This window comes from Acanthochromis polyacanthus, chromosome 2 (genome assembly GCF_021347895.1).
Source record: "Acanthochromis polyacanthus isolate Apoly-LR-REF ecotype Palm Island chromosome 2, KAUST_Apoly_ChrSc, whole genome shotgun sequence".
NCBI classification, from domain to species: Eukaryota; Metazoa; Chordata; class Actinopteri; family Pomacentridae; genus Acanthochromis; species Acanthochromis polyacanthus.
In genome coordinates this window covers 2,161,602-2,449,959 of record NC_067114.1, presented here as the reverse complement: position 1 = coordinate 2,449,959, position 288,358 = coordinate 2,161,602, and the positions used below count along the sequence as shown (strand labels likewise).

Genomic DNA, 288,358 nt, shown 5'->3' with positions numbered 1-288,358 from the left:
AGAACGAGGGAGAAAGAGGGGGATGGCTGGCAGGCTGCCACCAATTAGTTGGATGTGCTCAATTGCAGGAATTCTCTGGTGTCGTGACTCATGTTGACAGGTGTTCAGGGTGAATTATTTGTACTGTGGAGACAGAGTGTGCGCACTAAACACACACACAGACACACACAGCCTCCTCATCCCATGGCCCTGCTCTGATATACTGTATATCCAGCATGTTTATTGCCCTGGTCGGCAGGAGAAAATGAGATTGGACACTCTTTCCTCTTCCTCCTTCTCTCCTCTTCTTCCCTCTGCACACTGGCTGACTGGGTCATTTTTAAATGCCTTGTAAATTTGTCAGCCATATTAAGTGCCCATTAAAGGGCACCAAGCTGGAAGAGGAAGCAAGAAAGAGAGGCTCATATGGCAGTCCCTGACTGGCATTGCTCCCACATCCATCCAGCTTAATGGTGCCCGCCCACTGTGGTACTGGGGAGTCATAACTGTGATGTATTGTGGCACGGATGGACACAAGCTGGAGGAGGCAGATTAGCTACTGGAGGCCAGAATGTTTTGAGGTAACCTGGCTCAGACTGGCTGCTTGGCAGCTGTCATAATGTTGTGGCATTGTGATCCGTGGTCCTTTGTCAGAAGAATAACAGAGTTATCACTGAAGAAAGAAGAATAATCTTAAGCAACTAACAGTCTAAAAACTGTAACTGGCTGTCATTACAAAAAAAATAAGCAAACAAAAAAAAAAAAGAAAGAATAAAGTTTGCACCCACCGAAGGGCAAAAACATGTCAGCTCTGAGTCCAGCACTCTTTGCCAGCAGGGTGGACAGGCGATGCATACATTAACGCTCTCTGTCTCAGACAGATGGAGGGGATGTACAGTTGTAAACAAAAGTTTGCATACATTTGTAACGACTATATATACCATCAACCCTGAGTTTCCAAGGACTCCTAGAACTCAGAATTTTCTATGATGAAATGATTGAAACCGACTCATCTTTGTCACAGACATACAGGTGTTCTGGACAACATCTGCTGGGTCAAAAATATACATACAGCAATACTAATATTCAGTTTAATGTCTCTTGGCCATTTTTACCTCAGTTATGTGCTTTTCATTGGCGTCCACAAGCTTCAGGTTGCATCTTTGATCAGTTCTCATGGAATTGGTGCAGTCAAACTTAATTTGTTGGTTTTGGAAGACTTGTGACTTGATCACGGTCCACTTTTGACAAATTTTTGGGGTCATTGTCTTGTTGGAACACTGAATACCATCCAGGACCAAATTTTCTGACTGATGATTCTAGGTTTTCCTGAGGAATGTGGAGATAATCCTTTTTATTCATCATTCCTTTTAGTTCCAGAGAAGCATCAATCATCTTGTTATAATGCAACATTCTGCTGGGAAACCTCGAGTCCTGACATTCATGTGGCTGTTTGACATGTACCACCCACCTAAACCCTGCAACTAAAGCACCCCCCCTCATCCACTATGGCAACAGCAGTACTTGATGCCAGATTCCAGCCTCAGCAGGACAACGCGCCCCAACACACCACAGAAACCGCTCAGGAGTGGGCTGGGGAGCACCACAGAGCTAATAGTTCACCCGGGTTCCATACTCCACAGATCTAAATGTCATTGAGCATTGTGGGATGTTCTAGGACAAGTCTGACATAAGTAGGTCCCACCCTGCAACCCACAGGATTCACTTCCACCATCCTGGTGCCACAAGACACCCCCAGAGGAATCAGTGGAGTTTTGGTAGTATAAAGGGACCAACACAGTATTAGCCTGGTGGTCAAATGCCATGCCTGATCGGTGTGTTTATATATATCCTCCAATTTTAAGGTAATTAACAAAGACAAAAGCGGTCTTAATCAATTCACTCGATCACCATCCCTGAGCTCAGCACAGCATGTTTTGTCAATACAGGAGCCACTGATAAATCTTTAGCCTTATCTACAACCAAGAAGTCCATTTTCCGACGGACAGGATAAAAAGCCACTCTGTTCAATCGATGAGAAAGCCAGAAATAAACTCGTGCATCAAGCGGATACTCTGTGAAGAAGCCCTTTGACGCTCATGTTGCCCTATACTAAGTAAGACTTCCCAGTGTGCCAGTGCTGGTTTGCTGTCTGTCACAAAATAGAAACTTGATATTATATATTATATATTATCGTCTTGTGGGGTGTTAAGTTTGTCCTGGTGCCAAAATATCAAAAGACATGTTTCCTCAGTTTGTGTGTTTCACATAGATGAACTGAATAATTACTAGCTGTGTTTCCTAACAAAACCCGTAGGATGCGTTCTGGTGTGTCTTTGTTAAGGTGTACTAGCTTGTTGTCTGTTGTGTCGGTTTCAATTGAAAGATAAGTGTTTTCTTGCACTTTTCCTTTTCTCTTCACTATCCCCCCTTGTTGTTTTTTTTCTTTTTTTTCGTTTCTCTCTTCCTGCCTTTCCCCTGTCAGGTCTGGCAAATTTATGTATATTTAACTAATCAACAAGTATTCAAACTAAATAAATTACTGTACAGTATCAAGAGGAGTCTTATACTTATAAACTCCCCTTGGAAAAGCAAACTTGTATGGCACAATGCAGCAGCCAGATCCTCATTCTGCCTGCTCTGTTGCTGGACAGGACAAAAAAAAAAAGAAACTTGATATTATAGAAGTGCATCGACACTGCCCAGTAACGAAGGAGACACTTTTGTTTTTTGCCACATCAAAGTGAAATGTTCAATGTTTCCTCCTGCTTTCACCACAGAAAGTAAAAGCCACAGATTTCTGGAATATTACCCAGAGAAATGTAGAAGTTTCAGGATGTCACCTTTTGATTTCAGAGAGCTCTGACACTTACTTTTCAATATTTTCTGGCATTTTTGAGCGTGCTGAACCCCAAAATCTGCCAAAATGTTTGAAAGACAAGCTGTCATACACCAAAAATAAAAACAAACAAAAAAATTACACTATCCATCAGACTCAGAAACTTTATAAACAGAATAGTTGTATTTTCAGTTTTCTGCAGGTCCTTGCACTACTGTATACAAAAAAGTCTTTTAAAAAAGCTTAAACTTGTAGTATTTCATTTAGAACACTTTAATTGACAGGTCACATTTACAAATTTGCCAACAAAAAAAGAATTTCCTCCAGATTCTGTGAAAAAAAAACCAAAAAAATAAATAAATTCTAAGCTTCTAAGTACCACTGTGAAACCATTCATGACTCAGCTATGGCCAACAGTCTGATGAAAACAATTCTAGGATTTTTCAGCTAAACTAGATTGAACTGTGTTTATACTGAGCAGACAGGAGTTAAGTATAGATATAAATTTGGAATACGAGTTTTAAAAGTATCCATAATATGTAGACCCAATGTTTTTCTTCCAATATTGGTAAAAAAAAAACAAAACCTGTGGCCACCTGAATAAATGATTTGCAAGTTGAATCCATTATTTCAGGTTTTGTAAAGAAACACAGTTATCAAAGGACAAAGAACTTATTTTTCTTTTTCCTTTTTTCTGCTTTCTGACCATACAGTTGTGTTATGCAGTCAAAAATAGACTTAAGTTCTCTCGCTGTTTCCATAGAGATGCAGGACTTCACATTGTAGAGAAAAATGAGCCCACAGTGAGTAAAAATGTGAGCGAAAAAACAGGATTTGTCTAGCTTTTGTAGGGGTTCATTAAGAACCTGACAGCTATAGCAGATAGTATTACAGACAGCAGGTAAACCAGATTAAAAAAACTATTATTGTTAAATTCTAATGTAGTCTGTGGTGCCCTTTAGGCTGGTATCTTGTTGCATACAATGTCTTTGACCTTATGTTTCAGCTTGTTAAAACTCTACAAATTAGGATATTTGGTGTGAGCGACTCTTCCTCTAAATATTAATGATCTGTGTCTGACCTGACAGTGTGTCTCTGCTCATTCATACAAGTTATTAGCTGCTCTTTCTCTCCGCTTTCTATACACATCCTCCTTCCTTGTCCTCTCTCCTCCCTACAGCTGCTTTAATGAAGTTGTATGGAGCGGCATTCTCCCTACGCTGAGGCTGGATATGAAAGAGAGCCCTCAGAGCCATGGCGGCACCGGGCTCCTCTCCCTCCCACTAATGAGCTGAGCTTTCAATGCGCCCACTAATTAGTTCATCTATAACTCTAAGCACTCAATTACTCTCCACCAGCACCGGCACCACCACAGAGAGCCGAGAGAGGCGATAAGACTGACAAATGCCTTGGCAGTATGTTCAAGAGCTCACACACACACTCACACACAAAATGGCTTTGAGCTGCGAGGCCCAGGAGAAGTTTTTCTAAACTTCCCACGCTCAGACATGCTGTTCAGGCTGAGCGCATTGATCTCCATTTTCACCCTCTTTCTCCAGTGTTTCTCTCCGTCTCTCTCACTCCCACTTCCTCAGCGCGTGATTCATGGATTAACATGGATGTGCACCCTGACAGATGTCCACCAGCAAGTGCACGACTCTGTGAATTTTAATGCAATATGGAGGGAAATGCTGTGGTATTCGTGTTTCACCACAAAACCAGCAACAAAAATCACATTCTACATTTTGACATACGCTTATGGGTCACTCCATTTCATTTCAACCAGTGGTCCCAACCTGACCCTCTCAGATTTTGAATTCGAAGGTCAGACAGATATTTTTGATTTTTAGCTGTTCATATTTCATGCATTACATACCATAGCACTTACATTTTATACAGATCCAATCCTTAGATAGCCAAATTATACCACATAAAATCTCTAATGGATATGATGATTAGTTTGTGTGTAATGGGTGGCCAAATGTAGCAGTTTAGAAGTTCGTGATGGATAAAATCGCACATTTGTCATTCTGTGTAACATTCAATTATAAATATAAAGTAAATATTTTCACATTTCTGAGGACTATAGGTCACTGTGAAATGATTCTGAAAATTTCACATCTCTATCTTTTGTTGTTCAGAAGTTATAGAAGTCTGAAAATGGTCGAAAATTTCGAGTCTTAATTTTGGCTGCAATAATAGGGTACCCCCTACCTACTTCAAATGGCCATAACTTTGAAACTAATGACAATAAAGCATTCAAATTTTGGATTTTCCCCATCATATATAATGTACTAAATGTATGTAAAAACTTAGCAAAATCTGAGAGGGTCAGGTGGGAAGTTTTCTTAGAATTGGTTGATTTCATATAGAAGTTGGGTTTATTGTTGTTCATTCTGCATTTAATTTTCACTGCTTTTGATTCTCTGACGAGCTGCGATATTATTTTACCAGACGGACCAGGATCAGTCCAAAAACGGAATAAATAAGATGTAGATCTATGTTCAGTTATACGGTTGGTGAAAATAGCTGCTGTTTGTCACAGCTGATCAATTTGACCAATGCTCCAATTAGCAGGCTTCATCTATATGCAGCATCCAGTTTTGAGGAGAACATGTGCAGTTAAGACATGTCTAAATTTACAGGACGCTACTCAGGCATGTCCCATATTCACCGTTCTTCCACAGTTTTTCTTACTGACGACAAGTTCTACAGCCTCAGATCCAATTACAACAACAGCAACAAAACCATCATACACGTGGACATTTACATCATCAGATTTTAACAGTCTTGGATGGAACTCCTTATTTTTGTCCGTCCTGCTCCTTTACACCCAGGATTTAAGACTTGTTGCATATCGACCTCCTACTATTAAAGCTAACTGTAAAAAGAAAAACAGCAACGTAAGATGGAAAGCAGCCCACATGTGGATCTATAATTGCAAAAGCCATAAAAAAAGAGCCTAAAATGAATCAACTTGAATAGAAGCAATGTTAAAATTAAAAATTTATAAAGGAAAAATATGTATAACTGTCCAGATACAAATTTTAAAACTCCAAATGAGATAAAACCGCTTTAACGGATCAAAAATGTAACAAAATAAATGGCCAGGAAGGAGGCGAAAATCACTGAACTTGGACTGGGAGATGAAACAACAGTAATAATGTGTACTATTTGTTTATTTGTGTGTGTTTTTCATTGCTGTATTAATGTTAAATTATCTGTGTAGCTTGAGAAATAGTGGCTGAATTCAAATACAGGTTAAACCTTTTTTCTTCATTCAAACTAGGTTGTTAAAAAAATGTCCAGTTCTGTCACTCAGCCCTATCAGATAAACAGCCACCAGAGAGTTTGTAGTCCAGAGTACGCCCTTCTTTTAGCTCTGTTTTTGGTCTCCACCAGCTCCAGAGAAAAACTTCTGGCTAACAGTTGGTATACTTTAACCTTGTCAGTCTGTTGCATTTAGTGCTATGTAATAAAAGACAGACGGATAGATAGACAGATACTTTACTAATCCCAAGGGAAATTCAAGAAGAAATTCTAAAAGAATATCTAATAAATCTACTATGTGGCAAAAAAAAGAAACTTAACTTTACAGTAAATATTCAGACAGCTGAGCCAAAACAATGAGCCGGAAAACAACACAGACGGGCCAAAATGTCAGAAAGTGTGTCACCAAACAACCATTTTCTAGTTAGTCACAAACTCTAAAACATGTCTAGCGCTTTACTTTTACTCTCTGTAAAAAAATTCTTTTTTTAAAATCCTGTTTTCATAAAATCAAAAATGAACCAACAAGAGTTTGTTTCTGTCCAACAGGTAGACTTCAGTATTGACACTATGAGCATGAAGAATATCCTGATTTATTTAAATGCTTCCATGTTTTGGTTAAACACAGTTAAATCGTCTCTACAGGTCACCGTCTTTGACCCCTTTAGCCTTCTAAATAAATCCCTTATTAGCAATACTGAGCTTTGAATGAAGTGGCTTCTTAAGAGAAAGTGGAGAAAAAAACGTAAATTTATCTGATTACTACCTCATATAAGACTGAATCTAAAGTCAAAGACCATCAGTTGTCCAGTGGGAACTTTTGAACAAGCTTCCCTAAATCTATGCAAATACACAACAGGTGGACGAACCACCGCATTTGCACAACCTGCCGCCTTCCTTCTAATTCACACGCAGTCTAACAACACACGGATACACACCATGAACTCTGGACTGACATGCAAATCAATAACAGAATCAAGTATTTTACTAGACTGATAACTTTCCACTGTATTCAAATATCAATACAGCGCCTATAAAAAAATACTCACCCCCTCCTGGAAGGGGATGGATACGCTTTTATTGCTTTTCAGCATTGAATTATAGTCAATTTAATTCGACTTTTAGAACAAGAATGTAGAAAAAAAGATTTGTTAATGTCAAAATGAAACAGATTTCCACAAAGTAATGTCAAATATTATTGATATAAAATGTAAAATAAGACCGAGCATCATTTTAACGTAACTCCGTTAATTATTAAAATTAGAAGTCACACCTGAGTGCAGAGAACTCCATTTTCACTTCGACATGAAAGTCTTTTTTCTGTAGATTCTTGTAAAAAAAAAAAAAAGCCAAATTAAATCACTAATGATTAAATATTGAAAAACAATAAAAGGGAGAAATGCTTTTCATTGGCACCACATGTACTGTAACACTGACATACTAAACTTTATTGTCTCAACATGGATGCAGAAGTTCTCCAATCATCTGACTGCCACCTGGTTTGCACTGGTGCATGAATGACGACCAGTTGTAAAGATAAATCGAGGTGTATGAAGGAAATATGGCAATGAACATTCAAATTCAAACCCTGATGCCGATGCTCCCATGCAAATATCTACACATCTGCTTGTCACACCTGGAAAAACAACCACCTTCATCTACTTTCTCCCCTGACTGGACTCCAGCAAGCAGAAGCTAAAGAAAGAGATCAGCTGGTGGCTCTGCAGAGCGTCCATAAAGGAGGAGCAGCTCCATTACTTCATGTCTCTGCAGGTCACTGCTGTGGATGGTCGGCTGAGAAGTCCATTACTTGCAGGGACGGCTGGTATAAATGGGCTAACAGGGCTAAGCCCTCCCACGCCAACACAAAAAAGATGAGAAATTTATTTTTCAAATAACTTACAACAGATTGTTTTAAGTGTAGCTGAAAACAAAGGTAGCAACAGCACCAATCAGTCAAAAGAAAAACATAGAATATCTCTAAATGGGCTTTTTTTTTTTTTTTTTACAGCCCCAGCAGATACAGTCTGCTTTCATTCTTGTAAGTGATTGACAGGTGTCATGTCCCGCCCCCGTGATTTACTGATCATTTGGGCTAACTTCGGTCAGCCCACAGGCCTTTGACGCAGCGAGAAAAGGTTAAGCTATGGCGGGCGTTAGCATGAACGATTATTTGCTTTCATGTCCATTTTCCTCAATGTCTTTGGAGGAAAAGCTGGAAGTTAAAAGACTGGGATCTCATCGGCCGTCGATGTGAGCATCTTTTCAAATAAGGTAGGCCCATGTTGACCTGTTAAAGGACTGTGACACCTTGTTTTTGCTGAGGTCATCTGTTGTGCTGAAGACGTGTTTTGCACTACATGTCGCCAAACAGTTGTAATAAGACAGTTGCAGAGGGCTATCTGTGGGCAGCCGTTGCAGTTGGAACACATTTTATAGTTGTGTGTGAGTGAGTGAGTGAGTGAGTGAGTGAGTGAGTGAGTGAGATATGATGTAGAGCACTAAAAAAGTATAGTGTACCTGTAATTGATGTAACTGTGTGTATCATAGGTGATGTTACTTTTGCAGCTGTGTTAACCATTTAATCGGTATTACACATTACTTGTGTTTAATGGACACAGATATAAAGTGGTGCAGTTGCACTGGAACGTATGTGTTGGAATGGTTAACTTAAGGACACAGCTAAAGACTATAAGGGTAAATATATAATTGACATTTTTGTTGTTTCCATCCTTAAAATCAACATGGTCGCCTATAACTTAACACCACATAGCATTTTTACAGAAAGATTCTTCTAAATATTAGATATAAAACTTGCATTTTCTTCCTGATTGTGGCAGTGACAAAACAGTACCATGCACTTTATACTTACAAACAATTGTTTGCACTGTTGCTCTTGGGACCTGCAGCTGCTTTGAAATGGCTCCAAGTGACTTTCCTGACTTGTTCAAGTCAATGATTCGCTTTTTCAGATCTGTGCTGAGCTCCTTTGACTTTCCCGTTGTAGCGTTTGAGGGCATTTGTATCCACTGAGCCCTATTTAAATGGCCTCGGAGAAGTAACCAGCTGTAGTCACTCATAATCACTCACAAGAAGTTAAGAGGCCATGCTATGAAGCTCATTTTATTGACAACTTTCTAAGTCACCAAAATTGCTAATTCATGTTGCTGTATGTATATGTTTGACCCAGCAGATTTGGTCACTTTTTCTGTTAAGCTTCAGTCAATTCCAGCCATTTTCAGTACAAAAAATTGCTAATATTCTATTTGTAAATAAAAATATGACAAGAAATACGGGGAATATTGGACGCGCATCGCGAGGTGCATTTCCTCGAAAACGACCGATTCGTGGATTTTATACCGACTTCAGGACATGTTTTGGACAAAATAGTTTACTGGCTTGTGTTGTCTGGATGTCCAAGGTTGGATTATGGCCGTTTTTTGTGGAATATTTTCATCTGTGTGTAATAATGAACCTGGAAATGTGAGTCGCGCTGTGTACGTTGAAGCCGTGTATAGAGAACGGATGGATGGATATTCGTTGTTTGTCGGACAAATGTGTTTATATTACCCACTGTGGTAATCACATCTGAAAGTGGTTTATACCGGCGGATTCATGAGAATCTAAGCTTTCCATCGGCGTATAGTGTTTGTATAATCGCGTTTGCAGTTTCAGACATTTAGCAAATTGCTTATGCAGATCTCAAACTGTACCGTGGGCGGGACACTGAAGCGCAACGGGTTAACCCATAATAAAGTCATAAAAGAACCAAACTTCATGAATGTATTTTGTAACAAAGAAGTATCTGTTCCAATCACTCTATCAGAGAAAAATCAGAGTTGTAGAAATAACTGGAAACTCAAGAGAGCCATGACATTATGTTCTTTACAAGTGTATGTAAACTTTTGACCTCAACTGTATATTTATGTGATTTCTAATTGATTATCTTTGAAATTTGGACAAAATACACGGAAAGACATCATTTGAGAAGTTGTGATGCACACTTTTTACTATTATCATCCATTCTATAAACTCAACATTTAGTCATTTAATGAGGGAAAAAAAAATCATTGAATGACTTTTGAACCTAGCAGGAACACAGATCGGATCCAACAGCCGGTAGATCAAACATGCAGTAACTCAACGCTGGGGGATTTGTTGAATGAGAGCTTTTTTACTCTGTTGCTGTATATCTGTGTCACTTAACTGACAGACCAGATGCTGCAGACGCTGTCGGTGTGTCATGTACATCAATCTGTTAACAGACTGTTTCATGGCCAAATGCTGCCTCTGAAAGTCAAACGCACAGTTTAGCGCTTTCACATCCAAGCTGTTTGATGCAGTTCAAACCAGGCGTGAACTAACCGCGACGTCACCCGTTGGTTTCAATGCCGAGAAAATGAAGCCTGGATTTTGCTACTTCCTGGTCGCCATTTTGGATTTTTTGGAGCCAGTGACGTAAAAAGCGTCATCAAACAGGCTGTACCGGAGAGCAACTAGGGGCAGGACCAGTCTATGGGACTGTCAATCAACTATAGCCACGCCCCCTGGCTCCGCCAACTTTCACGATTTATTTAAAATTCAGTATTGATTTATTTTAAGATCGGCCACCTGATCTCTCATTTTGACCATGAAAACTAACGGGAAAAAAATCCTGAGCTGTAGAACATCAGTCTATCAAATTTTATTTTTTCCAAAAATGAATTGGGGGTCTATGGAGAAAAAGCTTTTTGGAGCCAACCCTAGCGGACGGCATGATATTGCAAGTTTTTGACACTTCCAGGTGGGCTTCAATTCTGGAGCCAGATGCTACGTCCATCTTTATATACAGTCTATGTTTCAAACATGTTCTTTAGACTGCTCTGGACCACGGATGTACTGAGCAGAACTGGATTTATTGTTCAAAGATAAAAGTCTCTGTGGGCTTCTTCACGCTTTTGACTTTCCTACAGCTTTAAGTTCCAGACTTTCCAAATGATACTGAACTGAAAGGATTCAGGGGCAGAGCTCGACCATTTTCAGGGGTGTTTGAGCTCCCCTTAATTTTCTTTAAGCACCCCTAGAATTATTGACCATTATTTATTTATGTTTATAATAAATGCTGAAATAATTATTAACAGTGTTATTTATTTTACCGTTTCAAACCAAATGTAAAATCTGGCAAAGTTCTCCCTAATTTGACCCGCCCCCCCTTTTGGATAATGGTTTGATCCATTAAGAGAGCGCAAGTTCCCCTCTACTCTGCCGCTGCGCTGAATGCTGCTCCCACCCCTGTGTGCCTGTGATGGATCGGGCAGAGAGATTGACAGGCTAGCCAACAGAGCCAGCAACTGCAGGTGACTGCAACATTTACTTGGTATTTATACCCTGAAGTGAACTCACAAGTTTGTCCATGAAATCTGCATTTATAAGCCTGAGTTGTCTGAACAAACAATCCAGCTAGCTAGCTTGCCTTCTAGCTAGCGAATTTTACTCGTTTAGCCTCGCAAATCACAAAATGAAGCAAGCAATGCTTATGGCATGCCAAACATGAAGGTGAAAAAAGGCTATTGTAATTTCACACTGGTGCCATATCATTGTTTTATCAATGTGTTGTTTGTAGGCCGACCGTCACAATGGATATGAGGGCATTTTTTTCCAAGAAAACTCCAGCAGAAGTAGAAAGATATTCAGAATATGCAGTCACCATACTTTTCCTTTAAGCTGGCACTTTGAAAAATGTTGTACATGCTGATTCCATGTTTATTTACAATTTTTAAGAATAAATATTAAGATAAATTCAACTTTTGTTTCCACAAAGGTGCAAGACTTCACACTGTCGTGAAAAAGGAGTCGTGTGTTTGGGGCAAAAGATGCGGTCAGACTGCTTAGAGTTCAGAGGATTCCGTTATGTATAAAGTATGTCACAGTGTGCTTAAACCACATATAAACTGTGACTCAAAGAAGCATAAATAACCTGGGAAAAGTTCAATCTGCTCGAATTAAAACTGAATTACAGATTATGGTGTCATTATTTAACAGCTACCTTGTGTATTGGAATTTGCAGACTTTTGATTTGCTTGTTGTTTCAAAAAGAGATTTAAACAAATCAATTCTCTGTTTAGCCATTTAAGTTGTGCAGCAATTCGCAGAACAAAACGGCACATTTCTACCCTTCTTTCTGAGGACGGAAGCTTCTGGCTGTCAGGACAATAGTCAAAATGCTTTAGTGAATTTGTTGCCGTTTTGTGTAATTTCATGTTTACTATCTGTTCTATCTTTAGAAGAAATTTTTCAGTCAACTGTCCTAAACTTTAAACAACCAGCCTGCTTTCATTCTATATTAGTTTTAGCCTATCTGATGCTAATTCATCTGCAGAGTTCCTCAAACCTGTAATGTGCAGCTCACTGCTCACTTTACCAAACCCAAGGCAAAATAACTTCACTGTTTTAACACGAACAGTAAAGCTTCAGTGTATTCTCATCCAGTGTGACCACGGCATGAAACTGTGATAGAGGCATCAGTGCATCCAGACTGGAAAAACAGACTACAGAGGAGTATTACAAAGAAAAGAAAAAAGGCTTTGATGTGTCCTGCTGTTGGAAGCTTCGGTACAAATGTGAAATAAGTTGGATGTGTGCTACATTAGGATATGAAAACTTGAGGTGTATCAGCCGTAACAAGGGAACAAATTGGTTCCTGTGGTTCTTTCACTACCCACAGCCTGTTTTCTTACAATCTAACTATAGACAGAAAGTGTGTGTGTGTTGTGTGCATGAGACCAGTGTTACAGTGAGAGACACACACACACACACACACACACACACACACACACACTACATGGTGTAATAGGCTACGGGGGTGGTGTTCATAGTCTTAAGCAGAATGGATGCAAAATCCACATTACACAACACATTCCCATTCCAGAATAGAGATCCATCAAGCCCTTGCACTAAGCATCTGTACATAAACCTCAATTATGCTAATGCTAATCCCTGGGACATTGACGTGAGTAGGCAAGGAGGCTAACAGCTAAAGACTTTGATGTGTGGTGCCATTTGGCAGGGCCTCCTGAAAGACTAGAATTGGACCCCAAACTCAACCAGGGCTTAAGGAGGAAAAACCAGCCCGGCCTTGTCTGTTCCTCTACTGATTACAAGGGCTTAGGGGGCTTCTTTTATTTGCCTCTTTGGTATGGACCCAATCATGGGTGTCAGTTCTCTCCACTGCTGCTTGGCAGTCTTTCTGCATTCATTTTTTGTTCTCCCTCACCCCTCTCCTGTGCCAGACTTCTGCTTTGTTTTGCTTTTTTATTTTCATCTCGTGCTCGTTGTCCATGTGTGCATTTACATGTGACACTCGGGTTTTTATAAAAAAAAAAGCACAACACCGTACTGTAGCATGTAGGACAAGTTATTGCAAAGGGATTAATAATTTTCTTCAATATAACATCAGCTATTGTGGTGTTAATCCCCATCCAATCCTTTTCATATTGCTGAGATCTGTAATAAGAAAAGTCATTTCCATCATCCTACCTGTGTTGGGTTTTAATCAAACAGAGAGGTGATCAACACAAAACAAGAACCTGTTTCCTACAAAAAAAACCAAACCCTTGGCTTTGTCTACTCGCTGCCTGTTTGCATAATGCGTGATTACAAGTTGCTTTTTGGAAATTGAGCATGTAGCTCTAATCTGTTCCCTTTAAACACGCACGCACGCACGCACGCACGCACGCGCGCACACACACACACACACACACACACACACACACGATCAGAAATTTCCTGGCAAACAGAAACATTGTTAGCAGTGATTTAGTTCCATTAACAGCAAGTGTTTTTTGAAGTACTTTGCCCTCTTTCTTACTCTTATGTTCTAATTTCTCTGAGCTTCCAGGAAAAACCCTGCCACAAGAGAAGGATTAAAGCTTATTTTCAGTGAATGAGTCAACACATGAAAATGGGGAAAAAAACCCCACTGCAGACAGTTTGTGTAACAAAAGAGATTATGAACATTTAAGAAGGATTTGGGGAAATAATTGGGACTTGTTCTAATTTTAGGGGCAAGGAGTGTAAAATGGTGGCGAAACCTTTTAGGCTCGGATCAGGAGAGACGGAACCACGAAGCCAAAAGGCGGGAAACACTCACTATTGTCTTTGATTTACCAACATATGTGGAGGGAAAACCAACTAGGAACGCTTGTACTAGACATGTCCTGTCAAAACCAGTCCCAAGTGTGCAGAAAAGGGTGCTAATGTAAACTACATCCTTTGCAGATGGTTTGATTGTCATAACTGACAACAGCCAACAGCTTGTTTAAAAGGACTACTGCAGGATTTTCTTCCAAATGCACAGAAGTAGCCATAGTTCAGCTGTTGAGCGCAACACTTAAATATGCAATACATACATTCTCAGGCAAGTTAAGCGGTTTTCTTCGAGTGTTTCCTTACACTAAGAACATAAGAGTGAACTTAATGCTGGTATATGTTTGAGCTTATTCACAGAAAGGGACCAAAAGAGATTCAAAAAGACAAAGTGTTTCCATGTGACCGCAGTGTGAAGAGTATGACACTATAAAAAGGGAAACAAAATGAGGATAACAGTGTCCATTTTCACCTAAAAAGACCATCACAGTGTTGTAATCAGCTCTACGTACGAAAATCGACAATTAAAAAAACAGCTTAAAAGGTGTATTTCTAGAGAGGAAACATCACTGGACTCTTTATTCCTTCCAAACAACAAATGTGCCAATCAGTCATTTACTGAAGCTCCTAAAATTTACTTTGTGTTGCGTCTGAATACATGTCAAGAACGAGATTTATCACTTTACCGTGGCGCAGTCGGTCAATCTCTGCTCACTCATTGGACTGGTGGTTTCAGGAAGAGATAAGAATTGTCGCACACATACCCTCAAATGTTGACACCAAAAGAAAAGGTGGGAGGATGTTCGAGACGCTGTTTTTATCTGAAGCATCCTGAGGTCTTAGAATGCCATTTATTGTCACTATACACAAGTACAATGAGATTTAGAGCATCTCCATCAGTGCAAGATACATGTAATAAAAATCACAAAAAAGGATAAGTTAAAACAGTTAAAAAGAATAAAAGTGCATGTTCAGTGTGATATTGCACATTAGAATAGTCCGTATTGCACAGTAGACGGTTTTGAGGTAGTCTTGGGGGGGGGGGGGGGGGGGGGGGGGTTTGGAATGTCAGTGCATGTTTGAATTCAGAGTGGTGATGGCTTTTGGAAAGAAACTGTTTTTGAGTCTGTTTGTTTTGGTTCTGATGCACCTGTAGCGCCTTCCTGAGGGCAACGGGACAAACAGGTCGGAACCAGGGTGGAAGTTGTCCTTGATGATGTTTCCTTGGTACAAACTGCAGACATGCTAACAGAAGGCAGACCCACCTACTCCTACCGAACACCTAAAATATCACACAAGAACTTTACATTTACACAATGGTCATGATTTTACTCAAATACACACAAATATGCCTACAGATTAGGGCTGAACAATTGACCAAAACACAGCAATTAGCAAATCAGAAAGGATGGAACTTAAGATATAATATGGAGAGCATATGACCAAAGGTTTTATTACCTCCACCAAGGAGGGTATGCGATCGGGTCCGTTTATTTATTTGTCTGTCTGTGTGCGTGTCTGTGGACAGGATTTCTCGGAAACTACTTGTCGGATCTTCATGAAATTTTCACCAGAGGTGGATCTTGGCCCAGGGAAGACTCCATTCAAATTTTGTGTTGATCCGGTTAAGGATCCGGATTTAGATTTTCCAACTTCGTATCATCTTCCCTTGGCGGAGGTCAGAAATCTCGGATTGCTCTTGTTTTTTATTGATTCTTTATCACTTTATTTAACTTGATCATAGAATATGTCAGACGTAGCTGCTGCTCCTGCGCAAGTATGAACTTGTTGTCAGAAAGGTTAGTTTATGATTATTGCTTTATTTATTTAACTTTACAGAGTTACAGTTTTGTATTAATTTGGCCAATATATAATTAAAGTCCATCTTGCATACATTTTTATTAAAAGCAAAAAAAAACAACAACAAAAAACTCATGTTTTTAAGTTCGTTATGATCACATCTTCACAAATTCCAGAATTATTTATGATGGAAACAATCACTTATTAATAAAAACTGCTTGGATATCACTAAAATGTCAACAAAATAACGTCTGAATTTAATCACAACCACCTTCTAACGAGCTAAATAATAAAATGAGCTGATTCAGAAATAGTTTGGATTGTGTTCTTTTATTAAGTTGAGATTGTCATGACAGATATTTCTTTTTTGGCAATATTTTAAATTTATATGGAAAATTACAAATTAAATCTCTTTCCATTAAGTTCCCCGTTCCAAAAACTCCTCTCCAGGAAGTGTATTAATTCCAGATCACATGACCTGCTCCACATGATGTCATTTCCTCCTGAAGAAAAGACTGGAAGACTCCAAGGCTTTCTGACTTATTTAGTATAAAGTAGAGTGTGATTCATGTCAAGTTACTCGTTAAAAAACTTTCAATTTCAATTTTACTCACTTGTATATATAATATTTAGAAGAATCTTTGCCTAAAAATACCACGTGATGTTTGGTTAGAATAAAAGAAATGTTGATTTTAGGCCTGAAAACAGCAAAAATGTCAACTAGGATACAAAAAGTCCCGCAGTTATAGATTGACCCAGCAGCTCCAGAACCAGTCCTTAGAGCTTCAGTGAACTGGCTCTGCTCCGTCGTCTATCTCCACATCTCTGCTGCTCTCACTGAAATCCAGTCTGTTCTTTGTAAAGAAAACTAAAGTCATTGTCTTCTCTCATGTGGATAAACTGGATTATTCAGCTCAGGGAAGTAACATGAGTCAAAGATTATCAGGATCTCTGCAGAAAATGTAAGTTTACATAAGGATATGTTTGAACATGAATGTGTGCCGACGGCTCAGAGGATGGAGGTGGATGCAATGAGAGAAGACATTTGTGACAGTGGAAGACCTCGGCACATCTCTGTTCACCGGCAGCAGCATCAGCGTGTGACTGACGGTCTAATTGGCTGATTGACGGTCTGTCTGTCTGTCTGATTCTCCGTCTAATTGGCTGGCTGGCTTATGCTCGGCTTCCCGATGCGTTGACAAACAATTATCCTCGATGACAGTGTCACATTTGTCTAATTAATTAGATGTGTTTGCTACAACAGCAGGTAGTTAGCGGTGACAAGACGCAGAGTTTGGGGCTGTGTGTGCGAGCACGATAAATACCTCTGTAATTGTTCTCTGCCGGAAAAAAAGAAGAAGAAGAAGAAGTGGTGAAACTTTCTCGCACAGCAAAGCGATTGTTCTTCAGCTCTTTAGCAGCTCTTTTGAAGACAGACATCAGAGGAACAGAACAACTGCTTTAAGCGTCTGAACAGTTTCATCCTCAGCGGCGGAAGGCAAGAAAAAAAAAGAAATTTCAGACGGAGGAACTCAGCCAGTCAGCTGTTGTTGGCTCAGTGAAGCAGTGAATCAATGCAGTCAGACAAGCAGACAAGGCAAGCAGCAGGTAGCTCTGATGTCAGCGGCGCTCTGCTGACACTTATCTGCCCGGACAACCACTTCCAAACTCTCGCTTTTCCTCACACTCTCATGATCGGTTCCTCACACACCTAGCGGCCCCTTCTTTCTGTAAATGTGTCTTCAAGCCACACAGATCTCAAACATCTGCCTCATCACTGAATCCCCTCATAAGCATCTCCTTACGCCCTGCTGTGTGTCACTTCAGCCGGTCGCAGGAAAACATGGAGAGACGTGCAGTGTTTGTGTGTGTTTGTGTGTGTGCACGTCAAGTGGGCCTTGTATAGCAGTCCCAGCAGCAACAAGCTTTCATTAGAGTGGGCAGAAAAGAACCCTTGTGGCTCGGTTCCATCAAATTGTAATCCCCAGCACATTATTACCATGGCAGGGTCACTTCTCCTCTACTGCTCCAGGGCAGGAGCAGGTGGAGCGCACACACACACACACACACACACACTCCTCTCATTTGCTACTATTTCCAGTGTTGTGCGAGTGTTTTCCTTGACAGTCCTTATATTACCTGGCCGGCCCCCATAATGAATCCATCTGAGGAGGCCGGGTCGAGGCGGACGTCATGCATAATTCATTATCTACCCCCCCGCCACCCATCCCACCCCAAACAGACTCACCCCCCACCACACCCCCGACTCTCCCTTATTCTTGTCATCCCTTGTAGCGAGGCTTCTGTACTGGAGCCCATTGCTACCCTGCAAATTACAGTGTGTGTGTGTGTGTGTGTGTGTGTGTGTGTGTGTGTGTGTGTGTGTGTGTGTGTGTGTGTGTGTGTGTGTGTGTGTGTGTGTGTGTGTGTGCGCGTGCGTGTGTGTGCATGTTTCTCCTCTCTGCGGTTTCTAGGGAAACCACCATTAGGGTATTGGTGAGGCTGTGTGTGTGGGTGGAGCAGAGACGTATTCATCCCCACTGATGGACATCCCTTCTAATGTGGGCATCAATACCACAACTCTCCCTTCCGCAGTGACTTTAAGATTCTCATTAGAGGCTCAGTGCTGAAGGTTAGATACAGATTCATAGCTCCCATTTCTGTGGGCCTTTATAAGAATACTACTTACATGGATCATTTGGATTCACTGTGGACGGTATGGTAGCCCATGGTATGGGCCATTGACCTGTAATTGTATCAATACAGGCCTGATAGAGCCTGAATTAATGCAATTACAGGTGTGTGTGCTCACAGATGTCCCAATGAGTAGATGAAGGCATCACAAATGGGATGCTTTAAATTAACAGTGATTATTCTATGCATTTCTTAACCTTCTGAACCCCAAAACTCACTGCAGGCTTCGAAAAGCATGTTATCTTTGAAAAAAAAATCGGCAAAATTACATAATTTACTGTGGCAAGAAACTATAAAGCCAGAAAGAATAATAGGATTTTCAATTTTCCAGTGGTCTGTCAGAGCACAGAACAAAATGTAAGCTTGAAAATGTTTTATTTTAATAAAATCTCTATATTCTACATGTCTTTCACCTAAAGATTTGCTCAAACCAGATTCTGGAAAAACAACAAACAACAAAAAATACTCCTTTTTGCAATCATTAAGCTATTATTGAAGCAACTGTGACCAACAGTCACCCAACAAAACATTCAGGGACATATTAGCTAAGGCTGAAGAACAGGCTGGGTTTCTACAGAGCAGAAAAGAGGAAAATACAAAAGCAAATTCTACATTTTTGGAATAAAATATCTGTTGAGGCAGCATTTCCCAGCATCGGTAACACTCGTGGGCACTTAAAATGATTGTTATTGTAAAATTCACCAAAAATAAAAATCAATAAAAGAAAAAAACTGGTGCAACAATGAAGCCGATACTGACGTAGCTGTGACCAACCATCACATCAAAAAATCAGGGATTTTTTGTGTGAACTGGGCTAAACTGCAGGCTGTGTTCATACAGATGGAAAGGACGGGAACAAACGTGTGAAAAATGTAAGTCTATATCTGGGGATGTCCGATAATATCGGCCTGATATTGGCATAAAAATGCAATATCGGTCAATATCGTTATCAGTTTTTTTTTTTTGGCTGTCATGAAAATCGATAAAATAATGCTTGGATTTCACTGGCCTATACTAGTTCTCTTATTTGTACAGACAATGTTTACATCTGAAAGCCTTATTGCATTTGAGAATCCATCCAAAGGGGAATCACAATAAAATGAGTCATGATGTGTTAATTCCACCACAGGACATATGTGATGTTACCTAAAATTAGTTAAATAGCCCACATATATCAGTATCGGTTGTAATCGGAATCAGAAATTGAGAGTTGGACAATATCGGCATATCGGTTATCGGCAAAAAAGCCAACATCAGACATCTCTATCTACAGGGTGACACAAAAAAAACAGAAACTTTTTAACAATCCAATAAAACCAAGAGTGATGGAAGAAAAATATTTTATTCATAGTAACTGAAACCTTAAAACATGCCATTTAAGAAACAATGATGGAATTTTCTTTTTTTTTTTAAAAATGACTTCCTGTAGATGTCGTCCTCCTGTACGAATGCATTCTTGAAATCTGCCGTTGAGATTCCTCATTGCCCGCAGCAACATCTCAGCAGGGATGCTGTGAATTTCATCCTGAATTCTCTGTTTTAACTCATCTAGAGTTCTTGGTCGAGTCGCGTACACTTTACTCTTGAGATAGCCCCAGGTAGATCTCAAGAATGCATTCGTACAGGAGGACGCCATCTACAGGAAGTAATTAGATTGGATTGTTAAAAAGTTCCTGTTTTTTGTGTCACCCTGTATAACTATGGTATGTACAGCAATCATTTCTGCAGGCACATGGAACAATGTTGTAGATGCTGATACCAAGTTTTTTTTCTCCATTTTTGCAAGATAAATAACCACTTGTTATGATTTATGGCATCTTAACTACGTCATACTACACAGAAGACATTTCTGAGTTCCTTTTCCTCCTGATGTTGGCTGTGCTGTTTCCCTAAAGGTGCAGGACTATAAAAAAAAAAATCCACAGTGAGTAAAAAAAATGTCCAGAAACTGCTTTTATTGCCATGGAATTGATGAGCTACAGAGATCGTCACTCTTGATTTAAACCCCCCAAACATCACATCTTCCCAACGTGTGCTCAAACACTCTCCATCACTCCAAAACCACCACTGCAGGATTATTTGGTTTTGGTTGCTGACTTGCATCGTAAAATCCCGCAATCATTTAACCACTTCTTCACATTTAACGTATGAATCCACACTGACTCTTGGCAGAATTGTTCATTAATACATCCCATTCAATCTGTAAACATTTAACAAGCACAGCAGTGATACGTGGCGCGTATCTGCACGTCTACCGGGGACAGCGGGGTGCATTTCATCATGTCATTAGCAGTCTAGCGAGCAGAAATGACTTTTTCTGCACCTAGGAGCATGACTGTTTCAGATCAATGCCCATGGCAGTTCTTAAATCAATGAGTGATGTTATAACCGGGGGACTCATCTGTGAAGCAGACCACTGGGAGACGGAGAGAGAGGGAGATCATCAAACACAAGGAGGGGGAAGATAGAGAGGACAAGATGGAGAGGTAAAGTAAAATACTGAAAGGGATAGAAATGGAGAAAATAATTGAGGGAAAAGAAGGACAGTGGGTCACTTATCTGAGTGAATGTTTATGTATGAACAAGGAAATGAGACAGAGGCTCATCCAAAAGCGCTGACCTCTCTAAGTGCATTACACTACAGCACAATTCAAATACAATCGTGCAGAAATAATTGGCTACTTGATGAGGCAGGTAAATTTCTGCAGCATGACCAACCTCCAGCTCTCTCTTTCTCCACCATGGATTCGTGCAAAGTGTGTGTGTGTGTGTGTGTGTGTGTGTGTGTGTGTGTGTGTGTGTGTGTGTGTGTGTGTGTGTGTGTGTGTCTCTGCATTTGGGGTGGGGGAGCAAAGTAATGGGCAGGAGGTGGAGCATGAAAAAGGTTAGGGAGAAAAATCACATCACCAGAGAGAGAAGTGATGAGAGTGTGCCTGGCTCCCAAGGCCAGATGTATTTACCTGGGTAATGATAGTCATCTGGACTGACAGGAGTGTGTATGTATGTACTGTATGCGTGTGTGTTGTGCAGGATGCTGTGCCGGCTCCGTTTCTGTTTGACTGCCTGGCTGAGGGGACGGCTTGCCGATTTATTTGCTGGCAGAAAACAATAGCCTCCCTTGTTCTCCTTTTCCTCTTTGTCTTTTTGTTTTGTTACCCATTTGCTTCTCCGGCTTCCTCTCTTTCCATCCATCAATCGTTTCTCCGCTTTGCTTTAAAAGTCTCTGTTATTAATTAATAAAAGCACACATTGCTCACATGAATGAGCTCCATAGGCGCTGGAGCATGATCCAATCGTCTGCACACGTTCACACATGTTCGCACACTCGGCTGCCTGTTGCCTTCCTCACACCTCCTCTTCTCGCCGTCTATCTCCTCCAGACTGTTCACTACTTCACCAAAGACTAGACCCATTTGTGCTTTGTTATGTTTAAATCGTTGGCACGTTAGCTTCGCTCCAGCACAACAGGACAGAAGGCGAGCTGATGTAAACGCTACATTTTGCCTCTTATTCCAGTTTCTTCTCTCCGTTTGCCCTCTTTTCTGTATTTCTTCCAAACATTTTTCAATCCAAATGTTGTGCATTTGCAGAGAAAAATGTGTGTGCATGGACCTGTGATTTGCCTTTTCAAGGAGGGCAAAGGTGTGACACTTGACTGCTCTTATCGAGGGTTGCCAGATGCGAGCCCTGAGGTTAAAGAGGGGTCCCGCATGCACACACAAACGCATACATAAAAACACATACATGGTCTTTCTCGAGCCTCCCTCCCCCTGTCTGAAAAGTGTAGGAAGGAAAAAGGAATGGGTGCTTAGATATGGATTGCTGGGATTGAATTAAAAACATTAGCTGGAGGCTATACGGGTGAATTCTGATGATGAGGCCACCGGGGGAAAATGGAGAAAATGGGCTTTTGCTGCCAGGGCCTTGAAAATCCCTTACTAATGGAATGAGAAAAGGCAGAGAAAGATAGCAGGAGCGAGGGAGGGGAAGAAGGGATATCACACAGATGAGTGTGGGTGAATGGTTGCAAAGACAATGCATTCTGTTTGTGAGTGTGAGTGTGTTCATGTGAGAGCAAAATGGGCTCAAACAAATGGAGCAGAGCCAGGAGGCCTCCAATGAAACATTATTACAAGTAGCTCCAGAAATATTATGCCGGAGGCGTAACTAGCAACGCATGGAGGGTAGGTGGGGAGCAGAGCGGATTATTTTCAAAGAGCACACAAGTCATACAGGCACATATACCGCTTAAACTCAGACAACAGTAGCACACCAGTTTGATGTGGGTCAGCGGTTCCAACACTGGACGTCTTGCTGCGTTTAGTTTGTTATGATTTGTGTTTTGCTGATATGTTTCTAAAGATGTGTTTATTGTGTGTATGTTTTAACTCCTGGTGCTCTGCAGCTCTTAACAAAGGCGAGTCCAGACACTTAAAGGTGGAGTAAGCAATTCCTGAAGAAGTTAGTTGAACTCAACTGCCAAAAAATAAATAAAAATACATCCCATCCTTCAGTGCACCTTCGGACACCCGGGTCAATCCATAATGAAGGGACTTTTGAAGTCCACTGGATATACACCCCCTGTCAAAAGTTTTAGGACAGGTTCTAATTTATTTGAATGACAAAGTGTCCTAAAACTTTTGACAGGGGGTGTATCTTGCATACATTTTTTAGTAAAAGTTAAAAAAACTAATGTTTTTATGTTCATTATGATCATGTCTTTACAAATTCCAGAATTATTATCCCCCGCCTCCACGAAGTGGAAAAGGGGGATATAGGTTTGGCCTCCGTCCGTCCGTGCGTCCGTCCGAGATGAAGGGGACAGCTTTTCTTGGAAACTATTACAGCTAGGATCGCAAAATTTAGTGTGTAGCTTCACACCATGGACACCTTGATCAAGTTCAAAAATGAGACCTGTGCGATAATATTTAACAGAGTTATGGCCCTTGATCACTATTTTGGATATAGACTCATAGACATCACATGGGATATTGATGACCATGTCGTCTTGTTTATTATGGAAACAACCACTTATTTAGGTTGAGGTGCAGCCACACTATTCTGCTAGAACTAACTGGTATTAAAACATCTGTAATGTCAAATGGTCTTACTGGCATGACACTTTATTTTAATGCCAAATTAACTGTTTCTCCTTTTTATATAGTGTTTATATAGTGTTTGAAAAGTTGTAAACAGGACTGAGCTCTCTCTTTTTTGTGACTGTGCTGTGGCTGGTCTGATGGCTGAATGTCACGCTGTTGAAGTTCAGTTTACTATAGGACAAACGGTACATTAACACAGTTGCATAATGTTCATGTTATAATACAATTTATTTAAAAACACTTCTTAGAACATTCAGAGGCCTCACACAGCATGTAAATAAAAGATCCTTTACAGTAGAAGTGAAAAATGCACAGAAGGCATTAAGTAGCAGAGGACAACTGCCTTCTCTTAATCACTGTCTTTATCCCCATTATAAACCATTTTGAACTGCAGGAGGAGAAATACAGGCCAGATGGTTAATTAGAAATAAAAAGCTCTGAGTGCATACTGAAGAAAATGTGTATTTTTTTTTCTCGTTTTGCTTTTTTGTACGACCATCACGGTTAAATTCCCTGGTGAATTCTCCAAGCGGTGGGCATTTCAGCCCCCTCATTTCTCTGTGAAATGAATAGAAGCATCTGACATCGACTGACATGGGCTTTAAATGTACAATCTGGCTGTTTTATGATGGAAACAAATTAATAAGTGAATGTTATCTGTGGGTAGCAGAGCGGGGTGCCTTGCCAGGTCTTTTTGTTCCTGTACCACTTCTTTTCATGTAAATGACAGAAGACACAAAAACAGACAGAGCTCTTGGCTTGAATTGGATTTTGACATGGATATTGGTGCACTTTGTGCGTGCATGCATATTAAATATAGTGTGTGAGCGTGGATATGCATGCACATGGCTTTGTCTGCACTGGTTCGTCTTAACCCTTAAATAGCCGGGACTGAGTATTCTCAGCTCAACATGTGACTTGTTTATGATTGCTAATCAACATAAAATATGCACACACCCTTATGTTTAAGTCGACCAATGGTAAGATATAAGCATTGGCCCCAAATTTGCTTATTTCAAACGATAAAGTCGTATGAGCCGTTAGAACGAAGCCGCAATTACGAAGCTTCGGCCGTGTACCGTAATAACACGGCCGAAATTCAATATGGCGAACGTCTACGACAATGCGACCTCATAAGACTTGATGGATATTTTTATGGATTAGGTGGTTTTTGGTATATGTTTTAGTATATGTACTTCTCCAGAAACATGGCCTTGTAAGGGTTAATGTGCTTGCAGCACACTGGTTAGGACCAGACCAGTTTAAGGTTTGATAAACAACACATGGCTGCAGAGTGGAATTGTGAATTTTCCAATCATGGACAGGTTGTGGATTCGGCAGGTAGAATGGGAATGCAAAGCAAAGCGAGGCTGAATGAAGCAAAGGTGGCCAGCAGAGTCTCGCTCTTCTTTCTCTCTCAATATTGGCATTGCGAAGTCACTGAGAGATGGCAATCAGCAGGAGATGTGTCTTGAAGATGAAAGCAGGGAAAGAGAAACAGAAGGAGAGCGGGAGAAAGGACAGCCTCTTAAAGCACCTCCATCAGTCTGTCGTTAGGAGGGTAATGAACCTAGCACCGCTGCTACCAGGCAACCAATGACTCACTCAGACACACACACCACACGCACCCACTGTACAAGATAAACACACCGGCAAAATAGAAATCTCTCAAGTACCTGAGATCTGTCCCTGCTACTCACCCATTATCAGACAGTCTACCCAATTACAGAATGTGTGTTCACACAAGTTAGAACGTACACGCTGCATCGTATGAACACAAATAATAGATCATTTCCACATTTACTCAGACTTATCGCTCTCTTGTACTTCTCCCCCGGGCTGCTTGGCTTTTCCCTTTTGCTGCTACTGTTACTAGATTTTATGTATACTGCATTACATATTCATCTATCACCAACAGAAATATGCCTTAAAGGGTAATTCCAGTCATTATCACCCTGGGCCCTATTTATTTAGATTATTCCATCCATATGCATCATCAGTTGCCTCACTAAAGAAGCGCTAGCTACAGCTACAGCTTAGGATGTTTGTAATTTAAGGACCATGTGGGGAAATGCTTCAGTGGAGCTGTAGTCCAACAGCACATATTGTTTATTCCTCTAAAATAAATCTGCGCACATCTACAGTACACAACAACTTAGCAATATCACTGAAACGCCTCACAATAATTGCAACACATCAACATTGAGCAACAGAGTGTTTGCTCTTGAATAAATTTAAAACTAACAGTGTAGATTTACTATTTAAAAATAAAGGCCTCACAGCAGGAGCAAAGTGCAACAAAAATCATTCCATGATTCATTACTGAGACTGAAATCTTTAATTGTTTCGATAATTAGTGGATCCACCTTTATTATTAATGACAGAATCAATCCTCTGTAGCATGGAGGGGATAACATTTCTAGAGTGACTATGTTTGATGTTTTTCAGCTGCTTGTTGCTTGACGGTTTGTGTTTCTGTTTAAAATAGCCCAAAGGTGGTCTACTGGATTCAAGTCAGGCGGCATACTTGGTCCGCTCATTGTTTTCACTTTGCTCTTCTTTAGAAACTCTTGTGTGAGTTTGGCAGGGTGTTCTCGACCGTTATCGCGCAGGAATATTCGTCTTTTGCCAAGTTCCTGCACACAGAGTTGTGTTTTGGCATTCATCTCTCCATCTTATCTGTCCCTCTCTATAAAAACCATCTCGTCTACACCTTTTGCACTCATGCAGCTCCATATCATCACATCTTCCTCCGTGCTTCACTGTCAGGACTAAGCATTCACTGTGGTGGTTTTGGAAAGGCTGGCGCCAAATATGTTGGACCCCATCTGAGGTGAACAAACTAATCTTAATGTCATCAGCATAAAGAATGTGCTTTAGCAAAGGTTTATCTGGCAGTTTTGTTCTGAGCAGCAAGAAGGGTATTTTTTCCTGGACACATTTCAAAGAGGTTTACATTCTGCACTGTCATGCACATCGTCTAAACCAGAGGAGTCAAACTCATCTTAGTTCAGGTTCCACATTCAGCCCAATTTGATCTCAAGTGGGCCAGACCAGTAAAATTTAGGGCTGGACCCGAATATCCCGAATATCCAAATATTCGTTCATTACAGCGGTATCCAGATATTAATGTTGGTATCCGAATACACCCCCCCCCATGTGATCACCCCTTCCTCCCCCAGACGAAAATATTCAGAGCTCGTCTCGTCCCTTCGCCTTCGGCCCACATCGGCTCATCCCGTCGTGTTCGGCTCATCTCGGCTCCTCCATTCATGTTTCTTACCACCACCTGAATGGCCGGGTTGCTGCCGACTCTGACGTCACGCTTCACTTCGTTGCATAAACAAGACAAGATGCAGAAGACCTCCACTGTTTGGGAATTCTTCAGGTTAACTGAAGACAAAACGAAGGCAAATTTTGGACCCGGGAGACCAGCCGAACGGATCCAAATATTCGGGCCGTCTCCGCCACAAGCCGCCCCGTCGGACGTTACGGGGCGGAACGAATATTCGGATATTCGTCTTTCTTAGGGCCCGAATATCCGGAGACCAGAAACCACTATTCGGGCCAGCCCCAGTAAAATCACAGCATAATAACCTATAAATAACCACAACCCCAAATTTTTCTCCTGTTTTAGTGCCAAAAAGTAGAGCCTAGAAATGTTCAACTTTAAGGAATTATCTTTTTACAAAAGATCATGAACAACCTGACAATTCTTAAGAAAAATAAATTCAATTTCAACTCCATTCAGCCTCATTTCCACATTACAGCTTCCAGATCACAGAGCGTCTACAAAGGAACAAAACATTTAGTCACAGATATCTGAGCTGAACGATATAGGATTTTACTTTATGATGAAAACGACAAAAGTCAGACAAAAAAGAGAAAAAAACAACAAAAACAAGACAGAATATTACAAAAATGAGACACAAAAGGAAAAAAGCAAGACAAGATGAGAAAAAAAAGAGACAAACGGCACAAAATAAAAAGAGACAAAAAGGCTAGAAAGCGACAAAAACAATGGCCAAACGCACAAATTAGACAAAAAATGACAAAAGTGAGGAAAAATAGAGTAAACCCCAAGCGAGACAACAAGGAAACACAAAACAACAAAAATATGAGACAAACAAAGACAAAAACAACAAGAACAGGACAAAATACTCATTTCTGCTGAATTCTGTATGTAAGAGCAGGATTTGTTTTGCTTTGTTTTCTCCTGAGGATTAGAAGTTACTGCAGTTTTCTCCTCAGCCTGGATGCTCATCTTGGCCGACTGAACTCGGAACGAGAGGAGCCGATGTGACCGAAGCTCACCCCAACTTCACGAGCTAATACTTAATCCTGCCTACAAATGCAATTTAATTTATTCCTCCTGCTCCAGCCTCTTTTTTTCAGTTTGGGTGCCAGGATTGTATTTGAGCCTCTCGTCACAAAAATTAGTCAATCACACCCACGCGCTCTGGCAGCGAGAGTTTATGCTTGTGATTGTGCCCAGTGTCAGGGAAAAGAACTTTATCATCGCAAAACTGAACAAAAGTCCCTCTGCCGCATACCGCTAGCTGTCTGGAAACTACTGAACCCACTGGAGCTTTGAAAGTAATGAGATCTGATCAGCTTGAAACCAGGAGAGTAGGTTTTTCAGCTGCACGAAAGCTCACAGGAATGACCTCAAAAAAAAAAAGCTGCTTCTGTTAGCGAGAGCCAAAAGAGAAATTATTTATTCAACTGCTGCATTAGCATCCAAAGCAGCGATACACAAAAGCTCAATATTAAGTTTGCAGTAATTTTATAAGGAATAGCTTCAAAACAGTCGCAATTCATACACGACAACTCCAGATCCGTCAGTGCAGACGTGTGCACGGCGTTTCTGCGTGAGCAAACCGGTGAGTTTGTGTGCGACTGTGTGTTTACGTGTCAGCAGTCGTCACCAACAAACCACCCCCCGAGGATGTGGGTTGGACTGTCAGCCTCAGTCAGACATCACACAAACACTCGCACACAGAGTTTTTGATGTGTGTCATCTTCTGTGGAGAGATCAGGCAGCCGTACACACGGCTCAGTACCTCCGTAATCTTCCACCAGAGAGAACCTGGACTGGTGGTTCTAAGAAAGCGAGTGTTGGAAGTCATCGGTCCTCAAAGCTCGCCCTCTTTAAGTTCACAAGCAGCCCAGACACTTGTCAGTTACAGCTGGGTTATGACTGGGTTATTGAGTGTATTGAGGGTGACATAATGTACTCTCCTTCTCTCACTTTAGCTATCCAACACCTAAACACACACAATGTAGGAAAAAGAAAACAACAGCTCATTCCTACAGCTGATATTTTGACAACTAACAGCAGGAAGAGTGCACCGACTGCCATAAATGATGTCTAAGTTTGATTTCTACATGCTAATAAGTCACATAATTCATGGACATCAAGGAGCCGGTACGACCACACAGCATCCAGACATACTGATGCTTTTAGAAGATATACTGCATTTATGACAAGACAAAATATTTAATGTGAGAAAGATCAACTGGACAACATGCACAAGGCATCCTCTGTTTACGACATCCTCAACTTATGTTTCATCGTTACGTCGGAACTAGTTGACAAGCGGAGCGGATGAATACATCGTCATGCCGCACTATAAGGCGGCTTTGTTTCCATTCTCCAGTTGTTCACCACCTTGGATTGTGCTGCATTCACTAACTTTTTACCTTCATTATGGTTCCCAGCATAAGTCACACTCTTCTGATGCTTGGAAGAAAAGAAAAGCCGTCTCCATGGAAGTGAGATTAGATTAAATGCTCGAGACGGGGCGAAACACCGACCAACATGGGTCAAGTTGTAAAAACAGGTCAACATATTGCAGCGACCCCATAAGCAAACCCCATAAATTAGCTCCAGAATAAGTAGAAAAACCCCATAACTTAGCTCCAGAATTAGCCGCCGTTCCCAGCTCTCTCTACTGCTGACTCTCAGCCAATCAGAGGTGAGCTAACTAAACATGGCACGTTCACTGACATTAGGGAAATCTGGAACTGAACAATAAACATTAAAACCTCAACATCAACAACAATATCGGTCCGTTACAATATTCTGTTATCTTCTAGTGAAATGATTCATACATGCATAAAAGTTGTTGGTATTCATGACTTTATGAAGAACTGATCGATATCGTGATGCACGGAACGGATTTGGTTACATTTTCGACGGAATTCTGACTTACGGCGAAAATCGACTTACATAGACCAGTAGGAACGGAACTCCTAGGCTTAAGATATGTTCATCAAAAAGGGAGCTGACAGGCTATGTGCTTATTTAATTGTATAACAGTATGAACTTTACGACTTGTCTGGGCCAATATATAATTAGAAAGACTTGAAGTCCATGGGATACATCTTGAATACATTTTTATTGAAAGTAAAAAAAACTAATGTCAAATCTTCACAAATTCCAGTATGATCTATTCAGGAAGGAATCATTTATTAATAAAAAAAAATGACTGGATATCACTAAAATGTCAACTAAATAACTGCCCACATTTAATAACAACCACCTTCTAATGAACTTAACAATAAAATGAGCTGATTCAGAAATAGTTTGCATTGTGTTCTTTTTATTAAGTTGAGATAATCAGGACAGATATCTATTTTGTGGCAATATATCACATTTTATATGGAAAATAACAAATTCAATCCCTTTCCACTAAGTTCCCCGTTCCAAAAACACCTCTGCAGGAAGTGTGTTAATTCCAGATCACATGACCTGCTCCACATGATGTCATTTCCTCCTGAAGAAAAGACTGGAAGACTCCAAGCCTTTCTGACTCATTTACCGTAATATAAAGTAGTCAACAGGTTTACTACAATAACTTTAGAAATAACTTTCAATTTCACTCAATTGTATATATAATATTTAGAAGAATCCTTCTGTAAAATGCCATGTGGTGTTTGGTTATAGGCGACCTACAAACAACAAAAATGACGACTATGATACAAAAAGCCCTGTAATTAAATCCTGACCTGCCTAATCTCAGTGAGCCAGTATTAGCGAACTGGATGAAGGTTTTTTTTACTGCCGGCTCACTCATACTCGTGGACAAACTGCTGGACTCCCCAGACTTGTCTTTGTGTCTCCACTGGTCATACTCAGAAGGCGGCTCGGTGGCCAGACTGTGGCGCTGATTATAGGTGACAGGGACACTGCTGGCCAGAGGGACCCGGGAACGTTGGCATGGCAGTGGTGAAAGGTCATTACCACAGCACTGTCAGCATCATCGCTGTGACACAGTGATGAAAGAGCCGCAGAGAACAACAGGGAGGCCGGAGCACATTCACACATCTTTTTTTAGAGAGCTGCTTCGGCCAAACACAAGTGGATAGAAGATTCTTACAGCGAAATAACGATTTTGCAAGACTATACCATCTAAAAAAAAAGATGCATATGCACAGCCAGGAACATCTGCTGATCAATATAACCTGTTATAAACACCAGCAGAGAAAATGGTAGTCTAATTGAAAGAATAAATAATAATAATAATAATTGGAATGCAGATTTCTATGTATGTGTCCATTCCATCAGTGGAATGTTCTGCACTGGCCAAGTCAATCATCTGGCTGTATTTCTACGGAGCTGCATTTCACTAGCTGAAGATAAAACCGAAGGGAAAGCACCCCAAGAACAAGCAGGAAGTGAAGACAGCGGCAGTAGAGCATCACCAGGGACCAAACCCAGGGTCTGGAGAGGTCTGCAGTTTCCAGATTTCAGGCTGTCATCGACTGCAAAGCATTCACAACCAAATATTAAAATTGACAATTTCATTTCTGATCCTTGATTACTTTTGGTCCCTTGAAAAAGGTGGAAGACACACATGAAATGTGTTGTAATTCCTGCACCATTCACCTGATTTGGATGTAAATACCCTCAAATTAAAGCTGAAAGCCTGCACTTAAAGCACATTGATTGTTTCATTTCAGATCCATCGTGGTCGTGCACGGAGCCCAAATGCTGAAAACTGTGTCCAGTTATTTATTGGCTGAGACTGTACACATAATCTACACAAAACCAGATGCTACAATGAAATTTCTGACAACTGAAACCAACACTAGACACCACAGGACACTTCACTATTTGTTGTAATGTTGCGTGCACAACCATCCATTGTTGGTTCCATTGATTTGAATTTAACAGCTAGACTGTTAAAATGTTTTGCATTGTTTTTGTGTGAAGGATTTTTGGGTCAGGCAAGAAATCATGGCTCAGTAATGCACTAAAGCCGTACTTCTACTGAGAATAAGTATTAGTGTATTAATAAAACAAGAGTGCATTAGCATCAGTGGTCCACAGGAACTTTATAGCAGAAGCGACCGCCTGAGCCTTTTTATGATTCAGACTAGCATTATTCTCATCAGCTAATGTTAGTGCACATAATGTTATAGTGAGTGGAATTCCTGAGTGGAATTCAAAGGAAAACACACTAATAATTTATTATTTCTGTCTGCCTCAATGATGCTACGACAAATAGATGACGATGCTTCACAAGCAGGCCGTGATTTTACACTTTGCTTTCCCTTTAGCTTGTGATGTTACAGTGAACTACGTTACCTAATATAATTCTAACAGAAGCACATCCATCACGGTCATTCCAGAATCATTCCAGCTCCTCCTCATCTGATCATTCTTTGCAGATCGAGCCATTCTTTAAATCCCAACATCTGGGGAAGATGCATTTATAGGACAAAGGCACAGCATGTATTTTTCAAGCTGTAGTAACATTTGACATCTGAGTGATCATCCTTCCCTACAGCTGGCCGTGGTTTCATCTTCTCCAGCAAACAAGACAAACATGAAAAACTTTGCCAACATCTTTCTGTGGTGAGACAAACTGAGAATACATATTTACCATTTCTTCCTGATTTAATTAACAGTAAGCTAACATTCATCCTCATTCTCGCTGCTCCATTAACGGTCAACACTGAACATGAACATGTGATGTGTAGCTCTCATCTTTGCACATGTAGACATGCAGAATACATTCATGAGATGGTGTGAAAAGATCAAAACAAATGCATATAGTGATAATTCTAGCTTCATTTTGCAAATACTTGTCTTTTGTCCCAGCATGCAGCAGGCTAATAATGTAGTTTCTCCTCTTAGACATTTAATAAACCGTCTTGCTAATTTTGATGCATATTTTTGTTGTCGGCATTTTTATATTTTACCTTCAGATCTCGTTTCTTTTTCCAGGCTTAATTCTCTGCGTATGGTTCTGTTACTAAACACTTGAATCTCTTTGACTGCCTCGCGCTCTTTGTCTCTCCATTCTGCACCCTCCTTCTTATAACTTCTCGAGTACAAGTGGGAGCAGAGGGCAGGAGGAGGGAGTGATTGGAATTCATTATGGTCAAATGATTGCAAACTCTGAAAGCCGAGAGGCTTTTCTAATCACAGCTGAATGGGCTGGAGAGTTAATGTGGGCAGACTGTGGAGTGGAGAGGAGAGGAGGAGCGAGAACTCCATCGTCAATGTAGCGCTTTCAAGGGCTCTCACACGGCTCTAATGGTGGAATTGTTCTGACACTGAATGGATACATGAGATGTTGTGTTTCATGACCATGACTCACTCTAAAAATGTAGTTAGGCTCAGAGCTGTGCAGAGTTTTATTCAGAATGTTTTCAAAGGAAAGAAAATAGAGGTTTTTCCTTTTGGCGTATTACTGTTTAGCTTTAAGACAGAAAAATAAATCCCAGGTCTAATAGGAATACAATGAATCTGCTGTTATTGATGTTATTCATTTTTAAAATATCATACACAAATATTACTAACATCTTCATATATTATCATGTCAGATTGAGTTTATCTCCATCATTAAGGTGGTGCCACATCACACAGCTTTATAAGCCTCCAAAGGCATCACTGATCTGTCGGCAGTAAACCAAGATCCAGGATGGCTGCTGCCCCAAAAACATTTTGGCACCACTGAAATGGCTGTGCCCACTTCCTAATATCTAGAAGTAGAGGACTACTGCTTTTCAAATCCTGTTTGGGTCTCTGCGCTCCTCCTCTACCCGTCTGGGCATGTTGGCACCCACTACAAAGGAGCTGAATAGTTGGCACACTGTGGGCATCGGAGGGCCGGGGATCAGAGGAGAGGAGATCACTCATCCTGCCATCAACTTGGCTCAGGCTTTTGGGACAGACTCACTACAGATTAGCCTGCAGTGCTAACCTGTACGACTGCAGACCATTGGCGAAGCACATCAATGGCTAAGAGACTCCCCGCAGACTTTAAAGACATATGTGCACATGGCAGATCAAATTAAAATGCTGACACTGAGGTGGTTTCATCTTTTGGCACTATCTTCCAAAGAGCCACCTGGCCAGTGCTGCGTGCCTGTGCTCATCACAGTCCTCATTGCAGATAACTGCTGGTGTTAGCCTGGAAATTCCTAGCTCTCGAATCCAAAGCCATATGTCTCTGTTAGCCTGTGCATAATATTGAATATATTATGCCACTTGCTGCTGTGCCTCTGTTTCTCAAACTCATCGAGATCCAATAATGTTTGGCCCCGACGAACAAGACCGCAAGCAGTTTGTCTCGGATAAACACAGAAAAAAAGCTCTCAAGTAAAGCAACACAAACAGAGGAGGGAGCAGCTATATTATTTTTATACCGTCGCTTATCAAAAACCAAATCAGCAGATCAGTCAAATGAATATTTCTAACCTTAAATTAAATAGGGAAGACTAAAAATGTCATTTTCAAGAACGAGCTGCCCAACATATGCAGCAACGAGTACAAAAAATCTCAAAAGTAGAGCTGCAATGATTAATCGACTAGTCTCTCAACAATTAAATGCCAACTCTTCTGATGACTGCATAATCGCTTTGAGTAGTTTTGAAATAAATTAGGTCAAAACTCTTTAATTCTAGCTTCTTATATGTGATTTTTTTTTTGTTTATTTCTGCATCTGTGACAGTAAATAGAATATATTTTTGGGTTGTGGATAAAACGAGGCATTTGAAGGGATGTGCTAGGGCTCTGAGAAACACTGACTTACATTTTTACCATTTCTGACATTTCATACACCAAACAACCAATTGATTAATCGAGGAACTAGTCAACAGATTAATCGAAAACGGAAATAATTGTTAGTTGGGACATTAATCAAAAGGCAAAACCAAATGGTTTCAAGTTGCAATGAATGTCAATGTCCTTAGAGAAGAGCTGCAAAAACAAAACTAAACTGTGCATTTAATCATTTTCTGTTTAACAGCAGACTTTCAGCACACATTAGCAATAGTTGTTTATAGTTTTTTTTTAAACAAATAAACATGTTTTTTCAAGCCAAAGCTACTGATTCAACCAAATTTCTACATAAATAACACCATTTGCACAGTCATATTTTTGTGACTCACCAAAAAAGTATCAGTTTGATATTACCACCATTCTATCCATAAAAAGAGAACTTCAACACTTTCAGACTCAATCCAGCACAAGAGGCAGGAAAGATGGATTCACGACGGACCTTTTCTGAAAGCGTTAATAGAGCCGACACAAGGTCGCGGAGTCCTGGAGGTTTTCCCAAAACGCCTGGTGGATGGACATCTACAGTGACACCACAGTGGCCTGAGATCACGTGTCTGAGTTCATTATGCTTCCGACACGCCGGCGGTGTCGCGGCTCAGCTTCTACTCGCCGACGTGTGTGCAAATATACACACATATCCTCATTTTACCTTAATGCAGAACAAGCCCGGACTATCCTCAGCGTTTGGGGATCACAGACAGGTTTAATGCTGAATTAACGCAACTATTTTTACAACAAGCACAAAAAAAGACAAATGACCCGAGGCCCTGGTCTGGCCAGGCAGGCGGGCTTCTGAGTGTAAATCTAAACGGTGTTAAACTGTGCTGCAAATATGAGGTCCCCCGCTGCTAATGAGACGGTTTAGCCAGAGGAGGCCACACATAGCTGGAAAGCCTCTGACTGATCGCGCTGCTAAGAGGCATTTATTGAAGCTGGCGGATCTTATTTTCACACTCTGAGCAAACCCGACTCCTGGTGCGAGTGTGCAGCGGGGTGGGGGGTGGGGGGGGTGTGATGTGTGTGTGCCAGCTGCATTTCACCGTTGACGGACACGAGCAGATTTACGGGAGGCCAGATGGGTCTCCGGGTGTGTGGACTGAAACTAGGCTTAACTGGCACTCCATCGCCTCGAGTCCTCGTCCAAGTAAAGGCTGTGTGTCGGCCTGTTCGGCGTTCCCAGTGATTCAGCAAAGGCAACAGAGGGCACGTCGGTGTTATTTATAGACCACAATTACACATCCATTAATTACCAGGACATGGTGTGGCTGGTGTCCAGAACATGCACCGCCCTGACTGATTTAATCAACATAGTGAAAATGAGATGATTAATAACCTCCAACGCCACCCAAGAAGCCCCGCGCCGCATCTTGCTTCGTCAGCACGGTTAAAAACAGCGCACATCTTTATAGGTGCACGTCACGGCTGTGGAAGTGGATGAAAGCGTCTGCGGTGGAGCCTGTCTGCTCCCTATATATAGAGGTGCAAATGCCTCGCGCCGGTCCACCTCCAAACATCTGACAATGCAAATCTAATCTAAGCTAACATGCCACAGTTATGTCGCGCCTCATTTTTGGTTTGCACCGGTGGCCTTTAACTGGGAGTGCAGCCGCTCAGCCTCCCTTTGCTCCGCTCCGGAGGGCGAGGAGAGGCGGATGGAGAGGGTTTAAGAGGAAGCGACAGGTGGAAGCTCGGGTGATGACGCCAATGGGGGGCCTGCTGGTTGCTTTCAGCGTGGTCGTGTCGTCGCCCCGCCTCAACTGCTTGACTGCCAACCCCCCAGTTCATCCCTCTACCTCCTTCCACCCCCCACCCCCCAGCACTCCTGTCTGCCCCTCTCAACCCCTACGGCTGCAGAGACCCCCGAGCAGCTGGGGTTGATGACACTTGTCAGCAGGGAGATGGTGTGTCCACCGTGTCTGACTCTGGCCTCGTGCACACACATTTACAAGCTTCATACATGTACACGTACACACACACACACGTACACACACACGTACGTACACACACACACACACACACACACGTACACACGTACACACACACACACACACACACGTACACACACACACACACACACACACACACACACACACACACACACACACACACACACACACACACACACACACACACACACACACACACACACACACACACACCCTGACAGTCCATGTCAGCTGATCATTTATAGGACGGTCCTGCTGGTAAGAGGAGCTGAGCTGATGCACACAGACAGACACTCAACTCAGTGGATGGTTTTATGGACGGGGCAAATGTTCTGAGTCACGCATTTTTACTCTCACTGTCATGTAGACGCATCGCACTGAGCCAGCTTCTAACAACTAAAAAGCGCCAAAAAAAATAGACAAACAACACAAGCGAGACATAAATGCAAAACGACAAAAAAGACACACAAAACGATGAATAAAGGGAAACACAAAATGACAAAAATTCGACAAATAACACAAGCGAGACAAAAAGGAAACGCAAAACGACAAAACACAAAAGAAAAGTCAGACAAAAAAACAAAAAAATATCACAAAAATGAGACACAAAATGACAAAATAACAATTTAGTATTTTAGTTTTTGATCAAAGCAATTTGCCATGGTCTAGAAATTATTTTAAATTTATAGTTTTACTAATTTACAACTCTCTCTCTCTCTCGTTTTTGTCAATGAATGAAATAAAAATGAACTAACTATATAGCACCACAACTACACCATTTGTCAGAGCCACACACGGTTAAAACAGAAACAATTGTTGCATTCTGAACTCTTGAAATATGTCATCTCTGACTTGCAGTTCAGTCAGGACACCTATGGTGATGTTTCATTAAACTCACTGCATTTTAAATGTCTCTCTTTTTTTTTTTAAATGTCAAAAATAGGTACTTCAGAGTAATCAGATTCTGTAGAAATAATTAATTTTGCGTCCTTCAACGCAACAAACAAGCCATTAGTGACTCAGCTGCTGCCAACAATCATGTGAGAAAAATTCAGGGACTTTTTGTGTGAACTCGGCTGAACTGCAGGCTGTGTCTATACAGAGAAGACAGGAGACAAGGAGGTTGGAGTAAAAAGTAGTTAGCATGTGAAAAAATGGTGTAGATGTTCATTCCATGTGTTGTATTTTTTTTTAGAAATTCACAAAAATTTGAAAAAGTAATTTTAATATTGGGCTGCACAGTGAAGTAGTGGTTAGCACTGTCGCCTTGCAGCAAGAAGATCCCCGGTTCAAATCCCGGCCTGGGCCTGGGATCTTTCTGCATGGAGTTTGCATGTTCTCCCTGTGCATGCGCGGGTTTTCTCCGGGTACTCCGGCTTCCTCCCACAGTCCAAAAACATGCTGAGGTTAATTGGTTACTCTAAATTGCCCGTAGGTGTGAATGTGAGTGTGATTGTGTGTCTGTATATGTAGCCCTGTGACAGACTGGTGACCTGTCCAGGGTGTCCCCTGCCTTCACCCGAGTCAGCTGGGATAGACTCCAGCACCCCCCATGACCCTAGTGAGGATAAAGCGGTGGATAGAGGATGGATGGATGGATGAATTTTACTATTACTTTCTTTTTTAATGATTTATGGCATCATGACGCTATAATTGTGGACATAAGACATTTCTGAGTTCTCTCTCCTAGTTGTGGTTCTGCCGTTTCCATAGAGCTGCAGTGAAAAATGAGCCCAAAAAGAGTAAACAACGTGACAGGAGGAAAAACAAAAACTAAAAACTGAATCTGCTTGAGGGCTTGTGACATACATACATTAATATTTATAACACTATTACATCCAACGTGGTTCAACAGACAGAACATTGTACCGACTGCAGGTCCATATATTATAGTTTACATTGTTCATTTTCCTTATTAAAAAGGCATGTAGTGTTATGCAACTAAAAATAATTTCAGCTTGCTTGCACACTCCTTACACACTGTACGAGTGTTAAATGTGAGCGTTTGGAAGATCAGAATTGGGCACGTTATGTGCAAACCGATGCACCCAGCAGACACATGCTCAACAGGTCTTTGTGTGACGACTGCGAGAAAAGCAGCGTATTTAGAAGATATTTTGGCAAGAGCAGATATGGTTTGGAACACAGAGAACATATGGGATGTAAAACGGTGGCTTCTGGCCCAGGATTGGACTGAGAAGTTTCAGAAATAGTGCTTTATTGCAAATGCAAGATAAATACAGCTGTCGCTCTCAATAAAGGACGAGACTACAATGTTTTTTTCTCAGCACAAACGATCCAAAAGATAAAGTAGTGTATAGTGTAGCATATAGCACCACACACTGAAATCCGTGTGTGGTGCTTCTTCAGCTCTGTCTCCATCCTTTCGTTTGGCATGTCTGCAGTATTTCAACATGCCATACGAGCCTGACAGCGTATATCCGTGTCCGCCCGGCTCTCTCAGAGAAGAGGACCAGGCACAGTGTCATATGGCAAGCCGAATTAAAGCAGTGTCAACACATTCACCCTGGCAGGGATGGATTTCAGCAACTCGCTGACCATTTTGTCACTGTCATGGAAAGGCATGCGTGCATTCTGTGGCCCCAGCGCTGGAATTGCTCATGACACACCCGCAAAGCTGCCTCACGCATTGCTCGTCACCGGACCCAACGCTGTATGCAGATTTGTTGTTTGGATAAGTAAGCTGTATAAACATTAATGCACATATAAACACATACTACAGCATTAGTCTTCTGTGACAGTATAGCCTCCACGCAGCAAAAAGTCTCCAGTAAACATGAATTTTTAATGCAGCAATGAGTCAAAGGCAGTTCAAATGTCATTTACCAGCAGTTTTATAACAGACAGATGGACTAGAGGTAAAAACAAACGCGCACAGTGTGGAGAAGTCGCTTTAGTTGAGTCAGTTATTGATAAAAGAATCTATAGGTAATAATTGAAGGCAGGAGGGAGACTTTTGGTCATCATTTGAATAACAAATTTGCTAATGTTTTTATCTAACAAGCCTGTTTCTTGACAGACTTGTTGGAAACCAGAACCAGTACCATTAAATTCAATAAATGTTCATTTATTTTCACTATGAATCTTAACTTTTAGTCAATTATTTGTTACATAAAATTGCATATTTCCTTTTTTTTCCCATACATTCAGTGTTAAGGTCAGTTTTAATCCTTCAGTCACCTTTTTAATCATTTAAGTATGGAATCATTTTCCATAAATTACCATTTTTTAGCCATCTCTGAACGGGGGGTGGTCTGCGACATCATCTTTCACCAATTTACAATCAGGTCCTTTCAAAACTCCCCAAAAGAACTACTCAGCAGACTCATGCTAATGACCACCATTAGCACACAAGGGCTCAGTGACATCTGTGCATTTCAACGACCCCCACAGATACTCACAACGACCATCGTTGAGTAGTCAGATGAGTTTTGGCATCGGTCGTTGGAATAATAGCCCTGGACACACCTCACAGAGGTTTAAAAGCTGAGGCAACACCAACCACCACCAGAACTGAAGAAGCCTCTTGGATGAGAGGTGAAACGTCTTCAAGGAACTTTCTTAAAGTCCAGTGGATTGATTTAAACTACTTTGGATAACCATGACCTGGATGAATGAGAACCTACACAGACCTCCTTGTGGCATATTTAGATAGCATGTGACATTTATCTTGATCCCTCTACAAGAGGACAAACAAGTGCAGGACATACTGAAATAGTGCATTTATCTCTCTGAGCCAATTTTTTAAAATTTTCCATCTATCAAGTCACACATACAGAGCTGTGAACAAACATCTGATGTTAGTTTTTCGAGCACAGACAGCAGACAGCTGAGGAATCATGATGAGATATTCACTGAACCTGTGTAAAAACCGCACTGGATTACAATCGCATACTCCACCTTTAAAAAGCACAAATAAACTTTATGAGGATTCTCGTGGTGCAAACTGCAGTGGTATGATTAAAGAAACAGAACACGACTTCTGAGGTCAGTCGTGGTTTGAAGTCTGACACATGACCAACTCTAACTGGGTTTGGAGTAGGAGTTTGGATATCTGAACAATGCCAAGTTGAGTCCTCAGCCAAAAGCTCCTTTCCTCAAGCCTCAGCTTCCTGACAAGCTTATTCCACTTGTCAGACAGACCTGAATTATATTTTGTATTACAGACGCCTTCAAAGGAAAACTTTACCATTTGGGCCAAAAATATCTCTGTCAAAGGAGATGATTGAAAATGTCAGGATGACGCCTCGTGACAGTGACAGTAGCTGTGGGGTTTTCATTTTGCACTGGTGGAGAAAGAAAAGCTCGTCTGTGTTTGTCTGTGGGTGGTATCTGCATGTGCTTGTGTTTTGATCACTGTTCATGTGTCACATTGCTTTGTTTTCGTGTTAGTCGTGCTCATGCTAGCTGTGCATTAGATTCATCTCTGCTGCTGCAATGTGCATGAGTGAGTTCTCCATAAAAATCTGTGCACGAGACCAATAAAGCATGAGAGCAGCCCAGAGATTCAGGTGTTAAGACACACCCTATTGTCAAGCCTGTCTTCATCGCCGCCCTCCTCATCCATCATCCCACCGCTGCTCCGAGGAACCAATGCTCAAAACTGCTTCATCTTAAAATGCATCTCTCACCGGGAGAGGCCTTAATTAGCGGGCAGGAAACCACGAAGCAAACAAGCCAGGTGGGAAGATTTAAGCACATTTGATGAACTCCGTTGTTCTGTTGTTCGTCTCACTTCACATGCAATCCAGACATCCTGCAACCTCCTCACACTTCCTCCCGTCTCTTCCCCGTGCATCCACAGCACTTTGCAGCTTGTTAGTGGGGCAGGACGGTTGGTGCAGTGCCCCAGAGGCGGTGGCGTGAAGGTGACATCTATCACTTAGAGCGCTGGCATGCTATAAATACCATCGACGGGCTCCCTGCAGTCCCGCCTTGTGACAGCTATAGCGTGGAATGGGAGGGAAACAGCTGACGTGAGAGGTGGAGGAGAGATGGGAGGATTTACTGCTGACGTGTTGCAGGGGGGAGACGGGGGGAGACCGAGGGAGGGCAGCCGATGCCTCCTGTGCAATGCTGTCACTACTAGAGGCATCTTAATTATATCGTACAAATCTAAAAAAGCAGTTTGTTCTCAAACACCCACAGTCTCAAACTCTAAGTCCCACATGCAGAACAGACACACATGGAGGCGATACCTTCACCTTCCTGCATAACTAAATATCAGTGAGACACGCTGTAACCCAGAGGTTACACTCGACAGGGAGGGAGGCGGGCTAAAAGGTTGTCTATCAAATCCCTCTGCAGCAATTGGGTAGGTATACAACCAATCAGCGCAACGAATAGGCTGACGGAGTTCCTAGAGCACCGGCGGATTGTGGCTAAGTCCCATTAGCTTCCCAACCAGCGGAGCCAACTGGTATATTAAGGATTTGCCATATCCCGTCGGCATAAGTCCAAATACGTCTTTCTTCTCAATGAAACACTTCAGTGCCGTCCTTTGTTTATCTTTCAAGTTGAATTTTAGCTTCAAATCTTTAAGGGCTGTGTCCAAAGATAACTGTTTATCGTGCGCCGGTTGTTTCTGTCAGAATCGTCGCGCCTCTGTCGTCACTTAGTTACACCCGCCTTCTGACTCGACACTTCATGGTGATTGGTCCGGCCAGTTTTAGGAGCATCCAACCTCGAGCCTTATAGACCCACCCTCACAGAGAATTAAATTCGCTGCCGTGGGTTGTCTAGCGCGGCTAGGCTACTGGACCAGTAAAATCACAGCATAATAACAGATAAATAACCACAACTCCAACAGTTTCTTTTGTTTTAGTGAAAACATGTTCACATTTTTGGAATTATGTTTTCACAAAATAATAAAAACAACCTGAAATTTCTTCAGAAAAATAAATTCAGTTTCATCCACATTCATCCTCAGTTTATCATTTCCACATCACAACTTCCAGATCACAGAGTGTCTACAAAGGAACACAACATTTAGTCACCTGGAACTAAACCACAGAGGATTTACTTTATGATTAAAATGAGAAAATCAGGAAAAAAAAGGCAAAAACAAGACAAAAAATATTACAAAAACGGGGCACAAAATGATAAAAGTGAGAAATAAGACAAAAAATGAGACAAAAGGCAGAAAATAAAGAGAAAAAATTAGACAAATAAGACGCTACACGATGACAAAAAAGTAGACAAATGACAGGAATGAGTAAAAATGACAAAAGTGAGAAACAAAATAGACAAATAACACAAGCAACACAAAAAAGATACAAAATGATACACAAAACAAATAAAGCAAAACAAAATGACAAAAATAAGACAAAAAAAAAACCACACAACTATGACAAAAAGGAAACAAAACGACAAAAACATGACAAATTACAAAAGTCAGACAAAAAACAACAAAATAAAGACAAAATATTACAAAAACAAGACACAAAATGACAAAAGAACAAAGAACAATCTATTATTTTACTTTATGATCCAAACAACTTGTCAGGATCTAGAAGTTATTTTAAATTTTTCTGAATTACAATGTGCAGTTAAAGTCTTCTCTGTAATTTTTACACTTTACAAAGTCATCTGCATGTTTGAAAGCCCTGCTCTAACCATTTATCTTTTGCAATCAAATCACAGCTAATCCAAATACAGTGAGGTTACTAAACCAAGGTGTGTGCATTTATAGATTAAGAAACGAAAGAGTAAACTATGAGTCAGTTTTCAATGTCAGCTTATACTTTGTTTGAGTCACACATCCTGTCATGCATGTATTCAAATGTGTGTTGTGTTTTCCTTGCTTTCCCACCCCTCCCTCTTCTCCCATCCCTCCCCCTTACCCTCCTCTGTCCTTCTCAACCCCCCCGGCCAGCAGGCAGATGGGTCCCCCCTATATAGAGCCGGGTTCTGCTCGAGGTTTCTTCCCTGTTAAAGGGTGTTTCCTTGCCGCTGTCGCCTTTGGGCTTGCTCTGGGGGTCAGGCATATGGGTTCTGTAAAGCGTCTTCAGACAATTTGATTGTAATTGATGCTATATAAATAAAATTGAATTGAATTAAGAAAGTCCAGGCGAGCACAGTCATTTTTAGTTTATTACAGACACACAAGATGACTGAGAACCTCAGTCTGTTGAAAGATTGGGTTTTAGTGCTTTAAATGGCATGAATTGTCAGATTCCATTTGCTACATTTGATTTATTTGAGAATGTGACAGCTGCTCAAAAGGTTTCTTTGTTAACAATGTCTGAGAAATGTGGCCAAAAATCTGTCTGCACAGCTGCAACTGTTTGGTTTCGAGGGTTTGACCAGTTTAATGGTCCCGTGAATAGGATTTAGGAGGACATAATAGAAAAAATTAATACTCAGTCATTCCTACATTGGTGTATAATCACCTGAAAGTTATACTTACTGTGTTCTTGTTACCTTAGAATGAACACAGAGAAAAGACACAATGGGCAAAGCAAACATGGTTCCAGTGAACGCCTCTTGCATTTCTCACATTATTAATCCCACACAGTAAGTTGTCCTACATGTTTGAAGAAGCTGAGGTCAACAAGAGGCAAAGGGGTATTTAGTTGGTTTAAATCTGCAATCTGAACCTAAATGCAACTAAATCCCACCAATTCCTCCCTTAACAAAAGATCACCGTCATCTTTTCAACTGGTGGAGCAGCAGCAAAGAAACAGGCGTTTCCTAAACCAACAAACCAAACGAAGCATTCGCACAAACCTGCCTCTGGAACAACATGTGCTTACCGGTGGATCATAGCTGCGATTAACCATCCACCCTGTTCTTTTTCTACCGTCTTCCGTCTAAATCCTGTAAGCAACAATAATCATCTGTCATCGGCTGAAAAGCCTCAAACCGCAACAGCTGGAGAGCAGCCACAGGTATTTTCCACGGTGTCAGAGAAAAGTGTGAGGCATGTAATTAGCTTATGATGTATTAGATTCTTTAATGATGACTTTGAAAGACATAACTTGTTTCTATCACGCTTGAGCGATTTTGCAAGACGGCAGTTGAAGGCTGTGACAGCAAAATAGACATATCAGAAGTATTAAGTAGCAAGAGGGCATTTTAACTTCCTCATATGCAGATTTCAGATAAGATAAAAGGTGTGAAGGTGAAAGTGAAAGGTCATTTCCACCTGAGAACATTAGTCAGCGTCGCAATGTCCCAAGACTGTTTTTAAGAACATATATATTTAAAAGGCGATTTTAGTGTCTTTAAAGAGTGGGTTTATCACCTAAACTGAGGACTTTACAATCAAAAGTGATTTCTCAAATACATTTTGGAGGAAACATTTTTTGTCAGATTACATTTGTTTTTTATGCAACACAACCAATCACACCGCCCTAATGATGTAGCAAAAGGTTTGGATTGTAACCCAAACCAAACATTTTCCTAAATTTAATCAAGCATCTAACAACTACCTAATGCTGCCAAAGTGTCAATGAAAGAGTAAGATTTTCCTAAAGGTAAACATATAGGTTTGTGCCTAGACCGGACCTGAAAACAAAATGAACAATGAGTGGATAGAAGAATGAACTTAAGTCAAAGAATAATGGTTCCACGTCGACCTGGTTCTCACAAAATGATGCTACGATGCAACTAAAAAGCATTCTCAAATGGATTTTGAAAGGAACTTAATGAACATAATCTGTGATCTGGAATATGTTGGGAAAGGCAGTCAGTTTAAAAGAGTCAACAGGAGGATGGAGCAGAAACCAGAGACCCAGTAAACACAGGGTTGATTGGCAGATGTTCAGTCTCAGGCTTCACTTTTTGCTGTTATTTTCATTCCTCTCCAGAAAGTGTGTTAATCCAGATCACATGACCTGCTCCACATGATGTCATTTCCTCCTGAAGAAAAGACTGGCCAGACTCCAAGGCTTTCTGACTTATTTAATGTAAAGTAGTCAACAGGTTTACTACAATATCTTTAGAAATAACTTTCAAATTCACTCAATTGTATATAGAATATTTAGAAGAATCTTTCTGTTTGGTTTTAGGCGGCCATGTTGGTTTTAGGCCTGAAAACAGCAAAAATGTCAACTATGATACAAAAAGTCCCACAGTTAGACCCGAGTCCCACTAATCTTTAACTTCACTGCAGTCTTAAAACGTTCTAGTTAACCAAGAAGAATTTTGACCAACAAATAGAGGCTTATTATGTTCATGCAGATGAGAGTTACCGTGGCAACAGCTTACAAAAAGACATGATTTAAAGTTCATCATCAAAAGCAGGTCAAATGTGATGATTTTTAGTTAACAGCACACCACATATAAAGGATATAATAACATATCTAACATCAATCTACAGCACATTTTAGTACTGAAGTGAAATAATTATCGGCTGAAATGTTAATTACATGAGGGCAAATAGTAAGGCCGGTGCTAATCGTTGTGTGGCTTCAAACATAATACATGCATCTCAAATAATGCATACCTAATTAAAATGCGACAATGAAGTGCCTGGCAGTGGACAATACCGGACCTAAATCTTCTGTGGTATTTATTTAAGCATCCGGAGTAAGAAAATGTTTTCTCCTCATAGTAAACTTTGTTTGTGTTGAAAAGCCACAACCACGACTTCAAAGAAGTGAAAAAGGAAAAGAGGAAATGCCAGCTTCTACCAAGCTTTCAGAGAAAAACCATGTTTATGTTCTCGTGTTCATAACCCAACTGTGCGCTGTGGTTGGGTTTTGAATAACGGTGGTTTGGCCGGCGATGCTGAGCGTATAAACCCCGATGCCTCCACCGTTTTGGCTGAACTTAACTTGAACAGATGCAGTAAAATTAAATCCAGTGGGAGGCCGGGTCTGACTGTGGTCACCGGGGTTGTTTATGGTATTGTCATGTAAATGCTGGAGAAGTAAACTCCCAGAAGCTTCAGTCCGACCGCATGAAAACACCAACACTGTGGTCAAAACCAACGAATGGAAACCAGGAAATGTTTTGCATTACGTTAAACTGATGCTGTATGTACACACGAGTGGCATCATCCTCACATCCATGCACAAGTTTTAGCAAATCTGCTTTAAACGTCAGAAATGAACAACACATCCAATTCAAATTTCACCAACCTACAGGCAGTGACTAACAGGGGACTTCATTGAATTTTGGTGCTCTTCCTCTGCCAACCCCTTCTGCTCACTTTGTTGCAGTGCTGTGCCAGCAGAGGGGGAAAGAACTGGCAGAAAAACGGGAAAAAAAACGAGTCCAAAAATGCAGTTTTGACAGACATAACTTTATGTAGATGATCTTTATCTTTTAAAGTGGAAGTGGGAGATTCTGGCAGAGATGACTTACAGATTGGCTCGAGTGAAAGCAGCAGTGTGTGTTTGTGGAAAAAAGGATGCGGACAAACCAACAGTTCCACAACTTAGAAGTGCAAAACCATGAAAAGAAAAGTAGTATTTTCTGAATTTTACATGGACATATATGATAAATCAGGCTAGCATTTTGCTGCTGCGGTGGAGAACGTCATCTCTTTTCAGTCTGAAGATGCCAATCTTATTTGCTCACAGTAAAAGGAAGAATAACAAATAAAAGCCCTGCTGCAAATCTCCATCTGCATTTTTTTTTTTTTTTTTTGCTTTTTCCGTGCAGCTGCTACCAAGATGTTATTTCTTTTGGAGAATCTCATCAGAAATATGAAAAAGTCCTCACATGCTCGGCCTGGCACAACGTGTTACCGTAAATGTCTCCCTGATAGATGAGCAGATGTGGTAAAATAAATTGTACCAACATGTATGTATAAAAACAACATGTATAAAAAAAGTGGGTTTTGCTCAGCTATGTGTGTGGCTCACAGTGTGTTTGCTTCTGTGTCACCATGTGCTTCAAAGAGAAGCAAACTAATGCATTCTGAACAGCAAGGAGACACGTGGTAGGTCCTCAGAGGCGGCCAGACAATGTAAACACTTAACGGAAGGCTTAAAAGGCCCCGAGTTCCTTCACATCTACAGTGATGGATCATGCATCATAGAGAATGTAGAAGTTTAAGTGCTATCAGCTAAAAGTTGTTTTCCATTTGAATGCACTTACAGAACCCAGCTAAACACCTAATGCATAAAGATTCAAAGGAAATTCTCCAGAAACTGTTAAATAAGGGGCTGTTTGTTTTGCTCGGTAACACGCCGCCTCACTGAATGTCACTGAGAGGAAACCGGCTTTTATGTTCTTCAAAATGGAAGGATTTATCTAAAGATTGTAAATCTAACAACACCGATGCTCTTTGCAATTTAATGAGAGCAAATTTATGACATTTGATGCAGATTTGATAGTGATAAAATGAAATGTTATTCAAAGGAGGACAACGCTGATATTTACTGGAAATCAAAACAGACGTACTGTCAGGCCAGTGCCCCCTTCCCTTCCTTCCCCCCCTCTGTGTCTAGGTGGTGCTCTGTGTGGTGGCGGCGCTCAGCTGTGGACACTTGGAATCAGCTGATTGGATCACTGATGACAGGTGTTCCTAACCAATCAGCGCTGCCTTCCTGTCCTACAAGAATAGACGCCACACGCTCTCCGACGCTGGATCGTGACGCTACCTCAGTAATCACTCTAGCTGTTATAGTCCATAGTTCTCGCCTCTGTATTCCCACAGTAACTCTGTTTTTCCTCTGCCTCAGTTCCTGTTCCTGCACCCGCTGCCTGCCGACTGGACTCTTCAAACCTTCACCTGTACTCCTCTGCCAAAAACCGACTGGAAGGATCTCCGGTTGCCAGCCCAGCACTTTCAACACCATTCACCGTCTCCTTCCTCCCCACGTCCCCATCAGAAGATTCACCAGTGGGAGCCCCGGTCCGAGCGTCTCCAACGTTATAGACTCTAAACCACCAGTTGGTATTGTTAAGAGTCACCGTTCGCCTTCTGTCACAGACGAGTATTGTTTCGAGCCCTTGGCTTCGCTTTAACTGTTCTGAGTATACCTCACGGCCCTTTGGCTCCGCTTTTTGTTTAAACCTAGAGAGAATAATTCCAAGCCCTTTTGGCTTCGCTTTTTGTTAAACCTCCCTGCTCAGTGAATTTGTGTAGTCCCCTTAGTGCATCTGGTAATTGTTGAGCTGCAGTGTTGCCCGTCTGTCCTCCCGCCGCTAGGATCAGTAGAGAGTAGCCTCGTCCCCTGACTATAGCCTGTTAGCCTTCCGCCTGCTAGTTCTACCTGTTGTGAATATACGTGTGTGACATTAAAACCTTTCTAAACTCAGTCGCTGGCGTACCTGTTCATTCCTTGCACCTGAGCTCTCGCCCGAACCCTGACACGTACAAATGCAAATGAAACCAAGAAAAAGCAGCACTGAACCTACACTGTAAATCATTTTACGTTCATTCAGGTTAGAAATATCGGCTCCCCTGCTGCTTTAATATGTGAATTAACTGCTTATGAGATGTGAAAGGGTTAAACTAGTTGAGTATTACTAATGTTACCAATGCTTACGAACAAACTAGTTTTCCTTCTACAAGTTTAAGGAGTTTCTTCTTCATTTAACACCAAGAACAACCTGTGACGCAGCTACTGCTTTCAAATCTATGACCACAGGGACTGAATTTATTGCTAACTTTGTCATGGTTAGAACTATTTGGGTTACTATGAAAAAACAACCCCAACTAAATCCAATAAGGACCCACAGTGAGCAGCCACCATCCTGTCTTCTCAAACCACAACAAGCAAGACACTCTGGGGAGTTTTAATACTTTGACAGTGTTTTGTTCATTTTAAACTTAATTTATTGAGTTGAATGAACTCTCAAAATGCCGATAGCTACACAAAGGTTCTGAAGTGGTCAAAAAAAGGGGACGATTTAAATAACTACAAACTCATATTTACATTGAACAAACCAGAAGGACAGGCTGGTCTGACTAAATTTCTTTCAGATTTTTTACAGTGTTTGTATTTGAATGTAGCATGAAACAATAAAGAGAGGTCAGCAGGTTCAGCTGTGATGTTTTCTGACAACATGCTTCAGAGAAGAAAGGATCATTTGGCTTTGCTCTCCTTCAGAGATGTCTGCAGGTGTCCCATGTATCTGAAGTGCTGCTACTGATGGAGTGCCGACTTGGAGTTTCAGTATTTTGTGCCTGATGTGGATGAAGGGAGGCTCTCTAAATTTTCCTGCCACGACAGTCGCATCAGACACTAAGAAAACCTCTTTCTACAGGACTAGAGGCGTTATATCAAACATGACAAATCACAGAGGCAGGGCAACAGGTTGGATACGCTGTCACTACTCCACATATAACAATTCAGACAGAAAATTAAGAAAAAGATGCAAAACCTTTGGGTGTTCTAGCCAGTTTGTGGAACATTTCTGCCTCTGAACACACAGACAAACTCTCAGAAAAAGAACCTTAAACAAAGGACTCTTAGTTTGACCACAAAGAGTCACATCATTAAAGAAATTAGCAGTGCAGTTTCCTCCCGTAAGTGCAAGAAATCAGCATTTAATGGTAAAAGAGAGCACAATAGTAAAACTTGTTGGTGCAGCCAAGACCAGCATTAACACAACAACAAACAAAAGCAGCTTTCATGAACTGAAAAATGTCAGAACAATGCAAAGATCCTACAAGACATTCGTCAGTTTGTGTCACCTCATCACAAGCATCCAGAAAATTCACTCAAAACTGTCTCACAACAGGTGCATTTACATTTGAACGTCAAAATATGTCATACTAATGCCAGATTTATAAGAACTTTTGATAAGTAGAGTTCTTTTTGAAAAAGACAATGAAAAACAAAATATCTTTCCCTGCTAAGATGTGGTGAAAGCTCTAGAGAAAGGCAGTAAGGCAGGACCTGGACCGGATATTTTGACTTTTGAGGATTTTTTGAGTTTGTTCGGTTCTGTAAATTATGAAACTGAGTAAAAACAGAATAACACTGTGTTAGAGACACTAATAATGAGCCTTAACCATTTCTATGTTGGTGCATTATTTTAAAAAAAAACTAAACATGTTATGTCCAAAGTTATTCATATCAATTGCATTCATATCAATATCAGTTGCTGCTAGCTTCTGAAAAATTCCAAATGGCCCTGGTAATTTCTACTTTGTTCTTGAGCATTCTGTTACTCTATAAACTGAGAGCAGTTGATGCAGGAGTCCTCTACTCGGTTACAAGTCAATTGCAAGTCAGAGCTAAAACCAGCAAGCTTTGTGAGCTTGTTATTAGGGTCAATCACTGAGAGAGACTTGTGGCTGCTCACAAGATGTGGAAAGACGATAAAGCCGTACCAAAGAGTTTTCAAGCGCCAGAGACCACGGTCCAAAGCAGAATCCGACCAAGAAGAGGTCAAGGACTATCCTGACGAATCTGAGCCATTCTGGTACCAACATTTGGATTGGATGGTGACCAAAGACAACTCCATTTCACCAAGACAGACACACAAAAGCTCACCTGGACAAAGAAAGGTTGGCTGAATGAGATGGAGCAGCTTGGACACAAAGAAAGGAGAAGCAATCAAACCCAAGAACACCATCCACACAGTCAAGCCTGGTGGTGAGAACGTGACGCTTTGGGGGGTATTTTATATCCTACTGGCCCAGCAAACCTGTCAAAGTAAAGTTCCTCAGGAGGAAAGAGGACCATGCTAAGATTGTGAAGGAAAACATCAGGCAGTCTGACTTGGCCGTGTGCAGGACTGGACCTTCCAACAAGACGATAATCCAAACCATACAGCCAAAATGGTCAAGAAAGAGTTTAAACAAAATATCAACAGTTTGGAGCGGCTCAGTCCGAGTCCAGATCTGAATCCCATCATGGATCTGTGGAGGAAACTGAAGATCAGAGTGATGCAAAGAAGCCTTCCAACCTCAAAGACCTGGAGATCATCATTAAAGAGGAGAAATCCCAGTAGAGACTTGCAGAAAGATTGTCAGCAATTATAAGAACAGTTTGATTATTGTGGTGGAAAATAAAGGCTCTGCCATTGATCTGACTCAGAATAATTGTTGACATGACATCTCTAGCAGAAGTTAAACAGTCTTTGTTGACTTGTTTATTCCGTGTTTTGCCAGAAGAAACCAAAAAAAAAGTCGCTGTAAATCAGAATTTGGCTTAACTGTAAATACGCTCACTCTTTATTCTCAGTTGTGATAGAAGACAGATCTTCATTATTGCTTTCAGTGGCTTAAAAAAAGAGGAGCCGAGCCAAATCAAGTCTCTTAAAGCTCTGTTCTGGGTCCCGTTCAATAATTCATCTGCAGTGTAGAGCTCAGGATGTCACCTCCACTGCTACAGGCCTCTTGGCCTGGCTCACAGTCTGGTTAGGAGGGCTGCCTACTGCCATTAGCATGGCTCTGATCAGATTAACAGTTGGGCCTGCTGCCAAGAGAGAGGCATGGAGTGGGGAGAGCTCTGCCTGGCATGGCCTGGGTGTAGCACGGCACATTTAGCAGGCTGGAGTGACCACCGCATTTAGCACACTGCCATCATTATGACACAAGAGGTGTGATGCTCCTGCCAGGAGAGGAAGCAGTGGAGGAGGATCACGACACGAGGACGGCTTATCTGCTCACAATGAGTTCTGGGACTTCTGTTAAGGGATTTTGATGACTTTGAAATAGCAAACGTCACATGAGAAGGAACATACACATAGTTTCAATACTAATTAGGGATCGACTGATGTGTTTTTGAGCAGACACCAGCATCGGTTATTGGCAATGAAGAAAGGCAGATAACTGATATTTGGGATCAATAGATTTTCAAGGAAATGTTTTAACAGAATGTGATGGCATACAATCCATCATTCATAACCAGGCTTCTTTATTGATAAGTGTAACTACAAATAAATATGTTTAATACGAATTAGGACGCTCTCCTCTGAGATTGATCATTTTATCCCTGCAGTTCCGTCTGTTTTCCTCTATTTTCTTAAATATGAAAAGGTGTGACCAAACCTCAATGAGAGAATCAAACAAAGCTGGTTTTTCTCTCCCCCTGAAGATCTCAAAAGCCATTTATTTCCTCACTCTCCTTTCTCCCTCTCTCATCGCACGTGTAAATATCACTGATTTTTATTTTTCCTCTTTTTACTTTTTATTAGAGTTGTTTATATCTTATTTCCCTCATCCTGTCGACAAAGCGGTCTTAGTTTGTGCATTTTTGTAAATAAGTTTCTTTTTTTCACAATCCAAAATGTAAATACTGCAAAAGAGAAAAAGGAAAAAAAAACTGCCTACTCTTTTATGTCCCACTAAGATAAAGATCTTAAAACATTGCTAATTATTGTTTTCCACATTCTCTTTCAGGGTAATTTGTGGCTGCCTTCTAACTTAGCCGCTCGCCGTTAGCATAGCCGTAGCCACTGTGAGGGAAGCTAATTTCTTGGTTTGTGGTGATAGCTCGTGTTTCTTGTTCAGTTTTTGCTGCTTGGGAGACAATTCTGAGACTAGCAGACTACATCAGACCTGCTGTAGTTCATTTATTTCAATAATAATCTGCGAATAAAAATACATATAATCAGAAAAATGCCAAATATCGGCCACAATAATCGGTCTGTCCCTACCAATGATGCTAGCAGGCGCAACTGCTTAAATTTAGAAAAAAAAGCAATGTCAACGGGGACAAAAACAGGCTAAATGGGGATAAAAAGAGTCAGAAGGATAAAAAGAAAAGAAGCCGAGGAGTGACTGACAGTGCTACAGAGAAGGAATAGAAAGGGAGTGTGTGGAGTGATGGCAGCCCTCCCACCACCGTACCTGTGGTGGAACAGATTGGACCCGCCGCAGAGCGTTCTGATTGCCGTGTCGACCAAGCGTCAGCTGACAGATGGCTGCCTCCGAGCGCAGGGCACCAGGCCGTCCACAGCTTGCACCGATTCAAAGTCCGTGCACACACAACACTCCTGACACCCACATGCACAGACTGGCGGCCTATGAAAACGGAGAGGGAGAATGGAGGACATGGTTGTTTTGATCTTGGAGATGTCGGGTATCTTGACTGTTGCTGGAAAAGAAGGCAGGCCGGCTCCAGAATAAACATGTCCAGCCTATGACATCTACTGCTCACCGTCAGACAGCCAGAGGAGGATAGAGTGCTGCTGTTTGCTGCTGCAGACTTTCTTAGTGGGGTGAAAATTAATCTTTAGACATCAGAAGTAGACTCAAACTAAATTCTGCATTAAATTTAGAAGAAAAATAATAATAATAATATAAAGGTTTACATTCCTTTTGTAGTCTAAAAATGTAAGACGAACATTATTCTGCTATGAAGAAGGCAACATTTCTACAGACCGCTATTTCACCAACAGAGGTAGCATGACCCTTCCAGCTGCTACCACTTTCAAATGACTTCAAAATAACCACTATCGATATTTACCGTCATGTAAACCATACTTGAAAATACCAAATTCAAACGATCCAACACGGATGACATTGACCCAGCAATAAACGGAACACAGTCGGCAGCGTTTTAATTTAAATTTCCTCCCAATAACCAGTGAATCACACCGCTATCCTTGCTATTATTGATCTTAACCCTTACAAGGCCATGTTTCTGGAGAAGTACATATACTAAAACATACACTAAAACCACTTAATCCATAAAAATATCGATCAAGTCTTGCAAGGTCGCATTGTCGTAGACGTTCACGCCGATAAAAGCTTTTAATTTCGGCTTTGTTATAACGGCTCATACGGCTTTATCGTTTGAAATAAGCAAATTTGGGGCCAATGTTTATATCTTACCATTGGTCGACTTAAACATACGGGTGTGTGCATATTTTATGTTAATTAACGAGCCGAGAATGTTCGGTTTTGGCCGTGTGTACGAGTAAGCATGAACCGAGTATACTCGGTCCCGGCTTTTTAAGGGTTAAAGAAGACATTTTTTTGGCAATTTCTGATTATTACTTCAATACAGGACTGTATAATATATCGCTGCCACATCGACACTGACGATAAGCCACAGTAGGAAATGTACTTTACAGTAAGGCAAAGGTGCTTGATGCTTAAAGACTAATCTCCAAGAGAACACTGACTTATAGAACATAATTTACTCTGATAGAACAGTTCTTAGATGCAAAGTAGTTTTCAAACTTTGTTGACAAGACAGAGCTTATCGACATGCAGGCTCCACATACAGACACATTTAGTCACAAAACGAAACATCACACATAAAACACAAAAGATGATGCTGAACCATGTACTTCAATGGAACAGGCAACAAAAACCTACTTTGGGTGTCTTTACCAGTGTTACACCACATGAGAAAAGTTTAAAAATGCTTTTTCCAGGTACGGGTAGTCCTCTGTTTACGATGTCCTTAATGTACAGCATTTTGTTCTTATGTCAGAACTGGTTACGTGGAACTAGTTGAGCGGAGCGGAGCAGATGAATACGTCGTCACCTGGCACTATAAGACGTCTTTGTTTACATTCACCAGTATGATTGTGTTACATTCTTTAACTTTTTGCCCTTTACTATGGCTCCTGAGCGTAAGCCAGACTCTTCCGATGGTAGTACCATGTTCCAATGGTGGCGTTTCTGGATAGGGAGAGGCAGCTCTGTCGTGTGGCTTCCGAAGTTCTTTGGCTTTCACCACTTGACGTAATCCTTCTTCGGAGCGAAGAACCTTCCACATCCAGATACAGAATCTCTTGGTCTCTCGTTGGCGTTTCTGTAGCTAGGTGCGTTTTCCGGGATGAGATAGCTGGCCTCACGTCCAACCCCCAACCTGGAGGACCAGGGTGGATTGCCTCAAATGGCTAACGGTTATTCACCTAACCGGGTGTTAGAATCAGAGTTTTCCTTCTCCTAGACGAGCAGCTATCCAAAGCTAACGAGCCCCGTCTACCCGTCGCCCCTGTAGTTTAGCCTGGACCTGAATGGTATCCAGTTTCCATGTATCGCCACTGGGAGGCACTACATAGGACTTGTTGTGGAGAGGTTATATACTGGCAGAGAGAGCCTTACGCACTCGGCTCTCCTTTTCACTAAGCTGAGCTAGCTAGCCAGCGGTGGAGCTGAAAGCGGACTACACAATAGACGCATCACACAACATTGATACACTTCCGATGGTAGCTCCTGTGCGTGCTGTGTTCATTACCAGCTTGTTTGATATGATTTACTATGTTATAAACTGACAAGACATGAACCAAGTAAATGTCAAATGTAACTGGACTATTTGTGTTGAGTTTTAAAACCAGCCTCAGGCCGCACCTCTGAATGATCTAACCTTCATTCTTCAACTTAGACGCACTGCTGGTAAAAACAGCCTCATACAAGCCAGTCAGCAAACTCATACAGCTGTGAAATAGACAATAATATAGCATATCACAGCAGCCATTTCCCTACACAATTCACTTTCTTTCTGCACCATTTACTCTCTCGCTCACATTCACGCCGGCATTGGATCTGTGAGGCAAATGGGCTGCGAGTGTCTGCTGCTCCTCCAACACCTCCTGTTGCCATATATATCTTGTTATGAAAGGCAGGTAATGAAAAGCGCTTCCTTGGTAATCCGTGACGGAAGGCAGTTTCATGCTAGTTTAGCTTCCATCACCCCCCTCGCTTCCTCCACCGACAAGTCCTTGTCTCTGGTACACTCGTCCTCTCTCATCTCCCCTCTTTGTCCGTCTGCAGAGGAACTCGTGGGTCATCAGTCTGCTGCAGCATTTAGGAATATTGCATCAATATTCTTTGTTTGCTTTCATCACGCTTTGTTTCTGGAGGAGCTGAAGTGAAGCAAACTTTGGACAGATGGACAAGTTTGCTGCCATGATATCTGCGGTCTCCATATGAAGACCCCTGATAACTGCGGTGACCATTCAGAGTTTTAAAACTGGATTTCATAACAAATCAAAAGCAAATTCACCATGTCAGAATTATGGCTCACTGTTTAAGAACTTTGAGCAAACTGTGGTAAAAATGTGATTTGTAAAGCTAACAACCTGATTTTTTTTCTTTGTTCATGCATGAATAGTGTTAAAGGCTGATGCAGGAGACGATGCACACTGCAAGGAAAAAAATCTGTCAGAAAAAATTTTTGTCAGAAAAAAAATATTGGTAGTAGTAGTAGAATATTATAAATTTAAAAAAAGCAAAAATAGAAAATATGTATTTGCAATATTTGCCATTTCTCATCATTAATCTACATTTTCTATTTTAAATAAGAAACATATCTAAAGTATCTTATTTTATTGATTTAAATATTGAAAAAAAAAGTTTAATTTTATGGTCAAAAATTGTGACATTTTTAGCATTTTTTTAATGCAGATTTTTGATGTGGATAATATTTATAATTTTGCCCATTTTTTCTTTTTTTTTTTTAAATAACAGTTAACACATGTTAATTTAACAAAGCAGGTAAAATCTGTGAAATAATAGCGTTTTTCAAGACTTAATACACACATTTTTTCTTTTAAATATCAGCAAAGAAAAATAACCTTTTTTACTCCATCAAGGAATGTGGCGGAGTTACCTGACCATCGGCATGCGGGAATCCTTCCGTCTGTTAGCAACATTACTCAAAAATGAAATAACTGATTTGGATGAAATTTTCAGGGAAGATCAGAAATGACACAAGGACCAAGTGATCAGATTCTGGCAGTGATGCAGTTTATAGTCTGGATCCATGGATTTGTGAAAGATTTCTGTATCATTTCCAGATAGCAGCACGGCGTCACTGTAACCATGACAACCAGTGAACACTACATCAGCTGATTGTGATCCTACTACAAATCCACCTCTGAGGACTTATCAGGACTTATCAGTCCTACATTATACAGGAAACAGCTGATTAAACTGTGGGGGTGTTTGAGTCCCATCAGTTCCCGCCTCCCGCTACATATTTAGGTCACGTGATCCGGTATCTGTACATAACGTACACATGCAGAACACATGCCTGTGCTCAGTGCGAGGTCATTTTGTTTGTGGGTACAACTATACTAAACAGACATTCTACGTTTCTGTGACTTCTGATCATCAATAACTAATGAAAAAAATGCTGCATTTCTGCCAGTGCCATATGGGGGAATGAGCAAGTTTGGACGAGGACTGTGCTCTTGTTTTGGAGATTTGAATAAGGTAAAATAAAATAGTAAAATTTTACCGTCAAGTACAGTGAAAGAACAAATTACCATTTAAAAAATAATTATGAACATGTAAATTCTGAAGTCTTTCTGAATTCTGTGATTTCAATGTTTAATTGAAAAAAATAGCAACGGGAAAAAAGAAACGGCTAAAAACTGTTTATTTTTTATAGTGCACAACAGATGCACACGAACCGCACAACGCTGACAAACGAGAATCCGCGACATCCAAACCTGATTCTTCTGATCTCGTATTATAATGCTGAGGTAAAAACTCTCCTGCTTCTATGTGGCTTCCTTCAGTCGGGATCTGATGCTCACAGCGAGCCATTGATCAGGTGGATTGCAGGAGACAGCAGCTCAGAGCTGCAGCCTCAGAGGAAGACCCTCTCTCACATCCTGGCAGCCCTTCCAACAGAATAGATAATTCTGGAGCAGCAGCTCACACCGCACCTCATGCCAACAAATTTACAATTCAAACACGGACCAAGAGAGTGTTGAAGAGCAAAGATCGAAACACTCGGATTTGTTTTAGTGAAAGAGGTCGGAAACACGAAAGCCCCACAGCGTTCCTCTTTTAAAGGATTTACGTGACTTTTCTAGATATTTTACCTTCTACCTTTATGCACATTTTCCTTTTTTTTTTTTTTTTTAAATCGAGTTATAGAATTCTGTGAAGATCAAAAGTGAGCACAGCACAATTAAAGTGCGGTTATGGATCAGATATTATTTAATACTGTCGTTTTAATTAAACTGCTGAGTGCAGACGGCAGTCATTAAAAGATGAATAAACCAGCTTTTCTTTTCTGCCACGCACTCACTTAATTGCAAATGCAGATGTTTTCACCTCGTTTCACAGCATCGCCGTTCGTCTTCCAGCCCCAGCTAGCATTATTAGAGTCAGATATTATTGGATGGTTGACATTTGAGTGGAACAGGTGAAATGTTTAATGAAAAACACGGTTTGTGGCTGAAAAATAAGCATTTCTCAGACAAATTTAACCTGAACATGGAGCAAAATTACATGTATGCCGCATTACAAACTTCACTGTATATTGCTGCACTTTCTTCTTCCACCAATTTACACACCGTTAGCCTAATAGCATAATAGCCCAAGTTATTTTTTGGCCTTCATGACTTAGGCAACTATGCTATTAGGCTAACGACACGCATCCACCTACTTCTGTGCAATAACTGATACCTCATCCTTTTGTACATAGTCTTCTACATTTTTCTTTTAAATCACCCGTCATCTGCAATTTTTGTACCGTGTTTTTTCCCCCCTTATTTATTCTTGCACTGCCTTTATACTGCTGTAACGGTGAACTTTCCCCACTGTGGGATCAATAAAGTTTACCATTATCCTTATAACACAGATTTGGTTCTATGCAGAGTAGAGTAGAACAGAAATACTTTGATTCCATTATTACAGTAGCAATCAGAAAGAGTAAAGTGACCACCACAGTAGAAAAACTGAAAATATAATAGAAAAAAATACTAAGATACAAAATGCACAATAAAGTGTAAAATATACTAGGATTAAAAAATGTACTGAAATGAAAAATGTACGACAAAACATTGACAGAATAGGTACTTTCCCATCACACGAAGCAACACAACTGGTTTGTTAGATTATTTAAATCAGCACCATAAAGCTACTTCTGACGAGTGCAAAGTCAAATCTGAATGCAATCAAAAGAAAAAAAAATAATTTTAATGACTGTCAGTGTTATACCAGGAGATTTAGTTAATTATTTTGAATTTTTATGCAGATACACTTTCCTAGAAAATCCCCAGAATTACTCTAGAGTGATTATTTCTCTACAAATAGAGTTATTAAAGTCACATTAGTGGATATTGGAGCATAATAACTTATATCAGATGCCCTCTTGTCCATGGTGTTTTCTCAATGGATTAATTTTGTTTCAGAAGCTGGAGTTCAGTTACTGCAAATGACAATAATAATGATAAATTTTATTTGTAATGCATTTTTCATTTAGGCTAAATCTCAAAGTGCAACATTGAAGATATAAAACAAAACAATCATGTAATAAAAACAGAGCAGAAAAAAAAACATTGAGCATGTTTAATTACAAGCTTTGTTAAAAAGAAATGTTTGACTGATGAGGCTGACAGAAAAAGGAAATATATCCTTTAAGCTGCTATAGATACTAAAAAAGCAAGATTTTTTTAGTGTAATTTTTACACTTCACAAAGTTGTCCTGTGGGCTGGATTGAATGAAGGAACAGCTGATTGCTGAAATAAATTATGTGAACGTCCCATCACACCGACATCTCTGATTCCGTCTTCTAGAGGTTTACACTGATGGACACTAGAGACGATGTCCACGCTAAATCTGATCATGCGTGTTTCATGTGTGTGCTTTCACATCTGACAAAGTTATCCTTATCCAACCACAACTTACATCACGTTTAAACTGAATGTTAACCATAAACCAAGTGCGAGCGTCGAGCAGACGGCCGGTTTTGACCCACATGCCACGTGTGGAACTTGGACCTGTATTAGTGACTGATGGAGTATAATAACTACATATTTGATTAAATCTGTTTCACAGGCTTGAACTGACTTAAACCTGCAGACTTTCATCACTGACCAGTCAAGTTAGCGGTAAATATTAGTTAGACCCTCCAGAAAAACGCGGCCAAAAATCCTTGATTATGCGAATAAATATGTGGGGTTTTTATGCCATTTTATGCGGGGAAATTGCGGAAAGTTGCAAAGTATGCAAATAGTTGTGAAATATGCAAAAATATGCCGCGGAGTGATGTGTCCTCTAATCAGACACTGGGACTGCTGTGGGGTTACTGGACTGACAGCCTGTGCTCTGGGAGGGGGAGAAGCTCACAGCAGCACCTGCTGCTTGTTGAGGACAGTAGCTGCAGAATGATCCGAGTTTTCCTGTCAGTCTCCAAAACGGCAGAAAAAGTCGCTAGATTTGTGGCTAGTCGCTTTTGAAAAAAAAAAAGTTGCTAGGACGCTTTGGAAAGTCGCTAGATTTAGCGAGAAAGTCGCTAAGTTGGCAACACTGGCACCGCGCTCCGCATCAGCTCGTGCTTCTAGTGTGTGTGAATGAACTGATGACGTCAGGCCGGGCGTCACATAAAAACTCACTCACAGCTCCATTTATATCAGTTATAGTTTTCTCATTTTATGCGGAAATTGTGAAATCAAGCGGGACCCGCATATTTCTCTTTTTTTCGTGGAAATGTGAGATTCTTGCGGGAATTATGCACTGTTTTGCGGGGATTATGCGGCCTTTTGGGAAATAATTGACCCCTGCATAATCAGAGGCATTTTGGTGATTAATGCGGGAATTCATGCGATCGCATAATCGCGTTTTTCTGGAGGGTCTAATTAGTTTATATGAGTCTTTATATCTGTCTGTATCCATGGCGTGTTTCTTAAACGTCTCTGTACTCAGACTACATCCTCCACTGTTTGCACCAACTTCCCCTGACTATGTTTATCTGTGGCTGTTCAGCCTCCAGGCAGCAGAGCTCAGGTTCCACTGCCCTCCCCACAACTGAAATCCTCATCAGGAGATAATTCTGGGAGCCGCCACAATGCCGGCTATGTGCTCCCGTCACCTTATCTTCCGGGCCCGAGCGCCCCGCCGCCCCTCTCCGAACCCCGGGGACGACAGCTTAGTACCCGCTCTGGCTGCAGCAGCAGAGAAGAGCGGGGCAGCGGAGATCACTCATTTTAATAGGCCTGTCACATCTGTTTTTAGAACCTGCAGAGGTCTCCTGCTGCAGGCCTCTGAATGAAGTGACCCCAAAATGATGTGACAAGCTGTGATGAGCTCAGGGAGGCGAGCTTCAGGGCAGAGCAGCAGAGGGAGGGATTAGACGCTGGGGGAAAAAGTGAAGGGATCAAAATCACAAAATCTAGTCCAGCAAAGTGCTCTGTGGTTTCAGTTTTTCTCTTTACTGCAGAAAGTCATGAATGACAGTTTTTCTGTGCGTTTCTGTAAACTTAGCGTAGATTCTGTAGTTCCAAATCTAGCAAACGTCTCATATCTTATGATTCAGCGTCTTAGGATTTGCTCTGCACTGAAGTCGCTTTAGTTCTTCTAAAATATGGAATGTATTTTGAAATTAAACTGTGCATTTTTGCATTTTATGAGTTGCATCCAACATGTTTGGATAAATGACAAACCTTTACCAATCCCAGTACTCTGATAACAGACATGCAGCTAGAAGTTTCCCACCAGTGCAGAAAAGCAGCATCTGAAGTATGCACTGATTAGAAAAATGACTTATAAACCTGAAGATACTACAGAGAAGAGTTTAAATCACTGAAAATCTCAACCTTTACCGAATGCTACCGAATCAAGTTCTGCTGTTTTGCCATAAATGACCAATATTGATGATAAAATATGTTAAATATATATTCATCAGCTTTATGTTTTTACAGTAAGTTTTTAAAACAAAAAAATATGTGCATGCAAAATATGTAGCCCAGTCTTTCTGCGGTAAAAGAACTTTCCTCCTCAGAGCATTTCTTCCATTAAATTCTGCTCAGTAATGGATTCCTGAGCTATCAGAGAAATTTGTAGACATCTCCTTTACAAAGGCTTCTCGTTCCAATCAGCGAGAGCAATCAGCTCAGTTCGCCTCGTAATTAATTCCTCCTGACTGGCCACTAACAGCCCAATAAGTCTGCAGGCAGCTCTAAGCAGCAAGAGAAGCAGAAAAAAGGAAGACTTAAAATGTTGACTAACCAACAATAATTTAGCATGTTTTTAATTTTTAACTTGCTTGATTTTAGGAAGATTTTTAGGGGAAAAAAATGTGATTTAACCTCTGAAAGTGATCCAAAGCTTGGATGGGAGCAGAAACGATGACGTCTTAGTGCTTTTCTTGTTTTCACATAAGACTTGCAGGAACTTTCCATTCATTCTTATATTTTGAAGTAGATGCACAGTCGAGTGTTTTGACAGAAATCCATGCATTATCGTGGTTGCATGGACAGAATGTGTAGGATTGTTTTCCCCTTCCTAGAGAATAACGCTGCACGACCTTTAGCTGCTTTCTCGCAGCATCTCCTCGTTTGAAATTTCTCCTGTAACTTCCTCATTCTTTGATTCCTTGACCTCTTGTTCTCCACAGATTCTCAGGTTGTCGTCTGAGAGCGCCCACATTAGTGCATGTCCTCAAAACATCAATACGAGTGCTCTTATCTGCTGCATGAAGGGTTCAGGGAAGTGCACGCCGACATGTCTGGAGAAGTAGCAGCTCTTAAGCATGCACAGAGCGGCACAAAGAAGTGGCTCAGTTCAATGCAGACACACATACAGGAAGAGTTACAACACCCACAAATGACTTTAATCAGATGGAAGAATCTGATGGCTCAGTGTAGCTTGCAATAAACTGTAGTATTTACTAGTAAAAGCACAGCATATTCAAGTTCTCAGCCTTGTTATCACTTGTTGAACACACCTTCACTGTGACCTTCTATTATACACTGAATCTGCACATATGTTTACATAAAGCTGTATTTTATGGACATCTGGTACAACTTCTAGACATTGTGTTTCATATATGCTCAGTAAAGTGCAAAATCACTTCTGATGTCCTCTTTTGTGTTTTTCCTTACACTTGTGTAAAGTGTTTAAATATGCAAATAAGTTTTTTTTTTAAAAATGCGCGTATGCTGCCCTTGCAGCGCTTATTCGAGTGCGCAGCTAGACAGCTAGCTAACATTTCCAAGTCTTCAAATAACCACACAGGCCTTGCTTTTCTGTGCTTTACTTGAGCTTGAATTTGATCAACAGTTTTCTCTTTTTAAAAAAAACTGAAACAGACAACAACAGAGAAAATAAATCAGCATATGAGCGCTGACATATTCATGAACACACACGTATTACACGTAGCTACTGAAGCCGATCGCTAACTCTGCGCTGTATGACACGGTTTAACTACATAACGAATTATAACAACAGAAACTTCCAACATGGCAGTCTTATGTGATGCTTATGTACACATTTTACCCATAGACAAATAATTTCCAAGGCAGAAGCGTGATAAAACATTAGCAACAAAGGTTAGCTGTGTCCGTTGCGGCGGTCGGCACTCTACCAGAGACGTAGCTAGCATGTAGCAACTTCAAAGATAGGTCAGAGCGGTGAGAGCGCTCACACCGCCATCATTTCTGACACCAAAACAAAGAGCGCTCACTCTGACGCTGTTTTTTAAAACCCAAGTGAAATCAATTTTCAACTTAATGACTTAACTTGAAAGACAGCACAGCGCTAATTTGGATTAATTTCCCCAACACTGCTTTGTTTTCTTTCCACAAGAAGATAAAATAAGCTTTCACATGCTTTAATTTTGAAAAACACTAAGTCCATAACAGATTTCATCAGTTCACATGATTCCAAAAAAAATCCTCCCAAAACGCAGATGTTTGTGAAGTGAATTCTCAAGTCTGGTTGTTTATAAATTAATTAGTTTAGCGTTGATGTGAAAATATGCCACATGCACATATATAAAAGTTACTTTCACCATGAAAAGACACAAAAAGGACACAAGCATAAATTGCACCTTTACGTGTTCTGATTTTGCAGGGATAATATGAAGTGGGAAAAAAGTTAATCTGCAGGAGAAGAATTATTTGGAATCAATACAGAATAACTGCATTAAAATTCATCATATTCTGAGTTGTACCTGAGGCCTGAATTTAGTGTTTCCTTCACAGAAATCAGGACATTTCCACTCTGAATTAATGTGGAAAAGGAACAAAATAAAATATGTGAAGCTCAAAATCTCCTGGGGAAGGACGTCAGATCCTGTTGCGCTCCCACCAACAAAACTAAAAATCTACATCCATGTTGGCAAGCATTTGTCGTTTTACACATTTCCATAAACGGGACTGCAGCTAGAAGTCTCAGAATCAACAAAAAGGCACATCTGACATTCTGCTGCTAAAAGATCATTTCTCTCATGTTTAAAAGGCAAATATTCCTTTATTTTAGAGGATGAGGGAAATTAGCTCACGTAACAAATGTACAACAATGCAGCTTCATCGCTGCATGAAAGAAACAATAAAACTATCTGAGAGCAGCAAAATGAAACGTCTGTGTCCTTGAACACAACACTGAACAGACTCACTCAACTGTGAGCAACTTCAGAAAGAGCAGCTGCTAAACGCCTGACACTGATGGCTTGTTAAGGAGGGTTTGTTTGCAGCCTTTTCTGTGATTAAAGTCAAGAAAAACAGAAGTTATCTGTCACATGCTTTTACACCGTCAGTGCAGAATAATCCTGTGTGTGTGTTTACCTGGTGGTGTGTGTGGTCGGCTTCTTTCAGGGTCAAATCATCAGTCAGCAGCCACTATTTTTGTCTCGTGCATCTACAAGTGGCAAAACAAGCCTTGTTTAATCATAGAAAGCAAAACATGAGGGAGTGGGAGTGACTGCTGATGATTATCTGTGTGTGTTCGGCACAAATCCAAGGACATTTATATCCAGGTCTGGCGTTTGACAACAATAAGACACATTCCAGCTGTCTTTGGAACGTTTTTGTTCAGTGTGTGGACAGTCAGAGGTAAGAGATGCTCAGGAAGGCTGGTGGTCTCATCCGAGTCCAAGTGTAAAAGTGTGAGATCTTTTGGGAAACCCAACTGGGAATCATTGGGGAATAAAACGCTCACAGCTCCAGCTGTTTTCTATGTTGCTTTAACAACTCCAGCCTCATGAGTAGCCCCAAAAAACACAGAAGTACATAAGAATTTTCCCTCTTTTTTTCTTGACCAATGTAGCTTTTATGCATTATTTTTTGGTGAAACCAGGCTCTACACACTTCACCTTAAACTTACCAACATCAGCAGCTCCAAAAACACACAATGAGGACAGTAAAATAAAATTACAAATTAAAACCACTGCAGCTGTGTGATACAAACACAAAGTACAACTGAGGCTGACTGGAAAGTTACAGCAAACTTTTACATTTCAGCCCAATGATTAAAATCAGTGTATTTTACATGAATGTCTGTATATTGGGGTCATTTCATGTGGTTTCAATAATGGATGTTGCTGCACCATCTAGAAATTGGCTACATTTTCTTGTGATGGAAGATAGACACAAAAAAAACTTTCCATGCAAAACATTAGAGCTCTAGTGCTATTAGTTCCAAACTTATGGGATCTTGGATTTTTTAGAATTTGGACCTAAACCCACCTCCTAAATCCTCACCTAGGATTTTGCACTATTTAACTGCTTATTTCTCAGCTTCTAGGCATAATTGATGGCTGAAATTTGGCAGACAAGTTCACAGCAACCATCTGACTTCACATGTAGCCTCACAGCCTCCTAGCTACTCTCTACAGATCACAGGAGCCTTCTAAAAATGCTAAAAATTAAGAAAAACACACTCGTGAGTAGGTTTTAGGGGTCTAAAATTACTAGAAATATTATAAATGTTGACCCAAGGACCGCTCTGTCCTATTCTAAACAAAATTGTATGATAACTTACAAAGTTGGAGACTTCTGGGGGTATCATATAGAAAGATATGAGCTGCTAAAGTATGGACCCCATAAAAAGTGAACAATTTTGGTGAGGCTGGAAGGCAATGTGGCATAGCTGGTAGAGATCTATGAATTTGTATAAAATATCTTCATCATGGTACTACAAGCCTACAAAATCCCGGTTTGACTTATTTCCTCCATGATCAACCATTCATTCTCTGTACTTCTGTTTTCTCTTTTCAAACATGCAACAGTGCACATTAATAGCAGAAAGCGAAACAAAAAATACTCAACTCGTTGAAGGAACACCAATCCGTCCAACACTCGCTGAGACATTTCACTGTAATCTGAAGATTACGGTGGAATGAAAGGAAACTCCAGATGATAACAGATGAAATGTCACAGCAATCTATCAAATAAATCTTAAGATATCCCAGCGGAACATCTGAGTTACAGAAGAACAAAGTAGCTAAAAACTCTACAGAAGAAAAAAAACAACAAATGCAGCAACTATTTTTGAAAAACCTGGATAATGACAACTAAAGGAGAGCATAACGGGCTTTTCCTTTGTTTTTTATTGGTAGTTCCACCTGTGTAACACCAAATCTGCTGTGCATCTATTGCTCTCATTCACACATTTAAATTGTGTAGGGATTTCTTATCCAAGGAAATAAAAACAGCTCTAAGTTTGTAAAGATTTGAACTAAACGGCTGCTTTGGTCGACTAGTTAGCAGATAAAATCCTGAGCTGGGAAACGTTCACTCCTGAATTCAGCACCCATCAGTCAGAGCAGATCTGTTGGGAACACATTTGTGATTTTAACAAATTGAACAGCGGCAGCAAAAAATATTCAGTGTGAATTTGCTGAACAGTTAATCAAATTATGATCTGTCATTGTGTTTTTCCCCTTGAAGTGTTGCATGGAAAATGTTTTAGCCAACTATAAATGTCAGAGTATCACAGAGATCTGCAGCCAGTTAAAACGCCGTAGATGAAGGAGGACGTTTACCAGATCTGCTGAAGTTACTGAATACAAAAAGATCTCACCAGGAATTCCTCTGTGGACAGAAGCTGAATGAGAACTTTTTCAAGAGAATCCAATTACTCGCACACTTCCCTTAATGTGCACTCAGTCTTCATTGTTCAAGTCTGAGATTAATTTAGCATCCAGTAATATTAGAAGACAGCTAAAACATTTCATTCAGCAGAGATTAACTGTTTTTTAGAACCTCCTGATAGAATAAAAATATATCTGTCATCTAACTTTACAAACAGCATAATAGCCTGTATTTTGATCCTGTTCTGAGTCTTTAAGGCATTTTTACAGTAACATAACTTTACTGTTCTGCAGAATTAGATTTCTGAGTTCTTTCTACTTCTAGCTATGGCTGTACTTTATATTGTAGAAATAGTAGTGACTAAATATGTGACAGGAGAAAATAAAACACCAGGATTGAGATGCATCATTTGAAGTAAAAGTCTATTAATTAAAACTGGAGTTCAACGTATATCCAACCTGTCATATTCAGTTTGCAGCAGCAGATTCTGACAGACAGAATTTTACCAAACTCATTTTCTAATGTTCCATCAATCTGCCTTAAGTTGGGTTTTCTGCACTGGAACAACTACGGAGAATTTGATAACCCCACCTAAAATACTTGCCAAGAAAAAAAGCATAAATAAATAAATGAATTTTATTTCTACAGCACCTTTCAAAAGTATGTTTAGAGCAGACTTGCTGCTGAGAATGTAGCTGTGATTCGTTTTCATTTTGCAGTGTATTTTTATTTTCCAAAAAATATGAAGAAGTAACTTTGATCTCGACCTGGAAAAGCAGCAGTGAAGCAAACTGAGTCACTAAATAGTCTGGGAAATAGACTCATAAGGAGGCAAATATAAACTCCATGACTTTCTGTTTAGCTGCATTAACTACAGAGACTTAAATCTACAAACTCAGCATTAATGTGATCAGTTACTGCAGGAAAAAAAAAAGTCTAAATCACTAGATAAACTATTTCTTTTGCACTTTTCAAAACTGAAGTTACAAGGTGCTTTAAAAAAAGAATCAGAAAAAAAAACAAAACATCAGAAAGCAACAATAAAAGATTGTTTAAAAGGATAACATGTTAGTGAAATGTTCAAAAAGACCAATAAAGGAGCATTAACAAAGAGATTACATGTTATGCAAATGTTTGTCTGTACAGGTGTTTTTTTCCCCCCAAAGCTTTGTGAGGAACTAGACCTCTAGAAACGTGCATTTTCTTTGATGCTCTGACGTAAAACCTTATTTTAATAATGCTGCAAAATCCCCCCAGTATAAAGCATACAGCCAGCATCATAAAGCGTTAGAAAGTCCCCGCAGTTGGTTCCTCCTGGGCAGAGAAAGGAGGATCAGGAGTTCAGGAAGAGGTGGGCTGTGACAGAAATGTGGGTTTTCCCTGCTTTGTGCTAACATGTGGTTACAGAGTTTGACACAACACGACTGAACATCGAGCCGCACAAACTACATAATTAGCCAGCAAGAACCGCCACATCTCACCGTGCTAACGGTGCCCGGCTTTACAGCTTCTATCGGTGTCTCGCTCATCCTCCTACACCTGCAGGAAAACGTTATCTGCATGAAACAAGCACTGCTGCACAGACTTGTCAAACCACCAATTATACCTCAAATGAGCACGGAAACTGCAGTTACAGAGCTCTAATATTTAGGCTTTTCTTCCCGGTGAGCACCAAATAAAACCACGAATGGACGTTCAGTCAAAGAGGAGACGCCTGGTAACCAGCGATTAACGTTTACAAGAGAAAAATGTTTGCATGTTTATAGACTGCATTTCTGAATGAGCCACACGGTATTGGTGTAATTTTTTGCTTAATTTCTAACCATGAAATTCTACTTTTCATTGCAGCATGTTTAAAGCAGACTTAGTGGTGAAGAATGTGATTCACTTTCATTTTGAAGCATTTTTTTATTTTTATTTTCCAAAAAATATGAAGAACTAACCTTGATCTTGACCTGGAGAAGCAGCAGTGGGCTGCGTCAAAACGAATCACCAGATAGTCTGGGAAATCTCATAAGGAGGCTTGAGGCAAATCTAAACTCAACTCCACAATTCACCAAATAAACACACACAAAGTGCTTCCTCCTCAGATTAATACCGCGCTGCAGTCTGATCCCTATGCTAACAGACGCTACTTATGACTTTGCAGTGACAAATCAATTCCTTCCACTCCTGTGTCAGCTCCCGCCTCCTACCAGACTCTGCTTTTATAATAAAGATTTCCTATAATCCACAGACATCCAGTTATCTTTCAATATTCCACTCAGTTCTCCAGACTCCCACACTGAAGCTGAACAGTGACGAGAAGACACTTTCACTCTGAGCTACACTGCAAAAACTCAAAATCTCACCAAGTCTGTTTGTCTTAGTTTTAGTTAAAATGTCTCATCCCACTTGATTTAAGATGAATTCACTTAACAGGTGACATTTCAGCAGATGGAGGGACTTGTTTTAGGACAACGCATCTTAAATATCTTGTCAAGTCAAACGATCTTCAAATTATCTTGCTTTGAGTTGAATTTTACAAGAAAAACTCAAAATAGGTTTAACCCTTGTGTCGTCCTGTGGGCCAAATTGAAATGTTATAAAGTAAAAAAAAAAAAAAAGTATTTTCACAGTGAAACTTCTGATCTCCACATTTTCGGGAAATTTATAAACATTTTTCGGTGGAAAAAAAGAAATGTTAAAAAGGTTTCTTAAGAACATTCACAATATTTTTGTGAATGCTCTTAAAGAAAATATTAGATGTTTTACTGATATTATGCAATCACTTTAAATATTGTTGGGATTTTTTTTATAAGATTTTTATTTATTTTTTGAAAACATTTACAGCAATTTTTGGGCCAAATTTGGGGATTTTTTAAAAAATTAAATTTTTAAGGGAAACTGAAGGAATTATTGGAATTTTCTTCTTGAAGATTTTTTTTTGCAAATTTTCAGAAGTTTGGGGAATTTTTCTGCAGATTTTTTGGGATTTTTTTCAGACAAGGAAACAATATTTTTGGTGCCTGTAAATGAAGACAACAGGACTGTTAATACATCTCAAATTAGGAGGTTACATGAAAGAAAAAAATCTGTTTTTGAGTGAAAATCAGCTACTTTTTTTTTAGCATTTCTGACTTATTTCAGGATACCTAAGCTTCGCAATCCTGGTTAAAAAAAATAGCTTAATGTAAGTTTTCCAGCTAGTTTTAAGATCTCGATATTCTAAATATCACATCGTATTTCAAGAAATCTTCCCCAGCCATTTTTCACTTGTTCTATTGGCAGATTTTTTCCACTTATTTCAAGGTAAAAGTTCCTTGAAATCAGTTTTTTTTTCTTGTTTTGAGAGCGGCACTTTTTCCAGTGTCGCTGTCTAATGATGAAGAGCCAAACCAACCAATGGTAATCTGGACTCCCACAGTGTCGATTTCTAAATTCCATTTTAATTCCCTGGAGTTGAAAAGTGAAATATTTATTTAGTTAAAATAGGAATTTCAGTTGCAAAACAAAGGCAAAAGCTCATAAAGTACCAGGATTTGTTGAATTTAATGAGACAAAAGTGCAGTGTTCTGTAATAAGCTGTGCTGCACTGTTAATTCAATCAAATGTGGTGTCAGATTGTGTGATTATAAAAAAAAAAAAATGGACATGCAGATGTGAATTCAGTAGTTATTTGAGACTGATCCTGGGTCATATGAATCCGTCTTTTCACTCTCCATGTCCCAAATAAAAAGAAAACCAATCAGTCTCTGCAGTGGAACATGTGCTTTGTGTGGTCACATGATCAACTGGAATCAGAAGACAACAACTGACACTGAATTAGTAGCTGGGTCAATATATAATTGTGGGACTTTTTCCTATCAAAGTCGACATTTTTGCTGTTTTCAGGCCTAAACTCAACATGGCCACCGATAACCAAACACCACATGGCATTTTAGAGACAGATTTTTTTGGACACAGATACAACGAAACAAAATGACCAAAAAAGGCTCAGAAAGACACGAAATGACAAAAACACAAAATGACTCAATGAGACACAATTATATAAAAGATACAAAATGACGAGACCCACAAAATAAACACAAAAGGTTGCAAAATGACTAAAGAGACACATAAGAGGACAAGAAAACACTAAAAAAAAAAATACTACAAACAGACTGAAAACGGCCACAAAAATACCTGAAATGCCCACAAAACAGTCTGGAAATGAGCAAAAAAGAAACAAAATGAGCACAAAGACACACAAAACAACCACAAAAATACACAACATGACCACAGAAAAACACAAAATGACTCACTGAGACAGATACCCATCACATAAAGACACAAAATGACAAGAGACACACAAAATAACTACAAAAAGTTGCAAAATGACCACAAAACACTCAAAATTACCACAAACGGACTAAAAAAAGGCCACAAAAAGGCACAAAACGACCACAAACCTGACTGAAAATGACCAAAAAAAGAAACAAAATGAGCACAAAGATACACAAAACAACCACAAACAGGCCTAACATGACCACAAAAACACATAAAATGACCATGGAAAAACACAAAATAACCCAGTGAGACAGATAATTATCATACAAAGACACAAAATGATGAGAGACACACAAAATAACTACAAAAATATGTGAAATGACCACAAAAACACCTAAAATTACCACAAACAGGCTGAAAGTGACCCACAAAACGGCCTGAAAATGACCAAAAAAGAAACAACATGAGCAGGTCATTCATTCATGATGTTACTAAGTAGTGTGTAATTCAGTCAGTATGGGTCGTCTCTGTCGCAGTGTGGTCGACTGTGTAGCTAACAAGGAGACTGCTCTGTGTACAGCTGACATGGAGCTGCTCTGTTGTGGCTTTTCAGGCGGTGGGTGTTGGAGGTGTGGGCTAAAGCAAAGCTGTTAGAACTGTCATCTCGGGGACAATAGAACTATAAACTCAAACCGATTCTCTCAGCAAGAGAACAAATCTTCGCCTGTCAGAGAAGCACAGGGAAGAAAAGTTCATCCAGCTGACAGCCCGAGTGTTCCTTAATGGCTCAGTCCTGGCTGAAGAGGGCAGAATGAAAATACGAGGGCTGCTCTTGACGTTCGAGTTTCCTGCTCAGATTGACTCGAGTGTCGACTTTTAAGACACCGAGCCTCCAATGTGCACCTGAGCCCACGCAGCGAAATAAAGAGCTGCAGGGTTTTAGATCTGGTGCATCATCTATGCTGTGAATGAAAAATGTTTTTTATTGATCGATAATCGAATGTCAGCTATCAATATTTCTATGTTTAATTCGTCTCCTCTTGTCACATGATTGTTGCTCACAGCTGAGTCACTGATGGCTTCATAGTGGCACAAAGGGACGCAGAAATGTTTGGTTTTTTACAGAATCTGGTCTTTTTATGGAAAATTTTCCAATAAGTCATAAAGAATGAAGTCACTGCGATTAAATATTACAATTTTAAGCTTAGATTTGGTTTTGTTTCCCTAACAGCACGTCACAGACGAGTAGTTCAAAGACAGTCAGAAAGTTGAAAATCTAAAGAATACTTCTGTTTTTACAGTTTCTGGCTCATATGAATGGAATAATTTCAGCAAGACAAATACAGAAAAATATGAGCAAAAAAATAAAATAAAAATATACATACAAACCCAAATACATGGGGAAAAAAGAAAAAATATAAATACATTTTTTCCTTGTCTGCATCTATTCTCATTGCTTAACGCCACAAAACGGGTGTAAACATTTTGAGAGTGATGCATATTTTAGTCTTGCACCCAAATATTTTAATATTTAGCGCATGTGTGTGACCATCACCAATATAAATACTAGTAATAATATATAAACCCAAATATAGAGGAAAATAGCAAAAAAGAAAGAAAAGAAAAAATATATAATAGAAAATATTTTTAAAATGATAAAGCTGATGCTGTATTTCTGCAACAGTGGGTTTCACAGGGTTAATAATATGTATCTAATGTATTAAATCTCATTGGAGAAAAATGACAAAATAAAATGTTCAGTTTCAGTCAAAAAATAAATCAAATATAGTCAAAAAGAAAAAACACGGTCACATTTAAAGACAGTTGGGTTTTGGCTGAAACTATACGCCACGCTCACTATTTAAACACACAAACAGTAAGAGTATTAACCCCGTCACTCCCTCATTAAGCTACAAAAACAGTGAAAATGTCAAATTTTGACAGCGTTGTCAAATTTCCAAACTGGCTCTCCACCACACCTTGTTTTCACCGTCACCTGAGTGGAGCTAGAGGTCGTGAAAAGGTCAGAATTTATTCAAATCTAGACAAAACTGTAAATTCATGGCCTTCTAAACGACCGGGTTGGAGCATAAGACAGGGGGACGTCAAAACATCTGAAAAGGGAACGCCAGACCCTTAATCAAGTGAAACCGCTGACATTTTTGTGACGTACCCTAATTTGCAGAGGAAACGTGCTCCCATGCCTTTTCACCTTAAATTTCACTCCGACTGTCCAAAGCAAACAGCAGGATAAGAGCAGAGTCCCACGGAGGGTAACAGCGTCCATGCAAACACCACTCCAGGAAAGAATAACAGCCCGATGCCAGAACATGCTAACAGCGTTACACGTGCACATTTAATCATCTTCTTCCTGTGAAAACCACTAATAACATCCAAGATTCTCACCCACCATGAAACCCGGCGGACTCTCCACAGAGCAGGAAGGAAACTCTACACCCCGATTTCTTTTCAGCCATTTATATACATAAAGTACACAGCAAGGCAATTTCCACTGGCACTCCATTTTATAGAAGTCGTGTGGTGGCAGAACCATAATCATTAGGTCAAGTCGAGCCTAAAAATAAACATCCACGGTCATTTTCTATACTTTGTGCATCACAAATTGAATTCCATAAATGCTACAAGCACTTTGTTAAACAAGCTGCAAGGAAAATATACGTGCAAAACAATTTACAAATATCAGAAAAACTGATGGAAAAACAAAGAATAAGCAAATGTAAGCTTAAAATATGTCATCGCTGTCATTGTAATCTAGATGACTTGCACAAAAATTCTGCAAAATAAATCATTTCCTTGAACCACATTCTGTAAAAAAACAAAAAAAACAAACAAATTCTGCATTTCTCGATGAAATGGAAAATATACGAGCGACTCCGGTGGAACCATGATGAAAATTCTTAATTTTTTTTTTTTTTTGCAGAACTTTGCTGAACTGCAGGAGGTGTTTATCCTCAGCAGACAAATACAGAAGTAAATTAGTAAAATGTCTATAGTATTGTGGCACTTGGAAAAATGCTGAATATGTTGAACAATAATATAATAAAGAAAATAATATTTTTCAATCACTCGTGGCATTATAATCTTGTTGAGTTCTCTGTACTTCTAGCTATGGCTGTATGGTTTCCACTCAGGTATATTTTACTAAAAATCAGTCCACATTGGCTAAAAATGTGCAAAAAACACTGAAACTGCTTGGGTTCCAGAGGGTTAATCTCCAACAGGCTAAATCAGTTTTAGTCTGTTTATAAACCTCTTAATATCAAGTCTGAGGAAAAACGTCAACTTCTGCACTATAATAAAAATTCCCCAAATTACAGTCAGCTGGTCATGGATCGGTTCCACGTCCTGGATGGATACCGGCACAACCAATAACCTCAGTAAAGGGTTTGGATATCAGCTGGACACGACCAGAATGCTGTTTCTCAGTCAGACATGAAGTAGTTATTTAACACCGGCCTCAGATCACGGTCACCACGGCGCTAACGGTTGCTATGCTAAAATGCCGTCCACATAAACAGTAAAATGATACCGAAATGAAGCTACCATGATTAGTAAAATGCATCGTTTGTGCTCACCATACGTGAAACCTCCTCCCACATACAGCCGTGCTGGGAGGGTCCCGATTCCCCGTGTGATCCGGCCCCTGAAGAGTCCTTATATTTATTTCTGTTGTCAGTGGAGAGCCGGAGAGCCGTGCTGCCCCATAAATCTGACCGTGCTTAGCAAGCACAAATTTCCCCCCTCATTAGAGCTCCACGCCCTGTGGAGGGCCCTGAAACACACACCGGCTTCCAAACATTGCCAATCAAGCAGGAGTAGGATTAGTCTGCGGTGGGCTTCGACACCTCACACATCTAGATGACGGCGTCAATCAGTCAGATTTACACATGCAGACGTTCAGCAGCATCCAAAGGTGAAGCTCATTCTAGAAACCACTTAGCAATGAACAACCTGCTCTGCATCCTTATGATGCTCCTCGTTTTGAAGGAAATTCGAGGCTCTGATGTCCTCTTTGATTGTCACACACCCCTTTTGGCTTTATCCTGCACCGATGTTGCCCTGTGGGTGGATACACCCCATCTTTGAAGCCCAAACTGGAGCCACAGCGAGGTATAAAATTGGCTCAATACGTCTCCCCCTCTCCACCTCCCACACTAAGCCTGAGCCCTTCACTCAAGCTTCAGTCTCTGCTCTCGGGGGAAACATGTATGTCAGAGACAGCAGGTGTGAAGTGAGATTAGAAAGCACAGGAAGAGGAGGAGGTGAGGAGGGGGGGGGGGACGATAATGGGAAGGGAAGTGAGGAAAAACAAGGATAACGTTGACGCCGTTATGTGCCGCCGTCTCACTTTGTATGCAAGCAAGTTGTGTTAAGTTAATTTTGTATGCTTGTGCATCAGCTGTGCACATACACTGCTAATAGCCTTTGTTTCTCCACAGAGGATGTCACTCGTCAGGCCCATATGATGGACAGCTTGGTGGCTGGCACCGCTAGATGAAGAAAGCTCCCAGGCCATCCACTCCTCAGAGCAGCAATTATCTCTTAGCCTCAGCCCCACACCATGGGCCTGCATGAGAATGAGCCCAGGGCCAGGCCTCAACGTCTGCCATTCTCTCTTTGGAGATACAAACCACATACACATGCACGTACAACTCTCAGAGTGATGGATGCACACACCAGCTCGCTCATACCAAAGGGAGGGAGGCGAGGCTGGACTATAGTGAGCCGGTGCAGTCCTCCAGTGTCAGTTCCTTGAAACTGACCTGCCGGAACCGTTAAACGTATGAGAACCGCGACGTGTCAGCGCGGCGTTAAAGCAGGAAGCTCAGGGCTAGAAATGAAGCTGCAGAAATTGACAGGTGAGACCCTGCGGCCGAGAGCGAGACCAGGGAGGCATTTCTGCAGCCGCCTCGGGCTGAAACGGTGCAAAAATACCTGCATGAGGAAGGTTCTGACATGTGAACTTAAAGCGCCCTAATGAGCACTGTGTGGCAGCTACTCCTGTTTAGTAAGAAGATGGAGCAGAACGCCAGAAAACAACCTACTTATGAACCATTTATCAAAAATAACTAACATTTAATGACACTACTCCAGCTTCAGTAATAAAATTCAACCCCCTGATTGGAATAAATAAATGCAAAAACAAACAAAAAAAAAAGTGAGATGAATATTGTTTGACTTGAACAGCAGGCACATATGGCCCGAAAACAAACAGAAAACTACTGTCAATATTAGCCTGTTTGTTTATTTGCTTGCCTAGCCCATCACTTACACTGGTGTTTTGTGTCTGTGCCCAGAACAAACAGTATTTCGAGAGAATGCCTCTCGACCAGCTGAAGACGCTTGTACTTCCCGCCCATTTCCCCCGAGATCAAGCTGCAAACATTTCACAGCTGCTCTTTCCATTTCTTCCAACTGGTAGGAACGGCAAAGTTCTCCAGCGCTGTGAATGTTCCGATAGTTTAAATGAAAGCAGGTGTATGAAAACAGGAAGGTAAAAACATAATGACAAGTATCCATCTGACTCAAATCTGGAATGAAACGCATTGATCCTAGTTTTGTTTTACTCACCGCAGAGAGCAAAGAGAAAGTTGTTTTTTCTGTTTATATTCATCCCATCTTTCACATTCCTCCTACCTAGTATGAGCTCTGGCAAATACTAAATAAATGACTAAGAAATCTGAAAAACTAAGTTATGCAAATAATAATATCCATGACACATCTGACTTTTTAGAAATTTGACTTTTTTTTTGCAAATAATGAAGCCATTACACGAGTTCAACTGATGCTGGATTTGTGACCAGAACTGATAGATATCGGAAAGTGTAAATAAAAGAAAGTACGTTTTATATCAGTCATTATATATATATATATATATATATATATATATATATATATATATATAGTAAGTCAGAACTCTGGCGAAAACGTAGACAAAGCCGTTCCATGCATCACGATATCGATCAGTTCTTCATAGAAGTCATGAATACCAACAACTTTCATGCATGTATGAATCATTTTACAGGAAGAAAACAGATCATCTCTTGTTTTTCACTGTGAAGCACTTTGGGCTGTTGGAAAGGGCTATAGAAATAAATGTTGATTAATTGATAGGATAATAGACTGATATTGTTGTTCATTTGAGGTTTTGATGTATATTGTTCAGTTCCAGATTTACCGAATGTCAGTGACCGTGTCATGTTTAGTTAGCTCACCTCTGATTGGCTGAGAGTCATGGTGGCTAATTCTGTAGCTAAGTTATGAGGTTTTTCTAGTTATTCTGGAGCTAAGTTATGAGGTTTTTCTAGTTATCCTGGAGCCAAGTTATGGGGTTTTCTAGTTATTCTGGAGCTAAGTTATGGAGTTTTTCTAGTTATTCTGGAGCTAAGTTATGGGATTTTCTAGTTATTCTGGAGCTAAGTTATGGAGTTTTTCTAGTTATTCTGGAGCTAAGTTATGGAGTTTTTCTAGTTATTCTGGAGCTAATTTATGGAGTTTTTCTAGTTATTCTGGAGCTAAGTTATGGGGTTTTTCTAGTTATTCTGGAGCTAAGTTATGGGTTTTTCTAGTTATTCTGGAGCTAAGTTATGGAGTTTTTCTAGTTATTCTGGAGCTAAGTTATGGGGTTTTCTAGTTATTCTGGAGCTAAGTTATGGAGTTTTTCTAGTTATTTTGGAGCTAAGTTATGGGGTTTTCTAGTTATTCTGGAGCTAAGTTATGGAGTTTTTCTAGTTATTCTGGAGCTAATTTATGGAGTTTTTCTAGTTATTCTGGAGCTAAGTTATGGGGTTTTTCTAGTTATTCTGGAGCTAAGTTATGGGTTTTTCTAGTTATTCTGGAGCTAAGTTATGGGTTTTTCTAGTTATTCTGGAGCTAAGTTATGGGTTTTTCTAGTTATTCTGGAGCTAAGTTATGGGTTTTTCTAGTTATTCTGGAGCTAAGTTATGGGTTTTTCTAGATATTCTGGAGCTAAGTTATGGGTTTTTCTAGTTATTCTGGAGCTAAGTTATGGGGTTTTTCTAGATATTCTGGAGCTAAGTTATGGGTTTTTCTAGTTATTCTGGAGCTAAGTTATGGGTTTTTCTAGATATTCTGGAGCTAAGTCATGAGGTTTTTCTACTTATTCTGGAGCTAAGTCATGGGGTTTTTCTACTTATTCTGGAGCTAAGTCATGGGGTTTTTCTACTTATTCTGGAGCTAAGTTATGGGGTTTTTCTACTTATTCTGGAGCTACGTTATGGGTTTTTCTACTTATTCTGGAGCTAAGTTATGGGGTTTTCTAGTTATTCTGGAGCTAAGTTATGGGTTTTTCTAGATATTCTGGAGCTAAGTTATGGGTTTTTCTAGTTATTCTGGAGCTAAGTTATGGGTTTTTCTAGATATTCTGGAGCTAAGTTATGGGTTTTTCTAGTTATTCTGGAGCTAAGTTATGGGGTTTTTCTACTTATTCTGGAGCTAAGTTATGGGGTTTTTCTACTTATTCTGGAGCTAAGTTATGGGTTTTTCTAGTTATTCTGGAGCTAAGTTATGGGTTTTTCTAGTTATTCTGGAGCTAAGTTATGGGTTTTTCTAGATATTCTGGAGCTAAGTTATGGGTTTTTCTAGTTATTCTGGAGCTAAGTTATGGGTTTTTCTAGATATTCTGGAGCTAAGTTATGGGTTTTTCTAGATATTCTGGAGCTAAGTTATGGGTTTTTCTAGATATTCTGGAGCTAAGTTATGGGGTTTTTCTACTTATTCTGGAGCTAAGTCATGGGGTTTTTCTACTTATTCTGGAGCTAAGTTATGGGGTTTTTCTACTTATTCTGGAGCTAAGTTATGGGGTTTTTCTACTTATTCTGGAGCTACGTTATGGGGTTTTTCTACTTATTCTGGAGCTAAGTTATGGGTTTTTCTAGTTATTCTGGAGCTAAGTTATGGGGTTTTTCTACTTATTCTGGAGCTAAGTCATGGGGTTTTTCTACTTATTCTGGAGCTAAGTTATGGGGTTTTTCTACTTATTCTGGAGCTAAGTTATGGGGTTTTTCTACTTATTCTGGAGCTAAGTTATGGGTTTTTCTACTTATTCTGGAGCTAAGTTATGGGTTTTTCTAGATATTCTGGAGCTAAGTTATGGGTTTTTCTAGTTATTCTGGAGCTAAGTTATGGGTTTTTCTAGATATTCTGGAGCCAAGTTATGGGTTTTTCTAGTTATTCTGGAGCTAAGTTATGGGGTTTTTCTACTTATTCTGGAGCTAAGTTATGGGGTTTTTCTACTTATTCTGGAGCTAAGTTATGGGGTTTTTCTACTTATTCTGGAGCTAAGTTATGGGGTTTTTCTACTTATTCTGGAGCTAAGTTATGGGGTTTTCTAGTTCTTCTGGAGCTAAGTTATGGGGTTTTTCTACTTATTCTGGAGCTAAGTTATGGGGTTTTTCTACTTATTCTGGAGCTAAGTTATGGGGTTTTTCTACTTATTCTGGAGCTAAGTTATGGGGTTTTTCTACTTATTCTGGAGCTACGTTATGGGGTTTTTCTACTTATTCTGGAGCTAAGTTATGGGTTTTTCTAGTTATTCTGGAGCTAAGTTATGGGGTTTTTCTACTTATTCTGGAGCTAAGTCATGGGGTTTTTCTACTTATTCTGGAGCTAAGTTATGGGGTTTTTCTACTTATTCTGGAGCTAAGTTATGGGGTTTTTCTACTTATTCTGGAGCTACGTTATGGGTTTTTCTAGTTATTCTGGAGCTAAGTTATGGGTTTTTCTAGTTATTCTGGAGCTAAGTTATGGGTTTTTCTAGATATTCTGGAGCTAAGTTATGGGTTTTTCTAGTTATTCTGGAGCTAAGTTATGGGTTTTTCTAGATATTCTGGAGCCAAGTTATGGGTTTTTCTAGTTATTCTGGAGCTAAGTTATGGGGTTTTTCTACTTATTCTGGAGCTAAGTTATGGGGTTTTTCTACTTATTCTGGAGCTAAGTTATGGGGTTTTTCTACTTATTCTGGAGCTAAGTTACGGGTTTTTCTAGTTCTTCTGGCGTTGGCTACGGCCCACAGTATCCTGTGTGAAGGTTCAGTAAACCCCCAGAGAAGCAGATAACGTCTCACTCATTCATCACAGAGTGTTGCTACAATGTGTTGACCTGTTTTTACAACTTGATCCATGTTGGTCGCCGTTTCTGTTCCCAGCTTTTTATTCTATCTAATTTCACTTCCATGGAGACGGCTTTCCTTTTCTTCCAAGCATCAGAAGAGTCTGACTTACGCTGGGAGCCATAATGAAGGTAAAAAGTTAGTGAATGTAGCACAATCCAAGATGGAGTACAACCAGAGAATATAAACAAAGATGTTTGATAGCGCCGTGTGACGACTTATTCATCCGCTCCACTCCTCAGCTAATTCCATGAAACCAGTTCTGACCTAACAAGGAAACGCTGCAGGTCGAAGACGTCGTAAACCGAGGACCTTCCGTGTGTTATTCCAGTGGACGCTGCTTCCAAACTGTCTCAAACATCTTTCCAGCACTTGACTTTCATATAATTTGTCAGCTGGCATATGCACTGATTGTAACAGATCCGTGTTAAACTGATATTAACAGTTTCATTGTTCTGCCTCATTTATTCAGTTCCAGTTTTAGTTCAGATATGAGGAACCAACAACTCATTTTAACTAAATATAGCATCAATATTGAGTTCTATACTGTAAATTACAGGGCTGTAAGTAAACTGACAGTGGAATGTTTATGGTTAGTTTTTTTTTTTTTTTTACACAATCAGACAGAATTCATAAAGCTACATCTTCTTCTGTTTTATAAATCTCCATAATTGTATAAGTGGTTGCACCATTTCTGCTCCCACAGATACCCATAAATGGATATAGAAGTTAGCATAAAAACCTAATTTAAACTGAGACTCATTAAAGCATCAGTGAGAAGGATGGCAAACAGGAAGTTAAGTGTTGTCTTCATGAACAACATCATGGTGTCTTCTCTACAACCCCCATACCTCATGTATCTGTCCACATGTGTCTATTATTAAATATCACAGAGATGTTCAGCGGTTAATTTACAGCCCTCATATTGAAACAGACTGAAGTATTTTACAGTGGAGGATAAAACTTAAACTGACAGAAATAAGGTCTGGAATGTAAATTAAAATGATGGGAAAGTTCACCACTCAAACAGTAAATTGGAATTTCATTTAAAACTAGTGTGGTGCTGCTTCATAACAGGTCTGATAGGGATAGACCGACTGCAGCTTTAAGATTAAAATCTTTTGTTGGGTTTGTTGGCAAACACACGGCTGGTTTGGGTTCTAACATTTAGCTTCAATGATTCAAGAAAAAAAAAATGTAGTCTGGGACTTCAGTTCAGATTTATGGAATTACCTACATTGATGTTCTACACATACACGAACATTTCACCTTAGTTTGTACAGTTTGTTTATTGATATATTAAATAAAAAAAATTACAGAAGTGAGCCTGACGACCAGCAAACAGACGCACAAAATGTTATCGTCACTATGGTGATGAAGTGGAGAGCTGCTGCTAGGGAGGCTAACTTCTGACAAAATCGGTCCTCAAAGTGGAAAAATCACAGAGAAGACATTAACTGCAGATTGTAAATTTGTAAAACTATAAATTTAAAATCATTTCTAGACCATGACAAGTTGTTTAGATCATAAAGTAAAATACTAGATTGCTCTTTTGTCATTTTGTGTCTCATTTTTGTAATATTTTGTCTTGTTTTGACTTTTTGGGCTGACTTTTGTTCGTTTCTTGTTTCTCGTTTTGCATTTCCTTTTTGTCTCGTTTGTGTGTTTGTCATTTCACATTTTGCCTTATTCATCGTTTTGTGCAGAGCAAGAAGCAAAATCACAAAAAAGTAGACAACACAAGCGAGACAAAAAAAACGACAGATACTATGCACATAACGAACAAAGTAAAACACAAAATGACAAAATAAGACAAACACAAACGAGACAAACAAAACAAAATGACAAAAATGAAAAACAAAGCCACAAAAACATGACAAATAACAGAAGTCAGACAAAAAAAAAATATACAAAAACAAGACAAATTATTATAAAAATGAGACAAAAGAACAAAGAACAATCTAGTATTTTACAGTTTTTAAATTTTTTTTTAAATTTACAGTTTTACTAATTTACAATCTGCAGTTAATGTCTTCTCTGGAATTTTTACACTTTGAGGGCCGGATTGGACCCTCTGGAGGACCGCTTTTGGCCCACGCGCCTCATGTTGGACACCCTTGTGCTACAGTCGCTGTGAATCACGCGATCCTGCCGTTTTCCCGACTTTGTAGGTTTTCGCCTTTCACTTACCGCAACAAATCGATTCAGCGGGTTTTAACGTGTGCCACCTTGTGCTAATAAACAGCAAAAAAAAAAACAGTTTGCTTTGTGGATGAAAGCGACTTTATTCCACTGACAGTGTTCTTAGAAGTCACCTGCATAAACAAGAGCAGGGCTTCGCAAACAAGAACCCACTGAAGCTTCGCACGTCCGATGCAGATTTTGTGCAGCGGGTTCGCTGACCGTCGGTTCAGAGGTAAAGTCAAGGACGCCGAGTCTACGTGGGGTTGTGTGAGAGCCGGTAATCTGCCACGACAAATGTAGGAATGGTAGTTCTAGATGTGTAAACAGTGTACCATGAAAGGACAATGTTCACCTCACACACACACACTTTAGAACAGGTGTAGAGCCAGCTGTGGGAAATTAAATATTGAATAAGAGGTGCAATCTTATACCATTCCATGTTTGTTCTGATGGTTTTAAGACCATGACAAGTTGTTTAGATAAAGTAAAATACTAGATTGTTCTTTTGTCATTTTGTGTCTTATTTTTATTATATTTTGACTGGTTTTCAGGGTTTTTTGCCCCTTTTTTGGTCTTTTTTGTTGTTCGTCTCATGTTTTCGTCATTTTGTTTCTCGCTTTTGTCATTTTGCGTTTCCTTTTTGTCTTGCTTGTGTGCATTTTGTCATTCTGTTTTGCTTTATTTGTCGTTTTGTGTTTGTCTCACTTGTATTGTTCGTGTATTTTTTGCAGTTTCCTTTGTCATTTATGTAATTTTGTCACATTTTTGTCCATTTTTTTTGTCGCCTGGTAACCGTCTAATTTGTCTTTGTTTTTATCATGTGTCAGTTTTTGTCATTCTGCATCTTGCTTTTATCATGTTTTGTCTCATTTGTGTCATTTTGTTCATTTTTTTGTCGCATTGTAACTTTTTAACATTTTGTCTCTTTAGTTTCATGTCATTTGCTGCATTTTTTCATTTTGTGTCTCATTTTTGTAATATTTTGTCTTGTTTTTGTCATTTTGATCATAAAGTAAAATACATCGGTGAGTACCAGATACCTGTGACTAAATGTTTTGCACCTTTTTGTAGATAAACTGTGATCTGCAGGTTAACATTTTTGCACCAAACCAAAGGAAAAATGTGGAGTTGTGGTTATTTATAGGTTTCTGTGCTGTGATTTTAGTGGCTTGGCCCACTTCAGATCAAACTGGGCTGAAATGAGTTTGACTCCCCTGGAAAAAAAAAAAAAAGAAGAAGAAAACGGCTAATAATAGAAAAATGACATGTCTTTCTTTGTCAAATAAGGAAGCGCCCGGGGCCGGACTCAACCCGAATTCCTGCCCCTTTCTTTTCTGCTCCCCTTTGTCGTCTGCAGCAACTTTATTGTTGCTGCTGTGTGCCGTGTGGACAGAGGCGACACAGAGAGGACGTTCAGCACACAGAAACACACATAGCAACTCCAGCTCCTCTGTGTGCTCTGCTAATATTTACACTGCCAGCCCGAACACTGCCACTATTGAGTTTGGCCATTCAAAATAATGTTTGACTAGTATTAGAACAACAGTGAAGGAACACTGTCTGGGCAATAAGGCCGGTGTCCCTCAGGTTACGGCCCGCACAGAAAAGGGGAAGACTGAGGGTGTGAGCTGATGACATCTTTTCACACTAGTTAAACAGTTAGTGAGTCACTGTTTTTTTTGTCTTGTTGGTTTTTCTTTGTTCTGGCCTTTTGTGCATGCAGAGGTGTGTGTGTGTGTGTGAGTGTGGAGTATCTGACATTTGCTTTGTTTTTCTCTGTTCGTCATGAGCAAAACAAAGCTGTGAAACAAAGAGGGAATGATTACCAACTATGAGGTTTGCATGTTATCTCAGCTATTATTCGCCGCATACAGACGTAGAGAATGGAGTAAAATCAGCCGATAGTGAGGACAACGGTTCAAAAAATATAAATCACGCCTGGCTCTCCGTCTGAGCGGCAAAGCGAGGGTTTGTGGAACGACCTGATTTGAGACTAACCTCTGTGCTTTTGTAGAAAATTTTATGTTGTGTCATGTCTCATTTTTGTTATGTTTCTCGCTTTGAACATTTTTTTTTGTCCCGTTTGTCCCATTTGCTCATTGTTTTGTAACTTTTGTCCATTTTTTTGTCGTTTCTCATTTTTTGTCATTATGCGTCTCGTTTTTGTAATTTTGCGCTTCGTTTTTGTAATATTTTGTCTTATTTTTGGTTTTTTTTTGCCTGATTTTGTTGTTTATCTCATGTTTTGTTTCTCGTTTGTCATTTTGTGTCTTGCTTTTGTTGGTTTTTTTTATCTTTTTCTTTCTCACTTTTGACGTTTGTCTCATGTTTTAGTCATTTTGTTTCTCATTTTTGAGATTGTGTTTTCTTTTTTATTCACTTGCATTTTTGTCTTATTTTTGGCATTTTGTTTTATGCATTATTTTGGGTATTGCATTTGTCATTTTGTCTCGCTTGTGTTATTTGTCAAGTTTTGTTTCTTGCTTTTGTCTTTATGTCTCGTTTGTGTCATTTGTATCTTTTGCTTCATTTACCATCGTCTGTTTTATTTCGTGTCATTTATCTCACTTTTTTGTCATTTTGCATCTTGTTTTTGTCATTTTGTGTCTCATCTTTGCATTATTTAGTTTGTTTTTGTCTAACGTGTTGTTTGTCTCATGTTTTTGTCGTTTTGGGATTTCCTTTCTGTCGTTTTGTTGTGTGTAAGTATCTGACATTTGCTTTGTTTTCCTCGGTCATTAGGAAATGATTGCTATGAGGTTTGCATATTATCTCAGCTAATATTCGCAGCATACAGATGTAGAGAATGGAGTAAAATCAGCCGATAGTGAGGATAACAGTTCAAAAATCATGGCCGGCTCTCAGTCTGAGCGGCAAAGCGAGAGTTTGTGGAACGACCTGATCTGAGAGGAATCGCTGTGCTTTTGTAAAACATTAGCCGGAGCTTGCGTTAGTTCAGGTTAAGTGTTTACAGTGTTTAAGTTCACCGTCCACAGGTCTGCAGCCACCAGGCAGGTTAGGAAAGCTGAAATCAGAAGTCCCATGCACAGAGGAAGGATTAAAAAAAAAAGCACTTGGATCAAAGGAATACGGGTTTTCTGTGTCTCTTAAACTGATGTGAGAGCAGAAGAAGTGGGGGTGGGGCAGGACAGGTATCAACAACCACACAGGGCATCTTTCATGGTTAGTACTGCCATCTAATGGTCAGAATTATACTGCAACCATATTGAGCAGAAAGTCAATAAGGATTTTAAATCCCCAGATTTACGTCATTAAACGAGATATTAAAACTGGCATCTAGGAGGAGAGAGCAAACTAACATCTATAGGAACCTGATGACACACTATTGAGTTTTAATCACGGAAAAAAAGAGATTAATATATAATTTTAAAATGATGCAGATTTTGTTAACAGGTCTGTTAAATATCTGCCAGTGAAAGAAGACAGCATGTGATGTTTTCAACTTGGATAAAAAAAAGACACCGACTTCTTTTTTTTTTTTTTTTTTTTTTAAGATGACTGAAGTTAAAATGGAATCAGAGTCGATTCTTTCACCAACTACTATATAATTAAATGAACAGACTAGTTTCAGTTAATTTTAGGACAGTTTTAAAAAGAAAAGTGCACATGCAAACACTAAACCAGTCAAGTATAGTTTGACATTTGCAGATAAAGTTGAAGTTTTGGGTTTGAAATTGAGAGCTGAATTAAAATAAAACTGAACGTTTATACTGAACAAAAAATATAAAGCAGTATGTAAGTATATTAAATTATATTCATTCTTACACACACACACACACACACCCCTTTGGAAACTAAAACGGAAATATCGAAAGCAGATCAAGAAGGAACGAGTCACACGTCTGCAACGGATAGAGGTAATTAGATTGTTGATGCTGTGGAGTATTATCCCATTTGTCCTGAGACGCTCGGTGAAGCTGGAGGACATTTTAGTGAACCAGAACAGACGCATCCAATCAGAACATCGTCTGTCATGTTGTGTAAAAGAACAAATGGTGGAGTTATGTGAAATCAAATGGATGCACCAACAGCCAACATATCACTATCCAGTTCTGGTCTTTAATTTGTCACCTGTGGCATTGTGTTTTCGGAATAAAGCTGCATTTTAAGGTGGACTTTTATATTCACTGGTCACACCTGGTGAGGGCGTTGATTAACTTCTTTGTCACCAGTTGAAGATTTCTGAACTTTTTTGTGCAGATTTGTCTAAATTTAATCATTTTCTAACAACAGAAGGTAGACGCTTAACCGTTACTCATTTGCATGCTGCATTTATATTTTTATTCTGTGTAGCTTTAATTTTTCCCCGTAGGAGTTGAACTAGTTGAGTTTTTCTTCGTCTTCTAGCTTTGGACTAAAGCTTTAACTTCACTGGCTGCTTTCTGAAAAGAGTCTTTTGAGGACAAGATTTAAAGTCATTCAGACTCGCTCTTGAAAATTTCAGTCTCAGCTTTTCAGTCAGATTTTCTTAATTTATCATGTGGGCCTCTTTCACTGTGTTAGCATTGGTTGAGTCAGATTTGCTTTGTGCCTGAAGGTCAGCTCTTACCTGCTTGGCAGGTAACTAACATTTGCTATTTGAGCAATATTTGATTTCCGACCATGGACTGCGTTTTTTTTTTTTTCCTGCAGCCTCATTCTGAGAACTAAGCTGCAGCATTACAGGCCTCAAACATCACAATAATAAACCAAACAGTTCTTGGGAAGTGAACTTGTGGCCTTGGTGACGTCTTTGGCGAGAATCCATCATCTTTTCCACACTGTGGCGACAAAATAACAGTATTAAAATGTAGTAGAAGAAGTGTTCTCTTTGTTGTGATCGATGTGAGAGATTAAGAATCCCGTTTATGGTCAAAACATGTGAGAACATGTTGACGTACGATAGGATTCAAACATGCAAGAATGCAAATATCAAAAGAATCAGAAGCAGTTAAGAGCCTAAGCTGAGGATCTGTAATCAAATATGTACTTGTTCTGACTAGTAAAGTCCTTTGCATCAATTTCAAGGTGTGTGCGAAGAATTCAGCCAATAAAAGCCGCTCTGAAACAACGTCAGCGTTCGATATCGCTCCTTCATCTCAGCTGAGGGAATTATCTGTGGAGTTTGGCTCCCAGCAGGACAGTTAACATTTAACGGCAGCCAAAGTCCTTTTATTAAGACAACGCCACAGCACAACCTTACTGTTTTCAACTCGCCACGGCCAATAAAACGCTAAACAAATATTAGCTTTGGCAGCACATGACGGCCTATCAGAACAGTGAAAGTCACCGGTCGTATTAAATGGTTTATAGATTCAGCTACTGAATAGAAAAAAAGTGGACAAAGACAAAAGGGCACACAAGGCGAGGGGAGGCGTGACGGAGGGTGGAGCCCGCTGCGACTGTTCAGACGTGTTAAGTGTTTCCGCAAATAAAGGTAATGCAGGACAAATATATGGGAGAATTTCATTGGCAAACCTTCTAACATCTGTAAAACAGTCTGGACAGAAGGTGCATTATCACAAAGTTACCAACAAGTGTGCTAATAGGACCTGCAGAACATTTATTATCTCTTGGCTTCTACTTTCTGAGCCCCGGCTGACGTTTCTGACAACATTATTATCGCCATGTGAACGGCTGAGATTTCAAAGATGCTTTTTGTTACGTCAAGATAGACGAGGCCGATGTTCAAACAAGTCGAAAATAAACTTCCGGATTAGTCAGACTTATTTTGAAGAGAAAAGTAAGCGGCAAAGCAAAACTGCTCATGAAGACTTCATAATTTTATTTTGTGGGGAATTCAAAGGTTTACTCGTATTTTTTACATTTTTAATTTATGAATTCTTGTTTGTTTTTTTTTTAATAGAAACACACAATGGTACTGAAAAATGACAAAAAAATAGTGTGAATTTGCACATCTAATGTAAAAAAATAAAAATAAAAATAAAAAAGTGGATAACCAAAGAAAAAGTTTTTAAAGGAAATTTCATTTTCGAAAAGTGTTATTACACACTTGCAAATGCATCCTTATTTCAGATTTTTCCAGTTTATTTATGAGACTAAACTGTTAAATTCAAGTTTATGTGCTTTCAGTATATTTTTTAAGTTACAGTAGTGACTATTACTAATGTACTATAACAGCGACTATTCACAAAGAGAAGTTTTGTCGCTGTAATTTTCCATGAATTTGCTTAAAATTACTGATGTGTTGTCTAATTAGAGAAGTTTTCACAACAGAAATGTTGAATGAAGGTGCTTTAATAAACGTACCATCTATCAGCATCTGTAATCTGTCAAAACCCTTTAAAAAATAATTTAAATCTTATATAGAATTGGTTTCTATACATGTACCTATCCTTCATGAAACAAAGGAAAGTGCATATGATCTAATGCAAAAAATAAGGTCCGAAAATGCATTTTAATTACTGAAAATGTTCAGTTCTTTTATGCATTTTGTGGTGCTCTGGCAGCTGAAATATTAGATATGTTTTTTCTTATACTTCACTCTCCCATCTCAATCTGAAAATACGACGGCGGTGGAAGTAAACTTCTACAAAGAAAACCCACCAATGTGTGCAGTCTGAAGTCTGACAAACCTCCTGTAGCAAAGGTGAAAATGTCTCCTTTCATTTCAGAGCTAACAGATGTACGATGATAAGAGCTTTGAAATAAAACAGCCGACATTACGCGACGCTAAAGCACCAAAATGGCTCCTCATCAAAGAGATCTTAAGAGCTTCACTGTTTGTGTTTCACACTTGAAAACATAGAAGAGTCCTAAGTGTCTGGCACACACTGGAAGCTCTTCCTGTAGCTTTCACTGGGGTAAAATACTTCATAATTCAATTGAAAATGTTTGAATGCATTAGAAAAAGCCACATCTGACATGAAAGCCATGTCGTAGCCAGCAGCTAATAATAGGGGTTACTGTGTGATCTCTGCTAAACACATTCAATGTGACAACGCTGGTTTCCTTAAAAAGAGCTTCACTTAAAAAAGTCTACAGAAGAAAAAAATAAGAGAAAAAAGGCTCAGTATGCTATTTTCTTGTAACCAGTGTGAGCTCGGTTGAAAAGAAAGGCAATTACGTCTGTTTGAAAAGCCACTTGGACAGCTCTAGTGGCATCCTGTGAGTAGCCCCGCTCACACATGACTCATCTCTACTCATTTTCACCCAGCGGCTGAAAATACACTACACTCTACTGCCCCCTCCAGCTCCTGGTGCAATTATACCCAGGCTCCTCCACACTCATCTTCTCCATGTGAGCCTGGCTGAGGGCCTGAGAACCATTTGATAGTCTTGTGCATTTCAATTGAAAAAAAACAAAAAACCCAAAATAACAGCGTGCTTACTGAGGTGTAAACATACGCAATGTTAAACTAAAATCACAGCCTTATAGATAGTGTATGACTCTACTGTTCCAATGAAGACCAACATCCATCCATCTTCTACACACCACTTAATCCTCATTAGGGCTGCAGGGAGCTGGAGTCTGTCCCAGCTGACTTTACGGTGAAGGTAGGACACACCTGGACAGGTAACAGTCTATCACAGGGATACATAGAGACAAACCACCACATTCACACCTACGGATGATTTAGAATCACCAGGTAACCTCAGCATGTTCTGGACTGCAGGAGGAAGCTGGAGAACCTGGAGAAAATGGAAATTACATTCAGAAAGATTCCAGGAAGGCCGTGACATGAACTAGGGGTCTTCTAGCTAACCACCACGCCACTGTGTAGTCCAGTAAAGACCAACAAATCTGACAAATTTAAGTACCACATCTGAGAACAACAATGTGGTGCAAACACAAACCCTATCAAGCACTAATAGCCAAAACTAATCATTTGCCATTTGCGGTTAAAATGTTCTAATGTACCTGAGGTGTCTAAGGAAGAACATTCAGCACAAATGACAAGAACTGAGTGTGTGTGTGAGTGTTTTAATGGGGCTGCTCACAGCACGCTGCTCATACACAGGGCTTTTACACAACTGTCACTCTCCACCTGCAATACTTACTAGATTTGGTTCCCTGTGACTTCCTCATTTGCCCCCAAGAAAGTTCAAGTTGAATGGTTGCTGTTCTGACAGTTCTTGATACTCATCACGAATGGTGCTTCACATGTTTCTATTACAGAACTTCCACTACATTATAAGCAGGGGTGAAAGTAAGCCGGTACGGTCCGGTACTGCCGGCAAAATATCCGGTGGTGGTACGCTGTTCTTCCACCGGTATCTATGGGTACATCACCCGGCTGCCTGCTATCGACCGTTCACTCAGCAGTACCTGAGTGCGCATGTGTGTCTACTTTCCGTAACACAGCCACCGCTATGGCCAATAGCAGCCAATAGCAAGTAGGTGTGCTTGATTTATTGCACTGGGACATTTCCCACAACTAGTCAATAGACGTCAACAAGCGCCGCTTGCACCGGGACGAGGCGAGCAACAAATTACACCTGAAATTCCACACATTCTTGTGACTGGCTGAAAAACTTTAAACTGGATTTACAGCAGTTATCATCGACAGATGCATATTTAATAAAAATGGAGAGAAGCACTACAAAACAGTCAAATGTTTGTCAAAGTAATAATGCGAGGAAAATAACCTCTTTGATTAAAGGAGAACACTGAAGAAAGGTTACCACAGAAAATAAGAAACTAACTACTACTTCTATAACTACTTTAGGCCTCTGTGGAAAATATTTTAGGTGATGTGTTTTGATGTTTAGTTCCATTCTGAGTGTTTGCTCGTGACCTCATGTCTGTTCTTAGAGCTTTGTATTCTGGATGTTTATCAGTGTTTCAATTAAAACAAAAAGTTCACCATATTTTCAAGCGTTATTAATTCCTACCTTTTCCACTGGCCTACAGTAAAATATTAATGTGCTTTTATTTGTTCGCGTTTTAACTTTGCTATTTTAAAATGCATGAAGTTAGAGCGTGACGACGGTTTTGGTAATAGTACCGGCAAGAATTTAAAACTACTTTCACCCCTGATTAGAAGTGTTGGAGAAGCACTGGGAGCAGTGAATCGAGGACTACATTTAAACAAGGTTTGGTTTTTGATTTTTAAAAGCAGTCCTGGAACTTTCTGATCACCCCTTCACAGACCCTCCTAAACAGGTTTCAGGTGAAGCTCCTAGTCAGCCACATGCACCACATGACAGAACGCAATCATCAGTTTTTTTGAAAATCAGAACAATAAGAATCAGCAATTTTTTTTAACTTATCATTCAACAATACATTCCAGATCCCAATATAATCACACATCGCTCGTGGAAAACATACAGTGGTCCCTCATCTATCCTGGGGGTTACGTTCCAGACTCCTCTGTGAGATGAAAATCTCCAAAACAACGACCATAGTTATATTATCTATATATATTTAAGGCTTTATAAACCCTCCCTACACACTGCAGAGCGACACTATGCAGCGATCAGACGTCTATGTGAAACGGAGGCCAGACGCTGAATGCTGCTAAGCATGCGAGACAGAGAGACTGATGCTTATTTTACAGTAAAAATAATTAAAATAACGTAGTGATCGCAGAGCCGGTAAGTGACTGAACTGTTGTGCTGCAATGCACCATGGGAGTTTTGGGTGTTGGGGGGTTTAAATGTCACTATTGTGGTTTATGTTAGTGTTTTATTGTGTTTTTAGTTTGGTTAAATGTGGTCAGGAGTGTGAAGTGCGTTTGATCACTTCCTGCTGCTTGCTGTGTGTCAAAATAAAAGCATCTGCCAGTTGCAGAGTGCATAAAAGGCAGATATCCTTTCTTCACAGCACACCACAATGATAAAAATACCTATACACACACATCACTAAATCCCACAATATAGTGAAAGATTTGCAATACCAAATGCGATACAGTGAGAAGGCAAAAAGTGAATCGCGATATGGTGAGGGACCCGTAACAAGAATCTTCTGCATCCTTAACTTAGATGTTTTGCCAAGTACACGTATACTGCAGTACAAGCCCACTGCATTCAGTCCATCCCAGTATCACAGAGTTCTTTCCTCCAACATCTGAGAGCTGGTAACAACAACTCAGCTTTCTGCTGCGTCACTCTGTGTAATAAACTTTAGTCATCGCTGTCAAAGAGCAGCAGATTATACAGATTTGCAACTACATTACGGAGAAAGTATTGCTTAATTATTTTATATTTCGATCAAAAATTTAAATATCTTTCAAAGGAAATGCCAGCTGCCCATGCAGATACATACAGTATGGGTTTCTTTGTGTTCTCCATTAAGTGCCCCTAACAGGTAATAAGGCCAATGGTGCAGAACACACTTAATTGTTGCCATTTCCAAGCGGCAAATTAAACATAAATTTCAGGCTATATAGCCAACATCTATTTGGTCTGCAGATCTATGATAGTGCCATCTTGGAGAAATGAGTTATGATCCGGCCCCACAGTGATCCAGCCTCAAATTTAGATAACAGGGGTATCAGCAACACGGAGGCAATTAATAGTGATGTTAAAACTACACCTGGACAGTAAAGGTAGCTGGTAACTTTAGTGCAGTCTCCTCAAACTGGTGTTCTCAGCCCTGCTGCTTGGAAAGAGAGGACATACCTACTAAACAAAAGGCATATTTATCAAAAACTAATAGGGGAAGTGGTCCTGAGCTGCTCGTATTTTCTGTCCTGGCACAAACCTGCTTCACTTCAACACCCGACTCGTTTGTTCTGAATGTTAGCTTGGCCAAGAGCCTCCCAGTATTCTGACCTTGTCCATATCACCCGATGTTTTATTAGCTAAACAACAAGCAAGGTGATTTTACTCTGTGACTAATAAGTGACTTATTTATGATTGTGGGCACATTTTATGAGCCTTTCGCACAAAAATAAACCACGGTAACCGCTTTGAAATGCAAAAATAGTTTTCAGTCGCTACAGCTTCTTAAAGATAAACAGATAAGAAAAGGCTGAACGAAAATGTTGGTGTCATTTAATTAAGGTAATCTGACAGGTGGGTCTCAATCATAGCCGGCCGATAACGCCTAAAAATATTTTTACTTCAGTAACAATTAATAAAACAATAATTTTTCATCTTTAAAGTAGACATTTTAATTATTTGGACAGCTCAATAAACACAAGCTCATGGAACTGAATCCTGAGTGACAGTTATTTATTTAAAGTGATAAATAACAACCAATAAATAATACAAACACTGCTAAACTCTGAATTCCCTAATGGCTTTGTTTTGTCCTGTGATGTGTATGGCTGCAACTAACGACGCATCGACTAATCGTCTGAGCAGGATACGTCATCAAAAGTGGAAGTGAGCGTGCTATGAAACAGAAATCAGCGTCCGGCCAGAGCGCGGAACTCGGACAGACATCGGCGCTGCATCATGCATACATTATGTATGCATGATGCTTTAGATACAGCTGTATAGTAAACGCTGGCATCCGCGCTTACGATAGATTGCGGATGTCCGTGCTCAGATGACTAGTCGACGCGTCATTAGTTGCAGCCCTTGTGTTGTGCTTACTGCAGTCAAATTGTGTCCACACAGCATGGACCCTTTACATTTCATATGTCGATTTTTCGCTCTGTGTTGTGTAACCTTTTGCTTCTTTATGTGTCACATATGTATAATTATTAGACTTTTTAATTAAGTCAAATATGTGGTCTAATTATACAGCCCCATTATTACTGCAAATAAAAAACATTAAGATATAACAACCATTCTATCATCTGCGGCATCCAAAAGCTGGTGGCCGGCTGCCACCCTGGCATCCACTTTTCAAAGCTACTTTAAGCCCTGGAACGTTAAACACAAAACCTTAATTTGTTTTTTTCAATGCAAGGAAAGCAAATGCACTGCTTCTTTCCACAGACCTCCTTTCCCTGGTTGTGTGTCAAAATTCTGCTGTAAAATGTCAGAAGACTGAAAACTGGCACAATTTCCCGACACAGAGCGATGGTTGCAAATGTTGAGTGACAAACTAGAAACTTGCAGTGATGCAGATGGCTAATTTGAATCAAAAATGTCAGTAAATGCAAAAATGAGGACAAAACTTATGATTTATTTTGTGTAGCGGTGTACGGACTCCACAACAGCACAACCTAAAAGTAAAAAAAATACTTGGAGTTTAAAGGAAGGACAACAGAGAGGGAGGGAGGGAGAGCGATAGCAAACTATGCATACTAGACTTTAATGAGTGTGGGTGGATTGAGATCAGTCTCAACACTGTCATCACAAAGACAACCACAGCCAGTGAAAAGTCAGCCTGGGATTCACAGCGCCTTAGCAAAACCACACCACTGACAGCTGCAGAAACTGCAGGCTGTGCCAGGAACACAAGGAAAACATCCAACCCACTTTGGCTGAGCGTGTTTATCCCTCAACAATTCCTTCCAATATTTTCTGTGGATGCAAAAACCCAGAGCTTTCATTGCTCTTGGCAGGGACCTTCATGTCCTGGTTGGTGTTGACGAGGAACCGGCTTAACGGCAATCACTTGCAAATGCATTTATCTTTTATAGCTCATGATTGCTAACTGTTTTCTACAAAGGCTCAAGCCAGGGATTGTGAGTTAAAGGGGGAATGTTATGCTCATTTCCAGCTCTGTATTTTAATGCTGGGACTCAACTAAAGTAGCTTTGCATGATTTACAGTTGAAAAGAAATCCATATTTATTTCAGACTGACGGTTATGCAGCTCCACGGTTGAGCAGGTAAAGCATGAAATAACAGCACTGGGCTCCTCATTAATAAATGTGTGCATTGTTCTGATTGGCCGACTTCTGGAAGCCTGCGAAGGGGCGGCTTGTGAGCATCTACAAAGTCACATGATTTCTTGTTCTTGCATGGAAATGGCAGCTCCAATCTGATCTACAATATGAATGTACAGCAACAAAATGACAGCAGGAGGTCCTATTTGGCAAATATAACATTTATCTGGGTCAGTATATAGTTGCGGGACTTTTTGTATCACAATTGACATTTTTGCTGTTTTCAGGCTGAAAACCAACATGGCCGCCTATAACCAAACACCACATGGCATTTTACAGAAAGATTCTTCTAAATATTTTACAAACAATTGAGTAAAATTAAAAGTTATTTCTACAGATATTGTAGTAAACCTGTTGACTACTTTATATGAAATAAGTCAGAAAGCCTTGGAGTCTGGCCAGTCTTTTCTTCAGGAGGAAATGACATCATGTGGAGCAGGTCATGTGATCTGGAATTAACACACTTTTCCATATAAAATTTGACATGCTGCCAAAAAAAAAGAAATATCCCTCATGATTATCTCAACTTAATAAAAAGAACACAATCAAAACTACTTCTGAATAAGTTAATTTTATTATGGTTTAGCCAATTAGAAGGTGGTTGTTGAAAAGAGAGGTTGTGGTCATTTTTTATTAATAAGTGATTGTTTCTATAATAAATAATCATGGAATTTGCAAAGACATGATCATAATGAACATAATTTTCTCTTTTTTTTCTTTTTTTTTTACTTTTAATAAAAATGTATTCAAGATGTATCCCATGGACTTCAAAAATCCCTCAATTATATATTGACCCATCTGCTTATACTGTGACATAACAATGGATTTAGCCTTTCGAAAACTAACACTATATACCGTGAGTAATAGGTCTACTTGAAGGAAATGTCAAGTAAAGGTAATATAGTGAGTAAGATACTATTCTGCTATTGCCAAACAACCATAAAGTGTCTCACTGCCTGTCATTTTTGTATACTCGAGCATATTAAGTCCACATTGTTCTTATTGGCCGATTTCTGGAAGCCTTAAACGGGGCAGCTTGTGAGCATCTTCATTTCTTTCTTACCTACAAAAGTAACGTAATTTCTTGTTCTTGATGGAGAATGGCCACTCGTCAAATCCTTCCATACATGTTGGAGGCAGAGTTCAATCCAGAATGTGACTAAACAGCACCGACAGCAACACAGAGTCTGTATTTGTTAAATATAACACTCATTATGTGCTCATTCTGTTACATAACAGCGGATTTAGTCCTTCGAAAAGAAATAGCACGTCATTTTTTTTTGTATACATGCACCTCTTTACATAAAGGAAATGTCAGAAAAAGCAGTGGTGACAGGTAGTAAAATATTATTCACCAGACACCCAAATAGTGTCGGACTAATTTTGAATATTGGAATACACTGAAAGCTGAAGTCTAATAGAAAAAGACCACTTTGTGTACATATATTCACCAAGAAGACACGCTATGCTTGGTGCAAATGATCATATACAGAAATCTGTCATAAACGGACATCAGTTTGTCCTGCAAGTCGAGAAGAATCGCTGAAAATCTAGGATCTAACCGTCTAAAGCCTCAAGTGTTTTCTTGTTATGTGAAACTTTATTCATGTTTAATTTGACCGTCTGGCATTAGATCATCATATACACGACTTAAAATACGGAAGAGCATTTTATTGTTGCTACAGGACAAATTAATTTGACTTCCACCGTACATGTCCGTGCTTTTACGTGACTGGTAGAGGAACGGTCCAGGTGACCCGCTGCATTCCAATGAGCCACTTTAACAGTTGGTGTGCTTTTGAGCCAAAGACTCATTACCCAAAGACAGACCAGACAAATGAAGCCTCCTAGTGAAACAAAGCCAGATTAGCACATTTCTCTCGGCTGAATAAATACAGAGAGCATCTTCTTGTGTGTAGAAAGGATAAGGCTTCCTGTAATCTATTTATAGTATTTGTTTGTATTGTGTTTGTGCGGCGGCAGATGGTGCAGCCCTGATCAGCAGCATTCCTGAATGGGATTTTGTACAGTCAGATTCAGAGTTATGGATACGGTATTACCAACACGCCACATGCGGATGGATTTTAGAGCCGCTTCTATTTCTTAATGTTACCAATATGGTGGTGTATAAACCACAGCACAGTCAATAATGTAGGGATTACGGCTACAGCGGGGTGACGCAGAATTCCAAGGAAAACATTATCTTGGTTTACTGTACCTTCCCTGCGTTTTGTTCTTAGTTTCGGCTCACAGTTTTCCTGCAAAAAAGGAAACAGTGAGAGAGAATAAAAACATTTTAAATGAAAACTAAAGAGTTGGATTGAATCAAGGTATTGTTCCATATTAGATTGTGGCTCTGGACAAAGATTAACCTACATTAACCCACAATCTAAAAGTCTGTGGGCTGCTGTTAGAGGCTTGGAACTGAAAGTTAAACTCAACATGCTGACAGTGTAATGTGATTTGATACTTTGATGCTTTCTAATGGATCAATACCCAATGGTCTATACTTATGGCATAACTTCATATATACTAAAATCATAATACATACAAATATCATGAATGAATATGTTATTTTAAGATCTGACAGATTTAGAAATGTATAACAGTGTCAAAACTGCCACTCCTATCATATGGCCTATAGGCATGGAAAAATGACCAACTCTCACAGCATAAAAGACGATGCACAGCTCCGGATCTTTGGTTTTTCTTGGGGTGTTATCACTGCTAAGAACTTCTCCTGGGTTTTTTTGTCAACAATAAATCCTACTACCCTTGAATGCTGACTTCTCTTGATTTTCTGGAGATCTTAAACATTTGAGCTCAGTCAAGTCTTAGACTCTGGCCCATGATTTGTGACTCAGATTACACTTCATCAATAAATCCACTATGATAATGCTAATGAGTGACGAGATCGCCAAACGAACTTAATGGCAATCCATCCAACAGATGTTTGTCCATTTCACTCAAAACAAAGACCTCATGACTGTTAAAGTCTTCAAGCTACACAATCAGTCACAACATTAAAACTCCTGCTGACAGGTGATGTGAATAACGCCGATTATCTCGTCCCAGTGGCACCTGTCAGTTGGTGGGAGAAATTAAGCAATGAAGTGTGAAGATGATGTGTTGCAAGCAGGAAAACTGGACAGGCGTAATGATCTAAGTGAGTCTGACAAGGGTCAAATAACGATGGCGAGATAGTTTAGACTGTGTGGTTTGATCCCACAAATGAGCTACTGCAGCACAAATAGCTGGAAACCTGCAATAAAAAAAAAAAAAAAAGGTGTCAGAACAAACAGAGCATCACAAGCCTGTTGTAACTGGGACTGATCAGATTGTCCATTCTGACAACCACACATCGAGATGCTGTTGAAGACCTCCTACGTTCTTTCATGACAACCGAATTCCCCAGAAGATAGCAGGGAAATGTGTCTGGCCACTGCAAAAACAAGTCAGATCCAAGCATGTTGTACTCCACAACTTCCAAGATCTGAAGGACCTGCTGCTAAAGCGGGGGTTCCACATTCAGCCCAGTTTGATCGCAAGTGGACCGGACAAGTAAAATTGGAGCATAATAACCTGTAAATAAATAACCACTATAAGTCTAAAGAATTCCACCAAAACAAAATGTCCTTTAAGGGGAAAAAGTTCACATTTAAAAAAAACAACAAAAAAAAAAAACATGAACAACCTGAAATTTCTTAAGTAAATTTCAGTAGCGTTACGCCTCAGTTTATCATCTACACATTTCAACTTCCAGTGTCTACAAAGGAACAACATTTAGTCACAGCTATCTGGAGCTGAAGGATTTAGTATTTTCCTTTATAATCAAAATGACAAAAATCAGAACAAAATTATTATTTTTTTTTTTTTTTAAATCACAAAAATGAGACAATGACAAAAGCGAGAAACAAAATGACAAAAAGGAGACAAAACATTACACAAAATAACAAAAACGATACACAAAACAATGAATAAAGCGAAACACCAACTGACAAAAATAAGATGAACACCACAAGCGAGAAAAACAAAACGACACAAAAAAGTTACAAAGCAAAAAAAAAAAAAAAAAAATGGACAGATGACAAAAACAAGGCAATAAATTACACGTTTGACACCACTGTGCTAATGTCTTGCCTGATACTCCAGGACACCTTCACAGGTCTTGTGGAGTCCATCCCTCGACAGGTTAACCCTTAAAAATCTGGGACCGAGTATACTCAGTTCACGCTTACTCGTACACACAGCCGAAACATTTTCGGCTCGCTAATTAACATAAAATATGCACACACCCGTATGTTTAAGTTGACCAATGGTAAAATATAAACATTGGCCCCAAATTTGCTTATTTCAAACGATAAAGCCGTATGAGCCGTTATAACGAAGCCGCAATTACGAAGCTTTTATCGGGTCCGTGTACAGTAATAACACGGCCGAAATTCACAATGGCAAACGTCTGACAATGCGACCTGGCAAAACTTGATCGATATTTTTATGAGGAAGGAGGAAATCGGCAGCATGTTCCGAGTTAAACCACCAGAAACACATCCACCCTGCTGCAATCTGTGCTTCTCCATTTTAATGCAAGACCTGCAGCAGGTGCATACAGGAATGAAATCCACCAAGAGATAAGCAAAATACTACACATCTAGGCCACCGAGAGCACTCTCCTCCATGTTAAGTGACAGAACGCTACTCCAGCTGCTAAATCTCTGCATCCCCGTGTTCGCCCATTTCCAAACATTAGCTCCCTGACAGTCGTAGCTCCGACATATCGAGAGGCGGTGCGAGCACTGCGCTCTGGGCAACAGATGATGTGCAGCTAATGCACTTTGCTAATGTATTATTTAGGAAGTGGCCTCAGTAATTGAGTTTTAATGTCAGTGGCCACTCTCAGACATGTGTTGGACCGAGCTCAGGGGGAAGTTTAGATCGTGATAGATTGCAGCCGGTCACTAGTGGCAGCTCCAAAGGTCACGGGCAAAGCCGAGGCAATGCTACAACCTCGGCTAATTTTAAAGGAAACTTGCCTTTGACCATTTTAATTGCGTTTTAAAATGCAGACATGAATGAACAAGCTCTCCACTTGATAAAACAAAGCATGGTTCCCATTTAAAGCTATATTTAACTCTGTAAACAACAGGAGGATTCAGAGATGATGCAAATGAAGGCTTCAAATATAATAATGATCCACAAATATTTAGATCCTGCTACAATTGCTCAAGGAAAAAATCTGAACAGCTCATTAAAAAAAAAAAAAAAAAAAAAAAAGCTGATATGTGAGTGAGAAACCAACGAAAACATCTCCAATACGTCCACAGAGCCAGAAGTGAATCTAAGTTGAGAAACAGTACGAGGTTTGTGAGTTGGAATGTGAATACGCTCGCCGAATAAACAAGGAGAAATTTGCATTTTAAACAGCAACACATTATGTGCTGCAGCTTTGTGGAAATCATTAGTTACACACTTCCTCGCAATTAGTTTGCAACTTCACCCCACACGTTGCATATGATAGGAAGGCACAGAGAAAGGCTCTAGTCTTTATGAGAATCACTCACCCAGAGCACGAGATAAAGCCGAGCAATAACTTATTTCAAAAAATCCCAACCGGCTAATTAACATTGTGAATTCAACCAGAAAGTCAGTATTCCTCTGACAAGTTTAATTGCATTGATGTGTGAGCCACAATTAAACGGCTCAAACAGAGAGCTGCTTTGGCTTCCATAAACGACAGTATTTCCTCACCTCAAAGACTGGAACGGGATTTTTTTCCTTTTTTTTTGCGGCATAATCAAGTTTAGCTTTACCTGAGCTCATTTGATGATTTAAGAGACTTAAATGAGTTTTCCTCCCAAGGTTAATTATGAAGCTCTGAATTAAATTTGCCACTGCGCTGATTGCTTATTTATAAAAAACGTCTTCAGCTCTGCTCAGAGGTAATGTGATTATTGGATCGGACTGAGTAGCAGCCAAATCGTGTTGCGTGCTTAAGCCTGCTGATGAGTTCGAGGGGTCACTGGAAATGAACATCCTCCGAGGTCGTAGCGGCCGGTAAATCCACAGCAGACAAAACTTCTGGACATCATAAACCTGTAGTTATAATCCTGACATAAGAAAAACCTTTCATGGAAATATATCAGTCAAAATAATGTTCACTAATATGAGGTCTACTGTCTAAACTGTGTGTAATCTTTCAGGATAATTTGTAAAATTGACATTTTAATGAGTTGCTAAGCTATAATTAGCTCATTTTGGCACTGCAGGCCTGTCAAACTTTGCATTTCTTCATGAATCAAAGATGAGTAGGGATCTATTGAAACCTTTACTCCATATTTTAAGAATCTGTTTTTTGTTTGTTTTTTTAAGTCATTCTGCAACTAAAGACCCAAGAAGTGTAAGGAATGGACCAGACTGCATGCCTTTCTACCTACAGTGGTATCTGCTAGCGTTGCATGACATTTGTTCGGCATTGACACAGTGATGTGTGCACGTGTTTTAGTTACATGGTAGTAAGTGTACTGTGAAGTAAAGCAAACTAACAAAATGAAAATCCATGCATTTCTCATTTTCCAAAATGAATCTGCAAGAGAATGCAGTTTGACATAACTTAGTGCAGTTTAGGGGTCCTTGGACTGACTTTTTCCTTCTTTATTTGTAAGAGTTTGGTAACATATAGGCTCATATAGAGACACAAGAGAAGATTTGGCTGCAATGTGTATATATATATATATATATATATATATATATATATTCCACAGCAGCTGTAGGGCAGCAAAAGGGACTTCAAAAGTCTCTTAATTATATATATATATATATATATATATATATATATATATATATATATATTGACCCAGTTCTCTCCTACTTTAAAAAAAAAATAAAAATTAAGATATGCTGCTAGTAAAAGACTAGCAGCATATCATGTACACAACCATCAGTTCAATATGTAAAGACCCAGTAACAGGTTTCTATTCTTTAAAATGCATCAGCTGTTGAAAACAAGAGTCAAAATTTTTAACCAAGGTAGATAAAAGTAGATTAGCAAGTTATCCAACCTGTTAATCTGCTTTTATCTACCTAAAAAAAAAAAAAAAAATCAGTTTAGAAAATGACTACAAACAGAGATTGGTAAATACTACTGTTAACAGGCAAAGTAACAGCGCTTCATGCATTAAACAAACTAAACAATGAAAAACAAGCAGAATTAGCATAAGAAGAACCAACAAGTCCAACGTTGAGATGATACAAAGCCCCAATGACTTCACTCTTCTTCTACAGTTAATTTCCTGCTCATCTTCACATCTTCTCTTTCAGCCAAACACTGCTTTACCTCCATCATGACAGGCTTTTATTTTAAATCTTGGGATTTTTACAGCTCCTCTAACATTATGAAGCACTGCTCAGAGAGGCCACCATGGCAGAGAGCACAAGTGATTATACTGTGGTGCGACTCATCAAGCAGAGCACTTGATATCTCAGACAAGTGAGTTTAATAGCTGCCAGTGCTTGACCTTCTTCACGGGGCCTCCATTTTAGTCATCCTCCAGCAATTTCAAATTGAAACAGCAACTAGTGAACAGCGTATGTGCAGAGAGAGCAGAAACAGAAAGCACATGTGAGAGGTTTCATCCCCTCCCTGAAGGTCTCTTTCCTCAGCATCCCCGGTACAGCTGACTGACTGGGGACTCTGCGTCCCAACGGGGTGACGCTACGACAGTGTCTAAGTATTTCACAGTGCAGCGTTTGTGGGTACAAGGAGGTACAGCAGACCACCCCCACTCACAGGATCTGTCTGAAGACTATCAGCCGTGGCGAGCCGCTGCATCGCCTGAAGATTACGCTTTGATGTTGGCAGTGACAGCGCATCAGAGCAGAGCAGCAGGTGAAAATAATCCATCTTCCACTCTGATTTATGGATGCAATTCCTCTGGTTCAACACCGTTTGCAGGGGCACACTTGGAGCAATCTGTGACGGATAATAGACTCTGGAGGAGGACCGGACAAATGAAAACATTGGTAGGTGGACACCACACGGGTTTTTTGACAGTTAAACAGTTGTGAAGAAATTAAATATAATGTTTGAGGCCTCATCAGATCAGTAAAATCCAAATAACAAGCGGTTTAACTTTACACATTATCTCATTATAGGCATGCTCAGGCTGTCCACATGTACATGGGACCTTTAGTGTACTGAAAATGGACCTTTTAGTAGCTGTGTTTCCATTACCCTTAGATATGCGCAAAATGTAAACAGCACAATAAAAAAAAAAACTGGTAATGGAAACACCTGAATTTCGAAAAAGGACTAAAATATCGCAAAAAAGTTTTTACACTCATGAGGTGGTTTTTCAGACGTTTCAATATTGAAAAATATCACAAAAGCGCAATGAAACACTTTTTCCGCAATTATACGTCACCGGATGTGACGCACCTGGTCACATGACCAGTTCTCTCTGAGTAAACATGGCGCGGTACGTGTGGACAGAAGAGGAGACCGAGACTTTTCTTACCATTATTCTTGAGAAAAACATCACTGCCATACTAGACAGCAAACAGCAGAGGAATGCAGAGTGTTAGAAGGAGATAGAAACAGGTTTTAGGCGTCCATCTTCCTGCAGTGAAATCTCGCGGGATGATATTTTACGAGAGTTACGATGCTTCTGCCCAGAACAACCTTCAATGGAAACGCGTTCAAAGCGCAAATATACTTTGTCGAAATTTTAGAAATATCACTTTTATTTTGCGAAAAACGGTAATGGAAACCCAACTAGTGTAGATGTGTAGATAGAGACCCATTAGCAAATCCTGACATCCATGATCACTTCCTCATCAGGTGTCAGTCACTGCAGGTGTGTTCCAGCACCCACATGGCCATACTATACCTGAAAAAGATCTAGCATGTCCCAATATGTAGGATGCCACAATAAACTACCAGAATGTCCAGCTACATCTGATCACATTTTACATTCTGCAGTATGCAAACCACCGTACTTTTCTGGCTGTTCTGTCACATAAAATGTTTCTCGTGTAAACATGAAACAAGCTGCAGCTACCGAGACTTCACAGACTGCAATGAAGAGTCCCTCCAGGAGTAACTATTAACCCAAATTCAACCAATCTCCATGAATTCTGCACGACCTTACAGTTTTGTCCAATCACTGCAACTTTTCTGCAATTTTGGCCCACCTCCCACGAGTTCCACCAATCATAGCAGTCCCCAGCGTAAACGTAATGCACGTACGCCACCGAATTCACAAGATCATTTCTGAAATGATTCTAACATGTTCATCTGGATGAAGATGGTTTTCAAATGAGAGTGCATTAGCGTGGACGTAGCCTGAACCTCCATCTGCCTCTCATCAGCAAACTCCCCCGGCGGCCGACCCCAAACGACCTGCGATTACGCTCATCCTCCTTATGGACACCCTGACATTCATAAGTGAATCTATTGACGATTACAATTATGGAGAGTGATTGAGCTCATCCCTCAAGTTCCAGCGCCCGCTCCTGAAACATGCGGCAGGTTCTGTAAATGGAACAATTAAGATAATTGACTGTACAAGCCCCATTAACAAAGCCTGCTCACAGCTCGGAGCTGCGATTAGATTAATTCTCATAATGGAGAAGCCCTCGTTCCCCCATTGTTCTCCATTTGCCCTCTTCATTCCAGGAGCCGGTCATATCCTGAGAGTGGAGCTCCATGTTAGACTGGGATCACGGTGTTTGACTGAACACAGAATGAAGGACAGAAGAGTCAATGTGGCCGGTATTTATCTGCACTGCAGCAACAACTGTGTGGCTCTCACTTAGGTTTGAATTCCCATAATTCCAATACTATATATTAATTTCTAACAAGAAGTAGAAAGGGTTTTTGTGGACGAGTTTCTGAAGGTGCACACACCAGGAATGTTCCAGGCTGATCCAATCCCTATTTTACATCTACTGTCACAGGTTTTGAAATTTTAACAACTTTCTTTAGCATTATCAGTCCAAAACTGAATAATTTATAAAACAATCTGAGCACAGAGGATTTTTGTTTTGTGCCGATATCGCCATTTGAAGCTACAGAGACAGGATATAACCCATGAAGGTGATTGTTAACAAATGCCACTAATAAAGCTATCCTAGTTATTTACAGACGACGTCACATCTCCCCTCTTCTGGCTCCTGGTCCGTCTTAGAATGGATTTTACTGATCAATTTTAAAGTGCTCCAGCTATATTTTAGACAAGTTAACCCCGTACATCCCTACAGCAGCCTTAGATCCTCAGGTGGATTCCTCCTGATCGTTCAAAGTTGAGGCTTAAATCTTTAAAAAAAAAAAAAAAAAAAAGGCTTAAATCTAAGGGTGATTGTTCCTTCTCTGTCAAGACCTCGGCTTTGGAACGACCTGCCTGAGGAGATAAGACTCGTCGAATCACCAGCTTCTTTTAAATCACTTCTAAAAACCCATTTTCATAGACTCGCCTTCAAGTAAAGTTCTTTCATCACTGACTTTTTATCCCTTTCAAATTTTTTTTACTGCTTATAGTCCCTCTTTCTAACCACCTGATCTTCATCCATTTCTATTTTTTATCTTCTCTAGCTATCCATTCTGTACATTGTCTTTTTTATGTTTCGTCAAAGCACTTTGTGAATGTTCTTCTTAAAGGTGCTCAACAAACAAAGTTAGTACTACTGTTATAGTTGATCCCAATGTGATTTAACACACATGCCGAGCAGAAGATATTACGCATCGAATAAGAATTTGTCATGGAGCCCCTTTAACAGCTAAACCCTCTTATTTGTCTCTGCTCATTTCCTCTGGTTGTTCCAGTATTAAACATTAAGAAACTAGGTGCTGCAGCTAACCTAGAATACTTTAAGTGTGTATAATCGAGGAGATCGCTATCGACTGGTAGGTTACTCTGGTTCAGTCATTTAATATGATCTTGATATAATAGTGGCATTTAAGGCGCATTATGTGATTAACACAGTGTGTGGCTGATTGATTAGCTCCGAGGGATGATACGACAGTTCCAAGGCAGGATGTCACCACGTTATTAAGAGCACATATTTTAATATGCCAACCTCCAGCTGTGACGATCTGAATCTCTTAAACGGTGTCAAAATGGTGACCTCTCAACTTGAATTGCATTTTGGGGAAGAAAAATAATCTAGTGAATAGGAAGGGTGTGGAGTTACTGTTGCCAAAGAAAGCTTGCACGACAATTCAGGTTATTTGCAGCAACTTTTCTTCCTTGGACATCTCGGTGAACTACAACCCTGGAGGATGGAATTCAGGAAGAACTACATGAACGTTGAAGAAAAACCCTGAACGTGCTCCTATAGTGCACTTCTTGTCCGGTAATCTGCGGCTCCTTGACTGTGAAAACTGCAGTTTACTCTTAGTTGCAGCTGCAGGACCACTCTTCATCACCTGTGATGATCCTCCACACAGCACTGGTGTAGTGGATCATCACTTATTACATATTTATTTCCCATGGTGACCAGATATAACATAAGACCAATTCCGTCTGAATTCACAGATGGGGGTTGCAGCACCATTTTCAATTTGGCTTTGGAAGATAGTGGTGGGATATCATGATAAAAATGGCTAGAAGCTGGGACTTTGCATGGCTACAGTAAGAGGATAGATGAGTTTCTGTGCAAATTTGCAGATCTCTACCACCTGTGCTACATTGACTTCAGGGTCCTTGAAAATTAGGCACTTTTCACGGGGGCAATGTTCAGCAGTCCATATCTCTCTAAATAATGTGCCTAGAGGGCTCCCCCTGTATAAGTTATAAGCCAGTCTGGTCTAGAGCAATACTAAATGGTGCTAAGACATTAATCTGTAAGATTTCTGGTATTTTTAACACCCTTAACCCTACTCGTGAGTGGTTTTCACAAATAATTTATACATTTTGGGCAAGCCCCCCTGCTCTGTAGAGACTGAGTGTGTGTGTTGTTTCTAGGACTTCCCCAACATGTACAGAGCTTGGAGAAAAAAATTCAAGTCTCTGTGATACCCAGAAGCAGAGATATAAGCATTTTAAAACCTAAAAATTCCAGGCGAGGATTTTTTTTTTGGGGGGGGGGGGGCATTTTGGTCTAAATGATTAAAATTTGAAAGTCCCATAACTAAAAAAATTGAGTGTATAAGCCTGTAATTTTGCACACAAAGCTTTTTTATCATGATCTTCCACCACCAGCACCCACAGTAAAATTGAAGATGGTGCTGCAACCACCTTCCTGAATATTTGGTGCTTTGCGATGGAATAAGCCATAAGCCCCTGCAAGTTTGAGGTGTGCCCCTACATTACTTTCTCAGTCTGCTGCATCCCGTCTCTGATCAGTCGATCAGCTTTTATAAGATGGTCGGCACATTTACAGAATAAAGTGCATTACATTATCGGCAACTTTACCAGTGACCTCTGTGGCGTCGGTGAATGGATTATCTCTTGTGTTTTCAACATTATCTGGAGTTTTACCACAAGTGAGACTGAGAGACTTATGAGTTTTAACAGTTCCTGCAAACAAATGGCAAATTTGGTCCATGCTTGATTGTCCACACAACGCAAGATAGAGAGCACACAACGCTACAATGGCATGGCTCAGGTGGTAGAGCAGGTTCTCTACTAATTACAAGATCGATCCTCAGCCCATCGATGTGCACGACCCTGAAGGTGCTCCTCTCCAGGCCGGCACCTTGCATGGCAGCTCTGACAATTTCTGAACCATTTACAAAAAGTTTGGTCATTCTGGCTGCAGACTGAAGCAGAATGTGATGTTTACTCACTGCTACAGTTTGCAGTCGATGGAGAAATTGCACAAACTGGTCACAAATGCATGTGAAACGCCGATGTCATGTGACCTCATGACAAATGCGGCTCGCACACACAGAACCTTTAGATTAACATACAATAGTAATCATAAAACAGATTTCCTAAGTGTCTGACTGACTACACCGATGATAACACCGATAGTCTGCTTATCTCAGTATTATAATACCTTGAATCAACACAGAAATTAGTCACAACTCTGTTAACTTCTGCAAAAGTTAATGAAAATGCTCGGTGTAAAATGCCAACATGTAGCACGCTTTTAATAACCTTTAACGCCTAAAAAAAATGACAAATCAGTAGCATTTAAACAAAGGATAAAACCAAAGTGTAACAACATAAAATGACAAGCTTAATTGCTCCAGTTTATCTGTAAGTGGTTGTATTGTAATAAAAGGGCGTGGAACATTTACAACGCTGGCCTTTAAAAGCGTTGAGTAAATAACGCAGGGATGGAACGACGAGGTCAGTCTGACTCACTCTGCCTTACATTAGCCTGTGTTTCTAATGATGCACTCACATTACAAAGAGCCACTGGAGGTGTGTGCTGATGAAAGCGCATTATCTTAGTAATGTGAACTGTGTGTTTTACTGGGAGGGGGAACCAATTCTGCAACGCTACATCCTTTCCACTCAGCGCGAGTTGAAGGGAAAGTGTTTTGTTACAACAACAACATGCACTCGGACTCTGTGAGCCTCTGTGGGTCTGAAACCACCCAGAATATCTGATGTTGGTCCACATCCCCCCATACCAGGGATGTCAAACTCATTCTAGTTCAGCGGCCACATTCAGCCCAGTTTAAGTAGACTGGACCAGTAAAATCATAACAGAGTAACCGATATATAAACAACTCCACATTTTCAAGATACATGGTATCTATATAGTATTTTCCTTTATGATCAAACGACAAAAGTCAGACAAAAGCAAGGCAAAAATAAAAGACAAAATGACAAAACTGAAAAACAAAATGACAAAAACGGCGACAAACGACATGAAACACCAAAAAAAAAAAAAAAGAGGAAAAAATTAGACAAAAAGTTACAAAGCGACAAAAAAACAAAAAAAGACAGACATAAAATTCTACAAATGAAACTAACAAAACAATATGATCAAAGCGAGAAACAAAACGACAAAAAAGACTAGTAAAAACACAAACGAGCCAAAAAACAAAAGGACAAAAAAATGACTAGAAAAACAGACAAAAGGAAACAAAATGACAAAAAAAACACAACAAAATGACAAAAAAAATGCAACAAATATGAAATAAGACAAAAAAATTCATAAAGTTAGAAAGCAACAAAAAATTTTTTTTTAAAAATGACAAGTGAAAAACAAAGTGACCAAAAATTAGACTAAACACAAACAAGACAAAAAAAAAGACAAAAACAAGAAACAGAACAGCAAAAACATGAGTCAAACAACAAAAGTTTGACAAAAAAAAAAAAGCCAAATGAGAAATTATTACAAAAATGAGAAAATATAAAATCCAGTATTTTACCGTCTCTCGAAATAAATTTAAATTAATAGTTTTACTAATTTACAATCTGCCGGCTTCGTGTTTGACGCCCCTGCTCCATACGATATCTTCCTACGTGGACCCAGTTTGGAGGTTCTGGCTGTAGCTCCTGCTATTAAATCTCTTTTTCTTCTTCATGTTATTCCACAGAACTCCAGGCTCATGTCTGTCCGATCCGTTCAGGAATGATCCACATTCCTCAGACGCTTACAAGCTGCTGCCCTCCGAGCCAAGAGGGACGAGTTTCGCCGCCAAAGGCAAGAACACGAGCAAAGTGGACGATTTATTGGACGCTGGTTCAGTGAAAATAAATTATTAAAAAAGCCCTATAAGACAATACCACAGTAGCAAATTTTGGAACATATTACTTGGCAGCGAGACGAGCCCCCCCCCCCCCCCCCCCCCTTTCTAATAAACCCAGCAGCTGCTTCAGGTTTGTCGTGTTTCAGGCCGTTTGCAGCGATGTCTGTAACAGAAGACAAACCAAATACCTTCTGGGTCAACACCATCCCGATCCGTCCCGCAGTCGGAAAACAAACACGGGAGGCTCACGCCAAGGCGGCCCCGGAGAATCCACTCAGGAATTCCAAATAGTCCCCAATTTATTTTCCATGAGGTCTTTGGAGCAATCAGAGGGGTCAGTTTAGCTTGGAAAGAGAAAAATATGAGGTAAATATTTTCAGGGAAGCCGTCATATTTGAAATGAAATGGTTTCCCTCTTCACCTCTGGCATCCAAACACACACACACACAGCGTACACACATTTTCACACACACACACACACACACACAGGTTGAACTGGAGACACACTCCAGTATTTTATTTAGGATGATCGCTGCAGCTCTCCTGACTGCTTATTTTCCCAGGAACATTTGAGATTCTGACATTTTCCCCCAGACGAAAAGACACGCGTGTGTGTTTGTGTGTTGTTGTGTGTCTGTTCGTGTGTGTGTGTTTGTGTGTCGGGCCAGAAGGACAATATAGGTAGAAAATATCAACAAGTCTTGGTTTACATCAGAACAGAAACAAACAGAGCAGGAGAAAGGAGCTGCTAAGGAGGTCCAGAGCTTTTTTTTTTTTTTCCCTCCTTCTCATGTGGCTTCAGGCAGCCTGCCAGCCAAATCTAATATGGATTTATATACAAAGAAAGTGCTTAGTTTAACATAATGAATATTTAATCATGCATGGACCCTGTAAAGCAATTTTGCAGAAATAATTGAAAGCAGACTTTGTCTCGAGGCTTCGGGGGAGAGAAAAAAAAAAAAAAAAGCAACAGCTAAACTGTTGACCCAAAGGAGCCCAAAAATCTCACACTGGATTAAATGTCTCCACTGCTGGCACACACTCTGATAAATGAGGGCAGGAATCTGGGCTGGAATCAGCGGGTGTTAAATCTGCTGATTCTGTCGGGGTGAGGCGAACACAGAGGCCTGGCCGTGCACAGAACACATGCACACATTGGGCAGCTCCATCCTGCATCTCTGTGGTGTGTTCAGACGGTTTTACACTTCGGCTGCTGACGTTTCCTTCATTCACTGAGCGACAAGTTGGTCACGGCAAACCCCGAGAGTAAAACCGCAGGTCGGCATGAAATCTAAATTGACCGTCTTGTTAAATTTCATTAAAAGTGACCAAACACATTCTGCCTTTTGCGCCGTTAGTTTTCTTAGTTAGTCTAAACTTTCCATTGTGCTGCTGAAAACATCCAGCGGTTCAGCCAGAGACTGATAAGAAAAGAGATTCAGACGCTTTTATTTCAAAAATTACTCCGAAAAACTTAAAAAAAGCAAACCTGAAATACAGCAGCCAATCCCTGCCTGCTACTGAAGACAACCACCAATGGAATAGAACAGTCTGTATGAAAAGAAAACACTTTAAAACTTAACCTAGAACTTCTTTTAAGAAAAACATGGAATAATGGTGAAAATTTGACAGTAAACTTTATATTTACTGTTCAAAAACTGCAAAAATTGTGCAGGTAAAGGAAAATATACACAGTCATTGGAAAAGCTCAAATTACTGGCAGTAAATTACTGAACTAGTTTTTTAGTCCCTTTTCTTTCAAATCAACTCGTAAAGTGATGTCAAACACCTGTAAAACAGATTTTTGCTGAAATAAATAATGCTAAAATTTTGTTAAACATTCATAATGGAATAACATTTGATATGGATGTTATTCATAGTTTTGACTTCATTATTTTTATAGTAAACATGTAAATTAAAACTTTCCTCTGATTTTACTAGATATTGTCTGCAATTTAATAAACCGATGAAAATGTGTAAAATACATTTTTCTAATAGTCATATTTTCTCTCAAATAACAGCAAATATCCGTAAAATACTCACATTTGCTGATTTAAATACATTAAAACAACAATTTATAGTCTATTGATTTCTGATGTAGAATGACAATTTTTTACGTTTACAAATAATTTTCTAGCTTTCAGTTCAATATAGATAACTTTCAAATGACTACCTAATATCAATACCTAAATTAATGATTTTTTTTGCCGATTTCAACTGAACAGTATCATTTTTGGGCACACAAATGATGAGATTTACACTTAACTTTTTTTTTTAATGATTACCCTCTAAACATTTTTTTCCCTGTGTTTTTACTAGTTCTGTATTTTAACTGAAGTGAGAAAAAAAAAAAAACTAAAACCACTAGCGAGAGTAACTTAAATTTTTATTGCGTTCTCAAAGCCCTTCACTGTTTCTTATTCAGACTGTGATGGAGCTGCCACTGGGAGCAAATTCAGGTTCAGCGTTTTGATCGAGGACACTTCAGTCTTTAGAGGAGCTCGTTGAACTCGGCAATTAGTGGACGACACGGAGAAACAGATGGCCATAAAAAAAGAAAAAAGATTTTCGTGGTCGAGCAAACCCAAGTGAGGACAGAGAGTCCATCATATGACTTGATGTGCGTAGCTCTGCAGCAGCCTGGCTCATGCAGTTCAGTCCTTTGTGATTATTAGCTCTCATAATAGCATTAACAAAGAGACGATAACGCCGCACAGCCTCAGGCCACAGAAAAATACAAGAAAAAGCCAAACTTGTATTAAATAAAAGCAGGGAGGAGGGGCACATAAGCGGATTTGAGGGAAAGTGTTCACTTATGCAAAATAAAACAGGTTATCAGGTCTATTTGGTGATTCCCCGGCACCCTTAATAAATCAGCTTAGGGTGCGGCCTAACGGCTTCATTCACCCCACAAATCTCTGCACTGCAATAACATGCGCCAGCGAGCACAGATTAATTTAATAACTCTTTAATATTCTCGACGAAAAAGAACAGGAGAGCGACGAGTCGGGAGCATATGGGGCGGCTATCTGTGGAAGAGGATATTGCTGCAGCAACAGATTGAATATTACGTAATGATGTCATTTATATTCCATCCGAAGTGCTCGCTTCCCAGACTGGGGACTCAAACAGAGCTGGGGATTTGTCTGCGATAGGGAGCAATATTGAGAGGAAAAGTTTGTGGGTGCAGTTGGCATGAATCAGGACAAAGGTGAGCAGATGGTGGAGAAATGTGTGTTACTACAGATGGAAAAACAAACAGAACATACACACAGTTTGGGGGGGGGGGGGGGGGGGCAGTGTATAACTGAGCGACTTTTGAAGTCCGTGGGATACATCTATTAAAAAGTTTTAAAAAAAGTTTTAACAAAAAGTAGAATACAGTTTAAGGAAAAAAGAAAAAAAAAAAAAAAGGTGAAAATCTGGAAGTAAGGGTGCCAGAAACAATATGGCAAAAATATAATACTGTAATGTTCAAAAACTGAATAAAATGGTGACAATAACTATTTTAAGTGGATTTAAATACAGTAAAATGGTCCAAGATTTTAAAAGAAGAAACTTCTATTTGTAGAAATACAGATTTTGGACATGGATTAGACACAGGTTTGTTTGTTTTTTCTAATATTTGTCTGATTTTACTAAATATTTTGTGCAATTTGAAAAAAATAGGGGATATCTGTAAAATAACAGTTAAAACATGAGTTAACTATTTTCAGTCTTTAATATACATATCTTATCCCAAGTAACAGACCTTTAAAATATAATTTTTTCTGATTTAATTAAAGTCTAATTTTACAGTAAAAGAACCAATTACCATGTATAAAAATACAGATTTATAACTTGAGAAATAGTTTTTAGGGTTAAAATATAAATACACATTTTTTTCTGTAATTTTACTGGTTATTCTGTGTAGATTACCAAAACAGGAACAATCTTTAAAAAAAAAAAAGTATATATATATTATATATATATATATATATATATATAAAATGAAACAGTTAAAACTGGGTCAATATATAATTGAGGGACTTTTGAAGTCCATGGGATATATCTTGCATACATTTTTATTAAAAGTAAACAAACTGTTTTCTGTGTTAATTCTTATGTCTTTACAAATTACATCATTATTATGGAAACAATCATTTAAAAAAAAAATGACTGGATATCACATTTAATAACTACCTTCTAATTAGCTAAACAATAATAAAACGAGCTGATTCCGAAATCGTTTTGTCAGTTTGTGTCTCATTTTTGTCATTCTGAGTCTTGATTGTCGTTTTGTGCCTCCTTTGTCATTTTGGAGCCTGTCAAACAAAAAAACGACCACATAGGTTGTCTGTACACGCCCGTATTACGACCGAGTGTTACGTTTTGACGTTAAGAGACCTCTAGCGGTTGAGTAAATATCGACACTCCGGTGTCTCAGCTGAAACGTCACCATGAACAAACTTTAACCCAACACTAACTATAACCCTAAACCCGTCTTGCAAAAGTGAGGGAAAAGCTGTTTCACGAATTAAATCCTGTAATGTCTTCCTGTCTCCCGTAGGGGCGCTAAAGTAAATACACTCATGGGTCGTATTCAGGTGCACGTTACATACGACCTGTGTGGTCGTATGAGTTTGAGGACTTGTAGCATTTTGCGTCCGTTTTTAATAAAAAAAAAATGGATATCATTGAAATATCAGCTAAATAACGTCTGAATTTAACACCAACCACCTTCTAATGATCTAAACAATAATAAAATGAGCTGATTCACAAATAGTTTGGATTGTGTTCTTTTATTAAACGGAGATAATCACAACAGACATTTCTTTTAGGCATTATATCAAATCACTTTCAACTATACCCGTCAGCTGTCACAAAAAGTCCCCAAGTTATACATTGACCCAACTGTTAAAATATTCCAGTGTGGTAGTTGTATTTACTGTTATGCACCACAGTGTTAAATGATTCTATAGAAATTGTGAAAATGTAACATGAAGTGAGAATTGATCAGGAGCTACAGATGATTATCTGATGCTGAGCTCTGACCTGATTTTCACCACTAGAGGCTTGTTAGTGAGTTTCTTGGAACTCTTTGGCTTCCTGTATACATGTGATGCTAATGTTCCATTATCAAACATTCAGACACCTGCATCCCCTCTGCTGTTTGTGCAGCTTCACAAATCCAAACCACCCCTAATAATGTGTGACCGCTTCGTTACGGTTTCCTCATCTTGAGCACATTTAGCCTAAATTACTCAGTTTATTAAAGTTATCGTGGGAATTTTGTTTTCATTTTATTTCCCCGACCGCAGCAGCAGAGAAACAGATGACCGCGAGCAGAACAATGTCGTCTGTTTCCCATTTCTGTGCTAAACATGATAAATATCCTGTAATCACCAAAACGAGCCATATCAAAACGACACGTCTGCATCGGAAACAAGTGTTGAACACATCAGATGGCAGAGCGGTGGAGAGGTGGAGGTGAAGCTGGGAGAGAATAAACAGAGCTTGCAGACGTTGTAATGAGAATTTGCTCCATTTGGCAGTAGCCTGAAGCAAAGGTCTCCCATCTGTTTCCTATTGGAGAGGGAGGCAGCAGTTCAGAGGAGGGAGGACGGAAGAAGAAACAAAGAATGAGCAGACCACAGTGACACCTGGTGGCAGCAGCTGGTAACGCAGGAGGGGTGTATGCACAGTTCTATTCATGTTAGAAGAAATTAGGTGATAAAGCATGTGATAAAGTATCCTGGAGGTGTTAATATGCGTTTAATTTCAGGTTTGTGTGTCTTTTGTGTTTAGAAAGTCAAAACTGGCCAGCAGGTTTGAAAATAATGCTGTCTTCTGTAAAAACAGAAATCTAAAAAAACAAACGATAAAATTACACCTTTCATCAGAGGAAGAAACTGTAAAAGCAGAAAAATTCTGCAGATTTCAAACTTACCAACGCCTCATGAAGCAATTATCTATGGTAAGCTGTTCAGTCAGAAAAAAAAAAAAAAAAAACTGTACCAAAGCTTAAAATCATTAATCAAGCTGACTTTATTCTACATGTCTAATTTTAAAAACAGAAAAAAAAAAAAAAAAAAAACCAGATTCAGTAAAAAATAAAATAAAATAAAGAACTCTCCAAACCTCGGCACAACCAGGAAGCCATTTGTGACTAACCAACAATCTTATGAAAAAATTTAGAGTCTTTTGGCTGAACTGCAGGAAGTGTTTACAAAGATGGAGGTGAATGGAAAGTCCAAGTACGAAATTTTTACAGTCATTTTAAATTTATTGTTTTACTAATTTACAATCTGCAGTTAATGTCTTGTCTGGAATTTTTGTACTTTGAGGACCGGATTGGACCCTCTGGAGGACCACTTTTGGACCACGGACCTCATGTTGGACACCCCTGGTCTACATATTACGACCAGCAGGTAAACTAATTTGCTCACGTCACTCATTCATGTCAATTCCTCGTCTACAAGCAGAAAATGGGCGACATAAACCAAGATTCCAGCATCTTAAAACTAAATAAAATGGAAAACAAACATCCAACCACCACAAAGGGAGATAAAACCCAAATATCTGTAATGTTTGATGAGAAAACAGAAGATAAATGGAGCCTCGGACCTGCCCCCGTTTCTAGCTAACGTCCAACTTTAACTGATGCCGGACTTATGTTTTAATTATCTCGGGACACAGAATAGACCCGGCTTTGTCCTCGTGTTGGCGTTCTCAAAGGAACCTGGGAGTTGTCCACAGACAGCGACAAAAGATTTGTTTGCATATCAAGTGACGGTGGTTTGTGCAGAAGATTAAACACCGAGGTCAATGTTGAACCTGTAAAAGCACTCGAAGGAGAATGGCATTACAGCTGTTATTAATGTGTGTGTTTAAACTGGGTACACACACTCATGCTTCAGTGTGTAATAAGGGGGTGTGAGAGGCTTTTAGTAAGATCAACAGGCAGAGCCACACACACACACACACACTTATTCTAGCATATTTCTGCTTCTGATTTATAAACATTTCATTTAGGCCAGAAGTGTCAAACTCTGGCCTAAATGAATTTTTAGTTCAGGTTACACATTCAGCTCAATTTGTCCCAAGTGGGCCAGATGATTAAAATCACAGCATAACAACAATTAAATAACAATTCCACATGTTTCACTTTCTTTTCATGCAAATAGGTGCATTCTGACAAAAAAACAAGGCAAAATATTACAAAAGTTGGACACAAAATGACAAAAATGAGACACAAAAACAAATTACACCAAAAAGTTAGAGGTAAAAAATGGACACAAACAAGACAAAACAACCAAAAAAACAAACAAACCCCAAAATGCCAAAAAAGACAAATCAAGTGAGACAAAAAGGAAACAAAACAGCAAAAACATGATACAAACAACAAAAGTCAGACGAAAAAAAATGACAATGATAAAAGAACTATCTAGTATTTTACTTTATGATCAAACAACTTGTCAGGGTCTAGAAATGATTTTAAGACAAAAAAAAGACAAAATATTACAAAAATGAGACATGACAAAAAAAAAAAGAAACAATTAGACAAGTTAGAAAGCGACAAAAAAATAAATGAAATGACAAAAATTAGACAAAAAAATGACAAGAAACAAAATGACAGAAACACTGTTTTTGAAACTATGATCAGTTCTCTGCAGGTTTGAGGTGGAAATGCTCATCTGTGGTGATTACTGCTTATTTCACTCAAGCAAATTAAAAAAAAAAAAAAAAAAAAACACCATAAGGACACATTAGCAAGATAAAAATAGACTAACCTTTGAATGGTTACTGAGACAATTAAAATTACTCAGAGAAAAAAACACTTCCAGCAAGTACTAGAGACAGTGATGACAAAATGACAGTGTGTTCACTTTTTCCTGCGCTTCCTGTTTTCTGTAGCATCAAAGTCATGCACTTAGGACAAATCCACTTGAATATCTCCCCTATCACTACCAGTTTACACAATCTAAGCAGCAATTCCTCCAAAATGTGCAAACCTAAACCACCCATTTGTCTCCAAACACCATTTATAGGAGAATTTCCTCTCTTCCTTTCACAATAAAAGCATCTCATTGGCTAAACTCCATCCACAATCCTAAACGTTTCATCAAGCCAAGCAGACTTTTCTTTCTGGTTCTTGAAGACCTTTAACCTCTCGCCCAGGACTCCTCCTGCTGCAGCTTTTAGGATCACCTGAAGCAACATTATTCACACACTCTACACATTTCTCTCACAACCGCAGCAAGCGTAATAAAACCGTGTTGACATTCACTCAACGTGGATTCAGGTTTACGTGGACTCTGAGGAGCAACCTGAGGACTAACCGGGGACGAGGCGGCTGTTTACGCTGAGCACACACACACACCCACGGCTGAACAAACACACTGTGCTGACTCAGGAAGAGACGCCGGAAGTGTGAGGACAGGAGGAGCTGATGGAGGAGAAAGAAGTCGTATATCTGCAGACGATGGCGGCAGAGGGTGGAATTAAGAAAGACTCAGAGGTTAAACCAACACATTTAGCCATGACACCTATTGTTTGTTCTCATCCTCTTTGTTGCTCACACACAAAGAAGCAGCTGATACCAACATCTAAATCAGGGGTGTCCAACATGAGGCCCGTGGGCCAAAAGCGGTCCCCCAGAGGGTCCAATCCGGCCCTCAAAGTGTAAAAATTCCAGAGAAGACATTAACTGCAGATTGTAAATTAGTAAAACTACAAATTTAAAATCATTTCTAGACCATGACAAGTTGTTTGGATCATGAAGTAAAATACTAGATTGTTCTTTTGTCATTTTGTGTCTCATTTTTATAATAATTTGTCTTGTTTTTTTGGTTTTTTTTGTCTGACTTCTGTCGTTTGTCTCATGTTTTCCAGAGAAGACATTAACTGCAAATTAGTTAAACTATAAATTTAAAATCATTTCTGTATCATACTAAGCTGTGATTTTACCGGTCTGGTTCACTTGAGATCAACTTGGGCTGAATGTGGAACCTGAACTAAGACGAGTTTGACTCCCCTGATCTAAACACACCAACCACAACTACAGACAGTCATATGAACACAGATGGTCAGAGAGGACAGCATGAAGCCAGAAATGATAGAAAACACCCTCATGTGATTGCCTCTTATTGAACCAAATCATCCAAAAGAACTGAACATCAGCATAGTGTTCATTTAAAACAAAACTAAAGCAGAATGCAGAACAATTGAAATCCAAGAGCTCTAAAGCAGCATTAAATACAAGCATCCACATTTCTTCAACTTTTCTAATGTAAATAATGTTACATCTTTTACCATTTACTCTTGTTAATGCATTAAACATTCCCTAAATTATAAATAAAAAATAGAAACAAAAGGCTTCATTTCCATGCAACTTGCTAAAATAAAGTCTAAAATATAAATTATGTCTACATCAAAAGTTTTTAGTGTTGTGTTCTTTAGCAGCATTCCACCATAAAATCACACCACTTCTGACTGTATTTAAATCAGCAAATATCATTATTATTAAACCAAGTTTGAAAATGATCATTTTAGCAGTTAAAGGCTTATTTTCTGTCTGTAAATCACTGAGAATCCAGAGGGGACATACAGTGTAAAGTGCAGAAACCTGCAGCAGGGGAATGAAGCCACACAGGTGTAAATTAGTCTTTAAACTCACCTGCTGTGATGCACGTCCAGACGGTGGGGGGGAAGCGGCTGATTCGCTCTGAGGTTGTTTCACGTCCATGAGTTTTAAATCCTTCTCCACTTGGCCTGAATCTCAAACCAACGCGAGAAACACGACTTTTACCCTCCCTCGTCACGAAATAACGCAAAAAACTACGAAGAAATCGAGCCGTCCGCTGTTTTAGCTCCACTTTAGGGCCGTTAAACTGCAACTGTGCACGAAATATCCTCAATTAAGGCAAAACTGGAGGCTCCCACCTTTAGTTTGACCCAAAAGTGTCTCCTGTTTCTCTGCTGTTTATTTTCTTTCCTTCGACTCAACTTATTCTCATTTAATAACCTCATTTAGACTTAACTTCCGTTTAGTTCGCAGCTGTTAGTCTTTATCTTAATTAGCCTGAGCAGGTGGACTGAACCACTGCGTCACATCAGAGGGGGGTCTGGGGTTCATCACCATGGTTACCGTAGTTATGGAGCCATCAAATATTGCGCCATGCAGTATTTTATTCAGATTAAAACGAACGTTTAACACGTTTTGCAGACTTTTAAAGCTGCTGTGTGTTTTTAAATAAAGTTTTGAGGACTGCATCACGTGATCACATGTATCCAGGCAGATTAAAAACACGTCACTGTTGTAAATTCACCAGAAATGACGAACGTGTGGTGTTTCCAGCTGCAATGACACAGAAGGTCATCAGAGTCGGGAGGTTTGTGGACTTTACACTGCACACTATTTAAATAGAGTTCATCAGCACATTCATATCTATTAATCTATTAATATTTGTGCATTTAAAACCTCTGTGTAATATCTGATTTTCTACCTGCACTAGAATATATTCAATAACATTATTTTTCTACTTACGGACAAATCTGTGTACCATAGATAAAACTCTGTGCAAGATTAATCCTTCTAACATAACATATCTGCAATGCTGTTGTTTCTAGAAGTTGCACTTATGTGTATTTCGATTTGCAAATAGCCCTACTATAGGATTAGTAAAGGCTTATCTTACCTTATCTGGTGTAGAACAGCAGTTTGAACTATATTTGTATCGGTCATTCCATGTCACCTAGAAAGAGATTTTTATTTGCTTGTTATCTGAAACCAAACACCAACCTCTGGGAAATATCTTGGCAGAATTTTGCTCATCTCAGATGTTTTCACGGCCGAGGAACTTTTGTAATTTCAGTTTGGAAAAAATAAAGAAAAAAACATGAACAAAAAAACAAACAAACAACATCCTCCCTGGTAAGTCATTTTAGGAGTTCAATATCTTCAAAAATAGAACTCATAGAACCCAGAAATTGGGTGAAGACACAAACAAAATAGTTTCCAGCGAATCTAAATGGTCAGATGACTCCAGCAGAGGTCAGTTTTTTGATTATTGGTCATTGGAAATGGGGGAAAAAGTACAAAATCATCAAAAAAAAAGTGTCATTGGACCACAAAATCAGTCTTTACAGGGGGTCTATATAGGGGCCAATATACTATTTTTCATCATTTTCTGACATTTTGGAGACCAAACAGCTGATTAGTCCTGAAAATAATCAACAGATTAACCATAAATTTGAATAATTGCTTGTTGCATCCTTGAATACTGACAGTAAAATGTGGTTGAAGTGGTTGAAGTTTGAAATACAGCTCCAGATAATATTAGTATTCCTAGATATATATTGACATTAAATGTGCATTAAAGTTCCACAGTGCTTCCATGGTGTCCTCATGATGACGTTTAACAACATATTCATTCATTTATGAATCATGTTCTCAGCATTTTAACATTGAAGCGTGTTTTAAAGGGACATTTTTCAAGATTTTTGTCGTAATGTTCAGACATATCTGCTGCATCACTCCTGAAATTTACCTCTTATGATGCATAGTAATGAGGAAAATGTGTCACGTTTGGTTTTCTGTCTTACAGTTGACCCCACAATGTTTGACAGAAAGTCTACACGCACTTAAATGCATACATGACCTAAATAATTCAATTCTGATTGTGTCTTTCAGCCCTCTCTGTATATTTAATGTACAGTCTTTACAGCCTTGTGTTTCCTCGTTCATCTCGTCTTTGTGCTGCTCACAGGCCAACAGAGTGCCCTGGATCAACATCATATTTGTGCCACACGGTAAAGAAAATGACTCTGAAGCTAAAAGCCTCAAACATCAAATGCGGTGTTTGTTAATCTCTCACTTTCACACAGAAAGGTGAGCCATGTAATACAATGTCCCAAAGCAAACAGAGAGTCCACGGCGGATAAGAGGAGCCGTGTTTAAGCAGCCATTAGCAAGTGTTTGAGTTAAAGAAGCCATTTAGCAAAGCACTGCTGTCAGCGGCTATTTGCTCTGACGCTGCTTAAAGGCTGCTGGTTACACAGCCAGCGCAGGAAATGTCAATATTTTCAGAGGCCAGCGTGGAAAAGGAGATTGGCTGATAGCTGTTTCCCACATTCTTCCCACTTCCAACTGGTTTCCAGACTGATTGGCCACGAGGCCGGATGGACGTCCTGTGGGCTCCAGAGAGCATCAAATCACCCTCTGATGCTGCTTTTAGGGCCAAACAAAGCTTCGGTGCTGTCGTAAACATCCCTGGAATTTCTACATTTAAAAGAGAGCGTCAGAAGGTCCATTAGCATGCTAAAGCCAAGAATAAACAGGTCTGTTTGTTTAACACACAGCCCATAGATTTAAACATGCAAACACGGTTATTATAGTCTGCACCTGGACACTTCAGGTATTAGAATACAGCATCTCATTTTTATTTAATTTGGTGTGTGTCTTTAGATTATTGGAAAATGAACAGGCTGTATAGATATCATGGTGTAGAGAATTCTTCTGTTAGCAGTTTCTGTCAATTTTTCTCCTCCTGTCAAGTTTGCTCTCGCTGGGGAATCATTTTTTACTGCAGTATAAAAACCTGAACTTCTGAGAGAACTCGAAAATGTTCTCCATGCAGTGTGACAGTTTTAATGCCATAAATAATTATAAAAACTTTCATTTCTTGTTCTAATTTATTTTAAATCAATTAATATGTGCAACATTTTTCCACGTGCCCAAAGAGACACAAATAAATCTACATGCCATAGATTTTTTACTATTTTACAGGAGTTTTTCTCACCTCTCTGCACATCCATATATCTTCCAACAACCATTTTTGAGCCATTGATGCTGCATTTATTTTATTGCTCACGTGTGTTTACTTTCCTCTAAATATCTCTGATTTGTCTCCATTCTCAACTTCTATTTACTCAACATAATTACTGTCTGCAATTTGCCAAAGAATTTCTGATCAGTTTTTATGATTAGATCAAGGAGAGAAGCTTTGGAAAGCTGAAAATCCAACAATTATGTGTGTGGCTCTGATAAATGGTAGATTTTTGGTGATCAAAAAACAAAAAAACTTATCTTTAAAAACTGTCGGGTTTTGGGAGTTCAGAAGGTCAGATTTATTACAAACATGTCATAATCATTTAAATGGTTTAAGTCATTTTTAATACAAAAAATGTCAAAATTCTTTTATTCAAGCTTCTTAAAAATAAACATTTTCTGATTTCTTTCCTTCTCTGTGACAGAAAATGGAAAATAGACAAAACAGTGACTCAGCTATTGTCCATTTGCTTTTTATTCACATCTACTTTTGCACTTTTGGTACACCTGTTAATAGTTTGCAGACTTGTGTATTAATGTTGGACGGTGTTTTCCATTTATGTTGTTGTTTTATATGCAGCCGTTTCTTTTTCACATATTAAAAACCCCTAGAAACCTTACATCATAACGTAGTTCTTTTCCAGTAAATATGATCCTGGTTTTATATATATTCTGTTACTCAATGCTGATAATATAACATCCTCAGAAATATGAAACCAAACCTATTAAAACCCATCGTAGCAGGTTAACATAGGAAAGAAAATCCACGAAAGCTACTCTGCAGTAACACACCAACTTGTCTGTGTAGGTTCTCATTCATCCAGGTCATGGTTATCCAAAGCAGTTTAAATCAATCCACTGGAGTTCAAGAAAGTTCCTTGAAGACGTTTCACCTCTCATCCAAGAGGCTTCTTCAGTTCTGGTGGTGGTTGGTGTTGCCTCAGCTTTTAAACCTCTGTGAGGTGTGTCCAGGGCTGTTATTCCATCGACCGATACCAAAACTGATCTGACTACTCAACGATGGTCACTGATACTCCGATACCGATACAACGACCATCGTTGAGTAGTCAGATGAGTTTTGGTATCGGTCGTTGGAATAACAGCCCTGGACACACCTCACAGAGGTTTAAAAGCTGAGGCAACACCAACCACCACCAGAACTGAAGAAGCCTCTTGGATGAGAGGTGAAACGTCTTCAAGGAACTTTCTTAAAGTCCAGTGGATTGATTTAAACTACTTTGGATAACACACCAACTGTTGTGTATTTAAACTGTGAGACTTGAGGCCTCCAGCTCACCTTCAAAACACGTTAAAGGAAGCAGACGGTGGACGACCTAAATTTCTGAGGCCTCCAAATGCAAAGAGAAACGCTCGTATTTGATCATCCACTTCCAGTAACCAAATTGCCCTCTGCAGTCGATTTGCCACGTGCACGTCGCCCATTATGGCACACTTTGCAGCTTCATTTGCTGTGGAGTGAAAATGCAGCTATTTCAATCTTATGGAGACAATAATGACAGCTCATCATCCAGGCAGAAAAGCAGTTCATCAAATCAGTGACCTCATCATCCTGGTTGTCCAGGCGTTCACTGTGAAACGACACTGCAGAGACAGCAAGGCATCATGGGAAGCACAAGCTGTCTGCAGTCGGTGGCAGTGATGGAGCTGGCAGCGTTTGGAGGACTCATTTTACTCTGTTGTTTACATTTAGATCTGGAAAGTTACTCACAAAAAGAAAAAAGATTCATTTTTTTAACTGATGATAAATATCACATCAGGCTTAGTCTTAAAAAGATTAAATCTGAACACAAGCTCCTCAATAGAGCTGCAATTACAAACGATGCGTGTTTTCTGAAGGTGTTTAGCTCCATCTGCTGTTCAGGCTGAAAACTGCAGGTTAATGTGATCAGACAGGAGGTTTCACTGTTCATGTGTGGAATAAAGACACCAAAGTGCATCTTATTTATCCGTTACTTCTCACAGAAACATCAGATTATCCATCCATCCATTCTCTATCCACCGCTTTATCCTCACTAGGGTCATGGGGGGTGCTGGAGTCTATCCCAGCTGACTCTGGTGAAGGCAGGGGACACCCTGGACAGTTATGCCCGATTTGCCTGAAAATTGCATAGCATTAAATATAGATATTTTTGAAGATATACACTCCCTGTCAAAAGTTTTAGGACACTGTCTCATTCAAATAAAGTAGAACCTGTCCTACAACTTCTGACAGGGGGTGTATTTCATCACATGGATGTGATCAGAGCAGGACTCTGATCAGACATGTAAAGTTTCAGGCAGATTGGAGCATGTTCAGGGCATTTACACAGCATTTGAAATTTCATGGTGAAAGATCAAAATTCCAGAGGCCGCCACGGACACGCCCTTTGACTTTGTAAAAAGATTTTAATAACTTTGGATCATTAAGGCCTCCTGTATGTACTGGCCCAATTTGAGGTGAATTGGAGTTTCCCCCTAGGAGGAGTTCGCTCTAGAAAAAAATGAAAAATGGGCAAAATCTGACATTCAACGCATAATAGCTCACTTCCTGTTGGGTTTGGAATGTGGCTGTCACTGACTTTTTTGTTCAGCCTGATGTGCTGCATATGTGTACCAAATTTGGTAGATACACCCCCTGTCAAAAGTTGTAGGACAGGTTCTACTTTATTTGAATGAGAAAGTGTCCTAAAACTTTTGACAGGGGGTGTATGTGAAATCTTAGACGGATATACACACGTGAACAAAATTGTTGGTACCCCTCAGTTAAAGAAGGAAAAACCCACAATTCTCACTGAAATCACTTGAAACTCACAAAAGTAACAATAAATAAAAATTTATTGAAAATTAAATAATCAAAAACAGCCATTACTTTTGAATTGTTGATTAACATAATTATTTAAAAAAAACAAACTAATGAAACAGGCCTGGACAAAAATGATGGTACCTCTATAAAAGATTGAAAACTATTTGACCAGAGTGACATGATTAACTCAGGTGTGTCATTTAATTGACATCACAGGTGTTTCCAAACTCATAATCAGTCAGTCTGCCTATTTAAAGGGAGACAAGTAGTCACCCTGCTGTTTGGTGAAAAGGTGTGTACCACACTGAACATGGACAACAGAAAGCGAAGGAGAGAATTGTCCCAGGACATCCGAAAAAAAATGATAGACAAACATCTTAAAGGTAAAGGCTATAAGACCATCTCTAAACAGCTTGAAGTTCCTGTGACAACAGTGGCTCATATTATTCAGAAGTTCAAGACCCACGGGACAGTAGCCAACCTCCCTGGACGTGGCCGCAAGAGGAAAATTGATGACAAATTGAAGAGACGGATCGTTGGAATTGTATCCAAAGAGCCCAGAGCAACCTCCAAAGAAATTAAAGGTGAACTCCAAGGCCAAGGTACATCAGTGTCAGATCGCACCATTCGTCGTTGTTTGAGCCAAAGTGGACTTCATGGGAGACGACCAAGGAGGACACCACTGCTGAAAAAAACTCATAAAAAAGCCAGACTGGAATTTGCAAAAATGCATGTTGACAAGCCACAAAGCTTCTGGGAGAATGTCCTTTGGACAGATGAGACCAAACTGGAGCTTTTTGGTAAGGCACATCAACTCTATGTTCATAGACTCAAAAACCAAGCATACGAAGAAAAGAACACTGTCCCTACGGTGAAACATGGAGGAGGCTCAGTAATGTTTTGGGGCTGCTTTGCTGCATCTGGCACAGGGTGTCTTGAAAGTGTGCAAGGTACGATGAAATCTGAAGACTATCAAGGCATTCTGGAGAGAAATGTGCTGCCTAGTGTCAGAAAGCTTGGTCTCAGTCGCAGGTCATGGGTCTTCCAACAGGACAACGATCCAAAACACACAGCCAAAAACACCCAAGAATGGCTGAGAGAAAAGCGTTGGACTATTCTAAAGTGGCCTTCTATGAGCCCAGATCTGAATCCCATTGAACATATGTGGAAGGAGCTGAAACATGCCATTTGGAGAAGACACCCATCAAACCTGAGACAACTGGAGCTGTTTGCTCATGAGGAGTGGGCCAAAATACCTGTTGACAGCTGCAGAACGCTCATTGACAAATACAGAAATTGTTTAATTGCAGTGATTGCCTCAAAAGGTTGTGCAACAAAATATTAAGTTATGGGTACCATCATTTTTGTCCAGCCCTATTTCATTAGTTTGTTTTTTTAAAATAATTATGTTAATCAACAATTCAAAAGTGATGGCTGATTTTGATTATTTAATTTTCAATAAATTTTTATTTATTGTTACTTTTGTGAGTTTCAAGTGATTTCAGTGAGAATTGTGGGTTTTTCCTTCTTTAACTGAGGGGTACCAACAATTTTGTCCACGTGTGTATACCATTCAAGATTTAGCTGTCTACCAATATTTAATTTTTTTGTAGTACAACTTGCTCAATCAGGTATGGAAGTTCAAGGAAAACAACATTTTCGATTTTTATGACATACTACTTTATAATAAAAAAAATAACTATAAAAAGCTTAGTTTTTGTCATTTTAAGACATGCAACTACAAAAGGTGCAGAAAGTATCACTAGTTGACAATTTTTCCATTCGTGTTCAAAGATGAGACTTTTCATGACGGCTTCTATATTGTTTATATATATATATATATATATATACATACACACATTTCAATTTGATTCATTATTAGAGGTTGTTTGATCTACTTGCCCAATATTGTAGATTCTGAGTCAATTGAATGATGAAACAAAGGGGAAATGGCAGGTTTTTATCCTCAGTAGTGTCAGATATTGTAGTTCAAATATGCACAAAAACATTAAAATTACAGCACTCGATTTCGACGGTCGCCATTTGTGACGTTTTTTGTCGCAAATGGCGACCGTCGAAATCGAGCGCTCGATCGAGCTCAACCGCCCATCATGTTTTCTTCATGGAGGCAGCCACTTTGTATGATGTCGTCAACCTCCCATGATTTCCATCGCTCGCGGCGACCGTCTAAATCGAGCGCTGAAATCATCTCGGAAAGTCCTTGATTCATGAGTGTAAAATTCCACAGATGCAGTCTGACATATTTATAGTTTAGAAAAGTTTCAAGCCAGTGAGAGATGTTGGAGCAGAAGGCCACTGATGACTGGAGACAGAAAAAGCCAACAGTGTTTTGCTCTCATGAGTAAGCTTTGCTCAGCAAATTCGTTTAAATGAGCCTCTGTGGAGCAAAAACAACAAACACCACCATTCAGGAGGAGTGAAGAAAGAATCTGCTCCATAAAGAGGCTCAGATTTAGCACTTTGTGTTGGACGGAGGACCACGCAGATGCTACAACAATCTGTCAGCCAAAACTCAGTTTGTCCCAAACAGCGGCGTCCTCAAAGCTAAACGTTGTTGGAGTTTTAGTCCTCAGATTGGAGAAGCTGAGGACAGAGCCGCCAGTGTGAGCTTCTTCTACCTGCTGCTGTAGTTTGCTTTGACATTTCTCACCTGCTGACAGGCCGAAGATGTTGTACAAACAAGCAGAAAGTGTCGACTTGTCAGCGAAGCAAACTGAGCCTGAAAGTGAGCTTTGGACCGAGTTGCTGTGGCTCCAATTAAATGTAGGAAGAAATGTGTGTTTCCAGCAGAGTTTGTTGAGTTTAGGCAAAGTCTTCATAAACAAGTTTCAAAGCTTGGGAGTCAATACATAATTATGGGACTTTTTATATCATAGTCGACATTTTTGCTGTTTTCAGGCCTAAAACCAACATGGCCGCCTATAACCAAACACCACATGGCATTTTAGAGAAAGATTCAACTAAATATTATATATAAAACTGAGTAAAATGTAAAGTTATTTCTAAAGATATTGTAGTAAACCTGTTGACTATTTTACATTAAATAAGTCAGAAAGCCTTGGAGTGTGTCCAGTCTTTTCTTCAGGAGGAAATGACATCATGTGGAGCAGGTCACGTGATCTGGAATTAACACTTCCTGGAGGAGTTTTTGAAACGGGGAACCTCGTGGGAAGCAATTTCTCCGACACAGATTCAACTTCTTTATGTTCATGCAAAGTCTCCGTGCAGCAGCATCACCAGCTGGATGATGTTTAGCCGGATCGGGTTCTTTATTCTTCCACGTTTTCTCAGTAAGTAAAACAACACTGATCAAACTAACCCTGAGATTTCACTGCCGTTTCCCATCATACCATAAATTCAGAATCTTCATTACTGGATAAATAATAAATCACAATACTCTCTGGGACCAAGTCAGAAAATAGCACTTGTAAAGAATTACTGCCTCATACTGTTCTGTATGAAGCTCTAGAAGTCTGAATCTGTATTTTTGAGGCTGTCCTTGTCACGCTGCATTTTCAAGCCTTAAATAACCGGCCATGACCCTGACTGTCAATTTGACTCATGTGTTTCGCGGCAAATAAAAATACCATCTGGACATATTCAGAGGCTTTTAAAGAGTTAACCAGTCACCATCACTAAAGAGAATCTTTAAGATGAACTGAAACAAACCTGTGGAGCCAAAAAGAGAAGTTTTCTTTATCTGTTCAGCTTCTTAAAGACTTTCAAAGTTTTTTCTGTCTTTGTGGATGAAGAACTCATGAGCAGATTTTGTGTTAGAATAAATTTACTGCCACCAAAAAGCATGCTGTGCTGCATGTTAGGAGTTGTTTCAATAAGTCAAAGTAAAAAGCTTCAGAATACGTATTTACAGGTAGACGGGTGATTCCAGCAAAAACCTACAGAACAGCTAAATATTTACAGTTTCAGTTCTACACATGGTGATTCTTAAACTGTAGTTTGTGCTCAGTGCAGCATCCGGTAAACGAATGGCGCTTAAAAACATGCAATGACAAAGACAAACGCTATTCGAAAGCACAAATGTTCTCATCTTTGGGTAGCAATACAAGGCAGTGAAAAGTAATAAAGCATTTATTTTATCAAAGAATAGTCGTGTGCTTATTTAGAGTGTCCAAGTCTTCATGAAGCAATAACTCCAGCATTTAATAAGAAAAAAAAAAAGCACTGACCCAGCATATTATAAGAGGAAAATTCTACATGTTTTGGCTATAATTCAATAATTCACCCTAGTGATTTGTAAAATGATTAAATTTAGAACAAAATGTCTCAAAAAGCTGCATAGTTTCTCTTGGTTGTTCTAACAGTCAGTCAACATGTTGCTTGTTTTTTTTTAACGATGAAAAAAAAAAGGTCCTTCATACGAGCAGCCACTTAAGGCTTTCTGCGTCTGCAAGAAAGAAAAGAAAAAGTCCAAAACGTTAATAAAAATGATGTTAAATTGACAGGGTGAGTTCAGCAGGGCCGGACCGATTTAGTGGCCGGTTGATTAAATCAGTCGATTCTAGACCTTTTCAAAGTAATCTTCATCAGTCAGAGTTTTGAGGAATAAACGCCGATATATTCCTAATGTCAATGAAAGATTTATTTATACAGCACTTTAAAAGGCCTCTGGCTAAACAAAGTGCTTTACAGTAAAATAAATCAACAATAAACACAAAACAATAAGACAGTAAAATAAAACAGACAAAAAGGTGACTCTGCTCAGCCAAAGGCCAGAGTGAACAAGTGGGTCTTAAAACGTGTTTTAAAAATGGAGGTTATTCTCAAACCTCACAGAGAAGCGATGCGTTCCACAGCGTGGGAGAAACACTTAATTTCTCATAAAACAGTTAATGCTGTTCAGTGTCAGAGTCAGACAGAACGACGTCCTTACACAAAGACGTCATGAAATTAACGGCGCCGATGCAAGTGGCGGCCTCTACAGTAGCTCCGTCTATGATAGAGTTTAACTGTTTTTAGCCTTTTTTTGACTTTTTCAGAGTATATACTAACCTTTAATGTTACTAACCTGTCTTTTTGTTATTTTATGTTGTGTGTAAGCTGCTGAACACTTGAATTTCCCTCAGGATTAATAAAATAAGGAAGTATCTATCTATCCATCCATCCTGCTTCAGTTTAAATCTCTTTGCCATGTGTTACGACATTGGTCCTGCTTTTCATTTATGTTGCTACAGTTGCGCTAACCTAGCTTAAGTTGCGCCCTCTCTGTTTATGTTAGCAATAACATCGCTGTAGTTATGCTAAGATTTAGCATAGCGTTAGCTAACAGCTTAAAAGTCAGTAACTGCAGAAACAATGAAAGAGAACAAAATATCTGAGAGTCCAGAACATCACTCCATCAGCTGCTGTTGAGGATCATTTAAGGAGGTTTATTCAGTAAAATGATGAACATTACTGTCTGTCTTGATGTCACTGAGTTTTACTGAGAGAAAATCCTAGAATGTGACCTAAACTGGAACAGCAACTCACTGTACTGTTATGGAGGAACATTAGTGTCGTACTACTGGTGACCGTTAGATTTAAAACGCTGTCATAGACGACATGTTTTACATTTGAGAAAGGCTCTCTGGTTTTTATTTTGGTTCATATGAGTCTTGACTTCATGGTAAAGAAAATAATGGAGTGACGAAAACATGATTTAAGGGTAGCCCTTTAAGCTGCAGTCAATTTCAGCCATTTTCAGTACAAAAAAAAAAAAAAATCACTAATATTCTATTTGTAAATAAAAATATGACTAGAAATACTGGGAATATTGGACGCGCATTGCGAGGTGCATTTCCTTGAAAACGACCTATTCGTGGATTATATACCAACTTCAAGACATGTTTTGGACAAAATAGTTTACTGGCTTGTTTTGTCTGGATGTCCAAGGTTAGATTATGGCCGTTTTTTGTGGAATATTTTCATCTGTGTGTAATAATAAACCCGGAAATGTGAGTCGCGCTGTGTGCGTTGAAGCCGTGTATAGAGAACGGATGGATGGATATTCGTTGTTTGTCGGACAAATGTGTTTTTCCCACCCGCTGTGGTAATCACATCTGAAAGTGGTTTATACCGGCGGATTCATGAGAATCTAAGCTTTCCATCGGCGTATAGTGTTTGTATAATCGCGTTTGCAGTTTCAGACATTTAGCAAATTGCTTATGCAGATCTCAAAGTGTACCGCTGGCGGGACACTGAAGCGCAACGGGTTAAAGAAATAATGTTTTACAGGAACTTCACCTGTACTGTAACCTACCTCCAATCTGCAGCAACAAGAAGTACCAGACCAGATGTATTTTCATCTATAGATTGACTCTTTTTTTAAGGATATATAATTTTCCAGAGGTTTAGTGCTTTGTTGCATGTTTTTGTCTTGAAAATTCCTCTCTGTTGTGAAGTTAGACAAATTCTAAAGGACAGAAGGATTGTAAAACAGTAAAATGTTTTGCCTGTAATTCATATATTTGTTGGTATAAGTATTAAAGGATAAAAAAGTTATTTTATTCATATATTTTTAATTAATTGGACAATTATTCAGTTATCGGTATTTGTTTCTGCCAAATATCAGCATCAAACAATCCGTATCAGTCAGGTTGTAGTGTTCAGTACATTCATGGATACAAACTTATTTATTTATTTTTTTACTTACTTTTGATAACTTGTGTTTGACACTGGAACCTAATGGAAGGAAAAGGTATTAATACTTGAATATGTGTAGAAGAATACAGATTCAAATGTTCAGACAGCACAAGCAGAGTTTAACGTGTTTTTTTCTTTAACTTACTCTGTTTTCAATGTCGTCCACTGGAGCTGCTCCTTCTGCCGACCCTGATCGCCTCTTGCGACTGAAACAAAAAGGATGTCCAAGTCTATTTTTATCCAGACAAATCTTTTAAAGACTGACGCATCTTGAACTTGAGCTTACAAATCTGACTTGCAGTAGGTACAATTTAAACATTTAAAAAGTAAGTTTGTGCAAAAAAATTCAACGTAAAATGCATCTTAAAACAGCATTTTCTACTTCAGTGACAGAGGTATTGCACAAATATTGACCAAACTGTCAAAAATGAACACTGTTTAAAGAGGTTATCCCTCACATTGTGATGTGTATTTATATATACCAGAGGTGATTGATAAGTTTTGAGCCTGACCAAGAAAAAAGTAAAATTTAAACGATGCTTTATTTCTCAACATAATCCCCTTGCAAGTCCACACATTTCTTCCAGCGTCTCTGTAGCGCCTTGATCCCGTTCTCAAAGAAGGTCTTATCCTGCTCCTGTAGGAAGTCGTTTACCGCGGCTATGACGTCATCGTTTGTGGCGTAGTGGGTCCCAGCAAGGTGCCGTTTCATGCTTGGGAAAAGATGAAAGTCAGACGGAGCCAAATCTGGGGAATAAGGTGGATGCTGCACGAGTTCAAAGCCACATTGGTGAATGGCAGCCATGGCGACAACTGACTTGTGAACCGGAGCATCGTCCTGGTGGAACAGGACACCACGTCTGAGCATTCCACGGTGCTTTTCTTTAATTTTCTCCCTCAGTTGGCGTACCAGGGAAGCATAATATTGCCCATTGATGGTCAATTGATGGATCACAGCATGGTCACCAATTTGATCCATTTTGCTTGAATGACCTACCTCAGACTCTTCTGACATGTTGCTCTCTCAGAGAACAAAAGGTTTTCATTAACAAAGCGTCTTTTCTTGGTCAGGCTCAGAACTTATCAATCACCCCTCGTATATAAATACATCTGTGTGTGTACGTGTACTCCAGATGACATATTTTAGTACTTTGGTGTTTCTTGTATCAACATTTTTAAAAGTATAAGGGAACAAGATAGATTTGTCATTCAGAAATAATTAAAATGTTACTTTACATTTCAAGATATAACAGAGTCTGTAATAGTGACTTCATGCCGCTAAGTGAGCATTTAGTCCAAGTCTTAACTGTTTTATTTCACTATGTTATAAATAATGTTATATTGCTCTACGCACATCCATAGAAAAACAGAACCGTGTGGTACGTGGGTAAATTCTGTACCTGGGTCCTGTTGGACACTCCTGTTTTAGTGTCTCGATGTCGGTGAACTGCACAGCTTGTCCTCCGCCTCTGCTCCTAAAAACATTTCCCTGAAGAAGCAAATAGAAGTGTTAAACAAACATCCAAAAGGAGAATAAAGGAAAAGATTTAATCACATAGCAGGCAGCAGCGTCCCATTAATACAGAAAGCAGGAGCTCCCTGTGAAATCAGACGGAATGCAATTAAGTCAAATTTATTCAAGACATAAAATCTCAGACTGAGCAGTGAAGTGATTTTACCTTGATCAGTTTGGTCTCGATCTCCCCGTCCGAGGCGAGCTCTTGATGCCTAAGCACATACTTGTGGCATTTAGACAGAGCCTTCTCGTTGGGGGTCGACACCGTGATTGCATTGGGAATGATTGGCTGCATGACAGTGTCTAGGTCCAAATTAGAGGCCGGTTTGTGGTCTACCCATTTCTCCCCACTCGCAGAATGTGAGCGTCTTTGCCGTAGATGAACCGGAGGAGCCGTCTGGTGATCCCAGTGCAGAAAACAAACCAGTGCGTTAATCACATGTGACACCAGGTGAAGCTCATCGGGGTTAGTAGTGAAGGCTGATTACTAGGAGTTAGGGGCCGTTTACACAAGGACCATCTTAACAGAAAACGCAAAAGTGGCGTCTTGTCATTTCACGTTTAGACGAGCGGTTTTGAAGGAAATCTGCGTATATACGGTGACTCTATAGTGTGTGGAATTCCATTGGATATGCATGCCAGGCAGCTGGGTGGCGCTGTGATAAAACTCCACCATGTCTACGCGCATGCGTACTATCTCCCTTTTCGGATCTCCGCCGCGGTAAATGTTCATGAATGGAATCTGTACAGATTCTGTACGTTTGTTGGGACGACTCCTGTAGTGTACATAGAGCTGCCAGAGTTGCTTGAAGGTAGGAAGGATGGAAATAATCACACATCTTTGTTTACCTCCTTGTACCGGCCGGCAAACCAAAGCACCGGCGCACGTATGTGACGTAATCACGTACGCGACGTGGTCAGATCTTGGCAAAGTTTTGCGTTTTGCTGTTTAGACGGAAATGTAACGGCGGAGCGTTTTCTACTTTTCCACTCTGGAGGCCGGTTTCAAATTTTTGCGTTTTTAAGTCCCCAACACGCCGTCCTCGTATAAACGACAGGGTGTTTTATTGAAATATTTTGCCGTTTACACCTGCAAGCGTCCTCGTGTAAACGGCCCCTTAGACGGGTGTGAAAATATGTGTATGACTGGAAGCTGGATACTCAATGTTTAGAAATGCATTTTGCATTTTCAGAAAATTCTCCCCATGTAGACTCAAACCCCATCCAAAACAAAATACTTCCTGCTCTTCCAGTGATACATATTTTCAGAAAGTTACTAAAAGCACCCACTGCATTGAAAGAAGAATGTGCAAGCAAAGCAGCACAAAATCAGCGTGAAAATGAGTCCAAGCATGCAAAACTACAGTGAAAAACTAACTGAGGTTTTCCTGTGACAAAATGTACTTGAATTTAAACCAGTTATGTGTACCTGAACAATCTAAATCCAAACAACTGATAAGTAGAGATCATCAAGATCACGTCGATGACTTTAATTTGGTTGTTTCATCTCAAATCTTGAGGGGCCTTCTGCTCAATTATCTCAGATTTGATTTAAATGACTTTTTATACACACGTGGACAAAATTGTTGGTACCCCTCAGTTAAAGAAGGAAAAACCCACAATTCTCACTGAAATCACTTGAAACTCACAAAAGTAACAACAAAATAAAAATTTATTGAAAATTAAATAATCAAAAACAGCCATTACTTTTGAATTGTTGATTAACATAATTATTTAAAAAAACAAACTAATGAAACAGGCCTGGACAAAAATGATGGTACCTCTATAAAAGATTGAAAACTATTTGACCAGAGTGACATGATTAACTCAGGTGTGTCATTTAATTGACATCACAGGTGTTTCCAAACTCATAATCAGTCAGTCTGCCTATTTAAAGGGAGACAAGTAGTCACCCTGCTGTTTGGTGAAAAGGTGTGTACCACACTGAACATGGACAACAGAAAGCGAAGGAGAGAATTGTCCCAGGACATCCGAAAAAAAATGATAGACAAACATCTTAAAGGTAAAGGCTATAAGACCATCTCTAAACAGCTTGAAGTTCCTGTGACAACAGTGGCTCATATTATTCAGAAGTTCAAGACCCACGGGACAGTAGCCAACCTCCCTGGACGTGGCCGCAAGAGGAAAATTGATGACAAATTGAAGAGACGGATCGTTGGAATTGTATCCAAAGAGCCCAGAGCAACCTCCAAAGAAATTAAAGGTGAACTCCAAGGCCAAGGTACATCAGTGTCAGATCGCACCATTCGTCGTTGTTTGAGCCAAAGTGGACTTCATGGGAGACGACCAAGGAGGACACCACTGCTGAAAAAAACTCATAAAAAAGCCAGACTGGAATTTGCAAAAATGCATGTTGACAAGCCACAAAGCTTCTGGGAGAATGTCCTTTGGACAGATGAGACCAAACTGGAGCTTTTTGGTAAGGCACATCAACTCTATGTTCATAGACTCAAAAACCAAGCATACGAAGAAAAGAACACTGTCCCTACGGTGAAACATGGAGGAGGCTCAGTAATGCTTTGGGGCTGCTTTGCTGCATCTGGCACAGGGTGTCTTGAAAGTGTGCAAGGTACGATGAAATCTGAAGACTATCAAGGCATTCTGGAGAGAAATGTGCTGCCCAGTGTCAGAAAGCTTGGTCTCAGTCGCAGGTCATGGGTCTTCCAACAGGACAACCATCCAAAACACACAGCCAAAAACACCCAAGAATGGCTGAGAGAAAAGCGTTGGACTATTCTAAAGTGGCCTTCTATGAGCCCAGATCTGAATCCCATTGAACATATGTGGAAGGAGCTGAAACATGCCATTTGGAGAAGACACCCATCAAACCTGAGACAACTGGAGCTGTTTGCTCATGAGGAGTGGGCCAAAATACCTGTTGACAGCTGCAGAACGCTCATTGACAAATACAGAAATCGTTTAATTGCAGTGATTGCCTCAAAAGGTTGTGCAACAAAATATTAAGTTGTGGGTACCATCATTTTTGTCCAGCCCTATTTCATTAGTTTGTTTTTTTAAATAATTATGTTAATCAACAATTCAAAAGTGATGGCTGATTTTGATGATTTAATTTTCAATAAATTTTTATTTATTGTTACTTTTGTGAGTTTCAAGTGATTTCAGTGAGAATTGTGGGTTTTTCCTTCTTTAACTGAGGGGTACCAACAATTTTGTCCACGTGTGTAATCAACTACAGATAATGAAAACAACACCTGTGAATTTTAAATCGTTCACCTTCAGCACATTTTATTGAAAAGACACGATGATGAGAGCTTTACGTCTCCAAAGACTGATGGCCACAGTCTGAACATCAGTCAGGGTTTTAATTGGCAGCATAATGTGGCTTTGCACTTATAAAGTTCTAAATAAATCTCAGTGGAGAAGGTCGCTATCATACATCCTGACTCTTCTTCTCTCCTAAACCTTCTGATTCATCTTTGGTTTTGCCAATATAAGTTTTGTTTTAGGTGCTGGACCATTTAATGAAGCTTCTGAGCTGTTTTTTTTTTTATTGTATTTGATGATTGGAAATGAAATGTCAGAAGTGCTAACATCAGCCTAATAGATCTGTTGGACTTCACTGCTGTTTTGTTTAATTTATTATTTGAAAGGATGGTGGAAAAAGAGAAATACTGGCAGTAATTCAGTATTTCATTCATTCTGGGCCCAGACTATTGTGCAGTATATACTAACACCATGATAAAATACAGATTAGCTGCAGATGTTCACCAAAAGTTTTGCAAGAGGTCAAATATCTGTGGAAAAGCTGCTTTAAATTTTGTGGGTTGACGCTCGATGCGGCACAGAAAAAACAGCTACTAAAATCTAAGCTGTTCCATAATAAAAAACAAAAATATGTAGAGCAATGTCTCAGTAAAAAGGAATGAAAATGTCAAAAGCAGATATCCATGCTGTGGGACGCAAGATTTTTTCTGCAAACCGAGTAAATCAGAAATGATCCTATTACTCCTTCACAGTGCAGCTGTATAGTAATAATCCAGTGGTGCTTTTGTTTTTTTCTGCCTATTTTGGCCTATTTTTATCAACACTTAAGTATTTATTAATTACTGTACATGCAAATTGCTGCTGCTGTTACTACTTACCAGTGGTTTATGGTCACGTAAATATTTGTGTGTGTTTGTTTCAATATTTAGTGAGTTTTTGTCACTTTAAGTGTGAGATAATACAGTACAAGGAAAAAGCAATTCTAGAGAGCAGTTGGCAAAAGAGACAACTACAAACATGAGATAACTACTCATAAGGCTTAAGATGCAAGGCAAGAGGATCTACAAGTGTGACAGATCGGTCTGCCTTAAAGCCAGGATAAAAGAAACGCAGAGGATTCTACTTGAAGCATTTCTAAACAAGCACACGTCTACTGACGAGTCTACGAGTGCAGGTCTACACTACAAGATTAAACTACAGGCTTGCAGAGAAAATCTATTCCTAAGCACATCTATGCCCTCACACACACTGACCCTGGTGCCTGCCTCTAGGTCTAGCCCATAGACAAGCGTGGCAGCGGGGGCCTCAGTGCCTGGAGCCCGGCGCTGGCCTCTCCTGCGACCCACGCTGCTGGTGCCGTGGTACTGAGCGGGAGTCCGGCTCCTGTACTGGGGGGTCCCGGGGAGTCTAGCCTGGCTGCTCGATTCTACAGGGAACCTCTGCTCCCAGTCAGAGATGCAGGAGGCTACTGAAGGGTAGGATGAAGATGAAGAGGAGGAGGAGGAGGAGGAGGAGGAGGAGGAGGGGGTGGAGGTGGGGTGAGGGTCCTGAACTGCCCTAACACTGGCTCGATTTTGGCGGGAGGGAGTTTGGCTGAAGTCCTGGAAAGTGATGATGGAACGGGGGCCAAGCATCGTGGATGTTAACAGGGCGACACACAGCAGAAAAAGAGGGTGATGTTGTGTTCAAGATTATCACAATAATGATAATTAGCAACATGCAAAAATTTCCACATTGATTGAAGCTGAAAGACAGTGATTTAGTGCGCACTGGTGAGCAGGACGATGAGCGACTTACGGGATGTGGTGACGGTGAAGCGGACCTCTTCTGGGCGGCGTTGCGATCTCTCTCCCTAGACGGCCTCTCTGGCTTCTCTGGACCGCTGCTGCTGCCTCCGCCACCGTTGCTGCTGCTGCTCTCAGTCACTATGGCTTTAAGCTGCTTCAGCTTCTCATCCTTCACCCACAACTTGTTCTGCATCTCCAGCTGCTTGGCGGTCACTCGTCTCTCCTGATGGGAAAAGACACGAAAGAACAGTCTCGTGATTTATTCCTACATGATGAAAACCTCAGATATAGGAGCCCACATTTCTAATTTCTAAATGAACAGTAGGGCTGCATGATTGTGGACAAACTGCTAATTATTTGGGTGAATAATTGCAGGTATTTGTCGATTTTCTATCTAAGTAAACATCAGATTTTATTTCCTTGTTGCTACACTGTTAATGTAGAAATATTTGCATCAAATACAGCTTCTACCATGGTCTCCTCACGCACTGAAGATCTGCTCATCAATAGACTCTACAGTTGACTTAAATGCCTCACATGCAGGCTTTGGTAGATGTTGATTCAGGAGTTGTGCACAGACAAGCCTCTAGTGTCCCAGCTTAGTTACTGCAAGAACAAAAACTACTTTGAAAAGACTGAGATCAGGTTTACCCAGACTAAAACCAAGAGATTCAACCAACACGGGCCGTTTTTTTCAGTATAATTCATATGAAACTCAATCATGAAAAGCCAAAAACAATATGGGAGTTAATTGTGCAGTAAGTTAATTTCACCTGATGAAGGTTTGAGGAGGGAATCCTGGTAAATATATTCACATTATTTAGCATTTTTGTTTTATTCAAAAGGTAAATTTTACTAAAATGCGTCACATCACAAAACGATGACACTGGTAAAAGCTATATCCTTAAAGAGTGACCTTAAATTAATTCAAATAAATATTTATGATGGCAGAGTTTCAGAATTAATTGGCAAAAGGCATAATTATCGCTACGTATTTCTGTGTAGCGGCCCTCCACTCATTAAATCAGGTTTAGGCTGATTAGGTGGATTGTGTTGGGCCTTTTGGGGCCTTTTTTTGTACTGACAGACAGTGGGGCTGCATAGTGGATCGGTGGTTGGCACTGTCCCCTTACAGGTAGAAGATCCCCGGTTTGCCTTCCTGAGATCTTTCTCCATGTTCTCCCTGTGCATGCGTGGGTTTTCTCCGGGTTCTCCAGCTTCCTCCCACAGTCCAAAAACATGCTGAGGTTAATTGATGATTCCAAATTGTCTACAGATGTGAATGTAAGTGTGACTGATTGTGTCCATGTGAAGCACGGTGACAGACTGGTAACCTGTCCAGGGTGTCCCCTGCCTTCACCCTAAGACAGCTGAGGATTAAGCGGTGTAGATAATGGATGGATGACAAGCATTGAGAGAGAGAGACATTAAAGTGGGGAGAAGAATGAAGGAAGGACCTGCAGCAAAGAACCATCAGCTGGACTTAGGGCTGGGCGATATGGCCAAAAAATAAAATCTCGATTTTTTTTTTTTTTTTAGTCATCTTGGATGATTATGATTTTAATGGATTTTTGTTGTTTCTTGCGGTCTGTTTGCTATGGCTAGTGCTAGCCATGCTGCACTCCCGTAGCTGCAGCACTCTTCCCATTCTTTAGGATGCCTCTGCTGGAGGTGCTGAAAGAGGTTAGTTGTGCTGCTACTCTTGGTTTTCACAGTACTTTTGCAAACCTTGCACATGACTGTAGTTTGCTCTGTGTCAGTCTTGTCAAAGCCGAACCACTTCCATATAATCGATGTAACATGAGGCCCTTTTCTGGCGACCAACTCTTCGTCTGCTGTTCTGTCCGCCATGACGGGGGTGTGAGTGTTTTGGTGGAAGGAGATGAGAGGCGGAAGCAAACGCCAGTGCGCAAGTCGTGAAAGGCAGAAGAAGAATCTGTATTGTTATATATTTAAGCTCGCCTCGATTTTACGATTTGGCAAATTTTCAAATAGTCAGGTTTTAAAAAGGCGAATTAATTCGATTTATCGCCCAGCCCTACCCTTAGTAGATCAGTTTTGATACTCTCACCAACATGTCAGGTGCATCTTCCAACAGTGTGTTTGATCCAAGTTTAAAGAGTGAAGGAAGTAAATTATCCTTCTCACAATGCTGTCTGCTTTTTCCATCTGTTTGAGGACTGACAGTATTTTCCTCTAAATATGAAGCCGACAGCGCAGCTTGGAAACAACACAGACGGTAGTATTTAATACGTGCCCAATCCCTGTATCCAAACCAAACACTGAGGCAGCTGTCTATGGTTCCACTTACACACTCCTTCTCCCACTTCAGCTTGGTGTCTGACACCATCCCCTGCATGCGCTGCTCCATGCGCTTCCTCTCCGACAGCTCCTTCTGCAGCCTCTGCTCTCGGGTCTCCAGCTCCTGCTGAAGGGAGCGTTTGTCGTGCTCGTACATGTCCGTTGTCTTCTGCAGGATATCGATCTGAAGAGGAGGACCGGTCGTGTGAGAAAAGTGTAAATATGCGCTTCTCTTTAAAAATATAAGTGAATGATCAAACCTTGTATTCCAGCGTTTTGGACTTTTTCTCTAACCGCTCTATCTCCGATCTCTGGCTGAGGATGAGTTTGTCTTTTTCGTTCAGTTTGCTTCGCTGTTCGTGGAGGAAGGTGTCCTTTGCATTGAGCTGGCTGTCGAACTGTTGAAGTGTTGACTTTAGCGAAGTGGCTGTAGGTAGAAAACATAATGATGGAAGTAATAAAATCAATTGCTCATGTAGGCAGCAAAAAAATACACACAATGACCAGTAAAACCTTCAATCCCAAAGCAATGACTGCAAACATTACTGATGCATCATTGTGGTACTGAATAAATGGATTTCTGCTTAATTTCAATACTGACACAGGTATCTGTATAAGCAAACAACTCTTTGTGGACGTAGAAAAATGGCCGGTACCGGTGTTATTGAACTGTTCTGCCATCATCTGACGAACGCGATGCCTCCTCTCCAGAACCTCAATCAGTCGGGGCAGCGTCTGATCATCAGCTGGATCGACCAGCTCACTGCTAGGCAGAGCTGGAAGGCTTTCTATGAGCCGATTCATCAGAGCAGGGTCATCTGATGTGGAAATAAGGCATGTAAAAAAGGTAAACATGGCAATAAAATGATTAAGATACTGTACATCAGGGGTGTCAAACTCATTTTAGTTCTGGTTCCATATTCAGCCCAATTTGATCTCAAGTGGACCGTTCAGTAAAAACACAGCATAATAATCTATAGATGACAAGAACTCCACATTTATCCACTGTTTAGTGTAAAAAAAGTTCACATTTAGGGAATTATCTTTTTGCAAAAAATGATAAACAACCTGAAATTTCTTAAGAAAATAAATTCAATTTCATCCACATTCATCCTCAGTTTATCATTTCCACATTAAAACTTCCAGAACAGTGTCTAAAAAGGAACACAACATTTAGTCACAGGCATCAATATATTATACTTTATGATCAAACAACAAAAGTCAGACAAAAAAAAAAACAACAAAAAAAGATAAAATAATTACAAAAATGAGACAAAATGGCAAAAACGAGAAACAAGATGACAAAAAATGTGACAAATGACACGAAACAAAACAAAAAAAAAGAAAAAAATGAAACAAAGAAGCTGCAAAAATGGACAAAGGACAAAAAATTACACAAATGGGACAAAAAAATGACAAAAGCAAGAAACAAAACGACAAAAATAGACTAACACCACAAGCAAGAAGAGAAAACAAAATGACAAAGACGACACAAAACAAAGAATAAAGTGAAACACAAAATGACAAAAATTAGAAAAAATGACAAAAACCCCTGCTGTACATAAAACAGCACAAACTCTGAAACTCCGATTTGCCATGTTTCAATGTAGTGGACTTTAGAGTGATTTACCGCCGTTACTGGGACCTCCTCGTTCTTCCAGACGACGGGACAGTTCATCTTTGAACGCCTGGTTTCTGTATCGGCGTCCTGCAGCGAGGCCACAGATGGGCCGGTCGACTGGCCGCGCTACCTCCACCTCCTGGGTCATCTCGGCAAAGCGCATCACCAGCTGCAGCACAGAAAAACGATGCGCAATTAAAATGGACCACAAACTCACAATGTAAACTTTTTAGGGCAATTCGTAATGCCAGTCTTATGTCTCGATTGAAAAGCGGTTTGGTTCAATGGGCTGTCCCGAATAGTGGTTTCTGGCCTCCGAATATTCGGGCCCTAATAAAGACGAATATCTGGAAATTCGTTCCGCCCCGTAACGTCCGGGGGGGCGCGCGGCGACGGAGACGGAGAAGAGGGGCCGAATAGTCGGATCCGTTCGTGTGGTTCGTGCGGCGGCAGAGACGGCCCGAATAGTCGGAACCGTTCGTCTGGTCTTCCGGGTCCACATTTTGCCCTCGTTTAGTCTTTAGTTAAACTGAAGAATTCCCAAACAGCAGAGGTCTTCAGCATCTTGTCTTGTGTTTATGCAACAAAGTGAAGCGTGACGTCAGAGTCGGCAGCAACCCGGCCATTCGGGTGGAGGTAAGAAACACGAATGGAGGAACCGAGATGAGCCGAAGAACACGACGAGATGAGTCGATGTGGGCCAAAGGCGAAGGGAAGACAGTAATACTGCATATTCTTTCCGCCCGGTGACGTCCGGGGGGGGGGGGCGAATATTTGGATACCAAAATTAATATCTGGATAGTGCCGTAGCGAACGAATATTCGGGATATTCGGGTCCAGCCCTATGTCTACAACTAAACTGTGAATCTTGTTGAGTTTCAGTGTGAACTGAAACTCAACAAGTGTGAACTGAAACTCAACAGTGTGAACTGAAACTCAAATACACAGATCCGGGGCGGATCTGTGTATTTTGTTGACAATCTGTGAGTGTGTGTTCAGCAACTTGTACACATTTGTTGCGATCTTCCAAAGAACAAGAGACATTAAAAAAGCAAACATCTTACCATAGTTTCTTCATAATCGTCGGCCTTTGGGTTGACACAAACAACCATCCGGACTTTTCCTTCACCGTCAAAGTAGTTTTTAAAAAGATGTGTAAGTTTAGAGTCCCTGTACGGCACCATCTGCAAAAAAATGAAAGCTCTGATCACTGCTACGAATTAAGCTCACACAACAAGAAAGTAAAACAGAAAAATGACAATGATGACAAGATGTTAAAATATCAACCTTATTAGTTCCACACATCTGGTTTTCACGGAGCACTTCTATACATGTGCGCAGATTCATCAGGGACTGGTTGATATTACCTGTAAATCAGACATCAGCAGAGATGTTTAGCGTCTCAACAGATGTCATTACTACTTACACTAAAATAACTGTTGGGGAATGAGGAAAAAAAAAAAGCATCTTTAGAGAAAAGCCCACAGAAACACGACGCCCTGACCTGCTTCCCGAAGGCGGCTTCCTTCAGCTCTGGTTCTGCTGGTCCTCTCACTGCCTGCCAGGTCCACCAGACACAGCTGGCTCACATTCACCTGGTTTTTGTCCTGTGTTTCAGTAACATCCTGTCAGTATCCGCACACATCAGTAGAAATATTGTGGGTGCTTTTTAAGTTAAAATTAGCTAAAATGATTTTTTTTAAAGAGTATCACTAGATTTAATTTAATAACCACTTATAAAAAAAAAACAACCAGAATTATAATGCTTAAATACAAAAAGCAGAATTTCTTCCATTTGTTGGAATTGCGTCTCGCCTGCAGGATGTGATCCCCGTCAGCATCCAGAGGAGCTTGTGCCAGCTTCACGGTGAACACGCTGTGGGAGCGACTGGATTCACGATTGAGCTGAGTGTTGGCGATCCTCCTTTTCTTTTGCCCTGCAGACAGGCCAAACCATTAATACCGTGTCGCAATAAAAAGGTCCGTGTGGAACATTTGGAACTGGTAAATGCTGCTAGAACTCCAGCATCTCAGACAAAAACAATAGATAAATAAAAATAGAGAAATAAATAAATAAATGTGGAAATAAATAAATAAGGAAATATAAAGAGAAATAAATAAAAAACAGAAAAGGTAAAAGCAAAGACAATTTTCCTTTTTATTTATTTATTTCTCTTTATATTTCCACATTTATTTATTTCTCTTTATATTTCCACATTTATTTATTTCTCTTTATATTTCCACATTTATATATTTCTCTTTATATTTCCACATTTATATATTTCTCTTTATATTTCCACATTTATATATTTCTTTCTCTTTATATTTCCACATTTATCTTTTTTTGTGTGTTTAATTTGGCACTCCTGTGACTCCATAGACAGCATGTGAGCCGGAAACAGAAAATAAAAGTTCTTATCACCACTCACCCTTCCAAAAAACTTCAAACGCCTCCTCTGTTGATTTCACCTCCACTTCTGTACAACCAGCGACATACATGTTGTGGTTCTGGTCTTCACGCAGAATCTTGGATTGAGGCGGTCTGAAACGAGTTAATGTAAACAGTCAACACACACCAACGATAGAACGCAGTGTTAAGGTGCTTTAGTAAAACAAGCAGCAAAAGCTACACGACAAAGAACTGATGTTAGTGTCAGAATTAAAATTAAATACAATCAAGGGAGAAGCACAAACACATTCAGGGGTACAGACACATGCACACGAGCTTCAGCCATTCAGGGACGTTACACGTCTCCACGGCAACAGCAACAAGTCAGGGCCAGTCCTTTAAGACAACAGCCATCGAAATGACACAAAGCTAGCACGCTACGCCGATGCTATTCACAGGGCTCTGGATTAATGGGATGGAAACGCACTGATGACCTATACGACAGATCAGCTACGGCCGAGTTATGACAGCACTAGTAACACTATTGTACCGGCCACATACACAAACTCATTGTTCCGTGCGGGCGTGCCTCCACCGAGCCACCTGACAAAAACAGGATTTGTAAAAGTACAAATTGTCAAACTAAATCTGCACATACAACACAGTCACAATGCCTGTAAAACACAACGACAACCCGAACATTTGTGGCATTCATTAGCTGGGCGTAACAGTGAATCTGCACATCCTGAGGTTGACAAAAACTTCAACTTGACACAGTGTTTCAAAAAGCTAATCCCTTCTTACTTTGGTCTGATCGGGTCATACGGAGTCTCTTCAAGCAGATCGTAGATGTAGTTGTTGTAGATCTCGATGTAGGACACAAACACGCTGTAACAACAGTCGTCGTCGACGCTCTCACATTTACAGGCTTCCTCTGAGCTGATCATATCTGCAAACTCTGGATCGGCCTTCTGCCTGGGAAACAAAACGCAAGCAGTTTAATAACTAGCATGTATTTCCATTCAGTTTCCTCCAATTTCATCACTACGCGTGAAGATGACACCTATAGAAAGTAAGAGGTGATTAAATGACTCCTAGCTACCTGGAGGAGGGAGTTTTGGGCACAGATTGCTGACTGTCCCGCTTCTGTCTCTCCAGCAGAGCGTCGACTTGACTCTGAATCTCCAACCCGTTCTTGTCATCTGGTTTAAACACCTTTAGAAGACAGAAACACATCTAAAATAAATATCCCATGCCCTCTTCAACAATCTATACTAATGAGTCAGTGGCAGGCGTACAAATCTTTTGGCCTGAAAGGGACCGACGCTGTTGAAGAGCATGTCCAGAGAGCGGGGCAGGAGTCCACCTTCACCAGGTGAGCCGGTCATCGTGAAGGTCTTACCGCTTCCAGTAACACCGTATGTAAACAGAAGACCTGTAAAGACGGGACATCAAATGACTCCATGTTACAGAGGATTAGGCCTGCTGCTGTGATATCTAAGAAAGAGAAAATACGATTATGTGAATCCCAAGAATTAGAGAACAAAAGTACATAGAAACTAGGGCTGGACCAGAATATCCGGATATTAATTTTGGTATCCGAATACCCCCCCCTCCCCCCTCCCGCCTTCGGATGTCACTGGGCGGAAATAATATGCAGCGTTACTTTCTTCCCTCTGCCTTCGGCCCACATCGGCTCATCTCGTCCTGTGATCACATAAACATATACACATATGTCGATGTGATCACCCCCTCCTCCCCCCAGACGAAAATATTCGGAGCTCGTCCCTTCCCTTCACCTTCGGCCCACTTCGGCTCATCCCGTCGTGTTCTTCGGCTCATTTCGGCTCCTCCATTCATGTTTGTAAACACCGAATGGCCGGGTTGCTGCCGACTCTGACGTCACGCTTCACTTCGTTGCATAAACACAAGACAAGATGCTGAAGACCTCTGCTGTTTGGGAATTCTTCAGTTTAACTAAAGAGGGCAAAATGTGGACCCGGGAGACCAGACGAACGGATCCCCCCGGTCGGACGTTACGGGGCGGAATGAATATCCGGATATTCGTCTTTAATAGGGCCCGAATATTCGGAGGCCAGAAACCACTATTCAGCCCTAATAGAAACAGATAAATGCAGCTAGAAATAATTTGTGTGGATTGTGAATTTCTAAATGTCTGATGATACCTTTTAACAATTGTTCTGTTGATGAACTAACTCTTTAAGGAAAGGATAAATGGTCGGTTTTCTATATTTCTTGCCTCTAGAAATGATTAACTTACCATTTTTACAATGAATGAGGTCCTCTACTAGGGGCTTGGCAATGTCCTCAAACAGCTCAATTTGAGAGGTATTAATGCCAAATACTTTCTTGAAGGAGTACTGCGTCTGTGACAAACAGAAAGAACAGGACAAGTAACCAGATCGGTTATTATTCGAACACATAAAACTTGTTTGCATCCAAGAAAGTCTGAAGTCTCTGCAGAATAAAACCAGTCTGATTGATTTTTGGTTCAATATTGCAGTGATTTTATTTATTTATTTTAATTTTATGGCTGAATAACAAAAAAAAAAAATCAAAGTACAGCAAATCAGTGACTTTGAAAAACAATCAGAACACACTAACCTCCTTGTATTCCCCGTTGCGGTTGGCTTTGAGGCCATCGGGAGCGTGCAGCTGAATGGTGGAGCTGCTGATCATCTCAACACAGCACTCCTCATCTTCTCCTCCTAGTGGACGGATACGGCAGTATACCTGCAGGACAAACATTTTAAAATCAGCGACTTCCAAACAGAAATGCTTTAATATCCGGATTAAAAGTCTATTAGTTGAACAGCAGGGAAAGCCTCACAGGACTGCAACTAACAATTGCTTTCATTGTTGAGTGATCTTCATATGATTTTCCTGATGAACCATTTGGCCTCTGAAACACTAGAAAGCAGTGAGAAATGTACGTCGCACAGTCTACAGTACTCCAAAATAGGAAAGATATTCAGTTTACTATGACTTAGGACAGGATTACCTGCAAATCACCACAAATGGTAGTCCGTAACTGAGCAAGGATTGACATTTTTGATTTAAAAATTGCACAAAGTAATCAATTATCATAAGAGCTGCTGAATATTTTGTTGACTAACAGCTGCAGCTCAAAAGAAATACATTAAATATGTATGAAAGTACAAAAATAAAACCTTTCATTTGTGCTTAGAAATGGAGGCATGCTTTGCTTCTACTGCACTGCGCTGTGATATTGTTCCAGTGTGATGATTCATGAGTAAAACATGTCCACTCACCCCTACAGGATCTTTATCTACGTTGGCTGCCTTCTTGGGTCCAGGCCTGCGAGGAGTCTTCCCTTTGCTGTAAGTGACAAAACAATGGATTATTATCAAATACTGCTTCCTGATTGCCTTCCTTTTACTGTTAGATATAATAACTGATATTCTAGATAATTCACCTATTTGACCAAAAACAACTAACTGAAATATTCTCAAAATAATTTACTACCAAAAACAGGGAAAATATGTCACAATATTGAATCATAAATGAAGCACTGCCCCAATCTTACACTCTGCAGATGCTAGGGAACATGCTCACAGTCGTGCTTTTAATATTTTTGTAGAACCAGCCCAATAAAGACGCATTTCACAATCACATTTGTATCTTACAGTCGTAGCCTGAAGTATGTGAAGATGACCTGGTTCGTGTTCTGAGGACAGAAACATACGTGTTTTTGGCTTTGTGTGTTGTCATGTGGAGAGAAGGAAAGGCTTTTCTCAAATTGAGGGAAAAAAAACAAAAAACTTTCTTTTCTCCAAAAATGTTTTTATTGAGAAAAGTAATGAGATCACATCAATGAGAAATACAATCCATTTTCCTTTTTAATATGCATACATACAAGCACGCAGGCATGAATGCATACATGCACAGATATATGCCAACACTTAAACACACCTACGAACACAAAAGCAAAATCAACTAAGAACTGGTTAGAATTTAAAGCAAGACAAGCATGAGGGATCCCAAATAGGGAAGGCTGCAAATTCACTCCAAGAACAGTGGACATAATATTAAAACACCTGGTCCAAAAATCATTTAGAGCCATGCAAAGAAAAAACAAATGGCTGAGGAGACAAAGAGAGCCATGCCATTTATCACATTCATCTTCCACTTCTGGATAGATTACAGAAAAGACCTTAAACTGAATAAGTCCTAGACGAACACAAGAGGTGGTAGACCGTATCCTGTCTATAGCATGATGCCAGAGGTTTTCACTGAATTGGATTCCCATTTCCTTTTCCCATGTATTCTTAATTTTGGCACTAGAATGACTACTTGAAGACAAAATGAAGTTGTATATGATGGAAATGAAACCTTTCTGATGAGGACTGTGTGAGAGCAAGTTTTCAAAAAAAAAATTATCATCTTAAAAAGTCTTCACCTGTCGGTACAGGGCCAAATCAAAAATGCACATGTATACAACCACAGAAGCATATGGTCAGGCTGAACTATCTGGAGAAAATATCTACTTTATTTCTGACTGATATTGCAACACTGTGATCGGGTGACACTCATTACACTATCAGAAGTGTTTCACTCCCATAAAAAAGACAGTATGAATCTACACTGTACTGTAGAATATTCCAATGGATATGTGTATTACTTTGTTGCACTAAAAACAGCATCATCAGCATTATCATTATGCACTACGGTGTTTATATATTAATTTCTAGCTTGTAAATATCTGTATATATTGTGTTTATTTTTGTTCTGTTCTATAGTTTTTTTTATTATTATTCTCTTTCCTGATTCCTAGGGTGACACCAACAGCCAAAACCAAATTCTTTTGTATGTTTTATAAATACTTGGCCATGAAAGCTGATTCTGAATTTAAAAAAAAAAAAACACCAGTAAACCCTGAACCAGACGTGCTACACAACATACTAGTACATTATAAAACGCAGCATTTGCGTCTAATTTCTTCTCATTTAAAAGGTGATTTCGATTTTAAATAAATTAATTGTTCTGCCCCCAATATGTGGTTGGGAAAACTGTCGGTTACTGTGTAATTAGCAACATCGCATTATGTAATGTGTAAATGAACTACTCTGAACAGGTAGGCTAACTAGCTAGCTCAGTTAGCTCAGGTGCAACTCGATCAACAAAACATGCAAATTTAACACTACATCTGCAACGTTCAGCTGCATTACTTCACGGTGTTCAAAAAAAGTTATCAACCAGCGTTATGGGTTGTTGAAAAGGGAATTCTGAGTTCAGATGTTGAGCAGCTGCCACACACAGTCCGATGTTAGCTAGCTACAAGCTAACGTCACTTAGCTGTACCTAACCGAACTCACCTTCCGCTACAATTCATAAAGAGAGCAACCGCTAAATAACCAAACGCATCTAAGAAATAAGTTGCGGAAATAATATGACACCCTTCGTAGTCTGAATGTGTCAAATGTGTATAGAGTTAAATGGAAGATAAGTTAATACTGACCCGGGTCGCTGCATTGTTTGTGTCGGTGAACTCCTCCGCTGTTCTCTGGAGCCGCTTCTCGATTTTAAAATTTCCCTCTGAGACGTTGACCTGACCCTCACACATCTTAGCCAATCAGAGCGCAGACAGAAGGCCTTGCAGCGGAAGTCCCGCCTCCACTACCTGTTAGCTGCTATGGCCAGCTGGTCCTGGATCAGCTGAATCCTCAACACTGACGACACAACTCGTTCCAGGGGATATTTATCATTTCAGAAAACTTTTTAACTTCTTTTCTGCAGAAAGATTCCAGATAGAACATCTGATGTAAATCTCTGAAACTCAAGCATTGATCTAAATTATATATTTGTTTCTCATTTGTAAGCTGTTGCTAGTAACCTTGTGATCAAGAAAATAATCTTTTTCCTATTGTTCTTGTTGTGTATTTTTTATCTATATAACATTAATACTTGTAGGAAAACACTCATGCTGCAACAAAGGATGGACAGTGGTAGGTTTGGTTCATAGTTTATTTTAAAAGCTCATAATAAATAACTTTGTACTTAAATACTTTCAGTTTTGCATTAACGGATGTTGTAACAGCATCTACTGGGACACAAACATAAATCATCTGAGAGAAATAAATTACTCTGAAAACATGAAATCATACATTATTAGTCAATAAAGCTTCCGTGTATTTACTTGTTAATTTGCAGGCAGCACAAACTCAAAAGCAAAAACATCCAACATTCATCATCAAAAGCGCTTCATTTGTTTTATTCATGTGAGCGGCGTCTCCTTTCATAAGCTGTGTGCAATCATTAGAAATATAAAAAGGTACAGTGTCTTAATTTAGTATAAACATTTTAAATTGACAGAGAAATTAAAATTCTACACAGTTTCTATTCCCTGAAGTCTTTTCATACACCACATGTGTGGAAATCAAAGAATGGAACATATTAAAAAAAACAAATCCTCAAAATCGTAGCTAAATGTAGCTAAGATGCTACATTTGTAGCTTTATGTAGTTTCCTTAGAAACATTTAGATTCATTACATATTGTGGTAACAAATGTTCTGTTAAATTTCTATTGTAAGTTTGTACAACTTACATCCAATACAGTCAAAATTCACTTAAACATGACAGCAGCTCCTCATAGCTCAGTAGTACTCTGAGCAGTGTTTTCATATTACCCATAATGCCTCTCTTCAGTCGTCTGGATGTCCTGTGATGAGCTGGTTCCCCTCAGCAGCAAGGCTGGGGTTTGGCTGAGGCCTTCTTTGGACCTTTCCCATGATCTTTTTCTTTGCAGACGGGAGCAGAGAGGAGAGGCAGACTGAAGAGGGCGATGATGGCCAAATTGAGCAGCACACAAAGCAGTGCCGGACCTCCCGAGTTGGCAAATGTGATGGGAAATGAGTTCTGGACGAGCCAGGGCCGCCGTGCCACCATGTCCTGCTCCATGGCCTGCATCTGGAAGTGGGTGCCCAGGATTCCGCAGATGTGGAAGAGCTGGTGGCTGTGACCTGCAGAGGGAGCAGTCGAGTCACGTTTGAAGAGAAGCAGATTCAAACAAATCCAGCAGAGGCGGTTATGCATTAGCATTATTCCACAATGTTTAACACAACTGAGAGAATACGTTCTGTGTTAATGTAAATCCAGACCGTCCACCAAGTTGAAGTTAATCTTACAGCAGGTGTACCTAAACGCACCGTATAAAAACATGCAAGTCATTTTGTGTCTGCATGTTCATATCATGCATTTTTATGTTTTAGTTTTCATTTATTTAATTATTATTATAGATTTTCATTGCTTGCATTGAGGGTCTCAACTTCTCCACCGCTGATTTTTTGACTTTGATTATTCGTTTGTGTAGATTCTCAGTCATCTAGGTCGTTTTAACCCTTAAAGCTCCAGTAAAAATCAACTGGACTTCTCTTTCAGGACGCTTCATCTCTCATTCAAGAGGCTTCTTCAGTTCTTAGGATGACTGAGAATCGACACAAAATGATTTTATTACTTCAGTAGTTTTAATCACTCATTTTTAAGTTAGGTAGTTTAGGTAGTCTTTGAGGGGCCATATAAATTAATTACTCTTAACTTAAAATTAACCATAACTATCATCACAACATAATAAATTTTGTTTCTATAACAAAAAAAGACTTTCAAAAACCTCTCAAGTGAAAATCAAGGTTTTGTGTTTTTTTTACCTTGTTAACACATCCATATGTTGTCTTTTATATGAGATGGTATTTAATGAGCAAAACAAACATGACAGAGCATTTCCGCCCTGAAACTGAACTGAGCACAGACTTCCAGGGTTTCATACGGAGCACACCTGTAGAACCAAACCTGTCGCCTTCCAGGGTGGAGTTTCCTGTATCTTTATTCTTCTTCAGAAAAGGTTTATGGTTTACTCTTGTCATTAATAATAATGGATTAGATTTATATAGCACTTTTCTATTCAGGCATACTCAAAGCACTTCACAACGGATCCATTATTCATTCACTCATACATTCTCACTCTGGTGGTGGTAAGCTACATTTGTAGCCACAGCTGCCCTAAGCGTGGCTGCCAATCCTACGGCCCCTCCGACCACCACCAACATTTACACACATTCATACACCAGTGTGAGTAGCCGCACTGGAGGCAAGGTGGGTGAAGTGTCTTGCCCAAGGACACAACAGAACATGACTAGGCGAGAATCAAACCGCCGACCCTTCAATCATTGGACGACCCGCTTTACCACCTGATCCACAGCCGCCTCATTGTGTTGGGTGGAGGGAGAGGCATTCTGTACGTTCACACTTTGCAGAGGAAGCAGCGTTGTAGAGTTACAGCTAAGATAAGTCTGTTTGGGAGTGCTTGACACATTTTGCGATCTAATACCAGTTGAGATGGTTCGAGATGGTTTGGGATGAGATGGACCGCAGAGTTAAGGTAAAAGGGACAACAAGTGCTCAGCATCTCTAGAAACTCCTTCAAGACTGTTGGAAAACCATGAAGCTCATCCAGAGAATGCCAAGAGTGTGCAAAGCAGGAATCAAAGCAAAGGGTGGCTACTTTGAAGAATCTAAAATATAAAACATGTTTTAACTTATTTCAGAGTTTCTTGTTTACTACATAATTCCATGTGTGTCCATTCATAGTTTTGATGCCTTCAGTGAGAATCTACAATGTAAGTAGTCATGAAAATAAAGAAAAAAACACATTAAATTTGAAGAAACTTTAACACAGTTTGGGCCAACTGGGGGCTCAAATTTTGAATTTATGTTCTTTTTACACTGTTCTGGCTCTTTTGTGCTTAGTTTGTTCATCTGTCTTTTACCACTGAGCAGGCAGTATATGGTGTGTTTTTACACAAAACAAAATCAAACGCCTGCTGTGACTGGAAACCCTGAGAAAGACCAGAATGAATCAGATCATTAAGGCCAAAACAAAACAAATGGCCCAAAGCAGAGCTGAGTGGAGCAGCAGAGTAAGTCTCTGTAGGTTTGCTGAGCAGAAAAATCAGCGTTCACAGAAAGCAGTCCTGAGATCAGTCTTACCGATGTAGTCGAAGCTGCCGGGTGCCAGACGCTCAGGTAGATGAGTGGCGAACAGAAAGGCGGTGAGGAAAGCCAAGGCGATGTGTTTGTAGTGGAGGATGTTGGTACCGTTATCAGTGCAGCCTTCTCCTACACAGAGGAAAACCTGTGAACGCAACACACAGAGAGCACAGTGAAAGCACCGCCAGGATTATTCACAAAGCAGGAAACAGTTTTCAGTACGTTCAGACCTCTAATGAGGGTTATTTGCCAGTGAAGCTGCTGGGTGGGTTTAGTGCAACGATCAATTACAATTAAACCAAAGGAGAAAGAGAGAGAGAACGATTGTCCACAGCTTGGTGACACACCTGGAAGATCATAAAAAAGGGTTTCAATTTGAAAAGCCCAAACTATATATCCAAAAGTAGAGCTCAAAAAATGTGTTTCTTGTATTCAGATATCTACAATAAAGATTTAAATTCCTACTGTTAGGTCCACAATATGATTCTGCAAAATATAAAAACTACAAACAATACGTTGTCTCCTTCCTTAATAGTTTCCTCTTTTTAGGATGCACTTTTTTGCACTAAAACAAAGGGAAATATTTGGAGTTGTGGTTATTTATCGGTTATTATGTTATGATTTTACTGGAGATAGAACTGAGTTGGATGTGGACCCTGAACTAACCAGTGTGACACTCCATCATCATGTTCAGAAAAGCGTTCTCGAAAGCTTAATCCTGCTACAACAGGCCATCAGGGAACACTGCTGCCATGAGGGTTGTGCATCGACTATAATGATGTTCAGGGAGGTGGTATCAACACATGAATGTCAGAATCCGGTAGAGCATTGTTCCTATCCAAAGATGCACCGCTTTGGACACAATAATATAGTCAAGTCATTGTTTGGTCCTTATCCAAGTCTCCCAAACTCGTAGATTACTCATTTTTCCCTTTTCCAACACATAAACCTCACCTGATGGTGAAAAAGAGATAATCACTGTTACTGTTTCACCTATCAGTGGTTTTAATGTTGTGGTTGATTGTTATAAATGTTCTGAAGTCTAATTTTCAGTAACTAGGCATCACTTTTCACCTCCCATGGAAACAAAACAAAGACCAGATTCACATCATATACGTCATATTACAACTTCTTTCACATTTGAAACTGCTGCTAAATTATGTTTTAAATTATTTCTACTTTAAATAACATTACATACAAGATAACACTAATAATATGTGGAAGTGTGGAACACCAGAGCCAGAAGATAAATGTCAGATTTTGTGGTCTACTTCCTCACTCAGTATTTTGTTTTAGGGTCATTCCATATCATTTCAACCAGTGGTCTCCACCTGACCCTCTCAGATTTTGCTAAGTTTTTACATACATTTAGTACATTATATATGATGGGAAAATCCAAAATTTGAATGCTTTATTGTCATTAGTTTCAAAGTTATGGCCATTTGAAGTTGGTAGGGGGTACCCTATTATTGCAGCCAAAATTAAGACTTGAAATTTTCCATTACACAAAAACTAAACAAAGGTCAACATTAAACATAGAAGGGTTTATAGAAGCAAGTTGTGCTTGGTGTCAAAATTTAGGGAGATTCCTGTAATTTCACATGATGTCTTTTATTCTTTGATACCACCTATCCCACATGCTGATGTTGACCTTTGAATCTGAAGGTCAGACAGATATTTTTGATTTTTAGCTGTTCATATTTCATGCATTACATACCATAGCACTTTCATTTTATACAGATCCAATCCTTAGATAGCCAAATTATGCCACATAAAATCTCTAATGGATATGATGATCAGTTTTTGTGTAATGGGTGGCCAAATGTAGCAGTTTAGAAGTTTGTGATGGATAAAATCGCAACTTTGTCATTCTCTGTAACATGCAATTATAAATATAAAGTAAGTATTTTCACATTTCTGAGGACTATAGGTCACTGTGAAATGATTCTGAAAATTTCAGATCTCTCTCTTTTGTTGTTCAGAAGTTATAGAAGTCTGAAAATGGTCGAAAATTTCAAGTCTTAATTTTGGCTGCAATTTTAGGGTACCCCCTACCTACTTCAAATGGCCATAACTTTGAAACTAATGACAATAAAGCATTCAAATTTTGGATTTTCCCATCATATATAATGTACTAAATGTATGTAAAAACTTAGCAAAATCTGAGAGGGTCAGGTGGGAAATTTTCTTAGAATTGGTTGATTTCATACGGAATGACCCTTTAACTGTAAAGGTGGACAAGACCCTGTAAGTAACATTTAACATTTCTGCCTCTGTGCATCCCATAACATGCATCCCGTGTGCAGGAACACACGTGTGAAGCATCCCTACCCTGTAGAACAGAGGAATGTTGTCGAACAGGTAGGGGTAGGCGAAGGCCGCCACACGCAGGAGTTTGCTGAAGTTTGGGCTCCAGTATTCAGGGAATCTAAAAGGAAAGAAAGAAAAGAAGAACATGTGATCTTTAAAGAATGACAAACAGTTGAGGAATTATTCCTCATGGTTACACTGTTACAGCTGCGGAGAAAGCTATGGAAGAAAGCAAATTATACCACCGAAATGTGACAATTATGTAGGAAGTGGTCATTTAAAATCATGATTTATGATTGTAGAGTAAATGACTGAGTAGAGTAGTAAAGAAATGTGTAGAAAAATCTGATTTTCACAAAATAATAGTTAACCTTGTGACAAACTGGTTTGATTAAAACATAAAAGCAACTCAAATTTCCCCAATTTCAGATAAAAAGATGAGTACAGTCGTGAAGAAATGCGTTAGAAAAATCAGAATTTGAACAAAATAAAAGCTGACAAGTTGTGACATTTGAAAAAACTGAAATAAAATGGCATATTTTCTACGCAGAACATAAGTGTTATGCTCACTTTTAAAAACATTTATTATTATCATATGTATGTGCTAAAAAACTATTACTCTGCATTCCTTCAGTTCTCCAGTGTCCTACAATGGAAGAAAATGTTTTAAAATTGTACTAATATGATAAAAATGTGCCATAAAGGGTCTAGATATGCATGAGTCGCACATATATCTCATTAATGATCACTTTTACATTGTTTTTATTGCATTTTGCTCTCATATACAATGTGTCTTTGTGAAAAAAAAACTCAGTCATAAAGTGTCCTGTGCAAACTGAGCGTACTGATGAGCAAAAATCCCCAATGTGCAGCAGCTGGCAGGTTGTTTGTACTGGAGGAGTAATTTAGAAGTCTGATGGCCTGCAGATAAAACCTTTAATTTCACACTCCTGTTCCCCGAAGTGGAGCGCTGTGAACTTTCCTCATGACTTTCCCTACATTGTTTGATACCTTAATTATATTTTATTCTGTTGCAACAGAAGCCAGAGAGTCAGGCTGGTCCCAGAACATGTTTTTCTGCTCTTTGTGTCCGACCTGCTGAGCTGAAACTACGACTGCTCCACTCAGGGCAACACCCTTCATATCAAACAGAGAGTTGCACAACGGTGTCTTTGAAATCCCAGTTAACAACGTCTGTGGGATCGAGTCTGTCTGAGGGAATGCCAGTAAAAAAAAAAAAGAAAGAAAAAAAAAAAGACGCATGCATGTTTATAAAGCAGGTAATGACACTTTTCTAATGCTACCGGCACATTTAGGAAGATTAAAGAGACAGAAGGAGCAGAATTTTAGCAAATTCTTTACCTCTTCATGACGTTGTGACTATACTGTAGGAATGGAAAGCCGAGCCTTAGCGGTGGGAGAGATGAGTTAAAGAACAATTATTAGCTTTGCCAGACTCAGAGCAGAAAGCAGGAAGTAAATGTGTTCATAGTTGTACATGGAATAGTGACAAAACAAACTCTTACATTTCCAGAGTTTTATTTGTCGGAATAATTCGGATTTTAATGCAAACCACACCCTGCATTGTGCTTTACATCCCAACCACAGTGTTTGGTCGGATCTGTGTGATTCATTTACTCAAAAACACCCAGAAGAAGTCACATTAGAGTGTTTTCTGGTGTGATGTAAAAACACATTTCTCAACAAGTGAGGATGAAACCACAACTGAACATAAATTATTGAGGTCCTCTGGTCCAGCTCTGCTCTCTGCCCCCAGAGTCACAACCGAAAATGGAGAAGCAGCTGTCAGATTTTATGCTCTACACATCTGAAAGTTTAAATGCATTTCATTCATTTAAATCACATGTGGGCCATATCCAGCCCCCGAGATGATTTTACATTGATTTATTATTATTGTTATTAATATGAAGCGCTGATAACAAACAAACTACAGATCCCATAATGCAGCGCAACAGCTGCCTTGCCAAATGCAGGCATGAACTAACCGTGACGTCACCCGTTGGTTTCAACGCTGAGAAAATGAAGCCCGGATTTTGCTACTTCCTGGTCGCCGTTTTGGATTTTTTGGAGCCAGTGACGTAAAAAGCGTCATCAAACAGACTGGACCGGAGAGAAACTAGGGGCAGGATTGGCTGAGGACTCTCTTATCCCACCCACCGCAAAGAAAACTGAATGTTTTGATTTGTTACTTTTACTTTTGTGGAAAAGCATCATTTTTATTTCATTTTTTCATGTTTTTTTTGCAGCATGTTCATAGTTATAACTTTTAAAATTTTGACAACAGACATTTTGATAGAGAACAAAGTATTTCAAGTTATATAAAGTTTAAGTTTATTTATTGTGGAATAATATTCCTGTCTGTTTTTATTCTTATTTATGTTCCAAAAACATTTACTTTTAGTGTGTTCAATAAATGTTTATCCTGTTCGGCCCACGACCTAAAGTGTGCTTTGAGTTGTGGCCCCCGGTGTAACTGAGTTTGACACCCCTGCAGAAAAGCAGGTAAAACTCCAACAGACAGAATGCCACTGACAGACCCGGCTTCCGTATCGCTGCCATCTGCTGTAAGCGCCGAGTCGCGGTGCTGCGTCACGCCGTCTGCTCCGAATGAGACGGAGCGCCCCTAGCAGACAATGTGGGAACTGCAGTTTGATCAAACAAAGGCAGTAGGAATGTAGGTCATAATTTTTTGAATAATATTTACCTCCGCCAGGAGGTTATGTAATCACCGGAGTTTGTTTGTCTGTCCGTCTGTGTGTGTGTGTGTGTGTGTGTGTCTGTCTGTCTGTTAACAGCATAACTCAAAAAGTCATGGACGGTTTTTCACCAAATTTCTACAGGATGTCCGGAAGAGCAAGAGTAAGAATCGATTAGATTTTGGAGGTGATCCGAATCACCGTCTGGATCCAGGAATTTTTTGAAGGTCGAAGGACAATTGAGAAATGGCGGCCATCTCTCAATTGTCCAGACAGACACACACACACACACACGCACACAGACGGACAGACAAACGGCATGGCGGAGGTATGCGCTCTCCGAGTGCTTTTCTAGTTGATATTGCAGATGTATTCCACGGGCCGGGTCGGACCCCCCGGCGGTCCGGTACCGGTCCACGGACCGTACGTGTGACCCCTCCGCACACAGTATACATTACAAGTAATACTCTCAACCTGTGTGCGGAGGGGTCACACGTACGGTCCTGTAAGCATTAGCAGTAGCTGTGGAGGTTAACATCTGAACCGTACCTGGAGTAACAGGCCAGGAAGGTGCAGATGACGGTGTTGAACACAGCGATGGGGACGTACCACCGGTGGAAGGAGCTGCTCACCCATTTATCAGGGAAAACGTAAGCCGAGTAGATGATCGCTGAACCTGCAGCAGGACAGAACAAGAGTGTAAAACGTTATCTGTGCACTCCAGTCTGAGAGATATATCATCTATGGTATCTTATTTTGTACCAACAAAGGAGACAAAATAGGATAAATACAGAATTTTAAAGATTTATTGTATGTAAATCTGTTAAAAATATAATTATTTTATGGACATTTACCCTTATTTTTACCAGTTTTACTTTTTTGTCACTCTTGCGTTCAGATTTTCAGTGTTTTTTAGAGATCATTTTTTACAGTGTAGCAGAGAATGCAGAGAATGCAGTGAATAGTTTTAAACAGTTTCAGTTGTTGAAATGACTCATGTGACCATGCTTCAATAAGCAGCATGCACCTGTCACTGTGACATTCTTCTGTCTCTGTACATCATCTATGATGAACTTAGTTCTCGCTCTGCAGCATAACTGAAGACATTCGTGCTTCTTCAGGTACTGGACATCTGTCTCAGTGTTACATAAACACACAGGTTTAAATGGGATTATTCTCTGCACGTTCTCAGGTGAATAATTTGCTGCAGGGTCAATATATAACTGTGGGACTTTTTGTATCATAGTTGACATTTTTGCTGTTTTCAGGCCTAAAATCAACATCACCGCCTAAAACCAAACACCACATGGCATTTTAGAGAAAGATTCTTCAACAGATTATATATACAATTGAGTAAAATTGAAATGTGAAGTTATTTCTAAAGATATTGTAGTAAACCTGTTAACTACTTCAGTTTAAATAAGTCAGAAAGCCTTGGAGTCTGGTCAGTCTTTTCTTAATTAACACACTTCCTGGAGAGGTGTTTTTGGAACGAGGAACTTAGTGGAAAGAGATTTCTCTGACAGATACAATTAGTTATTTTGTGCTATAAAATAACACAAATGACGACAAAAAAATACACAAAATAACTCAACGAGACACAAAATGATCACAAAAAGATACAAAATGACAGGAGACACACAAAATAACTACAGAAAGTTGCAAAATTACCACAGGCAGACTGAAGACAGCTGCAAAGAGATGCAAAATGACCAAAAAAGAAACAAAATGAACACAAAGACACACAAAACAACCACAAAAAGACACAAAATGACCACAAAAATGCAAAAAATGACACAAAATGACCACAGAAAAACACAAAATGACGAGAGACACACAAAATAACTACAGAAAATCGCAAAATAACCACAGAGACACACAAAAAGACCACAAAAACACCTATAAAGCTAAGCTGTCATTATGGATCATTTTGAAGTCATTCTGGACGGGTCGATATATAATTGCGGGACTTTTTGCAACATAGTTGACATTTTGGTGACATCCAGTCATTTTTTATTAATAAGTGATTGTTTCCATAATAAGTAATTATGGAATGGAATCAATCCCTTATTAATAAACATAAAAAGCATCAGTTTTTTGAAAACTTTTATTAAAAATGTATGCAAGATTTATCCTACGGACATCAGAAGTCCCTCAGTTACAGATTGACACTTCAAAATCACTGCAAATGTTTGTTTTACTACTGGATTTGCTACACTTCCTGCTTATTCTTGAGTAGCATCATGTGCACATTCAGAGCTCAGTATATTTATCAGGACCGCTCGGTGCCGTTCCTCTCTGGGTTCTGTCGATCCTCCAACACTCACCCAAACTGTAGAAACTGAGGGCGCCGTAGTCAAAGAAGAAGCAGATGTGTCGGGCCCGAGCCGACATGGTGCTGAAGGTGTGAGCACAGCTGGACGCCAGCGGGTAGATGCAGCAGGAGAGCAGGAAGACGACCAGCGGCCAGACGAAGGAGTTCTGCCAGGGAGTCTGCATCAGCACCACCGTCACCAGCTTCCAGAAGAAATACCTGCCGGCAGAAACACGGCGGGTTAATGACGATTAGCCGGACGCAGCAGCAATCACATGTTTCAATAAGATATCAGCAAAAACAAAATGAGGCTGAGACATCATAGAGAGGATTACACAATTAGAAGGAGTGTCTTTAGTCAGACTTATGTCATTTCTACAAACCTGATAATCATATTTATATCAGTGAAGCAACTATTTTTACCAGGAAGTCAAACATGCAGACGACTTTGTAAAGTGTACAAATTACAGAAAAGACATTAACTGCAGATTTATAAAACTATAAATTTAAAATTATTTCTCGACCTTGACAAGTTGTTTAGATCATAAAGTACTAGATTGTTCTTTGTTCTTTCATTGTTTTGTGTATCATTTTTGTCATTTTGTCTCGCATCTGTTGTCAGGCTACTTCTTTGTCGTTTTGTTTCTCACTTTTCAAGTGGCTCTTCATAAATATATATATATATATATACACTGCCCACAATAAAAGGCCACTCTGAAAGGTGCAGTTTTATCACACAGCACAATGCCATAGATGTGGCAAGATTTGAGGGAGCGTGCAATTGGCATGCTGACAGCAGGAATGTCAACCAGAGCTGTTGCACGTGTATTGAATGTTCATTTCTCTACCATAACTCTACCATCATTTTATTGTGGGCAGTCTAAGGAACACCTGTGCACTAATCATGGTGTCTAATCAGCATCTTGATATGGCACACCTGTGAGGTGGGATGGATTATCTCAGCAAAGGAGAAGTGCTCACTGTCACAGATTTAGACAGATTTGTGAACAATATTTGAGAGAAATAGTGAGATTGTGTATGTGGAAAAAGTTTTAGATCTTTGAGTTCATCTCATAAAAAATGGGAGCAAAAACAAAAGGGCTGCGTTTATGTTTTTGTTGAGTGTACATATATATATATATATATATATATACACATACATATATATATATACACATACATATATATATATATATATACATACATATATATATATATATATATATATATATATATACATACATACATATGCTGAATTTTTGCAACAGTGGGTTTTACAGGGTTAAATCTATTTACAAAACAGGTACGTGAGCAGTCAGGTACTCAGTCTGTAGTAGTATCACTAGTAGTACTACTATAGTATCTGCACATATTTGAACAACTGGTACACACATTAAATATAGGTGTGATCACAGTTAAACATGTCATTTTTACATTTCTGTTTGCTGAAGGATTAAACAAACACTTTACAACACATCAGTCACTAAGCTCCAGAGGTGTCGGCCTCCCTAACCTGGACAGAAAACACGCTAGCTGTTTCCACACGCTTCCAGTCATTATGCTAAGCTAAGCTAAGCTAACTGCCTCTCTGCTGCAGCTGTACAGACGTGAGCGTAGGATCCATCTTTAATCTGAGCACGACTGCAAATAAGAGTCTTTCCAGAAGTGTCAGTTTTTCAGCTAATCAAAGTGGAATATTTAAAGAGCTTTTTGCTGGGAGGCAAAAGTAAACACTGAATCATTAAAGGAGTCTGAGAGCAGATTAATAATCAGCAAAACCACACAGCAGCAGGACTGTGTGTGTTCAGTTAGCATCCCTGTCAAAAGCAGCAAAGATGTTAATAATAAAGGATAAAATACATTATTGCTCAATTAAATCGTGCGTTTGCCAGAAACTGTCATGTACAGAACACTTAACGCTTCTTCACAGATAACTTCATCTTATCAGGAGGCTGCAGTGTGAGTTGTGCGTTGCTGTTTCCACGTCTCAGTGCACCTCATTAACAAATCAACGTTATTTGTGCTTTAACCCGTCACTGAGCGCTTAACTAATTAGGGCAATTCATGTGAAAGCCTCAAGCACAGATCAGCTCATTAGCGTCCGGAGATCTGCACTGAGCGTCTCGACATGAACACCCCTGTGCCCCTTAGCATGTCCTGAACACACACACACACACACACACACACACACACACACACACACACACACACACACACACACACACACACACACACACACACACACACACACACACACACACAGTCAAAACAACTAGCATCAGGGAGGAAGTGGTGTGCAGCCGGTGGGAGCAGAAACCTCTGTTGGAACTTAATGGAGCTCCAGACAGAGACAAAGAAAGAAGGTCTAGTTTAATATGACTTTTATGTACAGCTGATTAAGTGTAAAACTTATTTTTACTCCACGGAGCTATGTGATGATAAGTGTACGTGAGTCTTGTCTGTGCGCAACATTACTCAAAAACAGACCAACAGATTTGGATGAAATTTTCAGAGAAGGTCAGAAATGACCCAAGGACCAAGTGATCAGATTCTGGCAGTGATGCTGCCTATAGTCTGGATCCACGGATTGGTTAAAGATTTCTGTATCATTGCCAGATAGCGGCACAGCATCACTGTAACCATGACAACAAGTGAACTCTACATCAGCTGATTGTGATTCTACTACAAATCCACCTCTGAGGACTTATCAGGACTTATCCATCAGAAATAATCCAAAGAACAACCGATTAAACTGTGGGGGTGTTTCTGAGTCCCGTCAATTCCCGCTGCCGGCTACATATTTAGGTCATGTGATCCGGTATCCATACATAACGTACACATGCAGAACACATGCCTGTGCTCAGCGCAAGGTCATTTTGTTCGTGGGTACATCTATATTAAATGGACACATTCTATGATGCTGTGACTTCTGATCATCAAAAACTCATAAAAAATAAATGCTGCATTTCTGACGATGACATATGGGGGAATGAGCAGCCTTGGAGGAGGACTGCGCTCTCTGAGTGCTTTTCTTTTTTTCTTTTTGTGCCACTAGCTTCAAAGTTTTTACGTAGACGAACAAGCCAGCAAGTGAATTTCCAATTAATCGCAGTTTTTAGATTTGATCAGCTCCATCACATTGCTTCTGCAGGGTTCTCACCAGGAATTTTTTTACAGCATAACAGCAGGTCCTCCCGTGCGCGCATGCGCAATAGCCTTCATTAAATCTCACGAGCGGCCGGCTCAGATGTCAGCCAATGAGCGTCACGCAGATGCTCCAAATGCTCATGATTTAGGTCACTATTCACCATACATGGCATCACGGAAACAACCAAGACATGCAAATTGTAACCCCAAGATTGGAAACAACTCTTAATTTTAGACGTTAGGGTCAATCGACAGGAAAGTACGGCTGAGGTGGGGAGACATAAATTAACCTAGATAGGCACCCAGTCGATAAAAACAAACGCACATGGCGTTATCTGTCAAAATAACAGTGTAGCGGAACTAATCACAGTGTAATCTTTTAAACTGACAGCGTAACGGCCCGTTACGATAGCGTAACGGGCCGTTACGCTGAAATGCGCTGGCGAGAACCCTGTTCTGTTGCTGCTACACCCAAACATTATAAAAACCGGATTCATTGCATATCGTTTACTTACAAACAAACCTCCATGAAGGTTGAGTTTTGCTGTTGACAGGGAGGCAGAGCGACGCTGCAGGAGGTCACAGAGGGTTGCCTGGATGTCGACTTCAAAACAAACCCGTCTGCATGCTCAGTCTTTGTCATAGCACTGGATTATATTCAAACTGACAGCTGAAGGTCCTGTGAGTGATTTGGCATATATATATGCAGAGATACACTACCAGTGAACAGGTTGGACACACATCACATTCAGTGGTTTTTATCTAATTATTTTATACATTTTAGATTAATACTGAAGACAGAGAAACTACAAAAGCATACACGTGGAATTATGCTGTAAAAAAAGTGTTAATCTTCAGTATTAATCTACAACGTAGAAAATAATACAAACAAATTAAAAGCACTGAATGAGAAGCTGTGTCCAGTTGTGTGTGTATATATATATATATATATATATATGCATGTATATTGCATTAAGACTCACTCTTACATCTTAAGTGCAATATCTAGTCTAGTCAGAGCTAAAAACACTAAACAAATCCTAAAAAAGCCATTAAAAATTTGAAATTGACTGATTCCATAAAAATAAGAAATTTTAAGTACTGGGTGATTTTGGTAGAATTTAGTTTATAGACAGATTTTTTTTTTTTACAAAGTCTTTCCTTGTTCCTCTGCTTTCCTGGTTTCTGCTGGGTGTGAGCAGTAAATACTATAAATAGTGTCAGAGCTCCCTTCTCATCCCCTGTCTTTCCCATCTGGCATCCCAAATACCTCTTTCCCCTTCTCTCCCCCTCTCCTGTTCCTCTGCCCTGTCTGTCTTGCTGTCTCCCATCCACTCCTCTGCCTTGTCTCTCCCTCTGCAGCTCGGTGCCTGAGTGGAGTCTTGCTTCTCAGCTGACTCCACTCAGGCAATCAACCACCTCCACGGCTCCCGGACAGCTGACGATCATCGACCTGATTACACACCTCTGCAATAAGAACCGGCTCATCCTTCCACTCCCTGCCAGATTGTTGAACCAAGACACCTCAGTCAGTTCACTCTCTAACCCTCTGTTAAGCTCTGTTTAAGTTTCCCTTTTCTTATTTTGCTTTCTCCTGCTCCTCACCTAGATCAGCTCTCCCCAACCCAGTCATCACCGGTTTTTCCCTCCTGGACCCTCCTGCTCATGCCTGGACTCCCTATTCCTGCCTGGACCCTCATTCCTGCCTGGACCCCTTCTGTCCCTGCCTGGATTCCCCCCGTTCCTGGCCAGAACCCCCCCACTACACCAGCCGCTCCTGCACTCTGGTTTTCCCCTCACCGAGCCATTATTCACCCCTCCAACAATAAAACTCCTCCTCAGTTCCACCAGCCTTGGCAGTGTGGCTTTCTGTTCGGGTCCGCCTTCTGAGAGCGTGACAAATAGTCTGTCAATGTGCCAGAAATCCTGAAATAAATCTTCTGTCTACACAAAATGCCCATATGTCCCTCAACACAATGATATGATTTTAGACCATTCTAAATACTTTGTTGTCCTACAAGTTGAACGAGTTGTGTGAGATTCCTTCTTGACGAAGAAATGGTTCGTCGCTTCCTGGCGTGAAAACATAAACTCTCTGCTTTGCTCACTGACAGTCTGCAGAATTGTGCATTTAGTGTGACGAAATCAAAACACAAGAGTACCTCACACGCCACTAAATTACATTTTTAATCACATTGCAGGGAATCTTTGAAATCGTGTCGATAAAGTGATTCGTTTCCTCTCTGACTTAAGTAGGACTGTATATTGATGTTAAAAACCTGAATTTTAATGCACATGGCATGTAGCAAAAACAACTTTGTGAATCTTAAGACTGTAAAAAATGCTTTTTGCCAGTTGTTACCAGGTGGGCAGAAAGTGAGTCCAGATGTTGAGCGTCTCGTTGGTCATCTGGAAGAGGCTGAGGATGCAGTCTGTGGCTGAGCTGCGAGGATGTCGGTACCCAGAGATGATACCGTCCTCATGGAAAACCTGCAGAACGGCAAACTATTGATTAGCCCTCAGTCACTCTGAAGACTGAAGAGAACTCTGTTTTTGTCTTCTGCTACTCTGGAGACAGAACAAATCTCTCAAACTATTCTGAACAAAAACATACACACAAGCAAGAAACTCCCAGTGGACTTAGTGTCGAATGTTTAGTGAAAAAACCTCCAAAATCTGGCAGTGATCATTGAAGAAAAGATGAATCGGAAAGGTTAGAAGGCAATAATTGTGAAATCCTGGATATTATCGTCTTCGTCTGCTTATAAAATGTCTTAAAATGAGGAGAAGAAATCCCTCTCTGAGCTTGTATTCTTAAAAACTGTGAGGAGGAGTCATAAATATGCAAGAACCAGTTATTTTAGGAGTATTTCTGAATATTACATTGGCAGATATTTATGTCGAAAGCAAGAAAAATGCATCCTTGTCAAATAAACTCAGTTTTTCAGTCAATTCTAAAACTGAGCAATCAGTAAGGTTCATTTAAATACATTGAAAAATGGTATAAATAAGTCAAAAAGAGTCACTATTTCCACATTTGTGACTCAAAGAGGTGCTATTTTTACATTTCCATCCCAAAGCTGCCTCTAACTGTCCATCTCAGTCTGACAGTGTGAAAGCTGAACGCTGAGTGAAGCTGCAGTGAAGGTGAACTTACTTTGGGCACCTGGTTGATGGTGAAGACTCGTGGTAACCTGATGAGGCTGAGCATGGCTACCGGAGGCGCTGCCGTCAGAGAGTGGAGCTGAACTGAGGCCGCCGGCTGGGTGTGCCTCCGCCTTTATAAAGCTCTGTGTTGCCATGCCGTCCTCAGAGTTCCTCCTCTTCATCTCCTCCCTCTTCCAGCCCAACAAGAATAACCAGTGCACCTGTGCTGCCACTCCTCCTCCTCCTCCTCCTCCTACAGGTACAACATTCAAACAAACACAAACGCTGCTCGACCACAAGAAGTCAAAGATTAAAGATTATCTTCTGCTGAGGAAAACAAGTTTTTCAAGATCTGAGCAAAATCACAGGCCGCTGATATCATGCTCATTTTCAATCACATCTTAACCCTGAAAAACATATAATATATGCATATCTGTAAAACCCAAATATAAGGAAAAAATTGCGAAATAATATGCATTTATAAACAAATAATAATAATAATAACTTTGTATATATATATATATATATATATATATACGTACACATATAAAATCTGTAAAACCAAAAAACTGGAAAAAATGCAAAAATAATACATATTTATATATAAATGATAAAAATAATAATTAGAGAAAAAAAATATAGTCTCTAAAACCCAACTCCATAAAAAAATGCAAAAATGATATATATAAATAATAAAATAATAATTTTAAAAAATATGTATAATCTTTAAAACCGAAATACAGAAAAAAATGCAAAATAACATATTTTTATATATATGAACAATAAAAATGGTAATTAAATATATATATGTATAATCTGTAAAACCAAAATACAGAAAAAATTGCAAAAATAATATATATTTATATATACAAAATATAAATAATTTATACATATATATATATATATATATATATATAATCCGTAAAAACCCAAATACAGAAAAAACACAAAAATAATATATATTTATATATAAATAACAATAACTAATAAAAAAAAACATTCTTTCTCTGGATATATACCTATAATCAGTACAACCAAAATATAGAAAAAAATAGCAAAAATAACATATATTTATTTAGGTTTAGATAATAAAAACTAATGATAAAAAAATGAAAGTGATGTATTTTTGCCACAGTGGGTCTCACAGGGTTAATAATCACATAAAGAGACAAAGCTTCTCTTTTTCTGTCTGAACACAAACAGCTGACCGTGCAGCCGGTAAAACAGGTTTCAATGTTTAACTCCACAGCCGTGATTGACATTAATGTTCTGCGGACGAGGTTAATATTTTTGGCCATTTTCCTGCCATTTTCCAGCCGCCACGCCCCGACACAGCCTGTTATCTTGTTTAAACTCTGAAGCAATGAGAGCAAACATGTGGAGCTGCCATCGCAGAATTAGGAAGGGGAAGAAAAGTGGATGCTTTCTGTGGGTTTGTTTGATCGCTCAAAGCAAAAAAAAGGACATTTTGCTGGTGTGGTGTGTTTTCATGCAGGTGAAAACCCACAATATTCATTAAACGGTAACGAAATGTCCTCCTCGTGTAAGTTTAAGCACAAAAGTTGGGTTAATGCTTGACCCAGAACCCAAATGATTCTAGTTTTAATGCCTAAACCGTCTAATTTTCCAAAACCAAGTGTGTTTAAAGCAAACATGTTAAGTCCCAATGTTCCTTTAAACTATGTGATTTCGTAATGCCAAAGATCTCAACAAAGACAAGCCTTGCTTTCATTAAATCCACCCCCAGTGTGTCGTAAGCTGCAATCTCAACAACCCCCCAGTGCTCTGCAGGTGAGCACCTTGAGATTTCATTGTGTTTTCTCTCAGAGGAGCAGAACCGGAGCAACAAACACGACTTCAGCAGCACAGAAAATCAGCCGGCGGGAGCCCAGCGCCTCACTGGGAGCCGGTTTGCTTTGGCTCGGGGTCAGTTAGAGCGGTTAATGTGCTATGAGTTAATATGTAAGTCATCGAGATTTGTAGCGCCAACAGAGTAAACAAAGTCAAGTGCTGAGAGTTCTGCCCCCGAGAGGAGACAAAACAAGGTTATTTTGCAGGAATACGTGCAAAAAGTCAGAGAAGGAAACGGTGTCTCTGCAGAGAAAAGAGGAAAAGACAAGCTGATATATACTGTGTTCATACTTCAGCTTTGTTTATACTCAAAGCACCTGGCAGTTTCCTGAATTCACATGCACTGAAGAGTATGATTTTGTTTCCTTCTCTAGTGTAAAGATTGAAGATTTGATCTTTTCTGATGGGCGTGCTTTTGGTGAGTCTTATAAAACAAACAAACAGAAACCACAACAACCAACAGTGTCGTAAATGAGAGACCAGGGGTGTCCAACATGAGGCCCGTGGTCCAAAAGTGGTCCTCCAGAGGGTCCAATCCGGCCCTCAAAGTGTAAAAATTACAGAGAAGACATTAACTGCAGATTGTAAATCAGTAAAACTATAAATTTAAAATCATTTCTAGACCATGACAAGTTGTTTGGATCAGAAAGTAAAATACTAGATTGTTCTTTGGTCATTTTGTGTCTCATTTTTGTAATATTTTGTCTTGTTTGTGTTATGTTTTGTCTTTTTTTGTCCGATTGTTGTCGTTTGTCTCACGTTTTTGTCGTTTTGTTTCTCGTTTTTGTCATTTTGTGTTTCCTTTTTGTCTCGATTGTGTGTTTTTCGTCCTTTTTTTGTCATTTCGTGCTTCACTTTATTTGTTGTTTTGTGTTCTATTTTGTCTCGCTTGTGTTCGTCTATATTTTTGTCCTTTTGTTTCTCGCTTTTGTCATTTTTTTTGGTCTCATTTGTGTCGTTTGTCCATTTTTTCTTGCTTTGCAATTTTTTTGTCTCTTTTTTGTCGTGTTTTGTGGCGTTTGTTGCATTTTTGTTTCTTGTTTTTGGTATTTTGTGTCTCGTTTTTGTAATTATTTTGTGTTTTTGGGGTTTTTTTTTTGCATTTTTTGTCATTTGATTACAGAGTAAAATGTTACGTAGATACCTGTGTATCTTGGAAATGGAATGTCGGTTATTTACAGCTTTTTATGTTATGATTTTATTGGGCTGAATGTGGAACCTGAACTGATGACATCCCTGTTCCAGATGAATCCAAGTAAGAAAAGTTTGTTGCAGTGTCTCTGAAAACATACCAGCACCACATCCAGCTGTCTGACTTCATTTAACCAGCTTTTCTTTTTGTCATCCTGTAAAAAACAGGCAGCTTGTTGTTTCTGATACCAGCAGTGATGTTCCAGCGTCCTTTTAAACCACCGGAGGTCAGTGAAAACAAGATTTACACCTGAATAAACGTGTCTGTTATAAAACTACTGCCGTGCAAAAGGAATAACAATGATATCAGAATGTATTTATCACTGCGACACCAGACTGATTCATATTTTTCCTTCCAGGGCTTGATGATGTTCTTCAGCAGGGGGAGAGCTACCAGGGAGTCAGAGATGACTTGGCCCATATTAATCATGAAATTTTAATGAAATTCTCTCTTTTATTTCGGTATTTATCATCACGGATTCTGCATAAAATTCAGCTGTTGATGTATGATTCATGCATGAGGGTATTTAATCACTGATTCGCTTTAATAAAGACGCTGTGATCCACACTGTTCTCGCCTTCGAAGCCTCAGCACCACGATAAGTTGCTCTCTTTAACTCAGAGATCAGAAAAAATAAAACTTTCACGATGCAGACGAAACAAACAGGAAAACAAACTGAACTGAAAGCAGGCAGCAGCGGCTACTTTTTTATTCTAACCATTTATATTTTTAATAATAGGATGATAAATGATTATATCATTTCCACATTACAACTTCCAGGTCACAGAGTGTCTACAAAGGAACACAACATTTAATCACCTGGAACTGATTGATACAGAAATTTACTTTATGATCAAAGCGACAGAAGTCAGATAAAAGTCAGACAAAAAACAACACAAACAAAACAAAAGATTAAAAAAATGAGACAATATGACAAAAATGAGACAAACGGCGCAAAACAAAAAGAGACAAGAAAATTAAGACGAAAAAGTTAAAAAGCAAAAAACAAACAGACAAATGACAAAAAATTACACAAATAACACAAATGAGACCAAAAATGACAAAAGCAAGACATAAAATGACAAAAATATAGACAAACAACACAAGTGAGACAAAAAAACACAAAACGACAAAAACACTACACAAAACAACGGATAAAGCAAAACAAAAAATGACAGAAATAAGACCAAAAAAACACAAGCGACACAAAAAGGAAACACAAAACGACAAAAACATGAGACAAACGACAAAAGGCAGACAAAAATAACACAAAAGATCAACAAAAACAAGATAAAACATCACAAAAATGAAACACAAAATGACAAAAGAACAATGAACAATCTAGTATTTTACTTTCTGATCCAAACAACTTGTCATGGTCTAGAAACTATTCTAAATTTATAGTTTTACTAATTTACAATCTGCAGTTAATGTCTTCTCTGGAATTTTTACACTTTGAGGGCCGGATTGGACCCTCTGGAGGACCGCTTTTGACCCACGGTCCTCATGTTGAACACCTATGTTCTAGTTGTGTTCAGGTGAAGTATTTCTGGTCCACATTGTACTTTTACTGATACTTGTACTACCTCGTCTCCCCAGCAGGCGGCAGTGTTCTCCAACAGAAGCTTCACCAGGAGCCAAACGGCTGAAATGTTTATGTTGGTGCAGTTTATCCTCTAACCTGAATTAAAGGTTTTCAACTCAGTTGTTTTTTCTTCTTTGTTTTGTTTCTCTTTTGTATTAATTCATTTATCACTCAGTGACCTTCGACTGCGACGCTACACTTCTTTGGAAACATCGCTGGGAATTAAAGTGCATCTCTGCAGGGAGAGAAAGGTCTTGGAGCGCCGCTCGCTGCTTTTATTGACTCTTAATGAGAAAAAGGAACAAGTTCGCTTCAGGCCAACGCTTCCTCTGCCTCCACCCTCCACCGCCGCCCGCCTCTTCTTCTCCCATGCAAGGCAGACTCGGCCTCCTGTGGCCAGGCCTGGATGTTTGTGTAGCATCAGCACAACCACTGAGCAGCTCCTCGCATTAAGCATTCATTGAGTCATTGTTGCTGATGCAAATATTGCTTTCCTTAACCTGGAAGGAACTTTGGTTTTGTTTTTCTGGGGTGAGTCAGATGGTCCAAAGACAAATAATATATTTTTTACTTTGATTTAAAAACACAGCAAATATATTTAAATTACACTGAAAGTAAAATGAACTGAGTAATTTGAGTAAATTATATTCACTCCAAAAATGTCGTACTTTTTCCAGCTCTGTAGCAAAAAAAAGAAAAAAAAAAAGAGCTTCCAAAATCTCACGCAATATATATGATGCAATGGAGTTAAAATCTGCACCTGAAGCAGTTATAACATTAAAAAAGTTGTAGCATTTTATGTCAATATGTTAAAGATGGAAAATGTTTTACAATCATGGGTTATCATTAGTTATGCAAAATGTGAAAGCAGCATTTTTCTATTGTAGCTGATCAAGCTAATGCTACTTTCTGCTATTTCTTTTAGCATTTTGTGGCTAAATCTAAAACAATGCATCCCATTTTGCACGCTGATTATATACAGTACCTATTAAAAGTCTTCATCCCCCCTTGAACATTCCCCTTGTCTTCCATTTCAATAATGAATTGCAGTCTGTATAATTTGGCCTCTTTGATAACACACACACACACTCTTTCATGTCAAAGTGAAAAAAATCCAACTGTGAAATGTCAATTAATCAAAAATATAACACCATGTAGAATGAGTGATCACATAAGATTCCTTTGGTATTTTTTAATTAATTGATATTATTTTGTAGATATCCGTTTTCACTTTGACATGAAATAGTCTTTTTAGTACATTCTTGTCAAAAAAAGCCAAATTAATTAGTTTTTGTAAACACTCTAATTATTGCCTAACTTGTAATTTCAGCAGAGGTTTAAAGACATTTACAACTGAAACACTCGTGTTACGTTCTGTCACTGCACATGTGATCGGTTTGGGACAATATATTGATCATCATTATATCATGTGTTACATTATTGATACGCCAGTGCCAAATATTGATGTTTTTAATTAAACATGGAGGTAATCCAAATGAATTCCCACAACCCGCAGTCACTGTTTCATGACCTGCAGTGAATAATAATGATAATACAAAGTGACACCACAACACAGCAAAACAATACATAATTCATACATTTTGCCCTTTTTGAGGGTATTTTTGTGCTTCAGTTACCCAGATATCATGCTGGATTGTCAATGATTGAACTGCTATATTGTGAATGTGTTGTTGTTGTGTGCAGCCTGTCATTACAGCATCATTCCCACTTCTACTGTGTGACGATAAATAAGACTAAGTTTGAAACATGCACAGTAAAATTTCAGGTGCAAGCATTAGAGCACTTCACAACCATTTTCCTGCTTCAGAATTGCCATTTTTTACACTAACGAGTGTGATGTGCTGAGTTTGTGTTGTGCTTGTGTGGGTTTGCAGAGAGACGGCCGAGCTGCTGTGCTGCAGCTGCTCAAAGCCTCGCTGCCTCCCTGGTGTTTTGGTTGATGAGGTGTAGTTTGTGTCTCCAAATGAAGAGCATGTGTGGCGGACGCCCCCCTGATACATTATTAATAGTTGCTAGACTCCAGGCGCTCCTTTTCCCTCTGTTGAATTTCAGACATTCGCAGCTTTTTCTCTTTCAGTCAATCTAGAAACGCCTCCACCACAGACGTGCTTTTGTCTGCTGTATACCTCTATATCATTGCTGTGTTTACTCGACTCCCCGCTGCTGCTTCGGCTCCTTATTGTTCTCTGGCAGAACCGCCATCGTCGTACCTGTGAAGGCTGTTATTCTGCATAGAAACCGCAGAATGCCAGCTGCTCATAAATGAGCGAAATACAGCAATTACCAAGTTTGGAAATGGAGAGAACAGATCATTTTATTTTAGTGTAATGACTGCCTCTAAGTCTCTGGTGTTCATTTAGACGACAGGATGAGGCTGAGTTTGACACTCTGTCGGCTCAATGGCACAAATGAAGCGAGATAAGAAGTGAAGTTTGAAAATGATTTGGCAGAGCGGGGAGAAACGATTCTCTGATGACAGCAGACTGTTGAGGCAGTTACTAATGAGATGGGTGACTTTTCAAGGACTACGTTAACATTTTGGAAAATCATTTTGTTATGTTTCTTGCAGAGAGACGATCATGTTGGTGTCATCCATACGAAGCTACAGCCAGCAGCCATCTAGCTTAGCTTAGCAGAAAAGGCATCAAATACCCCTAACATCACCTTTAAAGTTGCTTTGAAACTGAACTTTTCTTTGGGAAAAAAGCAGCCAGAGCAGTTCAGTGTCAAAAAATAAAAGGCTGAGATACAACATGTTGTTGGTAGAGGTATGCTACATGTTTTACGCTGCTTACAGGTTTTGCATTGAGCTATGAGCTAAGCTAAGCTAAGCAGTAGCCTGAGGTTAGCTGTATATTTAACGGACTGACTTGGCAGTAGCAACTGATTTTCTTCATTTCTAACCTTTTGCCTGAAAAATAAATACTACATTTTTGACATTCAAAATCAAAACTTTGGCAAAAAGTTATTTTATCAAAGAGGCAAAAAAATAAAAACCAGGGTTGCCAACTTGTGACCAGATCTTAGAGTGAGATTTGGTTTGTGCAGGATGCTAACAGGGGGTCTAATTTTGAAAATTATTGATCTTATTTCCTTCATTCTGGAGTAATTTAAGAGCATTTTGCCTGTTAAAATCTTATTATAGAGATAGCATTAAGGGTTAATAAAAAACAACAACACTAAGCTTAAAAAAAATCTGAAAAGAAAAAACAGACCAAGGGCAGGCAGTATTGAAAACGGTTCTTCATGTAAAATATGGATGAGCGTGAGAGTTGGCAGCCCTGTAAAAACTGTAACCTAAACTGTTAAACTGAGTACACAAAGCTACAGCTAGTAGCCGCTTAGCACAGAACACTGTAAACAGTAAGTAGGTAAAATTTTCTCCAAAAACAACAAAATCCACCTGGCGTAATCTCTGAAGCTGTTTTGTTGGTTTCATTCATACATAAAAAAAAGAATAAAACTAAAAATTCATTGTGGCAAAAATCAGAAGGTTGAGATATGACATGTTGTAGAACTAGGCTATCTGTTTCGCCCTGCTTTTAGCTATCATGCTAACCTATAAGCTAAGCTAAGCTATAGCCTTAGCTGTACTGGATATTTGATGGACTACTTCAACAGTTTGGAGAATAAGTTTGCTCTGTTTCTTGCACAGAGAAAATCAGGATTGCTCTCATGCATGCTAGCAGACGCTTAGCTTAAACTTAGCTTAGCACAAAAGGCTAGCAAATCAACCTCCCTCCAAAGGCATCAAAGTACACCGAGCATCATCCCGAAAGCTATTTCATTGATTTTAACTGTACAATAAAATGTTCAAAATTGAAAACTTCGTGTGTCAAGAAACCAAAAGGTTGAGATCTAACATTTCTAGAGAGCTATAGCTAGGCTAGCTGTTTCACCCTGCTTTCAGGTTTTGTGCTAAGCTAAGCAGTGGCATGAGGTAACAGACAGGTCAGAGAGCAATAACTGACTTTTTTCCATTACTAACTTCAGGCTGGAATGCCAAAAAAATATTTAAAATATTATTGAGCTCTTCAACAAAGTGAAGAAAATCACAAAACTCAAAAACCATAGCTTAATACAAAAGACTATAAAGCTCTCTTGAAAGGTAACAAATTTGATCTAGCATCAAATTCAAAGCTTTTTTTTTATTGATTTCACTCCAGCAGGAAAAGAATAAAACTGAAAAATGCTTTGAAATTAAGCAGCCAGAGCAGCTCAGTGTTAAGAAATCAAAGGCGTAACATGTAGTTTAACTGTTTTCATGTTTTTTCAGGTTTCCTGCTAAGCTAAAAGCTAAACTAAACAGCAGCCTGAGGTAGACTGTATATTTAATGAAGACTTTGTTCTTCACTGACTTCTTCCAAGAAGCCAAAAGCACATTTGAAAAAATATTTATATCTTCCCCACAGAATGAATAAACTGTGTGGAACTTTAGCTGCTCTCTTTAACTGCTCTCAGGTGCATCGTTTGGTTTCTCCTCGCCGGATGCTTTCACATCCAGACCTCCTCCGAGACCCCCTAAAACAACACACAAACAAATCCAATAACGCAGGGTTCAACGGTGTGTTAATTTCATCAAGTGGGCAAATTTATGGACCCCATAAAGCCTGTGGCCTCCGGACGCCAGAGGACCAAGGATTGGCTGTAATTTTATCACGACCATCTCAAAGGCATCTGAATGGCAGCAGACGAGGCGGGAGAGGCCGGCACAGAGGCCATGAAGAGAGCGAGTTTATCGGGTTTATGCAGGGCTAATTACAGGACCGGGAGACAGACTCGCTGTCAGGAGGGACAGTAATATCATTAGCGTCGAGGAAAGAGGAGGAATGTGATGCGTGGGGTGAAGCGTTCGCCTGCAAGGGAGAAATTATGGCTGGGTTGTATTTATGCCAGAAGGTAATGAAAAATGCAAGCGGGTGGCAGGAGATCCAGGCCTTCTCAGGTGTCTGCGCTCCTCCCTGGATCAGAATAGCCTAATTAGGATAAATTATTAATTAGGATTGTTTTTCTTCTCAGCAGTTCCACAGACAGGATGGTGGCGACGAATAAACTGTTTTTCTACTGCACGGTCTGAGCCGAGACCTCCTCAGAAACAGGCCGAGATCTACGCAGCTGCTGCAGTTAAATCCCACAATAAATAATAACTAAAAAAACTAGAGATAATTGGAAACTTTCCATGTAAAAAGGCAAAATTTCTACAGATAACTTACACGAGCTCACTGCTACACATCTGCAGGCACAAATACAGAAAAAGTTAAAGATTAACTGTCTGTCAGAATACAATTATTGAAAAAAAGCACCTTAAAATGACAGCTGAGTTTAGGAATGACAGAGTGTAAAGAGATAAATTGAGCCAGAAGTGTCAGCCGAAGTGTCTAAACTGAAGCAATATGTCAGGGGAAGTTGTTCAAAAGCAGAAGATCTGATGGGGTTTGAAGTGTCAGTGGAAGCAGCTGAAATGTCAGCTCAGATGTGAAAGTGGAGAGGAAGTGGGGTTATGAATCAAATAAGAAGGAACTGGTTAAAACCTAAAACCTCAACCTTCTCTGGAGACAGAGAATCAGAAAATAAGAGTCTGAACGTTGAGGGAAGTGGTTTTATTATTATGAATAACACTAAATAACACCTGAGGAGACGGAGACGACGTCACTGGAATAAAGGTTTAACCGACTGACTACAGCAGGGGTGTCCAACATGAGGCCCGTGGTCCAAAAGTGGTCCTCCAGAGGGTCCAATCCGGCCCTCAGAGTGTAAAAATTACAGAGAAGATTGTAGATTGTAAAATTGCAGATTGTAAATTAGTAAAACTATAAATTTAAAATCATTTCTAGACCATGACAAGTTGTTTGGATCATGAAGTAAAATATTAGATTTTTCATTGTTCTTTTTGTTGTTTTGCATTTCATTTTTGTAATATTTTGTCAGTTTTTGTCCCTTTTTTCGTCTGATTGTTGTCGTTTGTCTCACATTTTTGTCGTTTTGTTTCTCGTTTTTGTCGTTTTGCGTTTCCTTTTTGTCTCACTTGTGTTTGTTTATGTTTTTGTCGTTTTGTTTCTCGCTTGTGTCATTTGTCCATTTTTTGGTCTCTTTGTAATTTTTTTGTCAGTTTGTTTTGTTTCGTGTCGTTTGTTGCATTTTTGTCACTGTTTCATGCTTTTGTCGTTTTTCTGTCTCGTTTTTGTCATGTTGGGTCATTTCTGTAATTACTGTGTGTTGTTTTTGTCGTTTGTCTCGTGTTTTAGTCATTGTTTCTCGTTTCTCTGTTCTGTTTTTCCCTTTATGTTTTGCTTGTGTTTTCTGTATTAATTTGTCATTTTGGACTTCGTTTTTTTCATTGTTTTGTGCATAGTTTTTTTTTTTTTCAGTTTTTGTCATTTGTCAATTTCTTAGTCGCTCATTTTTGTTGTTTTGTGTTTCCTTTTTGTCTCGTTTGTGTTTTTTGTCTCATTTTTGTCATTTTTTCCCTTTACTTGTGTTTTTTTAAATCATTTTGTGTCTCGCATGTGTGGTTTGTCCATTTTTTGTGTCACTTTGTGTCTCATTTTGGTCATATTTAGTCTTGTTTTTGTTGTTTTGTTTTGACTTTTTTTGTCTGAACTAAAATGAGTTCGACTTCCCTGGTCTAAATGATTACATGTACGATCAATCAAATCACTGCATTAGTCATTTTTTTGGGTAAACATTAACTTGTTTCCCTCCTGGTCTCTATTAGTCTGATAAAGACACACCTCCATCAGGTAAAACAGCTGCCTGATCTCGCTTCGGTCCCTCTTGTGGCTCTAAAGCAGCTCAAACCCACAGAAGCATGGAGGCTGGATCTCTGGAGGTGTCCTGTGGTGTCCTCACTGGGATGTTGGCAGCAGATCCTTTGGGTCTTGTTGGTTGTGGGGTGGAGTCTCCGTGGCTCGGGCTTGTTCTAACGAATCCTGTGGATGTTTGATCGGGTTGGGATGTAGATTGACATCTGATTAAGATTCCTCCAGGGTGACTCACTTTGGAGGCTTTCTGGGAAACTGGAATGATATCTGAGGTAGATCTGGAACTCGCTGGAGGGATTTCATATCTCAAATCTTATCTCAGATATCCTTGAACATCTTTAAATCCCCAGGAGGAGCTGGACACGCGACGTCTGGAACATCTTGCTGACGATGACTCGACCCTGGATAAATGGAAGGAAATGGATGGATGGAGGTTGGATGGAGTCAAAGCTTTGAGCTCATTGTCTCAGATCAGCCTCAGGGAGTGATGGGTGACGAAGAAAATAGCACACCTTTTGCTCTAGATACCTTCCAGTGTCACTCCGTCATTCCATTTACCAAGGTTATCCACTTTTCTTTTATCTTTCGTTGTTTGTTCCTGTCTGTCAGACCCCTCTTACCTTTTGCACCTTTGCATCGGTCTGGCAGACCTCTTCATTCAACCACCTTTTGTTCTTTCTTGTATCACCTTCTGTTACTGATTAGCAACTCAAATATTCATCAGAGAACATTTTCTTAAAAAAGTGTGCTTCTTTAAGACTGGAATCGATTGTTTTTCCACATTCCAGGTGCATTAATCTCGAACAAAGTTTTTTGTTTTACATAGGCGGCACATGTCAAAGTAACATTCACATAACATCAGGAATAATGTTTCCAGCAGAACATCGTATTGATACGAGATGATCGATGTTGGACGCTTGACCCGTCAGTGTCCAAAAGTCAGACACGATTGGATGTATGGTTTTCTTTTATATAAATACAGTAAGATTGCTGAAACTTGGCGTACCGCAGGAAAGAACAGAGCTAAAGATGGAAAATAACGCTGCTAATAATGTAATAAAACGTTCAAAGTGCTGTTTAATCTCTGCCAACACATTGAAATCCAGCTTGAAGACTGAGAGCACTAGAACTCTAGAAGTCTGTATCTGGGTGTTGGTCGGTCCTTCCTTTCTGTCCACATCCCACCTGCTCCGGCTACCTGTTAAATACAGAATCGATTTTCCGGCTCTTTCATTTATTTCTAAAGCTGTGCATGGGCTGACACTTTGGTACATTTCAGAAGTTCTCTGGCCCTCTACTTTACCTCAAGGCCTCTCAGTCTGTCAGAACAACGGCTTTTAACTGCTGCAGGATCGATGCTGCCGGGTAAGGGGGAGACCGTGCCTTCAGAGCAGCTTTCCTCATTCAGTCCAATGTTCCTCCTCTGCTGACATTTTTAAGAAAAACCTCGAGATGTACGTTTCCAAAGGCTACGGGTTTCTCTCAGTGGTCTTAATATTTTAGTATTTTATATTTACTTAACGCCAGAAACTGCTCTGACATGTCACCCGTTTGACCTTCTGTTTTAGTATTTAGGTCGGTACTAAATACAAGAAACCAGCAGTATATTAAACAAGATAAGAGCAAAGCAGACAGAGATAGCAAAAATTTAAGGCATAACTATGTACAGAATGTACACAATAAAGCTAAAAACTGTGTAGATGATGTGTAAATAGACAGAAAAATAAAAATCAATTAAGAAATGTGCAATTAGTCGTGTGCAAATAACAAGAGATGTCCATTTATATACCTGTATGTGTCCCATTTTATTTATTTATCATTATATATATATATATTATTTAATGTTGTTTAGTTTTACAAATTGACTTTACAAGTCTGTATCCGGTCTTGGTTTTTGCACACTTTTGTTGCAGAGTAAAATATTTAAAGACTAATCTTCTTGAAACTCCGTCTTCACACTACAAACCACGCAGATATTCAGTTTTTAGTCCAAAAACAAGGAAAGTCCTCGTGAAAGTCGATGCTAAGATCAACAAAAGAGCCCAAGCACAAAGAATAACAAAGCAGCAGAACGTCTATGGAGAGCTTTGTTGGATAGACGACGAGATGAGACCCGAAGTTTAAGAAAAATGCTTTAATTTTTTTACACCTTTAAAAAGCAAAATTTTAAAGCACAAAGATTTACTCTGTATATAAACACCTCTCTTCCTTGGACTAAAAAATGGTAGCATTTCGCACATTGTGCTTCGATTGCAAAGTCTGTACAACCACTCTGGGCCTCTCGTGGCGTCACGACCCCAGTAAACATTTTATTGCATAAATCACATTTGACCTCGGCGGCCATTTGTTGAAGTGTCTGAACAGAGAGTGGAAAGACGAGAGAAAGAACCACGGAAATGAGGGGAAAAGAAGCTCTCACACCCATTACACAGTGAACAACAGTAGCAGCTTTCTTAATGAAGGCGTTGCACATTGTCCTGGAAAGAAAAATAGAAAAAAAAAAAGGAATCCAAGAAAGAAATACAACCAAAATAAACAAGAAACGGCAGTTGTGCTTTTTGTCTATCGAGCAAAACCCATCCTAATCCTCAGCAGATGATTCCAAAAGAAAAACAAAACAGACTTTCAAGGAGAATTTGCAGCTATTGGCTCATTTCCCTTTAAATCAGTAGCTGACTAAACGCTAATCTCTAGTTGCACACCCCCCCGTCACAATAAGCACATTTTACATCTGATCTGCTAGAATCTATTCAACCTACATCTGAAAAAACTAGCATTTCTCAAAAGGCAGTGTCTCTCCGTGACGTCTCCGAAGAGACTAAATGCTGAATGGAAGTCGCTTCGCACGAAAATATACAAATTCAAAGATACTAATAATCAAATCAATGACTTTGGTATAAACAACACGCAGACCTTCCACTCCTGAATGTTCCCTTTAAACTCCACCTCTGGAAATGGAAAATGATAAATTATGCAAATATTCATGGGAAGAGAACAAAACAAGGGTCAGCGAGAAAACAAAAACCTCAGATTGAACAAATCAAATCTCTTCTACGGGAAAACTATTTCCTCATCAAGAAAAAGAAAGAAAAATCAGCAGAAACCTCTTAAAAATCAGACTGAGATGGAAAAAAAAGAACTACTCTAAGTTTAGTGGTTGAGGTTGCAAATTTTTGACAATTAAATGTTTTTTTAGGAAAACATCAGAATATTACAAGAAAAGCTCTCATTACTACATTAGAGGGCTTATTTCTGGAACTAAATGCCGTATTCTGTGAATGAACCGGATGAAATGTGCAGATTTTTGCCACATAAGTTGTATACACTGAGCTGAAAAGTGAACAGAATTCCACTTTTTAATCCTAATATTCTAACTTAGATTATCTCTAATAAATCAGCTGCAGATGAAGCTGTATGTTCAGGAAGGTAACAGTTGTAAAACAAAGCAGCAGGGCTTTTAAATGAATCGAGTGCTGCTTCTTCTCCTACGACGACCGGAAAGCTTCACTGTCTTCACCTTAAGAACAAAAACAGCCCGAGTCTCCGGCTTCCCGTTAATAATCTTTAAGGCAGATCGATGAAAGCCTCATGGAAGCCGAGGGCCGCTCGTGTGTTTGTGATGCCGGCGAATGCTGACTCATCCGTGACTAGCGCCAGCCTCTCCAGCCTATTAGCCGGGTGAATTGTTAGTGTCTTGGCGAGCCTCTTTCTCCTCGTTCGGCGGTCAACAGGGCAGCGCTCGCATTAAAAACGCTGAGCTCGTGCGCTCGCGACGGCCGAGAGGAGCGACGGGAGCCTGCAGGGACCGACGGCCTCTTTATGTGCCTGCTTCAGCGTCTGGTTAAACGTTATGAATCGACGCTGCAGCCGCTGACCACAACTATCTATTCAGACTCACAACAGACAGCTACACTTGGATTATTAGTTTTAAGGTTTGGGTTGCAGAAGAAGGGTTTTCAAGTCAGAAAAGATCGAAAAGAGGGCACGAAAATGAATGGAAATGCGACTACAACCAGTGAAGCTGGAGTTAAAGAAGACAGATGGAGCACGAGCTAATGTTTTGCATCGGTTTAAAAGTTATTTCCACTGTTTTTATGATCCAGAAATCCCTTCAAGTGACGTTTCTTAGCCTCCACTGACTGTAGCTTAGCTTATCATCAGGGACTCTGCACATTAATTCCAATAAATTTGAATGTAAATATGCAACTTTTAGCCACAACTGTTTCATTTCCACATGTTTAAGATGCTGGCAGCACAATTTAAACCTTTTTTCCCCCTAAACTGTGCCAATGAAAAGAGCTGAGGTTTGATTTGATGGAGTCGTGTTAATTTCTGACTCATGATCGTCTGTGATCATCTCGGTACTAAACTGACTCAGTCGGGATCTCTGAGCCAAACTCAGCTAATTATTTGTAGTCTTGCTTTACAACAACACAAGAATTTGGTGGGTTTTTTGTGACCGACCAACACCAAAGCAGCTACGAACGACCGTCACAAATTAAGACGGGCGACGAATTAAAGGAAAAACTGGAATCTGGAGGTTCTCTTTTTGCCGTCACGATTTGAGCCGACTTGTCCCCACAGTTTGTTCTGAGCATCACTTCTATCCTCAGGAAATATTTCTATGCCTCTTATAACACATACATGCTTGCAATGTCTAAAATCACCTGAAAAATTAGTTTCCACCTCCTGTGAGCTGCAGTAACTCAAATATCTCTTCAAGCAAACCATTTTTAGGTGAAATTAACGGAGTTTTGTTACCGTTTCCATTAAGTTTTTTGTATGCGATACTTTAGAAATTTGCTTTAAAAATCATTTTGGACACTCAGTGAACACCTCCATCCTTGGACTAGGAGTCACTATAAGGTTTGGAGTGTGTTAAAGGTGGGATTGGTTTATTCTGGCTTTCACTGATCTAATGTTGATTCTGATCATCAAAACACCAAATGAGGGAATATCTGTTGGAATAACATTCAGAGACTTTTAGAATCAACGCCAAGGAGCACCGAAGCTTTTTCCACCTCACTAAGACTCATAATTGTTGGTTTTCCTTTAATTTGTCACCAGTCTGTAGGTAATACTAATGCTAATTATGACAAATTAGTAACGTTTTTTAACGACTGTTGCAAACCTGAATGCAACAGAAACGTTCATGATGTTGCAGCATGTTACGTCAAATATGGTTGTTTATTCCTCCAGGCTGATTTCAAGCAGCTTCATAGACAACTAATTCATGACGAAAGAAAAAAATAAAGGAGTATAATTAACTGTTATTATGTATTCTCATTTTAGAGAACAGAGCTTCAGAAAATAAAGGTTTTGGAAGCATAAAGCGTTCGATTCTGTAGCTTTTCTTCATAATATTCCACATTTGAAAGTTCTCCAATAAAAATGTTTCGGTGGAGGAATAAAGATCTTACATTGAAAGGATTCGTTTTTTGGCAACATTCTCCTTCAAATAATTTATAATATATTCTGTTATTTACAGTTCAATCGCTCTAATAAACTTCTGCAGATCTGAGATGTGATGATAAAAAAATAGAGCTGGAAAAGTGAAGCATGGCGGATGCTTGAAAGAACGTCGGTAATGTGAGTTTCATCTTCCTAAAACGTCATAAATCGGTATTTTCAACAACACACTCATCCTAAAAGCAAACACACAAACTCTGGAACTAGGTCTGTGCATAATTACAAACACTAGCTCAAGGAAAAGAAAAGAAACGGGAGAGGGGAGCTACAGTCGACGTTGCAGAAAATATAAAAGCTGCAACGGAGCACATGAGAGTTTTAGTTGAGAGCTGCAGCTGACTGAAGCTTCCTTCAGACCAGAACCTGATGCACACAGACACACAACAACCGGCTTCATTCAACCACCCAGTCAGCTCACACACACACAATATATTGATCCTCTTTTCATCTCAGCTCTATACTACATGTGTGGGTTCTAGTTGAGTCTAGTTGTGCTTGGCACGGATCCCTTTTAAGTAGTTTTTCCAGCGCTTGACCACATCTTTGAAGATGGGAGAGTTGTCTATGGAGGCCAGCAGCTGCAGCTGGTTGATGTGCGTGGTGTGGTAGTCCCAGCGTGCCAGGTTGGGCGCCGTGCCCAGCATGAAGTGGCGAAGGTCGTAGATGCTCCCGGACCCCGTGTCGAAGAGCGGCAGCATGGCTTTCAGGGACTCCATGCCGCGGCTGAACAGTTGGCCGGCCTCTCTGCCCAGCTTCTCTCCGGCCGTCTCAGTCAAGTCGTAGAGTCCCAGCAGGGAGTAGATGAAGCCGTTGAGGACGAAGGAGCTGGGCGTGGTGGGGTACTCCTCGTACCAGTCGTATTTGTTCATGAACACGGCTTTGACCCCGTGCTGCGCTGAAGGCACCTTGTAGGGTCCCACTGCCTTGAGGGCAGCGTTGAGGTAAGCCTGGTCCTTGGTGAGCAGGTAGGCCCTCACCAGGGTGGACATGGCCTGACCCTGAGCCATGGCCGAGTACCAGCCTGGCTCCAGGGGCCGGAAGCCTTCGCCCAGCTTGCGGGTGACCATGATGGGCCACCCGCCTCGCTCGTCCTGGTTACGCAGCAGCCATTCGCTGGCGGCGAAGAAGGCGGCCATGTGGGCAGTGGTGGAGATGGTGACGTTGTCCACGAAGCCTCGTCCATGGAGGACCAACCGTACCACCCGTCTGGGCATGATCTGGGAAACAGACGGAGTGCAGCAACATAATTACTGGCTAGAGTTAGAACTAAAGATCCCATGCGATGAAAATCCATTTGTCTTGTGATTATTTTGCATATTTTTTATGCAAAATAAAAGTGGCTTCTACTTTTGCCGGTCCTCAAACCCCCTAACACCGAATGGCATTTTTCCACTAGCATCTACTCGGCTCGGTTTCGATCGTTTTCCATTACAACTGAGTACCATCTAATCTTTGCACAAACACAACAATGGAGGACACGGAGGTGATGGTATACCTGCTGCTCGGTCATATTCAAATTTTACCAAGTTCTGTGAAGACAAATGCGCACTGTCACTGTTGCCAGTTTTTTTTTTTTTTTTAAATGGTGGGTTTGGTTTTCGTGAAGGAATCGCTCTCGTGTGTCGTCACTCTCTGTCCAATCAGTGTCCTGCATTCTGTAGACGTCACATTATCGGTTCCAATCAGCTCTCTGGGAATCCCGGCCCAGTAGGAACTAAAACAGTAGCTGGTACCAGGAACTACATCCTGATGGAAAGCCTCACAAATCCAGTAGAGTCAAGTAGGTGCTAGTGGAAAAGCGCCAGTAGTTAGCCTCCCAACTTTACAAACCAATCAGAATTTGACCCACGTGTGACCTCACACTGAACTAACCAATAGTCTTCCAGGTCAAACTCTGACTGACAGTGTTTTCTTCTTGAAGGTGGCGGGAACAGAAGCAGTTCAGTGGTTTTAGAGCGAAACAGCCCATTTAAGGGAGTGTAAAAACCGGAAGGTAGATGGTCACGGTGAAATAAAGCATAAAAAACTCAGACATGTAAACTTCGCTTACCTTGATTTGCTGAAAAGGGCCCAAAATGTTACCTTTCATTTAATAGTATTTGCTCACGATCTCTACACTCTGAATAATCAATTAGTTCTCATAACTTGAACTTGATGAACAGAAGATGAACAGTCTGGCTAAAATGATACTGCAAAAGTAACTACAATAAACTAAATGAACACTGAAATACATTACAACTGATGACACACATTGCAGTTTAGAGTTGCAATGTTTTAAAATTATATATTTTTACATTTCTTTTGTCTATAAAACATCAAAAAATAGTGAAAAAGATCTGCTGTGATTTCTTAAAGCCAAAGGTTCTTGCATGAAACGTTAAAATATTCAGTTTATCTCAACATAAGATGAAAAACGTAGCAAATAAGAAGCTAAAACAAGAATTGCTTGACCTTTTTTGCCTGAAAACTGCTAATAATTAAAAACTGATTGTTTCAGCTCTGTCTGTCTTTCATCACAGCTACTTTCAAACTTCCACTAACCTTCGTGGCCTTCACAGCCTTGGTGTTGGACAGTCCGACGCCCTTCCTGAGGTCGGTGATCAGGTCCCGGGTCAGAGTGCTCCAGGCGGTTCTGGACCCGATGCCGTAGGTGATCTCACGGTCTTTGAAGGCGATGAGCTGAGTGTTGGTCACGTAGTGGACCGTGAAGGGCGCTCCCTTCTCAGTGGTTTCCAGGATCACCGACACACTGCCGTTGGAGATGAACTTGACGTCCAGGCTGAGGATGAAGTCTTTGGAGTTCCCCAGCTGGAGGGAAACTCCTTCTGAGGACTCTGTGGTGGTGATGGGGGTGAGGAGGGCGGACAGATGGGAGAGGATGCAAAAGATGATGCATATGATAAGCAGGGGGATCATGTTACAGCATTTCTTCGTGTGCATTTAGTCTGGAGGAAAAATGTAACAAGACGACATGGTCATCAATATCCCCCGCCACATGTGATGTCTATGAGTCTATATCCAAAATAGTGATGAAGGGCCATAACTCTGTTAAATATTATCGCACAGGTCTCATTTTCGAACTTGATCAAGGTGTCCATGGTGTGAAGCTACACACTACATTTCGTAATCCTAGCTGTAACAGTTTCTGAGAAAAGCTGTCCCCTTCATCTCGGACGGACGGACGGACGCCAAACCTATATCCCCCTTTTCCACTTCGTGGAGGCGGGGGATAATAACTTCATCTGACTGATTTTAAGGACTTGTGACGACTACTGGATCACAGTGGACTATTTTTAGCTGGAAGCCTTTAATGCTGTCTGCCTCTTTTGATGTTGTATTTATGTGATAGTTGGTCTTTTACGTCATCTTTCTTAGATTTTTAATACCAATCAGACAACTTAAAGATTAATCTCAGGTAAAAACCAAACCATTTTTACTCTGCAGCAGAGTTATGTGACGATCGGCGTGCGTTTGTCTGGGAATCTGTCCGTCCATGTGCAACATTACTCAAAAACAGACTCATGGATTTGGATGAAACTTTCAGAGAAGGTCAGAAATGACACAAGGACCACCTCATTACATTCTGGCAGTGATGCGGCTTATAGTCTGGATCCACGGATTTGTTAAACGATTTCCCGTTGCGGCATCACTGTAACCATGACAACAAGGCAGCATCAGCTGCCTGCTAACGATCACATGATTGCGATCCTACTACTGACTTATCAGGACTTATACATCAGAAATGATACAAGGCACAAGTGATTAAATTGTGGGAGTGTTTCTGAGTTTTCCTTCCACCCTTATGTGAATTTTTGGACTTTTCGGCAGCATCTTTAAGTTCAGACTGAACACCCATCTATTTAGACATGCTTTCGAATCCTAGGACTGTTTTATGCTTTTCATAGTTTTGTGTTTTTTATGGGTTCTATGGCTTTATAGCAATCAAAATGGTATTGTTTTGTTTAATTATGCTGTTGGAAAGCGCTTTGGTCTTCCGTTATGTTGTTGTAAAATGCTCTACAAATAAATTTAGATTGATTATGTGGTTTTTTTTTTGTTTTCATCACATCAAGAAACCACTTCTTGGATAAACACTTCCTGTGCCGTGGGAATGGTGCCAAAAATAAAAGCCTGTAACATTTAAAAAAAAGAATACACCTTCAGAATAAAAGCATGGAGGGAGCGTTTATTTTAACACTGGCAAAACAAAGCCTTGCAAAAAGTGATGAACCGATCGACAGACCTTTATAAGAGTAATTTACATGTATGTAGGTCACATGATTCACTATCCGTACATAACGTAGACGTGCATAACACAAGCCTGTGCTCAGGTCATTTTCTTTGTGGTTACATCTATATTAAACGGACACATTCTACTTTGCTGTGATTTATGATCACCAATAATAACAATAAAAATAAAATGCTGCATTTCTGACAATGCCATATGGAGGAATGAGCAGTCTTGGAGGAGTACCGCTCTCTCTGACTGCTTTTCTTGTTATAATTTCAACCATGACTACCTGTGTGAGAGAACTGGTGGATGTGCACACTCGGAGACAAGCTCCTCCTGGGATGCATGGTACAGATGTGTCACTGCACACTGAGCTTAATTAGGAGGACAGAAGGGAGGCAAGAAAAAGGAGCACAGAGTAGCAGCGAGAAGAAACGAGCGAGTCAAAGCAGAAGCCGAAGCACTGCAGCAGCAACTTTTCTATTTGCATCTCTTCCCCACAAAAGCTCAAAGCTACAAAACTCAGATGACGCTCGGTTTCTCCACACTGCCACCTCCTCCACTGCATCAGCTCTTTGCTAGTTCAGTTCAGCCACTCGAGCTGCAGTTCTGACTTCATTTGGAGCCCCTAAAGCACCGACTGCTTATAGAGCGATCTCTCCTTTGGCCTTGTTATTTGGTCTGCACAGCGGAAGAAAAAAAGAAAAGGAGAGAGAACTGTTTTTCCAATCAACGCTCCCCAAAGGATGAAGAGAAGAACACGGGTGTGGGAGTGGAGGAAAAGGAGGGTAATGGAATGATGGGTTGCACAAGAGCTCTTAAAGCCGGGCCCAGAACGGAGAGAGCGAAAATGAGCCAATAGCGAGCAGACAATTGAGAATCAGAAGACAGAGAGATCTCACATGACAGGAGCTGGGAAAGCAGAGGCAGATGAGGCACAAAGACAGTCGATCAGGAGGAGAATGAAGGAGAGAGACAGTCTGGCAGGGGCCTCTGGATGACTACGGCTCTTTAATGCACTCATAAATCCATTACTTAAGGCAATGCAGAGAGTAAGTGGATTTGTACTCTGGCCCTGTGATTACTCTGCCATCAATAAAGGATGGGCAGGGAATATAGACGAGAATCCACCTCCACTGCTCTCCGCTCTCTCGCTGCTCTGCAATAAGTCTGGAGACGGAGACGACACGCTGCTGAAAAGATGTCAGCGTAAACCCTGCTTGTATACATGAGTGAGCATGTGAGACGAAGGCTGGAAAAACACACGTACGAACCACGCATGTGACGAGAGAACAGCGGATGCACGCGTGATTATTCACCCACACAGAGAACACGCCGTCTATTGAAAATAATCACCCCACTGGAAGGTTTTGATGTTTTCAGTATTGATTAATGGAGACAATTGTTTTCCCAATTAATCTATTTGTCCATGAAATTAAATAATGACTTCCCAGTGGATAATGTGATTAATTCAAATAGCTCATTTTATTCAGGTTACAGATCCAATACATTCATTTATAGCATATTAACACAGCAAGTAAAAGCTGCAATCAGCTAATTCAGGGGTGTCAAATATGTGGCCAAAACCGGCCTTCCAGTGGGTAAAAATTACAGAGAGACATTAACTGCAGATTATTAATTAGTAAATTTATAAATGTAAAATAATTTCTATACCATGACAAGTTGTTTTGATCATAAAGTAAAATACTAGATTGCTTTATGTCGTTTTGCGTTTCATTTTTGGAATGTTTTCTCTCGTTTTTGTCCGTCTTCTGTCGGTTTTGTCTCTCGTTTTTGCCATTTTGTGCTTCCTTTTTGCATCGCTTGTGTTTTTTGAGAGATCAAATTGGGCTGAATGTGACCTCTGAACTAAAATGAGTTTGACACGCTTGATCTAATTGTTAGTTTTTGCTTGAATGATGACCAAAAAAGAAATAATAATCTAAGTCTATTCAAACGTGCTTTGTCTTCTTATCTTAGGGTTGAATGCTTTTGTGGTTGAGGGATCGTTTTATTTCATCACCTCCTCATGTTATTTTCCTACCTTGTCCATTTCTGAGTCACTGGAGATAAAGACTAGCCTAGCCGCGCTAGACAACCCACGGCAACGAATTTAATTCTCTGCCAGGGTGGGTCTAGTTACCCTCCATAAGGCTCCTGGATGCTCCTAAAACTGGCCGGATGAATCACCATGAAGTGTAGAGTCAGAAGGCGGGCGTAACTAAGTGACGACAGAGGCGCGACGATTCTGACAGAAACAACCGGCACACAATAAACAGTTATCTTTCGACTCGGCTTTGGCCACAGCCCTTGAAGATTTGAAGCTAAAATTCAACTTGAAAGATAAACAAAGGACGGCACTGAAGTGTTTCATTGAGAAGAAAGACGTATTTGGACTTATGCCGACGGGATATGACAAATCCTTAATATACCAGTTGGCTCTGCTGGTTGGGAAGCTAATGGGACTTAGCTACAATCCGCCGGTGCTCTCAGAACTACATCAGCCTATTCGTTGTGTTGATTGGTTGTATACCTACCCAATTGCTGCAGAGTGATTTGATAGACAACCTTTTAGCCCGCCTCCCTCCCTGTCGAGCGTTCCTAGACCCTCGTGCCGTCAGAAACATGGGTGTAGCATGGCTAGGCTAGATAAAGACTGTATTATGGTAGTTTGGTTGAATATCCTTTGTATTTGTGTTTGTGTGTGAATGTGCTTGTGTGTTGTATTGTATTGTGTTGTAATATAGCTGTACTGTTGCCTAACTGGACCCCCTCAAAAACGAGGTGACACACCTCAAGGGGTTATTCCAAATAAAGAATTTGATACCTTAAATGTTTGAAAATTTATTCCCTGCAATAATCTTTTCAGGATTACATGTTGGGATGTGGCTTTGCATTGGTTAACATAAAACAGACTGGTAAAAAGTGATCCACATCCATTACGATTCTAAAACAGAGGACACATGCCGGTCTGTGTTACTCGTAGAAGCGCCTCTGAGAGCAACTCCAGCCCCGAGTTAGTGCAGAAAGCTCTCAATCAGCTTTAACACATCTGGATAACACATTTCCCCCTCATTCTTCTTTGTAAGTCCACTCAGGTTCTGTCATTCGGCATTGGAGCTGTGAGTGAAGTCCACCCACAAACGCTCATTTGTGCCGAGACTGTTTCACTTCGACATTAAAGCAAAACCCTCCAGGTTTTCATGAATTCAAAACTCATTTTTAGCACTATTCATGCTCTGCAATAGTCACTCAGTGTACTTCCATCCACTAAAAATCTCCCTGTATAGTTGGATTGATTGGTAGCGGTTGAGTCCTCCATCCCTGAGCTGCATTCAGAATCTCTAATGATGCACGAGGGATTCAGAGGAATCCATTGGATGCATGTAACTCAGTGTTAGCGGTTTTGATGTCAGCTTCACTGTTTACTCTCTGACAGCTATATCAGAGCTGGAAAAGGTTATTACCAAATGCAATGCAACATTTCCTGCTGCTGCTTTAATTTTAACCATCCAGCTCTTGGAAAAAAAAAAAAAGGAGTCTGTTACTGCAAAGCACAGAATAAAAACAATACGCTGTCACTGTGGTTGGTGATGTCTGCAGTTCTTTGAAAAAATGCTTCCGCAACACAAGACAATGGTCATTTTTCAATTTTTGCAAGACGGTAATGGACCAAGGAGCAGCAGAATCGTTTCAGGAGACAGACTGCACACTTTTAACTCCTCAGAAAGTTAACCAACGTGAGAACGATCAGTGGATGAAATCTACCTGGACCGTTCACAGCAGAAAGTCAGATCACAGTGCTGCTATTATTACTGACTGATAAGTTTATTAAAACAGCAGTCAGGTTTCCGTGTTTCAATTTACAGAATATAAACAAATAGAAGAAAAAAATGGGAGAGAAGTCTACAGGGGTTTTGGAAATTTGGTGAAGTTGTGATTAGTCTTTCAGGTTAGCTGTTATGTTTTAATTCCAAAGGCGAAGACAATCAGTCTTGTGAGCTCAATACCTGTGACGTCTGATTCTGTTTAGTAAAAGCGGTTTCTGCTTTGACGCACATTAGCTCTGTGTAAAAATGCCTTAGCTAAATTGAAGACGTCTTTCCAAATGTTGCCATTTCCGTAAACTTCGTCAAACGCTTTTCTTCAACATATGCATAAAAATCTGTCACCAAACATGGCTAATGTCCTTTTGTTTGAAAAGATAATCAACCGGGACTGAAATCTTAAGGATGACACCATTTTTTTTCTGTTTATCAGTGCCGATAAAACCAAATTAAACTGACTGCAGTTCAGTGCAAAAACACACTAAATCCTCTTGAACTGCTAACGCTAACTGGTGGAGTCTTCATCACTCTGAAACTGGCGCTGCGCTACACTTGGCCTTGTTAGCTCAGATGCTAATACGAGTTACGCAGTTTTTAGCTGCATCTGCTTGTTGGTCGAGGGAAAAGACGTTTTGTTTTATCTGGTCTCAATGTGAAAGCAATGCTGCTGTCTGGCTACTCAGGAAGACGAGAACGCTGATTAACTTGTCGTCATTTGAAGCAGCTGTCAACAGTGAACGGCGGCGCACAAAAAGAACAGCACAGCTCCGGCTAAAGTTCAAGAAATGTGAATCTGGGCCGCACCATCGACATCTACAGCACATCACATACACAATAACAGCGTGCTGCAAAGGCTATTTTTCTGCAATAGCGTAACTATCGGTAGAACGGTCTGCAGAAAACGCATTTCTGAACTATCAATCGACCGCAAGGGGATTGAGAAAATAAAGGTGCTCAGTAGCAGACAGTGTTGGGCTGGAATGTACAGATGGTAGATGGTAGGTTATTACCAGGGGACAGACGATTGATCCACTTGTCAGAGGCTTTGAGAGATAGTTCAACAGCCATGCCCTAGATACAGTAAGGAGGGAAGAAAGACCCAAACAGGAAGATGGGAGTGGGAGGTGAAGACAGAAAGAGAAACTGACAGCAGAGGGAGAAAATGAGGAAAGTTTGATGAGAGAGCAGAAGGAGGCATTAGAATGGATCGGGCGAATATGACGGCAATACTTAGGAAGCACAAGACTGCTGTGGGGTGATAAGTGGGCGGAAATGAGTAAACAGAGGTGGAAGACTGACAGAGATCTGGGGGAGACGGGGAAGATTAATGGAGAATGAAGGCTGCTCAGGGAGGGCTGAGTGGTGATGATGAAAACATGACGATGTCAAGGAAAGAGAAGCAGCGACGGCGAGCCGAGCTGGAAGTGAAGGTGAGCAGAGAGCAGAGAGAGCAGGGAGGAAAAAAAAGGTGTAGGGTGGTGAAAGGAAAAGAAATTGCTGATGATGAGAGGCTGAAAGCACAGGAATTAGGAGGAGGGGAAAATTACAGTAGAGAAGACAGCAGCTTGACGGAGAGAGAGAGAAAGAGAGTCCTGGAAATATCAGCAGGAGATCAGAGAAGAATAAAGACAGCTCCCTGGGTAAAACATTCTGACTTCTCCCAATTCCAAAAATAACTGCCAACTATCTGGCCTTGGTCATTTTACAGCCGTAAAACTAGGCCAGACTTCTAATCTTAATTGTAACAAATAGTTGGATTTTCATCATAGATGTTTAGACTCATGACAGACACACAAAGCTGCAGCATTTCCTGTTTCACAGCACAACAACAGACCACTGAAGGGCTGAACAACTCAGGAAAAACTGATTTTTCTGACTTATCTTGGTGCTGTACACTGCAAAAACTCAAAATCTTACCAAGCCTGTTTGTCTTATTTTTAGTTAAAATGTCTCATCCCACCTGATTTAAGATAAATTCACTTAACAAGAGATGTTTCAGAAAAAGGAGGGACTTGTTTTAAGACAATACACCTTAAATATCTTGATAAGTCAAAAAATCTTGAAATGATCTTGTTCTGAGTTGTATTTTATAAGAAAACTCAAAATAAGTTTAATACACCTCAAATTAGGAGGTTACATGAAAGCAAAAATCTATTTTTGAGTGAAAAATTGATATATTTTTTAGCATGTCTGGCTTATTTTAGGATACCTAAGCTTGACAATCCTGTAAAATAGAGCTTAAAATAAGTTTTACCAGCGAATTTTAAGATGTCAATATTCTAAATATCATCTCTTATTTTGAGAAATCTTACCAAGCCATTTTTCACTTGTTCTATTAGCAGATTTTTTCACTTATTTCAAGATAACAAAAATTTTTGAATTAAGTTTTTTTTCCTTGTTTTGAGAGGAGCATTTTTTCCAGTGTAGCTGAAGTCTTGTGTTTCTAATTTATACACAGGAGGTCTTCGACATACATCAAACTTACGTTCCTACAGATCAACGTAAATCGATTTTCGTGCCTAGTTTTCTACAGAAAAATGTATTAATTTTTCACATATTTGTTAGGGTATTTATTCTTTAAAGTGATAATCTTAATGTTTAACCACATTCTCAATTCTGTATTTTCTGGATGTGTCTGTTTGTGACCCGTCACGGGAAACATCACTTTGATTACGCATAAAACGGAGGAGAAGCTTCAAACATGCCATGAAATGGTTACATTTGAACTATAATTACCATCATATTGGAGCCTAAATCTAACCAAGCAGTGACACCAAAACTAACCTGGAGGTGTAAATGAACTAAAGAATAATAAGAGAAGACATGAACCCAGTCTGCTGGGTGACGGTGCTGCTGTAGACTTCAGGACTCCACATTAATTCAGACTTTGTGGCTCTTTTAACTGCTAGTCTTTCCTATTATGTAACCGTCTTACCTTTCTGTGATAAAGCATGATTCTTTGAAAACATAATTAAGTTTCTTTCAGTTTAGCTGAATAGGAACATCATTTTTAGGGGTGCTACCTGCACTGACATGAAGCATGAATCCATAAAGAAGGGCACACAGAGACCGAGCATATTAACCCTCCTGTCGTCCTGTGGGTCAAAATTAAACCGTTTTAAAGTTTGAAAATGTGGAAAAAATATATTTTCACAGTGAAACTTCTGATGTCCACATTTTCAACATGTTTGGGAAATTTTTGAACATTTTTTGGTGGAAATAAAAAAAGATACAAATATTTCTTAAATGGTATGAATCTAAATGACACTTACCTTCTTAAGATTCTGCTGGCAGCAAGTTAAAAAAACCATCACAAAATTCTGGCTCCAGAAAAACTGCCCCACCACAGCCCTCTTTGTGAGCATTGTTAAGCAGCTGCATACTCTAGAGCAAATGACCTTCTCTATAAGACTCCAAAAAGACCAGGGAGAAAAACGATGGAAAAAATGGTGTTTACTGAGCCTCTGAAACAGATACACATTAACAGCTGTCATTGTGATACCGTTATTGTGATGTAGACTTGTAATTCTCTCCAAGACCCTCACCTCTGTCTTTATTTCTCTAAATTACTTTATTACTCCTTCTTTATTTATATATCTATTTGTAAGCGAATAAACATGTCTGTATGTATGTGTGCGTATACGAGTATGAACCTGTGTGTATTAACTTATTTCAAGGTTTGTTTTTTCTTTTGTATGTTTGTTTTTTTGGCCTTTATCATTTTTGTTGATGTTGGAAACATGGCTCCCCTGTTCATTGTTCGGAAAATGTTCTTTCAAAAAATGTTATAAAATAAAAGTTTCAACAAAAAAAATTCTTAAGAAAACTACAGGCACCAAAAAACCAATATTTTTTGGTGCTCGTAAATGAAGACAACAGGAGGGTTCATCAGGCAGCAGCCAAGTTTCTTTTTGATGTTTTGCCAACTCACAGAATTAACTTTAATGGACAACAGCAGAGTAAATTTGGCAGAGAAGGTTATTATAGCTGATGAAACCAGACTTAAACTGGATCTAACAGCTGGTTAAGATGTTTTATGATGTAAGTTAGTGCAGATCTAAACTGATTAGAAATCCTTCTGATCTAAACATTGATGTCTGCGGTCACAGCACCACATTGTATTTAACCCTTTAAGCTTCAGTCAATTCCAGCCGTTTTCAGTACAAAAAAATCGCTAATATTCTATTTGTAAATAAAAAATATGACGAGAAATACGGGGAATATTGGACGGGCATCGTGAGGTGCATTTCCTTGAAAACGACCGATTCGTGGATTTTATACGACTTCAGGACATGTTTTGGACAAAATAGTTTACTGGCTTGTTTCATCTGATGTAAAAGGTTGGATTATGGCCGTTTTTTGTGGAATATTTTCATCTGTGTGTAATAATGAACCCGGAAATGTGAGTCGCGCTGTGTGCTTTGAAGCCGTGTACAGAGAACGGATGGATGAATATTCGTTTTTGTCGGACAAATGTGTTTTTCTCACCCGCTGTGGTAATCACATCTGAAAGTGGTTTATACCGGCGGATTCATGAGAATCTAAGCTTTCCATCGGCGTATAGTGTTTGTATAATCGCGTTTGCAGCCTTTGGACATTCTTGAAATTCCTATGCAAATTAGTAAGTGTACCACCGGTGGTACACTGAAGTTTAACGGGTTAACGGACACATTACAGCGACGCCGTTCTTGGATAATCAGCCCCTAAACTGCTACATCTCTTCTAAATCAATGAGAACTAAACTCTTGCTAACCCTATGTCTCTGAATCATTCCCGCTACATACTGCAGCCCTGAACACTGTTCTGTTCGCAGCAGAATAAAAAGAGCGGTTAAGGAGCGATTTTTTTTCCTTCATATTTTCCGTCTTTACAGATCAATTTTTAGACGCATAAGGGAGAAGGCCGCACACAATAAATGACTACAGAGTCGGAGGAAGGCTGGAGCGGAGCGTCCTCAGCTCCATATGAGCTTCGGATACAAAGTGAGTGAGCTGAATTAAATTCGATTCATCCGAGTTGAAACTGTGCAAAACGGCACCAAGGACGGTCCCATTCCTCAGCCGGTTTTATTACAAGTAATGAAACTCGCCGTTTTCTGAAGGCCTATTAACTTCACGAGAAACGGTTATATTTATGTAATATTCATCAGCATGGAAGGACTTCTGAAGTTCTGAAACCTTCTACGTCAAAATGAAAGGAAGGTTTTCAGTGATTTTTTTATTAGGTTAGTGTCCGATAGTACACCCGCACTAATGCGGTTTGAAAATTACAACATTCTCTAATCTTTTAGTTCCGTTTGAGAAAACATCTCACCTGTAAGCTGGCTGTGCAGGGTGTTGGTTTAGACTGAAGTCCATGGGATGTATCTGCATACACATATATTAAAATTAAAAATAATAATGCTTTTTATGTTCATTATGATCATGTCTTTACAAATTCCATCATTATTTATTATGGAAAGAAACAAAAACAGCTGATCACACCACCTGCTCATTTTGTGCAGTCTGTTTGTGGTAATTTTTAGGTGTTTTTGTGCTCATTTTGCAATTTTGTGTTGTTATTTTGAGTCTTTATATGATAATTATCTGTCTCAATGAGTCATTTTGTGCATTTTTGTGGTCATGTTGTGTCTTTTTGTGGTTGTTTTGTGTGTTTTCATGATAATTTTGTTTCTTTTTTGATCATTTTCAGACTGTTTGTGGTAATTTTAAGTGTTTTGTGGTCATTTTGTGTCTCTCTGTGGTCATTTTGGGTCACTTTGAGCTTTTTTTTGGTAATTTTCTGTTTGTCAGTTTGCGTCTCTGTGGTCATTATCAGTCTGTTTGTGGTCATCTTGTCTCTTTTTATGAAAATTTTGTGTCTCAATGAGTTGTTTTGTGTGTTTGTGGTCATTCGTGTAGTTTTATAGCACAAAATAAGTTGTATCTGTGTCACAGAAATCACTTTCCACTAAGTTCTCCATTACAAAAACACTCAACTTTACTCAAGTGTATATCTAACATTTAGAAGAATCTTTCTGTAAAAATACCATGTGGTGTTTGGTTATAGGCGGCCATGTTGGTTTTAGGCCTGAAAACAGCAAAAATGTGACTATGATATAAAAAGTCCTGCAGTTATATACTGACCCAAAATGTCTTTGTTTTTGTTTGGGATGGTTACATGCTAGGAGGGTGATGAATTAGGGAAAAATGGCAGTTTTTGTCCGTTTAGTAACCAGAGAAGACTAAAACGGGGTCAGCAGCGTTTGCAAAGTCTTAATGTTAGAGGTCCTAAAACCTCAGATTAGTGTGCACATGTTGTGAAATGAAAAGGAGCAGTCTGGATGCAGATATGAACCATTTCTGTTTTGATGCTGCTTGTACTGTGCACTTGTAATAAAATTTTAAACGGAGTGATTACAGCAAGGAGAGTTTATCAGCAAACTTCTGGTCACAGCCCGAAAATGATCAATAAATCACTTCTATTTATTGATTATCATTAACACCAAGGTTCCAGCGCAGCAGATTGAGTCTACACAGTTCTGAATCCACGACTAGCAGTGAAAAGACCAACAGAGACAATAAATTTATCCCCTCTGTTCACAGCCTGATCTAGTGAATACGTAGTTAATCTCCATATATTACTGGAAATCCATATAAATATTCACTACACTTCCAAATGTGCATTAATCAGCAGCTGAAAACAGTCCAACACAGACTCAGTATTATCTCTAAACACACCAGAGCCCCGCTGTTTTTAAACACTGACAGTTTATATTTGAGCTCTTGTGTGGAAGTCCTTGGACGGAGCAGACTACCCAGACATAGCTTAGAGCTTCATTTTGTCTTTGAACAATGAACATAATTAAGGTTAACCGTCTGTGGATGATAACATCTGGAGACAACAGTCGACTGATATTTAGAATCTGGCTGAAAATGAGAACTATGCAGAGAAAATAAAGTCAGCTGGAGGTCTGTGTGCTGCAGGAGATGGAACTGTTTTGTCTGCTGCTTCTTTAATTATCACACTTTCTAGGAATGTCACTACGCGGCGGATCGTCTACTGCCAGCCGAGACGCTTTCCTCTGCCTGCAGACTATCATCCTGTCCTGAGGGCGTAGCTGCATATCGAGCCGCTACAGCCGCCGTGAACAGGAGATAAGCTGCTCGCCCTGAGGCCATCCTGACATACCTGGAGCGCTGAACTGACGAACGGAGGTAGCTCTGGTCTTGTCGTGGACACGGCTCAGACCGCAGCCCTTGGGAACGCTCCACGGCGCCGTGCTGACCCGGCTGTCCCTCTCCTCGGCGGTGTCGTAGACCTCCACGTGGGGAGCGCGCTCAGTCAGGTTCTTGCTGTAGTGGCTCAGGCCGTACTGGGCGATCTGGATGGCGTAGAAGTAGCCCTGAGGACCCCACTGAGTGGACAGAGGCACGCCTGGGAGGGAAACAGAGCGACAGGGATGGTTTAAAAAAAAAAAAAAAAAAGACAGAAAACAACATTTTTAAGCTTGGTATTCTTCTACATTGTACCGTACATGATTTCTTCTTTCTTGTTTTTTTTGTCTGACTTTTGTCATTTTGTTTGTTTTTGTCTTATTTTGTGATTTGCTTTATTCTTCGTTTTAAGCATCGTATTTGTTTCCTTTTTGTCCCGCTTTTGTTGTTTTTTTTCCCCCTCGTTTTGTGTCTCGCTTGTTATTTTTGTCTCGTCATTTGTCCATTTCTTTGTCGTTCTGCTACTTTTTCATCCAGTTTTTTGTCTCCTTTTTTGTTTCGTGTTGTTTGTCCAATTTTTTTGTTTTGCGTCTTATTTTTGTCATCTTGTGTGTCATATTTGTCGTATTATGTCTTGTTTTTGTTATTCTTGGCTTTTTTGTCTGACTTTTGTCATTTTGTTTCTTGTTTTTGTCATTTTGTGATTTGCTTTATTCTTTGTTTTAAGCATCATCTTTGTTTCCTTTTGGTCTCGCTTGTGTTGTTTATTTGTCATTTTTTTCTCGCTTATGTTATTTTTGTCTCGCCATTTGTCTCTTTTTTTGTTTCGTGTTGTTTGTCCAATTTCTTTTTGCCTTCTGTCTTATTTTTGTCATCTTGTGTGTCATATTTGTCGTATTATGTCTTGTTTTTGTTATTTTTGTCTTTTTTGTCGGACTTTTGTCATTTTGTTTCTTGTTTTTGTGTCTTGTGTTTTTGTCATTTTGTGATTTGCTTTATTCTTTGTTTTAAGCATCGTCTTTGTTTCCTTTTGGTCTCGCTTGTGTTGTTTTTTTGTCGTCTTGTTTTCTCGCTTATGTTATTTTTGTCTCGTTGTCATTTGTCCATTTCTTTGTCGTTCTGCTACTTTTTCATCCAGCTTTTTGTCTCTTTTTTGTTTCGTGTTGTCTAATTCTTTTTGCTTTCTGTCTTATTTTTGTCATCTTGTGTGTCATATTTGTTGCATTGTCTTGTTTTTTTGTCTTTTTTTGTCTGACTTTTGTCATTTTGATCATGCAGTAAAATCCTCTGTGGTTCAGTTCCAGGTGACTAAATGTTGTGTTCCTTTGTGGACACTCTTTGATCTGGAAGTTGTGATGTGGAAATGATAAACTGACGATGAATGTGGATGAAATTTAACTTATTTTTCTTCAGAAATTTCAGGTTGTTGGTGATGTTTTGCAGAGAGATAATTCCTTAAATGTGAACATTATTAGAATGTACTTTTTTGCACTAAAACAAAGGAAACATGTGGAGTTGTGGTTATTTATGGGTTTTTATGCCGTGGTTTTACTGCTCCGGTCCACTGGAGCTCAAACTGGGCTGAATGTGGAACCTGAACTAAGATGAGTTTGACTCCTCTGATCTAAATCTTCGGCAACATCATCATCTTGTTTTTCTTGTAAGCCACCTGCAGGATATTTCAAGCAGATGTAACGGTTTGTCTTTCTGTCCTAAGTTTCCTGCATCTGGTAAACGCAGCATCACATTGAGTTCATAACCACGGTCAAGAGAAAGGCCCTGAATTAGTCATGAAAAGAAATTGCAGAAAAGGGTTAGAAAATAAACATCGACGGAGGACTTTGTGGTGAAATTCAAGCTCATCTACTGCATTCACTGGAGGCGAGCTTCTCTCCTCACGCAGCCAGAAATAGCTCCGGCAGGACAATCACTCTGATTAACGGATACCTCACTTTAAGACCTTCTGACAGCGAGGGCACATGTGCTTTCCAAACCCAATCCTTCTGAACAGAATGTAATATACTGAGATTAGGGCCGACAATGTGCCACCTCATTACAAACTAATCACGGCTGCATGCATAGCTGGTCACTGTTCCACTTTCTTTATCGCTGCTCGTGCTGTTTAGGATGAAGAAAAAGACTCTGAAAGCTGACTGACAACGACTCAAGCAATAGATGAAAACACATCAATCTATTTATGCCACAAATAAAGTGGAAATGATTGGATGTGAAACCTTCCTCTGGTGTTTACATGTTTAAAGACTGTGGAGCTGCTGACAGTGTGTCTACTGTTAATGGTGATGAATTCTATTTATGGAACCATTTGGACATAAAATGGAGCTCAAAGTGCTTTTTAAATCAAAAAATAGCTGTTAAAATGAACCGTGGTGACAAATGATGGCAATAAACAGTTTCTGAGGTAGTTTGAAACAAACAAACATAAAAATGCTGATTGAGGAGCATTTTGCAGGATATTTAAAGCAGATGCATTTGTTTTTCTTTTGGGCTCAATAAACATTTTCAGAATTACACATAAATGCTGGTTATGCAGGAACATGCAGGGGAGTCTTTCAGTTCTTTCTGGCAACATGTTTATCTGTTAAAAATCCTTAGAAACTTCTTTGTCTTGTCTTTGGTTTTTGGTCGTGCATTGTTCAAAGATGAAGCCACTTTTCACCTGTCAGTGAGGAGCTTCACAGGAACTCTGCTGAGAGGGAACTGCTGGTCCCACATGATGAAAATTCATTTCTTTTGGTTTTTTGTGTGTCTTGTAGAATAATAGCTGCGAGAATACAAAGACACTTTCTAATGCTGTTCCTCCAGCTCCCCCTTAACTAGATTTCCTCCCTGCTTCACAAGCAAGTAAGAATTTTATCCAGTTGAGGTGCAGAATCCGAGCAACAAATGCAGGATGTCCTCGGTTTACGACGTCCTCGCAGTTCGTCATTACGTTGGAACTGGTTCAGTTGAACTAGATGGTGAGTGGAACGGATGAATACTGTATGTACAGCAGTCATGTGGCACTAGCGTTTACATTTTCGCCGGTATTTTCCTTCCGAGTTGAGTCTTACGGCGCTTTTCCACCAGCACCTACTCGGCTCGACTCCACTCGGGTTGTGAGGTTTTCCATCAGGACGTAGCACCTGGTACCAGCTATTTTAGTTCCTACTGGCCCAGGGTTCCAGGTGAGCTGTGTGGAGCTGATAACGTAACGTCTACAGAGTGCAGGCCACTGATTGGACAGGGTGTGACGACTCCTTCACGAAAACCAGCGAGTGTTTTGTGACGTCAAGAAACTTTCACATTAGTTACCCCAATGGCGGCCAGTTCACTTTAAACAAACAAGTATATTTTGAAAGAAACGTCGTCGTCTCCTGTATGCAGACAATAAGCTAGCTAGTTAGTCATCAATGCTAACTCCGTGACCGGGCCGCTGTGATACGACGACTCCACCCACGATGAGGTGGCACTCAGTGGAAAACCGACACAAACAGAGTTGAGCTGAGTAGGTGCTAATGGAAAAGCGCCATTAGTGTGAGCTACTGAGTGTTTCTGTTACTGTAGTTGTAAAAATATGCATCGATATCATGATGCACGCAACAGCTTTTGTTTTGTTTTTTGTACATTTTCACTGAAGTTCAGACTTCAGAAAGACAATCAACTTACATCAAACCGTAGGAACAGAACTCTGACGTAAGCTGAGGACCTCCTGTAGTTGTCAATCTAAAAATGAGTAAAAACCTGTCCCTTTACTGTCTGCAAGTTCTAAGATGAGACAGTCAGAATCAGCAGCTGGTACCCGTCCACCAGGTTTACTTAACTTCTAATAAAACACATCAAATGATCTGCTGTTGGCTGCACGAGTGAACAGAGGTTTAATGCACTCCCAGCATCCGAGGAACTAAAGACCCAGCGGATTATTTATGCTTTGGAGGCATCAAAAAAGAAAATCCTCAGTGTGAGCATGGTGTGCAGCTAACATGACCAAAAGCTTTGACTGTGTGCCCACAGGTCAGAGCCAGGAGGAGGTTTTAACGCTTTTAACGCTTTCTGAAATGCTGAAATCAATAAATAAGGACTGAGTGGGTCCACTGCAGGCTAAACTCAGCTGATGTTTATGTCCGTTTACTTCTTTCCTGCTCTCTCTGCACACATATACTGCATTTTAATACAGCCAAACTCACAACAGAGCTGTTCTCATTTACTCATTTTTCCATTTTGTGATTAATAGATTGACTGAAATGTTAACCAGCGATCATTTCACAGCTATTTCTGACATGCAGCTTTGCACCGACAAGATACAGATTTAAAAACCAAAACGTCGTCCGATAAACTCATCGTACACTAATAAAAAACAGGAGCTGGGCTGTGAATTCAGATATTTACACGTAAAATGATCGCTTAGTCGCAATAAAGAGTCGCATTTCACATTTATGTCAGCTGCAATGTGGTCACAGAGAGAGTCTTCTTCCTGAAGGCGGCTTGGACAGCAGCAGCTCACCAGTGTTCATCGATACAGCTGCCGAAAGAGCACATGCAGTTTATGTGACGTGAGGGTTTAATTTATTTGCAGAAAGGAGGCACGAATAATTAATGTAGTAAAAAGAGCACAATCGCTTTCTTATGCCCCATTCATAAATACAGATATTAGTCTTCGATGGACAACCATAACCAACAGCACGATCTCTGAGGACCAACTCCTCCTTCCTGAAGAGCTGGATGTTTGGTGTTTATCTCTGCATCACTTCCACGACGTTTTTCTTCTGCAATAGCTCAGATTTAATGGATTGTTCGTGCACCAGTGTAAGGGATTATTCGAGGCAGACTTGTTCTTAACTGCAGAGTGGCAGTCACACTGACAAGCAGAAGATGTTGCTCAGTTTTCTGCTGCTCCCTGGAGAGCTTCCAGTGCAGACAGCCCATCCACACAGATTCACACCACTCCACCAACATTTCTCATGTGCTTGTGCTCAATTCTTTCCTTCTCAAAAGCGAAAGTGACAGAGACGGCTACCGGTGAGCTGTGTGCAGTCGTTCCTCACTGCAGAGCGGAAGCCGAGCAGTTTTTCCTGAATTACATCATTCCATCCTTGCAGATCATGAATCACTCAGTCCATTTTTACCTTATAACAATTTGTGCTGTCTATAAAGAAGAGGCAATAAAGCGATTAAATGTTCGCTGAAATAAATTCAAAGTTAACATTTGTTATTTGTCTGATATTGGCTTTTTTTTGCCAATAATCGATATGCCGATATTTTCCAACTCTCAATTTCCGATTCCGATATATGTGGGCTGTTTAACTAATTTTAGGTAACATCTTAAATCTCCTGTGATGGAATCAACACATCATGCCTCATTTTACTGTGATGCCCCATTGATTGCATTCTCAGGTGCAATAAGGCTGAAGGGTTTCTAAATAAGCTTTAGGCTTGTGTCCTTGCACTGTAGGCTACATATGGTCATGATTACTTACCTGGTGACATTTATTATCATAGTATTTGTATCTATGTTTCTGTGTATTGTACTATACTCTTTATAGTATGAATTTCGTTGTTGACTGCTGTTGCAAATCAAATGGCCCAAATTGGGACAATAAAGATTTTGTAATCTAAAATAACAAGGCTTTCCAAAAATAAGAAAACTAATTTCACTTAAGTTAAGGAAAAAATGCCATATTTTGCTTTTTTTTAAATTGTCTCAAACAACATTTCACACTCTCCCGGCAAAATTGAGGCATTATTTTATCCGTGATGAGGAAAAAAAGCGACAACGATATCGACCGATATTGCATTTTGATGCCAATATCGGCATAAAAATTGGTGGGCCGATATTATTGGACATTCATAGCTTCAATTCTGTTATATTTTTCTTCTGTTTTACTGGATTCCAAGAGGAACACGTCTCATTTTGCCTGTACTATGGTTGTATGTACTGCTAGATGACAATAAAGCTTGACTTGATTTACTACAATGCACTTGATTTTCCTGGCTTTAAACAGTGTCATCGGTGCACATATTGCACGACTAAAACCCAGTTAACAGTTGGCAGCACTCATGGAAGAGTCTACTTGAATAAATGGGCGTCCAGTGACTGCTCCATTATCTTCCTCCTCACGATTTTGGACCACACCGCTCATGTGTCGCTGCCTACAGGCATTTTCTCTTGATCCCCGCTACTAATGGAACATGAAGCTATTTTAATGTTTATATTTAAAGGGACAAGCACTCAGCATGGACCGATGCCACTGTAAAGCAGTAAGGTCATCACAGCTGTGACTGAGAACGGCTTTACTTGATTAATGTGTTCATAAAAGAGCACGACTGGAGAAATGCACACATTCAGATGTCCTCTTCCACTCGGCTGCCAGACTTCTCTCCCAGCCTGTCTGGATACTGGCATCTCTGCTGACAACTTAAGTCAAATGACTGTCAGAACGGTAACGCCGCGGTACAAACCGCTCTAAGTAATCCATGTGGAATTGACTGTTAAGCCTCCACATATTTCCATGGTTCCAGAGAGTGGACGTTTCTAGAAATCTAAAAGACTAGGTCCCCTGCCAATTCTAGTAGGCTTTAAGGGGTGTCCAACATGAGGTCCGTGGGCCAAAAGTGGTCCTCCAGAGGGTCCAATCCGGCCCTCAAAGTGCAAGTGTGTTTGTCTATTTTTTAGTCATTTTTTTTCTTTTTTGTCATTTTGTTTCATTTGTGTCATTTGTATAATTTTTTGTCTTGTTCTCGTCCCTTTTTGTAACGTTTTTGTCAAATTTTCTTTCTCTTTTTTGTTGTTTGTTTAATTTTTTGTCATTTTACGTCTGACTTTTGTAATATTTTGTCTTGTTTATGTCTCTTTTGGTCTTGTTTGTGTCATTTGTGTATTTTTTGTCTCATCTTTATTGTTTTGCCACATTGTGACTTTTTTAGTCAAATTATTTGTTTCTTTTTTCTTTTGGTTCGTGTCGTTTGTCTCATTTGTTGTTGTTTTGCCGTTTTTGTCATTTTGCATCAGATTTTTGTAATATTTTGTCTTGTTTTTGTTGTTTTTTTGTCTGACTTATCATTTTGAGCATAAAGTAAAATCCCGTATCATTCATTTCCAGATGTGTGTGACTAAATGTTGTGTTCCTTTGTAGACATTCTGTGATCTGGAAGTTGTAATGTGGAAATGATAAACTGAGGATGAATGTGGATGGAATTGAATTTAATTTTCTTAGGAAATTTCAGGTTGCTCATGATAAGATAATTACTTAAATGTGAACATTATCAGAATTAACATTTTTGCACTAAAACAAAGGAAACATTTGGAGTTGTGGTTGTTTATATGTTATGCTCTGATTTTACTCATTTGGTTCACTTGAGATCAAACTGGGCTGAATGTGGAACCTGAACTAGAATGAATTTGACACTCCTGATCTAATCCTACTGGAATTAACACGGCAGCAAACGTCCTAAACAATCTAATTGAGAAATGTTTACCCTTCTGGGTTTTTTTTAGCACTACTTTTGTTTTTGACCTCAAGCAGCTGAGAGGAAACTTTGGATGAATGTGAGTAAATAATGAAGCTCCATTAGGCAATATGCTGAACAGAGAACCAAATGTCTGTATTGTGCCATCTGGAGGGGTCAACCGTTGCGCTGAACTCACCGGGAACTCAAGCATTTTTGGAGCTTTTCGCTTCTTTTAAATAAACTGTTTTTGGGCTCAGATGATCGCAGCGTGAAAAGACGTTAATGGAGAGAATTCAGCATGATGCAGCTAAAGACCCACAGCTTTCCTCAGGAGCTGCTGAGCCCCACAGCAAACTGAAAGACCAGCGAATTCTGGGCTCACCATCTTAAGTCAGGCTGTCAGAAACGTGATGAAATGTTCGTGCTGCTCTTTGTTTTCCGCGTGCATGAATCAGGAAGGTAGGAAATATTAGCTCACATGTAGCCATGAATAACAAGTTCATGAATCAATGAGCTTTTGTCATAAACTGTCTATAAGAAAGTCTGAAACATAGAAATGCCTTAAGCATGCATAGTTTCTCGCTGCCAGCAGGGGGCGACTCTTCCAACTCTCGCTGTGGATGATTTACGAGAAAATGATGCTACTTCTCACGTGATTTGTTGGGTCTGTAAATATCTTCCTAATACATTTTTCATCTTGATCACTGGTTTTGAGACTCCTTGAACACAGCATGGTAACAATGATGTAAATTTATGGTCCCATTTAGAGCAAAACGGATAATAAACCTGGGTATGCTAGGGACGGGGCCACCTTATTTTTGCCTGGTTGCTATGGTAACGCCTGAACTTTCTAGTCAGATTTGCATCTAGTTTCAAAATAGCAACTTGGCGTGGATCAAATGTCAAACTCTAAAGAAACCAGAAACCAACAGGTGACAACACAGCAGCTATGTCCAAGTTTTATAGAGTCTATGGGTTTTCTGTTGATCAAAAAGCTTAATGCTACTTTAACATTTGCATTATGGTTGGCTGTTTCAGCTAAACACATCATGAAACACTTAAGAGAACAATACTATATTCATACTTATTTATTTTACACTTTCTGCTACTGGGTCAATATATAGTTGGAGGACTTTATGTGTCATAGTTGACATTTTTGCTGTTTTCAGGCCTAAAACCAACATGGCCGCCTACAACCAAACACCACATGGCATTTTACAGAAAGATTCTTCAAAACATTATATATACAATTTAGTAAAATTTAAATATGAAGTTATTTATAAAGATATCATAGTAAACCTGTTGACTACTTTATATGAAATAAGTCAGAAAGCCTTGGAGTCTGGCCAGTCTTTTCTTCAGGAGGAAATGACATCATGTGGAGCAGGTCATGTGATCTGGAATGAACACACTTCCTGGAGAGGAGTTTTTGGAACGGGGAACTTAGTGGAAAAGGATTTATTTTGTTATTTTCCATACAAAATTTGATATATTGCCAGAAAAGAAATATCTGTCATGATTATCTCCACTTACTAAAAAGAACACAATCCAAACTATTTGTGAATCAGCTCATTTTATTATTGTTTAACTCATTAGAAGGTGGTTGGTGTTAAATTCAGACGGTTATTTAGTTGATATTTTAGTGATATCCAGTCATTTTTTATTAAAAAGTGAGACACAAAATAACAAAATCGAGACAGAAAACGACAAAATTGAGGCACGGAATTACAAAAAAGAGAAACAAAATGATAAAACCGAGACACAAAATAACAGAAACGAGGCACAAAATGACAAAATCAAAACAAAAAACGACAAGCTTGAGACACGGAACGACAGAAACGAGGCACGAAATAACAAAAACGAGACGGAAAACGCCAAAACTGAGACACAAAGCGACAGAAAAGAGACACGAAATGACAAAATTGAGACAGAAAACGACAAAACCGAGACACAAAACGACAAAAACGAGGCACAAATTGTCAAAGCTATTTCTGAATTATTGTTAAGCTCATTAGAAGGTGGTTGATGTTAAATTCAGACGGTTATTTTGTTGACATTTTAGTGATATCCAGTCATTTTTTATTAATAAGTGATTGTTTTCATTATAAATAATGATGAAATTTGTAAAGACATGATCATAATGAACACAAAAAACATTAGAGTTTTTAATTTTATTAAAAATATATGCAAGATATATCCCATGGACTTCAAAAGTCCTTTAATTATATACTGATCCTGCTCAGGGGTTTTTCCAGAACACAGGAATTGAACACTGGAAACAGCACAGACATAAAGCACATTCCCTTCACACAGACTCCAAACCGCAATTTGATTTAATTTGACATGAAGCTGTAAACAAACTACTCGACTGAATTATTTTGTGGCTTTTGTGGAATCGCAGCAGCCTGACTGTAGCCACGACGGTTTGCCTTCCTGTCCTAGATTCTACTCAGAGACGATTCATCCAAGTCCACCTCTGACTTCACTAGAAAATGCTCCATCTATCTCAGTCCTGCAGGTTGAGTGTGCTCAGGTGTGAGGTTAAGAGCGACCACGTGTTACCAGAGTGTTTGTACAGCGATGGTGTGAGGGTCTCGTTTGTGTTTTATCGAGCACTCAAAACGGTGTTTTCGGACTTTGTGTGTTTGGGCAAATGTTGAAATGATGCCGGCCTGCAGCAGAACGGGGAGTGGAGATCAGGACAGAAAAAATGAGCCAGATCGTGATTTAAGATGGTGTTGTTAGAGAGGATTAACTACTTCTGCTAATGATAGCGCCCTGGCTGCTGGAGCTTCATTTTTCTCAGCTTCTGTTCTTTGTTTCAGGAAGGCTCTAATGCAACAAAGGAAAGGAAGGATTCAGTTTCTAAACCCCCACCATAAAACTATAAACCCTCCTGACAAGTAACGACATAAACTGCTGTTTCTGGGAGCATTTTCCAGCAGCAAAAAAACTCAAATTTACTACCAGAGAGCTTAAATGCAAATTTGCCCTCTCTAGCAGTAAATTTTAGAATAATTTCTCTAAAAAACGCTTTCAGTCTGAAGATTTTTTTCCTTTAGAAATGAGCGGCTGTCTGAGTTTGAGCTATCACTGTGATTTGAGAACGTGTCCGTTGCCAGTTCGGCTCCTGAGGCTCCAACGATGTAAAAGGGCCATTATGACATTTAATGTGTTTTGCTGAGGGTCCCGTTAAATAACTTTTTCTTCGTTAGCGGGGTGCATTTGGAGAGAAACGCTCCCGTAACCTTGTTTAAGCTCCGCGGCAGCTCTGAGTGTGACAGGCTAATTAATGAACTGAGGTGTGGATGCATGCACATGTGCTAAGGAGCAAAGGAGGGTTTAATTAATGTGTGCACAACATGAGAACGTAGACGAGTCTTCTATGTCGTACCAAAAAGAGGCAGGAAACAGGAGGGTGAGAAAAACTGCTCAGCTCAGGTTTAACTGGATTCCTGTCTGACCTATTTTCTTCTAAATGTTCTTCTCCTGTTGTAGGACAGCGAGGTGATACGTCACCCTAAACCAGGGGTGTCCAACATGAGGCCCGCGGGCCAAAAGTGGTCCTCCAGAGGGTCCAATCCGGTCCTTAAAGTGTAAAAATTCCAGAGAAGACATTAACTGCAGACTGTAAATTAGTAAAACTACAAATTTAAAATCATTACACTAACCCTTAAAAAGGCGGGGCCGAGTATACTCGGTTCACGCTTACTCGTACACACAGCCGAAACATTCTCGGCTCGCTAATTAACATAAAATATGCACACACCCGTATGTTTAAGTCGACCAATGGTGAGATATAAACATTGGCCCCAAATTTGCTTATTTCAAATGATAAAGCCGTACAACGAAGCTGCAATTACGAAGCTTTTATCGGGCCGTGTACCGTAATAACACGGCCGAAATTCACAATGACGAACGTCTACGACAATGCGACCTGGCAAGACTTGATCGATATTTTTATGGATTAGGTGGTTTTAGTATGTGTACTTCTCCAGAAACATGGCCTTGTAAGGGTTAAAATAAACTGAAACTGTTTTTAAAAACTCTCAGGATCAAGACGTTTCCCATGAATGACCTGGTTGACTCCAAAAACTTCGAGGTCATGTTATCTGAGAGTACAGAACTGATTCAGGGTTTTGTCTGTTGGTCGAGTATAAGAAGCTACTGAAGAACATCTGCTTCACCTGAGAGGTCATTTTACACACGGAACAATCAGAGGAAATAATGTGCAAAATAATTTGATAATAAAACACAAGGTAGCTAAAACTGACCAAATATAACAGACTGGATCCTCCTGCTTCTTCTTTCTAACGACATTATTCTCTCCTATTCTGCTCCCTGAAAGAGTGCATCAAGCAGTGACACACATTCATGTCTGGCTTTAATATAAAGAAGACGACCGAGTGTGGTTGTGTTTGTGTGATAAACCAAAAAGCAGATTTCCTTCATTATGTAAAAAAAAAAAGAAGAAAAAAATGTCAGTGTGGGAAATTGCACTATCCATCTCAGCAAAAATACCTATTTACTGCTGGCAAATTGCTCTTACAGACACCGGCTACCATTACTCATCAAACTAAACTCTGCTCCCGACACTTTGCCAGCGAACATGTCCTCGTTTATTACATTTCCCCGCCAAAACAAAAGCATGCTTCTCGAATGAAAAAGGACGGGAGCTGAATAACCGCAAATCACACACTTTCTGCTTCTATCATTCTCAGTCATATCACTGATGTGCTGAATTTCTAAAGTGTGGATGGTATTTCTTCTTTCACCAGCAGCTTCCAGCTATTAGACAATAAAAAAGGATAATGAATATCTATTTTGTAATTTCAGGCGAGAATGCGGGGCCACTTCTTCAATCAAGCGGGGAACAGAACTATATTGATGACAGGGTGGTTTCAGCTAATAGCCTTTTAAAATGAGCTATTGATCCTTCCTAGCAATTATTCTCAAAAGAAACCTTGAAAAGAAAACACCTGTACGAAGTACGAAGGAACACGGAGGGAAACATCCACAGAACAGACAGTCGTACGTTTGGATCAACACTAAGATACCGAGAGCGTCCGAGTGGAGAACGTGAACGTTTCTGACATAATTTTAAATTTAGTAGCGAGAAGAAGCATGAATTTTGCAACTGTTCTATGTCGCATGTGTTAAACTGACTCAGAGGAAAGTCTCCTACAAACAGTTATTTGTAAAACACTTATCAAAGCATTGTCTTATTACCGCCCGGCAAAAACTGCGTTTTGCCAGAAGGTATTGTTTTCACCTGCATGGTCTTGCTTGCTTGCATGTTTGTCTGTAACACTTTGGTTTCCGCGCGATAACTCGATAAAATATTGATGTAGCCTCACCATGTTTGGTACACAGGCGTACCATAATAAGACACAGGTCAAGTTCGCATTTGGTGACCGTGACCTCATTTTCAAGGTCACAGGGGTCATCTTTGTCGCCGGGCGGTCCAAGTTTGGTAAAACTTCTTGTTTTTATGCATATTTTAGTTTGTAACAGATATGAGAAAGGTTTGCATGTTGTATCGCTGTTCTGAGACTAATATTGGTGCTAAAATGGGGGAAAAAACTTCCAAAGTGTGTCACTTGTGTCTGCTGAAATACTACAGAAATAGTGTAACCGAGCAAGATCACAGACTCATTTTTTAAGGAAAAGAAATAAATCTCATGCTTCTCTGACATTTTTTTTTTTACAAAACTAATCAAAATTCATCATCAATGACGCTGATGTTCAGACTCAGAAGTCGTGTCTGAAGGGTCTTTAAGGCAAAAAGCATTTATGAGTGGGTGGAGGAACTGAAATCTGATTTTTCCTGTTCATGAAGTCTTGAAATAGATCTTAGTAAATAAATCTAATATTTCTCTGAGACTTTTTAGTTTGGAAACACATAAAAATGAATTAAAGCTCATCAAAGACACGACTGATTGGATTTACTCACTGATTTATGTCGCATTGATGAAGCACAATTAGTGATTATTTACTTACACATGAAAGGGAAAATATCAAAGAACTGTGAATAAAAATCGCAGTGAAAAATGTACCTTACTGTGAGTGTTTTTATGTAAATATTGTCTGCTCTTGTACCTTGTACAGCAGAAGAAAGTGTCTTTTTGACACAAAAAAAATTACAGAAAAATGTAGAGGATCTTTAGATTTAACCCTGTAAAACCCACTGCTGCAGGAGTGCAACATCAGTTTTATTTTTCATTATAACAATTTTTATTATACTTATATATATCATTTTTTTGCTATATTTAGGTCTTACAGGGTTAATAACTCTGATAAAAAAAGTCAAGTTGTCCTATGACCACAATGTCAAATTATTTGTCTTCTTTTGTCAAATTTTGCAAATGCGAAAAGATTATTGTTCTTTTATGCAAAGAAGTTGTTCTTTATGGAGATGAGGCTACTCAGACCTGGACTTCAGAGCACAAACACAACTTGTTTCTCTCGGATCTCAGCAGACATTAATGTTTATTAAAAACATTAATATTTAGATGGACCTGGTAGGATGAACGTTGGTTCTAACTCCTTACCTTCCACTCCACTGATGCATTTGACTCGGTCTCGGACCTCCACGTTGTATCCTTCGAAGGACATGAAGACTCCGTCGGGGTGGTAGGGCTCTCTCTGGGTGTAGACCTTGGAATAGCTGTGCTGAAACTCGAAGCGGTCGTAGCCGTCGTACTGCACGATTTTCCCGTACACCTCGAAGTACTTCTCCATCCAGGAGAAGGGCAGGTAGACGTCGCCGCCGTCTCGCCGGCCTTTGATGGTGGATTCATCATTGATCAGGCAGTCGATCTCCTCGTACTTGATGCCGCCGACGACCCCGACGACGGGCGGAGGCTCCGGAGGCTGAGGAGGATGCTGCTGGCTGCTGATGCTGGCGTCTCCGATCCTGGGACTCGGAGCCACCGGGCCGGCCCGGGGCAGGAAGCGTATGGACGTGTCGCTGGAGCAGCGGTTCCACAGCAGCACGGTGATGAGCGTGAAGAGGGCGCAGATGACGATGAGGGTCTTATAGTTCACCCGAGCAGCCAGACAACGCATGGTCGCAACCTGCCTGCAAAACACAAACACAAGGTCGTTAACCCTCGTGTTGTTCTGCGGGTCAAAATGATCCGGTTTAAAGTTTGAAAATGTGGAAAAAAATCTATATATTTCCACAGTGAAACTTCTGATGTCCACATTTTCAACATTTTTGGGAGATCTTTGAACAGTTTATGGTGGAAAAAAAGAATTGTTAGAAATATTTTTTTAAGAAGATTCACAAAAAAAAAAAAAAATCAACCAAAATCCAGTGAATTTCACTGGATTTTGGTTGATTTTTTTCTGAATGTTCTTAAAAAAATATGAGAAGTTTTACTGATATACATGTAATCACTTTAGATATTTTTAGGGTTTTTTTTTTGGAAGATTTTTAATATTTTTTTTTAAAATAAAACTTTGAAGGGAAACTTTTAAGGAATTATTAGAATTTTCTTCTCGAAAGTTTTGCAACTGTTCTGAAATTTGGGGAATTTTTTTGCTGATTTTTTGAAATTTTTTTTCAGATAAGGAAACAACATTTTTTGGTGCCGTAAATGAAGACAACAGGAGGGTTAATCTGATCTATTTCAGACACGGCACGGAATCAAAAAGGCAAAATAAAACACACAAACCAAAAAACAAGCCACATTACAAACTTACTGTTATTTTGTCATTTGTTTTGCCTCATTTTTGTCATTTGTCCATTTTTTGTCGCTTTGTAATTTTTAGTCTCTTTTTGTTTAGTTTCGTGTTGTCTAATTTTTCGTCATTTTTTGTTTTGCTTCTTTTGTCGATCGTTTGTCGTTTCGTGTTTTTTGTCTTGCTTTTGTTGTTTGTCTATTTTTTTGTTGCTTTGTCACTTTTTTGTCTCTTTTTAGTTTTGTTTCGTATCATGTGTCTCATATTTTGTCTTTTTTTTCCTCCTTTTTGTCGTTCCATGTCTCGTTTTTGTAATATTTTGTCTTGCTTTTGCTGGGGTACTTTATCTCTTTATTTTTTCTCTTGTTCACATTAATAACAACAACAAAAACAATAACAACAGTAATTGTAATAATAAAAATAACAATAATAATATAAACATGTTCATATAAAACAAATACAATAAAACAGAATAATTGAATATTAGATATTACTCCTTTTCCCAAATAACTAGAAGAAATCTAAAATGCAGCCCGACCAAAGCTCGGCTCTGAGGAGGTTAAATTATACTTTCTGTTATTGTTCGTTTTATTCTCGTTTACCCTTCATTTCTTAAGTTACTGATGCATTTATTTTATTTATGTATTAGTGTCATTGTTACTTCTAGCCTTGTTTTCCCGTTTTTACGTCTATTTTCTTTTATTCCACTTGCTCTTTTTCCTCACTCGGACTTTGCATTTTTCTTCTTGTCTTATTTTATTCGGTGAAGCTGTATCGATTCATTTAAAAAAATCATTTCCTCTTTTACTGACCGGCCTTGTGTTGTTTAAAGCTCTTCCTGAGTATCATTGTTTTTCATTTTTGCTCCGTCTGTAAATCACTTTGTAAACCCTGCTTTTAAAAGGTGCTTTTCAAATAAAGCTATTACTATTATTAATATGATGACTGCTAATTTGTTAACGTGTGATGAAATTTACACACAGACTGGCAGCCCGCTGTGAAGCACGATTTAACAGGCTCATTTGAGAAAAACTCATCAAATAGACTCCGACTCATTTATGTAACTGATCTGCAGACACTAAATATACGACAATGCAGTGAATAACATCCAGCAAACGTTTTAATGGGCACACGAGACATCAAGTTACCCTGAGGCCTAATCACTCAGAAACAACTCATCACCATTTAAAAAAAGAAAAAACTGTGACTTTGGATCCGTGTTTCATTGTTCCGTTGATTATCTGCTCAGTTTGTCATTCCCTATTTGTGACATTAAAGTCTTTAAACATTTTAGCAAAACTACCACAAATCAGGCCATGAAATCTGAAAACACAAACGTGTAATAAACGTTCACAATGAGCAGTGGTGTCATTTGGAGATAAACTTCCCGACATCCCCAGGGCTAGATCTCAGTACATTTTAAAGGAAGCAGAACAACCGGGTCACTAAATCAGACTGAACTAAGTCCTTTAGGAAAGTCTGAAGACATGCAGCTCATAACTGTGACCTCATCAGAGCCGTTGAGCGCTTCATGATTTGACACTGTGACAGCCCAGAGCCATGAGTCCATGAGTGAGCAGACTGGGATCAGGCCGCTGAATCTGAGGCCTCGTTTATATACAGTCCAGTGATCCGGTTACTTTAAAACAGGGGTGTCCAACATGAGGCCCGTGGGCCAAAAGTGGTCCTCCAGAGGGTCCAATCCGGTCCTCAAAGTGGAAAAATTACAGAGAAGAAATTAACTGCAGATTGTAAATTAGTACGACTATAAAATTAAAATAGTTTTTAGACCATGACAAGTTGTTTTGATCATAAAGTAAAATACTAGAGCGCTAATTGTTTTTTGTAGTTTTGTCTCGTTTTTGAAATTTTGTCTTGTTTTTGTTGTTTTTAGTCTGACTTTTTGTCTTGTGTCTCATAGGGCCGTCCCGAATGCTGGCTTCTGGTCCCCGGATATTCGGGCCCTATTAAAGATGAATATCCGAATATTCGTTCCGCCTCGTAACGTCCAAGGAGGGGGAGGGGGGTGTTTGATGTGGCAGAGATGGCCTGAATGTTCGGATCCATTCGTCTGGTCTCCCGGGTCCAAATTTTGCTCTCGTTTTGTCTTCAGTTAAACTGAAGAATTCTCAAACAGCGGAGGTCTTCAGCATCTTGTCTTGTGTTTATGCAACGAAGTGAAGCGTGACGTCAGAGTCTGCAGCCACCCGGCCATTCAGGTGGTGGTAAGAAACAGGAATGGATGAGCCGAAATGAGCGGAACAGGGGCAAATATTCAGATACCAAAATTAATATCCGGATACCGCCGTAATGAACCAATATTCGGATATTCGGGTCCAGCCCTAGTGTCTCATGTTTTTGTCATTGTGTGTTTCCTTTTTGTTTCGCTTGTGTTTTTTTGTCTTACTTCTGTCATTTTGTGTTTTACTTAATTTGCAGTTTTGTGTATAGGTTGTGTCGTTTTGTGTGTTTTATTGTCTTGTTTCCGTTTGTCCACTTTTTGTCGTTTTTGTTTTTTTGTCATTTTTAGTCTCATTTTTGTTCATTTTTGGTCGCTTTGTAACTTTTTTAATCAAAATTTTTGTCTCGTTTGTTGTGTTTCATGTTTGTGTGATTTATTTTTTGTCATTTTGCGTCTCATTTTGTGATATTTTGTCTCATTTTGGTTGTTATTTGTCTTTCTTTGTTGTTTTGATCATAAAATAAAATACTTTATCATTCAGTTCCAGATACCTGTGACTAAAAGTTCTCTAAAAGATAATTCCTTTTAATGTGAGCATTTTCAGAATGCATCAGGTCAGAATCAGTTTCCTCCTCTTCTTCTGAATTGGACGAAAACTATCAGATACCTGTCATCATTTCTTTTTTGCCCTGATCAGTTCAGCACTGACAGCTTCTCTTTTTGACAGGAATAAATCTGAAGTTTACAGACAGTCGAGCGTTTAGCAGAAAGTTTATTCGGGTTTAGCCGTTCAGCAGGGAGTTGACGTGTGCAGATTTCTAGCGGCGACTTACTGCTTTTGAAAACAAGGATGCTTTCTCTGTGTACTCATTTTTCATTTCATCCTGCAGCATTTACTGACACTGTTTCTGAGTTGCAGTCAGCTTCCTAGAAAAAGTGAAATTTAAATTGGTTTTCTAAATGCATGTGAGCGACTTCTTGTTTGTAGATGGGTGAAAATCCAGCTGATCTACTAATAGACAAATGAAATACAGTCAGTGATTTATAAACAAGACTATAGCCAAGATAAACTAGTGAAATATGTGATGTGAGTTAGCTGCATGATAAACAACGCTGTTCAGTGGAGAGCAAAGTGTGATTGTTCTCCACTCATTCTCCCATTATTTCATCAAAAACAGCAGAAACCTGACAGAATGCTGCCAGAACAACTTCCTCTAAACGGATGACAAGTTGTAATTTGTGTCAAGCCCACAGTTTGGCTCCCTTTTGTTTGGCGAGGAGACCGAGTGTGGCTGAGTCAGAAGCACCTGAGGACAGAGCTGGTACATGTATGTTGTAATTAGGACCGCACACGCTGAGCAGAACCAGATCTGGTGTGGCTATACACACCGAACGGCATCTCTGTGAACAATGACAAGCAGCAGCGTGTCCGTGCAGGTCTCATTTACAATCCAACAACCAAACCCGGCTAGCAGGCTGATGCTGGTTCACTTTTGTCATGTTTACTTTTTGTTTTAGGTGAAGTTTGTGTTCACTATCTTTATCTGTAACTGAAGGCACTGAAGTATTTTGGGAATTATTCTTTCTTGTAGCAACATAAAGTCTGGGAGCACACCAACAGCTAGCCTGATTCCACCTATTAGAGTCTCTAAACTTCACTAATTAACCCATAAAATTCGGATTAATCCGTAAAAAAGCAGAAATTTAAAACAAACCAGACTATTTTTGAGGCCAGGGGCAGTTGCCGAGAATCTTGGAAGTAACATCTATGTAGGTTCTCATTCATCCAGGTTATCCAAAGTAGTTTAAATCAATCCACTGGACTTTAAGAAAGTTCCTTGAAGACGTTTCACCTCTCATCCAAGAGGCTTCTTCAGTTCTGGTGGTGGTTGGTGTTGCCTCAGCTTTTAAACCTCTGAGGTGTGTCCAGGGCTATTATTCCAACGACCGATACCAAAACTGATCTGACTACTCAACGATGGTCGTTGTGAGTATCAGTGGGGGTCGTTGAAATGCACAGATGTCGCACGAGGGCTCAGTGACATCTGTGCATTTCAACGACCCCCACCGATACAACGACCATCGTTGAGTAGTCAGATCAGTTTTGGTATCGGTCGTTGGAATAACAGCCCTGGACACACCTCACAGAGGTTTAAAAGCTGAGGCAACACCAACCACCACCAGAACTGAAGAAGCCACTTGGATGAGAGGTGAAACGTCTTCAAGGAACTTTCTTAAAGTCCAGTGGATTGATTTAAACTACTTTGGATAACTCGGAAGTAACGGTTCCTGAGAGAAAGTTGCACATAGAAAAGCGTCAACTCCCATTTGAACACCAATATCATCTGTTTGGATTAAATAAACTAAGCATTGAGCTTTGGTGGAGGGGTCAACCGATATGGTTCTACCACGGCGGATATCAAATTTTGGCCATCAAGGAGACTGATAACCAATATTTGACATTTTAAAATGAAACTCTTGCTTTCAAACTGTATTTAACTTCCTGACACAAAACAGAGAGCGCTGTGGTCCGGACATTGGTTGGGCCAAAGACTGGATCAGTCGCGTCAGGGAGCATCACGGCCACACCGCAACGTTTTAAAATTTATCTATTTTATGAGAAATCAGTAAAATAAAAGGATAAAGGATTGCAATAATAACAATAGCATAATAATAATAATTGCAATAAGTTGCTTCCCAAAATGAAGGAGTTCAAGTATCTCTGGATCTTGTTCATGAGTGATGGGAAAATAGAGCCCGAGATGGACAGGAGGATTGGTTCGATGTCAGCAGTAATGAAGACGCTGTACCAAACTGTCGTGGTGAAGAGGGAGCTGAGTCACAAGGAGAAGCTCTCAATTTACCATCCATCCACGTTCCAACCCTCACCTATGGTCATGAGCTCTGGGTAGTGACCGAAAGAATGAGATCATGGATACAAGCATCTGAAATGAGCTTCCTCTGTAGGGTGTCTGGGCTCAGCCTTAGAGATAGGAGGAGAAGATCAGACATCTGGAGGGAGCTCAGAATAGAGCTGCTGATCCTTCACCTCTGAAGGAACCAGTGGAGGTGGTTTGGACATCTGATTCAGATCCTCCAGGGAGACTTCCTTTGGAGGTTTTCTGAACATGTCCACCTGGGAGGAGACCCCGGGGTAGATCCAGAACTCGCTGGAGGGATTATGCATCTCATCTGGCCTGGGAACACCTCGAGATCCACCTGGAAGAGCTGGAAAGTGTTGCTGGGAGGAGGAACATCTGGAATGACCTGCTGCATCTGCTGCCTCCATGACCCGACCCCGAATAAACAGAAGGAAATGGATGGAATGAACGGATTGCAATAACTGTAAAAATGCTGGCTACCAGACTGATTATTTGACCACACTGATACTTTGAACCCCGTCAAACCAGCTGGTTCTGACTGTTTCTAGTCTGTATACAAACTAAATATCTAAAGGTACCTATTATCATGTCTGTGCAGTAAATATTTTCGTTTCTTTTCCAGGTCTCACCAAAACAGCAGTAAATACAAGGTCAATAATGTTCCATTATTACTTCACAGAAATGCAGTCCTTCCATCAGCGGCTCTCGGATAAAAATAATGTTGATTTTTCAGGGATCTTCTGTTTAATTTTAGATCGTTGCTTCACTGACCTACACTGCAGCTTCAGGTCGCTAAGAGTTGCTGCCCAATTACCCTTTGAAAAGGTTCACATCATCACTCATGTCTTGCGCTGACATTTTTAAATCCAGTCTGAAGACGTATTTATATTCAACCAGGCCTACATAAAGGTTACTGCCACTACATGATCATTTATATTTCAAATTATGAAAGTATTTATTTTTAAAACTGCACTGCACCGAACAAATCAGACCCGATCCTGGACCGTTCAGTCTGCTTCACGTCTCCATGTCCCCCGTGTTTCTCTGACATTTTCACCAAGCAAACAAGAAATCAATACAGCATCCTCAGGTCTCCTCCTTCATACTAATTACAGCTCTTAGAGTTTACTACTACAGCCATGACAGAGGAAGGAGAGGGAGGAAAATCATTAGTCACCAAGTTCATTTCACTATTTCAGCTTAAAGCAGCAACCAGCGAAGGTCACACCAATTAATCGGCAACAACCGGACGATATTAACGTCCTCGAGCAGGGATGTCAAAGTCATCTTAGTTCAGGTTCCACATTCAGCCCAGTTTGATCTCAAGTGGACAGGATCAGTAAAATCGTAACATAATAATCGATAAATAACTCCTACAGTTTCCTTTGTTTTAGTGCAAAAAAGTTCATATTTAAGGAATTATCTTTCTGTACAAAACATCATGAACAACCTGAAATTTCTTAAGAAAAATAAGTTCAGTTTCAGCATCATTCAGCCTCAGTTCATCATTTCAACTTCCAGATCACAGAGTGTCTACAAAGGAATACAACATTTAGTCACCTGGAACTGAACCAGAGAGGATTTATTTTATGATCAAAATGGCAAAAGTCCAAAAAAAAACCCAACAAAAACAAGACAAAATATTACAAAAAAAGAGACAAAAAGACAAAAAAATTAGACAAATGACACGAAGCAAAACAAAAAGACAAAAAAAATCAGACAAAAAAGTTACAAAGCGACAAAAAAATGGACAAAAGACAAAAATGAGACAAAAAATGACAAAAAAGGGAAACAAAATGAAAATAAAGGAGACAAAAACACAAATTATACACAAAACAACAAATGAAGCAAAAGAAAAAATAATTTAAAAAAGACAAAAAACACAAGCGAGATTAAAAGGAAACACAAACCGACAAAAATGAGAAACAAAATGACAAAAACACGAGAAACAAAATGACAACAGTCAGACAAAAAACAAAAAAACACAAAATATTGCAAAAATTAGACACAAAATGACAAAAACATGAGAAACAAAACGACAAAAATCAGACAAAAAACAAAAAATTGAGAAAAAATTACAAAGCGACAAAAAAATGGACAAATGACAAAAACGAGACAAAAATTACACAAAAACGATACACAAAACGACAAATGAAGTAAAACACAGAATGACAAAATATTACAAAAAAGAGACACAAAATGACAAAGAACAAAGAACAATTAGTATTTTACTTTCTGATCCAAACAACTTGTCATGGTCTAGAAATGATTTTAAATTTATAGTTTTACTAATTTACAATCTGTAGTTAATGTCTTCTCTGGAATTTTTACACTTTGAGGGCCGGATTGGACCCTCTGGAGGACCACTTTTGGCCCACGGGCCTCATGTTGGACACCCCTATAGCACTGGACGGTCAGATTATTGCGCTAGAGGCCTCTTGAACAAAGTGAATATATTAGAGGTCCCCTAATAGACAAGGAAGTGGACTTTAAAAAGCAAATGATGATGGAGAGGAAGGTTTAGAAGATGAAGAAAAGAGAAAAACTGGAAATTTTCTCATTTCACGAGTTCTACAATCTCAAACTTTGTGCTGTTTTCTTGCAGCCAGCAGAAGGAGAACAGCTTTGGTGTTTGATAAATTACTGCCACACATAAAAACTCTCACTGATATTTAGAGGAATGACAGCCTGGTGCAGTGATGAAAGGCTGGGCTGATGGGAGCCCTGACAATGCTGAAGGCCCGGGGACTGCACCCTGGAAGATCAGGGAACCCACCATAAATAACTGGCTCTTTTTCTAGTGATTCATTGCTGGTGTTGAGCTCTGGCTCAAGGTGGATATGCATGGGCTTAAGCACTGCAGCATGAAGAGCATCCTAAAGCCTCTCGGATGCGACTCGTCTAGAGCCACGTCCCATTTCACAAACGCAATTTACATGTTAACGCCGGAACAGCAGGCACGCTGGAAGAGGAGCTCATGTCACGGGGAAGCAAATTACAAGATGCAGTTTGTTCACGGATCAGAAGCCATGAATGTTCCGAATCAGGAGATCTCACACGCCGCCACATCCGACACGCAAATAAGCATCTGGCCACTTGTGAGGAGGCTGGAGCTCTAGAAAGCAAAACCAACCGTGAACTAACTGGAGAGACGGAAACAAGTGCAGAAGAATAAAGAAAGAGAAAGACACGAAGCACTGAATAGAAACTTCCATATGCCATCGCAATAAATGAAAACAAAGGAATGAGTTACACAGCAGGGTCATTCCGTATGAAATCAACCAATTTTAAGAAAATGTCCCACCTGACCCACTCAGATTTTGCTAAGTTTTTACATACATTTAGTACATTATATATGATGGGAAAATCCAAAATTTGAATGCTTTATTGTCATTAGTTTCACAGTTATGGCCATTTGAAGTAGGTAGGGGGTACCCTATTATTGCAGCCAAAATTAAGACTTGAAATTTTCGACCATTTTCAGACTTCTATAACTTCTGAACAACAAAAGGTAGAGATCTGAAATTTTCAGAATCATTTCACAGTGACCTATAGTGCTCAGAAATGTGAAGATATTTACTTTATATTTATAATTGCATGTTACAGAGAATGACAAAGTTGCGATTTTATCCATCACGAACTTCTAAACGGCTACATTTGGCCACCCATTACACAAAAACTAATCATCATATCCATTAGAGATTTTATGTGGTATAATTTGGCTGTCTAAGGATTGGAGCTGTATAAAATGAAAGTGCTATGGTATGTAATGCATGAAATACGAACAGCTAAAAATCAAAAATATCTGTCCGACCTTCAGATTCAAAGGTCAATATCAGCATGTGGGATAGGTGGTATCAAAAAATAAAAGACATCATGTGAAATTACAGGAATTTCCCTAAATTTGGACACCAAGCACAACTTGCTTCTATAAACCCTTCTATGTTTAATGTTGACCTTTGAATCTGAAGGTCGGACAGATATTTTTGATTTTTAGCTGTTCATATTTCATGCCTTACATACCATAGCACTTTCGTTTTATACAGATCCAATCCTTAGATAGCCAAATTATCTGAGAGGGTCAGGTGGGGACCACTGGTTGAAATGATATGGAATGACCCAGCAATGTTGAAAATTCACATCTGGCCGGTCTCTTTCAAATAACAAGCAAGTTCTTTGTTGTTTTGTTTCGTGTCATTTGTCTCATTTTTGCAATATTTTGTCTTTTTATTGTTTTTTGTCTGACTTTGGCTCTTTTTGTCTGACTTTTGTCGTTTGTCTCATATTTTTGTCATTTTGTTTCTAATTTTTGTCGTTTCGTGTTTCCTTTTTGTCTTATTTCTGTCATTTTGTGTTTTGCTTTATTCGTTGTTTCGTATTCCGTTTGTGTCGTTCTGTTTGTTTGTCTTGCTTCTGTTGTTAATCACTAACAACAACTAATAATGCTTTAAGGTCTGGATCTTAGCCGGCAATAAAAGTGATAGAAGAGTGAAAGATCAAGAAAATAGAGAAGGACAGCAAGAGACAAACTGATCCAGTCTATCCCACAAAAACAGAAGAAAGCATCCTAGTTTAATCGCTGCTATTTCTATTTTTACATATTTAGTTATAGTCACTTTGTATTAATGAAGTCTGGTTGTGAATGACGCTGTTAAAACATTGATGATTATCGGCCCCAAATATCGGTCATCTGCCTTTACCAGTAAATGGTATCGGCCCTGGAAAACCCATATCTGTCGATCCCTGCTGTAAACAAGTCCTTCCATGTTTCATCAAAGCAGCGTTTACAGCATGTACTGGAGAGAAAAACCAAAGCTGAACAACTTCCTCACGTGATCTCAGGTGTTAGAATCCTGTCTGTGCTTATTACAAACCACAGAGTTTTGGCACCTGATTAATCTTTTAATACTTTAATCTGATATGCAAACTGGACTTCATGGGCAGTGAACAACAAGCCCCCACACCGGTAATAAATAAACCCTCCCGTCTTGTTTAAAAGCAGCTCTAAGCCCAGCAGAGCCAATTTACTCCGTCACTCTTTATAAATTCAAATACAGTAAGCAAATAAAGAGCAATAATATTCTGTTCTACATCCTGTAAACTAAGCCGACACAAAATAAATTCAGTTTAACTCCGTTATTAATGTCGTCTCGACTGTGTTTCCCCAAATGAGGAGGTTTGTTAATCATATCTGCTGCTATGCACCAGTTAATTATGAGGCAGGGGGGGAAAAAACAACAGCATTTAGCTGGTTATGCAGACAGTAGCTGCGTTGTCTCTGGTGTATTCTGACCCAGATTCACTTACATCTATCAAGAGTCTGTGCCCAAGAGGAAAAAAAAAACGAAGCTGTATTGGTTGTTTATTCAAAAGCACAGAGAGACTTGTGTTTCCTGATGAATAAATGCAAATAAATGACTGTCTTCTCTCAGCGGTATACACAGACGTTTCGTGGTACTGTTACACACTGACAAAACCTATTAAGGAGGAGGTCGGAGAGGATGGCTCAGAGGACAAAGTGTGTGAATTCAGCACTGCAGGCTGCTCTGTCTCATCCATCCATTTTATTCAGTCATGGCAGCAGTCTTTCTCCAACTTTACCCACAACTACAGTCTCTTAATGACACTTAACAAAGCAGTTTAGTCACTTAAAGTTCATCAGATAATCACCAAAGAGATGGAAAACAGGGAAAGGCTAGCTTACACCCCCTGTCAAAAGTTTTAGGACACGGTCTCATTCAAATAAAGTAGAACCTGTCCTACAGCTTTTGACAGGGGGTGTATTTCATCACATGGATGTGATCAGGGCAGGACTCTGATCATACATGTAAAGTTTCAGGCAGATTGGAGCATGTTCAGGACATTTACACAGCATTTGAAATTTCATGGTGAAGGATCAAAATTCCAGAGGCCGCCACGGACACGCCCTTTGACTTTGGAAAAAGATTTTAATAACTTTGGATCATTAAGGCCTCCTGTATGTACTGGGACAATTTGAGGTGAATTGGAGTTTCCCCCTAGGAGGAGTTCTCTCTAGAAAAAAATGAAAAATGGGCAAAATCTGACATTCAAGGCAAAATAGCTCACTTCCTGTTGGCTTTGGAATGTGGCTGTCACTGACTTTTTTGTTCAGCCTGATGTGCTGCATATGTGTACCAAATTTGGTAGATACACCCCCTGTCAAAAGTTGTAGGACAGGTTCTACTTTATTTGAATGAGAAAGTGTCCTAAAACTTTTGACGGGGGGTGTACGTTTTGCCGTTTGGATATGAGGACTTGTTATTTTGCTACAGATCCTCGCGTAATCCACCGGTTATCAGATGAACTCGGCAGGTTGTGAATAGATTTAATCCTGCTGGTGATAATGCCGTTCTGATCTGGAAGGAAAACGACATGGAGAGACAGATGCAGCCGGACAAAGAGGTGAGAGACAATCCTGTTGGAGGATAAAAGTCATGCTTGACAGATTAAGGCAGAAGACGGTGGAAAACAAAAGCAGCTTTTCAGCTTACGTGCCCCCGGCGTCGAGCCCGAGGAAATTGAAAAGTGCCAACAATCGCAGGTAGAGATTCGTTCAGACTTTTGGATTTTCATACGATGGCATCATTCCTGTGATCTCCTCAATGATCAAACCAGGCAGAGAGGGGAAAGAGGGAACACTCTCTCTAAGTCTCTGATTTCATTTAGGGTTCTCCGAAGCACCACAACAGCAACCTGAAGAGTTTCCAAAGGCAGCCTATTTGCTAATGGGAAGCATCGTTATGCTGTAGCTTCAGGGTTTCTTCTCTGCTGATGAGGTTTTGAAAGAAATACTGATGATGATCTCTATCTGTGGAAGTGTTTTTGTATTCTACTGGATGGAAACAGAGTTAGCAGCATCTTATACTACAACACAACCCTCTCAGCTCACCACTGACCTGCTGGACTTCCACTTTTGACATAAAAGCTGGAGGTTTGCTGCTTCGGAGTAATTTTCTCTTCACTGAAGATAAGCAGGGGAAGAGCATGTAGGCAGTAATAACAGAACCATTTACAAGAAGCACAAAGATAACAAAACCCTGGCTTTGCTGTTAAACACCGTCTGACACCAAATAATTCTCAGATAACTGCTTCCTCGTTTACAGGTGATATTTCATGAATCAGCAGAGGATGAATGAAAATGCCAGCTTCTGGAAACACATTACATTAATAGTGTGGCTAATATTAAAAAAAAAGCAGCCTAGCCGCGCTAGACAACCCACTGCAACGAATTTAATTCTCTGCCAGGGTGGGTCTAGTTACCCTCCATAAGGCTCGAGGTTGGATTCTCCTAAAACTGGCCGGACCAATCACCATGAAGTGTAGAGTCAGAAGGCGGGCGTAACGAAGTGACGACAGAGGCACGACGATTCTGACAGAAACAACCGGCGCACAATAAACAGTTATCTTTCGAATCGGCTTTGGCCACAGCCCTTAAAGATTTGAAGCTAAAATTTAACTTGAAAGATAAACAAAGGACGGCACTGAAGTGTTTCATTGAGAAGAAAGACGTATTTGGACTTATGCTGACGGGATATGGCAAATCCTTAATATACCAGTTGGCTCCGCTGGTTGGGAAGCTAATGGGACTTAGCCACAATCCGCCGGCGCTCCAGGAACTACGTCAGCCTATTCGTTGCGTTGATTGGTTGTATACCTACCCAATTGCTGCAGAGTGATTTGATAGACAACCTTTTAGCCCGCCTCCCTCCCTGTTGCGCGTTCCTAGACCCTTGTGTCTTAAGAGCTGAGTCTAGTGCGGCTAGGCTAATAAAAAAGTACTATACAGTACAAAAAAAGTGAAAATCTGGCAGCTAAAGTCTCAGATGAAGGTTAGTACCATGTGGAACGCTGTAATGTTCAAAAACTCTAACAATCTGACCACAAGATGAGACATCTAGGATGGCATGGAAGGCTTCCAAAAATGAGTAAAAACAATAAAAACACGTCCAAAACGACTCAAATCTGACCTCAATAAATAATTGTGTTCCCTAAGTGCTGTCACAATTTGTCAAAAATGACCCGAAATATGTGCAAAATGACTAGAAATTATGTCCAAAAAATCCTCCTTAACTGTTCAAAACATGTTCAAGATGAGTTCATCATCTAGGATGACTGAGACGGATTAAAAAATGACTTTAAAATGTCTTCAAACTATTAAAACTTTCTTTAAAAAGTAGGAATTATTCAGTGTTACATTTTCGTAAACATTCGTGGTCCTCAGAGGTGGATTTGTAGCAGGATCACAATCAGCTGATGTAGTGTTAACTGGTTGTCATGGTGACAGTGATACAGAAATCTTTAACTAATCCGTGGATCCAGACTAAAAGCTGCATCACTGCTAGAATCTAATCACTTGGTCCACGTGTCATTTCTGACCCTCCTTAAAAATTTCATCCAAATCCATTGGTCTGTTTCTGAGTAATGTTGCTGACAGACACACGGACGGATTGACAGAAGGACAAACGTACTCAGCTCTACATTGCAGCTCTGGTGGCTTTACAGATATTTCCAATAATAATAATCACAGCTTTAAAAACAGGCGTTATATTTACGTTAGGCCTCAAGATGAATCCCTGTCAAACCGCTGGAAAACCACATCTGACGGCGGTAATGATATCCAGTTCACAGCTCCTGCATGTTTCCGCTGACGGCTTCACGCTGCAGCGACCTCATCCAGCATCAGCTTCACAGCCTGACGGGTCGAGCAGCTTCACAGCCACGATTCCCTGAGGTCCCGGGGCACTCGCATGCCTGAGAATTCACAGCAGCTCCTCTGCCGCCGCCGCAGATCATCAAAGGCTGTAAACTCTGACTGTGAACATGTTCCTTTGAGCTTCGTTGGATTGCAATATGTGAAGCATCTCTAGATGCTCTGATGCAGCCTCCTCCTGATGAAAACAAGCCGATATGCAGACTTCTTCATCCCATAAATCTCCACTAGTACAACTGGGGACATTCTACCCGGCATCTGATGCTGCAGTCGCTTGTTAACCCTCCTGTCATCCTCATTTACGGACACCAAAAAATAGTGTTTCCTGGTCTGAAAAAATTCCCAAAATTCAGCAAAAAAAATCCCAAATTTCTGAAAATTTGCCAAACCTTCAGGAAGAAAATTTCAATTATTAATTAAAAGTTTGATTTAAAAGTTTTATTTAAAAAATCCCCCAAATTTGGCAAGAAAATTCTCGTAAATATTTTCAAAAAATGAGTAAAAATACTAAAAAAAATCCTCAAAACATCTCAAGTGATTACATACATATCAGTAAAACTTCTAATATTTTCTTGAAGAACATTCACATAAAAATCAACCAGTTGGTTTATTTTTTTCTGAATGTTTTTAAAGAAACATTTTTTAACATTTCTTTTTTTTTGCCACCAAAAAATGTTCAAAAATTTCCCCAAAAACTTTGAAAACGTGGACTTTTCACTGAATTTTTTCCCCCCACATTTTCAAACTTTAAAATGAGTCAATTTGACCCGCAGGACGACACAAGGGTTAAAAGTTTCCCTTAAAAGTTTTATTTTAAAAAAAAATCCCTCAAATTTGGGAAGAAAATTCTTGTGAATGTTTTAAAAAAATGAGTTAAAATCTTCCCAAAAAAATGCTAAAAATATCTAAAGTGATTACAAATATATCAGTAAAACTTCTAATAATTTCTTTAAGAACATTCACAAAAAAAATCCACTGGAAATTTCGCTGGAGTTTGGTTGATTTTTTTGTGAATATTCTTAAGAAACATTTCTTTTTTTCCTACCAAAAAATGTTAAAAAATGTCCCAAAAATGTATAAAATGTGGACATCAGAAGTTTCACTGAAAATGTATTTTTTCCCCACATTTTCAGGCTCAATTTTGACCTGCAGGACAACATGAGGGTTAATAAAGAGAAAGCGTTCAGTGTTTTACAAGAGTCTCGTGAAATCAAATCTCTTCAGCAGCGAGTTCAAGTCCAACAAGCTGTCCTGGTCCCTGGTGCACCATGTACAACATTTACAACATGAGAAAACTGCAGCACCGCTGGGCTTCGGGACGGCTGGATGGAGTTGTTTTTCTTCTCCCGCTCTGGGTTAAAAATCACAAGCAGTCATCACAGCAATAAAAGCTGGAGTGCTTGTGAGCTATCCTCAGGGAAAGATTGGAGCTGAAGGCTGGTGTGCAGGAAGTTACAGCTCCAACTAAACTCCTGATGTTTCACTGCCCTCCTTCATGGGTGAAGAAAGGTAGAGGTCTGAGACGGCCTGTAAATTATCAGCTTATTCTGAAGCTGTGAGGCATGTTAGCGCCTGTAGTGTGTGTGTGTGTGTGTGTGTATGCATGGTGTGTGCATATGCATTGTGTGTGTGTGTGCATATGCATGGTGGGCAGCGGTGGACAGAATAGCCAAAAAATCGTACTCAAGAGTAATGTTACTTCAGAATAATATTGCTCAAGTAGAAGTAAAAAGTAGTCATTCAAAAAATTACTCAAGAGTAAAAAGTATTTTGTGGAAAGATTACTCAAGTACTGAAAGTACTGAGTAACTGTTTGACTGTAATGTCTGATTTATATCTTTAGAAATGATGTGATCAGACAGACAGAAATTTAAAATAATGTGCAAATTCTGGTATTTCCAAATAATAAAATAAAAAATAGCAAAATTAAATAACATCTTTAAAAAATGACGAGTTCAGGCACAAGAAACACAAATTTCCAAATCTTGGTTTTTCATAGCATACAGCCAGTCAAACAGTTACTCAGTACTTTCAGTACTTGAGTAGTCTTTCCACCAAATACTTTTTTACTCTTACTTGAGTAATTTTGAATGACTATTTTTTACTTCTACTTGAGCAATATTATTCTGAAGTAACATTACTCTGACTTGAGTACGATTTTTTGGCTACTCTGTCCACCTCTGATGGTGTGTGTGTGTGTGTGTGTGTGTGTGTGTGTGTGTGTGTGTGTGTGTGTGTGTACTTGTACTTGTTACATGGTGAGAACCATTTTCTGCATTTAACTATCAAAGTGAGGACATTTTTACAAAGTGAGGACATTTTGGCCGGTCCTCACTTTGAAACAGCCATGTTTGAGGGTGAAGACTTGTTTTTAGAGAACAGGTATGAATTGAGGTTTGGTTAGGGTTAGGGTAAGGATTAAGTTTAGGCAATCAGTTATGATGGTTAAGGTTAGGGTAAGGCTCTAGGAAATGCATTACGCCTATGGATGTCCTCACTAAGATAGAAGTACAAACGTGTGTGTGTGTGTGTGTGTGTGTGTGTGTGTGTATGTTGTGGTTCTGAGCCTGATTGTGACACTGTGTAGGCACCAGGGTGAATTCAAGGCAACAACCAACAGGGGAAAAATAAACAACTCGCATTTTCATCCCGCAGTCATTTCATGTGGAAGCAGACTCACTATTAATCCCCTTTTCCACATATTACAACCCCCACAGTGTGGAAGAAAAACATTAAGAACATTAACCTGCCTCCTTTTAAAATGTATTTTCCTCGTCTTACATCTTGTTTGAAAATATATAAATAGAAGTTAAAAGCTGATACAAAGCCAGGTCCTACGTAGAAGTGACACCAGGTCAGTTATCAAATTATTCATTTGCATTCAAAACGCAGCTTTTAAATAACAGCAACTGAATGTCTCTGACAGGGATAACTGGTTAAGAACACTTAACCCTGGAAGATCCAGACATAAGAAAACAAATTGGAAAAATTGTATATATACAAAACTAAATATAGGGAAAAAAATGGTCAAAAAATTTGCAAAAAATAACATGTATACACACAGACACACACACGTGTATATATGAAGAATTCATTTGCAAAAACAGATAACTCCGTTTTGATAAATTTTCAGAAAACTTTTAATTGTTTACTTGAGATATCAAACTGAAGTTGAGTGGATTTGACTCAGTAGAAAAATACATGACAAAATAGAGAAAAATAAATTATTAATGTTATTATTATCTCAAGTAAACAATGAAAAAAATGAGTTTTCTGAAAACGGAGTTACCTGTTTTTGCAAATGAACTCTTCATATATAAAAGCACATACATATTTATGTGTGTGTATATATCTATATATAAACCCCAGAAAATTATTTATTATTGAATTATTATACTTTTTTATTCTTTATTTTAGCAGGTAAGCTCAGTTGAGAACAATTTCTCATTAGACAGATAGATCGATAATAAAAAAAATGATGCTGTATTTCTACATCAGTGTGTTTTACAGGGTTAAAACCATGGCGGCTGTATGAACGCTTCGCAGAATCTGACAGAGGAGTTCTGTATATTCATGACCTAGTACTAATCCCTACATTAGCTGTCAAGTTGTAAAAATTTCTCAAATCTGCTGACATCAAAGCTGCAACTGACTGAAATTTTCATTCAAAATGAATCTGCTGAATACCATCTGAGCCGATTACTCATTTGGCTGATAAAATTCCAGAAAATAGAGAAAAATCACAATTCCCTACAGCTGAGCAGTACACCTACACAAGGCCTGTATTGTTGTCCAACAGGACCAAACCCAAAATAATTCAGCTTGCTGTGATTCAGAAATACAGAAAACAACTAAAACTGAAACCAGAGAACGTTTGCAGGAAAAATGATTTGTTTTTATCAGTTAATTGCCAAACAAGTGCAGTTTGACTGTGGTGGCGCTGAGTGTTCTCCATCTGGTCACACAAACCTGCAAACGTGCACGTAGAGAGGAAATCTCGGTGCGACTTCAGGCCTGTAATTAAAGTACAACCACCTTTTGTTGGTGCATCTCTTAAAAGATCAGCAGATGATCAGCAAACAGCCCAACACCAGCATGTAAACCTGCAGCGTGCTCAATAATACGGCTTTGTTTGGAGGCAGCCGATAAGTGAATAAACTGCTTTGAAGTTAATGCGCTTGTGTGTTTTATCTCTAGTTGGAGGATTAAGCAGGTAATTACCAAAAAGCTTAGAACTGAGGTCTGCTGAGGGATTAAGAAAACTCTTAATCAAACAGACGCGAGACAAGAGCAGAATATAGGCGTCGTTCGAGAGGCAGGTCGTGTGAGGTGCTCATCCTACAGCAAGCATAAAAAATAAATGTGGATTTAAAAACAGGAAACGCCAAAGGGATGATCAGAGTGGAGAAAGGAAGAAGAATGGGAAAGGATTTAGGCTGCAGGATCTACAAGTGGTGCAACAAGGATTTTGGTGGAAAATGGCGCCAACCATACATCAGTTCTGGATTTGGGGTTTAATCGTCCGAGAGACAAAATACATCTATAATATATAATGATAGAAATTACTGAACTAAGGACACAACTGGCAGACTGACCATGAATCTATGTGACCAAGTTTCTTGAAGCAAATGGTGCATTTCCAAAATTAAACAGTCTATTCATATATACAGTAGGTCCTCGACTTGAGTCAGATTTTCGCCATAAGTCAGAACTCTGGAGAAAATATAAACAAAGCCGTTACGTGCATCACGATATTGATCAGTTCTTCATAAAGGCATGAATACCAACAACTTTCATGTATGCATGAATCATTGTACTAGAACATAACAGAATATGTTGACCTGTTTTTACAACTTGATCTAATAACGTCGATGTTCGGTGTTCTGAGCGTTTTATCTAATTTAATTTCATTTCCATGGTGTGTCGTCCTTCAGGCAGAATCATTGATGCACTTTTACTTTGAAGTTGTCTGTTGACAGTTGTCACTTCCTGTCTACTATTTTGATGTTTAGCTTTACACACGTACCTGCTTTTCTGGATGCTCGGCTCTCTACTTTGTAAACGCCACAGAGGCAACGTCGTAAGTAATTACCTTAATTTTTGGACTTACTGGTGAAGTTAAAAGGATTTATTTACATGCATTTATATTGTTTATTCTGTTTGTAATGTGCATGAAGAGCCGCAGTAAAGAAGTCAAGTTTACTATGACTCACGATTCATTTTGCAGCTTAACTAGTACGACAGCCATCACCATTTTCTTTGCCATCAGCAGAGTCTGACTTATGCTGGGAGCCATAATGAAGGTAAAAAGTTAGCGAATGCAGCACAATCCAAGGTGGAGGACAACCGGACAATGGAAACAAAGCTGTTTTTTTAGCACCGTGTGATGACGTATCCATCCGCTCCGCTCGCCAACTAGTTCCACGTAACCAGTTCTGACGTAACAAGGAAACGCCGTAAGTCGAGGACGTCGTAAACCGAGGACCTCTTGCATATAAACATGTCCATTTATTCGTTCAGGCTTTTGAAACAATGATCTTCTTGTGTCTGTGTCCCTAATGAAACTGCCACTTTTGCCAATTAACAAGCCAGACATAAAATTTACACAGCATCTTTTTTTTTTCTTAAAAGGTGGTTTGAGAGCAAGCTCACAGACGAAATGTCAAACTTGAAAGCAGTCATCATCCAGAGAGGCTGCAATTTCAGCCTTTTCTGTGTCCTTTGTACTTGTAAATGCCTGCAAATGTTGAAAATGTTAAAATGTTTTTCTTTTCTGCACTGATCAGCTTCTCTCCCTTTTTTTTTATAACATCCACTAAAGAACAAGCTGTGAAACTGGCTAAATGTCATCATTAGCTCTGGTGGTTTCAAACCTAAAAACAACGGAATGCAACCACAAGGTTAGGCAGCAAACATTATTTTACAGTTATTGAATGATCCTCACACTCTGGTCATGTGACATATCAGCCCTGGAATGAAATGTTGGGATTATCTGCTGATTAGAACAGTGTGCATGGCGGTGCGTTTCAGAGTCTCAAGTCCAGCAGTTCTCCTCAGCAGAACATACAATTAACCATGTTATACCAGCTAATGAAGCCACAGCTCTGTCTCTCCCTATACCATCCATCAGCGATCTGAAGGACTTGGAACAAATGCGCTGAATAATTCCATCATACACGCAGGAAAAGGCCTCTTTTAACTCAGTGGATATGAGAGAAGAAGATGTGAGGCTTAATTTGTCCTTGTAATGAAGTTAAGCACAGTTCTGCTTCCAGAAAATGCTGCGGTGCATATTAAGTGAGTTGTTTAATTTCATAAATAACAACTAGCCAATGATACAGCCGGGTCATAATGAAGGAGTGAGCATAAACAAACACATCTACACTGACTGTGTGCATGCTGGGACTCAAGGACGTTAAAGATGAAAGCTGACAGGAAGGATACTGACCTCTTCTAATCCATTCACAAGGAAACAAACAGCTGGCTGAGCATCCTGTCGACCTTCACCACCCAGTCTTTCTGCAGCTTTTCCGTTTCCTCGGCACCTAAACATAGAAGAGGGAAATATGGAGCTTCATTATTGTGGCTCAAAGGTACCTCATGATCAGTTACGCAAGATGTTTTAAGGCTGATTTCTAGACAGAAGCTCTTTCAAACATTTTACAAACATGTACCCAGAATGTGTCTTTAAAAATGCTGCAAAGATGGTTCATTTTACAGGACTTCTATCTTCTTCAGCTGTGTTCTAAAACGCTGTGTTCTGTGGCTTCTATCTTCATTTCAGGAAGAAGACTCTCTCTGCATTTATTACTGGCAGAGCAAAGCAAAGCATTACGACGTTCTGTTGCTTCAAAGTGCTCACTGTAAAAGGAAATATCGCTATGTTTGGACAACTTTGTGGTTATAAAATCTGTTTAGCAGTGCAGAGCTGCAGCTGTGAAAATGCTAAGAAGTGCCTGTTATTCGTCATGAAGTCTCAATTTGCTGAACTTAACCCCTTAAGCTTCAGTGTACCGCCGGCGGTACACCTACTAATTTGCATAGGAATTTCAAGAATGTCCGACGGCTGCAAACGCGATTATACAAACACTATACGCCGATGGAAAGCTTAGATTCTCATGAATCCACCGGTATAAACCACTTTCAGATGTGATTACCACAGCGGGTGAGAAAAACACATTTGTCCGACAAAAACGAATATTCATCCATCCGTTCTCTATACACGGCTTCAACGCACACAGCGCGACTCACATTTCCGGGTTTATTATTACACATAGAAAAAAGATTCCACAAAAAACACAAAAATCCAACCTTTTACATCCAGACGACACAAGCCAGTAAACTATTTTGTCCCAAACATGTCCTGAAGTCGGTATATAATCCCCGAATCGGTCATTTTCAAGGAAATGCACCTCGCGATGCCCGTCCAATATTCCCTGTATTTTTCGTAATTTTTTTATTTAAAAATAGAGTATTAGCGATTTTTTGTACTGAAAACGGCTGGAATTGACTGAAGCTTAAAGGGCTAATTCACTGTTTTCATACTCTTCCTGTCGTCATTTAATTATTGTTCAGCTAATTAGAAGGTGGTTGGTATTAGACGGTTATTTAGTTGCTATTTTAGTGATCTCTAGTCATTTTTTTATTAATCAGTGACTGTTTACATAATAAATAATAATAGAATTTGTAAAGACATGATCATAATGAACATAAAAAACCTTATTTTTAAAAAAAATTCTAATAAAAACGTATGCAAGATATATCCCATGGACTTCAAAAGTCCCTCAAATATATATTATATGACCCATATATTTGCATTCCAGTATTCAGTATCAGTATCTTTGCACATTTGTTTCCATGTGACATGACAACATATATGTTATATATTCTCTCTTCCCTTAAGTTTTACCATCTGCTATTGAAGAAACCCAGAATATTAAAAGCCTCGTTATCTGAATGTGCTTGTCATCCAACCTGCTGATTGGTGCTCAGGGGCACATGAAGGTGAAGAATGGCTGAAAGGAAACATGCTGGACAGGCTGGTTGTTGGTTTTTCCTAGCCTAGCCGCGCAAGACAACCCACGGCAACGAATTTAATTCTCTGCCAGGGTGGGTCTAGTTACCCTCCATAAGGCTCGAGGTTGGATGCTCCTAAAACTGGCCGACGAATCACCATGAAGTGTAGAGTCAGAAGGCGGGCGTAACTAAGTGACGACAGAGGCGCGACGATTCTGACAGAAACAACCGGAAACAACTAGCCTAGCCGCGCTAGACAACCCAAACAAATTTAATTCTCTGCCAGGGTCGACAACAGTCGTTGAGCTCCATTAGCACCGACTCTGAATAATCTTTCTGTTAACATGTCTGTAATATACTTGAGCTTCACCCATTGACTGTATAAATAAGGCTTCACTGAACTACCACATCCTCTGATTTCCGGCGCTCTAGGAGCCTATTCGTTGCACTGATTGGTTGTATACCTACCCAATTGCTGCAGAGTGATTTGATAGACAACCTTTTAGCCCGCCTCCCTCCCTGTCGAGAGTTCCTAGACCCTTGTGTCTTCAAAGCTGGGTCTAGCGCGGCTAGGCTAGGTTTTTCCAGTAAAGTTGGTGATCATTTGATAATCAAGGCGAACAATTAACCCCTCAGTACTCTAAACGTCTCGGTTAAAGCTCTCCATCCCTCACATGGAATACTTTAATAAGCTAAATATTCAAAGAGGTAAATGATGACTGATTGCTCCTGAGCAGCTTTTCAATACAAACTTTTCTTCAAGCAACAAAATTAACCGTTGTAATTTTATTCAGTGTGGCTAATTATGAGCTTAAATCAATGCTCCACCAGCTCTGGCACTGACGCACCATAAATTAAGACGAGGAAACAAATGCATATTTGCAATCGCCGCCGTGAATTTATAGGCTTCTCAACTGCAGGGTCATTAATGTACAGCCAATCTATCAGCGCAGATACGCCGCTACATGGACACTTCACTCCGCAATTAATCTCACCAATTTACTCCAAGGCCCCGTTGAAACAAGCTATTAAATTAAAGAAGGTGCTAAATCGCCACATCAAAGAGAACATATTGATTTTTCTTTTTTATGAAATGTGCTTATTGACAAAGCACTTAAATTAGATATTGTAGAAATTCTACCAGCTGGGCTCCCTTCTGTCACCGCAGACTGGAGAGAACACACAGAAAGCCAGGAGGGTGAAACACGCACATCTATGTCGATATCTTACATTATAATTCTATCCAATTATGTGGAGTATAATTAGTTAAATTAGCCAAAGCTTCACTCGTTGCCACGGCGATTAACCCCAAATTAGTTGACGTTTATTGACACCGTTGCCGTCTTCTCCAGCCTGATTCCTCAGCAAGACTCTGTTCATCATAGGGGAAAGATGCAGATTTACAGTCTTTTTGTTTTTATCAGGGTAAGTCAGGAGTGTCCAACATGAGGCCCATGGTCCAAAAGTGGTCCTCCAGAGGGTCCAATCCGGCCCTCAAAGTGGAAAAATTACAGAGAAGACATTAACTGCAGATTGTAAATTAGTAAAACTATAAATTTAAAATCATTTCCAGACCATGACAAGTTGTTTAGACCATAAAGTAAAATACCGGATTGTTCTTTTGTCGTTTTGTGTCTCATTTTTGTAATATTTTGTCTTGTTTTTTTGTCATTTATCTGAGTTTTGTCTCATGTTTTTGTTGTTCTGTTTCTTGTTTTTGTTGTTTTAATTTTTGTCTCGCTTGTGTTGTTTGCCTATTTCTTGTCTTTTTGTTTCTCGCTTTTGTCATTTCTTGTCTCGTTTTAGTCCTTGTGTCTATTTTTTGTGTCACTTGTGTCATTTGTCCATTTTTTTGTCGTTTTGTAACTTTTTGTCTAATTGATGCGTCTATCGTTTTGTTTCGTCTTTTTTTGTCCTTTTGTGTCTATTTTTGTGTCATTTGTCCATTTTTTTGCCATTTTGTAACTTTTTTGTCTAATTGATGCGTCTTTGTTTTGTTTCGTCTTGTTTTTGTCCTTTTGTCCATTTTTTGTCGCATTGTACCATTTTGTCTATTTTCTTGGCTTTGCGTCATTTGTCTCGTGTTTGTTTCCTTTTTGTCTCGCTTGTGTTGTTTGCCTTTTGTCGTTTTGTTTCTTGCTTTTGTTGTTTTTTGTCTCGTTTTGGTCCTATTGTTTGTTTCTTGTGTTGCTTGTGTCGATTGTTCATTTTCTTGTCTCTTTGAAACATTTTTATCAGATTTTTGGCTCTTTTTTGTTTTGTTTTGTGTCGTTTGTCTCGTTTCTTGTTGTTTTGCATCTCATTTTTGTGACATTTTGTCTTTGTTTTTTTGTCTTTTCTTTGTCCTTTTTTTGCCATATTGATCATAAATTAAAATCCTCTCTGGTTCAGTTCCAGGTGACTAAATGTTGTGTTCCTTTGTAGACACTCTGATCTGGAAGTTGTAATGTGGAAATGATAAACTGAGGATGAATGTTGTTGGAATTGCACTGACTTCTCTGTAAAAAAAACAAACAAAAAATCACGTTGTTCATAATGCTTTGTCAAGACAAAAGTTCATTAAATGTGACTATTTTCAAAATTGATTTTTTTGCACTAAAACCAAAGGTAAAATTAGGAGTTGTGGTTATTCATAGGTTATTATGCTGTGATTTTACTGGTCTGGATCACTTAAAATCAAACTGGGCTGAATGTGGAACCTGAACTAAGATGACTTTGACACTCCAGGGTTAAATTTTCTCCAATTCTTACTAAAGATTCCCCAAATTATTAAAAGGTAATTTCTGTCCAAAACCCTGCTCATCTAACCTGCACTGCTTTAAGCCTCATAAAAAGCACATTTTAGTGAAACATTTCTGACATATTCACACTCTGGCGACACAAAGCCAGGATGTGTGTCCTGGTCTGTGTGTAAAAGCAGCTTCTGTCTGAAAGGAAGCATGCTGCCACCCAGCCGGCATGAAATGGAAGCTGAAATGTCAGCAGTCTTAATCAATATTCCCCAGCTACTGTACGAGGGTACTGATGCTTTTTCAGGCAGGTGTGCTGCAGGCAGATGGTAAGAAGGAGATAATGAGAGTAAACATCAGCCGAGAGCAGCTCATTCTTCCCGGCGCTCATCCTGCACCACCGCTGCCATTATTTCCAGGCAACATTTCACTCTGGATGCATCCTCTTCTCTGAACATCTGGATGTAGTGCTGTCTTACTAAAAAAGGCATATTTGGTGATACTGCACACTTCTAGGAAGCCAAAACTAGCTGGTCAAGAGTCGTGTTATGATACTAAATTATTATGACTTGACAGTGAAAAGAACCTAAAACAAAAGGAAAATAATGCAGTAATAGATGACAGGATTTAAAATTTAGTGTTGCTTAACTAATTAAAAAATTTAAAAAACTAGAACATATTAATGCCTGGCGGTGGAGGACGTGAAGAGAACCATAAAACTACAGGCGTGAATTATTATTATATTACTAAACAGTAGGGCTGGCCCGAATAGTGGTTTCTGGCCTCTGGATATTTGGGCCCTATTAAAGACGAATATCCGAATATTCGTTCCGCCCCGTAACGTCTGACGGGGGCGGGGCTTGTGGCGGAGACGGCCCGAATATTCAGATCCGTTCGTCTGGTCTCCTGGGTCCAAATTTTGCCTTGTTTTGTCTTCAGTTAAACTGAAGAATTCCCAAACAGCGGAGGTCTTCAGCATCTTGTCTTGTGTTTATGCAAAGAAGTGAAGCGTGACGTCAGAGTCGGCAGCAACCCGGCCATTCAGGTGGTGGTAAGAAACATGAATGGATGAGCCGAGATGAGCCCAACACGACGGGATGAGCCGAAGTGGGCCGAAGACGAAGGTAAGAGACGAGCTCCGAATATTTTCATCTGGGGGGAGGAGGGGGTGATCACATAGATATATGTGTGTATGTTTATGTGATCACATGACAGGATGAGCCGATGTGAGCTGATGTGGGCGGAAGGCGGAGGGAAGACGCCGAATATTCGTTCCGCCCGGTAACGAATTAATATCCGGATACCGCCGTAGCGAACGAATATTCAGGTCCAGCCCTACTAAACAGTAGCGTGCTCATACATTTTCACAGGAACTCCACATCAGCTCTTTACACGTTCACTTTTCTCCACCTTCACATGTCACTGCTGCTTATGGAAGCTTAAATCCCTGCAGAGACGTGTGAGCGGTATGTTGCTGCATGTTGATTTTTCGAGCTAAGCTAACGTTAGCATCATGAACGCTGCTTTTGCCAAAATGTCAAATTCACCTCACTGCCACTGAAAACTATTTTTAATTAATGTGTCGATTATTTTAACAATTAGTTGATCGATGTAAATGATAGTTTTTTTCCCCAAAAAAGAAAAAAATTATTACATTTTACAGAGAAATTGTTGTCATTGCAGTCACTAACTTCTTTCAAATCACTTCTTAAAACCCACTTTTACAGACTTGCTGTTATGTGAGGTTTACTTTTAGTTTTATTTAGCTTTAGTGTTCTATTCTGTATTATATGCCGTTTATTTTAGATGTTCTCTTGTATTTTGTTTTACTTTTAGCTGCCTGGTTCTTTAGTGTGATGTTGTCTCTCTAATTCTTTAATTCTCTATTTTTTTTTTACCTTTAATTTTAACCCTCAATCTTGTTCTTTAATGTTCAAACTTCCTAGTTCCCTTGTTTGAGTTGAATGCTAATCTAGCCAATTTTTGATTTATTATCATTTTTACTATTTATTTTAATTGACTGCTTTAATTTGTCTCCTATAGATTGTTTGATTGTCTGGTTTCATGTTTTATCTCTTTGTGAACACCGTTCTTAAGGGTAATATATAAATAAAGACACAATAAACAGAACATCTAAAATGATTTGACCGGCCTCTTTTCATTTTTTTTGTAAAATTATGTCAATTTTGGCCTTTTTCTTCTGCTTTTTTTTTAGTTTTTCCGATGCACATCAAGGAAATAAACACATGCACACCAAAAACATTCGTAATCGGAACGATTTCTGGGAGAAATGGTGTTTTTTCTGGAAAAATTCCAGGCATGCCAATACTTTCGTCCATGACTGCAGGTTTATGTCACGGATGTTTTAGTCCTTCTATATAGTATCCTAAGAAGCATCGCTACGGTAAAAACTGTTCAACACAACAAGAAAAAATCCATATCAATAACTTAAAATGAAAGACACGGTAATTACATCAGACTGAATGATTGGGAAGTCATTTTTCTGTTTGAATTTTAAAGATTTGTCACGTCTAAACTTGAGGTTGACCCGAGGCAAAGCAGGAACTCTAAAAATAATCTCTTAAAGACGTGCAATCAAGGGCAGAAAAAAGCCAAGCAGCACTCCAACTCCCCTTCAAGGTGGTTTAGCGTGAAGCTTAGCACCGAGCCGACACCGTTTTCACAGCCTTTACACATCGTCCCATTCAATCGACCTTTCCGAAGCTACGGGCTGACATCCTGCATATGAATCACGGACACCACCTTTATGACTCTCCCCTGTGAATACATTTCATACATTAGGCGGAGGATATTTCTTCTGCGATGGTTTGACTGAGAATGATATTAGGTCATTAATTATTCCAGTCGCTCCTCATTTGCTGCCATCCTGACACACGCAGCCATCTATCAAGACTTGTAGTCGGGGTAAAAAGAGAGACGGAGACCCATCTGTTGGGCATTCATAATACATTCATTTTCTCTGGGGAGTCGGTGGCTGGCCAAACATTGAATGATCGCACCAGTGATGCCGCCACGGTGCCAGCCGTCGTTGACCATCTGATGCCCAGAGCAATATCCAAGAATTCTGAACCTGCAAAGTGAGGAGAGCAATTAACTCGCATTTCTGCTCGCAGAGCCGAGTGAACTGATTAAATGTGATCGCTTTTTATCCCACGTACACACACAACCCAAAAGCGCCGTGACACACGGTTTAAAAAATTCAATCAGAGCTCATGCCAAGGTGGCTGCCGGATAAAAATAGACGGCTCTCGCTCCAGGTGCAGTCTGTGTAAATACAGAATTATCAGGAATAACTGCTTGAAAGACACATTTTTAAGCCAAAACCAACGCAATCATCATCTTTGGTACGCGTGTGTGCAAAGATATGCAACAGTTGGTAGTTTAAACGTGTCGTTGGATTGAAGACAAAAGAGAAAGCGTCACTTTTCAGGTTAAATAGGCTCAAATAAAACATACAGTCTTTAAAAAAGGTAATTGAAGATTTTGCTCATTACATAATTACCCGTCAGAACAATAAAAACGACATGATCTGGGATAAAACCTCACATGCAGAGAACGCTTTTATAATCGTCAACTCAAAAATAGATTAAACATCAAAGATCATTACTTGAACCAAAAGTCTGAACCCCGATCGTTGCTTTGAGGTTTCAGTTTGTTAGTGATGTAAAAAGATAATTCCTTCAATACAAACACTGTCAGAATAAACACTATAGTACTAAAACAAGATCATTTCATATCATTTCAACCAGCGGTCAAAGGTCAGTATCAGCATGTGGGATAGGTGGTATCAAAAAATAAAAGACATCATGTGAAATTACAGGAATTTCCCTAAATTTAGACACCAAGCACAACTTGTTTCTATAAACCCTTCTATGTTTAATGTTGACCTTTGAATCCGAAGGTCGGACAGATATTTTTGATTTTTAGCTGTTCATATTTCACGCATTACATACCATAGCACTTTCATTTTATACAGATCCAATCCTTAGATAGCCAAATTATACCATATAAAATCTCTAATGGATATGATGATTAGTTTGTGTGTAATGGGTGGCCAAATGTAGCAGTTTAGAAGTTCGTGATGGATAAAATCGCAACTTTGTCATTCTCTGTAACATGCAAATATAAATATAAAGTAAATATTTTCACATTTCTGAGGACTATAGGTCACTGTGAAATGATTCTGAAAATTTCAGATCTCTACCTTTTGTTGTTCAGAAGTTATAGAAGTCTAGCCTAGCCGCGCTAGACAACCCACTGCAACGAATTTAATTCTCTGCCAGGGTGGGTCTAGTTACCCTCCATAAGGCTCGAGGTTGGATGCTCCTAAAACTGGCCGGACAAATCAACATGAAGTGTAGAGTCAGAAGGTGGGCATAACTAAGTGATGACAGAGGCGCGACGATTCTGACAGAAACAACCGGAAACAACTAGCCTAGCCGCGCTAGACAACCCACGGCAACGAATTTAATTCTCTGTCTTAATTTAGCTGCAATAATAGGGTACCCCCTACCTACTTTAAATGGCCATAACTTTGAAACTAATGACAATAAAGCATTCAAATTTTGGATTTTCCCATCATATATAATGTACTAAATGTATGTAAAAACTTAGCAAAATCTGAGAGGGTCAGGTGGGAAGTTTTCTTAAATTGGTTGATTTCATACGGAATGACCCACAAAAGAACCATGAGGAGTTGTGGTTATTTCTAAGTTATTATGCTGTGGTTTTACTGGTCCGGTCCATTGGAGCTCAAACTGGGCTGAATGTGGCCCTTGAATTAAAATGACTTTGCCACCCAGGTTCTAACGGATTTATCGCTGTTGCTAAATGTTGTTCATGCGCATTTATTCTCTCCTTCTGCGACTTATTAGCGACCCTGAAATATCCTTTCAGCCTCACGTGGACTCCACTTTGGTCGCTCTAACTCCATAGTTCCAGCTTTCCTCCATAGTTAATGGGATGATGAAGAAGCCCTAACTGGTTTGCTGCTGTTGCTTGAAGTTGTTTATGCGTATTTATTTTCTCTTTCTGTGACTTCTCGCTAGAATCTGATCGCAGTCTCTCCATCGCCAGCTTCTGGCTACGAGCATGAAAGCAGAGTTCACTGCACTCCTGACAGCCACCAGGGGTATTTGCTCGGCTTCCAGAAACTTCCAAACTCTTATTTGCTTTCATCTTGGCTTCCTCCTGCAAGCTTTGCCTCCCACTCTCAGACTTATCCTCTCTTCGGTTTTCAAGTTTCTGTTTTTGTAGAGGGTTTGTGCTCAGACTCCACCTGCCTCCTGCGAGCCTGTTTGTTCTCGTTGCCTTCGACTGCGTCTCGCTAATGCCGTTATTACCCCAATCTAATGACTTAATGCAGAAAAGCTACCTCAGAGTGTAGGCTTTATTTAAAACTCCTAATGCTGCCGGTGAAATTTGGATGCATGCTGAATTTTAGGGACCTCACGAGTGTAAAATAGCTTCTGTATGGGAAAGTAGGGAGCTAGCGGTGAACAGCTGCTTCCATTCTGGGTGCAGCATTTCTTCACAGACACACAAAAGGGGAGTGACAGAGCCCGTAAACGTATGCAAAGCACCCCGAAATAACATCAGAATTTAGTATCTATATTCCTGAACGCTTGTGACAGCCACGACGCATCACCCAGCGTGTGACTCAGACCCACTGAAACCCTCTTTGTTCTCTAAATCCAGTGTGAAAATTACCCCAATGTTTCCAGGGTTGGGAGAGGTTGGCATGGAACTGGAGCTTTGGGAGAATATTCACGGCGTTGGGGACTAGTTTGGGCCCCCGGGTTTAAAACGGGCTCATTGAATTGAGCTCTGGAGAAAAGTAAAATAAAAAAAGTTCTTAAATCAACGGTGTCCAAGATGAGGCCCGTGGTCCAAAAGTGGTCCTCCAGAGGGTCCAGTCCGGCCCTCAAAGTGGAAAAATTCCAGAGAAGACATTAACTGCAGATTGTAAATTAGTAAAAGTATAAATTTAAAATCATTTCTAAACCATGACAAGATGTTTGGATCATAAAGTAAAATACTAGATTGTTCTTTGTTCTTTTGTGTCTCGTAAAATTTTGTCTGTCGTTTTTTGTCTGACTTGTATTTTTTGTCCCACCTTTGTCATTTTGTGTTTTTCTTTATTTGTTTTGTCGTTTTTGTCGTTTTGTGTTTTTTGTCGCAGTCGTATTGTTACTCTATTATTTTGTTTCTGGTTGTCGTCATTTTTGGCCTTGTTTGTGTCATTTGTGTAATTTTTGTGTCTAACTTTTGTAAATATATTTTTGTGATTTTTTGTCTCACTTGTGTGTCACATTTTTGTTGTTTTGTTTCTCGTTTTTCTCATTTGCGTTTCTTTTGTCTCGGTTGTGTTTTTGGTCTTATTGTCAACTTCTGTTTTGTGTTTTTTTTTGTCTTGCTTGTGTTGTCAGTCTATTTTTTTGCTTCTTTTGCTTTAATTGTTGTTTTGTGTGTCACTTGTATTTCTTTTGTCTCGCTCGAGTTGTTTGTCAATTTTTTTGTCATTTTGTTTCTTTTTTGTCATGACCTAGAGGCTGTAAAACACACAGCATATTGTCTGTGAAAGGACAGAGGATGGGCAGAGTTGTGGACCGAGTACAGAAAGACTAATGACAGGAGAACGTCTCCTCCTGGCCTCCGTGTTCCTGCAGAACAGCTCTGGACTTGTTAGCAGCACAGACGCCTCGGTGTGAGCTCTGGAAAAGAAGAGGGCTGTGCCCCGGCTGCCTTTCACATGAAGACAAGACTTGCATCTTCAGAACCTTGTTAGTTCTCTGAAAAGGCCACCGACTAGTTTGGAATATTAAGCAGCTCGTGCTGTCGGAAATCAAAAGGATTTTGGGAGAGAGTGGGAAGCTTCAAAAAGGCTTTGATGGTATATATCGCTCAATCTCTAGCAGATATGACAGAATGAAAAACTAAAGACACGGGAACAAAGACCCTCTGAGGGGGGAGGCAGGCAGAGGTTACGCTTCGCCTCTCAGAATTCTGCATAGATCATTATTCCTCAATCAGAGAGTATTGCTCTTAAAATGTCAAGACTTGTGAAGAAGACGACGGAGAGTAAAGAGGGAGACAGAAATAGAAACAAAACGAGGGGAAGTGGGACACCAAAATGTTTCAGGTCATTTATCATATCAGGAACACTCCAGTAAAGTGTGTTGTCTCACTTCCAGTAATGTACAAATGCAGAGTGCCTTTAGATCATGAATAAGTCAGATACGTGTCCACTCTGCTGCACACTTTAAACCAGGAGGGTCAAACTCATCTTAGTTCAGGTTCCACATTCAGTCCAGTTTGATCTCCAGTGGACCGGACCAGTAAAACCAGTAAAACCACAGCATAATAACCTATAAATAAAAACAGCTTCTGATGGTTCCTTTGTTTTAGTGCAAAAATGTTCACATTTAAGGAATTATCTCTCTACAAAACATCATGAACAACCTGACATTTCTAAAGAAAATGAGTTCAGTTTCATCAACATTCATCCTCAGTTTATCATTTCCACATTACAACTTCCAGATCAGAGTGTCTACAAAGGAACACAACATTTAGTCACCTGGAACTGAACCACAGAGGATTTTATGTTATGATCAATATGACAAAAGTCAGATAAAAAAAAAAAGACAGAAAAAAAACTACAAAAAGAAGACAAAATATGATAAAAATCTGATGCAAAATGACAAAAACAAGACACAAAACGACTAAAAATGAGACAAGACAAAACAAATGAAAAAAATATAAAATGTTTCCAAACAGCTACAAAGTGGCAAAAAACGGACGACAAAAATGAGACAAAAAAATTACACAAATGACACAAACAAGGCCAAAAATGACAAAAACCAGAAACAAAAAAATAAAAAAGTAGACTAACAATACGACCGCGACCAAACCCCCCCCCCCCCCGACAAAACAACAAATAAAGAAAAACACAAAATGACAAAGGTGGGACAAAAAATACAAGTCAGACGAAAAAACAACAAAAAAGAAAATATTACAAAAATGTGACAACTTGTTACAGCGCTCGATTTAGACGGTCGCCGGGTCCCCCTTTGCGACGTTTTTAGTCGCAAATGGGGACCTGGCGTCCAAATCGAGCGCTCGATCGAGCCGAAACGCCTTTCATGTTTTCTTCATGGATGCAGCCACTTTGTATGATGTCATCAACCTCCTATCATTCCCGGCGCTCGTGGCGACCTGGCGACCGTCTAAATCGAGCGCTGTGTTATGGTCCAGAAATGATTTTAAATTTATAGTTTTACTAATTTACAATCTGCAGTTAATGTCTTCTCTGTAATTTTTCCACTCTGAGGGCCGGATTGGACCCTCTGGAGGACCACTTTTGGCCCACGGGCCTCATGTTGGACACCCCAATGCTCTAAGGCCTGGCACCAATGAAGCAGCAGCAGATCGGAGAAACCAAACTTTGTAATGTAAATATAATGTGACTGGGAAGATTCCCTTTGTGATTCCAGTCATTCCTGTAATGGGAGGGGAGCAGTAATGAGGGGGTGAGGAGTGAAGGCTTCCTTTTGAAGAGCAGGAGGAAACAGAGGGAGGAAACAGACGAGGAGAAATCCTTGCTATGGTTTCTGTTCTGCATGAATCCGAGGTCAGACACAGAATGAAACGATCGCTGGCAGTCTGTGCAAGAATAATTACAAAAACAGCAAGATCTCACTGAATGTTCTCGATGTTGCTCAGTGTGACTCTTAGACCCACGTGGTGATTTAATACTGACATTCCTGTTGCAATAAGAAAATTAACCATTAGTCTGCAAGTGAATTAGATTTAGCCTTTAATACAGGAGAGTCAAGCTCATCTTAGTTCAGGTTCCACATTCAGACCAGTTTGATCTCCAGTGGACCAAACCAGTAAAACCACAGCATAATAACCTATAAATAACCACAAATCCTGATTTATTCCTTTTAGTGCAAAACAGTTCATTCTGAAAATGTTCACATTTAATTATCTTTTTACAAAACATCATGAACAACCTGAAATCCTGAAGAAAATAAATTTCAGTGTCTACAAAAGAACACAATTTTTCGTCTCATTTATCAGCAACTGAATTATATAGTATTTTACTTTATGATCAAACCAAAAAAGTCAAACAAAAAAAGCAACAAAAACAAGATAAATATTACCAAAATGACAAAATGCTGACAGAAAAGTTACAAAGCCAAATAAAATGGAAAAATGACAAAAACAAGACAATTACATAAACGACATAAACGAGGCAAAAAAATAGAAAAGCAAAACACAAAATGACAAAAAGACAAAAGAAAAACACAAGCAAGACAAAACGGAAACACATAATGACATAAAAGATAAACAAAACGACAAAACCGCGAGACAAACAGCAAAAGTCAGACAAAAAAAAAATACAAACACCAAAGAAAATATTACAAAAATGAGACACAAAACAAAAAAATGAGACAAACGACAAAATTCAGACAAGAAAAATACAAAAACCACAGAAAATATTACAAAAATGAGACACAAAACAACAAAAAATGAGAAACGACAAAATTCAGACAAGAAAACTACAAAAACCACAGAAATTATTACAAAAATCAGACCTAAAATGAAAAAATGAGACCCAAAACAACAAAAATGTGAGACAAATGACAAAAAAATCTACAAAAACCACTGAAAATATTCTAAAAATAAGACACAAAATGACAAAAGAACAATAAACAATCTAGTATTTTACTTTATGATCCAAAAAACTTGCCATGGTCTAAATTATCTGGAGAGTTGCACTAAAGACAACCAAGATTGAGTGAGAATTAATTTGCGAAGCAGCTCGAATAAATGAATGAATGAATGAATGAATGAATGACTGAATGAATGACCTGCAGTCAGAATCTACCAGAAACGTCCAGAGCCTGCAGAGCATCCAGCAACAAAGTAGAACACGTGAAGAGAACAGCTGTTAGAGAAAAAAGGTAAAAACCCTGAGGTGATTTCAAAAAACACCTCCTCCTATCTGACCTTGTCTTCCTGATATCCTGCAGGTTTACCTTTAACTGGCCTTTCTAAGCACATTATTCCTGCCAATCTTCAGCTTTCTCTCTTCAGAGTAACTGGATAAATCTGTTCAAGTAATTTCTGCGTCTTTCGGTTTATCCCTGCATGATATTTGTTTCTATGGCAGCACACAAGTTATACTGAGATTTTAAGGCTTCGGGACTTCAACCTCGCAGCTTTACCAGTCGTACAACGAGGCCGTGCCGCTTCTTTGACACCGTTTAGAAGTCTATCATCTTGTAACTCGGTTTGTAACCCAGAACGTCCATGTGGCTCGGCTTTAACACTTCTGTCACGGTCCAAATGTCCGCTGGAAGCATTTCAGAAGCAGAGTGTCTGTGGACGTCTTTTTTTTTTCCCCTCTCGCTGCGTATTTTAACACCGACATCAGTTCCATTTAACACAATCACACACACGACATCCAAGATTACATTTTCATGTAATTATGAGACGTGAACCAAACAGACGAAGGTTGTAGGTTCACAACAAACGCCGCACAGATGCGAGCAGATTCCTTTTCATTAGGTTTATGAAGCAGTGAGGCTTCGTTTTATCGATCGCAGTCACTGTGGAACCGGCTGCGTGGGATGAATGCAGACCCGACCTTAATCACATGTTTGCACATCGATAACTGCCCGCTTCATCAGCCGTTTAATAAATGAGAATAAGAGTAAAATGTGAGGTGTAATTGTGTCCCATTGATGAGGCTCTGTAATTATGCCAGAGCAGCTGTTATTAAACATGAACGTTAAAATGTGCGCTCATGCAACATGGAAACTACTAGTATCCAAAATAATGACTCTGAGGCTCCAAAATCCAAACTAATGTGTAAATTACAGATTCTATACTGTCTCGTTTTTGTAATATTTACCTCCACCAAGGAGGTTATGCGATCGGGTCCGTTTATTTATTTGTCTGTCTGTGTGCGTGTCTGTGGACAGGATTTCTCGGAAACTGCTTGTCGGATCTTCATGAAATTTTCACCAGAGGTGGATCTTGGCCCAGGGAAGACTCCATTCAGATTTTGTGTTGATCCGGTTAAAGATCTGGATTCCAGATCCGGATTTAGGTTTTCCAACTTCATATCATCTTCCCTTGGCAGAGGTCAGAAATCTTGGATTGCTCTTGTTTGTCCCGTTTTTGTTTTTTTTGACTCACTTTTGTCATTTGTTTCTTGTTTTTGCTGTTTTGTGTCTCCTTTCAGTCTCGTCTGTGTTTTTTTGTCCATTTGTTGTCATTTTGTTTCTCGTTTTTGTCACTTTGCATCTCACCTCTGGTAATATTTTGTTTTTTTTGTCTGATTTTTGTTGTTCATCTCATGTTTTTGTCTTTTTGTTTTGCTTTATTCATCGTTTTGTGTATCGTTTTTGTTTCTCGCTTTTGTGGCTTTGCATCTCACTTCTGGTAATATTTTGTCTTTTTTGTCTGATTTTTGTTGTTTGTCTCATGTTTGTTTTTCTTGCTTTTGTCATTTTTTATCTCGTTTATCCATTATTTTGTCGATTTGTAACTTTGTCTAATTTTGTCCCTTTTTTCTTTTATGTGGTTCGTCTCATTTTCTTGTCATTTTGTTTCTCATTTTTGTCCTGTTGTGTCTCATGTTTGTAATATCTTGTCTTGTTTTGCTGTTTTTGTGTGACTTTTGTTTTTGTTATTTTGTTTGCTTTTTGTGTCGCTTGTGTTTTTTGTGCTATTGTTGTCATTTTGTTTTGTGTATCATTTTTGTTGTTTTGTTCCTCGATTCTGTCATTTTTTGTCTTATTTGTGCATTATTTTGTACCTTTGTCTATTTTTTGTCCCTTTTTCTTTCGTTTCATGTAGTTTGTCAGATTTTTGTCATTTTGTTTCTCGCTTTTGTTATTTTTTGACTCATTTTGTAATATTTTGTCTTGTTTTTGCCGTTTGTCTTTTTCGTCTTTTGTTTCTTGTTTTTGTTATGCGTTTCCTTTTAGTCTCGCTTGTGTTTTTAGTCCTATTTGTCATTTTGTTTTGCTTTATTCATTGTTTTGGTTGTTTTGTTTCTCACTTTTGTCATTTCTTGTCTCGTTTTTCCATTACGTTGTCGCTTCGTAACTTTATTGTCTCTTTTTTTGTTTTGTTTCATGTCATTTGAATAAAATATTTCAGCCACAAGCACGCTGCATGATCTGTTGTTGGCTGCAAAAGTGAACATAAGAGTCCTAATGCACTCCCAGCATCTCAGCAACCAAGTATTAGCTGGATTACTTTTAATTTTAATGGCATCGTCACCGCAAATCGAGAAAAATACTTAGAGTTAGCACGTTGCATGACTCATGTGGCTAGCATTAGCTTCGATCTTAAGTCCCCAGGCCATAGCTTTGGGATAAGCTTCATGAAAACATCGAGCATTGTGTGTTGATTCCGGTTAAAATGTGTTCTGCAGGACTCTGGGTTTGGTTACCAGGCGACATCTCTAAAGAGGACTACGCCCTTACTCGATAATCTGGGAATACACTACGTAACTCCTTTGTTTTGACTCGTTTTCGCCAGGAAATCCACCACGTCAACGGCAGGAACGGACAGGAGCATGGGGAACAGCAGACACTGAAACCGCTCATTGGAAACAGGATTACAAAGGAAGAGTAGAACGAACGATCTGTGCCTTAGTTTGACCTGAAACTTGAAGGACATTTCCTGTGACATGTGAAAGTTACGTTAACTTGTTAAAAGTTGTGTAATACAGGGCTGGGGGGGACTTGCAGAGCTGGAGTCTCTCTTCACTGCATATGAAAACATTAAAGGCAACCAGTGGAGTTTTTGATCTTTAATAGAGTTTGAAGTAGTTTTTTCCATGAGTGGATCCTTGTTTGTCTCGAACATGCGCACAAGGACGCCACGCACAAATAACGACCTCATTCCACAGCTGAAGACAGAAACTAGACCAGGAGAGTCAAACTCATCTTAGTTCAGGTTCCACATTCAGTCTAGTTTGTCCTCCAGTGGACCGGACCAGTAAAACCACAGAACAATAACCGATAAATAACCACAACTCCTGATGCTTCCTTTGTTTTAGTGCATTTAACTGACTATCTTTTTACAAAACATCACAAACAACTTGAAATTTCTTCAGAAAAATAAGTGAAATTTCAGCAACATTCATCCTCAGTTTATCATTTCCACATTACAACTTCCAGATCACAGAGTGTCTACAAAGGAACACAACATTTAGTCACCTGGAACTGAACCACAGAGGATTTACTTTATGATCAACATGACAAAAGTCAGACAAAAACAATACAAAAAAACAAAAATAAGACAAATTACTACAAAAATCAGACAAAATGACAAAAACGGGACACTAAACGACAAAAAGATGAGAAAAAAAGTTCTTTTGTAAATGTTCTGAAGAAATATTTTTAACATTTCTTTTTTCCCCACCAAAAAAATGTTCAAAGATTTCCCAAAAATGTTGAAAATGTGGACACTAGAAGTTTCATTTTGAAATTTTTTTTCTGACATTTTCAAAGTTTAAAACGACAAAACAACATGAGGGCTAAAAGCATTTTTAATGTTATGGGGCTTTTATTTTGTAACCATTCCAGCAGCACAGGAAGTGTTTATCTAAGAAGCGGTTTCTTGACAGGACGAAGACGCTGTCGAAAAGTCCAAAAATTCATGTAAAGTAGGGCTGGACCCGAATATAACGAATATCCGAATATTCGTTCGCTACGGCGGTATCTGGATATTAATTTTGTTATCCGAATATTCTCGCGCCCCCCCACCCCCACAGCTGCAATGGAGACAAGTTCTGACGGTGATTCCTGAAGAAATGAGTGAAGGACAGAAAGGTGAATTTGTGTTCAAAATAAGTCATCAAGTCCTGCTCAAAACCTGGAGAACAAAGGCCCTTTTACATGCCAGTCTTCACCCTGATCCGACCTGCTCCAGCACTGATTTATACCCTTTAATTCGGCTTCTGCTGCAGGTCACCTAACCTGCATACATTCGGATCAAGCAGAACAAACCAGCACACCCAGAGGCGACCCGCTCACGGGGAGAAAAAGCAAACCGCACACACAAAGGTCAGCAGATTTTAAACCTTCTCGCTGTGAGGCAGCGGTGTTCACCGCTGAGTTATTATGCCGCCCTGTCGTGTTGTAAATGCCATTCTAATTCTGTGGCAATAATTGAAAGAAAAAAAAACAGTTGTCTGAAATCGACCCGCTAGGCCCAGTTTAAATCTTCTCTGGCCCGACAGTTGAAGCAGAAGCTCATTAGCAGAGAGGCTGCTGGAATTACAAAAAATATCCTGCTCATTTGTATGCTGAAAAACAGCAAAATAAGTTAAATTAGCACGACTGAAGCTTTGCTCTGAGCACCGGAGTCCAAAGCATCTGGCTGCTGGAGACGATCTGGTCTGTGAGCCACATGTTTTCATGGCTCCTTCACCACGTCTTTACACACAGCGTCTATTTTTACTGCAACAGCTTGCTTCTCTGAAGTGTGAAATTCACTGGTGGATGTATATAAAAGCATGCAATTACTGACAGCTCAATCACAACTTTTATTTAGTTGTGCATTCCACGATGCATTACTGCAACCGGAAGAAAATTTTACAATCGATTAGAATCCAGGATAAAACATCTGACTGTAATGGTTGTGGAGTTTGGGGTTCTGCATGCAGAATTCGCTAGTTTCATAATTAACAACCCACATAAAAAACAACCGATGCATGCAGGGCAGAATTAAGCTGCTACCCATTAATTATTAACACAAAAAACACTTCAGAGGTCCCTACATCTCAAATTGAACCCCGCTGGTTTCAGGCGCGACAAACCAAACTCCCAAAGGAGTCTCTTCTGTCATCTACTCCTGAGATTTACAGAGCAAATAACACCCCAGTACCACCAGGACTGCTTTCCAACTGCCACCAAGAGCAATCCAAACTATAAAACTGGACAAATTTAACCGAACCGCAAAACAAACTTGATTGCAATCTGGCCAGAAACTAGGGCTAGTTTCTGCCCCCCCGCCGCCGTCGGACATCACCGGGCGGAAAGAAGCAGTACTGTCTTCCTGCCGCCTTCTGCCACATCGGCTCATCTCGTCCTGTCATCACATAAACATATACACATGTGTCTATGTGATCACCCCCTCCTCCCCCCAGACGAAAATATTCGGAGCTCGTGTCTTCCCTGTGCCTTCAGCCCATTTCGGCTCATTCCGCCGTGTTCTTCGGCTCATTTCGGCTCCTCCATTCGTGTTTGTAAACACCACCTGAATGGCCGGGTTGCTGCCGACTCTGACGTCACGCTTCACTTCGTTGCATAAACACAAGACAAGATGCCGAAGACCTCCGCTGTTTGGGAATTCTTCAGTTTAAATAAAGACTAAACGAGAGCAAAATGTGGACCTGGGAGACCAGACGAACGGATCCGATTATTCAGGCCATCTCCGCCGCCGCGCTCCCCCCCCCCCCCTCCCCCATTTCCAAAATTTTCAGGAAGGAAATTCCTTAAGTTTCCCTCACAAGTTGTATTAAAAAAATCCCCATTTTTGACAAGAAATTAAAATGAAAAAATATAAAAAAATATATAAAAATTGTAAATATTTTCAAAAAATCTTCCAAAAATATCCTAATAATATCTAACGGGATTCCATATATATCAGTAAAAATTCTAATATTTTCTTTAACCCTTTAAGCTTCAGTCAATTCCAGCCGTTTTCAGTACAAAAAAAAAAAAAAAAATCGCTAATATTCTATTTTTAAATAAAAAAAATTACGAAAAATACAGGGAATATTGGACGGGCATCGCGAGGTGCATTTCCTTGAAAATGACCGATTCAGGGATTTTATACCGACTTCAGGACATGTTTTGGAAAAATATTTTACTGACTTGTGTCATCTGGATGTAAAAGGTTGGATTATGGCCGTTTTTTGTGGAATCTTTTTTTTGTGTGTAATAATAAACCCGGAAATGTGAGTCGCGCTGTGTGCGTTGAAGCCGTGTATAGAGAACGGATGGATGGATATTTGTTTTTGTCGGACAAATGTGTTTTTCTCACCCGCTGTGGTAATCACATCTGAAAGTGGTTTATACCGGCGGATTCATGAGAATCTAAGCTTTCCATCGGCGTATAGTGTTTGTATAATCGTGTTTGCAGCCGTCGGACATTCTTGAAATTCCTATGCAAATTCCTACGACGCACTGAAGCGTAAAGAGTTAAGAACATTCACAAATTTCCATGGTTTTTCATAGATTTTTTGCGAAAGTTCTTAAAGAAACATTTTTTTTTAACATTTCTTTTTTCCACCAAAAATATTCAAAAAATGTTTGAAAATGTGGAAGATTTCACTGTGAAAATACATATTGTTTTTCACACTTTAAAACGGGTAAATCTGACCCACAGGACGACAGGAGGGTTAAAACAAAATCATTTCAAGATATTTACGAATTTACGATGCATCGTCTTAAAACAAGTCCCTCCATCTTGCTGAAATATCTCTTGTTCAGTGAATTTATCTTAAATCAACTGGGATGAGACATTTTGACTAAAAATAAGACAAACAGACTTGGTCAGATTTTGAGTTTTTGCAGTGCACTGAATGTGACAAATAATTTCTTACATCCGATGTTGTGCACGTGGAACACGCACACATGCAACCCTTTTCCCAATTTCTTCTTTTGTTAGGACCTTCCTGTACTTCTTATCTACTTATTTGTTCCATTTTAATCAGTGAACTACATTTATTTACTTGGCAATACTGTGCACCTGGCAAGACGTGCATTAAACTGAAAGAAAAACAAAAGCAACAGTGCTTTTCTTTTTGACAGAAGACATTTTAACACGTCACAGTAGGACACACTAAATATGAATAACATCAGTAATAACTGAATTCAGATATTCAGGTATTTCTGCCTCACTGTGACACCTGAACACAACAGAACAACATTAACAGCATTCAGGTGTTCTTAAACATTACGTCAGTTCAAACATGGCAATAAATGACTTTAACGACGGCCCAGTTGCATTTACTTTTCCCATTAGGTAATTTAAACTGCAGGGGATGACAGACCTGGCAGCTTTAGCATCAATCTACTGACAAACTGTGGTTCTTTTGACCTCAAGCAGTTTGTCTTCATCTCAAGTGTTCAGATGCTACCAGGTGTTCAGAGACAAGAGTCCTGAAAAAACGTGAAACAAGTGCTGACGAAGCGAGTGCGTTGGTCATAGCTAAAAACTGCAGGGACTTCTCCTGAACTTAGCATGTCCAGCCAATCCAATAAAGACTTAACAGGTCTCTGGGGCCAAGGTCGCGGCTCCTTCCCCAAAAGAAGGAAAACTTCATTTGCAAGCTTAATCAAGTGTGAATGTCACAGGGGCATCGCGAAGGAGGGCTGCGGAAGGCTAATTTCGCTCAGAGAAGATGAGACAGCTTTTGAGTCTCCCAGATTTGCAATATTGGAGGGTGTTGAGCTGTAAAGACGGCTATTAAAACAATTAACTAAGACATCCTTTATCCACGTTGGGTAATCAGAGCGGATGGCTCTTATGAGAGTGAATGCAAAACGCCAGCCCGGGGACATTTCACTGCACAACTTTCATGCACTGAGCCCTTCAATTATTGAACTGGATAGAAAAGAACTCCCTAAAACTACAACATCTTTTGTAGCCTTAAATTATTCCTCTGGCCAGCAGGTTTCCTACTATGACAGCTAAAATGTCACAGTTTAGTGCAATACACATTTTGTTGGTTCTTGCTTAAGAAAGACAAAATCATTACTCCGATTTAAAGCATGCTAGTGCGTAGTGTTCAGTAATTTGGTAGTTTCTACTAGGGATAAGCTGATATTTTTTTAATTAGTTTTTTTAGGGCTGATGAATATTATTGCAATCATGAAAAGCAGATAACCGATATTTGGAAGTGACATACATTAACCCTGGTGTCGTCCTGCAGGTCAAAATTGATCCGTTTTAAAGTTTGAAAATGTGGGAAAAAAACGTATTTTCACAGTGAAACTTCTGATGTCCACATTTTCAACATTTTGGGGAAATTTTTGAACATTTTTTAATTTAAAAAAAAAAAGAAATGTTAAAAATGTTTCTTAAGAACATTCACCCAAAAATAATAATAAATATATATATATATATATATATATATATATATATATAAATAAAAATCAACCAAAATCCAGCGAATTTCACCGGATTTTGGCAGATTTTTTTGTGATTGTTCTTAAAGAAAATATTAGAAGTTTTATTGATATATATGGAATCACTCTAGATACTTTTATGATTTTTTCTGGAAGATTTTTACTCTTTTTTTTGAAAAATATTCACAAGAATTTTCATGCCAAATTTGGGAGATTTATTTCTAAATAAAAGTTTTCAGGGAAAATTTTAAGGAATTATTGGAATTTTCTTCCTGAAGGTTTTGCAAATTTTTAGAAATTTAGGCACTTTGTGGCTGCCGTCTAACTTAGCCGCTAGCCGTTAGCATAGCTTTAGCCACTGTCAGAGCAGGTAATTTCCTGGTTTAAGGCAGCGACTTGTGTTTCCTGTCCAGCCTCTAGTTGTGGGACATTTCTGAGACCACAGAGTGACGACAGACACAGAGAGGAGGCAATAACTGGCCAATAAAATACTTAAATCAGTTTATCCTCAGCTTCTATGTGCAACGATGAGCCACAACATTAAAACTACTGAAAAGTGAAGTGAATAACATCTGGTTTCAACGCAAAGTTCTGCTGGGAAACCTTTGGTCCTGGCCTTAAAATGGATGCACACCACCTACCTTCACCAATGACGCTGCAAAAACTGCTTCAGGAAGGCATTAAATCAGCCTCCGACCCCACCACAGAAAACCCCAGAGGTCCTGACTTCATGCCCCGACTGGTCAAAGATGTTTGGGACCGACCAAATATTATTGCCTGGAAAATCCAGACAGACTTTATTTATGTATTAATATAACTACAAATTAAGGCAGTCTGGCATTGTGATGACAGGAGACGATTTCAAAAAGGAGGGGCTAACGAATGCAGCTTGAACGAGAAAGAACCAATCAGCGTAACACGGATGTGACACACAAACAAATCGACCTTGAAGTCCATGTAGTCCAAACAACAATGGCATGCAGCCGAGAAAGCGTCGCGGTGAACGATTACTGCCGTTTTTGTCACAAAAATCTGCGAATACATGGGGTACTCTCAAGTACAACACTTATTTTTGAAAAGGCTACGCAACAAAAGACTCCTTCCGAACGATTAGCGGTGTTAGGAATTACTTTAAATCGGAGCCAAACCAAGTCGGTGCGTATGTGTAAAAGTTGCTTAAATTTACTCACACGTTTGGAACGGGATTTTCCTCTGTACAAACAATGGCAAGAAGCCGAAAGTAACGAGCCATCCACTGCCTCCTCATCGTCGGAAACGTCAAGTGAAAAGAGGCAACGACTAACGCCATCCAAAATGCCAAGAGACCACAAAAAGATTCGCTTTGCCCCCCCCCCCCCCCCCGGCATCATCTTCGAAGCGCTGAAGATGACGCAGCATTAACTCCCGCCTCCCGTGCTATGATTGGTCGTACCAAACTGTACCAGGAGGGAAACGCGATTCAATTCGCCCAATGCCAAACTGACTCTCCTGTATCTCCTAACATGGAGATAGGAGATTACATGGAGATTCAGTTTGGATTTTCCAAGCTACAAATATTAGGCATCTGGGTTTAATGTTGTCGCTACGTAGTGTAAAGCAGTCGTCACTGTTGCTGTCTCAGTCAATAATTGTGTCCATAAAATGCCAAAATTAATGAAAAATACCAACCATAGCTTCCTAAATCTGACGGAGGCATCTGGATCTGACTGCTGTGAAAGTGTAGAGATGTGTGGTTCACTATGACTAGAATCATTTTGCATTTTTGAGAAATGTCACCATAATTGCTGCAGTTTCATTCTCTGCCCATCAATAACGCGGCTTGTTTAAGCTCTATGATGCTTATTTCTCTCAATTAACACAAACCCATCGCTTCCTGCAGCTGCTTGGTGAGAAAAAAAGCCTCGTGACTCATCGCTCTACGCGCTGCCAATCTATGTTCCTGGATATTTTGGTGCATTTTAACTCTGGCTCGTGAATATTGTGCACTTCTTATACGCCAAAATAAAGTACAGGAGAGTTTGGGCCATGCCAGCTCCGTCTGACTGCAGCTAATGGGGAAGTTTGTCCTTGAGGTACATTTATGCAAAGCCGGAGCCGCCTCCTGAATGCCGTTTTGAATCTCCAGCGGAGGTGGCGAGTGCACAATCAGCACAATCCACAGTCATAATAGCCGCTATTCTGAGAAGAAGACACAGGTAGAAAAATACAGGTATTTACCATAAAGGCATAGGGAATACAAAGCAGCAGAAAAAGAAAAAACAATTAAAAGTGCACGCACACACTTGGCTGGCACAAACCCCAACAACCAAGGACGCCCAGACAGACATGCTGTTTGTGGAGCTGCTGCCAAGTTTAGCTTTTTTTTTTTAACCTCAGTTCCATTAATGACAAGACGGATTGTTTGAACAAGTGAATGACGCAGGAAGGCTGGAGTGAGTAAACGGAAAGACAAGCATTCAGCCTGATACATGCATGTAGGACACGAGGAGCGCCGTTAATCGTCCTGCCGGTCAAACTGACCCGTTTTAAAGTTCAAAAAAGTGGAGGAAAAAAAATATATTTTCACAGTGAAATTTCTGATGGCCACATTTTCAACATTTTTGGGAAATCTTTGAAAATTTTCTGGTGGAAAAAAAGAAAAGTTAAAAACATTTCTTAAGAACATTCACATAAGATCAACCAAAATCCAGCGAGAAAATATTAGACGTTTTCCTGATGTATATGGAATCACTTCAGATATTTTTAGGATTTTTGGGAAGATTTTTACTTATATTTTGAAAATATTTACAAGAATATTCTTGCAAAATTTGGGGGATTTTTTAAAATGAAACTTAAGGAATTATTGGAATTTTCTTCTTGAATTTTTTGCAAATTTATGGGATTTTTTTGCTGAATGCTTGGTCTTTTTTCAGACAAGGAAACAATATTTTTTGGTGCCTGTAAATGAGGACAACAGGAGGGTTAAATGAGTCCTGTTTCTGTAGCATTTTTGACTCTTTGTTTTTGTTTAATCCAGGAATGACACACTTCCTCAACATCCGGCTAATCTAACATCTGAATATTAACCGAGGAGAAAATTGAAGCTGATTTAGGACAAAACTATTAAAAATATATCAGGAAAACTGTGCTCAGATCAATCCTCTTATAACAAACAATCATTTCAATGCATTGATTATTTTGGTCATATTTTAACCCTCGTGTCGTCCTGCAGGTCAAAATTGACAAGTTTTAAAGTTTGAAAATGTAGAAAAAATATATTTTCACAGTGAAACTTCTGATGTCCACATTTTCAACATTTTTGGGAAATCTTTGAAGATTTTTGGTAGAAAGAAGCGAAGTTAAAATGATTCTTAAGCGCAATTCTTAAGAACATTCACATAAAAATCAACCAAAATCCGGTGAATTTCACTGGATTTTGGTTGATTTTTATGTGAATGTTCGTAAAGAAAATATTAGAAGTTTTACTGATATATATGGAATCACTTTAGATATTTTTAGGATTTTTTTGGAAGATTTTTACTCATTTCTTGAAAATCTTTACAAGAATTTTCATGCCAAATTTTGGGTTTTTTTTTAAAATAAAACTTTGAAGGAAACTTAATGAATTATTGGAATTTTCTGCAAATTTTCAGAAATTTGGGGGGGATTTTTTTCAGACAAGTAAACAATATTTTTTGGTGCTTGTAAATGAGGACAACAGGGCGGCTAACTTCAGAGACAAACAGTGCCACTGAACAGACACTCTTTAGCTATAATGTGTGTTTAACCCAGGCGTAAACTAACCGTGACGTCACCTTGGTTTCAACGCCGAGAAATGAAGCCGGATTTTGCTACTTCTGGTCGCCGTTTTGGATTTTTTGGAGTCAGTGACGTAAAAAGCGTCAAACAGGCTGGACCGGAGAGCAACTAGGAGCAGGATTGGCTGAGGACTCTCTTATCCCGCCCACATTTTACCGCAGAGGCTTCTGTTGCTGTCTATCAAGTATAGCCACGCCCCTGGCTCCGCCAACTTTAACGATTTATTTAAAATTCAGTATTGATTTATTTTTAAAGATCGGCCCACCTGACTCTCATTTGACCATGAAACTAACGGGAAAAAATCCTGAGCTGTAGAACATCAGTCTATCAAATTTTATTTTTTCCAAAAATGAATTGGGGTCTACGGAGAAAAGGCTTTTGGAGCCAACCCAAGCGGACGGCGTGATATTGCAGTTTCTGACATTCTCGGGTTGGCTTCAATTCTGGAGCCAGATGCTACGTCCCATCTTTATATAGAGTCTATGGTTTAACCCAGGATACGAAGGTTCGGGTCAGCGTGTTGTTGGGTTTGAAGCTCTGCTGACAGATAGGACAGAGGCGAAGGCTCCACACACCATCCGAGCCAGCCAACCAGCAACATCTCACTCCCGTAGAGTGTTACAATTCCCTGGAACGCCGCGTTTGGACCGAGCAGCTCTTAAATCCTGGCTTCATTTTCAGTACTAAATTAGTGTTAAACACATTTTTTTCTAAGATACCCGTTTCACTGAAAGCCAGAAAGTACGGGGGGGATGATGAGCGGCAGCGTATCTGTCGTCCTCGTGCTGAGGCAGCAGAGGCCACTTTTCTTTTGTTGTACCGGGTGGCTGGTATTTGGCACTGAGGAGGGGTTTAGAGCAGAGGGCCTGGGGAGGGCTATGGCTCCAAAGAATGCAAACATAGCTGTCTGCATGTCGCTTTGAAGCAGGCCGTGGTCCGTTGTACTGTGGGGTCATGGGGCAAGAGCGAGTGGACTCATCCAACCCTCCACCCAAAGATAAAAATGAGACAAAGGAGACCTGCAGAGTCGCAGTGTCAAATTCATTTTAGTTCAGGTTCCACATTCAGACCAGTTTGATCTGAGTGGACCGGAAAAGAAAAATCAGAGCAATAAATAACCACAGCTCTCAATGTTTCCTTTGGTTTAGTGCAAAATGTTCACATTTAAGGAATTATCTCTCTACAAACATCATGAACAAGCTGAAATTTCTTAAGAAAATCTAATTCAGTTTCATCCACATTCATCCTCAGTTATCATTTCCACATTACAGCTTCCAGATCACAGAGTGTCTACAAAGGAACACAACATTTAGTCACCTGGAACTGAACCATGGAGGATTTTACATCAAGACAAAAAACAAGACAAAATATTACAAAAATGAGAGTAAAATGATTTTTAAAAAATGAGACAAATGATACGAAACAAAACAAAAATTAAACAGATGAGTTAAAGCCACAAAAATGGACACAAGCGAGACAAAAGGAAACACAAAACGACAAAAAAATAGGCAAACAACACGAAACCCCCCAAAAAATAGACAAAAAAAGTTACGTCGTCACAAAATTGGACAATCGACACAGATAGACACAAAAACGAGACAAAAAATTGACAAAACAAGAAATAAAACAACAAAAACATGAGAAAACGACACGAAAGAAAACCAAAAAAGAGACAACAACTAGACAAAAGTTACAAAATGGAGAAATGACACAAGCGACACAAAAAAAAAGACATAAAAAAGGACAAAAATGAGACAGGAAATGACAAAAGCAAGAAACAAAATGACAAAAAAAATGGACAAACAACACAAGTGAGACAAAAATCAAACATAAAACGACAAAAGCGAGAAACAGAACAACAAAAACACGAGACAAATGACAAAAAAGCCAGACAAAAAAAACATTACAAAAATGAGACACAAAATGACAAAAAAAAAACGGGCAAACAACACAAGTGAGACAAAAAGCAAACACAAAACGACAAAAACGAGAAACAGAACAACAAAAACACGAGACAAATGACAAAAGCCAGACAAAAAAACCCCAAAATATTACAAAAATGAGACACAAAATGACAAAAGCACAATCTAGTATTTTACTTTCTGATCAAAACAACTTGTCATGGTCGAGAAATGATTTTAAATTTATAGTTTTACTAATTTACAATCTGCAGTTAATGTCTTCTCTGTAATTTTTCACTTTGAGGGCCGGATTGGACCCTCTGGAGGACCACTTTTGGACCACGGGCCTCATGTTACACCCCTGACTCCGATAGTCAGACCAGGCTGTGTGGAGGTCAAAGAGGAGCTACTTCTCATTCTGCTCCTTTTCCACCTGTAACTCTGTAGAACTAAACCCAACACTATCAATATCTCCCTGGAGAGAGCGTCTGAAAGCACGCCATGATCCCCGTGTTTGAACAATACCGCCTCTCCTCCCCCTCCCTCCTTCTATGACGCACGACTACAAACACGTTTGATTTCGGATGCGGTTGGACAGCACGTCTTAAGGAGCTCTGAGAGATTAAGCCAGCCCTCAGATCTCGGCTGATTCTCGTCGAGACAGACATGCTTAGATGAGACGAAAAACCCAACGGCATAACGGCGTAATAATATGGGAATGATATTAGTTCATAGGCATAAAACAAACAGAACTAGAGTGGACTGAGCTCAGGTTTCAGGCTGATAATCATTACAGAGCTGTGGACTCAGAGCGCTACAAGCTGCATATCTGGTTTCCACTTTGCTCCCATTCAGCAGCAAAAAGTGAGAGTTCAACATAAAACCCTGCTACCATTTGACAGCTTTCTGCTACGTGCTCCTCGGTGTTTCAAACCCCCGCATTTGAGGCAAGAAGAGAGAACTTCAGCCACAAGGACACTTGACTGCTCCGTGGTGAAATGTGCTGATTAAGGGCACTCATCAGAGAAGAGACCGGAATGGCTTTGGAAGGACGTGCATCAACGATAAATCAAAGCACAACGATGTAGAGCTGCAGCGTGCCAAATTCAGCAGATAGCCCTACGTTTAATATTTACTGGAGATGATGGACTGGAGGAGGGGATGTGGGTTTAATGCCGTGTCTACAGAGAAGGCGTAGAACATCAGCAGCTACTCGTTCAGGTGTCTCCTAATATACAATCACTGCAATGGCACCTGTGGAAAGTAGGAAAAAAGACGCTTTGTCGAGACATTACGTGTCTCATTGTCTGTGTCAGCAGACGACCGCTCAATGTAATTTCCACAAAATAACTTCGGAAAGTTACAAAATGACCACAAACACCTAAAAATACCACAGACAGACTGAAAAGGGCAACAAAAGGGCTGAAATGACCAAAAAAAAAGACAACGAGAAGACGACAGCACAAAACGGACTGAAAAATGACCAAAAACAGAGAAACAAAAAGAGCACAAAAACGGACCTGAAAAAAGAAAAGGACACGGACTGAAATGACAAAAAAAAAACAAAATGAGCACAAAACGGACTGAAAATGACAAAAAAAGAACAGAATGAGGAAAAACGGACTGAAAATTACCAAAAAAGAAACAAAATGAGCACAAACGGACTGAAAATGACAAAAAAGAAACAAGAATGAGCACAAAACGGACTGAAAATGACCAAAAAAGAAACAAATGAGCACAAAACGGACTGAAAATGACCAAAAAAAGAAACGAATGAGCACAAAACGGACTGAAAATGACCAAAAAAAAAAAAAAGACAAATGAGCACAAAGCAAACTGAAAAAAATGGCCAAAAAAGAAACAAATGACAAAAAAATGACAGACTGACCACAGAAAAACACAAAATGATTCAGTGAGACAGACAATTATCATATAAAGGCACAAAAGGACGAGAGACCCACAAAGTAACTCCAAAAATTGCAAAATGCCCACAAAAAACACATAAAATTATCACAAACGGACTGAAAACAGCCACAAAAATGCACAAAAGGACCACAAAAAGACCTAAAATGCCCACAAAACAGACTGAAAATGACCAATAAAGAAACAAAATGAGCAGGTCATGTGATCTGGAATTAACACACTTCCTGGAGGGGTGCTTTTGTAGCGGGGAATTTAGTGGAAAGTGACTGAATTTGTTTTTTTCCATATAAATTTTGATATATTGCCAAAAAAGAAATGATGCTCTCAACTAAATAAAAAGAACACAATCCAAACTATTTCTGAATTATCTCATTTTATTATTGTTTAGCTCATTAGAAGGTGGTTGGCGTTAAATTCAGACGGTTATTTAGTTGATATTTTAGTGATATCCAGTCATTTTTTATTCAGCACAGAATTTACCTGCTGCCTCCAAATCACTGAATTCTGCCATGAAACTGAATTTCTGAGCGGTCACGATGATGCTCTGAGCATTTCAGATTAATGTAATGAACATAGCTACACAGTCGGCTGGATAATGGTAATCATTAACTTAAGTTTGTTTAATTTATTTACCTCCATGCGAGGGCTCTGAGCCTCAGGCGTTCATGTCAAACCAGCTCCAGGCAATGAAAGATGATCTGTAAAGGCGGCAGTGGAAACATTTCTTCGTCTGTGTGCGATGAACTTTAGCTGGATGCTCCGATAGATTGATTGCAGTTCAAGCCTTACTTACTTTTACTTCACAGGTGTTGCATTTGTGGGAAACAGCAACGACTCTATGAAAGTGTAACCACATTTCAGACTGTTTCCCATCGAGATTAAGAGCTCTCTGTGTCTGGAAATAGTGAAATGAGTCAACATATAATTGCGGGACTTTTTGGAACATAGTTTGCAGGTGTCACAGTCGACATTTTGAAGTCCATGAGATATATCTTGGACATATTTTTATTAAAAGTAAAAACAGTTTTTCTCCATGTCATTTGTCCATTTTTTGTCGCTTTGTGTTAGCCTAGCCGCGCTAGACCCATGTTCTGAAGGCACAAGGGTCTAGGAACCCTCGACAGGGAGGGAGGCGGGCTAAAAGGTTGTCTATCAAATCCCTCTGCAGCAATTGGGTAGGTATACAACCAATCAGCGCAACGAATAGGCTGACGTAGTTCCTAGAGCACCGGCGGATTGTGGCTGAGTCCCATTAGCTTCCCAACCAGCGGAGCCAACAGGTATATTAAGGATTTGCCATATCCCGTCGGCATAAGTCCAAATACGTCTTTCTTCTCAATGAAACACTTCAGTGCCGTCCTTTGTTTATCTTTCAAGTTGAATTTTAGCTTCAAATCTTTAAGGGCTGTGGCCAAAGCCGAGTGGAAAGATAACTGTTTATTGTGCGCCGGTTGTTTCTGTCAGAATCGTCGCGCCTCTGTCGTCACTTAGTTACGCCCGCCTTCTGACTCTACACTTCATGGTGATTGGTCCGGCCAGTTTTAGGAGAATCCAGCCTCGACCCTTATGGAGGGTAACTAGACCCACCCTGGCAGAGAATTAAATTCGTTGCCGTGGGTTGTCTAACGCGGCTAGGCTAGCTTTGTGTCTCATTTTTGTAATATTTTGTCTTGTTTTTGTTTGGTTTTTTTGCCTTTTTTGTCTGACTTTTGTCTTATGTGTAAATGATGAACTGAGGCTGAATGTTGTTGAAATTGAATTTATTTTTCTTCAGAAATTTCAGGTTGTTCATGATGTTTTGTAAAAAAAAGATGAATCCTTACATGTGAACATTTTTGCACTAAAACAAAGGAACCATGAGGAGGTGTGGTTGTTTAGAGCTTATCATCCTGTGGTTTTACTGGTCCAGTCCCGTTGAGATCAAACTGGGTTGAACGTGGAACCTGAACTAGAATGAGTTTGACACCTCTGGACTAAATGATTACTTTATCAGGTGGTTAGATTTATGGATTTTAAAGTTCTTTGTTTGGTATTTAAAGTTTCATTCAGGATGTCCTCTCTTCCTATCAGGCATGAAAACATCTAATCTAAAGTGGTATCTGTATATAACAAACATTAAATCCGTCTCCTGCAGGCATTTCTATCAGCTCTCTCTTCCGATTCACTGACTGTCTAATTAGCAAGCTGCCAACTTCTGCCGGTGTTACTGCAATCTGCCACCACTCAAAAATAGAACAAATCCACGCTCTGCAGAGTAAGGTTTGTCTCTGAATCTTTGTTAGATTTTTTCTGGACACCCTGACTGGATATAAAGTCACAAACAATATAAAGAAACTTCTTATTTCTATCAATTGTCACTAACTGTATTTGTCCAACATGAGGCCCGTGGGCCAAAAGTGTAAGAATTCCGGAAGACATTAACTGCAGATTGTAAATTAGTAAAACTATAAATTTAAAATCATTTCTAGACCATGACAAGTTGTTTGAGCAAAAAGTAAAACAATAGATTGTTCATTGTTCTTTTGTCGTTTTGCGTCTCATTTTTGTAATAATTTGTCTTGTTTTTTTGTCTGACTTTTGTTGTTTGTTTCAGGTTTTTGTCATTTTGCGTTTCCTTTTTGTCTTTGTGTTTTTTGGTCTTATTTTTGTAATTTTGTGTTTTGCTTTATTATTTGTTTTGTGTTTTTTTGTCTCGCTTGTGTTTGTCTACTTTTTTGTTGCTTTGTTTCTTTCTTTTGTCATTTTTGGTCTCATTTTATGTCATTTTGTGACTTGTTTTTGTTGTTCATTTTTTTGTCGCTTTGAAACTTTGTCCAATTTTGTCTCTTTTTTGTTTGTCATTTTTTTCCTCGCTTTTGTCATTTTGTGTTTTGCTTTATTCGTTGCTTTGTGCATCGCTTTGGTTTTATTTGTCGTGCTTATGCTCTTTGTCCATTTTTTTGTCACTTTGTAACATTTTTTTTAAAAATTGTCTCTTATCGTTTGTCTCAGCTTTTTTTTTCTCGTTTTTGTCGTCTTGTTTTCGTAATAATTGTCGTGTTTTTGGTGGGTGTTGTTTTGGTCTTTTTTTGTCTGACTTTGACGTTTTGATCATCAAGTAAGCATACTACTGTGTTCAGTTCCAGATACCTGTGATTACAATTTGAAGTTGTGGTTATTTACAGGTTTTTATGCTGCGATTTTACTGGTCCGGCCCGGAGATCAAACTGGGCTGGATGTGGAACCTGGACTAAGATGAATTTGCCACTCCTGGTCTCGATGGAGCAGAAAACATCTCAGAGGACCACAAAATATGAAGAGCAACGTAAAACATAAACGTATGGAAAACGATTCTTCACCTAGAAGACTCTGGCCGGTCTGCTGTGTGTCCGCCTCGCTCCGTTGCCTTTCTGGTTCACGTGTAAATCCAGAGCACCACATGAAACCAGTCAGCGCCCAGCAGCAGGTTTCAGAAACGATCCTCAGGCCGGCTGCCAGGGATCAATGACGGTTGCCAAAGTTGACAGAACGGCTGCCATAATGTCAGAGATTACAACAGGAGCGATAAAGTTTCCGGATAATTGCACCCCATATTTCAGTTTGAATTTCAACGGAGGCTCACTAAAACTTTACATTTTCATGAGTTTCTACTACGGCTCCTCAGAGTCGGCATCCTAAAGGTCAGGACTGGTCTTCTACTGGAATCAAATAAAAGGAAAAATCCAGTTTGATGAATTATGCCCTCTAGTAAAATCAATTTTTGACATTATATGGCGAAGATGTACTAAACTGTTCTTTTTCTTCCCTTTTTCATAATTCAGTAAACATTTCAAAAGGTTTTGCAGAGACTGTTTGGCATGTTTTGGAACTTTTGAAGTCCATGGGATATATCTGCATACATTAAATAAAAGTAATAAAAAATAATGTTTTTATGCTCATTATGATCATGTCTTTACAAATTCCACATTTATTATTTTGGAAACAATCACTTATTAATAAAAAATGATTGGATATCACTAAAATGTCAATTAAATAACCATCCCAATTTAACACCAACCACATTCTAATTCGATAAACAATCATAAAATGAGCTGATTCAGAAATAGTTTGGTCACTTTGTGTCTCGATTGTCATTTTTTGTCTCGTTTTTGTAATTTTAATTCTCGTTTTTGTAATTTTAATTCTCGATTTTGTCGTTTTGCGTCTCGATTTTGTCGTTTTGCGTCTCGATTTTGTCGTTTTGCGTCTCGATTTTGTAATTTTAATTCTCGATTTTGTCGATTTGCGTCTCGATTTTGTAATTTTAATTCTCGATTTTGTCGATTTGCGTCTCGATTTTGTAATTTTAATTCTCGATTTTGTCGTTTTGCGTCTCGATTTTGTCGTTTTGCGTCTCGATTTTGTCGTTTTGCGTCTCGATTTTGTCGTTTTGCGTCTCGAGTCTCGATTTTGTCGTTTTGCGTCTCGAGTCTCGATTTTGTCGTTTTGCGTCTCGAGTCTCGATTTTGTCATTTTAATTCTCGATTTTGTCATTTTAAGTCTCGATTTTGTCATTTTGGGTCTCATTTTTATCACTTTGTGTCCTGTGTCTCCTCCAGAATGAATAAAGTTGATCTTATCTCAGATATCGTTGGAAGGACCAACATGGTTTTGACATTGCCAGGTTCCAATCTTTCCAATACAATTATGAAAAAGACATCTTTACTGTCAGCCTTTAATGGTAAGCTAAAAAGCAACAATACCACAAAAAAGACACTTAAAATGATCAAGATAAGAGGCTTTAGTAAAAGGAGAAGTATGCATGAGATGATAGAAATGGAATTAAAGAAACACACTGGCGTGTTTCAGCTGGCTCTTCAGCAAAATGTGAAGCATTTCAGGTATTTGATCAACTGCTTGGTCTGGCCTGTGGTGTAGTTTGACATATAAAATATAAATTATAGCAGGTTGCATAAAGACCGACATGGAGTTCACCGTTGCATTTTGAAAGTTGACCTCCGTGAACCGACTGGATCGACTCACTTCTCTCATCCAAGAGGCTGCTTGTTAGCACGGACATGGAGGTTATTTGTTGTGTTAAGGGCACATGTTGAAGGGAAATTCACATCACCAGAGATGTGCTGAAGGTGAACAGAGAAGTCCTGCAAGGCTACTGAAAACAACATCAACTGTGTGAAAACTTTCCAGCTCGCTTTTATCACTAGAATCAGCAGAGCCGATGAGAAAACGTTAACGTATTAGAGTCCAGCGATCTAAATGTAAATCAGGTCGCATGTCTCTGGCCTGATTTACATTTAGATAAGTGGGCTTTAATTTCCTTGAGAGAAAATCCTCATTTTCACACAAATGAATCGATTAACTAAGTATGATTGCTCGCTGGATCAATAGGACACGAGCTGGAGCCATTAATCAGCCAGGCAGATGTATCGGCTGATATCGGTGGATATGGAAGACGAAGTGCAGGGACTAATGTCAGCAAAAGACTTGGATTAATTAAAAAGACAGTCACAAAATGAATTTTTAGAATTGGAAAATGTCCTGCACAGTACACAGGACATTACCATTATTTTTGCTGTAGTCTGACTTCACCTTCTTTATTATTTACAGTAGGGCTGGACCGAATATCCGAATATTGGAATATTCGAATATTCGTTCGCTACAGTGGTATCCGAATATTCGCCCCACCCCCGGACGTTACGGGGCGGAACGAATTTTTGGATATTCGTCTTTAATAGGGCCCGAATATTCGGAGGCCAGAAACCACTATTAGGTCCAGCCCTAATTTACTGTTGGGTTTTATTTGCTCTCAGTACTTTCAGTGGACAAATTATTAATAATAATAACTGTATTTAAAAAGCGCTTTCCGTCAAAGTGCTGTACACAGAAATAAAAACAGATAAAAATACAAACAAACAATAATAAAAAGACATCAGTAAAACAAATAATTGCATTGGCTGACCATAATTTTCCGACATTAAATGTTTTGTGGCTTCATAACTTAAATCTGCCAATACAGCAACAACAATTTAAATCCACAGGTTATGCATTTAATTTTCTTTTTTTTTGTTCAGTTTATTTGATCCTGCATGCTTCAATAAAGACAACCGGACGTCTTCTTTTGGTTCTAAGTATTGAAGCACATCATTATTTTTAAAATCTCCCAAATTACTAAAGGCACATGTACAGAAAACACTCTGCTTTGAAGCAATATTTCATGTCTGACATGTTTTGTCCACTAAAAAGAAAGTGCAATTATCTTCTTGCAAATACCTTAAAACAGGGGTTTGAAGGGGTCTCCTCAAAAAAAGAGACAACAAAAACAAGACAAAATATTACAGAAAGGAAACACAACATGACAAAAGAACAATGATTTAGGACCAAAACAACAAAAAGAGGACAAAAAACAGCAGACAAAATATTACAGAAAGGAAACAACATGACAAAAAAAAAAAACACGAGACACACTGCAAAAGTCAGACAAAAAAGAAAAAAACAACAAAAACAGAAGACAAAATATTTCAAAAATGAGACACAAAATGACAAAAGAACAATGACTCATGATCAAAACGACAAAGAAACACAAAATAACAACTAAAAGAAAACAAAACATTACAAAAAGGAAACACAAAATGACAAAAATGAGACAGAAAACGACAAAAGAACAATCTAGTATTTTACTGTGTGATCCACACAACTTGTCATGGTCTAGAAATGATTTAAATTTATAGTTTTACTAATTTAAAATCTGCAGTTAATGTCTTCTCTGGAATTTTTCCACTTTGAGGGCCGGATTGGACCCTCTGGAGGACCACTTTTGGACCACGGGCCTCATGTTGGATACTCCTGCACTAGACAGTCAGTTCTGGTAGTCAACACGTTGGATGTAGGGATAAAGGCACGGACAAAATCGACTTGGGACAAATAATGATGTCCAGATGGCTGAGTTGGAACATCTCAAACACTTGTTGGACACCAGCAGCGAGAAGCGTCCAGCACCTTCCAACAGGAATAGAAGAACTGGACACTGGGAGATGGGCTGATCTGTTGTGGCTACATGTCACGGCTTACAGGACTTAAAGGATCTGCCACGAACGTCTTAGCATCAGACCACGATGAGACAAACCCCCTCAACTTCCTGCAGTCCTCAGAATATTTGGCACGAGTCGGTCATGATGTTTTGGCTCATCTGCGCGCATCAATCATCACTGAGAAGTTCACACATCCAAGAGAAAAAAAACACCAAACAAAACACGTTTCTGAGTAGAGAAAGAGTACAAATGTTCAAATGGAATCTAATTATGACAGTTTGGTGAAACATCCGAGCCAAATTGTTCATTCCACAGTGGTGTTTTTTTCCGATTGCTCAATACTGACACTGCAGACGAATTACGATAATACTTCAGTCTCAATGCACGGTTTCTCCTCATAGTCCTGCCGTTTTTCATCCCAGGTTTCTTGCATTGTGAGCCCTTGGGATTAATAAAGTAAGTATCTGTCTATCTCAAACTTCCGGCAATATCAGATCCAATAAATCAGTCAGGCCAACACTGAAACGATCCTTAATTTTAAAATAAAATAAAAAAGCTTATTACATCATCTGACATCAATAATGAGCTCCTATCAGCCCAAACCCCGACCTGGCCGATCAATCCATCAATATGCGCTGACAATAATGAACAGAAGCACCCAAATGGTCTTCTTTTCTGACTGGACAGTAAAAGTTAAAAATCTAACTTCTATGGCTACGGTTTAAAAAGGGTTAAATTTAGTCTGTTGTGCACAAAAGCTTTCAACCGGCACCAAATTCTCAATCATTGACTTAATCCACATCCTCGTCAGGTGTGGTTTGATCAGATCATGTGACCTCCAAATAAGCTTTAAATGACACGACGTCACGGCTGGCAGGAGAAAGACAGGAATGGACATGCAGGAAGTTAAAGAAGCACAATTCTACCATTTGCCATCTAAGAAAAAAAAAAGCACAACATCACGGTTTACAGACAAGCTGCAGCATGGAAGCTCTGGAAGTCCAACAACGTGAATCTGCACCCTAAATACCCACCAACTCCGCCAAGCCCTTCATGAAGAAAATTTCACAAGCCAACATCGACAGTCTCATTAACTCAGTGCGGTCCTACACAATGCAAACGGTGGACACAGACTTGTGAATTCTGCTCTATGACACCACTCTACCTCAGCCTATTGTCATTTCTAACACACTGCAGTCTGGGTTGCTTCATTGCATCGATTCCCCTGAGTTCAGTACGTATCTCGATCCATCTGCTACACCGCCGTTTTACCTTGACTTTAATGTGTGTAATAAAGCACACATGGACGAACCTCCAAGAGCAATGAACACGTCGCGTCTCGGCTTCTTTCGGAAGATATTTAGGAGGATGCAGAACATGTCTCAAAATAGCCTGAACTTAAGAAGACCCCGGCAACAAATGTACCCTGTTAACAGCTGTGTGTAGTCTCCAAACAAGAAAGGGATTAGGCTGCGAGGGGAGGCAGCGGACACAACTGACCCCTGAAAAGGTAAAGACAGCTGCTAGTCGCTGCATGTTGTGACTATATGAACTCCCAAAAGCAACAGTTGCACATAAAGTGGCCCTTTTAGCTTCAGTCTGTAATAACAGGACAGTTGCAGACGTGCGTGGCGCTTGTGGGTGGGGTGCAGATCTTTGAGGATGGAGAAGTTAGCGCACAATGAAAAAGAGACAAACGCAGACAAGCAGCAGCAACGCATGTTCTGATGCAGGCAGGGCTTAAATCACGGGTGTCAAACATGAGCCCGTGGTCCAAAAGCGGTCCTCCAGAGGGTCCAATCCGGCCCTCAGAGTGGAAAAATTCCAGAGAAAACATTAAATGCAGATTTTAAATTAGTAAACTATAAATTTAAAATCATTTCTAGACCATGACAAGTTGTTTAGATCAGAAAGTAAAATACTACATTGTTCTTTCGTCGTTTTGTGTCTCGTTTTTGTAATATTTTGTCTTGTTGTTTTTTTTGTCTGACTTTTACTGTTTGTCTCCTATTTTAGTTGTTTTGTTTCTCATTTTTGTGTTTTCTTTTTGTCTCGCATTTATTGTTTGTCTATTTTATTGTCATTTTGTTTTCTTTTTTGGTAGTATTTTGTCTTTTTAGGATTTTGCTTTTTGTTTGACCTGTGTGTCTCATGTTTTTGCTGTTTGTTTCTCGTTTTTGTCGTTTTGTTTCCCTTTTCTCTCGCTTGTGTAATTGTCTTTAGTCAGTTTGTGTTTCGCTTTATTCATTTATTTTGTCTTGTTTTTAATCATTTTGTCTTTTTTGTATAATTTGTTCAATTTTTTTTGCTTTGTATCTTGTTTTTGTAAGATTTTGTCCATCTATTTTTCCTGGCTTTTGTCATTTTTTTTCTTGCTTGTGTTTTTTGTCTTTTGTCTGTTTTTGTCATTTTATGTTCGCTTGATATTCATTTTTCTTTTGTCATTTTTTGTCATTTGTCCCTTTTTTGTAACTTTGTAATTTTTTGGTCCAATTTTTGTCTCATTTTTGTTTGTTTCATATCATTTGTGACATTTTTTGTCACCGTGTCTCATTTTTAGAAAAATTTTGTACAATTGTACATTTTTTTCAACAGTATATCACTCAGTTCCAGATAGCTGTGGAATAAATGCTTTGTTCCTTCTTGGACATTCTGTGATCTGGAAGTTGTGACATGGAAATGATAAACTGAGGCATAATATTGTTGAAATTGAACCTAATTTTCTGAAATTACAGGTTGTTTGGTGGTGTTTAATTTACTGGTTATTTTACTGGTCGGATCCACTGACACCAAATTGGGCTGAATGTGGAACTAACCTGAACTAAGTGAGTTTGACACCCCTGGTTTAATATTCCAGATACAGGAAACAAAACAGATGAGTTAATATTAGCTAACCGGTGTCCCAAGTTAAGTTTGTCAGTTTCATTCACAAAAAAAAAAAGAATAAAAAAAGAAGAAGACATGGCTCCCACGCGTAGCCACCCCATCATCTGCCTCTCCAGCAGGACAAATACAATACTAATCATTTTTTAAAAACTGCTATTATTCTGCTAAGCTGACAGGCGACCTAGCCAGCTAGCTAGTGAGCCAGCCGCCACTTTATACTAAGCAGATGTATCGTTAGCATGCAGGCTAACGGGGATATGCATTCCGGGGACGGAGTCGACACTGAGCTTTGAAGTTCCTGCATTCCCCCCTCTCTGGTTCCGTTAACACAAGCCGACGAGCTGGGTGTGTTTCTCTAGCACAGACTTAAAGTGTCCCACGCGTGTAAAGTTAAGGGAGGAAGCGCACACCGGTGGGATTTAAACGTTGCTCCGCTGATGTGAAACTCCAGAGTAGAAAATATCAGCTAGCCGTGCATTAGTGTCTGGACGGAGCCAGCGATAGCGACCTTACCTGCCGGATTTAAAGGTGTCGAGCCGAGCCGGAGTTTGTCCGGGGGAAGCCAGCGGTTGTTGTTTTCGCTCGGTGGGTCAGTTTAAAAGAGACTCCTGTTTCACCTCAGGCTGTATCACGGTCAACCAAAGACGCTGACTGCCTGTGCTGCCTCCCTCCCAGCCACAACAGCGACTGAACACAGCTCAGCGTCTGCCTCTCACTGGGAAGAATATCAAGTAACGCGAGATGACACGAAGAGCTCTACGGGCCAATCAGATGAGACGGCTGGAGCCAGGCGTTTGTTATTGTTGGAGCTTTATGGAAAAGTCTATGGAGTGTGGAGTAGAGAGAGAAAATAAATCTATTAGAGAATAGTAAATAAAGAGGATATATAAAACGGATGAATAAATAAAAGAATAATTTGCTATAAAACAATATCAACCAAAATGAATCCATAAAAGAAAAGGCTAAATAAAATATGAATATAAAAAGAAATAAATACAATAAAAAGAAGAATGTGCTTATAATAAAATAAAGATAAAATCATGTGACAATATAAAAGAATATCAACCAAAAAATGAATCCATAAAATAAAAGGCCAATAAAATGTAAATATAAAGGCAAATAAATAAAATAATGGAAAAAATAAAAAGAAATATGCTTATAAATAACAGAAATAATAAATAATGTGACAATATGAAGCAATGTTAATTAAAAAAATGAATCCATCAAATAAAAGGCTCATAAAAGTAGAAATACAAAGACAAAAAAATAAACAAATAAGAAAAATAGTAAGAAGAAATGTGCTTTTCTTTCACTTTAAAAGCAGCATTATAACATTATAATGTGTAAAGAAAAGCACATTTCTTATTATTATTTTATTTATTTGTCTTTCTATTTCTATTTTTTTTAGCCTTTTCTTTTATGGATTAATTTTTCAATAATTATTACTTCATAATGCCACATTATTTGTTTTTTATTCTATTTATAAGTACATTTCTTTGTCTTTATGTTGATACTTTTTTAGCTTTTTCTTTCATGCTCATTTTTGATTAACATTTCTTTATATATAGCAACATTATTTATTTTCTATTTTATTTATTTATTCTGCTTTATATTTCCACTTTTGATTTTATTGCTCTCTTTTAGACAAAAAATATCATGAACATAACTGTAAAAAGAATAAAACAAAAGTTTCAAGTATGAATCAAAAACATCACTGCATAAATGATTACTATAATCACTAAAAATCTGAAAAAAAAACACGGAGGAGTGTTGAGCTTCTAAATCTGTCGGAAATAATTTTACTTAGGAGGAGAAAGATTTTGAAACCAGCCAGCACAGCACCATGTTTGATAAATTACAGACATCCAGGTGAGAACTGAAATGACTTCCAGAAGACTTAATGAATTCATGTGCATGAAAATATCTTCTCATGAATTGAAATTCACTTAATCCTAAGTCAGAGGCAAACGTGCAAACCGTCTTCTGTTTTGAATTAAATAACATGGCAGATGTGTGTGCTAACTTCAGTGATTACTACTAACGAAGCAGGTATATTCATAATATTAACTGTGGTGCTAAATGACGTGGTAATGAAATGACATCTAAACATAACAAAACGGCCCAAAAAGCAGCATTTGATCAGTTAATCAAAACAAATCCTGATCTCCGAATGACTCACTCGCTTTCCTCAGGCGCTCTGGAAGCCATAATGTTTCTGAACACAGCATCTTGATTCTATTATTGCCTTTTATCTCACTCGTGTCTCGCTGTTCTGCATTATTCACTTTGTTCGAGCCAAAGAGCCTCGTTCATTGTGCCTCTCCGGCTGAAAGGACTCGTCATGTAAAGCTCGATTCCGGTGTGGCAAGAAAATGCCTACGTGTGGTGCAGATTGTTCACATAATTACAAACCCTACAGTGAGAGAGGATGCAGCAGAATAACGGTTAAGACACCAGAGAGACTATAAGAGCCTCATAAAAGTTAGAGGAAGAATTGCTTTTTGTGAATACATTTGATCTAATTACCTTTTGTAAATCATTATTAGAACACTCTGGATCCAGGCTGCCCCTCACATTCTGCATGATGTGAATCCTGTTTTGTGTATTTCATGCCATCCCCTCATTATTCTTAATTTGGTGAGTTTCTGGGTGGAGGTGCACATATTTGTGTGGGTTTCCTCGCTGTTTTGTTTGCTCCCTCCACAGACTATTATTCCTCGCCTTGCTTATCTTTGTTGTCTTTGTTTTAGCTGCACATCTTTGTGTACTTTCCTTTGTCTGTGTGTACGGACGATGGAAACTGGAGAGAAACATGTAGATTATACTGTGATTTCAAAGAAGAAAATCCTTTATTCTTGGTTATAGTTTCTTTCTCTTCCATGTGTCCTGTGCTTTTATGCAACCCTGAGCTAAATGCATCCGTCCCACGTTACTGTAAATGATTAAGGCAGAGTGTGCTGCAGTATTTTTGACTGGAATGAAGAAACACCATTGAAAGGCTCAATTGTGTTACATAAAGTGCCATTGCAGGCTTTTCCTTCAGCTCTAATGTCTTTTGCATGAGGGTTCTCTCAGTAAAGACTTAAATAAATGAGAAATCCCCCCTCTCTCTTCAGTGAATGCTGATACTGAGTCTTAAGAACTGCACCGCGAGAAAGAAGAAAGGAAGATGATATCGTCACAGGCAGAAAGAACTCCGGGCTCAGCACATGCATGATGCAAGACTGCAACATCTCCCTCATCTGGAAAAAAACACACTAAGTGCTCTCAGGCTTCCTCTGTGAGAGTTAACTGGCAGTAATGTTGTCACCAGAGCTGGAGATGTCCTCCATCAGGACGCTCATTAAAACCTTTCAGAGCAGCTTCATCCCAGTCTGCCGCTGATCAGGCATTTGTCAGATTTCCATGTGTGGACTTTTAGAGAGCCGAGGCTTCTTTTAACTCTCGTGTCGTCCTGCGGGTCAAAATTGACCCGTTTTAAAGTTAGAAAATGTGAGAGGAAAAAAATCACAGTGAAACTTCTGATGTCCACATTTTCAACATTTTTGGGAAATCTTTGAACATTTTTTGGTGGAAAAAAAAATGTTAAAATGTTTCTTAAGAACATTCTCACACACACACACACACACACACACACACACACACACACACACACACACACACACACCAAAATCCTGTGAATTTCGCTGGATTTTGGTTGATTTTTATGTGAATGTTCTTCAAGAAAATATTAGAATGTCGTCATAAACTGTGAGCCGAGATGCTAAGAGGCTACGCTAGGCCGACTACAGCCTGACAGTGCAGTTGGCACAGGTATAGCTGTTTTTTCTTTTCCTTAAAGCCAAATATAAAGCTGAAAATATGACAATCATTACAATTAGAGAGGGAAATGGAGGTAATATTGTGCTCACTGACGTACTTATGCTTTTTCACGAGCAGAAAGATTCCTAAGCTCCAGTCTTTTTAATGTTTTGCTGCCTTATGAGTCCTCTAATATTCCTTTATTACAAAAACACAGAAACCCTTGGTGACGGTAATTCCCTAAGAATTGTGTGAAACTGACTGTGGAGGCTTCATTTCCTCCGTCTAGTGATAAAATACGGCTAGAATGGAAACTTTAGTTAGAGATCTGTTTTACCGTTTGTACAAATTACTTGACAGAGATGAGGAACAAAGGCAGCTGTAATGATTTTTTAACGAGAGATGCCACCAAATGAATAAAAATATCATGTTAACTGCTGTGATTTAGGTGAACTGGATGTTTACATGTTGATCCAAACCCAGAAACTTTTCACAATAAAAGCATTGAAAATTATACAGAACGAAAAGTGATAATGAGGCTAATAAAAGGTTGAAATAGGAAGAAAAATCCAGTCACTCCCTTTGTGCAGAAAGATATTGAAAAATGAAACTGTGCGGCTAGAAAAGTTCACACGCAAGAATTTGAATGTGGGATTAAATAGACGCCATTCAAAGCAGATAATTTCCTCTTTTCATTTTTCTACTGTAGAAAAAGGGGGATATGTGAAAACTCAACAAGGTTCTTCAACTGACGGCAAATATTTCAGAATTAATCACATTTCTGGTTGACAAGCAGCAGCAGCAGCGTCCTCATCAAACCCCATCGGCTAAATCTCATTCAACCACCATTAAACACATCACAGGAGAGGAGATTTCTGAGTTTTTTATTTTTTTTTGGAGGCTCAAACTTTCAAACGGTGAACCAACCTCGGTTTGAAATGTGGACTCACTGAAGCTGTCTAAAAAAAGGACTTCAAACAGCAGTTTCTACTTTTTAATACCTGTCCAGGAATCATTCCAGAGCCACGGCAGCAGAAAATGGGGATTAGCAGGTTTAACGCTCCGTCTTAAAAATGCTGCACAAACTGGAGTCAACTTTTAGCTAAAATGTCTGAAGAGGAAGCGATAGGACGAATGCAGCAAAAGCATGAGAGGAAAATAGAATTCCTTTTGAAGAAGCTATCAAAATATAATCAAATATTGCGGTGAAATTGAGTGAGATGCGTGTGAGCTGTACCTGTCTGCGGTGAAGCCAGAGGACTCGCTGGAGGATCTCTGAGGCCTTCGTCCTGGAAACAGCCGCCAACTCCGAACTGACTGACTGAGGGAGATAAGGAGCTCCAAACCCCAACAATTCATTTGATCTATGGCTATTTGTATTCCAGGTCTGTTTCTCATTTTAACTTTGGGAAGAGGAGGCTAGGCGCATCGCTTTAATGTGCTTCTCTCCGTATCTGATGTCAACCTCGGGCACAAGAAAGAGAAATAAAGTGAGTGACAGCGCTGCGTGGACAGAGATAAAGACAGAAGCTGACGTCTCACTGTGGATGGAGGCTTTTAAGAACGTTCTTTCTTACGCAGCAGACAACATAATTTACCTTCCGAAGGTTTTGCAACGTCTTATTTTGCAGCAGGCTAAGCTGTGCTGAGCGTAATACAATTTGCACTAATGAAGAGCGCTTTCGCCGCCTCATAAAATACGCAAAAACCCACAGAGACCTCTTTGATTGATAACAGTTTGTTAGCTAGATTGCTAATTTACCTCCTCGGTCCTTGAGAATGGTAAAGTTGTGTTGCTAATGGAAGGAGAAGGAGAGCAAAGGGAAATAATCAAGCGCTAATTTCCACACGAGGCACCCTGGGACACGACTGATGCAGGCCTGGATGCATTTAACTTTAGAAATTAATCTGCCTGCAAGCTGTTGTGCTTTACGTCTACGAGGATGCACGGAAACAGATTCATCAACAGAAAAGCAAAAAAAAAAAAGTGAGACTGAGAGAGTTTGTTACCTCTGAGAAAGTGTTTGTGGTCCTGAAAAGTTAGTTTGCTAAACAGTTTGTTGTGTCAATCACATACATCAGAGGTGTCAAACTCATCTTAGTTCAGGTTCCACATTCAGTCCAGTTTGATCTCCAGTGATCCAGACCAGTAAAACCAGTAAAACCACAGCATGATAACCTATAAATAACCACAACTCCTAATGGTTCCTTTGTTTTAGTGCTAAAATGCTCACATTTAAGGAATTATCTTTTCACAAAACATCTTGAACAACCCGAAATTTCTCAAAAAAAAAAAATCGATTTTATCAACATTCATCCTCAGTTTATCATTTCCACATTACAGCTTCCAGATCACAGAGTGTCTACAAAGGAACGCAACATTCAGTCACCTGGAACTGAACCACAGAGGATTTACTTTAAGAACAAAATAGCGAGACAAAAGGAAACACAAAATGACAAAAATGAGAAACAAAACAACAAAAACATGAGACGAATGATAGAAGTCAGACAAGAAACAACAAAAACAAGACAAAATATTACAAAAACGAGACATAAAATGACAAATGAACAATCTAATATTTTACTTTCTGATCCAAACAACTTGTCATGGTCTAGAAATGATTTTAAATTTATAGTTTTACTAATTTACAATCTGCAGTTAATGTCTTCTCTGTAATTTTTCCACTTTGAGGACCGGATTGGACCCTCTGGAGGACCACTTTTGGACCACGGGCCTCATGTTGGACACCCCTGGCATACATGGACAGAAATGGCACAAAAATGATGTTGTGGTGGAAAAACATCTCAAACATGCTTTCTTATTTTACAAAAATATTCTGCAAACAAAGATTTCTCTTTGGTTCTAAGTTCAGGTTGAGAGAATCTCATCATGAAATACATTTTACTGAAAACTGCAGCATTTATATAAAAGTATAAAATAAGGGAGAGCAGCTAATGCTAATGCAGCTAATGCCCTCCAAGACAACTTCACTCATCTTCAAACGCAATTAAAGTTTGGTTAAAGACTGAAAGATAAAGCAGAAGCACAGACTAACAGAGCTGTTAAAAAACAGATGAAAATAATATATTTAACTTCAGAGCACAGAATCATGCTTTGCTCTTCGTGCAGCAGGCGGATCGCCTCAGAAATCTCGGGCTCCACGTCGCTCGGTGGAGCAGCTGGGGAGGAACAAACGGCGCCTGAGAGCATTACAGTATCTGAATCTGGAGGTGGAGGACACGAGTACACCGTCACGACCTGCTGCTTAGAGAATAAAACCAGGCTTCAGGGGCTATCCAGTGATTTTAAAACAGGTGTTGGTTTGGAGATGGTTTCTGGATTGAACACACAGAGATGGGAACCAGAAAATGAAGAAAAAAGACACAGAATACACTCAAAAAGGACCTGTTGAACGTGTAAAAAGGTGGCTTTTTAGACTCTGAATGAATCCAGAATCATGAGGAAGATTTGATGTTGGTGTTTTGGTTTAGAGCCATTTGGTTTTGTGCACATTGTCCAAAACTGCATGCTTCATTTGTTTGTTTGAGCTTTCAGTACATACTGCTACATAATATGGAGTAATAGGAGTGCCAAATCAAAATATAAATAAATAAATAAATGCGGAAATCTAAAGAGAAATAAAATTAAATAAATAAATGCGGAAATCTAAAGAGAAATAATAATAAATAATAAATGCGGAAATATAAAGAAAATAAATAAATAAATAAAAGGAAAAAATGAAAAGTAAAAGCAAAGACAAAATTTTCCTTTTTATTTATTTATTTATTTATTTCTATATTTCCACATTTATTTGTTTAATTATTTATTCTCTTTATATTTCCACATTTATTTATTTAATTATTTATTTCTATTTTGATTTGGCACTCCTATTACTCCATAACATACAGGTGGAAGATACAACTTCAAAAACATTGAGTCTTGAACTTTCTCAAGAATTTATTGGAAAATCTGAAGCAGAAAGAAAAAATATGTGATCTGAGCTCAAGCTTGTTTATTTTTACTCAAGACATTGTGATGTATGAGGCGTATCTTTAGCTGTGCAATGGACTGTGGGTCTGATATTGTGGCGTTTTTGGCACTCAGCAGCCACTTTATTAAATGCACCTTGGTAGCACCGGGTCAGAGCCTTCTTTACCTTCGGGGCTGCCTTAATTGTTTGTAGCATAGATTCATCGTTCTGATGCTCGGTTTGAACTTCATCAGGTCGTCTTAACCACGTCTACTCACAAATGAAATGCTGCCATGTGATTGGCTGATTAGATACTCCAACTCCTTTCGCCTCAGATTGTTTTGCACGTTTGTTTGAACAACCCGTTTTGTTTGTTCTCCATCTTTCTCCTTTGGTTTTGTTTGTCTGCATGCTAACCTTTCTGTAAGTGTCTGTTTTGTTCAGTCTGCATTTACAATTTATGAAAACCGACTACTGCAGGTTAAGTTAACCCTCGTGTCGTCCTGCGGGTCAAAATTGGCCCGTTTTAGTTTGAAAATGTGGGAGAAAAACATATTTTCACCGTGAAACTTCTGATGTCCACATTTTCAACATTTTTGGGAAATATTTGAAAATTTTTTTGGTGGAAAAAAAGAAATATTAAAAATGTTTTTAAGAAAATTCAAATCAACCAAAATCCAGCAAAATTTGTGTGAATGTTCTTAAAGAAAATTAAAGTTTTACTGATATATATGTAATCACTTTAGACATTTTTAGGATTTTTACTCATTTTTTTGAAAATATTTACTATAATTTTCCTGCCAAATTTGGGGATTTTTTTAAAATAAAACTTTTAAGGAATCATTGGAATTTTCTTCCTGAAAGTTTTGCAAATTTTCAGGAATTTGGGGATTTTTTTTCTGAATTTTTTTCAGACAAGGAAACAAAATTTTTTTTGTGTCCGTAAAAGAGGACAACAGGGAGGCCAGAAGAGTCCCCGTTATGTTAGGTAGAGTTCTGCTAGAATTCAGTGAAACAACATAAAATCTGTTGTTTTTGGTTTAGTAAAGGAAATCATTGCTTACTAGCATAATAAACCTACAAAAATAGCAACACCGCAAAGAAAAACAGGGCATGCTGGTGTTGCTAAATCAATGGAACGATGAAGCTAGGCAACAACACCCCTGTTCCTAGTGGAGCTAACAAACATTACTGGGGTCTTAGGTTTTGTTTTGTCCCAATTCAGAACATTTAATGGGAGCGCTTTAAAAATGAGTCTATTGTGCAGTCAAATCCTGTCAGCTATATGTCCAACTTTGTTCAGTTAATATTGTCTGCAGTTTGTGAATCGCTGCTTCATTTACAGAAATAACTGCTCTGTATGCTTCATGTATGTCGTTACTGTCCCTCTGCATGAACCAGCAGAACTTCAGCACTTTATTTTGTCCTCAAATACACCGAGTCACCGTCGCTCAGATTAAGATTCCACCCACAGATGAGTCTGTCTGACTGACATTTGATTGATCTCGGTGTCCGGAGTGAGCACTGCCTCTTTTGTCTTTCACTTTACCTGCTGTCTCAGGTTCATAAAAGATTCATGTACGATGACATTCAATGGTATTTAATTTCCTTTCAGTGGAGCTCTGCGGAGGGACACAACAGCGATGGCTTGAGCTTATAAATATATTTAAGCTGCCCTTCTTCCCCTGAACAAACTTCTGTTTAACTGGTGAACAAAGACAGAAAACAAACTAACTTTTTAAACTTAAAGTATCCAAAGAGCAACCTGAGTTTTACATCTTGATATGCAAATCCACTCCCACTCCATCTGCTCTAACTCTAAATGAATGCAAACAAAGTCACTTCTGATGACTCGGAGGACGATTCTTCACCAGCTTCACTGCAACTAACTGCACGAAAGATTTACAGATCGGAGCTAAAAGGATCTAAATTTAAAATAAATTACAACTGCATTCTTAGTAAGCTAATAACGAACATACAGAAGCAGAAAAGAAGTGATCATTACAGGCAAGAACATGGCGACAAACACAACTCATTCAACAATAAGTCCAGCCAGAAGTCAAGCAACAATCATGTGACTAATCTGCTGATATGAATCTAATCGCCAGCTTTGGCTGAAACACTTGAGTTATTACCTCAGTAACTTTTGTGGCGATTACCATAAGCAGCTCATTTTTTAAGAGGTTAAAGAAGTGCTGAAGCTGGCATCTCCTCCTGACAGCAAAATGAAAGCTCAGCTTTTCCACTCGCAATCCATCACCGAGCTAAAGCGTGCTTTGACAATCTGAGTCAGTGCACTTTTCAGACGCTGCAGACGTCGTTCGTCCACAGTTTCAGCGAAAGGAACCTGTCATTTGTTTTAGGAGCTCATCTGTAGTCAGCGAAGACAACTTGTTCTCAGCCGAGCGTTACCGCTCTGCTCACCTTCAGTCATCTGAATTAAAACATATCAAACATGAGGAACAGAGGAAGTGAGCAGAGGCTGTGAAACTCTCAGGGGTGATATTGGGTAACACAGTAGGTGCTGCAGGTAGCAGACCATCTCATTTCATCGTCACCAGACTCCATCTCCTCCTCATGGACCTCCCTCTGAGCTTCACACAAGGCAGCAAGCAGAAGTGTTTTTAACTAAGGAACAACCTCCAGAAATGAAACAAAAACTCCACTTCCTGGAAAGATTGCTTGACATGAATCCAAACGAGTCAATTCCTAAAAAAATCCTTCATGTATCAGGTTTAATGTTATTGTTACGGTATACGAGGAGAGCTCAGGTGCAGGGGAATGAACAGACTTCACGTGAATGCAACACCAACTTTATTCACAAACTAAATTTAAGAGAGAACAGATCGGGCTATGAATAAAACGGAAGTAAAGCGAAAACCAACGCTTGAAAAACTATAGCGTTATAAAATAACAAAACTGGAACCTCTGCAATTCTCCGCGGCTCGGTTGCCGCACTTAGCTTCCAGCGACCAAAATAGACACAGCTGTTCCCTATCAGCAATACTACTAGTCACTTTAATTCTACGGCAGTCTCTAGCAGACCAAACTAACAACGGCTGCTCTTACGTGAGCAATGCTACGGTTCTCTACGGTTACGGTCTCAACCAACAATACTACGATTACGACAATACTAGTCTTTGCGGGGGATGCTCGGGATGGGTCACAGCTGAACTGGAAACCGTGGGAACGGCGTGCCGGGTGGAAGATGGCGCAATGACTGCCAGGTGGGTGGTCGCCAGACCAGATAGTCCAATCCTGAAACGAACGGAGGACAGCAGCGGTTAGTGGATGACAGGACTCAAACAGAATCTAAGAACATAGGTAGTGAACCCTACGAGCACTGATTACGATCCAGCAAAGGAGGGTGGGTGGTGTCTCCCTTTATGCAGCCACGGTTGCAGGTGCGCCACCTGTCACGGATCCTGCCTGATGAAAGAGATGGTGATCACCTGTCACCCAGCCACAGGAAACACCTAAAAAGGGCATGAGGGAAGGGCACTATCCAGACCTGGCAACAGCCACCCTGACATTATAATCTGCCTATAAGCTACATTTGAGACTATATTGGAGTCTCCAGCGCTGGCAGAGCTCTGTAATGAAACGTGGAGAAGATCTAGTGATGCAAGACGACAGTTTGGATAATGTTACTGTAGCATGAAGCTAACACTGCAACACAGAGGACGATTCCCAAGAAACGCTACACAGGTTGGAATAATGTGCCCTGAAGTGTGTTTAAGCTCAGAATGGCAGATCCCAGCAGGTTACCGCATAAAAAGGAAGGAGACTGATGAGCCAATGCACCATAGAGGAGCCCATTTACCCTCCCTGTGCTGCTCCTAAACCAACCTGCCCCCCTCAGCCCCAAAACCACACCTCACCGCCACGGTTATGTTTTATCCCTCCATGAATTAATGCCCCACCAGTGATGTGCAGGGTATAAAATAACCACAAAAAGAGCTGAAACATTCACAAAACAGACTTGAAAATGACCAAAAGTTCTGTTTCTAGTACACAAACAACCACAAAAAGACACAACATGACCACAAAAATGCACAAAATGACAAAAAAAGAACACAACATGACCACAAAAATGCACAAAATGACACAAAGACACAACATGACCACAGAAATGCATAAAATGACACAAAATGACCACAAAAATGCACAAAATGACTACAAAAATGCACAAAAGACACAACATGACCACAAAAATGCACAAAATGACACAAACAACCACAAAAATGCAAAAAAAATGACTCAGTGAGACAGATAATTATCATTTAAAGACACAAAATGACAAGAGACACAAAATAACTACAAAAAATTGCAAAATTAACACAAAAACACCAAAAATTACAACAAACAGACTGAAAACTCACACAAAAATGCACAAAAGGAGCACAAAAAGACCTGAAAATGACCAAAAAAATAAACAAAATGAGCAGGTCATGTGATCTGGAATTAACACACTTCCTGGAGGGGTGTTTTTGGAACGGGGAACTTAGTGGAAAGAATTTTAATTTGTTATTTTATTTATTTTTGCCAGAAACCCCAGCAGAGCTTCAGAGTTCTCTGTGGAGTCCATGCCTGGACGGGTTCTTGTACTTGTCAGGAATAGTCCTTTTAAAACATAACTTGGAATCCCAAATTAATGCAATTTGATCATAACATGCTCCGAGGAATTGGAAGAAAAGCTGAGTTTCATCTAGTGAGCTTGGAGGCCATGTAACATTTCAACAAACCACATATTTGTGCTTGTTGTTTAGAAATAAACAATGAGTTTAACTTCATTGTTGGAAGTTGGGCTCAGTTCACCTTTTAGCCATCCTCACAAATCCGACAAACCTGATGTGACCTTGTAG

The 288,358-nt window shown here is 39.5% G+C and overlaps 3 protein-coding genes across 9 annotated transcripts; all 3 read right to left on the bottom strand.

Moving 5' to 3' along the window:
• Positions 1-129,820: 129,820 nt before the first annotated feature.
• Positions 129,821-151,252, bottom strand: LOC110948497 (kinesin-like protein KIF23). Of its 5 annotated transcripts, XM_051936615.1 has the most exons (24): positions 151,054-151,252; positions 148,847-148,913; positions 148,179-148,307; positions 147,835-147,940; positions 146,852-146,988; positions 146,656-146,768; positions 146,358-146,528; positions 146,115-146,156; positions 145,594-145,706; positions 144,980-145,101; positions 144,669-144,771; positions 144,452-144,531; positions 144,229-144,348; positions 143,174-143,333; positions 142,200-142,361; positions 141,804-141,970; positions 141,554-141,727; positions 139,253-139,465; positions 138,709-139,056; positions 134,373-134,606; positions 134,094-134,182; positions 132,839-132,899; positions 132,704-132,732; positions 129,821-130,459 (listed from the first exon to the last, which is right to left on the bottom strand). In XM_051936615.1, the coding sequence occupies exons 1-24, from the start codon at positions 151,065-151,067 to the stop codon at positions 130,444-130,446; spliced, it is 2,970 nt and encodes a 989-aa protein (XP_051792575.1). In that variant the 5' UTR covers positions 151,068-151,252; the 3' UTR covers positions 129,821-130,443. The 5 variants fall into 5 exon arrangements, with proteins under 5 accessions (XP_051792575.1, XP_051792580.1, XP_051792578.1 ...); XM_051936620.1 differs by lacking the exon at positions 138,709-139,056; XM_051936618.1 differs by lacking the exon at positions 146,115-146,156.
• Positions 151,253-151,544: 292 nt separating this feature from the next.
• On the bottom strand, positions 151,545-168,687 carry paqr5b (progestin and adipoQ receptor family member Vb). Its single transcript, XM_022190042.2, has 7 exons — positions 168,224-168,687; positions 167,429-167,556; positions 161,933-162,138; positions 160,155-160,281; positions 156,910-157,006; positions 154,579-154,723; positions 151,545-152,555 (listed from the first exon to the last, which is right to left on the bottom strand). Exons 1-7 carry the CDS (start codon positions 168,275-168,277, stop codon positions 152,275-152,277), a joined length of 1,038 nt encoding a protein of 345 aa, XP_022045734.2. The 5' UTR covers positions 168,278-168,687; the 3' UTR covers positions 151,545-152,274.
• A 13,055-nt stretch (positions 168,688-181,742) lies between these two features.
• On the bottom strand, positions 181,743-276,434 carry glceb (glucuronic acid epimerase b). 3 transcript variants are annotated; one of them, XM_022190040.2, is made up of 6 exons: positions 276,235-276,434; positions 235,722-235,818; positions 214,344-214,873; positions 200,321-200,566; positions 187,634-187,926; positions 181,743-186,309 (listed from the first exon to the last, which is right to left on the bottom strand). In XM_022190040.2, the coding sequence occupies exons 3-6, from the start codon at positions 214,858-214,860 to the stop codon at positions 185,578-185,580; spliced, it is 1,788 nt and encodes a 595-aa protein (XP_022045732.1). In that variant the 5' UTR covers positions 214,861-214,873; positions 235,722-235,818; positions 276,235-276,434; the 3' UTR covers positions 181,743-185,577. The 3 variants fall into 3 exon arrangements, with proteins under 3 accessions (XP_022045732.1, XP_051792644.1, XP_051792655.1); XM_051936695.1 differs by lacking the exon at positions 181,743-186,309 and adding an exon at positions 198,464-198,516 and having other exon boundaries at positions 187,683-187,926; XM_051936684.1 differs by lacking the exon at positions 235,722-235,818.
• Between the last annotated feature and the right edge of the window lie 11,924 nt (positions 276,435-288,358).

Excerpts from the sequence above, each read along its gene's own strand:
- LOC110948497 (XM_051936615.1), bottom strand. Across the intron at positions 146,769-146,851 it reads CCTTTCAGGCCAAAAGATTT|GTGTTTAAACCAGATGACAA; the intron begins GTACGCCTGCCA and ends TGTCTTCTAAAG. Across the intron at positions 139,466-141,553 it reads TGAAGTGGGAGAAGGAGTGT|GAGAGACGAGTGACCGCCAA; the intron begins GTAAGTGGAACC and ends TTTTCCCATCAG.
- glceb (XM_022190040.2), bottom strand. The coding sequence starts at position 214,860 with ATGCGTTGTCTGGCTGCTCGGGTGAACTATAAGACCCTCATCGTCATC. Across the intron at positions 200,567-214,343 it reads ATGCATCAGTGGAGTGGAAG|GCGTGCCTCTGTCCACTCAG; the intron begins GTAAGGAGTTAG and ends TTTCCCTCCCAG. Across the intron at positions 187,927-200,320 it reads TCGTCAGTTCAGCGCTCCAG|AGTCCTCAGAAGGAGTTTCC; the intron begins GTATGTCAGGAT and ends TCACCACCACAG.
- paqr5b (XM_022190042.2), bottom strand. The coding sequence starts at position 168,277 with ATGCTCAGCCTCATCAGGTTACCACGAGTCTTCACCATCAACCAGGTG. Across the intron at positions 162,139-167,428 it reads ACTCACTTTCTGCCCACCTG|GTATTTCTTCTGGAAGCTGG; the intron begins GTAACAACTGGC and ends TTCTGCCGGCAG. Across the intron at positions 157,007-160,154 it reads TTCCTGGCCTGTTACTCCAG|ATTCCCTGAATACTGGAGCC; the intron begins GTACGGTTCAGA and ends CTTTCCTTTTAG.